Below are 288,358 nucleotides of genomic sequence, written 5' to 3' on the forward strand. Positions count from 1 at the left end.
CTTCTCAGCATTTGCATCAAGTGACTCTTTCCTAAATGATGCAAGAGACTGGGTTATGTCCTGGAGCTGGGAGTTAAAGTGAGCTCATCATTATCTCTGGTACACAGCTAGAAATATCTCATAGCCAGAATGAGTCTGTTTTCCTCTGCCTTTATTTTAAGAAGAAATAGTGTCCCTCATAAGGGTGCTTTTCAATTATGACTTCAAGATGTAACCACTGATGGTCTGGATCAGGTACAAATCCTTGCAACAATGATCTGGTAGACTGAGCAGTGTTTAGACAGAAGAGATAGTGAAATATCTGAGAATCTGACTCTCAAGATTAAAACAACTGCATGAGACCATATTTTTATTTATTTCACACTGTGAAAATATCCATTTGTGTACAGTTTTCATGCCATATTGTTCTCTGGTATAAGTTACTGCAGCTTCATTTTGGGCAAGTACTGATTTAATGATTTTTTTTTTTAACATGTATTTTGCCTATTTCAACCTACTTTCATTTCTCTGCTGGGAACTTTAGATCCTATCTGCATGCAGACCTCCACATTTTAAGTCAAGTGTCACTAAAGTCACAGATTCTTAGTAGTTTTGTGGAAAGCTAGACATGTTGACAAATTGTTCTTTTCCTGCTAATTACAGGAGAGGAAGGTAAATTCCACACCCTCCCTTTGGGGAGAGAGGAGTGCGATTTGGAGAAGGAGCACTTTGCCTGCGGTATCCCTCTATCATGTGTGCCAAACTGATAATGAAATTGCAGCTGAAAAAGACCTATCCCATGGTGTGTTGGGAAGTGCTGCTGGTGGACTCTGCAGTGCTCAAAACCGAACAGCAAGTGGGCCACCTGCATTGCTCTAATGGCCACTACCTCTGACTCAGCTGCCGATGTACCTGCAGGATGTAAAGCTAATCAACCAGCATTAGCAATTTAGCCAGGCCCTAATTTCCCTGCTTCCCGCGGGGATAAACTGTGAAACCGGGCTGCTGAGGCTGGAGGGACTTTGGCACATCTTTGCCATCTAGTTAGGGCTGGCTCTAGCCTTGAGAGAGGGGAAACAAACATCACAACAGCCATGACAAAACAGATCTTTTCTGGAAATGATGGCTAGGAAACAAATTGGTGATATTGTCTGCAGAGCCATGCAAACTTATTCTGATAAAATTTTTTGGTAAATTTGGGGTTTTTAATGTTAAGCTGCCCAGGCAGGTTTATGGACGTCCTTTGCAGGAGCCAGAATAAAACAGATTGCTCATTGCAGATTCTGAATTGTAGTTTCCTTGGATCCATTAGAGTTTGTTTTGTATTTCTTCTTATTTCATTTTTTTTATTTATAGTTATTTGTGCAATAACTATTGCACAAACAAGGCAGGAAACATCATTAATCTTATATCGAGGAAAATTTTGTAGATGAGATGCACTACTCTGTGTTGCACTTCAGTGAATATGATATTGGCCTGACTCTCAAAAGTGGGAAATTATAGTAAATAGCACAGAAACTTGTTTCAGGAGACTCCAACCCCTTATCTGCAAGTCTCTGACCTTAGACTGCAGCATTCAGCCGTAGGAACTTCTTTCTGTTTGGAGTTTTGGAGTTCTTATTTATTATGTTGTATAGTGGTATTATGCTGAACACTGCAAAACATGGCCTTAAGGCCATGTTTTCTTATTTTTCTGAAGAGTTTTGTTATCAAATCATTAACACATTTTTCCCTCAGCACATTTAAATGTGACTCTTTCTCTCTTTTTTAGAAATTTCATCTGTTTAAACATTTGTGCTGCAAAGCAGACTTCAGACTGGGAACCGACATCTCATGTTTGCACTGAAGTTTGTTTGACTGTTTTCCTCCTATAGTTATATCTTTGATTTGGAGATCTGTCTTCACCAATTTATATCTCTGATTTTCTGTGTTTTCTTCCTAACTAATTTTTTAATTCATATATTAAAAACTATTTTTTTCTTCCAAAGAGAAGTATAGGGAAAAGAAGCTTTTAAAAAATCCAAAACACAAAATAGAAAAGAAAAACACTAATTAAAACTCCCAAACACCGATAAAAACACTGGACTGAAACCCTATGCTTCTGTCTTCCAGAAGCTGTACCAGGAGCTACCTGTGAGTGTCCTTCTCATTAAGTCATACATTCAATCTCTCTCTTTCTCTCTCCTTAGCACCAAGTATCTTTTTCTAAAAGGGGATGGTGAGGAGCTCCCCACTCAGCATGGGCTGTGGTCACACATTCTAAGATGTGTGCAGTTGCTGTGGCCTGGGTTCCAGCAGAAATTAAGGATGTGCCAGAGCCTGGTGCTCCCATTATTTGCAGAGAATATTTGGAAAATATTCTTTAAAACCTCCTCGTCTCTGAAATTCGGCATTTCAGTTGCTTCATAGAACATGAAAAATACTCAGACAAGGTTGGATTGTCTGCTCACACAGCTGATTTTTGCAGTCTCTTACACTTCTGTTATTTCCTGAGGAGCAATCCTTGACAGCTGTGAGGAAGACAAGCCTGTGGAGCTGTGATTCCTACCCCTGCACCTCTCAGTGGCTTTGTGGGAGTGAGCATGTTGAAGTGTCCCTGTGTTCCTCCTCCCAGTGTGCTAGAGAGGCCTGGCAGACCAGTTACCCATCTGAAGCTTATGGTTTCCCATCCCATACTAGGGCAGAACAGAGATGCACAGTCTTCCTTTCATGGGGTTGGGTCTTGAAAGACTCAACCTATTGCTGAATTTTGTAATTATATAACCAGGTGCTTTTGCCTTCCCCAAGAGTGTGATACCAGTGGATGAACTCAACCACACCAACAGAGTTATTCTGAACTTAGAGAGGTGTGACAGAGTTAATAATGGATCAGTATTCCTGAGTCTCTGTGGGCAAATAAAGTAATACAGTTGCGTTGCTATTAATGATGGTCTGTCTAGGATGCCATTATTTGGTGTATTTAATGAATTTGGGAGATAAATTCCATTGAAAGAAATCTGTGTTGCAGAAATTGTGACCATCTAGGTCTACTGGCTCAAGAGACAGATGTTGTGAGTAACAGAATAATTATTTCTCATGGACAGATTGCTTGATACAAGTGCAGGCATTATGTTCTCTGAGTATTTTCCTGATGTAAAAGCCATCCTGTCTGTCTCCTACAACAGAGAAGTGATCCTGTAGTAAAAAATAAAGTAGCTCTTGGGTTCCTTAAACCTCACAGGACAAATTTCAGCCTAGCATGAACTTTTACTGCTGAGTTGTGGACCTCGGAACAGGGGCTGGTAATGGAAATAGCAATGGAGAATATTTTAGAGTTGTGAATGGTGATATAATGGATTCTCTGTGCCTTGAAATTTTGCACATGTGGTGTGTCTGAAAAAGCAGCATTGCCTTTTGCTGTTTAGAACAGCAGACTCCAACAGAAAGTGAATACACAACTCCAGAAAAATCATAAAGAACTATAGTTACGTTTGTCCTCTTTGGTGGGGAAATAATTTTGGTGCAAGAGTAACAGTGTTTCCAAATGTTTGTAGGGAATGGCTCATCCCTGAGCAACAAAGTTCTTGAACTGTGCACTCCATTCATAAAAGTTTTTGAACTTTTTAAGGACTAATACAGCAGCAAATATTGCTTTCAGTCCTTGTGATGCTTTCATCAGAGAAATCTGTAGGTGAATGATAGTCACCAGCAGAGTTTGTTCTGTGAAGAAAGAGAGGGACTTAAACTACAAGTTGATACTTTGATTTTTACATTTTGATGTATGAGGAAATGTATAAAAGTACTTTCAAAAAGACTGGTCCCTTTTAAGTCATGATTACTATGGTAATCCTCCTGTGGTGTGCCTCTTCAAATTTTAAATATAGAACTAACATGATTTTAGTATATTCAGTGCTTTATAGATTTCGTCAGGCTTGCTAAAGAGCTAGGTAAGAGCTCAGGTAAAACATCCCATTAAGTAGTGCAAAGCCCATGGATTCTATCCTACACAAGGCAACATTATGTCCCTGCCCAGACACCTTCTCCTCCTGCTTCCCCCACCACAACAGATCATTGCACTGCATTCAGTCATTTATTATTTTCTTTTCTAAACAGAAAGTAATCACAGCAAAAGATGCAGTGACTCATGTTCAGAAAGAGACAGTCCTCAAACAATCATAAATTACCTTTCTCATCCCAAAATATTGGGCAGCTGCTGAAGAGGACTCCAATCAGAACATGAAATCTTCTTAAAATATTCATTAAAAATATTATATCCAGAAAGGCTTGCCAGTCACTATGGCTGGGATATTTGTATTGTAACTTTCCCCTCCTTGTCATCCCTGTCATGGGATAATATTTTTAACTGGTTTAAGGGAGCAGTCCCTATGGAACTGATGCTATGGATAATTATTAGGAGAGCTTATCCAGTGTGAGTACTTCCTGTGTGACTGCTCTCCAGCATGGAAATTTGGAGGGCCTTCTACCTCTGTTGTGTGCTCTGTATCATCTGATTGATGTCCATGAAAGCAGATGGCACTCAGGACAGGTTAGAACTGTGCTCTCCAGTCATGGGGCTTGGGTGTTGACCATGGTTTCTTTATTGACCCAGCCAGGCCTCAAGGGGATATGAATATCCATTTGGGAAGATGTCCAGAACTCCTGAAAGCAGATCTGAGAAACATGGGTGAACAGGCTGCTTCTGTCCCACTGTGTTTGTGATGGAGCAGTATGAGCTGTATTTATTTTCTCTGTGATATCTTCTGGGATTTCACATACCCACATGTTTGTACTTTTAGTTGGCTGCTGGGGGTTATTCTGGTGAAATTCAGGAACTGGTTTCAGTGAAAATAATCTTTGATATCTTGCTCACTAATTTTGGTTGTGTTTTTTTTTTTTTTTGGTTGGTTGGTTGGTTGGTTGGTTGGTTGGTTGGTTGGTTGGTTGGTTGGTTGGTTTTTTGGGAGGTTCTGCTGGTTTTGTTTTTGTTATTGCTGCACATATTCATTAGTTTAACAACTTTTACAGATTCCTAAAGGGGAAGTAGCTGTAACAGTATAAAAAAGGGTTATTCCAGTATAAGTGATTCTTCTGTTTAGAAGAAAAGGAAACCAAGCATACTGTATGCATGGAGGTCCATGATTTCTTCCTGCAATCACATATCTCTTTTTAGGAATTTTTGAGTTTTGTCCCAAAGCAGAACTTGCAGGACGGACCTTAACATATTTTCAGAGTTCTATGGCAGAATGATTGCCATGAAGGAATCTAATTTTTTTTCAAAGGGCATACTATAAAAGATGCTTCTTTAGTCATATTCATCTTGAAGAGCAGGAATTTGTGTTTTCCTCTAGCAGTTCTCCCCAGTACTGATTCTCTATATCAGATTGGTTTCTTGGATAGCTTTGAAGAAGACAAGGGAATGAAAACATTAACTTTTGGATCTGTGTTTTTTTTGTCTCAGCTGTGTGTTATACCCTTGCATCCCAAAGGAGCTTCATAAGGAGAAGAGAGCTGATGCACCCTGTTTTTAGTTCATATTGAAATCTGAACAACTTGCTTGCATGGGTGTGAAATATTCTTTTGTGTTCTAGAAAATTTTGTAGAATATTAAAACTCAGGTACTTTCAGACTGTTAATCTTGGGTATCCAGATTTTACAGGTTTTCATTCCTAGCTGTAACTGCAAAAGGGCTTAGTTGCAGAGGTTAAAAAATAGCAAAAGTCTCATCTGATAAATGGGTGTAAGGACTGTAGAGTCAAAAATGCTCAGTCTGCCAGAGAGAAGACAAAACTTGTCAGACTGAGCATGGAAATGACAGATCTTCAGATAGCAGAGCTGGCATTTGCCTTTCTGACAAAAAAGAGACTCAATTGCAATAGTGGGGGGATTTTTACTGAATGTGGATATTTCAGAAGCAGGTAATATGTTCAAGGTTTTTTTTTTTGTTGTTGTGCCCATTTGGTACAAACAATCAAATTTGGCTCAAACAACCATTATTAAAGAACTTACTGCAGGACATATCAGTGAGGCTTATTGCTATAGGAAGTATGTAAAATCTCCTGTTCTCTTTTTGTGTTGGGGGAATACTCAGAGTATTCTGAGTGCACAAGTATGCACTCAGCCCATTGTGTACTGTGGGGAAGGGGGTTTTCAAGCTGTTTGTTTCTTCTTGCCAAGCAAAACATAGTTGATTTAAAACAAACAAAATAATTCCAAACAACAATAAAAACCATGCCAGCTTTGCTGCTAGGAATCCTCTAGTTCTTGCAGTATTTCTTGTGTTAGCCACCTATTGCCTGGTATACTAACTCTAATCTACCCATCTAAAGGTATATTCCTTTGTTCTTTCCACTCATTCTGAGAAAATACTTCATGAACTTCACTGGCTTGAGACAGGTATTTGATTGTCTCTAGGTAAAAGACTAAAATGCAATGCCAAGACTTTCTGAGATACCAGCAGTACTGCTGTTGCGCTGAGTGCTGCTGCTCTTTGTCACCATTCCCCAGAGTGGATTTTGAAAGTAAGTCATCTAGTCAGACACCTGCTCATCATTCAGACAAGCTGACCTCCTCTGTCATACCACCTGTTGTTAGAAATAAAGGTCACTTGAACACAAAGTTACATTCACTGTGTGTAAGCAGGAACGATGCCCTTGATTTAAGAGGAGGTGTGTGCAATGCAGCGCTGATAAGTGTGTCCCTGAGAGTCATCCAGCCTGAATTCAGAAGTCAAGTTCCTCCTACCAACAGAACAATGAATGATCATCTTCTCACTGCACTGAGCGGGAGACCTGCATAAGGAAATTGTTCTGGTTTTCAAAACTAGAGGTAGAACCAGTACCTGAAAATTTCAGGTCAAATGCATCTGTAATGAAAACACCAGGCAGTCTTCAGAGACACAGGAAGGCACTGAGGGTACATTTCAATAAGTCACACTTCAGTGTTGCTCGCCTGAGATCATTCAAGCTCCAGAAAAACTGAAATGAACAGATGCTGAGTCCTTGACTTGAATTAATTCTGCTCAGATGCATGTACTGTACTCTGCTTAAATAGGTGTCATTAAGCACCTTTCACAGCTTTTTAGCAGGTGTTAAGCACAAAAAATAGATCAGTTGAAAGAAAGGGAGAGATAAAGAGTAAATTTACCGTGGAGTGTTTAATATCTACCCAGTATTGTGTTGAAGCCCAAAATGGCTTCACTTCAGAGTGCTGCAGATGTCTGCAATGCTCCAGTGTGCTTCCAACTGCTCTCATTTGCAACCTTGCTTGTGTCAAAGATAAAAAGCTATATAAATGGTGTTGCTTTAGCTCCACTGGAGTTAACCACAAAATTTGCATGGACTTGAACAGAAACTAGACATAAACCTATGAGTTGTCTAAAACTGGAAAACAGAATGGGGTGCAAAACTGAATCCTAGAGCTGCAGGCTTTTTTTCCATTAAGATGGGGATTGGAAAGTACATTGGTAGCTCTAAATTGGTAAATCTTATTTTTTCTTTTCTAATCTGATTAGAAATATAAAATATTTAATTTGTTACTGATATTATTATCAAAAACTGAGAGCTATGCTATTGTTTTGTTCTTTTAAGTTCTTCTAAGCCTTCTGATGTTTACATTTTTGTAATGGAGTTTCTCACGCACTTTTATGTAAATAATGATTGGTTTTGCATTCTTTTCTGGAGGAAGAGAAAATTGATGGGCTGTTGGTTTGACCAGTGTCATTGGAGAGGTGGCAATTTCATCCTCCAATCCACTGTCACTTTTGAAAGTCTATAAATATTGGAGTTTGAAAATAAACTTCCCTTCTTTTTTACCCTAGACGTTCCAATGTTCATGTCGTTTTATTTCGTGTCCCATTGTGGCACTATGCCTCTGGAGTGGAGGAAATACATCTAGCCTCTAGGAGAAGATTAATAATAAACCTTACTTTACCATTCCTCCCTCAAACCTAAAGCAATTTTTCCATTGCAATGGACTGGTTTTCATTAAAGCAAATTCAGTCATAACCATAAGGCAGGTACACATAGGTCCGGATCTGACTTATTTTGCACAAAAAACCCCCCCACACCACACTCTCCCACCCTCTCCCCCCAAAAAAATAGAAAAGAGAAAACCTTGATTGAATGGTGTGATTTATAAGAAATGAAATTATGTGTGTTGTCAAAGAAGTTCCATTTGGTAGGCTATAGCACCAATCTATATAGCACTACAATACTTATTGAAAAAACATTACCTGAGATCTGGTTTTGCTGCCCTTTCAATTAATAACTTGTTGCCAACCAAAAGCACCATTTTTATCTGCATATTGACTTGACAGAATTCTTATGACTTTAAGATTTGGATTCAACATCTAGATCTGCAGACTACTAGTAATTCAGCAATTAGCTTTAAGCTATTGTTTAAATAATATTTAATGAAAATAGTGACAAATTTAACTAAGAGTCTCTTGAGAGATCTGACTCAGAGTCAATAAAAAAACGTTATTTCTGATGCCAAGAGCAGATGATTTTCTCTTGTGAGAGATTTGGGGTTTTTTTTCTGATTTATAAAAGTTAGTGTGAAAGCATCTCTTACAGATTGCACCTAGTTTCTGTTTTGTAGAGGCAGCTAAAAGTTTCTATTGCTTGTGATAACAAGCACTGAGTTTTATATTTCTGTAAACAAAAAAAACCCCAACCCCTCCTTATATAATGTTTGTTGCAAAATGGCAGTTATATAAGGTTTTTATAAATATAATCATGAATACTGCTGTGGGAAAATATTTTTGTTTTGTGACTAATTAAGTGACACCAATATGAATTCTGTCTCTGCTATAAATTCATTAATGAGGTTTTGCAAGCTATGGTGCATATTTGTGTTGTTAAAAAAAATAAAAGTGCCTGTATTGTTAGTTGCCTGTAAGTCAGTCTGATCAATGTGTGGCTGTGTTAGCTGGCATGTTTGTTCACATGAGAGCAAAGTGACTTTGTACAGACCGCATTTTATTTTTGAGCTACAGGGCAAGTCCATAAACTACCCAAGTCCTCAGTGGTGGTGATTTAATCTCAAGGTAGCAGTTTAAGCTGATAAGAAGTGATCATTTGTGAAGTCCTTTGTAATTTGTTTTAACTCTTTGCATGGATTATGTGCTTGCAGCCAGTTTATTTGTTGTAGGAAAGTTTTACTAGCAAGGGAGCTGTATTTCCTTGGTGTGAACTCATACTCTTGAGGAGTTGCATGTTTCCTGTGCTTCAAAATTACCTGTGCAAATAAAACAAACCAACAAACCCTCTAGGGTCCCATGGCTAAGGGCCAAGGATGGGAAAGGTCTTTTTCTTTCTATGGCACTAGCACAAGGGATAGTCTCTATGAAAGCTCTACAAGAAGGTGAACATTTTTTATGAAGGTTCAAGAAACTCCTTCTTCAATGTTTTTGTCAATTTCACTAAGATGTTCCTACCTGTAAGATTCTGAAGTATTTCAATCTGAAATTCACCCCTCTAGCAACATATCTTACTTTGGTCCTCTTGACTGTCAGTACAATCATTAACAATCAAATAATTTATGAAGATTTGTATTCAGTTCTGGTATCTTTTGTGAGGAAGCTTACAGGTTGGACATGTTTTGTTGGTGAGGTTGGTATTGTTTAGATTCAGGCTTTTTGTATTTAAGAAACTTCTGAAATTGGGAAACCTTGAAATTTAATTCTATGGACCCAAAATAGGATGCTGTATGACAGCTGCAATGGAAGTTCTCTTATTCCCTTACTTCATGAAAGGATGAAATTGTCAGAACTTTTAAAAACTTTTTAAAACATCTTGCCTCTGCAATAGTGGAAACTGAGAAAATTCAATTTGAAAAATGAAAATTCAGGAATATAATTTTCTGATAGCAGATTCCCATTACCTTTGTTCACATGTAATAAAGAAGCCTTAAATTGCCTATGAAGAAAAGGTGAAACTTTTTGTACTATCTCTAATGGAAAAAAAATATTTCATAATAGCATTCTTTTAAATGCATTAAGAAAATTGTATAGCTCCAGTTAACCTTATAGATATGTAATAGACATGATTTAGGGCATCTGATGAGGCTAAAGAGAAAAGGCCAAAAAAGAGGGTGCAGCCTGGATAAGTCAATAGACACTGTGTTGGGAAGGCTGTGAAAGGTCCTTGGCCATCTCTTCTCTCAGTGCCTGATGTCCATCTCTTTCAGGATTGCTGATCTAGCTCACCATGGGGGCAGCTGGCCAGCCTGGACCATGGAACTAGTCTAGGCTTTAAAATTATCCTTCTAACACTCCATTCTTTCTTTCTTGGCTTTTCTTTGGAGGACCATGAGGAGGAATGATGGACTGCTCAGGGTGGCACAACAAAGAGAATTGTAAAATGAAGCTCTCAGGTAACCTGGGTCTCTAATAGGAATACTCTGTCCTGCATCTTAATTTAAGTTGCTACCGAAATGTGGTTTCTTTCAACAGCACAAGTTATCTCAGTCTATAGCTAAACACAGTTCATATATCAGGTAAAGTCAAGGCTCTTACCTGTTTTGGGTTTTTTTTTTCCTTAACAGTCTTATAGTTGAAGTGAGAGTTCTCCATTTTATTAAATCTAGAAAAATGAAGGTGTTTACATAACTTTAATTTTTCCCATTCTGCACACTGAGAGAGGACCGAAAATAAACTGTATCCAGGCTTTTGTATATGTTACACCAAAGAAAAAAGTACTGCCAGTGCTGCAACTCTTTATCCACTAGCTGGCTGTGCCCACTCCCAAAGCAGCGACCTTGAGCTATGGATGCACTGAACACCTCGGGCTGTGCTGGTGCTGACTGTGTGAGCTGTGTCTCCGTGAACAAGAGGGCCCAGTGATTTGGTACTGAGGTAGATAAATGTCACTATTTCTCTATTTATCTGCTCTGTGATGCAGTCTCAGTCTGACAGCTGGAAGTAAGGGTGGTTTTCTAACTATTTTTAGGCTGTCCACCTAAAAGGACAGGCTGGGACCATGGGCTTTCCTGGGCTGCTCTCTCACCTTCAGGAGCATCTTTAGGAGCTGCCTTCCTCTTCCACAGGCCACGACTTCAGCTGATGGAAGCAACGGCCTCTTTCTGTCCAAATCCACTCCTTGTGGGATGAGGGGACATTGTAAACTTCCTAGTGAGGGCAATCCCCCTAATGTCCCGAGTGCAGACTTAAAATGAGGAAAAGAGCTTGGAGGCATTTTATTTAATTTGTAATAGCTGTGACAAACAAACTGCTTGAATTAACTGTTCTCTTGCCTCGGAAGTTTTACCTGTTTCATTTACCCAAGCAGTGAAACAGGAGAGTAAAAGTAACACCTCAGGCCTCTGCTAAGGTCATGTTATTGTGCCTCTGGACAGAATTGGTATTTCCCAAGGAGTTTCTGCCGACTTGATTTCAGCTCCCACAGAAGTTCAACAGAGGAAAATTCTCCATTTTTCCTTTCAATGCTTGAATGTGCCGCTGTGTTTAAAAGAAAAATAAATTACTGTATCATATACCTGTTACATGTGTTTCAGAAATTCGCTTCTCAGTTGCCGTTTTGACACAAAGTTGTAGTCACTTGAGAAATTAAAAGCGTCCTAGTGGACAAAAACTTAATTTGATAGTCCCAAATTTGCTAAGAGGAGAAAGGAAAGACGGGATATAATCTTGTAAAACACCAGGGAAGATCATCCTCCTTCTAATCAACACATTTTCCTGTAGCTGAGGATGAAGTGAAATTTTAACTTGGTAACGCACGCATAAATATCCAAGACATAAAGCAAATAATAAATCATCCCCTTCGTTGCAGGAAGATGATAACAGGCATTTCTTTTCCACAGCAGCATGCCCCAGCAGGATCAATTTTTTTGTAAAGTGTATGGATTGTTTCTTATGGTGTGAACTTTGTAAAAACAGGGGAAATGGCTTTATGTTACATCATATTGATGTTTTTGAAGCATCTCTCTCATCGGATGATTTGGAAGCATCTCTTTCGATGCTTCCTGCCTCCGAGACGAGCTGCTAGATTTATCTTTATTCTGTCGTAGATGTTCTGCGCTGCCTGTTGCGAGCAAGCTGTGTCCTGCGGACGGCGGAGAGCTCGGAGAGGCACCGTGCCCGGGGCGGGCTGGGGGCGCCGGAGCCTCCCATGGGACCGCGCTCCGGAGGCGAACAAAGGGGCCGCCAAACCCATCACCAACAGGTGCTGCGCAAGAAACAAACTTTTTCTGGGATACTACTCAAGAGTTGCCAAAGGGGAGCGATCCCTCGGCCGTTCCGGGGAAGAGGCAAACCCCAAAAAAACCCCAGGTCCGGAGAGGGTCGGAGAGGAGCCGGACAATGCGGCGGGCGTCCGCAAAACGTGGCGTGCTTCGGGCACGGCGGGGAGCGTGGCCGCGCACCCGCAGCTCCCCCGGCACCGCCCGGCCGGGCCGCCCCACCCCACCTGCGGCCGGGCCCTGCCCGCGACCCGCCCCGGGGCCGGTGCGCGGGGGGAGCGCCGGGGGCGCCCGTTTAACCCCTTCCCCGCCGGCGGCTCCGGAAGCGGCGGCGGCGGCCCCGTGGGGCGCTGTGTCCTGCGCCCGGGCGGGGAGGGGTGGCGGCGCGGGGTGGGGGCGAGCGCGGCGCGGGGGGGCGGCGGCGGGAGCCGCTCCCTCCTTGCCCAGCCCGGCCCGGCAGAGGCGGCAGGAGGAGGAGGAGGAGGAGGGCGGCGCAGAGCGCAGACATGGCGGCCAACATGTACCGAGTGGGAGGTATGTGGGGACGCGGCGGCGGCCGCCCGGAGCCCCCCGCGCACTGCCGGGTGGCCCCGCCGGGCCGCGGGCCGTGCGCGCCGCGCCGGGGCCAAGAGAGGCGCCCCGGCCCCTCGGGCTGGCGTCGTCCCGAGCGGGGCGGCCGGGCCCGGGCGGGCGGCGAGAGGAGGCAGCCGGTCCGGTAAAGGGTCGCCGGGCCCTCGGCGGGGCGGAGGACGCAGGTTCCTCCCCCGCCAGCCCCGTGCGCCGGGTGGGAGCCCGGCCCCCGCCGCCGAGGAGGAGAAGGGCAGCGCCGCCCTCCGCGGGGAAGGGGGGAGCGGCGCCGCCGGCTTCCAGCCCCCGCACCGCGCCGCACCGCGGGCCGGGCACGGCCGCCCTTTGCGCCTCGCCTCCTTCCCCGGAGAGCGGCGGAGGGGCCCCGCGGGGCGAGCGAGGGGCCGCCTGCCCGGCCGTGCGGCCCCGGGCCGAGCCGGCCCCGGCGCGGCCTGGCGGGCCCTGCCGGCGCGGTGCGGTGCGGGGCGGCGCGCACGGGCAGCCCGAGCCCACCCCGGGCAGCGCTTCCCTCCGTGCCGCTCCCCTGCCCCCCGCGCCCTCCCTCGCTCTCACGGCGGAGTTTCTCCGCGCCTTCCTCGGTCTGCCGGGGATAAATAATTAATCCCGCTGCGTAACCGGGGGATTTCTGTCAGCTTCCCTTGCTTGCCGCCGTGACCCCTGAGGAGCGCCCTGATACGTGACTGCTTGGCGAAGGGCGGGGGGGAGAGGGCATTTAGGCGGTGAAAAACGCGGCAAACATTTGTCTTCCCACCCCGAGCCCGTCGAAAATGACACGGATAACTTTGGCTCGCTCACGGAGGGAACGAACGTGGCAGTGTGCCCAGTGCTGTGGCTCAGGTGCACCGCTCAAGTTAGGTGTGCAGTACTGGGTGCTCAAAAATCGCTCCATCCTCCTGCTCTCTTAACAGCCAGAGCTGGGAGGGAGGATGTGTGGAAATGAGGGATGATAATAGTTTGAATCGCTTTCTGCTAATGTTTTGAGATATGCTGATAGAGCCACAAATCTTCCATCTGCATGTTCCCTCATTAGGGCATTTAGGTTGTAGTCCCATCAGCCTTTACTCATGAAAGTAATCCTTCTCTGAGCAGGTAGCGGGTAGGGTTTGCCTCTTAGGTCACCAATTCTCTTTTTTTTCGTTGTAATCTTAATGAGCAATCGTGAGCACTACCCAGAGATCATGTTCTTTCATTAGAACTCCCTGAAGTTCCTTTAAATTTTATTGTAGTGTCAAAGTATTGCAGAAGACTTTTATACATTGTTGTAGTTTCTCATCTGATTTTTAAAAATAAAGTTGGAAGGGTGCACGGTGCAGAAGTCCAACATCAAATTTAAAGTGTGGTTGACATTTGATGGGTACTTTTTCATTGGACAAAACCAAGTTTTCAGAAAACTATTGAAGGAAATGCTCTGTTTGTCAATTCTTTGTACGTTGCATGAGAGTAGCTTTCAGGATATGAGTAAATTTCCATTCACTGCATGAAAATATTTTTATATTAATGATGCTGAAAGAGACATTGTCCTCCAAGATCCCTGCTAATTTCATGACAATTCCTGCTTAATATTGTTTGCATCTTACTGGACAGAGATAACAACAAGAGCAAGTATCATAAAACGTCCATTACTCATGGGAACCTTGCTCATTGCCACAGCACCTGATAATAAATATGACGTGTCATCTCTTACAGAAATGTTAATCTCCATAATATAGAAACTCACTGAAGTGCTCAGGTCTTAAATCTTCCCTAATTGACTGTGAGAAGTTGCTCCTTCCCTGGCAAGATTTATGAAGTGTGTGGATTACTGGATTACAGTGTGAGCTTCAACACAAACCATTGAACTTTTTTCCAGCATGGTTGTTAAAGCAGGTGTAGTGCAGTTAAAACCAGAATTTAGGAACAAATTATATTAAATCTCAGTGTAGAAATACATCACAGTCCCAACGTTTGTGAAGAAATCTCAGCCCTCTGAAAACTTCTAGGTTTAGAAGAAAATGTTTGCACTAATAATGATAGGTCTTTACATAACTTTTGGTATTTCAGTGACTTTTCCTTTTTTCTTGCAGATTATGTTTATTTTGAAAATTCTTCCAGCAATCCATATCTCATTAGGAGAATTGAAGAACTTAACAAGGTACAAAGATTCTTTCTTAACCTTTGGCAACAGTCAGTGTGCTTGCTAAAACCTGAGAATTATTTCTATCTCTCAAGATTTTTACTGTAGTAGGGGTTTCTGGTGGTTACTGAAAACTTGCTATGTGATGTCCTCTAATTCTGGTATCCTCTTACCTAAGGAAACACCCAATTCCTGGTGAACAGGATTACTCTGAAGCAAAAATTTTCTAACAAATTCTTTGAATTCTTGGAGACATGAATGAATTGAATTCTCTGGCTGACGATGACACTGTGAATCCATCTGGAATGACAGCCATCATGTAATGTGTCTGCTTTTAGACAGACATCTGAAGAGCTGGAAGGTACCAGCGAGGCTTTGCAGTGATCAGATGCCAGAATATGTGACTTCTGTGGCTGTTTATTGCTCTGCCTACTGGCAGCTGTGCATGAAGAATGGGCTTTTGGATAAAGTACAGACTCTGTTCTCTGTCTTTATCCTGAGTGTATTTCTCTAAAAAATGAAGGCTCTATTGACTGTCATTCTGGGGAAGGCATGATGATTTTTCTTCACTCTGACCCTTCTAACAATAATGTGGAGTTTCTATGGCTTTTTATTTTTTTTTTTAATTTTTTTTTTTTTTTTTTACTTTTCCCTCAAGCAGTATTAAAACTTACTGATGCACTAGATCAAAAGTTAATTGTTAAAATGCCTATTATGATGTAAGTAATGATTAAGATATTTTTTCCCCAGTGGTTAGAAAGTAAATGAAAAAATTGATGACCTGCAAGTGGTTTTCTTCTTTTAATGAAACACAACACTATGCCATAGTGCCATCAACCGCATTAACTGTTGGTGCTGTCCAACACAACATCCACTGAACTTGTTCATGGCAAATAATTTTTGACTTTTATTGGAGAAGAAAATTTTTTATTCACAGTAATTGACATGATTCTAATCATGTATTGAATGTAATCTTTATTATCTTTAAACTGCACTGCTATAATTTAATCTTGCTTGTGCAGGGTAAAACAGAGTCATGTATTGATTTTTTTTTTTCTTAAAGAGAAGTTGGAGGTTGTAGTCCAGACATCTTGAGTGTAAATGGTTTGCTTTCATGTGTTAAAGGTACAGAGCAAATGTGGAGATAATATGTAAAGAAATGCTTTGATTATTGTTCTACCAGGGACAATATATTTTTTTTTGGAAGGAAACTTTATCAAAACATTCTACTTTTTAGTATTAAGTAAGTAACTCAAGGTAAAAAAGTACTTTTTATACTCCTTCAAGGAGGAGGATGCAGTTCTTCAAATATTAGTAAATCCTTTATAGAACATTATGGTCCTCATAATGAGTCATGGAAACAACACTGAGCTAAACAGATCTTTTATTTTAGGAGCAGTTGTTACTTTTTCAATAAATGTTATATTAAATGAGATTCTGAAAAAATTCTAGAGTACTTTGAAGTATACATTTCTATCTAAAGCTGGATTATAAAGAAATGTTCACAAGATTCTAACATTTCTGAAGGATTCTTATTTTGGCATGATGTCATTGCACCTCTGAACACCTGAACAAAATACAAATTCTGAGGACCCAGTAATTGTAGTTAATCCTCTTGTCTGGTCTGAAATTGATGCTGGCCTCTCTCAAGATTTTATTAATGGAGTAATTCTGTTGATTTCAGCTTGGCTGATCATGTGGGAACTACTGACATGAGGGAGGACTCCAAGCAGAGAGCATTTAATTTGTAATACTCAGCTGAGGAGGGATACATCCTGACTTGATTTTCTCTTTCTTTTGTAGACTGCCAATGGGAACGTGGAAGCCAAAGTGGTGTGTTTTTACAGGAGAAGAGATATTTCTAACAGCCTTATAATGCTTGCAGATAAACATGCTAGTAAGTAGATGGGGTGTAGGGCATTTATCCTTACTAACACAGCCTGCTCAATTTCTGCAGCTGCTTAAAATTGTGGGGGTTTTTTGGCATGTGAAATATATATTTATGTTAAGCATTTATTAATATCCAGCTTAGTATTGTCTGATACTCTCCTGCTCCTATTAGTTGCTTCAGGGAATTAAGTTAAGCTGTATCCATGTGATAGAGACTCTGCATCTGGAAAAAAAAAAATGTATCTTTTCATCTGGAAAACACAGCTGCATTTCTTTTTTTTTATGTCAAATGCAATTCTTGGTTGTAAGTCAATTTAAGCTTTAGAGCACTTGTGATTATTTATATGACTTCTGAGTTAGACATAAACATGTATTACTTAATGTAAAGAATGAAATGTATGTATCATTGGGGACTGAAAATCACTGGAGATTGTTAAAGAGCTGTTATGTGCATTTATGCTCAAGGTAGCTGTTAGTAAAAAAATAGGGGGATTTAGTTTTTTTTCTTTGCCTTTTTTTTTCAGAAAAACAACAAGTGGTAATAGGTGAAAAAAGCCCCATTTTTCAACATGAACGTAAACTTTTTTTGGTATCTGCCATTTGGTATACAAGTGAAATATCATAATGTTCCAAATTTTTTGATGAGAAATATAATTCTGAAGAGAAAAAATGCAATTCTGAAAATATAATTCAGAAGCTAAAAATCTGAGAGGAAGAGAGTAATTTGCAAAATACTCCAGTCATATTTGTAAATAACTGAAATGTGAAGTGTGTCAACATCCCATCAATTTCTTGCCATATGCTATTATATACCATTTTGATTGTGTATGATGCTTGGGTTTTCAAAATGAATCTGTGAATAAGATATGTAGGGGTTATAAATATCTAATTTATCAGGATGAATCTCTTGAAAAACATTAGATAATGCCAACTTGTTTGTGCAGATATATGATGGAGTTATTAGGTAATTTGTCCAACTCTGGTAATTTTGCTCATCCAGGTATGGTGAGTGAAGAGAAACAGCCAACCTTTGGCTTTTGTTTTACTCTTCTCTTGGTCTTAGAGAAGTGGGGGTGATTTGAGTACATAGTATGAAGTACTAGCTTGGTTTTTATAGGAAGACAATACATCTTGCTTATGTACTAAGAAAATGACAATACATCTTGCTTATGTACTAAGAAAATGATTTAATGTTTTGTTACATGGTTGGGTACACCTATAGTTATTTGTGACCTATTTATGATCATGATCATCAGCCCCCACAATCATTAGTCCTTTCAGTTCTTCCAGATGAAATGCATCGAAACATAGAACTTTAGGTGAGCTTCACTAAACTTTCTAGCACTTTTTTTTTGTTTTTCTTTTCTAGTGAATAGGGCAAGAAAGTAAGAAAATGATAACAACTTTACTGGAAATACTTTTTTAAATTTGATTTTTAAAACATGGAGCTTGTAAATTGTTTTTTAGTTGGCTTATTTTTTAGGAAAGGTTGTGTTAGTCCCGTGGGTATCATTCAGTCTGGGGAAGTGAGTAAGATTTTTCTAATTTCTTTCTGCGTTTTAGATTGCCATTTTGTCAGCACTTTGATAGAAGGGATTTGTTGATGGTCTGTTGCTTTTCTCCTGTAGTATACTAGGGGTTTGTTGGTGTCACTAGGAGTGCCATGGAGTCTTCCACATTTTTTTATCTATTGGGATTCTCTTGTGGCTTTGTAGTGAGGAAACAGAAATGTGATTTCCAGCTGGTTCAACAAACACCTTTAGAATGCCTCTCACAGGTTATGAGCCTTCTAACCCCGTGCTCTTATGAATGATATTTCTCTATGAACATTTTCTCTGGACACAATGTCTCTGTTCTGACCAATCTGTGGAATCTGTAGTGCCAAGTTCTCTTAGGAGATGTTTGTTGCAGTTACAGGGGACAGCACATAGTGAAGGATTGCTCGCTAGAGCTTCCTAGAGCTCATAGAGCAGACGCAGTTAAATGTCAATTCAATTTCAAGGCTTTCATTCTGGGATAACACAGTGTTCTGGTTAAAAATATGGTGTGTGCAAACAAAATATTTGTATATTTATGAATGGAATGTTTTGGAAATGTTTTCTATAGCTAAACATGTTGACACATCAACACATCTACCTGGTTTGGTATAAAATAAATGTTAAAAGATACAAGTTTCTTAAGGAATGGAAACTCCAGTTCAGCCACTGATTTCTCCTGTGTGCCTGTTTGGAGAAGTCTTTTAAGAATAAGATCTGCTTGGTCTTTTCCAATGATATTTTGTATTGCTACCATTTTTTTTCCTCTATGATTGAGAAAACTGGTCTGAGTTATGCATTTCTCAGGATTTTGGCAGTTGGTTGGGGGTTTTTTGACTGAGATGTCAATTTCTGAAGGTTACATTTTGAGATGTAGATATGGTCCCATTTACTAAAAGAAGAGCTTTGTAAGAAAATATTTTGGAACTTTAAAAAGAAAATTTCAGCGACTTGAAAAAGTTTCAGAATTATTCTAAGGAATGTTTGGGAAACATGAAATAAAGTTGATCTGTGCCTTTATCACTGGTAAGGAGTTGGTTTATTGTTTTCCTAGGGTGCCTTTTGTTGTTGCTGTTGTGTTTTTTTTGTTTGGGTTTTGTTTTTGTTTGTTTGTTTGGGTTTTTAAATTTGGTTGGGATTTTTTTGTTTGTTCTCTTTTAAGTTTTCTTCCAAAATGTTTCAAGGTATTGAAACAACTTGAGGGGGAGGAGGAAATAAAATTTTCCTTAGGCCATTCTAAAATACTCAGGTACAGAGTAGTTCTCTTGTTTTCAAAGAATGTCACTAATCTGTGAGGAAATTGTATTGCCTTCTTTCTTTCCCTGGTGTTTCAGGTGGAATTTAATTAAGGAAATTTTTATTTGTCTACCAGCATCATGTATGGCATCAGCTTAGGTCTGGGAATAGTTCTAGAAGCCGACTGTAGCCACTTAAATCCAGGGATTTGGAATGTTTTATGGGCACTTGAGGACTTGATGTTTTTTCACTGTTGATTTATGTTACTATAGAGTTTATGGTAAGATCAGCTTGTTATACAAACCAAAATATTGTCCAGGATCATCTTTTTGGTCCTGTGCAGCCTCCTGAGCTTAGTAAGAGAGTTCTTTTGGGGTGTGAGCACTCACCAGGTTGTTGTTGTTGGGGTGTTAACTCACTTAGGTTGTAGTCATCACCACAGGGTCACTGTGAGGGGGCTGTTCCTTTCTTGGTGTGAAAGAATTGGCCAGCAGCAGAGTAAGGCTTACTGTGAAGGGAAAAGAAGGGAGGGAGATGAGGAGAGGATGGCAGGCAGCACAAGAGACAGATATTGCAACAGATAGCGAGAGAGTAAGCGAGTGAGCTTGGAGAGGTGGGACAGAGACACTCAGCTCATTAAAATGGGTGAAGCAAGCATAAAGGGGTGGCATAGAGAAGTTTCCTAACTAAATGGTGTGATTGAGAAATGGCCAGCTGTAGCTGAATCTATAAAATCTAAATGATTGTTTATCTTCAGTAGAATTAAAGTAAGTATTTTAGGGCAAGGTTTTAATAGCTGTGGAGAGGAGACTGTGTCATATTTATGCCAGCGCTGGTTTTGGGTTACAGCAAAGGGCTCAAGTTCTTATTTCCTTCTTTTGCAATAGATTGCAAAGAATCATTGAATATCCTGTATCACAAGGGACACATGAAGATAATTGGGTCCAACACCTGGCCCTGCACAGGGACCATTCCAAGAACCATACCATGTTTGAGGTTTATTCACTACTACTTTCTTGAAGCTGAGTGGGGTGACTTGAGTGCATGATGCCATTTTTTGCAGTTCTTTGCACTTTAAATTCTTTATCTGATCATGTGTTATCATGTAATACTATGTCTGAAGTCATTCTCTTTTGCAACTCCTCAGCCAGCTTTTGCCTAGTCAACCATATGGTGAGGGTATAAAAAAAATTACTGTTGTTGTAGTCCTTCATCTTCTGACTTATTAAAGAAGGTTTGTTTCATTTAGGTGTGCTGAGATGCTGACTAAATGCCAAGAATATTTCTGGGCTGTGATAAAGCCCATGCAGAATGTATTTTTTCCTCATTAACAGAATTGATATTCTTTGTGAATGAGATAGGACTCAATTAAAAAAACCTCAGAGATATTTGTTTCATTGACTGAGATGAAAGGTAAAATGAAATTTTTCTAGACTACAGAAGCTGACAAAAAATCACATTCAATCTCAGTTGTTCTTTTAAGAGATCACTTACTGGCTTTACTTGTTGTGCATTTTTAGAACTTTTATTCTTTTGCTCTTGATCAGTCATGTTTCATGTCACATTGCTTTGTAAAATGGTGTTTCTGCTACAGAATTTTTGTATGTGATAGATATCTAGGAGGAGAAGAGTCCTGCTAGGCATTCCTGGTTAGACAATCATTAGGGTTGGGAAAGACCTTCAAGATCCAGTCTTTGACTGAACACTGCCATGCCCACTGAACTTTATCATCAGATGTTGGAGTCTGTACTCAGTTCTTACTTTTGTATGACTTTGATGTGTTGCAATCAGAAACAAATTCTCTCTGTACTTCAGTATTTTTGCCTGTAAAACAATGCTCCTATTAGAAGTTCTTATTAAAGTTGGTGAAAAATATTTAATATGCCAATATATTCTTATAGTTGTTGTTAAAAGATCTCAAAGTGCCTTACAAACACTTGTAGTTTATTTTCTATATAATATCAAGAATGTTCCAGCATCCCTGGAAATGGTTTGATCTTGCAGAGCAGTTTAGCTGCTGCTGTGTCTTCTTTCCTTCACTTAAGGGTGTGATTTGTATTGAGGGGAGGAACATTTTGCATATTGTCTATGTTAACTGCCACCATTCCAGGTGCATCTGAGAGAATGAAGCTGTTAATATTCCATCTGATTTTTGAGAAGCATTTTATTTCAGTAGAGCTGCAGGCTAGCAGGTATCATTGAAGATGTTAAGAAAATGAGCTTAACTTGAGCAGTAGTGTTTAGCAGATTACTCACTGACGTTCCCAAAGATACTCAAAACTGAAATGTGAATTGCTTTTCATGTGTCATCAGGTTTTTCAACATATGGTTGCTGTTGCATAGCAGTATTTTTAATACTCAACTCCAGGAAAAACACTAGAATTTTTCCTGCCCTCTACAACAATAAAAAAAAAAAAAATCAATTTAGAAAGTTGTATGAAAAAGTTATGGGTGTGGAGACCCTTGGAGATGAGGAAAGAGCTCCAGAGTAAAATGTCTAAAGCACCTTGTGTTTTTCAGTGTTCTGTTATCTCAGTCACATATTTGACTCAGTAGAATTCAAGACATGTATAAAATACTATAGCTGGACTATTTTTGTCCAATCAGACTATAACACAACCAGAAACTTGGTGGATTATTTTTTTTTCTTTGGTTCTGGTTCTTTTTCATCATAGTAGTTCTTGTACATCAAGCTAAACAGGTTCTCATAAAGGATACAGCATTTCTTTAACCACAATCCCTTTTCTGAAAAATCACTTTAAGATGACTTTTCCTGTTACCTAATTCAAGTCACATAATGTCTTAGCATAAAAAGTTTGTTTTGGCTGGAGATTTTATTTGAAATCCTAAATTGTCTTTTTTTTTGGTTTCACTGCATCCCTTGATACCTGTTGTCTTTGTAGCCTATGTTCAGTTAGAATCACCCTTGGTGGAATAAACCCAAGAGACAAATATTAATTCTTCTACTACATACAATCCATTTTCTCTGTCTTGATAATTTTAAATGTTGAAATAATTCATAGTTTCTAAAAAAAAAAAAAAGTTCCAAACAACAAAAATCAACTCCATGGTGAATACTTTTTTAGTCTTGCTTATGGTCATGTTGGTGAAAAACAAAACAAAACAAAACAATTCTTTAGAGCTTAAGAGCTCAGTTGATTTGTGTCTCTTACAGTAGTGTAACACTTCCATGGAATTTAGTGGCTTTTGGAAAGTTTTCTGTTAGGTTACAGTTGATTTTTTCAATTGCCCCTGGTGAGCAGACCTCTCTTGCTTGCTGTTAAGAAAAGAGATCTGTCGATATCACCCTGTGATGAGAGATCGCATTTTTCCAGTTGGATGGGAGTAAAAGGAGCTAAGGCCTGGAAAGACAGAGCTGGGAATGAGAGGTAGGAGAGGCTCTTGAATTGTGTATGAGGAGGAAGGCTTGGCTGTTAGATGTGCCTGAGGAGTGGGTGAGCAGACTCGTGTAACTGGTTCAGTGAGATACTGCCTTGTTAATCTCAAGGCTTCTGTAAATACAAACCAGTGTTTGTTTGTAGCTCAGTGTCCCTGGCTCTGTCATCTTTGTCCACATACACCCCCCCCCCCCCCCAAGAATTAGGAGAAAATTAGTTTTGATCTCACATAGTTGCCCTCTTCTCTTTGAGGACAAGACATTTTTCAGAAGTCCCTGTCTGTGAGCAGCTCATCAGAAGGCTCTTGGGTTGGTGAATGGAGACAAAGCCAAATATAGTAAGCCAGGAAATTTGGGTGTATAGGTTCCAAAGTTGCTTTTGTTGTCCTTTTACATGTTAATATCATTTACAGTCATCTGATAGAGACATGTAAATGAAGAAGGAGCAAATTCAGTTTTGTTGTGTTGCTTCTGGAAATCCTGAAGTCTGTGATGTGGGAGAGACACACCCTAGGATGATACAGATAACAAATTCTTTAATCAGTGGCAGAGTAGCTTTTATGCTAAGGCACTTACATGAGTCTATCTTTTTCACTGAAAATGAGCATGGGATTTTTTTGTGGGGAAGACATGATCTCTTTGATCTCCTGAGAGAGGGGAACATCAAGTTTTCCTTCATTTACCCAAGAGAATGCCATCAGTTGTAATTCATTTGAAAAGGTGGGGAGAAAATTCAGAACTTGCTGAAATACAGCAAGCCCTGTTGAAAAGTACTTCCTTGTCACCAAGGGAAAACTTGTCTCAAGGCTCCCAATTATTCTTTTCAAGGGTGCTTTGGGTAGTATCATAAATTATGTGTTTTCTTCATTTGATTTTTGTTCAAGAACTTGTGAATGTTTTCTCTTCTCAACAGGGAAAGCAATAAAGAAGCAGTAATGAGGAGTGTTTTGCTTCTGACAATATCTGAGTATTCTTTTTGTGACTGACATTTAGAATTAGTAGTTTTATTGTCTCATTAACAAGTTTACTGTCAGCCCCAAGTATCTTGTAGAGTTATTAACTTCTGTGTCTGTTCAGGCTCCTCCTTTGGTACAGAGTGGCTTGTTAGATTGTGAATGTTAATGATCTTCTCCTAATGCATGAATGGATTTACAACTAAGTTCATAATTTTAGGAGTTTCTAGCTCTTATGGAAAGCTTGCATAAACACATTTTTTTTCACCTGTGTATGTGTGATCTGCATTTGGCTCATGCATGGCTTCTTTGCATATAAAAAATTGTTTGCTCTGTGCAATTTGTATAACTACATCTGAATTTTTGCATGGACTGAATTTTTGCTGGCTAGCAACTGCTAGCTTCATCTTTAGACCTCCAAAGCATAAACTTATAATTTTGGGCAAGTGTGTGTAAGTTAATTTTCTTTCAAATTCAACAATCTTATTTTCTGAACACAGAATTTAAGAGGCTTGAATACATTGCTGCCAATTTCTCTGTAGAAACAAACTAAACCTAAAATCTGGATTAATTCTGTGAATTTGCTGTGAAGAGTGACAAACTGTAAAATATCAGTTCATGTTTATGCTTAGAACTGTTTATAAGATATATGAAGCTCAGTTTTTATTTTTATTACTTAAATACCAGAAGTATTTATTAAGTTTCCTTAGTAAAGAACTCAGTAGGGTACAAAAGGTGTCATTTTTTTTGAGCTCTACTCCCAAAATAAATTCTTCACATTTGAGTCTTTAGAAGGAGAGAGTATTCACAGAAAATTGCCAAAGCATTGTGCATTCCCCTGTTTCCCTGTGTTCCTTAGGATTCATTTCCTCATGGTCAAGTTTAAATACACATGCCATTGTTACTGTACTTGTTCAGGGTTTCTTTTGATTTGTGGAAAACATGTAACTGTTTTCTCTCAGTTTCCTGCCTCTTTCATGTTTCTTAATTGTGCATGCCAGTGATGCTGCACTGTTTTCTTGGTACCCTTAAAATACCTGTGGTATTTAAATTGATATTATTGATCATAACTTTTTGTCTCTTGAAGATAAGTAGATTTCCATAATCTCAAATGGTTCCACTTCTTTTTGTTTTCCCTTGGCTCCTAATTTTAGTGACTTTTCCCACTTCCCAGTGCACTCACACTGTACCAAAGCACCTGAGGCATAAATTTTGGACTACAAAAATATTGCTAGGTTATTTCTATCTGTAAAGCTCCAATAAGAGATGCATTTCACATCTTCAGAGAGTTCTCTGATAGTCTAATTGAATCAGCAGTTTATATAATTTATACATTTGAATGATGTAAACTCACTATTAATATAGAAAGACTTTCCCATCATGCAATGGCAATTACATGTGTGATGTGGGAATCGGGTCTGATGATTTAAAGGCTTACCAGCAGTAATTCTTGAATGTCTGTATTCTGCAGTGGAATGAAGTGTGCAATAGTTGCCCTTGGTAATACTCATGCATGCCTGTAACTGCACACATGCTGGTGGAGGTGGAGCTTTTCAGCTTGGGCAAGGCTCTGGGTGTGAGTGAGTGTAGTGCTTCCTACCCAAGCTGATTCATGCAGTGCTCTGTGTGTATATATATATGTGTATTTATGGTGTGAGGTATTATGGACTAGGTAGAAGTAGCAGATAAGATGAATGTATAAAGCAGCTGTGTGATTTGTCTGTAAACTCTCTTTCTGGTAAAGGAAGTCTGCACAAGTAACAGGACTCAAAGTCAGCAAATATGTTGAGTTTGTCATGCCCCAAACCATATGGAATGGGTGGCCAGAGTGGCTGTGCTGTTTCACAGTGCAGTTTGTCTGTTTGATCAATATTTTGGTTTTTACCTCAGCTACTGTTTGTAACCTTCTCTGATCAAGTGAAGATTTGTAGTGTGAATCTGCTTTGCTTCTGGTTTTGATATGCAAGAAATGATTCTGTGATCCTTGCAGAGAAATTGTTTTGTACTGATGTGGAATATGTCACTCCCATAAGCAAAAAAAGTTTGAGTGGTAAAAAGTGCAATGTTTTTTCAGTAAAAGCCTGTTCTACATTATCAAATTCCTAAAAGACTTCAGGAAGCTGGGTAGTTCATTTTGACTGTCACCTACTGCCTGAATCCAAAACCTGTTTGAGGGTTTATCACAGTGCCTAGAATGTCTCTGTGCAGGTTGCAGAGTTGCTGGGCTATGCATAGAGCACCATATATGCATATATCCAGGGGTTATGTGAGTGCATGTGCCTTTTTTTACTGGTACAACAGGTTAAACATCTATTCAAATCCAGCACAACTAAATTAGCTATCTTCCCTTTTTTGATATGCTGAATGATAGAATTAATTTTCAAATTGTTCTTGTTTTTGTGTAGGATTGTGACAGTGATAAGCAATGATGAAGGGAGTCATGTTTCAGTTTCCTGTATGAAAAGTGCAGCCTTGTTTTGGCTTAAACCAGAGTAGAAATAGTGTTGGCAGAGTTGGTGACCTGGTGATTAACTATGTTAATCTCTTAACATAGTTGATGGAAAAAAAGATGGGGAAAAAAATTATCCTTTAAGTCTTGCACAGACCATCAGAGTGAATGAACTCTTCTTCCTGCTTGGCTTGTCAGGTCTATAGACAGAAAAGCTTTCTTACCATGTTGGCATGGAGCAGGCATTCTCTTGGATAATATTCTCATTTCCTAATCCCACACCTAGAGCCTTAATGTATATTGACTGAGTTTATCCAAGAACAGGATATACAAATCCTTTTATTTTCTTTCTTTTTTTCCCCCCTTTTCTTTCTTTTTATTTTCTCCCTACTGCTTTTTTTCTTCCTGCAAAAAGTCCAACAAATTCAGCCCTTCTGTAAGGAGATGCTGTAGAAGATAAATAATTTGTGTTTTATAAGCAGAATCATATGCCATTCTGAGTAGGGGTAGGAGAGTTCTTGTACAATCTGTGCCTTTTCATCTCTGCCAACAAATTTTGAAAAGTTGTTTATCGGCTTTTGAGGATGTGAACTGAATATTAGAAAAGCAGTTTAGATCTCTGAAACTCTGTGGTTATTGTCACACAGTGCAAGAAAATGCCAGTGTAGATCTTAAACATGGACTTTGGGCTCTTACAGAAAACATAAGAGCACATTTTTTGTGTGCTTTGTTCTTCTCATGCTACATTTACTATTTTTTATATATTAGCATTACATTTTCTTAAGGAGAGACAACCATGCAGCTTGTTAACCAACTAGATCAAACAGACCTGTTGCCTATGCTAAAGGAAAGATTATCCTGTATAAACAAGATATGAGCAGGAGTTTCACATAAAAATGGTGAAAATCTTAGTGATGGGAAAAATTATTATTAGCAGCTGTCTCAGGAAAATGGAATATACAAATCTCCCTTTTCCTAAAATCAGGTGTAGTAGCTATTCATGCAGGTTACATGGCAGTGTTGCAGGTAGCCTCTGTATTTCTTGAGCCAGATGATGGATTTAAAAATTATTTCTTGGGTGCTGTCAGATTCACCATGTACCCTTTTGCTCCTGGTGGTCTGCCAGCCTGGATTTGAGGGTAGAACTAAAATTTCCTTTCATTCCCACACAGCTCTAAACATATGTACACTTTGGAAAAACCACTAATTGACTTCTGATTCAGCTGATGAGCTGGATGTAACCAGTAACTGGATGTTCATCATGTTGCAAATGCCAGTGTTCATGGCACAGTTTTGGCTCTGCTGCTTGCTGCTCCTAATGAGCTGCTCAAAGAAACACCAGCCAGGACTGTTGCTTCTCACATCCTGCAGCAGCTTGCTGTAGTTGATACAGATGTACACATGACCAAACACAACCTGAGCCCTCTAACAGGATATTTTTCTCCTTTGGGAGAATTTGCATTTGAATAGGTGAAACAGAAATCAGATAAAAGGGATCTCATGCTTCTGTAGGACCTTCTGTTCTGTAGTGTTGTTACAAACTAGCTTGCAGTGCTGAAAAATGGTTAAAGAACTATTGTGCTTGCTTTTGCATTTATTCATGTTATATTTAACTTATTAGGATCTATTTATTAATGTAGCACATCATGATTCATAGTACTGATGGGGGTAATCCTTCCTTGCTTTCCACCCACAAGCTCCTAGCTCTCAAAAATCTCCAGAACCAGTTATCAAATAACCTCCACCCATCCAGTTTGGGAAGGTGAACTTATCTGCTAATGAAAGGTCTGATGTTTTCCATAAAATATTTTCTCTACAGGCCTGTGATAAATGTGACATGGTTGTCCAATTGCTTATGACTGACTATTGTCCTGGAAATTGTTATTATCATAACATGCTACTTGGAAGTATCCAAAAACCCATTTTGCATTCTTTTGGAAAGAATTTTTATTATTGGACAGTAGGTGTGGCATATTAGTTCTTAATGGCTACACAGTAGTTATTTCTTTGTTTTGTGACTTTCTGCAGAAAAATAATGATGAGGTAGTGTGGGAAGATCACCTGGATAATTGTGTCAGAAAACTGGATAATCCCTTAGAGGCCACATGTATATCCATGCTATCCAGCAGGAATTAAAAGTAGACCTGTTCCCTGTAAACACAAGTGGTCCCTTCTTTTTTTCCTACCTGCAAAATTGCTCAGATTGATGCTTTAGATAGCAATATGCTATTTACATGACCTGTAATGCATACAAACTGTTCTTTGGATTTCTTACCCTATCTGAAAGGAACAGCAAATATCAAATTGATGTTAGACATTCTAAGTCATCTGAACATTGCAACAGACGTGCTATATGTAAAGCTAATTAATTCAGCTTTGGGAAGCGCTTCCTCACTCAAATTGAAAGTGTAACCATGCATAGTCTAGCTCACAAAATTGATTAAATGGCCTTACTACAGCTTTAGGGGATTAAATATCACAACTAAGTTAGTACAATGAAACGTGGCAAGAAGCCTCATGCAGATGAGCAAATTGGCCTACTGCTAACCTAAGAGAGCTCTTCATTCACAGTCTGAATAAAGCTGTTCAGATGGTTGGACTTACTGCTTTTCTTTTGTATGAAATTTGGCAGTAATTAGATTTACTCTCTCTCCCCCAAAATCTATATTTATAATTGTTACTGCTGTAGCATCTAACTACCAAATGTGCATTTGAAGTTTTTGCTACAACCATCTAAGCTTAAAGAGACTTATGCACAGCCACCTTTCCTTTGATGTGTGGTAAACTTGCTACTCTTCAGCATTCCCAGCTTTTTATTTGTAGGTTTGAAAATATGTTGTTGATACTTGCAGTGTGCATATTTTTTAGTCTGAGTGTTGAAGAAAAAGGTATACGGGAAAGGAAGAAGGTTTGCAAAGTTTTCTGAAAGTGAGACTTTCTTTGAACATAAAATTCTGATCTCACACTGATCTAATACAACTTTAAAAGTATTTTAACAATGAAATGGCTGTAACTCCACAAATTTCCACAAATATTGTTGGATTTGAATGCTTGCATAAGCTGGGTACAGCTAAGCTGAGATATGGTTTCAAGCAGTGAAGGTAGGAAGTTCATGCACTGTACCTTTGGGTACTCTGCTGTTTTCATCCAGCATTGGTCTGTGCCGCTGTTGAAAGGAGTCTTGTGCTTTCCCATTGTGCCTTCCCAGTCTCCTATTTCTGCTTTTTTCTCTTTCTCTTTTTCTTATTTTTTTTTCTTTGTAGCAGGCCAAGCAGTTGGAATTGACCTGGATTAAGGGACAATGAGGTGAATAAAAAACTGATTGCATGGTCTGAGTCAGAGGGTGGTGGTTAAGTGTCCACACTGTTTGTGGAGTCTCATGGGAATCTCCATGGGGACCTTCTTTAGCAGTGGCTGGAGCAGGCAATATGCTGCACTCTTATCATCATTGCAGGTGACACAAGCATGAAGGGGATGACTAGCTGATGGCTTGAGGGAAGGGCTGGTATGCAGGGATTCCTAGAAAGCAGGAGGAGTGCTTTGTCAAGAACATGAAGATGTTCAGTATGGACAAATGCATCTAGGAAGGAAGAGCTCCTGGCAGGAGCATAAGCTGAGAACAGGGGACCTTGGGGGAGCAGCTCTGCAGGAATGGCCCTGAGCTGCCTGTAGAAAACTCCCTGACTAGGAAGGGAGTTGGCCAAGAGCATCCTGGGCTGTATCACCAGGCACATAGCCAGTAGATCAAGGCAAGAGATTTTTCTCCCTGATTATTCAGCACCCACTGCATTACAATGAATTATATTTCATCCAGTTTTAGGTTCCTGATAAAAGGAAAGTTGCTGATAAATTGGAATGCATTCAGCAAAAACCATCATGATAGGCACTTGCCCTTCTAGGAGAGTCATCTGGAATAGCCCTTTCTCAATTTGGAGAAGAGGTGAACTCCCAGAGCCTGTGGGGGTTACAGACCAGGAGATGAAGTTGAACTCTCGGCAGGGACTGGATTGAAACAGGAGTGATCCAGATTAGTTAAATACATGTAGAAGCTTTTCTCCATTACTGGGGGATGGGGAGCTTATGTGGTCTTTTGTCTTCAGAGATTTTCAATTACTGAGTCCCAGGGACTGACCTCACAGCTGAGCCTATTTTGAAGTATAGTGTTTGCAAGGGACTTCCTGAGGCTTTTTCCAGCCTGAATTACTGTTTCCATGATTTTTGGTAGAATTTCCAGATTCCAAATCTAGCTGGAAAGAATGCTGTCAGCATTTTGGTGGCAATAGAGGGATAATTTCCTCCTTTCTTTTAATACTGAAGATTTACCTCTCCTCCCTGAAGATAGTCTTCAATGTTTAAACTAATCTCTTGCTCTCTTGCAGTACACAAGGAGAGCACATGGGGGATTATTTTGATTTAGTTAGGGGAGAGTAGTATGTCCAAGGAATTGACCTTGCTTTGCTAACTGATGGTTAACTATACAGTTGTTAGAGCTGTGTTTAAACCTTTAAATGTCTTTCAGGACTTTCAAAAAGTTATTTTAAAAGAAATCTTTATTAAATGGGAGTAATGTATTTCTGGAGACTTGCCCTCAGTTTATTTGCCTTTTAGTTGCAGAAACAAGCAATTCTTCCCCATAGCAAGCTTGACTCATCACATAACTATAAACAGAGATACTGTATACTAAGTTTAGGTGACATGGACAGTTTTCTCTTCTTCTCAGGCTCTCTAACACCACCATTTTGTAACAGCAAATCCCACAAATTAAATGGAAGGTGGAAAAAAGAGTGTGCATCATGTTTAAAAGTGGTGATGCATATGTAAAATGAGTGAGGGTTACAGTTTCTTACTGGTATCCATTCCTTAAGTGAGTCAGTTAAGTCTCATTTATATCACATGGGAAAGGGAAGGTTGCAGTGCTGTCCCCGAAAGTATCACCACCAGATCACTCTGATTTTCAGGATCACAGTTATTATTTGCCACTGATGATTAGAAAGGCCACATATAATAAATAGACCACAAGTTTTAAAAGCTCACTGGAGATGCCTGCTTTTGCTCACTAGGATTTTTCCTCTAAATAATGAAATATTTCTTGTAAGCCAGGAGAAGTGCCACAAAACAGCATTATCTTAAATTCTGCCCAAGGCCTAAAGGGAAGTGTGTAATTTTCAAACATAATTGTATGAAGTATTTGTCCTTGGAGTCATACCTAAGAGTTCAAAATTATATTTAGCTGAGCAATTTTAAATTGATTTTTATTTTGGTCTTGCTAATCAATGAACAATGAAGTCTGTGTATGTCATCACCATATTGCTGCATAAAAATATTTGCTCACTCTGAGCTATTGCTTTTCTTCCCTTCCTGAGTGCTGAAATGTGCTTAACTTGGTGCTACTTTATGATTTCATGTAGGTACCTTCTGTTTCACTCTTTTTGATAGAAATAATCTCTCCTTGGATAGAAAATGAAATTCACATGTGCTGTAAATCAAGTCAAAGATGTGAAGAGATCTCTAAATTTCTGCAAGGTTGTTTCCACTTTCCTTCCTAATACCCTTAATGGGTATTAAAGCTTGATAATTGCAAAAACCTGCTTCAAAAGCAGCTCTCTGGAGGTTTCTTCAGATGCAGAATTCTTTGTATTGCCATCAAGCAAACTTAGCTTCCTCCCTTCTTCATGCTATCCAGTTTCCTTTCCTGATACAGGTTTGTATAATTGCTGGGACAAATTATTGCTTGTTTTACTAAATCCTACTGTGAACATTGGTTTTATATTTTAATGCTGAAGCAGGAAATGGTAACGTTTTCCCGATGGTAAATTGTTTTGAGTGGATGGAACTGTTCTGTGTCTGGTCATGGTTTGTTCTACTTATTACCCAGCTTGTCAGATCATCCTGTGTAAAACATCTGGTTTATTTCTAAAATACTACAGAAAAATTTACGTTGTTTCATATTTAGGTTCAGAGTGTTTTAAGAGCTAGGTCTAAGTTTCAGCTTCAGGCTATTGGATCAACATTTTCATGGCTTATAGGAGATGAGGGAAATAAATTTGCTTAAAGGTAGTGGGTTTTCTTCTTAATTTTTTTAATTTAAATTCTTACTTGAGGAAGATATTGAGATGAGCATAGGTGTCTAAAGCCATTTTAAACTCTGGAATATCATCTCTGGCTTCCTGCAACTTTAAAATGGCCCATATTTTCCTGTGTTTTGTGTTTTATCTGCAGTCAAAGGTTTTTGATATGTTGACCAAACTAGTGTTTGGATGCCTAAATTACTTGGGAAAAAAGCCCCAAACCCAAGGTAACTGGAAGAAATATTAATGCTTGAACCTGACAATCAAAATGTAGTTTGTAATGGTCACAGTTGTAGAAATTAATTGCTGGAAACTTTGGTGTGGTATAATCCCAACTAGCAACAAAACACCACACAGCTCACTACCCCAGGTGGGATAAGAATTGGAATTAGCAAACAAACCAAAGCAAGGAATTAACTCACTGTTTCCCATGGGTAGGCAGGTGTTCATCCATCCCCAGGACAGCCAGGGTCTGTTACACACAACAGTGACTTGGGAAGGCAAAACATCATCACTCCAAATGTCCCCACTTCCCTTTTCTGTCCCCAGCTTTATATGCTGATCATGATGCCATGTGGTATCCCCTGGGTCAGCTGGGGTCAGCTGTCCTGGCTGTGTCCCCTCCCAGCTCCTTGTGCCTCCCCAGCCTCCTCGTTGATGGGGTGAGGAGCAGAAATGGCCTTGGCTCTGGGTAAGCTCTGCTCAACACTGACAGAAACATCCCTGTGTTATCAACACATCCCAAACACAGCCCTATACTAGCCACTGTGAGGAAAATGAGCCCTATCCCAGCCAAAACCAGCATGAACATAAACCTTTTAATATGAATTTCTGTTTTTTAATTAACTATATGCCTAATTAAAAAATGCTTCACCTTGGAATAGAGTTAAGATTTATTTACTGTCAGTGTTACAGATGTCTAAATAATTCTGAATTGAGTTATAATTTGACTTGAACCTGTACATATGCCTGGTGAGGCTGTGGGTTGTCAAGAGATGGGTAAAATTGTTGTTTTCATTCTTGTTTTCTTGCTCTCTTTCTCCCCAAAACATGCCAAAACAGGGAAGGGGATGGGGGTGTCTACAGCAAGATAGACTTAGGGTGGAATTGAGTTTGAAGAAGTTGATTATACCAGGGTATGTTGTTATATCACTTTTGTGAAAAGAACTATTAGAAGTGGAATGAACTACACACAGACATGATTAAAAAAAGTAGTAGTGTTGCATTTGGAGAGAACTGTGGTTGCTATGAGGATGCAGGCAGGCTTCAATTTGAAATAGTCTTTGTAGGTTGGTTGTAAAAATGGTTATTATTAGGAGAGCGGGTGAGGTCCTCTGTTGTAGGTAGTTAGATGAAATACTATCTCCTGCTGAGGTTCTGTTGTTGAGTTTCTGAGAAACATTTTGTAAACTACACTTGGTTTTGCAGATGATGGATAATTTACCAGGTAGAAAGTTGTCAAATTTTAAAGAAGTTTTTAAAGGGTCTGTATTTTTGCGTTCATTATTCAGAGGGACTTTTTGTCCTTTTTGGGAAGCTGGAGGAAGTCCAGATTCAAGCTCCACATGTCCCAAAAATCCACTAGAAGTTCAGTCCTCAAGATCCCAGGGTAGCTCTTTTGGAGAGCCTGCCATTGTGTGACATGTTAGCAAGCACTGGGAACGTTGCCCTTCAGTTCTATATGTGACTCTTTGTAGTGTCTGCTTTTATTTCTTCCTGTCTTGCTTAAAATAGAAACAACTTTAAATCTTATTTAAATATGCAAATTCACTGCATTTGTTGTCAGTATGGAAGAAGGTTAACATAGTGGAAGACATTAGACTTTTTCAGTTTTCTTAGACTGATTTTGCAGTCTTGGACTTCAATTATGTTTAGTAAATTTCAGTTCATAGAAAGTGTGCTTTTCTCCAGGACTTCTGTAAAAGTTTTAGTACTAGTAATATTGGCAAGAGAAAGTCAAACCCAAAACTGGTCAACAAGCAAGAGAAAAAAACAGAGGAAAGAAGATGAAAAAAGAATGAGTAATGTTGACAGGATTGTTCTTAAACTGTGTGAAAGACATCAATGCGTAGTGCAGAGGAGAGGAGCATGATTTTTTAAAGGGTTGAAGTAGAAGTGTATAATTCAAAATACTTAACATTCTGTCAAGTTACATAAACTGTAGTCCTGTTAAACTCATCTTTTCTTTGAAATACTAAAGGAGGTTGCTAAGGGGTGGGGGGGATGTCAAATGAAATGGCTGCAATGATGTTATGCAACACAGTTAATTTCGACCTACGCTCTGCTTCTCTGCAGAAGAAGTTGAAGAAGAGTCTGAAACTACAATTGAGGTTGATTTGACTGATAAACAGAAACATCAGTTGAAGCACAGAGAGCTTTTCCTTTCTCGCCAGTATGAGTCCCTACCAGCAACGCACATCAGGTAAGGAGTAGTAAATACAATTTCTCTGTGTGCTCTGCTGGGTGGATTGCCTGCCCATAGCCCGTCTGCTGGACTGCTACAGCCTTGCAGAAGGGTATCACTGATCTTAGATGAGTTGGGCCAGGTTATCCCATGAACTGCTTTGGAAGCACCTTTGTTTTTTCCTTCTGTTACTTGGTGTTTGAGCCTTAGAAGGGACAAGAGTCTCAGAGCTCTAGCTTGCCAGTTGATAGCATCAGTTGATAATTCAGTGGAAAGTCAGTCTGTTGCTGCTTTGGAAGGGCTAATTTTTTTTTTAGTTATTCTGCTGGCCAAAGGAAGCTTGACCATTTTGTCTGGCCTGGAGAACAACAGATGGGTTTGGAAAGGAGGCAGTGACTCATTGGTCAGATCTGCAGTTCAGGGCTGCGTGCACGTAAAATTAAAATTACCCCAACTTCACTAAATGTGAAGAAGTCATGACTGAGTTTGGCTAAATGTTGCAGAAGCATTTCAAGGATTGTTTTAAATTGCCTTTAATGCTAACATAGGAAGAGGCTTGCTAAAGCTCAAAGTGTTTGTCAACTTCTTTCTGTAAGTAACGTAGGTTCTCATGTCATCTTCTATTTAGCAGTCAGAAAAACTTTTTTTTGTGTTGGAATGAGGGGATGATGAATCTAGAAATGGAAAAGAAATAGCACAGTGTCGGGGGGAGTCTAATTTAGTGTGAAAAAAATGCATTCTTACATTGCATTCTTAAGGAGTTTTTATTTTCCTATTACATCTAGCTGCCCCAAGCTATTTCAGACCATAAGTCTAGAAGTTGCCAAAAAAAAAGGTACATATTATCCAACAGGAGAAGCACATTTTATGTGGATATTTATTTTCTCTCTTATTAACAAATCACAAAATCATGGAAACTATTCTGTGTTGGAATGGGCCCACAAGCATCACTGAGTCCAGCTCCTGGCCCTGCACAAGACACCCCAGGAGTCCCACCATGTGCCTGAGAGCATTGTCCAAACACTTCTAGAACCCTGTCAGGTTGGTGCTGTGAGCACTGCCCTGGGGAGCCTGCTGCAGTGCCCAGCCACCCTGTGGGTAAAAAGCCTTTTTCTAATATCCAACCCAAACCTCTCTTGACACAATTCAGGCCATTCCTTTGGGTCCTGTCACTGGGCACCACAGAGATGAGAGGTTGCTTATCTCTTTTGCTGACAACACAAAAACTGGAAGTTGGAAATTTTTGTATTAATTTCTTGTGCTTTATTCAGCTCCTTCTTTTGACTTTGAGAAAGTCATTTAACTGTCAATTTTCTGCTGCTCCAACTATAGCATGGAGATAATAATCCTGTGCAGTTTCTTTTACTTACTTTGACATTTAGATATTGAAATAAGGTATTCTCCTTGCCAAGGGAAGATTACATAGAAGAAGTATTGTAAATGTCTTCTCACCTCACAATTCAGGGAGCAAATACAATAGAGGTTCTCCAGTACATAGTTCACAAAGAAGGCAGAAAAACACGTGAATTCATAGTACATGCCACACAGCACAGCAGGCAAAAGCAGAGTGATGACTTGCATCTACTTTTCAGAACAGATGAATGTTGTAGGACTGTGCTGTCACGTGTTACTAAGACCTTTAGCAGACAAATTCTGGAACAAGTTTGATGTTTCAACATTTTGAAACTGCTTTTAAAAAGAAACAACAAGGCACATGTGCTGTAAGGTATTCCTGCTATTCTTTACTTAGATCTTTAACTTACTTGTGTTCACATTCTGTGGTTTTCCGTGGTTTTCTTAACTTTTAATAATTAGCTTGTCCTCTAAAGAGGATAGAAATATTGAGGAGGTGGCACTCCTCTAGCTTTCTTCCATGAGTACTCCAGAATACTCCAGGATGAAGATATCACAGCTTCTCTGGGTGTCTGTTTTGGTGTTTGATGTCTGTTACAGTGATTTTTTTTCCTTGTCATCTATTTGGGATTTTACTTATTGAAACTTTGTCCTATCACTGCTTCTCTGAAAGGAGCCTGGTGCCACCTTAGTTATTTTTTCATTAGCTAATTGAACAAAGCAGTTGAATTTCTCCTTTTAGTTGTCATACCTTAAGAGTGAACAAATCTAATTTAATATCAGCTGCAGATGTGTTGAAAATGTATTTTTTCCCAGGGTCAGCAACTGAGGGATACCCCCAGTAAGCAGCTGCCTGCTGGACTTTGTATCATTCACCACAGCCTTTCCAGTCTGGTGGTTTTTTCCAAGCTTGTCTCCTTGTCCAGTCCATACGTTTCCAATCTTCTTGAAGGACACTGGGACACTGCAGGCCTTGCTGAAGTCAGGTTCAGTGACATTCTCTGCTGTCACTTGTCTACCAAGTCAGTTGCCTCCATATAGGAAGCCAGGGGATATCTATGCAATCAAAGCCAGGGTAGCACCACGATGTTGGCCTTTGCTCTAAGCACTTAGAGTTTTAGCCCTTAGGAAAAACTGGATTTACAGGAGTAAATGGTACAATGGTATAGAGAGGAGATTGGATGTTGGAAATCAATTCTCACCAGAGTAATTACACAAAAACTCAACCCCTCTGGAAGGAAGAGGAGAAAGTTCAGGTTGATTTTAAGAGCATGGAGGAGATTTTTGACAGCTAAAGATCTTGACCTTTTCCCAACATCTTCAGCCAAGAAAATATCTGAGACTGACTGCATTTTTGTTGAAATTGAAGGTGTAAAAGAATTTTACCTAGAATGTTTTTATTTAGTTTTTACTTATAAGGTTTTACTGCTTTTGTTTTGTCTTTCTTCTTTTCTAAACTTTACCCTTTTAATGTTTTTCAAAGTGAATGGTAGAGGAAATTTACACCTCTTTCCCTCCAAAAAAACCCTATCACTAAGATTACTTTTGTTGTATTTCACAATTCCAAATACAGTGATGTCTCATTTATACACCTATTGCTGTTACTTCATAGTTGAACTCCAGAGTAACTACCTTGCAGTAATTTATTGGGTTAGATTTCTTTGATGGGCATGTCTAATTCTGGAGCTTTTTGATCTGCAGCTCTGGGTTTTGAATAATTCTGTTGTAACCTGTTTGCTTTGGTATTAGTGAAATACAGTTTCATTCTGATATTTTTATTTTGTTATGTATGCATTATTATGTAACTGTTTTGATATGTAATTTGTTTCTAGAAATGCTGGGATTTGTTTAGACTTCATCTTGTCTCCCCTTAAAATTAGATGTCACTCTGCCATTTCAGTAGCTTTATGGAGCAGCAAAAGTTTTGGCATAAAAAAAGCCTGGAGAGCCAGATTTAGAAAATAATTAGAAGTGGGTAGTGTAACAATTAAGTGTGGCAATGGTGCCTTGTGTACAGAGTTCTTGCAGTGGAATGTGTTTCAGAAGGTGGAATTACCTAGCTTGCTCTGGGGTCACGGTGTGTGGCACAGAACAAGCTCATGTGTCAGCCTGGGGTTCAAAGACAAGCCTTGTTACCTTCCTGCCTACTTGTCAAGTTACAAGTGAAATTGTTGCTCAGATGTGTGCAGTCAGTACCAGCCCTCCAGTGGATTATCTCCTTCCTTCCTTCCTAATCCCTGCACGATGCAGATGCAGTTTTGCCAGGCTCTGTAATCCCAGTGTCCTTGTCCTTGCCGGACTCCCTGTGCCACTCTCCTTCATTAATGTCACCCAGGGAGTGCCCCCAGGGTCGGTGCAGGTGGCTCCTGTGAGCAGTGCCATCCCAGAGAGGGGCTGAGCTGAGCCAGTGCTGGGTGCTTGGGCTCTCAGAGGTTTGAGCATTACCAAATACATCATTTAGGAAAGGTATGAAAAGTTACGGGGTGAAGAATGGTGAAAGGTGTCAGAAATTATCTGCCAGTGTTGCAAAATTCACCATAAAATTTAGCATGTGGTAAAAGTGGGTTCTTGTATAAAAATCTGCAAATGGTTATCTTGTTGGAGATGCATTGGGTTATGAGCTTTGAGCTTTAAAATTATTTTTCATTCTTAAGCACTGAAGTGTTAATACGTATTAAACAGTTTAGATTGTTGTAAAAGATGCTTTAGTATCTAAGTTCGTTTGTAATTGCTCTAAAGTTAAATATTTCTTATGAATTGTGTAGAAGAATTTATTTATATATCAAAGTTCATCTTACCATTTCAATATCTTGGCTTATTTCTTGTTTGCTTATTTGGTGTTCCTGACTTGAGGTTGGGAGGTTTTTATTGTAAGATGATGATGATGATTATATTTTAAGTGTTTGGAAAGTATACATAAGTCAGGCATTCTAAGATGTCATAATAAAAGCAGGTGTGAATCTTTTGGGCTGCTTTATACAGCAATAAAAACCTCTACCCCATTCAGGAAAAAAAACCCCAGAAATAATATTCTTTTTCTTGCATTTCAGTTTACATATGTAGGTTATCTGTACATTACATAGATGTTTGTCATAATGGGGTTTGTTCAAATAACTGCAGTAAATTTACACCCTAATGTTTAATGGGGAGTGTTTATTCAATGTGCAATTGCATAAACTAAGTGTTTTTTAGGTTTTTTAGAAGATTCTATTTGTTGCTTGGCATAAACAGCAAAGTCAAGTTTTCTGTACAGAAAAACTTTCTGAGCATTGATTCTGAAATATTCTTACATGTACCCTTTATTTTAAAAACTGACAAAACCACGAAAAGAGCCCTCAAAATTACCCTAAGATGGTCATGGCTTGGTACTACTTCTGTTCCAGCACAGAAAGGTCTTCATAAGCCTTTTAAAAATGGTGATTGCATAAGATAGTTTTATTAAAAGCTGATTAATAGGACTGGGGAGAACGTACCTGTGCATATGTGATGTTAAAGAGCATCCAAACAGTCAGATCATGAGAAGAGTTCTTCAATTTTTATTAAGCAATTTGTACTGTCTACATACTTTTAGATGTAAATGTACAAAAAAAGTGTACTTAAACTTCTAAAGTACCAGTCTGTAAGGATCTTGGTTTCCCTCTGATCATTAATGGAATTCAGAACACAGCGTTAATTTTTTTTTTCAGTTTGGTGTTTTGTAATTTTTATTTGTTTGTTTGGTGATGGTGTTTTTTTGGTGTTTTGGATGTTGTGTTTTTGGTTGTTAAATGGTACCCTTGCTCCTTGGATAGATTAAAGAAGCTTGGATTTGTACCACTTTGTAGACATAGAAGAAAAAGTAGCTTAAGAACATGCAGTTTATTAGAAGGTGTCATGCTTGCAAACTGTAACCTTAGATGTGTTAGAAATGACTCAGTTATTTGAAGTATCAATATTAGTGAGTCCTGATGAAATCATGAACAGCAAAAAAGAAAGTTGTGTGATAGAACTAAGGTGTAGAGAAAATTTTTTTTTCTGAATGTGGGATTCCTTAACTCAAAACACAACAAATGGTCTGAAGCTCAAGACAGATATGGCAGGTCATTTTATGGTGTTACTTCTTGAGACAGGGACCTTTATAATTTAGTGGTATTAATTCGGGATTTCTACTTCTGGAATTCCTGGCAAACTATAAGTTTCTGCAGACAGGGGGTGTGAGTATATATACAAACTCTAGCTACTTTTAAAAACCTTACTATGATCCTTATAAGCCTGATTATTTGCTGGCATAAATGGATAAGGAGTGAATTTGTTTTGCATAAGCATGTGCTTACTAATAATTTAGATTGTTAAGCAAGGTATTCTTCCCTTCTGGAATGAGTTTATTTGGAGCAAAAGGACTTTTGAAGCATGTCTGACTATTTTTTTCTTTTTTTCCTCTTCCAGTAATATTCAAATTATTCTTACCTGAATTAAAATGAAAATTCTGTTCAGGACACCATCCTGTTTTCATGTGTGGTCAATAGCCAGTACTAGTAACAGTGTAAGAAAAAGTGTATTTATCAGTGGAAAACTGTCACATAAATATCTGAACATCAGTACATATTTCTCTGTAGTTTTCTCTGTATAATTACAAAGTAGGAGCCTTCCTTAGGGTGCAGAACTTTTACTTTCTGTTGCTTGGAGTGGTGTGTGTTGCTTCTGAGCTGGGCAATTTGTAATAGATGTGATGATCTTAAAGGTGTTCTCCAACCTAAATGGTTTAATCAATGTATGGAAAATCATTCCTAACCAGCTTCCTGTGGTTTTGTTCAGTTCATGTGCATCACTGCTGCTGTGCTTAAAAGCAACAGTTCTTTTACTTTTTAGCATGAATTAATCCCTAGAGAAAAAATATCAATGACTCGAGTTTGCAACAATGCAGTTTCCAGTTTGCAGAAAGTGCATCTACAGTAATGCTTGTTTTGAGATATCAAAATATGTAGTTTTACTGTGGCCACATTGAGAAAATATTTAGCTTTTAATTACTTTTAAATCCATGTCAGTTGGGCACGATTGCTTCAGGAGACTGTCTGTAAATCTTACCAATTTGGAGTGCACAAAATTAGCACTCCAGCTCAAATTAAAAATTAAAACTCTGAAGTTTTTGACTAAAAGCCACATGCAGTATCAAAATCCTGGGCCATCCATCCATATGATCTATGCACGTGTTTAGATGCCAGGCATTTATGAGTTCATTTAGATATGCATAAATTATTTAGCTGTGCATTCTGCTTTTGATTTTATTTGATCAAGTGTGTGTTAATCAGATAATACCAAATTTATTGATTTATCTTTTGGCCACAGATACACAGTCCTGTATTCTTTAGAAGATTGGAATTACTTTGTCAGAGGCACAGATCCCAATAGTAGTCACCTATCAAATATTTTTTGGTTTTTGTTTGGGTTTTCCTCCTCATGTTTGAAATGACTGTAAATGGACAGAGACAGTCTGGAGCCAATTAATTAGAAATCAATACAATGCAGATTTTTTTGGTCAATTCTAGATATTGATTGAATATTTTGAAAGTCAGATTGTAGTTAGGGATCTATTACAGGTTTAAATCACAATGATGATTTTTTTTGTTTGTTTTTAGTGTCCTGCAATATCTTGCTCCCCAGTTGATCTCTTTGCAGTCTTGAGAACTTGAGATTTGCTATAAAGACATTGGTATGTGTCTGTCAGCACATTCTGTGCCCCTTAAATTGCACTTCAAAGTAAGATACACAAGTACTCTTAGTGCTGCCTGTGACTGGGGAATCAATTTCATATAATTAATAGAAGCTCGTTGGACCCCGCAGTTCCCACTCTGTGGTTTGGTGATCATCACTGCAGTGTAGGCTGCTTGTAAGGGATCAAGACTTGGCTCAAAGTGGGTGTTTGATTGGAAATCTTCAGAACACTTTCCTATTTAAGACAGTTCAGGGAAAAAAGTGTTGTTATTTCAGGTAGCTCTCTCCTCTTGAACTCAATATCTGTATCTTTTCCCCCTCTTTTCTCCCTTTATGCTGGATATGGGAAAGAGTACTCTGGCGTTCTAATCCTGCACCTGCTCCTTTCTATCCCTCTTCATTATGTACCTTCATTTGAGTTTAATCTCTGATTGCCATTGAAGTAAAAGCATATGTTAAATTCAAATCAGATGTTTCTCACCAGCATAATATTTCCTAATATTCTTTCCTGTTATTTTATTCTCAGACTGTCTAGCTAGTGACTCATGCTTCTGTGTTCCAAATGTCTACTGAGACACTAACATTTCTTGATGCAGATCATCAAGATACAATTGGTATATATCTGTACAAAATTATCCAACCTAATTCTGTTGTTTTCAGGAGGGCAATTGATAATTGTTATTTCTAAATCCCCGGGGCTGTGCCTGCACATGTGGTTTCCTTTCTTCAGCTTGTATCTGACTTAGCAATGCATATAAAATTTTATTGACTTGGTGGGAACCCAGAGCAATGAGTTCTGAGAGTTCTTGCACTGCCTCATTGTCACCCAGGCTACATCTACATTCCAACAGGAGATTTTGTTGGTGTGGTACTGAACCCATGAAGGTGCCTTTTCACATCTTATCATTCACACTAGTTAAAAGGCAGCAGGTATTTTGTTTCTTGTAATTTCTTTCTGTAAATTTTTTTTTTGCATACTTCCTCTTCCAAGAAATCTATATTTTAAAAAGTTAGCATCTTATGGGCTGTCTGACTCATCTGGTGAAAACATGAAGAAATAGCCTGCAAGAACAGCAGAACTGGAATTGTAGAGGCTTCCACTGGTAGATAAGTTAGGGCTGAAATGATGAGGCAGTTGCTGTTGATTTTGATTAATTTTGATAGTTTTAAAATATAAGTGTTTGCATCAGCTTTTTAAAATTTTCATAAAGATTTTAATCTATATTTTTGATTACTTTAAGAAAAAGCTCATTAAAGAACAATTCCCTAGACAGTGCAAACAAGAAGGCATTTCATTCTATCTTCTGGGCAATTTGGTATTTTGGTCTAGGTTGTTTAACCAGAATTTATTGAAACCTTTTGATAACATTGTCTGGTATAATAACCTTGGTACAACTTGTTTTCATGCTCCTTAAACTCTTGAGCTGGTTATCATCATCTTTTGCCTTCATTGTAGTAAGGGCAGTCTTGTCCTTTTCTCATCTAAATACTGATTGTTGTCACATTCTTGTCTGAAATAAGTTCCTACATGTTTTTCATTCCTCTATTGGGTTTCACTTATACATGACATGTTTTTATCTTTAGTTTTCAAGATCTCTTAGGTCTTACCTCAGCTTACTCTCTGAAATCTGCCCTTCAGGACTGGTGTGGTAACTGACATCTCACACAGGGTGTTGATTTTCATGAGCTCCATATTGACTTGTCCAAGACAGTCTGACTTTTGAGTGTCTCACAAAGCTGTCACTTATTTCTTAATATTTAATTCTCCTTTTCTTTGTTCTACAGTTATCAGCCTCCCACCCATCCCAGGAAAAATAGTTCCATAAAACAATTGTGGGGGGGAGGGGGAATAAATCCTTATGTTCCCTGCCATTAGACTTCTATCTACCATGATAACTGGTATTTCTTACCATTTCCTTATAGTTCTCATCATGTCTCTGTGTTGAGGTTTTGGCTGTAGATGGTTAGAGTTTTGGTTTTGGGACTGTATGGTCCTGGGTTTCTGTAGGGCTGTTGAAGAAATCCTTTCCTACAAAATCATTGAGGCACTTTGGAACTAAAATTTTGGGTTTTTTTTCTGGAGAGATGTGAGTCTTATTTCTGTATTGTAACAGAAGGGCTTCCCTGAGGTATGGAGGTAGGCTGTAGGTGTGGAAAAATAGCTTGTCAGGCATCCCTTAGCTGATGGGTGTAAATGATCAGAAATTGTCATGTCAACTCACTGGTGAAGTCACCTGGAACATACAAAAAAAAAAAAAAATTACAAGCAGACAAAAGCTTCTAACAAATGAGAGTGAAGGAAGGTGTAGCATGTGAAAAGAGCTTTCACATGATTAATGCTTTAAGGAAAAAAAGTTATGAGTTGTGGCTCTGATTACTAGTACAGGAGAAGAAATTGAATCCTAAGTGGTTTATATGATAGAAGCTGGCAATACCATGAGCAGATATTTATAGGTGGGTTTTATTGTCTCCTTTTACTGCAAGACCTCTAAATTACTTTTTGTTGCTGGCTGGTTTAATTATATAATAAGTTTTGTTGGCATTGTTGTCAGCTCAACGGAACAACTCTTTATTTGTGACCAGTTTAAATATGAAGTACATCTAAGAGCTGGAAGGATTCTGAAGGCACAACTTAATCTCATCAAAATCAAGTTTTAATGAAGACATAAAAGCTAACTTACTTTTTTGGTTCCTGTTATTTGTGCATTGCTGAGGTTGCTTAAACTTTCCCTCAACATTCCTCCAAGATAAATTTTGCCTAATTCTGTAGGAAGTAAATACCAATTTTCTGAATATTTTTAATTTAAGAAAAAGGTCAAAATCAGACATGTCATCTTAACATTGAGACCTTCTGTTGCTGTTAACCAATAATTCACCTCGATGATGCCAGTCAAGTCAAGAATGCTGCTTGTTGGAGGAATGCAGCTTAAATCAGAGAATCAGAGTTACATTAGAGGAGGAAGGTTTCATATGTGGGAAAAAAGTAGACAACTCTTTATTTATTTATTTATGTATTTTTTTTAAAACTGGGCAATTCTTTGTAATTTTTACCTAAGTTTAATGATGCATTTCAGGCAGGACATTGCAGCAGAACAATGAATGTGTGACATTGCATGCTACTAATCTAAATAATACTTAAAATGTAAAGACAGTAGGATTTCTGCAAGAAGAGAGTATAATTTTGTTTTGGTGTGTAACTGATTTTATAATCTGCTAAATTCAGCATAGACTCTCATTTGTTTTTGTAGGTAGCTAGCTCCCCCTTTCTTTTCTTTGTCTAGTTTGGAAGTGTCAGATTGTATGATGTTATATTTATTTTTTATCTGATATACCTCTATCTTTCACAATTATCTTAAATAATTTAGAAACATTATGGAATAAAGCTTCAGAATGCTGTAAGGAGTAAAATATTACTTTTAAATCCAGGGAAGCTATGGGTTCTCAGATACATCCCTTAAAAAACTAACTCCCAAGTTGTGTTGTAATGTGGAGTAACTTTTTCTCTAGGGTATTTGATTATTAGTATTGAAGAATGGGTTAAAAATGCAATGGTGGTTGGACAATATTAAGGGGCATATTATTGCAATTCAACATTCCCTTCAGTTCTTACCTTAGCATCCATGATTGAGGGGTGCTCATGCTGCAATGAGCTAGATGCTCAGTTCAGTCCAGCAGAGCTCTTGCAACTCTACAGAGAAGCTTTTCCTCTGATGGGAGAGGAGAGGAGGAATTATAAAAACAGTAGGCTTATGAATTTGGTGAAGATTCTAAATCACTTATGTTAAGTATTTCAGGTTTCTAGATTACAGAAATGGGTAACTGTAATATAGAGAATCAAGAGTAGAAAGACTTCTGTAATTTACCTGTTTTCAAACATGAGTTTTGTTGTTGTATTTTTATTTTAGTGTCTACTGTAGGTCTAGTGCTGTCTATGTGGAGACACAAGTCCATGCAAGAGGTCTTATATGCATACAAAATGTTACCTCTGTGTGACTCCAGCCATCAGATGGTTAAAGTATGAAGAAATCTAGCATCAAGTAGCAACTCACTCACTTAGAAGACATGCTGCAGGGACTAATCTTGTATCTCAATGAAATAAAATTAATTTTTTAGTGAATTGCCAATAAAAAATGAGGTTGGTCAGTAAAATACTTTTGCAATCACGATGACAGTGGAGCAGTGAATGCCTCTGTGGTAATTGAAGATAAATGAGGCCTGGGTGTAGTGGAGAGAGAGGGCACACTTGAGCTCTACTAAATAGAACCAGACTGGAAAGGTGAACTCCTGGTTAGCTTTTCACACTAAAAAAAAACCAATAAAATATTAAAATAAAGTTGGAAAACTGACTTCATACTACAACACAATTAATTTTTAGAAGTGAATGCTCTGGAATTATCAAGGCCAAAAGCTTAAAGAAAACCTTCAAAGCAGGACATGATGGGGTATCCAGAAGGTTTCCTACTTCTCTGCTGCAGGAGGATTTTCCTCAGCTGTTGTGTATTCTGGTCAGACTTTTCTTCCCCTTCTTCCCATTTTACTTGGCTGATGTGGTTCTCCTGCCAGGTATGACAATGAAGAAAAATTCAGGACAGTAATGTGTGACTTACCCCCCTTTCCCAGGATGTGCAGTGGCAATGAATAAGACATTAGCTGGGGATGTTCACTTAATGATCAGCCATTAGCAATTGGCTTCTAATGCCTCTGGTTGAGCTTAGAGTCAGAATAACTGGCAGAATAACTTTACAATACCCATTTTGGTGTTATCTTAAAATCAAGGAGGTCTCTGCAAACAAATACTCTTTCTCTATGTGTGTTCTGTCTGTTCCATGAGGGGAGATGGGAGATGGGCACATTTCCTGTAGCTGGGTGTATAAGGCCACAGGAACCTCCTGGCAAATACCAACTGAACTGAGTAAAACTTTAGTGCATGAAATACAAGGTGCTGTGTGTCAGGGGTAATAAATATACCTTCATATATATATACAAACATATATATATATATATAAAATGGTAGTTCAGTTGTAGATTATAATATAAAATGTGAGTTGCTAGCAAGGTGATTCAGCACACTTAATATTTTTCATCCACATCCATGGGTGCTTCTTTAAAATACCATTTGTTGAAAATAATTCTGCAGGTTACTTGCAGAGAAGTTGGAGAAAGAGAAATTTGAGGCAAGACAATGCTGGGGGAGATGGGATGAAAAGGGGAGGAAGGTGGTGGGGCCCAAGTCCCATTGCATTCACTACTTTGTTACAGTGGGCAGGTCTGTACCACTATTGGGCAACGAGAGTCTGCACAGAAGTGTGATCATCAGCATTTTAATGTGGGCATAGAAGAAAGTAATGGAATTCCATGATTCATTATTAAAAATGCTTCCATTCAAAAGAGAAAAGTGCTTTGTTTTACAGCCTTAAAAGGAAAGCCTTGTATTTCCAGTTTGGGTTATTTGTTTTCAAATTATACACTGAATTTACTGGAGATAAGTCACTTGGAGGTGATGTTGCTATAATCCAGGCCTTTTTGTTAATTGTGTGTTTATTTATTGTTTGCCATTGTACCTCTTCTCTTTTTTGCCTTTCCATTACTGAAATTATTTCCCAGTTTGATGGAATTCCAATGTATTTGAATGCTTGGATCAGTACTGCTCTTTTTTTTTTTGTTGCTTTTGTGTTAATTTTGGTATTATTAAAGTATGGCAATGTTCATTTTTATTTAATTTAATGTTTTTATACTTTTAGTGTGGAAATTTAAAGTATATCTAGATTGTTCTCTGGTAAGTAACTCTTTATTTGAAATCTGAACTTCTTACAGAGTAACTATTCTTTCTTGTGTTTGTGTAGGGGAAAATGCAGCGTTGCACTTCTGAATGAGACAGAATCTGTGCTGTCATACCTGGAGAAAGAGGTAATTGTGATTTCTCTTCAAGTAAATATTAGGATAACTTTATTTTTCTTTCTGTATTTTTACCAAATGGGCAAACAATACTTTGAAAATCATATATTGGATGATAGGTTAGAAAAATTATGTTGTTCACAACACTGATTTAAACAATATTATTGGATTAAAATTCAATTGACACACTTAAATTATAGGTTTGTTATGAATCTGTTTGTATTTAGAAAATAATTAATTTAAAGTAATTAATATGACATCTTACAGATGAGAATATAGAGATGTTTTCTTGTAGCAGATCCTGAAGGAGGAATTCACATGTTGCTTTATTTTCCTCCTTATTTTTCCCTTTTATTGTATGGAAAGTATCTCCTCATCTTCCTCTGGAAGTTACTTAGGATGCTTAGCTTTACCAGAAAAATTGAAAGATTGCCAAATACCTTTAAAATAAACATATTTTTCGTTTAATATAACATCAGGAAGGCAATGTTTTCTAACTGAAATTAGCATGTCTTTATTTTTAAATTTCTACACCAAACCACTGCTAACCAGTAAAAATATTTTTGAAAGCAGGACTTGGCCTTTACTTATGTGACTATACCACATTTGCCAGTGCTGTTTTAGTGCCTAAAGGATTTCCACAGACAGTGCTTTATTTTTTTTGAGTTTAATTTATGATGGAAAGATTAATTTATAATGGAAAGATTAATTTATAATGGTTGAGAAACTTATGAGTGCAAACTTGTTAAATTCAGTAAGCATTTAACATCAATTCTCTTCAAATCCATTGATTTATTTTTGTGTATGGATCTTTTCATTATTGCTCTGTTCTGAAGTCCTAACAATGAGAAGTCATAATTAGCCTTTTAAAAGCACTCATGAAACATCTGTATCATATAAAATCAAGATTTATGTAGCAAACCTGTGTTCTGTAAAGTATGCAAATTTCCAAATGGAAGGTGTTACAAATTTGCAAACCTAATTTTAAAAATTATTATGCTGTTGCAAATATGTCTCTTTTTTTTTTTTTTTTTAAGGATACTTTTTTTTATTCACTGGTGTATGATCCATCATTGAAAACACTTTTAGCAGACAAGGGAGAAATCAGAGTGGGGCCTAGATACCAAGCAGATGTGCCAGACATGCTTGTGGAAGGTAAATACTTGATCTCTGAGTAGTGAAAAAAATAAAAGTTCTCATATTGCATTATTGCTCATGCTGGCTTTCTGAACTTAGCTAATTCACAGAGGCAGACAAAGTAAGATGGTAGGTCTGAGGAAATCCATGAACACCAGTAGATCTTATGGAAAAAGAAAGGATACATGAGTAGCTGTTGAAAATATGTTCATTTCCAGTCTGTGCATAGGCATTTTATATTTGTTTATTTAATTATATGCTCTGCTTAGTTATTTAATATAGGCTGATTGAGAAAAGATGTTAAGGACCAACCCATTTGTAAAATATTGGTAGTAAAACAAGTGGAAAAGATATTTCTTCTTTCCCTTTTAAAACAAAAAATGCATAAAGAATTCAGGTCTTTGTGTCTTCTTATTTCAAAATATTGCCTTTTTTAAAGCATCTTGTCTATTTTGTAGCAGGGTTGAAACAACTCTTTCTAGCCTTAAGCTGGCATAGCTTAAAATCACTGCTGTTTTTTAAATGTTATTTTATTCATTTATAACCTAGCACAACTACCTATGCCTCTTTTGCTACATAAAACTATTTTTTTAAATAACATTTCATGTAAAATAATTATTTAATATTTGGATCATATTTAAGAAGCATGAGTAACTGTGTCTTGTCATGTTTACAACCGTATTTGCTAATTACATTTTAAAAAAAGAAAAATGTTTCTTTGGAAGTATCTAGATTTAGATACTGTTTTCAAGTCATGGTATTTATTCTTGAAAAAGAAAGGATTATGTGTGAACAGCATCACTTGCAGTAAGTCCGAGCAGTTTTGAATGCCCCAAATATGTTTATTTGTAACCTTAAATGTTGTATTTTCTATTCATCATGATCTACTTTTTTTTTTTTTTTTTCTGCTATACTTTTACTTGAACAAAACCCCCTATTATTTCTAATTTCCACAGACCTTATTTAATAAATGTATGGAACAAGAATAATTTGATTTATGGCAAGTGGCAGATTGTTTTACAATGAATGCTATTTAATAGATCACCTGCACTATTATTCTGACTTTTTGTTTAATAACCAGAAATAGAGTATAGGAAGTCACTTCAGGTTTGTTTATAAAATGTACAGACTTGTTTGAGAACAGGTTTATGAATAGATTATGATCCACTGCTATTCTTGCTGTAAAATGTACCTGCCATAGGGAAAAAAAAAATCCTGTAGATATTCATATGCTCAGGAGGAAGGCTTGCCAGAGGGCTCAGGTGAAAATGGCTGTCTCACTGTGTGTGAGGGGCAACTGGGAAGTTCTGATCTGATTCCCAAGTACTTGGTTGAGCTGTAGGGTTTTTAGGATAAGCTAAGGCTGTCTGCCAGGCTGGAAGTATTTTTCTACTGAATTCTTCTTACTTAAATTTCTAAAGACAGAGGTTAATTATGAAATAGTGAATATTAAATATAAAAGAAATTTTTTCCTGTTCAAGTTTTACTCATTTGATTTTTTTCCTAAAGTTAAAATCCATATTCATTTAAACTAAAGTTACCAAGTTCTTCTGGAGCTTAACATTTTGAGTGAAGTCCTTGGTTTAGTTGAAATGAGTAGATGATCTCTCTTGTACATCATGAAGATAGGATTTCACTGTGTGTTACTATCTTCTTTTCCTCACACCCCACTGACCCCCCAAAATGCAATAAATGGTGCAGTCTTGCTGCTTTCATAGCAAATGATAATCCATCAGGGTGGGAAGCACGAGGCTGCCCACAAACCAAGGATCTCTCGGTACGTGGAGCACTCCTCAGTTGGATTAACCTGCACCTATTTCAAGTGGCTGCTGGAAAAAAGAGCTCGGTTTTGGGAGGATAAAAATATCTAAATTATGGTAGTTTGACTGATTTTTTTCTAAATGTTTCCATAGCCCTCTGACCTCCAAGGAAAAACAAAAGATGATTCAGCTGTTGTTGTGTCTTTATGTAAGCTGACAGCCTGGAAGTTAATCCATTCACTGTCAAGGCTTTTCTTTCATAAAACAAATCTAAACAGTGTTTAAGATTAATAGATTAGTAAAGTTATATTTGGAAAGGATGGGATTCTGAAAAGATTTTTTGTCTTCATGTACATTTTTCAGCCTGTAATGTTAAAAGTGGCTAGTGATCTGGATCTCCAAATTTTTATGCTCTAATGGGTAACTCTTTAAAAGTGTAGAGCTGTCACCTGAAGTTAAAAGAGAGAATTTAGGCAACATCTTGTCAGTTCAGAAAAATCAGAGTTTATATAATCTAATAATAGTATTATTAGATGATATCAAATAAAAAGCATTCCTGAATTTGTTCACACATAAAACTTGTTTAGTAATCTAAAGAAATAATACATTTCTGAAGGTGGTTGGTAGGCATATTTTATATTTACAGAAAATCCCCCAAACAAACAAACAAAAATATAAACAAATCAAAGATTTGCACATACCATCAGTTGTTTTATTTTCAAAGTTACTGGCATATCAATCCAATCCAAATGACTAAAACCAGTTCAGATTAGCTTTCAGAAGGCCAGTCACAACATGAAATTGATTTGTTGTAAATACAGTGATGAATTCTAGCAGATTAAAAATTCAAATTGCTTGCACTTTCTCCATACTGTGATAACTTATACTATGGAGATTTTGTTTTGATTTTTTTTTTTTTTGTGCATATTGGACAACCATGTGTGATTTTTGAAGAATAGATTTTTTTCCTTGCATTGAAATTGCCATTTTTGCATCCTTGAGTAAAACATACTACAAACCCAGGTGATTAGGTCCAACTTTGGATAATGCAGCATACCTGCTTCTCCCTGCCCCACAGGTGTATTGGATAATTTTAGATTGCTCTTTAGTTTTTGAAACAAAAAGAGCATCTACTTACAAAAGACTAAAAGGTTTATTAAAATCAAGATGCTTGATAAAGTCTTCCAGATTCAACTGTCTGTTTTTCCACTTTAGGATATGTTGAATCATAAATCCTTTACACAATTGCAGTAAACAAATGTAAACAAAGTTTAAATTTGGTTGAAAATGCGTCAGCCTTGTAAATCCATTCCACTTTTGTTTGTAATGGTGTAGCTAAATCACTCAGATCACACATTTAGTGAAGACTGTAACTTTGGAGAAAGACCAGAGCAGATTTCTTTCCAGTCTCTTCCGACTTTTGTTGACACCATTCTTGGGAGTAAAACTTGGGAGTAAAAGTTGTCAGATTTGAATGATTTTATGGTTGTGTGAAGTCTTTCGTCCCCCCAGTGCCAAGTGTTACAGTCTGTCTATAGTTTGAAGATTTTTAGAGTCTTTTTAGTTGCTTTAAATATGCTGATAGAGAGGAGACTGTTCTGCAGCATTGACTGAAATTCTGGCTAGCAGGATACTGGAGAATCTCCTTGCTTTGTTTTAACAACACATTCTCCAGTGGCTTATTCCATGGATGTAGCAGCTTGTTTCCACATCTGTTCCCAGCACGGGGTAACATTCCTCTCCTCTGTGCAGAGCAAGAATAAAACGGTTTATCTCTGAGAATCAAACATGAATTTGGGCAAGGAGTGTCTTGTTTCCGTGGAGCAGCCCTACTTCTCGGTACAAGAGCAAGTGATGGCCAGAAGCTGCTGTGTGGTGCACTCACCTATAGTATTTGATCAACAATTTGTAAAATCTGTGACTAGTAACTTCAATAAACGAAGCTAAAAGCCCTAAAAAGGCAAGAACAAAACCCTATACAGTGTTGGTTTAGGCAAGTCATTATTTTTATTATTGTTACTTGCTTACAAGGCATACTTTTATAATTGTTCTGAATATGATCAAATTGTTGTCACCTTCAACTAGCAGATTTTATTTAGTCATGTTTTGTGTACTAGGAGATTGTACCCAGGTAAACTAGTTTAGATTCTTGGTAGACTTTTATATAACATTGATTCTTACTTGTCTCACAGCTTTAAAATCCAAATGTTTTTAAAATTTAAGTGTCTCATGCAGTGGAATAACTGATGCAGTGACAGGTTGTTTTACATGGTTGGCTAAAAAAGCACAGAATGAGAGAGAAAAAGTGCTAGCATGGCATTAGGGATATAGTTTATAAAGTAGGATAAAAGAATGGGAGAGATGGGAAATCTTTTTGGTCTGTAGGAGTTCTTCTAATGCATTGTTTTTCCTGACACGTGCCTGTGCTGCTCTTTCTGCCTCATGCATGCCATCATAGGCCTAACTGCAGCTGTCACACAGTTTAAATGCATTTGCACAAGATAAAATGCATGACAGCTTAGCTAAACAAACACAATTGAAGTCGTGTTGCAAATAAGGAAGCCAATTGTTTACAGTAACCTCGTTGGCCAAATCAGTAATTTCTTAAGTAATGCTTACTTTCATTCATTCATGGTGTTGTGAATCAAGTGGAAAGGCTGCAACCAAGTCAAAAAAAGGTCTTCTGTCTGTCAAATCTCTATTAAAACTTCCAAAGCAAAGGATATTTTCTAAACAACTCAAACAAAAAATTTCATCATGACTGCATTATAGGCATGATATGTAAGACTAGTGAAACTGTCTGCAGTAATTCTCTGGCAAAAAAAAATCCCAACCAAGCAATTGTATTTTTGAAAAAATTATTACAATTTGGCATAACAGTTTTCTATGTTTTTTTTAAAAAAGTAATTTATCAAAATAAGTTTTCTGATGTTGCATTTGATTTTGTATACCAGGATGTGGTAGAACAGTGTGGTGCTAGGCAATGTAAGATGTTTAAGTGTTGAAAGCAGGATTTTCAAAAAACCAGCCCAGCAGTGTGAGGAAGGACCATGCTGAATCAGACCATCAGCTGTTTATCCCTGCAGGAAATCTTCACTTGGGGTTTGCTAGTTTCCTTAAAAATTGTTTAAACCTATTGGAAATCCAGCAGACTGTCACCCTGAGCTTCCTCATGAACCTCTATGATCCTTTTTCAGTACTTCAGGATTTTTCTTTATGAAAAGCCTGTTGACCACTGTGTCTTGGTTGCAATTTTGATTAATTTGGCTAGCATGGCTGTGAGCCTTGACTGTGCTTAGTTGCCCACATTTTTTCTTTAGCTCACATTCCCTCCTTCACACCCTAGGTATAACACAGCTTGGTTTGAGCTCATGGATCTCGATTAGTAGATGTTGTATTCCTGAGATCCTGTGGAAATCTGGAGAGGATTGTTATCCAAACTCAAGTAGCTCATTAGTGTTTATAGTATAATTGATCTCTAACCTCACCTATAGATGCATCTTTTTAAGGTGCATCTTTTAGATCTCTCATTATGCATGTGAACCTCTCTACTTCTGTCCAGTCATCACAAATGCAGAAAATTAATTTGATTTCTCTTCCAACAATTAATTTGAATTTCTCTTATTTGCTTCCTTTTTAAATGGATGACATTGTCAATGTCTTGGACTCTTTATAGACCTTTTGACTCTATTGATGGTCTGAGAAGACTTTAATCATTTTAATGCCTTCTGAAATTTGGACAATATTGTAGCAAATAGGAGGATAAAAGAAAAGTGACAAGAAAAAAATTAGCCCCACATCTAGTAACGTGTCTCAATGACAAGGACAGTTTTTTCCCTCTGTGATGTGAGATGTCCCTAATTTTTTTTCTAGCTGAAGTGAAAATTACAGAGTATGAAAGTACCCTCTCTCATATCTTTCATAAGTGTAGGAAATTTATTTGGGACTGAAGGGGCTGAGAGGAGCAGCTCTGTGGGACAGCCCTGCCCTGCAGGGAGGGGATGTCAGCCAGCACTGGGGTCTCGTGTCCCCCTGGGCAGCATCCCCAGCCAGCCATGTGCACACTTATCTGAGTAGGAAAAGTGAATATTTTAAAAAGTTTTTTTTAATGATAGTGTGAGATTTAGTTAACTAAACAGATTATTTAACTATCTTTTTTTTTTTGTTTTGAGTTTGGTTATATTTTTTGTAATTGTTTTGTGTCGATCCACCACTAAATGTGAATTTTAATTTTTTAAATTTTGTTAAGGTTGGGATTAAATGTGTGAGATGGTATTTTTGTTTGGACTTAGATGTTTATTAGTTTTTATTTATATTATAGTCTTAAAAGTTATGAGTTCTGTACTATTCTATGAATAAATTCTAAAACGGAATTGTATTTCTCTTTTCATAATGTTTTTAAGGATAAATTGTTTAATTAAGAAGATATACTTAAATTATTTTTATTTTTAACTTAAAACTATTTGTGACTTGTAATGTGGATTTTTTTATTTAATTATACAATACTTTTTATTTAATTATACAATACTACTTAAACTCATGAAAAAGAAGGGGTGAAGAAGAAGGTAAAAAAGGATTAGCTTCTGCATTAAAACTTCAATCTTGTTTTATATATATTACTATATCTTAAATCTTTAAATGGAGCCCTGCCAGAGAGGGACATGGGATGAGGGATGCAGGAAGGGTTAGCTTGATGTGGGAAATGGGATTTCAGTGTCTGTGCAGAGGGAGGTGGCAGGAGCCAAGAGGCAGGGCATTGACAAGGATGATGTGGAATGATTCGATTTAAAGGTTTATCAGGAGAACTGGCTCTGCTAGTCCTGATTGAGTGCCCAGTGCCGGGCTGCCTGCGAGTTCCTGCTGTAATAGCCTGCAGGGGTGATCTTACACTCACATGCTAATAGTCCTGTTCCCAAGCCATGCTGCTTATCTCTTGCGTCTGGGTTTGAATGGAGACCTTAGGGAATTATTTATGGAGCGGGGATCCCACACAGCTGGGTTATCTCTGGCCATTTAAAACAATACAAAGAGTGTGGAGTGGGCAAAGGGGAGGAGTACCCCCTGCTGAGACACAGAGAAGAGGAATTAGACTCTCTGGAATGGAGGAAGAAGCTCCCTGTAGCAAAGATGTTCTGTTCAAAGCATTTTTTTTCTTCTAGTAAATAAAATTGCAAACTAAATGCTGGAATCCCTCTTGCACACCTGAAAATACCCAATGAGTGCCTGGAAATACTACTGGCTAATAGTACTTGTGCAGCTGATTTCATCTTTGAAGCCAAGGCATTTTAGAATTAATGCAGTTCAATTAATTGAGTGCTTAATAGGAAGAAGGGACAAATTTAAGCTGCAAATTTTGGATGATGTACAGAGAAACTTAAAAGTTTTTAAAATGCTTCTGTTTCAAAAAAGAATAAATTAATTCCTTTAAGGGTGGTTTCTAAAGTTTTCACTGTTTTTGTGCTTTTTACCAAATAAGAGTATGTTGTTTTTAATAGACCAGACATACCAAAGGGAAACTATTAAACTCAAAGCTCAAACCTTTCAATGTTTAGGAATATGGAAATCTCAGGATTTTCAGTTTAAGCATGATTACAAGTAAAGAGGCAGATGAGAAACTCATTTACAATCTGTTTGGATTTTTAATATAATGAAAGTTCAGGGTTGCTTAGATTTGGTGTATTGTGTTTTCCGGTTCTATAAATGCTCCCCATATAACTAAATTTTTTTTTCTTGTATTTAATTGATAAAAATATACCTTAGAATAGTGAAACTCAACTGTAATCTCGTGGGGAGGTGTTCTGTTACATCGTGGTACATGATTCTTCCATTTATTATCTGAACCACTGCTGAATTTAAAAGTCCCTCATACAGCCAGAGATCTGCAGCAGTCATTTGAATGGTGCATCTGATTCTCTTGTTAGTGTTGATGTAGTTGCAATGCTTTAATGTTGTTGTGAGAAGATAATAATCAATCCTTTTTTTAAAAAAAGTCAATATGAAATATTTTTAGAAAGTTCTTTATTCAAATATTTCAGTTAAAAATTGGACAGCCAGATACTCTGAGGGCAGACTGATGTGTGTTTGTGAGGAATATCTGACAGGATAAACAGATTTTGTGTCCTATTGAGTTCCAAAAAATTTGGTTTGTAATTTGTTCTAAGTGATCACTTTTTTGATAGTTGCTGGATATTAACTGGACACATTAATACAGTAAGTAGTTCTTCTAAAAATAAAATTCAGAAAATATTGCCTTTTTATTCCTGAGTTCAGTGTTTCACAAATATTATCTGTCTAACCTTTTGTATCTAACTGGCTTTAAAAAATCATGAGGCCTCATAATTTTGAGGCCATGTCAGTGTTCCCTTTGTGAGTGAAACAAAGTGTTGTTACAAGATTAAGGAAGTGGAATTAGAGTGAACCCAGCTGCTTAGGTGTGATCAAAGGAAGAGTTGCTTTTCTTGTGCATTCACAGAAGGTGACAACAGCAGCACCTTTAGGCTCTTCCATCAGTAGCATGTGAGGGAAAGGTTTTTGTGGAAGAAGCTGTCAACCATAAAGTTATTTTTGGGTGAGGTTGAGGAACTAGTGAGTCTACTGGCTTGCATACCTCCCTTGTTCAACATACAGCAAATTGGGAGTTCACAGTCAGTGTCTAAAACCAGGGTTCTTTTCAATTCAAGATAACTTTATGGGATCCACAGAGCAGAAAGCAAAGCTTGAAGTCTGGAATAAAAAAATACCTTTAGAGGCAAATACAAAAGGAGATGGTTATGCCTAACTCAGGTTTGCTTCTAGATGCCTAGGAACCTTGTAGAAATTGATTTCACCAAGTTCTGTGTGAAATGCATTGAATTTTTATATTTGACTGAAAATCTGGTAAATCAGCAGCAAAATAAATGATAATTTCAAAATATTGGTTAGAATCTTTGTTCAACTATAAGATGATGGCTTTCTATTTCAATGCATTTTCAGAAGGAATGCACAGAACAAAAGATAAAACAAGTAGATTTAGGAGTTTCTATTTGTGGAAGCTGCAGTAGAATACCAAACAGAACAGGTGTGATGGTGCTAACCCAGTAAGACTCACCTTTATTGTCAGAACAGGAAAAAAAAAAAGGTGCTGAGGCTTATTCATCTCAGCTGAAAATGGATATTTAAAATTGATCAGATATTTAGATGAGATGAATCTCAACAAACAATAAAATTCCTTGTTAAATATGCTCAAATATATTTTGTTCTCAAATGGGCTTTCTGTTGGTTGCACTTTTAACTTTGGGTTAACATGATTTTTTTTTCTATAGTACCTTCTAAAAGTAGGAGCTGTTTCTTGGGGGTTAGCCAATTTAAACGTGGTAGTCTCTTGTCAGATTTGAAGTTTTTTTTTTTTTAAGCTCATACAGTAAATTTTGCACAATTAACTGTCAAATGCTTGATTATCACAATCAGTAAAATACACTTTACAATGTTGTTCATGTCAAATTTTAATAGGATTATAATATCCTTTACATCACATTTGTCAATCTCACTTCTAAAGAGCTGAGTTATTGATTTTTGTGCTGTACAATTAAAAGCACGTTGATATAATTTTATCAGTTTTATTAGAAATTAAACAAAACACATGCAAACGACCTCTTGATTCCTGTTTTCAGGAAGGAATTTGCTTCAGCCTGATCATGCATTTGCAAGGAAAATCTGTAGTTTAGGGCTGCAGCCACATGTACTACAAAACCTCAGCTGGGTATTTAAAGCTTTGTATAAACCATAGTGTTTTATGAAGTGTTTTCAGTGATGTTATTTAAAAATACTTATTGCCTTCTGGTCCAATTTGTTGAGGTATTAAGTGCATGTATAATTTTGAACAAACAGATCAAATGTGCTGATGGAAATTTCTGAGCTTCAGTTCTCAGGTGATTCACAACTCCTATGTTAGCAGTCAAGGGTAAGATAGAAGAGTTGGAAATTGTGCTGTTTATCAATTAGATTTTACAGAAGCTGCTCAAAAGTTGAGATGAGTTCTGTGGGTTGTCCTGTTTGGGATAGTTGAAGTGGGTTTTTTCTGGTATTGTTTGGTTTCTTGTTCATTGATTGCTCTGAATTGTAAAAGCAGGTCTGCCTTTCTCAACTTTGATTTATGCCTGAGGTCAGCCGAGTTTTTGGTCTTTGTTAAAGAAGAGCCATGATGCTCTGCTGTCTTTAGCTCCTTGAGGAGGCTTAGGCTGCTGTTATTAGTGTTCTGTTTGTCATGAAGCTCCTCTTTCTCTACAGCTTGAAGGAAATGGTTAAAGTGGCCCTGTGGCTGCAGTGCAGTAGGAATGGTTGTGCTGCCTGTTGGTGTGGCAGGTTGGGCATGATTGCTGTCAGAAAGATTTTGGTGCTAATAATAGCTGTAGAGCCTTGGCTGTGATTGTTCAAATCCTAAATGAGTTCTGCCAGGTAGTCAGCCTTATGAAGGGTACAGTTATTTATTGTGGGCTGTGTATGTGCTTATTATCCCCATGGGCACTCCAATCACTTTTGAAGCAGCAACATCTTAGTGTTTAATTGACTTTGCTGGTATTTTCTACCCCAGTAACTTCACCTAAAAGGACTCACTGTAAGTTCAGATGTTTGTTTCTTTGCTGTTTTACTGCAAGTCTGATTTTTCTTCTAAGTTTATTCTGTAGAAGATGAAAAAACAAATAGCAGATGCAGATGAAATGTGGTTTTTTACATTTTAATAAGTCAAAATACATTTCATCCTAAACAAAAAGTTCTTGTCTAAATTGTTTGCTTATGTTTATTCTCACAAAATGTTTTTTTTCTCTCTTTAGAATGCTTAAGTAACAGGGAATTTGCGTATTTTTAATATTAGGGTTTCTTAAAAAAAAAGCACAACCCAAAACTGCAGGACTGATTTAGTTTTAATTTAGTCTGGGTTTTGGTATGGGTGTTTTTTGTTTGTTTTTGTTTGTTTTGTTTGGTGGGATTTTTTGTTGATTTGTTTTTTTTTTTTTATTTTGAGAATAAATGTCTGCATTATAGTATCCCTTTTTCAAAGGCAAGTATTTCAAATACTATTAATATTCATATGTAGTATTCTACTGTTCTTTTATTTACACTCAGAATCATTTTCACCATGCTTTCCTGAAAACTCTGTTGCCTCATCTGTTGTTATTTCAGGAATTTCAGCAAAGCTGAAAACTGTTCTCTAGGATTTTGAGAAAGAGGCAGCCTCATTTGTTCCTTCCTTCCAGCACTGGGCATTTCCATAAACCAGCCATCCTTGGTGCTGCATTATGTAGAAGTTGGTCACTAATGTGTGTTTGCAGCTCAGTTTATTCTGAGCTCAAGTGCAATTTTTTCTGTTAATTTCTAGGAATTTAGAACATGAGGAATTTTAGCTCTGAGCATTTTGTGAGTGCTTGTCTTTTGATCATCAGTGATTAAATTATAAGTACTGTAAGGCTGAACTCTGAGAAAGCTTTAAGGTCATAGGAGGCAGTTCTATTTCAAAAGGGATTTTTCAAGTGCAGAATGATGAAATGTTTTTATACATTCAAGCTCTAGAGGATAAGTGGTGGCTGGACTATGCATGTTTTATTGGCTTTAAAAATGCCCAGTAGCAGTTTAAATGCTTATAGACAAGTAACAGGCCTTTGTCACATGATATCCTTCATTTATAGTCTCTGTGCATAGCCTGCTTTTCATTTCTACTCCTTATACATGTCTTACATTCATAAATTTTTACCATGAGATTTGTGTAAACATAGGACTCCTTACCTGAATAATTGAAATCTGAATATACTTTTGTCAGGCAAGCTAAGGCAGAGGAGAGATTGGTTTGAAATTGAAAGGTAAACAAATAATTTTTCTTTTGCCTGCACTTATCATCTAAGCTTTCTCATGTTATTTTGATCAGAGAAGTTATTTGCACATAACTGCATTATATTTTTTGAAGAGTTAAGTGTAAATTCTTGAACTTCTGAATTTTTTCTATCTGTACTGGTCAGAATTTCTAATGATAAAAAAATTAAATAAAAATGAGTAATGAGAATTTTATGCAGGATGAATATGCTGACTCCTTTAGTGAGGAAATAATGTTACTTTTCATCCAAGGAGAAAGCTCAGGTTTTGCATTAGATAGACAGGCTTAATGTCTGGACCTTTGTTCATATAAAGTACAGGAAAATTCAATGTGATTCTATTTTTCTCCTCTGCAAGTTAGAGAAGATGTTTGCAGACTGTCTAAATAGCAGCATGAGAATGTGATTCATGAGCAGAAACGTCGTTTTCACTGATTTGTTGCCTATTTTTACAAGAATGGTACACAAACAGCACATGAAACTATATTCCAAAAACCATTTAGGATTGCCTGCAGGTAGTATACTCCCAAAGAGTTATGGCAACAACCTGCTAAATGCTTGATCTGCCAAATCCATATTTCAGAGAAAAAAATTTCGTTGTGTTGCATACTAAACTCATCTAGGGGAGGATAACAACCAACAAGCCCCTCTCTCTTCCTCATCCTTGCAATGTTAGCTCAGAGACATTCCTGTTCCACCAGCACAAAACTGAACCCCAGGGGTGAAGACACTGGGCTGACTTCTCATGCTTGTGCTGAGCGTTAAGAACACGAGCCTTTACAAAAGCATTCGTGTTTATCTGCTTAGCTGCCTGCTGAGTCTGAGGAACTGACACCCATCAAAACTGGCTGGTTTCAGGAGGGTGCATGAATAAATGAATTTGCTTACTAGGAGGAATTCTGTGGTTGAAACTCTTGGTCTGGTGTCCAATTCTGTCCATGGATAGATCTACTGCCTTACTGTGACCAAAACCCCACAGCTAGAGATTTCCTGTCCCATGGAATTAAGGATCCAGCAGCTGGCACCTCTGTTTTCCTGAAAGCTGGACTCATTTAGCACTCTGAGCACTGCAGGTGTTCAGTTTGCATGTTTGAATTGAACTCACAGCTGAATTACTTTTTCAGAAGGAGAATAAAAAGTTTTTTTGAAAAATAGTGCAAATCATGCAAAATTCAGAAATAAAACTTTATACATCAGAGGTGTCTTTAAAATTAGATACCTCATCAACTGTTTTTCATTAAAAATTAAATTTGTATTGTTTCATTGTCAACAATTTTTAAAATAAAACCTAACTTATAGATTCATATTTCAGTTTCTTAATTATATATCGTATTGCAGTATTGTTATGTTTAAATTCAAAGAATTTCACTCTAAGAAGCTGTTTGAAAGTTATTTTCTTTAATTGGATACCAGAAGAAGAGAGAATCATGCTGAATCTGATGTACTGGTTATCTTTGGGGTATTTATTTGCAAGGAGTAAAATCTAAAAGACTAGGTAGATCTTTAATTTCTTGTACCTCATTTTAAATACAATTGGTTTGCTTTTGTTTTGTAAATTTTTTCTTCCTTTTTTTTAGAGTGGCACATCATGCTTTCATTTGTGACTAACTGAAATACAAGACTTCTAAACTTTTTTTAAAAGAAAAATCCTACTTTTTACTAGAAGAAAAGTAAGATGATAAATAAGGAATTGAATGATTGATGAAGCGTAAACCAGATGTATTTCTGACCATCTACTAATGTGTTCCAATAAAATTAGTCATCAGGGTTAGACAGGCTGTAATAAAATGGTAAGCAGTGACTAGAATAAGTTGGATATACTGGTATGTTATATCAGTTATTAAAAAAATTGCCTTCTCAGTACTTCTGAGAAGCTGTAATTGATATGCTGCAGGTGGAAAGGGAGGGTGACACCTTTAAAACTGAACTTCTCAGATGCACTGGGAATGGTGAAAGTAAAACTCCCCCATTCCTTTGTGAGCTGGGTTTTGCCATATAACAAATTAATGCTATGACAACTTTATCATCAGTTCAGTTTGAATGTCTTATACTTTGGTGTCAAATTCAACAATGTGTAAGATAAATGTTGATCTGCCAACAGAGAAATTGCATCTGAAAGTGGTTTGCTAAGTTAAAAATCCTATGGGATGTGGTACAGGCATGATCAGCTAAGGACTGACAGCTCAAGTAAAACACAGAGGGTTGTTTATCTTATGTGATCCTCCTATACTAAAGCTTTCAGCACAGGCAAAGGAAGTCAACAAAATACTTATTCCTGAAATGAACTTTTTAAGGTTTTTACAGCACTGCTTGACTGCCTCCATGGTTTGGTCTGTTTAAGTTACTTTCCCTGTTTGAGTGATTATATCCTGTCATGTAGGTGGAAAATCAGGAATTACATGGCTGTTTAAAGTGCAGCTTGGCAGACTCCACCCATTTTCTGGAAACCTCTATCTACCATTGTTGCAGTGATATTTAATATTGCAATTATTATATGTGTTTAGATTATTTTGATATAGATATTCCGTTGCTTGTCTCCTATTTATGTCTACTGCCATTACAAAATGCTGCTTGGCAATATTTGAGATTCACCTTTATCAAGAGTTCCAACACTTTATAGTAGCAATTGTGTAATTTTCTCAAATTGAAGTATGATCTGTAGTATTGCAATTTTTTAATTCTTTTTGCAAACTTGATTCAAAATACTTGTTTTGTTTGAATACTGGTGCTATGTTTGTATGATGTTTTCTCTTTGTGAGAAATATAATCTACCAGAGTAATGTTTGATCCCCAGACTGTCCTGAAATGGTTAACTAACATTAAAGGTATTTAAAAACTAAATATTTAAACAGATTGAAATGAAGTGCTCAGAGAATATTTATAAAATGTAGAACATCACCCACAATGTATCTGTCACAGATGGAAGAAATGAATGTATTGACAGGTGTGCAATCGATAGAATAAGTTTATAGATCTAAAATCCTTTCCAAGATGCCAGAAATTAACAGTTTGTCTTCAGTATTGGATGTGAATTAGCTTGAACAGAAGCTGAAGTCCCATTAGACAGCCAATGCTTTATTGCCTGTGTATTGGAAGAAGGTAATTTACTGGGTTTTTCTGAGAATGTGACTGTGAAATTTGTTCCTGAAACATTAGCCAGACAGCATGGTACAGTTCTAACTTGTGTGTTTGGTAGGGATAAATATATACCACATGTTAATTTCTTTCCAGAATCAATGTGCTAGAAGTCATCATATATGATGGGATTTCAGAAGAGCCAGTGCTTGGTTTGCAGTCTGCTTCCAGTCTCTTAAGTGTACAGGTTATTTCATGTCTTGATGATCCTGTGCATGTTTAGACTGGCTGTTTTCATTAAGCCATAAGAAATAGCACAGACTGAAGTGATCTTCTGTGTGATCAGAGAGGGATCTACACAGCCTAGATTTTCAAAGGGAGTGGAATGGCTGGATCTGACCACAGGTTTTCATTCTTGCAGTAGGTTGTAAAAGTCACTGGCTACCAGCTAAACACAAGTGGTTTCACATGTTGGCTGAGGGAGGAACACTCCTATTCTAACACAGCAGGGAAAGACACTGATTCTGACTTGACTGATGTCATCTCTGGTGGCCACAAATGTGTTGGCTACGTCCCACAGGAAAATCTCCTCGTACTGGTAGCATAGGTGGTGCTTCCTCCATCAGCCTCTGAAATGTTTCTCATTTTACAGGAGGAGCTAGTGGTGTAGTAGGCAAGACAAGATCAAGTCTTTCTTGTGAATGTGAATCCTTGTACCAAATTCACACTTCACTGTTGTTCCATGCAGTACAAATCATATTCTTGTAACAATGTATATAGGGCAAAATGAGGTTTGGAAAGCATCCCCACTGTTTCAGCCATGTGCATGTACACAAATTGTTTTGTTCACATAAATGAAGTTGGGAGATGATGATACACTATATAGTAACTTCCTTGTTTTTAGCAGTACAGATAATGTATTGGCTGAAGAGGTTAAAAAATGCTTAAATACAGTAGACAGCATTTTTGCATAATGATTTATTTTTTCGGGGCAAAGAATACAAATTGGATTGAATTTAATTGCTTAAGTTGATTAAGTGTAAAATTAAATTTAGTATGGCTGAAGTGCAACAGTAACTTTGATATACTAGACGAGCAATTTAAAGAAGCCACTGGTTGGTTACTTAGGGTATGGTTTCAACTTTATAATAACATTTTATTAAGGTTCATTGGTATTTCACCTCCTAAGAATGTCTCCTTAAATTGAAATGCTGATGTTAAGGGAAGGTATTTATTTTGGTGATGCTGCATTATGGAATTTAACTGGATAACTGCTGATAATTGTTAATTGTATGTGTGTGTGTGTGTGTATGTTTAAAAATGTACAATGTCTCTTTTAAACATCGTGCAAGAACTACACAAAGGAAAAACATTGTGAATAATGAGTGTTTTGTCCCATCTACCTTTTGACAGGAGAATTAGATGACAGAGAACAGGCAAAGCTGGAAGTAAAAGTATGGGATCCAGATAGCCCCCTTACTGACCGTCAGATTGACCAGTTTTTAGTTGTAGCACGGTAAGATTAAAATCCTCTCGTAAAAAATCCTTTTCCTTTTTCTACTGACTATTCTTTCCCCTATATCGTGTTGCTCATCCTGTTTGCCATTTTGTGAGCCCTTCTCTTTCCCACAGTCAGCTAAAAGAGAAAATCAGACCATGAACCTTCATATATTTATTGAAGCTACCAGTACAGGACGCAGAAAAAGAAAGTGATTTTTGGAATAATGATACACTCCCTGTATTTCAGGTTATAGAAATTTGATACTTTAAATGTAGATATCTGTTTGCTTTCCCCTCAGAGTAAATTATTTCAGTGCTAATAATAATAATAATACAGTCTTGTGTTTTACAGTACTTGGAATTTCATAGTGTAAAACAGAGGTTAAGAGTAGAAATAAAGATAATGTTAACAAATTAAATGGGTGTAGAACTTGCCACTTATGCATGTAAGCTGAATATTTATTTTGGATGAATATTGAAATAAAGTTTTGAAGTCATGTATTTCATTAGCGAAAAAAATCAAGTCAGCTCAATTTTATAAATTAACATGATTATGCAGATTTATGAAGACAATATCAAAGTGCTTTGAATTAATAAATACCTTTGGAATTTATGTATCTACTTTAAAAAAAAAACTTGCTAAATTTGTAGGTTTCTTACTGAAGGACAATTTTACATTCATAGGATACAGCAGGTTTTGCCTTTCCTCTAATTCACAGTTACAAAGGTACTGTTCTAATGAGAACAGAGAACACAGTTCACATACAGATTTTATCCTGAAAAAAATCCATCTCCTCTCTTTTCTGTAATCTGCTTGCTGGGTGCAATCTCAAATCTTTTTAGGCAAATAATCTTTTACATGGGTTCTAGTTTTTGGGATTTTTTTCTCTCTCCCTTTTGAAAAAAAAATTCTGGAAAAAAAAAGAAAAAAAAAAGTTGCTCTATATTTTCTGCCTTATGTGTATAGTGATATGGGATGCTGATTTACTCATTTACAGTTCATGTGCTGATTCACTTGATTTTTTTCCTTACTCTTCCACTTGGAGTGTTGTATCCTTCCTATAAAGTAGTAAAATTTTTTTAACCTGCCTTTGTTGAATTTTCAAGTGAGACAGAGGGGTTTAGGTGTTAACAGGTGTTCAGAGAGTTACAGGGTCTGGTAGATGTTCCACAGAAACCAAGAATCTGAACTACTTTTTCACCAGCAATATAATACCTGGAGATGTATGGCCAGTTTATTATGGTGTGCCCTAAAGAAACATCTGGATGAAGACTGGGAATTTTGGAAGAGTGCATTCATTACTTTAAAACTCCTCTACTCGCTGTTTCTCAGCCACTCTGGGGAGCTGAAGTAGTATTCTGTGGAGCCAAAAATGTTCCCAGAGGAATGTAGCAGTAAGAAGCCTGCTGGGAAGTGACAGAGAATAGTTAAATACATAAAGAAGAATATCCTTCTCTCCTCCTGTTGTTTAAGACATCCTTTGCAATGCTGTGCCCTGACCAAGACTGCATTTTAAAGTCGATACATTTCTGTAAAGATGGTTTCTGTTATAGTGGATCATGGCTGATTAATTGTTGCTATCCAAGGTCTTGGGGTACATGGATATCACAAGAGCAGTACCTGGTCTGTAATCAGGTATTACTCAGGTGCAGCTTTGTGGGTGTTCTTGCACAGAACTCCATTCATCTTTAGAAGTTGCTTTTCAACTGACAGAAATGGTTTTCCAAGCTCCTGTATACTTGTATTCACAGGATGCTCTAAGTGGCTTCTGAGACAGATTTTTTATGAATTTCTGGAGAACCAGTTCTGTGATGATTTGGTGGCAGCTTTCAATTCAGGGTGTTGTGTGGTTACAGGATTTATACTGGGCCATTATGCAGGACCATTAAAAGCTGCTTGAGAGACAGTGGAGAGCTGGTATGATGTGGTGAACAGGGCTTACAGACACCTCTGCTAACTGCTAGCCTCAGCCTAACTGTGGTTCACTTGCATTGGCTGTGCCTGCTGGATTTCCAGTTGGAACAATCTTTCTCTGGTTATGTTTAGTTCTGCAAATTTGAAAATACAACAAGAATAATTTTTTCTTAGGTACCTTCCCAGGTGTAGTTTTTGTTAAGTATGTGAATGCTATTGTGCTTGACATTTTAGAAGCATTTTCAAGTGATCCTTTTTAGATGCTGATTCAAAGGAATTGAGTATTTCTTCTCATTTTTTCCCAAGTCTGATCTGGTTGAAAGAAGAGTTGCTTTTGTCCTTAATTGCTATAGCTTTTTCAATCTCACAGGCAGCTTTGTTGTTTTTTCAGAAAGTGTTTAAATATTGTTTTTATTTGTATTGCCCATTTACAAGTATATTTATATTTTACCTTGGACATGTAGCTTTCCCAGTCTTACAGGGTTTGTTTACTGCCTCAGGAATGAGAGGCCTTTTTCTCAAGGTTTATATGCCTGGTCAGTCTGGGCTTCTCACTAAGCTCTACTATTTAATATTTTCCTGGGTAGAAAGGAAGAATATGCCTATCCTGTGCAGAAATTAGAGGTAACAGTGCCCAAAAAATGGTGGAGATTTGGAAAAAAAGTGGAAGGATCCACAAACTTGGCCTCCCCAAGTAGTCTTTCCTGACACACAAATCTTGGAAATACCTTATTGCTGTTACTGAAACATAATTTAGGTAAAGACTCTTGCTTGAACTAGCAAAAGCATCTGTTAGGAGAAGCTTGAGGCCTCAGACTAATGTATTCTGGGTTTGAGTTGGCTTTTGGGTAATGTTTGTGCTGTGACAATGAAAAGTCCAACAGCATTTTCTACTGCATTCGAATGAGATACAGCTGCACCCACCAGTTTGCCTTCTGTGCTGTGCATTGGCCATGTGCTGTGTCTGCCAGCTTCAAAGGACAGGAGTTTGAGGAGCTGAAACAGCCATTTAGATCTGCTCACATTAGCAAATGGTTTAGTATAGCAAAAATGGGTGTGTAGAATTGAAACATTTGGTGCTGAGGGCCTAGTGTCCCCACTGCACATTTTGAGAAGATTTTTTTTAGTCATAACTCTAATCAAGTCCCGTGGACTAAATATCTGTGAGTGTGTGGAACTTCTAATAGGAACCCAGTTGGTATGCCATGAGATAAATTTTTGTTGTTGGTTAAAATGAAGTAGATAAAAACACTGGGTACAGTGTTCCTAATTTGAGCTCTGTTTCCTCCAGTCATCAGTCTCTTATGATTTCTGATATACAAGGAGTACTTCATTTCATTTCATTGCCAGATCTTCTGTTCTTTTTCTAATTCTGTCCCAAGCTGCACAGTATTAGGAAATAGGAGCATTCCTATTGTCTATGTAACATAATAGTCTTGTCTTTTTTTGGGTTTTCAGAGTAAAAAAAAAGTCCTTCCCAGTCTCAAATGCAATAGGAGGTGTGGGCTCTGGTCTGGACAGATGCTGAGAGCTGAAGAAATGACCCTTTTTTTTTTTTTTTTTCTTTTTTAAAATTGTCTTTCTGTCTGCTAATTTGGTCTACAATTCATTGCATGATACATTTTTGGTACATTCTGGTTCCATTTATATGCTTTATGATTCAGTGAAACCATTAAGAATGTTGTTCTTTTATTCTGCTTCATCTTCCTACATTACCAACACAGTCTTCTGGAAGGAATAAATTTCTAAATGAAGGCATTTAACAGACATTTGTGGTCCCAGCTTATTCCCAACTAAACCAGAGTTTTGAAATCTAATTAAAATAGCCTTGAAGCATTGCATCTCTACCTTAAAATTTTGTACTTTGATTTCTATGGCATTAAAATAGCATTACATACCTCTACCTGACATATTTCTCTTCATTTGAATGCCTGCTTATTTTTTGATGTAAACCACAGAAGAATGGAAAATTACTTGTTAGTCATGTTAAATTAGAGCGTGATCCTTCCTGTGTTGTTCCCACTTTTCCATTTGCTCTAGGACATTGATTATATTCATTTTCTGTTGGCCACTATGTTATAAGTGCTCATTTTATGTTGGTGTATTTGGAGATGCTCTATAATTGTTATAATAATTTATCTTACAGTGGGGAAGGGAACATAATGCAGCTTCAACTGGCAAGGTGTCTTTCATTACACAGAGGAAAATAATGCATTCATTAAGTGAGAACCATGAGTAAAAACATTTACAGGTGTGATCAAAAAGTAGTGCTCTGTTCTAGTGAAATAACTCGTTGTAGTCAGTGGCAGTAGGCCAGATTCCCAAAGCTCATAAATGAAAATAAATACATAAAAGATATTGGTTTTCAGTCTTGAGTGTTACAATGCTTCTGGTTTCTCTTGAGGTGCTGAGAAGTAAAAGGAATTGAAGTTCATTAAAGAGGTAATTAAATTTAATGGCAGAATTGCAACATAAAATTATGCAGCAAAAATGGTGAAAAATCTTGATGCCAGTGCTGTGCTCACAAAACTGGATGTTTGCTAGCAAGGTGAATTACAGCATCTAATGGTAGGCAGATGGCTTGGCAGTAAAAAGGAAAAATATGTTCACATCAAGTTTACCAGGCATATCAAAAATTCTGTGTTTCTGCCTGACTGTCATGCCTGGCTAGTATATCTTTATTCCTTTGTGTATTTTGTATTACTGCACTTCTTGACCCAAATTCACTTGAAAAAAACTAATTTAGACTTGGAGCTGAATTTATTTTTGTAGTTTTTTTTTTTTTTTTCATGACCTTTGATCTATTTCAGTATAAAGAATAAATTTCCATAGCAGACTTTTCCTAGACCTGCTTTTAGGGGGTTGTACATCTCCTCCTCTGTGACTGTGAAATTGCAGGATGGCATTGAGATGATGCCTTAAATAACATCCTGTGAATTAAACTACTTTTATCTATTGGATTCTGTTTCTGGTGAATAAGAAAGATTTCACATATGTTTCATTTCTATTCACATAGCAATGAAATGTAGGGTTGTACCATACATCTATATATCATGCCATGCTCACTCTAACTTTGAGAGTCTTTCAGCAAAAGCATAGTGGCAGGTGATTTTCATGTTTATCATGCCATCTCCTTTTGTGCTGTAAATACCTGAAGTGATTATAATGAAGCATAGCACTGTACAGGTAGTTGCTTAGAAATGCAAAGAAAACACCTTTTTTTTTAACAGCATCATTTTACTTTGAATATATTCTGCAGGTCAGACTTTGCAGAACTGAGTAGTAAAAATCTCATGTGTATTTTCAGTTTTCACTTACTGTTTTGTTGCTTGCATGTGTCGTCACTTAAAACGTTTTTTTTTCCTTCTATCCAATATTTTAAGTATCACAATATTCTCTTAAAGAGTACTCAGATATTAATTTGTTGGTTTTTACATTCAGGCCAGTCTAAGATGTTATTTTTAAGGACTGTTTCCAATTTAGTATGAAGAGGAACAGTGGAGTAAAGACAAGGAATACAAAAGATTTCCTTTCTCTATATGTAGAAAACCACCAAAGGTCACTTAATTGTTTTCCTCAACAATATTAGCTCAGAGGTGAGGCAAAGCTCTCACTCATGAGTTTGCAAGAATCTGTGGAGAATTGTGGATTTGCAGATTTGTGTATGCACAGATGGGGACAGTTTTGAAATAAACATCCTCAGATTGATAAGGATGTATGTCTCAGCTGGATTTTCAAGAATACAAGGTAGAAGGAAATTGAGAGTTACTTGCCTGCATCCAGAACTTTCTGGATCTGATTTGATGCTGGACTGCTGTTGCTATTGGAAGAAGCAGAGGTTTTTTTATCCTGGTGTAGAATTGCAGTGGTTCCAGATTTTCTTTGATAAATAATAGCCCTTTTCAGCACCAGTTACTGATGAGCCACCACATCTTTGGAAGCTTGTTAGGACAGTCTCTTATGTTTGCTGCCTCTTAATTTCTTTGACAACTACTATTTAATCTTACGCAAAAATTCGAGCAATTTCCATTAAAGCCTTAGACTTGAGCTATAAGTAATTTGGAGCAATGTATTTTCTGTGTTCAAAAGCTAATCTGAAAATTTGCCTATATGTAGGGCACAAAGGCATGGCAAATGCAGTGATCTCTCAAGTGTTTTGGACATAGACCTTGTTGAGTTTTGCTGAATTTGTGGATTTATTCCATAATCTCAGATCCTGGCACTAGACTATATCCATTTGTTTTGCTCGTATGGTTGTCATCTGCAATCTGTTATAAATCTTCTTGGTTCTGCTCTTTAAGATAATTAAGCCATGGAAAACCAAATTAAAGTAACACTGGATCATTTAAGGGTCTAACCCCTTAAGGCTCTTACAGCCGCTTGCTGATGCAGGCTGTGCAGAGAGTGATCTCCCTGCTGATAATCCCAACTGTTTGTCTTGTCTATCTCTCTGCCACCTGTGTAAATCACTGTCTGTGGGACTTTTGGCTTTAGTTTATTTTGGAAAATGTGGGCAGTGTTGGTTTCTGTTTGAAGTTCAAGTATTTTAATTACACATTGAATAATTCATAAGTAGCTTGCTGAGCACTGTTTTTGGGTTGTCAGTTTATTATTGTTATTATTGAATTAAATATAATTTCAGTTAACTATTTACAATTATTCTTTGAATTGTACAAGCTTAACAAGATATTAATATTGAAAGTTTGTTAAGAAAAGTGAGTGGTTAGGGTGTGACTATTTAGCTTGTGTTGGCTTAATACTGAGTTTTATTTTAGGAGGTGAAAACAATGCTGTGTCTTCTGGAAATGGCATTGTTTAGTTATTTATTTTGTTCCTTTTCTAAAACAATTGAATGGTAAAATTAGAAAAAAATCATGCAAGGAAAAGTGACAAATGTAGATGTTGGCCTTTGCATCAATGTATACCTCATATCTGTATTTTTAATTGAAAAACATAACAAATAAGGTATTTTAGTGATTTCTAAAATTAATATTGAATTTGGATGTGAATTGCATCACTAGATTATATAAAACACTGTATATCACTATTTAGTTTTGAACCTAGTTACTGTTTAACAGCCAATTGCTCTAGAATTTCTACACTTAGTTGGAAATTCACCATTTTTCACAAGTTTCTATGGAAAGGAGAACTAGAAGTTAGTTTGATTTCAGGAGAGCCACAGACATGCAAACACCTCACACCTCCAGACCCCCCAGTTTGTGTCCTGTGCCATCCCCACCCCCTGTCACTGTTGACACCCCAACTGGTGCACTTGCCTGCATTTTTTAATGTAGTATTTATTTGTTTTGTTCTTATTATTATCATATTTCTTCTGTCTGATGCTGTATTTATTATTTTATTTGTATTGTTTTCATGATTTTATTTTGTCTTTGCGTGTTTTATTTATTATTAATTTGTTTTGCACTCACGTACTCCAAAATCCCACACAGCACTCTTCTGACAGTTGCAATCCTCTATCAGTACAGCTCTGGAAGCAATGTCCATTGATGCACCAGTTCTTACCTCTCTATCACTTATTCAGAATTATTTTTATTATTAATAATAATATAATAAGTATATTTTTATTTATATTGTCTCTTAATTTTGACTTTACATTCTGAGCAACAAAATACTATTGGTCTCTGAAGTCAGCATCAAAAGTTTGATCTGCCAGAGAGTGACTGTGACAATGTTTTTTTGTAGTGTTCGTAGCATACTTGGACTTTATTTTAGAAATATGGTCAAAAGAAAATCATTTTAATTATGCAGAAGGAAGATAAGAAGGTAGCAGGAGAAGGAAAATGCAGTCATGCTAGATTCACTGGTTTGAGCTGTAGGGACAGAAGGATCACAGGAAAGACTGCTTAGCTACGGCTCTTATCAATGCCAACACGTTGAAAGGGGCTGACAGACTATTAGGAAATGTGTTCATAACAGAGCTTTATTCTTGGGAGTGATTTGTCTACAAATACTGTTTTATGTACTGCCAAACTTTGAGCGGGGGGGAAAAAAAAGAAAATAGAAAATGTGTGTGTGTGTTCTTGTCTCATATTTGCCATCCCCACAAAGAGGGAGCAAAGGTTGTGGAAAAACATTGGAATATCCCTTATTTATTCCACTGCCTTTAGAAAAGCAGTTAATATCAGGGTCTGAATCACTGCTGTTAAATTTTAACTTGTAAGACTGCAGCAGCAAGTACTGAAACATGAATTCAGTAATAAATTTTTTGAGATTCAAGATTAAATTGTGGTAGCATACTTTACTATCTGTTTCTCCATGATCATCTATAACTTCAGTGAGTTAAAGTCTTGGTGCACTTTGCTTTACTGTTGAATATCAGATTTATAGGATACAGCAAAGTATGTTTATTTGTCAGTGACATTCACCACTGGTATAATTCTGCACTTGTAAGTTGTGTGGGGTGTAATTGCTGAGTGAGGCTTGAGTCCCTATGCCAGAGGATTGCACTGTGTTACATCTGTAACTGGGTCTTTGCATTTGGAAGGGCTTATGACATAACTGCAATAAATGGGTTTTTTTCTGAATGCACCTCAAGAGTCATTATACAAATCCAGGTACTGGAGAAACATCTGATCTGTTTATTGATAATGTTTTGTGTCACTGCATCTTTGCTCATTTCCTGTATGATAGACTGGGCCCAGTCAAATTCTCTGTGCACTTTTTCCTTCACTGTGCATGATACATAGATGTACTTCCAGGAAATATTTACCACTCTCCAAGAAATTCAGTTTAGAACAGTCTAAATATAATAGATGCCATGTGCAATTCATCAACAAAAGTGGAAAAGAAAGTAAAGTTTTGGAAAAAATATTTCCATTTCAATAATGGAATGCTTTAATTAAGTAGATTGAGAGATCCATTTATTTCATTATTGCTTGAAGCCTGTGACACTACCAGGAATTTTGGGAGTGCCTTAGACAAAGCTAATATGCTTTTTTTGGCTCACTGCCATGAAAGGTAGAAGATGGGAGTAGAAGACATGTACCACTAAAGTGAAGAAAATGTTTTTAATTTCCTCACGGGGACATAGTGAACCCACTTTTTAATCTGAATTTTAATTTTTAATCACTATTATAGCATTGGAATTTTAGAAATAATAGTCCTGATTGTAAACCTCAAACTATGGAGAACCTTTGACTTCATAATTAATTGAAAATTCTATACATTAAGAGGTTGGTACATGAGAATTCTCTGTGTCTTTTGTTTCTGAGCTGCTGTTCTTATATGTATGTTGTTATTTTTGGGGGCAGAAGGTCAGAGTTTTTGCTGCAGTGTTTAGTGATTTGTCTTTATCAAGTTTTTCTTTGTTAGCAAAGATCTAAAAACTTAACAGTATGTGCCTTCCATGTGGAAAAGGACACTTTTATAGACATGGCACAGTCTGACAGTTGAGATGCCATCTTTCAGTGTATTCACTGTTGCTCCTGCTCCTCTGTTGCAGTGCGGTTGGCACGTTTGCTCGAGCCTTGGACTGCAGCAGTTCTGTCAGGCAACCCAGTTTACACATGAGTGCAGCTGCTGCTTCCCGAGACATCACTCTGGTAGGTGGCTTCTTAAACATCCTACAACTTGTATCTCCATGAATTCAACAGTTTCTGGTGCTCCAAAGTCCCCATTTTGTACCTGTTGTCTTTAGATACCTGCAAGCAAGATGTGTGTGTGTGTGTGTCTGTGTTAGAAAATCCTGTGTGTTTTCCTTAAGCTTCTCAGTGCTGCCCTTGTAATCACTCTGTGCAACACTTGGCATTATTAGCTGTGGATCACCCACAGCAGAATGGATAATACACATTGTATAGGGATTCATTTGGGGCAGTGTCATTTATGTGGTAATCAAGCTGACTGAAAATTGTGTGGATAATACTTTGTACTTAATGGATGTATATGTCATCATATTTTCTAAAGGATCAGCAATCTGACTTTGCAAGCATATTTTTTAAGAACATTTCAATTAGCATATTTCTGCTATGTTTCCTTAGTATGCCGTTCACTGTTAATGTAAGCACCTGCATCTTTTAGAGAAAGTGAAATATATATTCACAGAAAAATATATTCAAAAAAGATTGCAGGTTTGTTTCTGTATAATCGTACTAGCTGAGATGAGAAGGTGTGCTGCAGTAAATAAAGTATGTCAGGAGCACTATGTGAGACCAAAAATATTACTGTTTCAGTGAATCAAGTTTGACTTAGATTACCAAAAAAAATCAACTGTTGTTTTATTATTTTAGACTTTTTGTACCTAAACACCATCACATGGTTTAGGCTTAGGAAGACCTACTATTTACCAGATGCTAGAGTATTAGAATTAGAGGAATCTCAATAAAACTAACAGAATAGTTCAAAATAGCTAAAGCACTGCCTTATAAAGTGAATAGAGAGCCCCTAGAATTCAGTTGCACAAAATTTTGTGGGAATGGGCAGTCCCAGCAGGTTAAAAATGGTTAGAAAAATTATGTAGCCATATAGGCCATAAATTAGTACTGAGGAGAATAGGGAAAGGTGTAGCTCCTAAATGTCCTTGTTCTGAAGCTTTGTAGAAGCTGGTCAATGACATGGGAATTGACTAAAGGCTGTGATTAGACTTACCTGAATATTTTAGCTAATATTCCTTGGTGCTACTGTTAGAGATACAGTGCTTAGTTAAATGGGTGGTTGGTCTGATTCAGTGGGACAATTCTTATATTTCAGGTAAAATATCTTTTTTATTAAGATGAGAAAAATATATTTTTTTTAAAGTACACTTTTGGAGTGTACTTAAAAGCTATTGAACAGGAAACTGATTTAGTCTGGGCTATGGCAGCATCATGAAGGCAGGGGCAAAATGTAATGTTTTCAGTAATGCTCAAAATGAATTTTCTGTTTCACAGTTGCTAATATGACTTTTACCAGCACAATTCTGCTCACATTAAATACTTCATTTTGTTCATCAAAATAGTTCTTAACATTTTTCATTTTATTAATATTTTGTTGGATTAAGAATTTCTAATAAATTTTACATATTGCAAATCCCTTCTTTATTTGCATCCTGTATTCAGTATTTAATAGAGTGGATTTATCCTTATGGCAATTTCTCTTTTGAAAGTACAAGTTCAGTGCTGCTAATAAAGGGGTACTTTGTTTGAGTGCCATGTTAATGTTTCTCCATTGCAAATGATCCATTAAGTTCCATTACACTTAATGAAAGGCATATCTTATAATGAGGCATCAAAGGAGCCACCCTAGGCTTAATTATTGTGTCTGTCTCTTCTCATTTTCCTACCCCCTCAGCTTTTTAAAACCCTCCATTTTTAGCTTTTTAGCAACGTACTTCCTTCTAAATTAAGAAAAGACATATTTGTCATTATAATAGTTACTTTTTCAGACATTTCCATGTTAATTGGGAGCATATTTTCAGCATCAGTTAAAGTTAGTAGAGACATTTGCAAAACTTGTGATGTATCTCATTTATACTTTGCATACAGGTGCATAACAATAAGAAAATGATACCATCTATCTTGTTAGTGCAAGGCAGGTAACCCTTGCACCTGAGGTGATATTAATGGGATTTGTGCATGCCACACCTGTGGCTTTCCAGTATTCCTAATTAAGTTTTAATCCTATTTAGTTTTAATCAGAGATAACTGTAAACAGACAGATTAAAAAAACAAAAACAAAAAAAAACCCAAAAAAAACCAACAAAAAAGACCCAATAAAAACCAGAAACAGATGATGAATGTAGATAAATCCAGGGCTGATCTACACATTTCTTGCAGATGAATAACAACTGAGAGGCTTCTTTCAGGCTCCTTTATTTTGAAAACATAGGGAAGGTAATGAGACAAGATAGGAAACCCCCTGCTTTTAGAAAACCCTACAGAAGACGTGAAACAATGTGTGTTCACCTTCTTAGATGATAAGGTGTGAAGGTGCTTCTCTTACAGTGGTAAAGAATTGTGAGACAACCAACTAAAACTTGCATTTCTGGCCTTCTCAAAGGCAGTGTTTTATTTCATAATGAAAATTGATCTCTGAGAAGAGAAAGAGACTTGGAAGACCTTCTGTTTCAGATTCCTAAATACTTTATAGTGCATATACTCACCATGAAAGCCATTTAAAGCAAAGCAGGCTGATGGCATCACTTACTCCTTGTGCTGGGTTTGTTCAGAAGAGCTTAAGTGACCTTACTGTTGGGACCTAAATCTGATGTTGGATGTCTCTTCAAAATGAAAAGAATGAGCAGTCTTTTCCTTTGCATTTTGGATGGTGTCTTTTTAATGATTTTTATGAGATTTCCATATATGTGGCTCCTAAGGTAAACACACCTAAAGTATGATTGAATTGGAGAATCCACACTCAGTTTCCAGTTTGAGTGCTTTGTTGGAGGCAGCTCACTCTGGAGTGGCAGCTGCTTTGGGAGCTGTGTTTTGTGGCTGGTTGCAGGGTGCCTTCTCATGCCTTTTCTGAGCTTTTGGTGGAAAGTTTCTTCCTCTACCTGCTTATATTTGGACTTGAAGTTGCCTCTTAGCTGCATGGCTAACACTTTTCCTCTGATGTGCCTCTGTGTCTGTGCTGGACAGCATGCTCTGGGCAAGAGTTCTTTGGGAAGGGTGGCTCTTTCTCTGTCCTTCAGGCTCCTGTTTGGGAGAGGCAATGCCAGGTCTCCCAGCCTCCTGCTTCTTCAGGTAAAGCAGATACAAAGAAGATATTCCAGGACTTTTTCTCTCAGCCTCTACTAATGCCTTCAGGCTTCTCATGCTTTTGCTACCACAATTTGCATTGCAGTGTGGAAATTTGAGGCAGGTCAGGGTTGACAAACCTGTAGAAGGCAGAGTTGTTATCAAAAAACTTTTCGGTGGTCTTCTGTCACAGGACAGCTCAGCGAGGCACTTAAGCACAGAGTTCAGTATAAATCTTTTCTTAAGTCATAGCAAAAAAAAAACCATTCTGGAGTCAGGTGTTTATTAGAGATGAAAAATGAACATAAAGCAAGAGCAAGATTCCGATGTCATCACTTCTCTTGTCATTTTTATCAAAGTTGGGATCAGTGAATAGGTCTGGATTCAGCAGCTGCTTGGAAAACACCCTGTGTGTACTGCTGTTCTATGAAGGCTGCAATTTAAACAAAGATTTAAACCTCAGTAGCACATCTACTGTAAGAGTTCAATCTTTAGACCTGGTTTACTCATTGCCTGAATGGTAAGCAATAAATCAGTGATTTCAATGTGCATTCTCTAATATGAAGCTGATGGATTTTAGGCATTATTTGATTTTAACAATGGCTTTTCTCTAGGCTGGTGAATTTGACTGAACCATAAGTAAAATGATACATTGCAGAATAATAGTGACATTGCTTCCTGCAGACAAAACAGTTCCAGAATCTCGTGCTTGATAGCACTCAAAGACTTATAGTAAACATTGGAGAAAGACAATAGTCACTGATAGAAGATGGCAAAAAACAAGAAAAATCCATTATTTGCACAGGATTTGTTTGCAGAAGCTCAGCTGGAATTGCTGTACTGACACATAATGCAGGAGTGCTCCTTCCTTGCAAGGTTTTCTCATAGCTGGGTTTGTGGCCTTGTGAGAGTTTCATGCTACACATGGAGCTCAGCACTATGGTGAGACACATTGGGAGGGGTCTGATAGAGAGTCACAGACATTACCACACTTAAAGCTCTGATACCTCCTCCAGCACAGCCGCTTGGATTGTGCTGATGGGATCTTTTGGGGCCCTGAGTCAGAAATGCATCTTGTGTGCTGCTCCTTTTGCCGATGGAGAGATTTCTTTACTTTTTATATTCCCCATCATTGGTTAGCAATGGGGCATTCAGTGTTACCTACAGTGGGAAGATTGTTTTATAACAGAAAGGGAATCAACCAAAGAAATCTTATTTACCAGTCTGTGATAACAGTGTTTAGCAAGGGGCAAAAATCTTGCTGCTCTTTCAGTATGATGGTAATGAAAACAATAAATGTCTTCCTTCTCCAGCAACTGAGTATTGAGCTCATAGATGTCTGAGCAGCTGTTTAGTTATTATTTAGAGCTTCTGTTAATTGAAAATGGCCCCACAGTCAATACATGGCACTGTCTTTATTGGGTTTCTTGGAACCATTTTCTGCCAACAAGAGATTCTTTAGAAATGTTTCCTAGTAATTTTCAGGAGCTAATAAGCTAATGTCATTTTTGGTAAACATTTTATTAAGGTATTTCCTTTCCCAGATTGAGTAATAAACCATTTATTTTCCTCATAATCCACAGCAGAAAAAGACAATATGAAGATAGATTCTAAATTTAGCATTAATTGCATTAACAGCAAAAAACTGAGGCTCCTTGCTTGGTTTATAGAGAATAATATATTGAATTTGCATTAACTGAGATGGACTAGTGTCAATTTAAACATGTCTTTATTCTCTCCTTGTCCCTGCCAGTTTCATGCCATGGACACACTGCACAAACACAACTATGATCTGAGCAGTGCCATCGGTGTCCTGGTGCCCCTGGGGGGGCCTGTCTTGTGTAGAGATGAGATGGAGGAGTGGTCAGCATCAGAAGCTAGCTTATTTGAGGAGGCTTTGGAAAAGTATGGCAAGGACTTCAATGACATTCGACAAGACTTTGTAAGTATGAAAGCAGTGTCCTTTCCTGCAGCTGTGTTTTGCACTGGTTGAGCATAGCTGCTTTCTGTAGGTTGGGGAGGTTTAGCTGGGGGAGAAATCTGTGTAGCTGATACATGTGATTAACATATCTATACATTTTATCTGGCTGAAAGTCAATATGCTTTCTTGTTCAGTGCTGTTGTTTGGAAAGATGGTGACAGAAGACAATCTTTGTAGTGGTTGAATATCAGGTAGGAGGTCTCATGCTGAGACATTCCAATAAGGATTTTTACAAGGATCTTGCAAGCATCTGAAAAAGGTCCAGGAACTTTGTAGAGTGTTTCCACAATTTCCAGTGAAATTCATTAGCAGCTACATGGCTGACTCCCCTGGGTGTTTTTGGAAAGCTGGGGTTTCCTACTATGATTAGCAGAGAGAAATTTGTATTCAGATAGGTTTTAAAATGTACTACAGGGAGTTGTTTTGACATATTAGATGTTTTGGCAGTTCTGAAAAGTAAAAGGAATGTTTTCCAATATGTTCTAACTACAATCATTTTTGCACTGAAGTATCAGACTATAGGGCAGTAAACCTTTAATTTGCTAATTCTAATGCAGAGCAATGAAATTAAATGCATTCTAACACTGATTGCTAGAATTGCTAGCAATTTGCTGCAATTTTTTTCACATTTTATGGAGAGTGTTTTTCTTTCAAGGAAAAATATTTCCTCTGTTCTACCATGTTCAAGTTGGGCTTCATGAAAAAGTGAAGATTTGAACGAAAGGAATTCCATTATTTAAGACTGAAGTTGATTTTCACATTCATCTCATGCTGCATGACTCTGAGAACTCAGATTTTAAAATTTTCTTTGCAGAAGTTTATTAATAGTCTTGTGAGGGGGAAAAAAAAAGGTACAGTATGGTAAATGTAGAAGTCCTTACAAGACAGAAGTCCTTACAGGACAGTGGGAGGAGGCTTGGCAATGAGCTGTCTTTCCTTCATTTTCACCTTTTGAAATGGAACAGGTAATTGAATGAAGGTGGGAAGTGAAGGCTATTGTTTTTCTAAGGAACTGACATTTTAATAGGTGTGTTACATCTCTATGCTTAATTTTGAGATTCCTAAGGGAGAAAATGTTCGTTACATTGATGACATGAGGTTGAAGGTTGCATCATGGCTGAAACAGCTCTTTTAAGTTCAAGAAAATATTACTGAAAAACAATATTTATGAATATTTTAGAACAAAAATCTTAAAGTAAACTGCATTCCTTATTATTTCTTATACAGACAAATGGGTCTCATTTGTAAGTGTACAATAGTTCAGGAGCTATGTCTTCTAATTAATGGTTCCTAATATATAATATTTGGCTTTTGAAAATGCCTTAAGCATATAACATGCTTTATTGGCTGTTTACAAGTTGTGTCCTAACACAATTTGTGATCAAGCATGCAGAAGGCTTGTCTCTTGTATTTATATGGTATTTTTATTTTCTCTATAATTTCTGTGTTACCTACTACTGCATTGAGGTGGTGCAGTGTAGTAACGTGTTGCAAGAATTGCTTCTGCATTTGTAATATTCAAATGTTAGCTATTTGAATGACTTTACTAGGAGCTGTTTACAATGTTAAAATTTTGTCTTGGATACTCTGATAAAATTTTGTCCCAATACCAACCCTCTTTCACTAAATCTTCCTTCCTACAATGCAGCTATTTTGCCCTGGTCACCTCCCAAAGCAGGAGATGCACAGAGATCTGGTGATGGCATTGCACAGTCTACTGAGGGCACCTTAACCATGTGTCCGAGTGCAGCACAAATGGATGTGGGGCACTAATTAATTATAGCTTATTTTAGTTAGAACAGGGATATTATGTATTCTCAGTCACTTTTATTTTTTTAATCCTTGGAAAAATGTCATTTTAAAAACATCTTTAGAAGAACATCTACTTTATATCTCAATTTATATGGTACTAAGAACAGTGCACAGTCTTTATTTAATTCTATGTAATTTGAAATCTTTCAGTTATGTTAGCCATTGTGTAGTCTTGGGATTTCTTCATTTCTCTAGTGTAAAATTTATGTGTTCTCACTTCCTATGTAGCAATCTAAAAGTGCAGGGATTTGAAAACACACATTTGCTTTTTAAGTAATCATCGAAAATAGTCCTTGGAGATTTAGATCACGGATATGTGGAAAGTTTCTGCAAGGTGAGGTAGGTATAACTATGTAGCCTGTAAGCAGTGATTTTCCATAATAGCACTTTCATCTATTATCCTCCCTCTTTTCAGTGGCAAGCCATTGATAAGTTTACTTCTGATAAGTATCCAAGTACTCTCAGATGTGTTGTAAGAGCAATGGCAAAGAAGATAATGGGCTGATAGTGTGTGTGTGAACTTGTTTGGGTCTCCAGGTAGGATCTAATGATAAAATTAAATCTGCAGTGCCTGAGATTAAACTCCATCCTAAGCAGTCATTCAGTGGTGCCACAGGACAGGCAAGAAAGTCATGTTGCATGGCAGAAAGGGGCTGGTAGCAGTCTGCTGAAGCAGAAGGGTGATGCAGTACCTGCCTGAGTCACTACATCCCACAGGAGTTGCCTTTTCTGTGTCGGCCCAGATTTGCAAGGCACAGCTGCTGCAATTGCAGCCCTTGTATGACAGTTCTGTAAAGGGCAGATTCATTTACTTTTCCAGCAGTTACTGGGAACTGACACTGTTTGATGTTCAGTGTGCAGCTCAAGTATTAAGCTACAAACACTAAATGTTAGTAAGCAAGATTGTTATAAGTTAAATGGTGTAAAGGTCTTTATGGTTTTTTCATAGATAGGAGATGCTTAATTGTAATCAAGTTACAAATCTAGCTTTTGAATAATAATTTTCATCAACTCTTGACTCATTGACCCTTGTTGGAGAGGTTCTTCTATCTTTAAGACTCTGAATCCTAATCAAGCTAAACCTTATAAGCTAATTCAATTTACTTGATGTGCTTGAATTATTTCACATCCCAGAGCAGTAGAATGGAAAAATAATGGATATTCTGTGTTCTCCAAATGTAACTATTTTCCTAACAGTAAGACAAAGATGTTATACTTGTTAATCCTTAGTTTTTCATTATCAACAGTTTTCACAAATTTATAGCTATTACATCTCAGGTATGGCAGGAAAGGCCTTGGTAATCAAGAATAGGGACTGTTTATAGAAAGCAGGAGCAACTGCTTTCCAGCTTTAGAAAATTGTGAAAACATGCCTTAAAATTACCATGTTCATTTTAGAATGCTCTGTAGTCCTAATTTTTTCTTGCTGATCTGATTTGATTGGTCTATTTTTAGCCTGGAGAAACTAAAGAAACTTAAAACTCTCCTCTCTCTGTTTTTGTAGACCTGATAGCTTTTTCTAATTTTCTCCTTCAAAAGTGTTGTGCAGATGAGCATATTTACCTCTTTCAAGAATGGGATTTGGTAATGACAATATATTAATCTATGGTGTTCACAGCTTCACTGGTAGTTCACAGCATTAAGTGCATAGGTAAATAGAATACAGATTATCCATACTCAGTTTGCCAAACAGCTTTCCCAAGTTTTGAATCAAAGTAAAGAAGGATTACAGTTATTTGGTCCAAGCATGTTAATAACCTTCCCTTAATTGTAGATGCCTACTGAGTGAATGAACATAGTGGTGTCACAGCCAGAGTTAAAACAGATTAAAGTATTTTCTAGAGAAATGACAAACATTTGTAGCATGAACATGCTAATAAATATTCAGAAAGGAAAATAAATATGGGTATGCTAAAATGTACTAATTGTCAATGGCAGGTAGGTGAGGTGGCAGCATTTCACCTGGATGCCAGGGGGAATGTGGATGTGAAGGCTGAGAATCCTTTTATCTGTCACCTCACACCAAACACATCTTGTCACTGACCTTTTTGAGGGAAGATTTCTCTCAAGGCATAATTTACCTGAGAAAGCAAAAGGATTTTAGGAACCTGAATTGTGTTACTATTGAGGCATCAGCACAAGCATTTCATACACTGCTGCTTTTGGATCAAATGTAAATGTTCAGGGATTCACACACTGTGGAACACTTCTGACCCTGAACCTGAATCTAGCAGCTTGACAAACTAGTGAGCTCTTGCATGCAGGGAGAGGCAGTTTGAGAAGGTGTTCCTCTGGTGTTTTAGGAATTTAAATAAAGGCACAGGAAACTTTTTTTTGGCTTAAAACATGCAGAAAGCTGCCTAGTGGGGTCATTAAGGTTGGAAAGATCAGCTTCCACACCTCTGTTTTCTGGAATCTCCTAAACATCATCCTCGTTTCTAGAAAGCAGATAATATTTGCATTAATGCATGCCTCTAGAAAATACAACACAGAAATTAGTGACGTTTCCAAGTTGTGAAGAAAAATTGCATAAATTTTGGATGAGACATCCTAATTTAAATTATAGAAAGACCTTGTGGAGTTAAATAGATTATTTGGTAATAATTAAAAATGATTGCCTAATTTTTTCCCCTGCACTTAGGTTAATACATTTTTACTTTACTGATGAACGTGGGCACCCAAAATAATTGTCATTATCAAAGGTACCTTGTTTGTACAGAGATTTTTGTGAAATATTTATTGTCAGTATCACTCGTGTTGCTCAGGGTAACATTTGTCCCTCGCATCCTTTTGTTTCTTGATAATAGTTGAGAGCATGTGGGAGTTTATGCAAAACTAGTGGTAATGTATGAGCAGCTGAGTTGTTATGGGACATGAAAAATCTGAGCTATGTATGGTATCCTTTGTATTTTTTAAGAGTAAAATTATCATGAGATTCGAGCAAAGTCTTGTCAGGAAGATTTCTTTTAGTCCTAACGTTATTCTCCAATGGACACACAACACACTTTATAAAAGAGATTATTACCTTCTGTGTTTCCTGATGGAAATCTGCATTCTGTTTTGATCATTTTGTATAACTATGTGGCTTAAACAGAATAAATTACATTTAGATTTGGACGTGTGATACCATAATTCTGCAGACTTGTTAATGGTTGTGTATCATTAATTGCAATATGTGTTTTTTTGAATATGGATTCTAATGCAGTTATTTAACACATTCAGGTTTTAGTATTTGTCCCAACTATACTTGATTTTAACATGTGTTTAATAAGAAGTGGACTTTGCAATTTCTTGGAACCACTTTAACTTGTAACAAATGTTTTTCAGCTCCCTTGGAAGTCGCTGACTAGCATCATTGAGTATTACTACATGTGGAAAACCACTGACAGATACGTGCAGCAGGTAATTCAATGACTATTTCAGAATGAACCACTCTGAGACATTCTTTAAAAAAAGTGATCCTCTTAAACCATAAAAATCTGTTTGTGTTCTTGAAAAGATACATGATGGGAGGTCTAAGGTAATATTTTGGGGTATAGGGCAGTGCTGTTACAGGCTGCATTGTCACATCCTCTGGTGCCTGCTCTGCATCCCAGAGCTGTGAAGAGCTTTTTAACCTATTTGTATTCTATGCTGGTTTGAAGCAAAGGGATTCCTGGTTCCTCCTTCAGTAGGGGGTCAGATGGAAATGGGCTGCAGAGCAAATGCTTTAGACTGTGAAGCTCTGCCATGGGACTGGAGGAAGCACAAAAATACATTGTGTTACAGTGGCTGCTGGGGTTATGAACCCTTAATTGGTACTTCTGGACAAAGCATTACTTTGGCATTACCAGCATTTCAAAACTGAGACCATTCTGCTCACAGTGGGTTTGTTCATCCTTCTGATTGAATGGTCAACTGTTTGGGTTGCTCTGGAGCAAAAGCATGTTAAGATTATGTTGGGTACCCATACTGGGATATTTTTAGCAGGTTTAGGCAAAATGTCAGTGTTGATGTTTTTTATATACTGGACTCTTTATATATTTACTCCTTGGTTTAGACCATAAAATACTCTAAAAGGCTCCATTTTAATTGCTGATTTAATGTCTAAGCTAGTACCTCCTGTATTTGACACATAATTGATGGTGATGTTATGGACAGTGTCTTGAAAATAATTTTTATGCTGTAATAACAACAGCTGTACTATTAGATGGATCTTTGGACTTGTTTCAAGTTAAATGTGTCAGAGGGATGGTTACTTCAGGTTGCTCTGGTTTATTTGAAATTGTTTCTACATCAACTTGTTAGGGCATGGAAAGTAAGGGAAAGGTGTTTTACTGCAAGGTAGAGTCTTGCAGTATCACTAGGACATTTTAGTTCTGTGGATAATACAAATAGAATATAATATGTTCCCTATAAAGGCATGTTTTTCTAGGTTTGTCACCATTCCTTTCACTTTAAACCCCTTTTTTACTGTTGATTTTTATCCTAGAAAACAGATATTTGCTGTGCATCTTGTCAGCCCTTAATGGCTGGGCAACAGATTATCTTTAAGAATCAGATAAAAAAGTGGCTTTTTTTCTGAAATACTTGCTCTGGAGTAGTTGGTGAAAGACTAAGATTCCTCTTGTAGGTCTCTAGAGCTCTTTATGATTCTATTGCAACAATGACCAAGGTGTATGTGTTAGGATTGCATATCCTTTCACAGGATTAGGGTTTTTACAGGAAAATCACATAGGCTTTATCTGCAACTCTAATGCTCTGGAGAATGCCTGTGTTTTACTTGTAACTAAATAAACCTCCAACATCCTACTCAGACCATGGCAATACACTCAGGATGGAATTGTTTACATGACTCTTTCAGGGTCATGTATGTGATCATCAGTAATAAAACAGTGTAGGCCAAATGCTTAATTTTTATCCTGGTTAACATTTCTATAATCCTTCCTAAGAAGGGATCAGAACTTCATCATGCCCTTGTTTAGTTTTTTTTTTTTAATGGTAAAAATTGATGCAGTTCGGTCAAAACAATATCTGTTGGGTTTTTTTCCCAAAAAGAACAAGCAGTGATAATTAAATGTAGTTCAGGGAGAAAATGTATTCAGCAATAAAGTGGAAATTTCAGTCATTCTTCTCTAAATCTCATGCTTGAGGGGTAGGGGGACTTGTGGGAATGGGAAGATGAAAAAGGTCAGTGCACATACTTGAATCTTAAAATACAATCTCTGAGTTCTAGATTGGTGTGATTTAATATGAAAAGTTGTTTTTAATTATCTTTATTTCTTGGTGTGAATTGGATGTGTTGTATCAGGCATAAGAAAGGTTTCTGTATCATAATTTTTGCTAAATGTTACTCTTGCTAGGTTATAAATGTGGTGATTTAATGGCAGTGGAGGTACTGCTAACACCTTGCTCTGAGAACATCTTCCCTTCAAGTCAAAGTGAAGGGAAGATATGTTAAAGTTCTCTGGATTTGTCTAGCAAAACTAATTCAGCCTTGGGTAATCATTCCTGGTGACAGGGCACTTCTCATGACCACTGTGTAATATACAGTGTTTGAGGAAGGCCAGGTTTGATTGATTGATTCTACTGAATGAAAACTTATTTGTGGTGTTCTCCTTGAAAGTCTGATTCAATGGGAAAAGACTTTACTGAGACTTCATAAGAGGAAAAGATTGAACATATTAAATGGCAGCTAAATTGCTCTTCTGCAACAACATATTATATTTGCCTCTCATTTATTTATTTCCACTGTTGAAAACAGTACTGATTTAGGGAAGTGGTCAGTTCTTGGGATGTTTGTAAGTTGATATTTTTAACAAAAGTTCTTAAAACTCACAAACATTCATTTTCAATGCTAGCATTAGACCCCATGAAAAACTGGGTTAGTATAGTCTGACCTCTCCTGCAATGCAGTCTGTAAGACCTGTTTGAAATACTGTTTAAAATGTAAATTTTTTTTCCAGGTAAAGCATCAGTAATTTATTACATTGCTCCAGGGATTTTTTACAACCTGGTGCTTTGTTTCTTGTCTAAATATTTTCAGTTTCAGCCTCCAGCTTTTACCAGTTCAGTCTCTAAGATTTCAACAGACAGAGGTTTAATCTCAGAAACTGCAACTATTGGTAGTTTTCTTTCTGCATCCTTTCCTCTCTCTCAGTACTTACAAGTTGGTATGGCAATGAGAATTCCAGCTGTGACATGTTCTGTTGCTTTTAGAGACCAATGTTAGCCACAATTTTATTGTATAAAAATATAGCTTATACTGAAATGCCATTGCGTGATTTGTTTTTTTAGAAGGCAGTATATCATTCCCTTTAAATAAAGGAGGAAAGCAATTGTTAAATTGCATTCCTTACAACCTCCATGCCAGTACAAAAAGCATGCTAAAATTTAATCAATATCAATATAGTCACTTCTCACTGACACTGCCATCAGGCCTTAATACAGCTCCCTACACATCCCTTTACATTCTGACAGTGCTTCAGGGCTACTTTCATCCTTTTTTGCCCATTATTGTATTTTCTCTTTTGTTCATGGTGGGTGTGCAGTGAGATTTACTCATTTTTGTACAATGGACCAGTTTGTTAGGAAGCTCTGAGGAATGTGTGGTAATCCATTGCCTGGCAGTTTCACATGCTTCTGTCAGGCTGCAAACAAGTTCTATATTGTTGGATATAATAAGAAAAGGAATGAGAGATAGTTGTGGAAAACCTGTGTGCTGCTGTCTAGCAGAGGGAGTTCAGCATTGGGAGCTTCTCTGCTGGAGCTGTGAATTGTTCTCAGATTAAAAACTACTACTTTATGAGACTTGGAGCGTGGTGCTGCTGCTGTTCTTTCTCCTTGCTCTTGTAAAAACTGACCCAAGCAGGCAGAGCAGACCTGTTTGCATTTTTCTATGGGCCTGCTGAGGGTAGAGCAGCATTGGGAAAAATTGCAACTGTACCAGCAGTGTCAATGGGATTCACTTCTGTAACTCCAAACAACTGGGCATCTGTGAACAGCAAAAAGCTGTAAGGAAAAAAAAAAAAAACAAACCTGTTTTGGAGAGAAATGGAAAAGAGCTCTCATTGCTCAGGAATTAATTAATGGTGGCATGGAGTGATTAGAAGTCTATTTGTTACACATTACTCCTTAAAGATGCAATTTTATAAGTGAGAGTTTTATAAATGGACAGCACAGAGGCAACTTAATGAAATGGAGAAGAGCAGCAGTTTATACCAGGAGGTTTAGCCAGACTGCTGGGCCAGTAAAGCTGAATAACCCTGTAACTCACCTCATGGCTCAGGCAAGGGGCTCTCAGTGCACAGTCATCTCATGATAGTTCTCTCAAGGTGGGAAATGTTTTCCTGGATTATAAACCTTGCAAAAGTTGGATATCAAAAAATGGGAGTACAGCAGAAAGGAGAATTGGCTATTGCAGGTGAAATGAAGGACTGAATTTTAATCACCTGATAAAGACAGGTAGTACTGATTTATTATTTTTGGCTATAAATGTATCCCCTCCTTTTTTTATCCTCTGTAATGAAATTGACCATGATTCAAATCCTTTTCTCTCTTGCTTTTTCTTTTTTTCTCTCAAGTGAACAGAAGTAATGTCTTGAGTACAGAAAGTGCAGGGAAATAATACTTTTTCTTCTTCTTTTACATACAAATGTTTTGGAAAACCTGTGGACCCCTGAACTCTGTATTTCCTGTGCCACTGCTGAGAAAACTGTTGTCTTAGTTATTGTGTAATATATTGCAATTACTAAAACTTCTCAACATTGAAGAAATGCAAAATGGTTTGAGTTTGTTGCAAAGATGAAGAAAGTAATGATTTAGTAAATTCACAGACTCTCTTGACAGTAGTACAGCTGTGCTGTTACTGTGCTGTTCCTGAGCCACAGTGTTGATGGCATTTAATGCTAGTTAGTGTTTAGGTATTTCTGAGACTCAGTGGACCTTATTGTTCCTAGTACTGTGTTATAAAAGCTCAGCCTCAGTCTGGACAGAGCAGCCAAGAAGTTTTGTCACATGACTGATGAGGAGCACAATTTCATTCATTTAGCTTCTACTTATTTCTGCAATGAGGGGTAGCCACAGTGTCATACATGTTTATATAGATGTGATTTATGTAAGCTCTCATTGTCATATGTGAGGCCAGTGAGTTTTACTGGGAAGGATATTAGGATTTCAAACTAATACTAAAAATCAGGAGCTTGTTTTTCATGATTTTCATTGTGTAGATTTTTACCCTTGTTTTGAAAGCTCTTCTGAAATCACCAAATAGAAATAATTTAAAAGATGTATTGTGTGCAGTTTTATGAAATGTCATACCTTAATGTAATAAAATATTTTAATGTGTTAATTTTTCAACTAGAAACGTCTGAAAGCAGCTGAAGCAGAAAGTAAATTGAAACAAGTATACATCCCCACCTAGTGAGTATAACAACTAATTCATTTTTTAATAACAGACAGGTAAAATTGAAACAGTAACATGCAGCTACATGCATGGCATTTCCCTGGTCATCTCTCTAATGGTTACTTTCACAGGATTTGTTCTATGGAGAGCTATAATCCGAAAATGCCAGAAACTCTTGTTTTAAGTGAAACCTTCTTAATTTGCTGATCTTTGTTTTTGACCTGCAATATTTTGTCTGGAGTAAGAAGTTTTACAGAGGCTGATCAAGTGCTACCTGTGGTCTATTCACATGCCACAGAAGAGCCTATTCATTCAAAAAGCAGCTTTTCCAAACCAGTCTCTTCCAAATCCCTGTAGCACAACACTTCATATTTGTGTAAATGCAATATTTCAAAGTAGAAGCAGTTGTTGATGTAGTTGCATAAAATAAAATCAGATAATTTCCCATTACAGTTTTATCTGGCTGATAAAATCTGTTCTTCTTCTAGAGACAAGAGGTGTTCTGGTTCTAAATTAAAGGTAGCACACAGCCCCAGATCTTCTATCTTAGACCACGTGCTCTTAATGCAATCTTGTTTTCTTTTGAGGGGTCTTTGATCTGTATTTCTTTTACATTTAAACTGGATGCTATATCTGCCTCTGTTAACATGTGTTTTGTAGAAAAAAGATAAAATCCCTCCTACATATTCATAATTTCCTCAATATTATGACAAGAGAAAGGATTCCAAATCACTTTTTTCTAAGCTTTCTGTGGGTATATTCAGTTTACTTATATATGAACTTCCCATTGTTGTGAGTGTTTGTATAACAGAAGAATGCAATAACAAAGGAAGTACTTCACAACGATTTTTGATGGCTTGTATAAATTACATACAGTAGAGTTTCATTTCCATATTTCATACTGGCTTTTCTCTCTTAAACAGATGTAACAATGAAAGCAGCAGACTGTTAAATTTATTTTAATCTTATCTCAGAATAAATTTAGTGAGTTTTGAAGCTCCCATCTCTAATAAGTCACACTATTTAAAAAAAGCTAAAAACTCCTAGTATGAGTGTTCCCTAACCTTCTCATCTGAGTGGCTGCTTTAGAAAAGCCATAAGATGCTCAGTTCTTTACATTATGCTTTTTCAATTTAATTTCCTTGGTCCATGTGGACAATTATGGATTTTCAATAAGTTCACAGTAGGGACCAGCTGTATTGGATGATAAAATGTGTTTCAAAACGTGGGATTTTTGCATTTTTATCTTACTGCCTGTCTTTTGCCTCCATTTCAAGACGAAATCCCTAGTCAACAGTTGCATAGTAGGACTTCTCAAGGCTTTGGTATCTGTGGTGGTCATGGGATTGCTAAATGCTCTGCTTCAAGACTCATTTATTGCATTTGAAATCTGAGTAGAATTGATTCTCAGAGCTGAGTACCTTTTTAAACTTGATCATTAGGTATTTCCTGTAATTGCAAGGTTCTGTCCTTAATTCCAGAGAGTCCCTTTCAATTCATGGCATTTCTGAAAGGTAACTAAGCAACAGATCATAATGTGGAAGACTTAATTGTCTTTCAAGCTCTTCTCCTGTACCTTGAGCCCAGGATAAAGAATATGTGAAAATTGTAAAATTGTCTCTTGCTGATACAGTGATAAAGGAAAAGGCAGGAGACAGACTTATTGGCATTTGAAATAGAGACTTGATACAGAAAAGGTTTCTTCAATTGTCATTTTAACTTTAATACATTTTATGCTACCTAACATGACAAATAATTATCTTAGGAATCAATGTGTCCAGCCTTGCATTGTATTGAGGGTAATTAAGACTCACAAAGTTGAAACTCTGGAAATATGGTACCTACTCTAGTGAGGAGTTATATTAATGCTCTCTGAATTAATTGACCTGTAAAGTCCTACTTCACTGAAGTACTGGAAGTTGCAATCATTATGAGAATTATATAGTACAATAATATTAAAAAGCCAAACAGAAATATCAAAAAACCAGTTAGTTAGCTTCTCAGAGAGGAAGTAATTTAGAAGAGAACTGAGACAGAACAACCTGATATATGGGTGAGTTTTGCCATGGTTATAAGACATTTGTATTACTGTGTGTAGTTCTTTTTCAGACAGGAGGCTGTTTGACCCTTTCCTGGGATCAAAGACCTTGTAGCATTCCAGGCACTGTTGCTCCTCTTGTTATACTTCAGTCTAAGTCCATCCTCAACTTGTAAACCTTATCTCTTGACTAGAACCACCTTCTTAAATTCCATGCTGTGTCAGACCTTTGTTAATGCTTTGACCCCTGAGAGTTGGTCTTTTATGAGCTTTCCAAGTAGCTTAGACTGTGTGAGCACAGTAAAAGCTGCAAATTGGAGTGTCAAAGCAGCTCTTAACATAGCAAGTGTCTGACAATGCTGAAAATAATAGAGGAGTGCAAAAATTACTCTTGCTGTTTAGAGATTTTATAGATGTTTTCAGCACACATCAGAATTCCAGAATTAGATTATTTATCTTCATGTTAACTAACCAGTTAATAAAACCACCTTTTTTCTTTTTTTTTTTCAACTTCAAAAAAAATTATTTATAGCAATAAACCAAATCCCAATCAAATATCCAGCAACAATGGGAAACCTGCTGCAGTCAACGGAGCCGTGGGAGCTTCTTACCAGGCACAAGCCACAGTAATAGGTCGGGCTTGTGAAAGCTGCTACAGTAAGTAAATATATTTTTTAATGACTCAAGAGTTTGGGTGAATCTTAATGTGTGCTGTTAGAAAAAAAAGGTATGTACTTTTGTTAGGATGTGACAGAGGAGAATTTGCAATTACTCTTATGGCAGAAATATCATTAAAGTTAGAGCTGCCTTCATATATTAATTAAAGTATTCAAATTTCTTTATGATTTATTTTTAAACAATTCATAAAGCACAGAAAGTTTAAGTAGTATGATATGGTGGCATTGATCTATTCCTTTAACTTCACAAAGTTAAGTTCAAATTTATTTTTGGTTTTCTTTAACTGCAGGGTTTTAGAGGTTTGGTTTTTTTTTTTTTGCTTTGAATGGTTTTGGAGTATTTTTGGAGTGTTTTTCCCCCTCTGCTGTTGTTGGGGAACATGGAGAAGACTATTGTTTCTTTCTACTATTTTGTGTGTTTCTGATAATTTTTGTTGGACTTGTTGAAATAGCAGCCCTCAAGAGAGGTTATATGAGAGGAGATAGAAAATCCAGCTTAATTAGCCAGTCTTCCAGGATGAGATTAGAAATAGTGGGATTTTTAGTTTTTTTTTTTTTTTTTTTTTCTGGTAGTCCTCTGTGAGAAAATCTCAGCAATACCAAGTCCCTGGTTTGAAATTCATTTTAGAAACATTTCCCAAATTTCCATTTGGAGTTCACCTCTCTGTCGCTTTTGTAAAAAAATGAAGCAACAAACAATTTGAGTTCTTACTTTCAGTGTCAAATATATTAAATATTTATCCATGCAATGCTCTGCTATTGCCAAGTGTTATGGCTGTATATAGTCATCTATTACAGCCTTTGGATTGATTGTAGTGAATGTAGCATGCACCAGTTCACCTGTGCTGCTTTCTCCTCCTTAGCTCCGCAGTCTCACCAATGGTATTCTTGGGGCCCTCCCAATATGCAGTGTAGGTTGTGTGCATCTTGCTGGATTTATTGGAAGAAATATGGTGGCCTGAAAATGCCCACACAGACAGATGAAGATAAGCTGTCTTCCAGCCAACCTACAGAGGTAGGATTGTGTAGGCAAACTTTTCTAAAACAAAACGTGGTGCTTTCACAAGACTGCTGCCATTGGATTATTTAATGGAATGGTTTTTATGTATGTATTCAACTTTGCTATTGCAAAACTCAGTTTATTAATTCTTTTTCTGTGTTAAGTAGAACTGTACAATGCTCAGGCCTTGCCATATCTTTATTTGACTACTTCTTATATAAACAAGGATGTGCTTCCTGCATTTTTGGTGTACAAATGTCATTTTGGCTGTCAAATGGTGTGTTATCTCTGAAATGTTTAATCTGCTATACAATATCTCATTTAGGATGGCATTATACATCCGTTCTCAATAGAGTTGTCTGCTCTGTGGCTTCCTGCACAGGCCTGTTTTTTGTAAAGTGCTTAGACATGTTATTCATATATTCCTGTGAATATGTGAATAACATATGAATTCTGCATCAGATTAACAGCAAGAGTAGAAAGACTTTTCTTCTTTCACAGACACTACGTTCTTTTTTGCTTAAGCAAATTTTAGACCTTGTGATTTTGTCTCTTTGAATTCTGATGCTTCCTGATTAGATCTTAACATAGGTGGAAGAAAAAAAAAATCACAATTGTTGATGGTTTTTGAACACAGCATTAAAATAATGTTCTAACAGTGAAAACCTAATTATATCTTAATTAATTTAAGTCACATTTCTTCAATCCTTTTTCTCTTTCTCTAGAATAATTATAATGCTCTTACCAGCATTATCATTGTCATATTCTTGCTCTAGTAAAGACAAAAAAGAAAAAGCAAGTTTGGTAGTTTTTTTTTTTCCTGTGCTATCATCTGGTGACCTGTTCTTGGTGCACTCTATAGGTTTTAATGTCATAACTAAGTAGTCTCTCTTTTCCTGTGTGTGTCCTGAATCCCTTTCTGTGGGGATGTGAGGATGCTGTGACTCAGGTGTGTGTTACCTCTGTGTGTTCCGTCCCGCAGGAGCCGCACGTCCGAACCCACCTGTCGCGGCAGGCCACGCAGGGCACCCCGGTGCGCAACACGGGCAGTCCCAAGTCAGCGGTGAAAACGCGCCAGGCTTTCTTCCTGCACACCACCTGTTGGACAAAACTGGCCCGGCAGGTCTGCAAAAACACCCTCCGGCTGCGGCAGGCAGCGCGACGTCCCTTTGTCCCTATTAACTGTGCTGCCATTAAGGCAGAATGTAAGATGTTTTTTTAATTCTTAGTTCTGTGTGCTGTGCTTCCCACCCATTTTTGTCTTTTAATTTTATTTTCTTTTTCAATAAACATTTCTTGTCTATACGCTTTTGCTTTTCATTTTTTTTTTTTTTTTCATTTGTCCAGCATATACTGACGCATCGGTTGCCTTGAACAGATCTTAAACTGTGGGAACATTTCAAATGAATTAAAAAATTATTACCTCATTCACTTTTAAAAATGGACATTAACAAAAATGGGGGGCAGGAAGGGAAAATCAGTGCCACAACATACATTCTTCCTACTAGGCAGCCTGAAAGAAATATGCTTTTCTGTTGTTGTTTTTTAGTCCTTTGCTGAGCAGAACCTATAGATCTGTACATGTTGTACTTTTTTTCAATGGGATTGGTCAAAGGATCAGGAGCTGGGGTTTCATAATAATTTAAACTCGGTGTACAGTACAGTCCTTTACAGTCACTGTGACAATCAGATGGTGGTGATAGCCACGTTTATTCATCATGGTTGCATCATTTTGGTTTTTACTGTTCCAGTTTTAAATTTTAACTCTAAATAAAATTCTGCTTATGCTTGTTCTTTTTATAGCCAAAATATCAAGACCTGATGAATTTCTAATAGTATGACAAAAGGCTATTAGTTTTGTAGATAGCAACAGTAAGTCTCTTCACCTGCATATGTGTGTAAATTCTGCTGCAAAGTCACTGAATATTTCAACAGCTTTTGTATCTGCACTGGGCACATTGTTTTACTGCTCACACTGTCTGGCTGTGATTCCCAGTCTTCCATAGATGCAGTTCTTGGAGCAGATGCTTAGTATTCCAGGATGAGGCATGCTGGTTCATTGTACTGTCAATTGTATTAGAATTGAAGAGAACTTTTAAGATCATTAGATGTAGGGTTTATAAGCATGTTCATTAGATTAACACTGAATGTTTTCCCAGCATACTTATCTGGGATGCAGATGATGTCTGCACTGTTTATAAGAAATTTATTCCATGGAGGCTCCAAATCTGATTTTAAATAATTATTTTCCCTTTATGTACTTCAAGACCGGCTGTTATGCATATGTAAACTTTTCACCTACTTCTGCAGAACTCCAGAATTTGCTGAATATTTCTGTTCATTATCCTTGTCTAATTTTTTAGTTCTTTTGGCCATTTTCTTTCTTCTTTTAAATCTATGCAAGTCAGAAAAAACTTTCAGATTTCAGGAAACCATGTGTCAGCTGTGAGAATAAAATGAGTTGTTCTTCATGGAAGAAGTATGTCTAAAGATGGATTGAGATTATATTTTTAATCCTCAATCCAAAATAAAGGTTACTTTCTGAGAGAAAGGTATTCTAACTTTAAATTTATGTTTTTGCTGAATCATGGAGGAAAATTCAGAAGTTCACTTGAACCTCATATCTTTATATCCCTATCTGTGTTTTTTCTCACTCAGTGCAGTGAAAAATATTCAAAAGATGAAACTTTTGTTTAAGGAGAAGAAAAACAGAAGAAAAAATTCATCCAACTGTTGTTATACTAGAACATGTGTATAACCTTTAAAGAGAGGAGTGAAAAGTTGAGCTTTTCAGCAGGAAGTAGTCATTCTTGCTTCAACTGGCAGTGCTGGGAGTGTTTTTTCTTTGCTTTGAGTGAAAGAGTTCTACATCAGATTAACAGCAAGAGTAGAAAGACTTTTTTTTTTTTTCTTTCCCTGCAGTGTCTGTCTTTCATGATTCCTTTTGCTTAAGCAAATTTTGCACCTTGTGATTTTGTCTCTTTGAATTCTGTTGCTTCCTGATTAGACCTAACATAAGTTGAAGAAAAAAAAGTTACAATTGTTAATGGTTTTTGAATGCAGCATTAAAATAATGTTCTAAACAGTGGAAACTTAATTATACCTCAACTAATTTAAGTCACATTTCTTCTTATACACACACATATCCACAATCCATATTGTGTTTCTGGCAATCTCTTTCTGTGGAATCATTACAGTGCTCTTACCTGCATTGCCATTGTCATGTTCTTGCTCTAGGAAAGGCAAAAAAAGAAAGAAAAAAATGTTTTCCAATTTTTTGTCTGTACTATCATCTGGTGACCTGTAGATTTTAATATTATCACTAAATAGCCTCTCTTTTTCTGTGAATGTTCTGATTCCTTTTCTAAGGTTATCTTGATTTTTTTTTTGAATTTTGAAGTTTCAAACAAGATCCTTAATTAGCAGTAATGATTTCCTATGCTGAATCCACTGAGTAATTACAGTATTGAATGGATATCTGTGTTGGTGTTAGAAATATTACAGTCATGCTTAACTAATAACCTGGCCAGAGTACCAGGTCACCTGTGATGTGATATGGCATGAGATGGTTGCAATGCCCAAGAACTGATTTGGAATTTGTTTTCCATGTTGGTTTGCTGAAACTTAACTGTAATGGCTACTTAGATGCTTTGTCAGACTCACCTGACTCTGTGTGTGCCAAACCAGTTATTGAAAATGTAACTGCATTTCCCAACTATATTGCATTAGGCACCATAACAACACTCAGAAACCATAAAATCTGAAGACAGAGGATTGGTGGGGCACTAATCCCAGCTGCATACCAGGTTTTATGCCTGCTTAGTCTTGTGCAATTTGTTGAAGTGCCAGGTTGTAAATGAAGCTGATTCCCAGATCTGAGAAAGACTGTCTGAACAAGAGTGTCACAGCTCAGTCATAAAATAAATTGGTTTTTGCATTCCACCTGTGTACCTGAATGCATCTGCAGGTGGTTCTCGTGTCTTGGAGGAGGATGGAAGTTTCTGGGAATGATAACCTAAGGCCCAAGCATCTTTTAGCTGAAAACCAAGTTTTGACAGATTTTCTCTTCTTGAAATCTACCCACATCCTCTCCCTCAGCCCATTATATTCTCTGGCAGAAAACAAGGTCCTGTTCTGTGTTCTTTATTCCTTCAGATAGTGCAGAGAATTAGATTTTCCTCATTAATGAAGCCTGTAGCATGACCCCTGCTCAGATGCCAGCAGGAGGTAGTGGAGAGGATGCATTTACATCCCAGCTCAATCTCAGGATGGCCACCAGGAGGTTGAGAAGGCACAGCACCTCCTGCTAGGAGCACAGCCCATCATGGAAAGCTCAAACTTAGTTCTGTCTGAACTTAATAGACTCACTGTGGTTGGTGACAATAAACTTGTCTGATGGTTTTCCCAGGAATAATTAGAATTGGTGAACTGCTTTGGGAAGATGAAATTGTTGTGGTCTAAATCTCATGCACTACCTCCTTTTTAGTTTGAATATATTGCATGGTTTTTTTAAAGAAAGTTAAGGAAGACCATCCTGTCTGGGGAAGGTCTCTTAATTAGAGAGAGCAGCAAAGTGAGCATTCTTCTCAGCAGTCACTGACGAGGCTGGATCTGTTTGCAGCTACAGGCAGGTTGATAAATGCCTGGCAGGGAGCCATGTGTCTGCAAACATTATTGCTGCAGCACAGGGAGACTTTTTAGGTTTGTTTTTTTTCTTTTATTTCATTGCTTGGATGTAGCTTTATCACTATAACTATATGTATTAATTATAGTAATTTAGATCTGGATAACTACATGCTGTCTGTGTGGACATGATTGTCAAAATGTTTTCAGTGCATGGTAATATATTATCTGTATAATGTATGTATAGTTATCTGGAAATGAGTTTACTGATATGATGAAAATTTGTTATACATTTAAATCCTCAGATTTATTAACAAATATGGTACATAGTACTTGCTAGTGATCTAGTTTGGTGCAACAAAGACAAGTGAAAACACTAGAATATGCAAAATGTTACTGATTTTGTAAGCATAAAGTTTGTATTTTACTGACATAAAGCTACCCATTCATCTGAATTGAGTAACATTTATGGGTATTGGTTCACAAACTATGTTTGCATGCTTGATTTTGATAGCTATGGAGGAGCTTTTAGTTGTATCTAGGATGAAAATATTTTCTCTGTTGTTATCTTTGAATACAATTTTAATAGCTAGCAAAATAATTGACAGAGCATATTATTTTTTTTCCAAAGTTTGTAAGAATACAATTCAGGGAATACAGTACATTCATTAGATGATCTGCATTTTCACAGAAATATGATGGAATGTCAAAGAGAAATAACTTGCTAATAAGAGTCTCTCTAAGCTTAAGAGACCTACAAATCTAGTTTTTTTTAAAAAAGGAAATAATTAGAAAATACTTTCATATCTAGAAGCACAGCCTCATTTGTTATCATCTTCTTGGCATTACTGATTTCATTCAACACTGTAATGCCCATACCAGTCGTCATGCTTGGCAGCTTTAAAGCCTCATAAAAAATGTGTTCAACACTCGGGTTTGTAATGTTATTTCCTAGAATTTTTCTGGTTGTGCTGTATCCTCTGTAGGGTTATGGTGCCCCATATTATGTGCACTTCAAGATACAGATTTCCCATCATTTTAGAAAGTCATGTTTTTTATTTTCCTATCATCATGTTTTCTAACATTCTGATTTTGGTTTCTTTTTAGTATTGTCTAGATATTTTTAGAAAGCTGTTGATGCTGAGTGCATGAATACTCTTCTGCTTTGTGATGGTGTAGGAGCTATCATTATATCTATATATTTTGGTGATTTTACCCCTTCAGAATTCATTCACATGCACTGCTTGATGCTGCTCCTGTCTTTTGCTATCAGTTAGAGCTTTGATTATGCTTAGAAATTTCTTATCAGGAAATTTTTGCTCTCCACTCACCTCTTTTGCTGCCCTTTTATATGTTGAACTGCACAGGTGATTTGGGGATTACATAGACAATTAATTTTAATAAGGTTTTAATTCCTGAAAAAGCCTCTTTCACCCTCTAACAGCTGGCCACCAGAGGTCTTTGGTGACACAGTTTGGTAAAAGCTCTCTGAAGTGCCAAATTGGGTGCCAGATCAGCTGCATGCTGTCAGGTCATGGTCCCCTCAGAGGATCCTGGCAGGCTTATGAGACTGGCACTTACTGGTTTAGAGGACATGTAAGTAGGAAGGGACCCTGGAGGTCTCTAATCCCACCTCTTTGAGAAGGTTCACGTTTAGGCCAGATGAGCCTTTTGTATTTCCACGGATGGAGACTGCATGACTTCTCTGGGCACCTGCTCCAGGGTTTGATCAGCTTCAGAGGAAATCATCTTATCCTTGTATCCAACAAATCTCTTGTCTCCCAGCCTGGCTGCTCCAGACAGGAGCAGTGTGCTGTGCTCATCTGAGAAGGGTCTGGCTCAGCGTCTCCGTGCTGGGAGGCTGCAGGTGCCAGCAGCCAGGTGTCCCCTTGTCCTTCCCCTCTCCAGGCTGCCCAGAGCAGTTCCCCCAGGCCCTGGATGTGCTGCACTCAAACACCCAGTCCATCACTGGCCCTGCTCCTTGTGCCTGTATCTCTTCCCTGCTGGGGACCCCAGTGCTAGCCAGGGGTTCTGGCTGTGTTTGCTGTGCACTGAGAGGAGAGGTGACCTCCCTCCCCTGCCCTGCTGGCTGTGTGTGCTCATCAGTCCTGGTGCCATCGTCCTTCCTGCTGCAAGGACACGCTGTGACACCGGTCACGGGAACACGCTCAGCTGGCTTTCCTTCCAAGGTCTTTGTTGGCTCCCTGGAGGTTTCCAAATTTAACCATGTGCCTCTATATTAATAATGCAACCTTCTGCCACTCTGCAGACCTACTCACTGGAGAATGTTACTGGATTTGCCCTGGTTTGGTTCTCTTCAACCAAGAACATTAAAGCATTCATTAAACACTCAGCAGTTTGGGTGAATTCCACCTGGTCCTGGTAACTTGGTTCTACTGATTACCCAGTTTGTTTTGAAGTATTTCCTATGGATGCTTCAATGTGACACAGTTCTCATACTTTCCTTGTAAAAGTATTTTGGAAGTGAGCTTCTTTAAGTGCTTCTACCATGAGCAGTCATACAAGGAATGCATTTGGCTTTTCTGCTATGCCTTTATCTTTCTTGTGTATTTTCCTCACACCTTCATAATCTATTGCTACAGACACCAGCACACTTTCTGCTTTTGCTATGTTTGAAAAATATGCTAAAAATATCAGATTCCTTCTTGTTATAAATGTATTTTTTCTCATAGCTTCCAGTATTTCACTGGTCTTACTATGATTTTTATTGCTCATATAAAAGGCCATATTTGATTTTAGGACTTGCTTTAAATTTTGGGAGTTTTGGTAACTTCCTACCCAAATTTTATTCTCTGGTTTTACACTTGAGAATGATGCACAACCACAATACAACTTCTATGTTCATCTCTGTGTTCTGCATAAAGATCATAAACTTTATTATACTTTTTATGGGAGCACCTTATTGTGGATCAAAATTTGCTGCTGTTAAGCATACTTTACTGTTTCAATAGATAGGTATGCTTTGGAATACTCATCTTTGATGAACATGCTTTATCTCAAGCATGAAAATTGTGCTCTCCTTGCAGTATGTATTCCCAGTCAGCATATAAACACCACAACGTAATCCAATATCTTTTTTTACAGTGAAGACACATAGATGGAAAATTTTCTTGCTAATTACTTCTTAGGTGATGTTTTGCTGTTCTCAAAGTAGCTGTAAAATACTGTATAGCCTCTGCTTATTTTACAGAGGGAGTCAGTGGAGACACGTCATTCTGCTCCACCACTTAAACAATTTCAGGTGTTTTGCAATATTAAAAATATTCCAGGCATCAGGCCTTTGAGGTTTTTTCCTGAGCACAGTACATTTTGTGATTAAGAAAAAGTAACAAAGTACTTCATGTATCAGCGTTAGGGCTCTGGATCCTTTGAAACTCATTCCTATTTCCAGAATTTTAGGTAGGTTCCTTCATCTGTGAAAGTAAATTGTGCTTTGTCTGCTGCACTGAAAACATCTTGAATATCTGAAAGACTTATTCCAGTCATTGCTGTGCATTGACAATCTTCATGATTTTTGCACATGTCTAGATTAGAATTGATGAAGGCATTCTAAATTCTTTACATGGTGTTTTATCCTCTTCCTGTTACTGTTTACTCTGTCTCGTGCTGGAATGAAGCAAACAGGAAGAGTTTGGTGAAACACAGGGAGGAGTTGCAATTATAATCTATTTGTAATGTGTTCCTTTTGTAAAACTTGTAGGTAGGTATTTGTGGGAAGTTATTCCATTTGAGAGACCTGCTAATCTGAATAATCACTGTATGAATGCAATTTTGGCCAGACCAGAATATCTGTATTCTAGGGATCCTGGAAGCTCTCTATAGGGGTTTTTATGTTCTTTTGGAAGACAGGTAACCCAATCATTCTGAATACTTGAAAAGAAAAAAAAGAGGAGGTTTGTTTCCAGTCATCTAGAAATTCTTTGCTGAAACCTGGTGTCTTGTGAATTCTTGCCTTAAGTTGACTGACTTCATTGTCTAAGCATGAACCTCTTTATGTTAACACTTTGTGTTTGGGACATGTGGATGCAATCTCTGCTTGTGTATTCACAGTAGCAGCAGGAAATTTAGGGCAGGTGCTGCTCTGCTAGTTTTCATGTACTTGGCAGAAAGTTCCAATCTTTGAGACCTTTGAGCTCTGTAATACTTGGTTAAAACTGAGCATTTTGTTGAAAAGTTTACAATGAAGAGTTGTATGACAAAACACTGTAGTCTCAGTTTTAAATCCTTATTGCCTCATTTAGAGACAGAGAAGTGTGTAGAAAAGAAAAAAGAATTCAATGTAAATCATTTTTAATAGCTAAAACTGCATTTTTTTGTGTTCATATTTTCATCTGTGTTCCATTTGCCTGACTGACTATCTCCAGAAAGACTTTGTAAGCAAAAACTACAATCTAACTGGTGTTAAAACTTACATTAACTTAAAAAAAAATCATAAGATCACTTGCATGAAAGAGGACATGTCCTGCCTTTAAATATTCATGATTAGAAGTATTGATAATAAAATGGAGACTCTAAAAGGTGAGCTGAAAGAAAAAAAGAAATTTGTGTTAAAAATGCAAATCAGAGACTGGTTGGTATGTCCTAAATCTGTTTGTAATAATCAAATATTTAAACTGAGTTTTATTCTTTAAAATTCTCAGATGCAGATCGACATTGTGAACTTGCTGGGAATCCTCTGAAGATAAAAAGCACCAGGAAACCACTGTCATGTATCATTGGGTATTTAGGTGGGTATCTGCCTCCAGAGAATAACAAACCAAACAAACATTCAGTGTCTACTGAAGCTTCATAACCTGGGATGCACAGAAAGGGAGATTTATGCTTTTAGTAACAGGAAAAAATTCTGAAGTTAATAAATCAATAATAATGGTGGTCCACTATGAGTTGCAAAACTGCATGGTTGAACTTCCAGGACACAGGCAGAAATCCTCCTGATACTGGTTTAAAGGGTCAGAGTGAAACCTGATGTAATTTAGAATGTGAAAAATAGTCTGGCTCTCTAAATAAAAAGAAGAACTGCTCAAAGGGGAGATTCTCAGTATGCTCAGGGCTGCTCTACTGTGGCCTTTGTATCCATTTGGAATACTAATTTTTACTTAAGAGCAGGGGACCTCAGCCACACTAAGGCACATAGCTTGTAATTTGATGACCTAAGTCTAAAAGGGGCAATGAAATGTGTCCTGGGTTCACAACCAAGAGGACATGAAGTGAATAGGGAGAGGAAAAATTCTAGTAATAGTGATTCCTTGGAATGAGCCATCACTGACTGTTAAATATTTCCACAGTCATATAAAAATTGTGATAACGCAGAGGCTGTTAATCCTCAAATGAGGATAGAAATCAATCAGTTGATCAGAGATGCAGTGAGTAATTCTGCTGTGTATTACTCCTGTTCTAGTGAAGTGAACTGAGTGTAGAGCTTAGTCTAGATGTTTTGCTCATAATTTCAGCCACCAACAGGGTTTTTTTTTTGTACTAGATCAAGGTAAACAGAAACCCTCTTGTTTTACTGAAATAGAAATCAGCTATTAATGTAGTTACAACTGTTCTTCCAGGACATCAATTTTGTCAAAATAACTAACTTCAAGAATGTGGATAATGAGGAATTAATGCCATTGTCACTGAATTTTGATTCCTCCTGGCCTGGAGTTTAAGAAAAAAACCAGGGATGATTCCCTACAGACATCCCAGCTGTGTGTGTTACGTGTGTTGAGGGGACTACTTTGGTTGACTTGGTGGAGTTGTGGTTGTGAGGGGGGGAGCTGGACAGGAGATTGTTCATCCAGCTGACCTGTCTGTGCATCTAAAGAGGAAATGGTAACGTGGTGAAGCTTAGAAGACACCACATGTTTTTAGTGCCATCTTAAATAGCCTTTGAGGAGTTGTCTTGACCCCTCTGGGAGTCTAAGTCTGTAGGTTTAATATGAGTAAATGGATGAAGAGTGTCAGGCAGCATTTTGTGAATTGTGTGAAGGTCTAGTAAAAGATTAGCAGTGCTAAAATATGCTGGGTATCTGTAGAGTCTGCTTAGAATTTGACTGTATGGAAAGTAATGGTGTCTCATTACAGCTGAGGAAAATAATGTAAATTATGGGGCTATGAAGTTTACCCAGTGCAGTTGATTACATTCATCTGAATTAGCTTTATAGGGATGGCTAGAAAATGGCTTTTTGTTTGCCATATATCTTGGTGGATTTTTTTAGTTTAGTTTGTTTGTGATCTTTTTAGTTTATTTGGAATTTTTGCAGTTTCAGTAAATAAGTAAATCTTACATTATTGTTCTTATAAAAATTATCATATATTGTGTCATAACTTATATGGGAGGCACTAAGATTCATGCTATGCCATTCTCACAGAAATTTATTGGACTACAATTAACTATGTGTCAGGGCACTACTGTTTTCAACCTTTCTGGTAAGGCAGGGAGGATTTCAGTGCCCTGCACATCCTGGGTCATCACTTCCCTTTACCCTTGTTCTGCATCTTGGCAGCAGGTTCCACAGGTAAGGTAGGACAAGCATGAAAATTAGCCCTTGTCCTCTCAAAAGCTGGGGCCAATCCTCTCAATCTCATCAGTACCACTGTGCTTCCTAAAGCAAAGCTGCTATGGTGAGCCCCTGGCTAATTCCATGTCCTATATTACCTCTTAGTTATGAGGAAATCAGCTAGCTAGGATAACACTCTAGCTAGGACACATGTTGAGGAGATAAGGTGAGAGAAAGTGCAGCTACCTAAGCCCCTCTGGCATCCAGGATGTTTGTTGAGGTGATTTGGTAGAAGACTTCAGCTTCTCTTTGTTTACTTTGGGTTTTTTATTTTTTTACCCTACTGACATAGTGGAAAAGGGAGAAGTTTTTAATGCCATTATTGTTATTTACTTGCTTGAGGCTGAAATCTGGCCCTATAAAATAGGTTCCTAATATATTTTTGAAACTTTATCTCTTACTCCTATTTATTTTTATTTCAGAATGTGGCTGACTGGTTATTTGCCACTGGTCATGAGATAGTTTGAATGCCATAGTCAGTTCTCTGAGTTAGAACAAGGTGCAGCTGGTTAAAAGATTTTCAGTGAAGTGCTATGCAATAGAACAAGCAGAAGAGCAGCAGGAATTAAAAAATTTTGATTACTATTTTTCTATAATGTGATTGTATGAAGAGATAATAGACAGAACCCTTGAAATGCCTTGTTACTCTGCTTGGGTGTGATGAGGCAGCTGGTTGTAAAGTGCTGATCTAAAGCATGAAAATATTTGCAGCAAGTCTATATGTAGAGGAGGAGTGAAGTAAGGTGTAAAGGTCTGCACAGGAAGGACTCAGTCCATTGGGAAGTGGTCCTGGCTGTTTAACTGAGTTCCTTTCTAGAACTTAAAATGTAGAGCTTGGTCTTGCTACCTTCCTCATCTGCAGAAAGAGAAAAGACAGCCTTTGTGGCAAACTAATGGGGGATTAGTGACTTCTGAACTGAAGCTGAAGGAAGGAAATGCTTCCTTCCTCAACTGTTTGCTCACCCTGAAAACAAAAAATTGCCTCTCCTGTATGACAGGAGGTGGAGTTCTCATATGTTGATGCAACTGCTGGGATTATTTTGGTTGCTACTGGAGCTCTTTGGCAAATAAAATAAGATTTTAGTGTTCTTAGCCCTGGAAATCTACCATTTCCTTCAGAAAATTGGAAAAGATTGCTAAATGAACATTTTAGAATGCAAATTCCAGTTACCTTCAGCAAGCAGCTCAAGTGCATCTATTTCAGTTTGGAGTTTTGCCTTAGCAATCAGTGGTGTTCATAACATTAAGCACACCTCTGTTACCATTCTAGTAAAAAAGCAAAGTATGAGATGCTTGTTCCCCACAGCAAGAAAAATGGGACATGCCATGAAATCTTTTCTGTGTGAAAAGCAGATGAATTCTGCAGTGAATGGCTGTAAAAAGCTTTTCTCTAATTAAGTGGTGGGAAATTTGGTGCCATCAAATCTACAGCTCTGCCCTGAAGTGACTGGTTACCTGTGCCTTCCTTCTCTGCTGTTCTCTGTGGATTTCTCTGCCCTCCTCTCTCATACCTGGCCCTCTTGAGGCTTCTCATGGGAGTGTGTTCATGCTTGGAGAGTGTGATTGCAAGCCCCAACCAGAGCAGTGGTGAACAATGAAGCAAAGTCTTTTCCAGTGTGAAAATTGCTGGCTGTTGTCTCCCCCTGGCATGCTGGCACAGCCTGGCCAAGGCCATGAGACAGAGGGCTCCAGACAGGGCAGGAGAGCCCTGGGTATCAGACTTTGGGCATTCCTGAAGGAGGAAGAACATGCTATTGCAGTGGGCTCTGACTTTATGCAGTGGTTTCTCTTTCTCCTGAATGATAACCATGGATGGCAGAGGCTGGAGAGGCTCCTCCTTGGATACCTGGCCTCACTTGATTTCTTCCCAGCATCTTCCCAGCTTCTGTGCTCCATTTTATAAGCAGAAAAGCAGAAAGAAGCACTTTTCAGCAGGTGTAAACTTGGGCTGCAAGTGGGGAAGTATTCAGGTTTTGTGTTGTGATCTCACCTCCCTGGGCAGCTGACTCTGCTGATCTGACTCCCAGCCCCTCTGCCCTCACCTTCTCAGCCTCTTCTGCTGCCTGGGGTCATCCCAGGGCTGCTGGAATTGGGCAGCTGGTGCCTCACAACCTGCACAGTGCTGGCAGCTGGTGCCCTGCACTGGGTCAGAGGGACAGGACCTGCCCCTGGGCAGCTGACTTCCCACACAAGGCTGGAGGAGGGTGGTGGCATTTTGAACCCAAATATGTGATGGGAATTTGTTAATTGGTTCAGCAAATTCCTGGTGAGGGACCAGCAGACTCAGCAAAGGCTTCCTTTTGCCACTTTTATCTGGCAGAATACAGAAATTTCCATGCAGCTGTGTCAGCTCCTGGCAAACACAGCAGGTGCCACCCTGAAATGTGCTGGCCAGATGGGCTTTGCTGCCTCTTACCCTCTTCATTCCTTTTTCTCCAAAATAATCTTGCTCCATGAAATAGATATTCTGGGATGTTTGAAGCTCCCCAGTAAGGGGAAGTATGGAAGTGTTCCCACTGCAGTTTTGGGGTAGTTTAAGCTGCAGAGCCCTACAGTGTCTGGCCCCCTTACTCCTGTACCTTGTGACTTGTGTGTGGGAAGATCCCCTAAAGCCTGTTATTGTGACAGGAAATACTGAATAGCTTGAGGTGTTGAGGTAGTTTCACTACAGTAAAATGCTTTTATTTGCTTGCTGAAACCTGTGGGTGTGTAGCTTCAATTCAAATCTCAAAAGGGTATGAAAATATAAACACACCCATTTCAGACTGTTTTGTATTTATTAGCTCTTCAACCTCAAATCCTTACATATCTGCCACTGTGGAATTGAATTTGGGTAACCTAAAGGGAAATAGATTTTTCTTACTTGGAGGACCTGTGGGTAGGAGGACTTGTGTTGTTCAAAGTCTTGTAAACACACAAGTGCAGAAGGAACTTTGTTTTCACTGAAAATCAAAAGTAAATTTCATATGTGGAATAGATTGTTTTATTTATCTTAAAATCAAGTAGATTTCATGTCTCTCTCTCTCTTTTGTCTCAAACAGAGATACATCCTGCTGTGAAACCCAGTGTAATCAGGTCAACACCAAGCCTTCAAAGTCCAAGTGCAAAACGACTGCTTGCACCCTCCAACCACTCTTCATTAAGTATTTTGGGGAAAAGAAACTACAGCCATCATAATGGGCTTGATGGTATGTGAAGGAATATAAATGAAATATCCTTAAAATCTCTGAATTGAAAAACTTTCTGTGAACCTGAGGAAACATTAAATGAGAAGGTACAGACTTAGAAAAATGTAAGATATGGATGTCATGTTTATGGCATCCATGCAGTGAATAGTGGTGGCTATTCATTGGATAAAGATGTGTTAACACCATCTCTTACAAAAACTCCATTTACTCCATTTATTTTTCTTACTGATCTTGATTTACCAGAAAAGGATGAGAAAAGAATAAAGCAAATTTGGTGAAGGCAGAGGTGCAGCATGTTTTATTTTAGCTTTTTGCATTGCACCTTAGAAAGCCACTGGCCCTGCAGAGGAGGAAGCAGAAGGTGTGTCACAGAGGTGCAGGAGAGGCTTTTTCTGTACACTGTGCAGTGCCTGAGGGGACTTTTTAGGCCTGGTGTATCCAGCCACTTCATTACACCTCGGTGCAAACTAAGAGCATCAATGAAGATGTGTGAAAAAAAAAAACCAAAAACAAAAAAAGGATGGAAAATTTTGGGTAACACTAACTTTTCTCTAATAATCTTTAGTTTTCATCCTGAAAAGTGACTGTACATTATTGATGATTTTTTTTTATTCTATACCAAATAGAAAGATTTTTCAACTCTAACCACAAACAATTTTCCTTGCAGAATATGATGTTTACACTAAAAGAAAATGCATGCATGCATTCCTGATATCTCTTTGTGAGACATAACTTCTGTAAATCATTAGCTTGTTTGTTCTGCAATTGAATAAAGTTATTGAGGGTAGAAATCTGTCAGATGCTTTGCTCTCAAACAGACTGCTCAGGAGCTGATGTTCACAAAAGAGGTGACTGTCTGCTTTCATGCTTCACAGAGTAGGTGTAGGTAGAAAGGAGAGGAAATGCCTTTCAGCCAAGCTCATAGGAATAGTATTCCAAATAAAGGGAGGAAAACTTGATTCATTATCCATCATCTTCCCCATAATTGTGTTTTTCTGTCACTGCAAACACTACTTGTGAAAACACCTACTGTACATTGAATAAGACCTAGATAGGAATCATGACATCCTTTGACAAGAAGTGGTTACTAAGAATACACAGAAGAGAGGATTGCTTGCTCTTCTGCTCAGCATGCAGCTACTACACCACAGAAAAACAACTTTCATGGCAGCACAGGCTCTTTGGGGGACCAAGGTGCCACCCTGGGAGAAAATATTGCAGCTGGAAGAAAATATGCTATCTGCATTAGCAGGCAGAGCCATAAATGCTGACTTTCCAGTGCAGCCTTTGAAGGTGGAGTTCTGCATGGATGGTTTAGTAGTTGCTGCATGAGAATGTGAACAAAGGCCTCCCCCTCCACCAATGCTGCCCTTAGACTGGGCTCTCCATGAAGGTTCTGAGTGATGAATTAGTTTCCCTTGGATGTAAAGGTGATCATTGAATACTTTCAGCAGGAAAAGACCTCAAAGATGAAGTCCAACCCTCAACTCAACACTGCTAAGCCCTAAACCCAACATGCCCCAAGTGTTAAATCCCTCCAGGGATGGTGGTGACTGAACCACTTCCCTGGGCAGCCTGTTCCACTGCTTGACAATGCTTTCAGTGAAGTAGTTTTCCCCAATATCCAACTCAAACCTTCCCTGGCATCACTGGAAGCTGTTTCCTCTTGTCCTATCACTTCTCATCTCTGAGAAGACACTGACCCCCATCCTGCACATTTCTCCAGCAGAGAAGGCTGTGGCAGTAAGTTCAAGGTAATTATGATGATTAAACTCCTCCTTGTGTCTCTGTAAGGAGGCATGCTTGGAAATCTGTAAGAGTTTTCTTCTACTTAGTATAGATGTTCTCCTCAAAGTAAAGAGTGTGTAAAGCCAGTTACTAGCGACACCAGTTAGTGTGTATCAAACAGTCAGCTGTGTTAAAGCAATTTGCACAAAATAACATCTAATTTGAAAAAGTAGTATTGAGAACTGCAAGCCATTGCTTTAGGAGATATTTCTGCTTATCTATTCCCTGTGAAAAAAATGTACTGGGAAGCATATATCCTAAAAGAGTGAAATCTGTATGTTTTTAGTGCAAAAATTACTATCCTAGTACCAAAAATGGCTATTTTTGTTATTATTCATGCCACAGTCTTTGATAAAAATGTGGAGACGTATAAATAAAATGAAATGAAAAAATAACAAATCAGCACAGATTCAACAGCACAGATTCCATTTCTTCTGACCTAAAAGTGATTACTTTCTGTATTCACCATTTACCTCCTCCCCGGGCTATTGGTAAATATAAAATATATTTGTCTTTTTGCTTGTGTTTTATCCAGCTTCTCTTCAATACCAGATCAGCTTGAGAAGTGGTGCTTTCTGTCATTTCCCTGACCACAGTGTGCTATTTGTGCAGTGAAAGGTTTTGCCAGCCTCCAGAGTTTTTGTGTTACTATAAATACACTCAAAAGCTTTTTTGATTCCAAAATACTGTTGATTGCTGCAGGTTTGATTGTGTTGTATCAATTAACAGTATCCAGAAGGCCTGATATGGAGATGATGACAGATTCTGCCTTTCAGTGCATGCTTTGGTGAAATGAGCAAACAAAAAGGAGCATGGGGAATTTATATTAAATCTCATTTGCTGTTTTCATAATCTTAATGTTATTGACATGTAAATGTCTGCATTTTCAAGTTTACCTTTTTCCCAACAGTATTAGGTATTTGTTGTGAGAAAACCACATAAATATATTTACTTAAGATATACAGTATTTCACAGCATTCAAATAAATGTTTCTGGGTTGTGCAAATATATATTTAGATTGGCATAATTTAAGTCAATCTTACTGCCTAGATGAGTGCCTTATTTTGGCAGAATTACTTTTTAAGCAAATTAATAATTATTTGCTTTGAGTATAGCAGTACATTATGGAAATGGCACATTTTTATGCCTCTTTGGGGAAGATTATGAGAAACATAGTTAATATTTAGTTAAATGCTTTTAAGCATAATAAACAAGAATATGATTAGCATTTCTTATACAAGTCTTACATTGTCTTGAGTTCTGCTTTTAGCCAGTGCAGCACAACATTCCCTATCAGTTTTCCATGGGTGCAGCTCCGGAAAGGTTTTGGTGCAATTGATAAATGAGTTCCCTCATTTATCTTTTCTTAATGGGGATGTTGTGCCCTGATATCTTGTTATTGTCAGTCATGGACATGAGTGAAATACACAGTTTAAGCACTGTGTATTGTAGCTAGAGAGAGGATCTTGTAGGTTTTTGTGTCCCTTATTGGGTGGAAGAGTTTTGCTGGATGGTCTTAGAAAAGTGTTTTTCATTTTATTTTCAAACAACAGCAGATCTTGCATTCCATGAGAGGTAATAAAAAATGCCAGTGAACTGGCAAAGTACTGTTCTGGAAAACTCACAGTACTTTGAGAAGTTTTTGTGTAATATACAAGCTGGAGCTTTTAACTACTCTGAGATGCAGCATTTCAATTGCAGCTGAAATTAAAGTCAGCATAAGATATTTAAGTGGTTCTCTGCCATGAAGATAGCCTCTTTCAAGTGGGAAAATTCCATCTTCAGAAAATCACGACGTTGCAGGAGGTTACATGTATCCAATTTTGTTACTGCAGTTGATGATGGGAAGATTTAGGTGTGACTGTAAAGTGCTTTAGATATTTTGAATCTGATCTTTAAATTACAGTGTCTGAAATTATTCCAAGCAATTACTTTCTCCCACAAGCTGCTTAACTGTGAGCAACAGTGCATCCAAGTAGTCAAATTTTACGTCAGCCTATTGTTTTGGCAGGGTGAGTAATGATCATTTTGCTTATAGTATTTGGAAACATCAGGTAGAGGTATTTTACACAAGAATAATTTCTGTCATCTGGCATGCATTTCCTTCCCTTTCCTGCATGAGAACCAGAATATCCACAGGATGGCCAGGGCATGAGCATCATTAATGAGGTACAGAAATCTGTCTGTGCTTGTTGATACCATTTTCATATTGTGGGCAAAAATAAAAGAACCAGCTTTTCATAGCTGAAGAGCCTCAGATCAACAGCCCTGATCCTCCTCTCTTCCCTGCCATACCTTCGGTGCTGTATTTCAGTCTGAGATGTCCTGCTGCCTTCAAGAGGATGCTTTCTACAGTCACATTTCTGTTCTGGAATATACTGAGGTGTGCAGCAGGTACATGAGGTATCTAGGAATGAGGCAACAATTTTGGGGTCTGTTTTCCTAGGAACCCACACATCTCTGGCCTGGCAGGATGAGAAGGTGACATGAGAAATTGGCAAATGGAGAAAAACCTCAAAAAAATGTTCCTTCTCTCTGAGATACTGTTTTGGTCTATCCTTCTTTCTATGCTTATGACTGATACTATTGGCTATTCAGGAGGTGAGCAAGGTAGAAAGGCTTAGGTTTCACTCCTAGTTTTCCATGGGGAATTTATGACAAACAGATGGAAACATAAGCAGCCTGACAGACATACAGGGAGACTAAAAACTTTCCTGTCCCAATTTTTTTTGAAACAGAGAAAATAATAATAATATTATTATAATTAAGTTCATTATAATTAAGTTCACATAACATTATGTGAAAGTGCATTAAAGGAAAGGAGGTTTCACTCTAGGATGGAATTTTTCAGCAGTGAGTGAGTTGTTTGTTCTTAAAGGTATCTGATTGTTTTTATCACAATACTGTGTTTCAGTAGAGACAGAGATGTTCTGCTGTGGTGGCACAGGAGCAGCATGGATTGCACATCAAAAAACATCTGGTGCTCTGTTACTTTAAGAAAGAAACCCATAAATTTTTTCTTACACATTAATAAACTGTAAACCTACCAAAATTGTTATAAACCTCCTTTGACATTCTAGTGATTTCCAACTGAAAGAGTAGAAATGAGTTGTGGCAAACAAGCTGCCATGTGAAAATTTGCCATTTCTTCCATGCTAAAGCACAAGGTATGATTAATGCTGGGTTGTGTATACTCACTCTTCCCAGAAGTGAGAGACAAAAGCTATATATTGCTCCACAGTCAGTTTTCCCTCTGAAGTTTGCTTAGGACATGCGTGTTCTAGCTTTGGTCTTTGGTATAGCCAGAAAATGCTTAAAATATTCAGCTGCAGATTTCTCAGTCAAATGTGTGCACTGATATTGATGGAAATGTGAGCATGGAAAATAGATCTCTCAGGAAAAAAATGATGCTGTGTTGCTGTCATTTACTGAGGAAGGGAAAGGAATATGAAAAGGTGTTTATGGCTCTTAGTTACTTCCCAAAATATATTGCTTTTATGCTTATATCTTTATAGGAAATGCTTAAGAGCTTAGTCCTGCCTTTCTATACACAGTCATTAAAACCATCTCTGACCCTCAAGAGATTGACCTAAGAACCTTTTTACATTTAAATTTTCCAACTTGCACAAGAGTAGCCAATTTCTCTCTATTTTCACTGTGCAGTTGGAAGCAATAATTTTAAATATTTATTAGGAAACTAAAATGCTCTGAAGCTTACATTTCTGTGGTTAGTAAATTCTCTTGTTTTTGCAGAGGTACAAGTGATGATACTGAAGATGATGAACTACTGACAACTTCCAAAGCCCAAATAATGTGCCTGGAAGGTGACACACGCCTCAGTTACCCCAGGATGTTATTGCTGACATTGTCAGTCATTTGTAGATCTAAGCCTCTGCATCTTATGTTTGCAAATATCAAGTCAATTTTTCCCTATTTAAATTTCTATGCTATAAAACAGTGAATTGATGATTCCCCGCTTCCCTCTTTGGTGGTCATTTCTCCAAACCCAGTGATGCAAATGATATTGTGACTTAACATTTTGTCCAAAAAAATAGAAGAGAGATATCTTTTCTCCACAGAATTTCTTAAAATTGAGAAAATTATTACTGTCTCACAATGTACATTATCTCACATGTACATTGAATTTACATTACAGTTATCTTCCAAGTACTTGAGCTCCTCTGAGTACAAATAAAAGGACAGTCTTCCATTCTCTGATGACTGCTTAAACTGCAGGGTATTTTTCAGTGAGAAAAGGTAAGCCCTGTAATTTGCCCACAGGAGTGCTTGGGAGGAGCAAAAACATTTCTGCAAACCCAGCTTTCCTTGGATTTCCTCTGAGAAAGAACTGCTCCTAAGCACATTGTGTATTTTTTAAAATACAGACAGCCGTTACTTTTGTTATGCCAAAGTCAAAATACAATATCCATTCAACTGAAATGCTCAGGTTTACTGTGTCTTGAGAAATGTGAATTATTTCCCAGGGTGAAAGTGCATTAGAAATTGAATAAGGCACTATTATTGGTTCCTTTGGCATTTATTCCTTTCTTTCAAAAAATCTGTCTTGGGTTTTGTAAGGCTTCTTTGCCTACAATTGATTCACAAGAAAAGCAAAAATCCAGAGTCACATTCATGTTTTAAAGCCCTACTTTGAGTGAGCCATAGATCACTTTGCTTTTCTTGTGCCAAGGAAATGAATTCTTATGAGAAATTGGTGTGTTGCATCCCTGGAGTCACCAGTGCAGCACATGTTTCTGGTACCACTGGTGGCAGCAGGGATCAGAAGGAGCAAGGCATGTGGGATCCCAGGTGGAGGGAAGGGCACTACATGGTAAACTGCCCCATTTCTGCTGTTGAGTCAATGTTTCTTGTTTTAATATACAGGTATTTTGTATATACAGTATATACAAATATACGGTATTTTGGAGACATGAAACTGCAGTAACCTTGGCTCTCCTAACTGGCAGAATGAATCAGCTCTTCAAACAGGAAACAACACTGTAATTAAGTTAACATTTGAACCACAATGCAGATAGCCAGAGCTTAATTCCTACAATCACTACTTTCCCCTAGTATTATTTTAAAGAATTACAGCTGCAGAAAGAGAATCCTGTTTGTTTGATAACAGGATTACCAGCTTATTACCTCCTGAATTATGGGTTCTAAATTCAAGATCTGGAATTCATACTCAAAGTGCTTCTGTGTATGTTTTGTGGCTAGTAGGTTGATTATTTTTTGGAAGCTGTGATTGCAGAGCAATAATTCCTAACAATTTTACTACATAATGCAATAGGGAAGGCATCTTTACAAAGTGCTTAGGCAGTGGAACTGGAAAGATCCTGTGTCTGGTCTGTGATATTTGGTGTGGTTTTTTGTGGAGTTTTTTTGGTTGGTTTGTTGTGCTTTTTTTTCCTTTTTTTTTTTTTTTTTTTTTTTTTTTTTGTTTGGTTGTTTTTTTTTTTTTCCTTTTTATTTTTCCACCTTATATTCTCTCCAGTTTTTAAAATTTCTGTCTTGGGAGAATAACAGTCTTCCTCAAAAAATCATTCTTCCTATCAGCCATACATATGTATTTATATATTTTTATTAATGCTTTTGAATTACAAATGTCACTTGTTCAATTGCTACAAACTGGGAGGGAAAAAATCAGTTGTGTTTGGTTACTCAAAACATTCCTAACCCAAATGGAGGAGAAGTAATGAAGCAGTCTTGCTTTCTCAGTTTTTTTTCATAAAGTTGTCCTCCTGAGTGAAATTAACCTTTAAAGTCTTATGCTGAGATGTTGCTAGGATTGAACAGTTCTGATATTGCCAGTCTGCCTTGATTTTCCACCTGTTAAAATCACATTATCTTCAAGCATATTTATTCTGGAAGTTTTAGAAGCAGGACATGTTTCACCCAGTACTATTGTCAATGATCCTCTTACATAAAAAAGAGAAATATCAGGAAACTCTGTTTTCTATCAGCAGAAATAAAGAATACCACATATACAAATAACACATGAACAGCTGGAAAAGGGTTCTATATGTAATAAAAAATAGCATGTTGCTGGGAAATAATATGTAAACTTGAAATAATTCTGTAGCTGACACCATCCCTAAGCAGTGCACTGTTTCTGATTTAGCCTTAAAGGGTTTTACAGTGGGAAGTTTTATGGTGTCCTACTGCCTGGAAACTGGGAGAAACACTTGATAGATCAATATAGTTGGTGAAGCACATTCTAATGTGAGGAAATGTCTTCTACAGCTTACTCATTTCTGTTTGAGTTCAAATAAATATGTTGTAGAAAGTCACAGGGGCATCTTAGGCTGTTTCTGTTGGTGGTGCATCAATTTCTCCACAATAATAAACTTATGAACATCTTGGCAGCACTGAAGCTGCATTTGCTGAAACTCCCCCACATCACAGCACTACAAACCCTTGTTAGTGGTGATGATGTCTGGTCACTTCTGCTTCAAATGGAGCAATCCTCTTCCCTGGCACTCACTGGCCTTAAGGGGAGAACCAGTCTCCACCCTGGAGTTCCCTTCCTACTGCAGGGTGCAAAACCAGATCACTGTCTTGCACAAAATCCTTTGCTGCAAGAACTCACTCATAAACCAAGTGCTCACTGCTGCCAGTTTCACCAAAATTCAAGCCAGATTATATAAATTCTCTAAGGCATCGTGGAATCTGGCAGATAAAAATGAAAATCCTAAGTTCTGTTGTCTGTTCTGTTCAACACCAAGAATTTTGTGGTTTTTAAATAATATCTGATGCCCTGAAGCTGCAACTGGAGTTTGCATTGGTGTGCAGACCTTTTGTAAAGGTTTCTAATGCTGTGTGACTGCCTTTTTAAGCAAGGGCTTTCTTCCTTAGCTGCCTTAGTAAAATGTTTTCCACAAAACTGGCTGGTGTGTCCATGCATAAGTGTTTTTCAAAACCTGCCAAGTCAGGCTGTAATTATTTTCTGGCAGAAATTGGTGTCTGCTCAGTTCTAAAATCTGAATATTTGTATATCAAGTATATAAGACTTTAAATTTTGTAACAATGGTACCTTAATTAGTAGTTTTTGCTAATCCTAGAATCTTTTGACTATATTTACTTTTTAAACAGTTCTTTTCCTACTTTTGTATTTATGGATATACTCAGGTCTCTGGCAACTGAGATGATATTTCAGTATCTACAGCAAGAAAAATACATGCAAAAAAAAAGAGAATGATTCTGTTGCATGATATAACAGGGATATTTACAAATAGAACATCTTTTTTCACTCCTTGGCTGTGTTTTATTATTAGGTTATCAATATGGCAATATCCTGGAGTTAACAGCTGCTGGCACTGCATTAACAGTGTCTGTCAGGTTCTTTTCAGAAATGCACTCTTTAACAATTTCCAGGAAAATTCACTTGTTCCTCAGCTCATTTTAGGGAGATCTTCTCAGCTTCACAGACAACTAAGTGAGAGCATGTCTGTGTATTTTGGGACAATCATGGCTAAGCACAGTTTTTATAGATTTGGCACATAGAGCTATGCCAAAAGCACAGCACCTCTGAGTAAGAGGGAAGGTTTCAAGTATCTCTGTGTAAAAAATGTGGATTTTTGTTTGTGGGCTTTGATCATCTGTAATGTATCTCTTCTGTATTTCAAGAGAAGAGAAGCCCCATTCTTTGTGTTTAACTTTGTGGATGATTCTGCCAACATTGGGGATTCTTCAGGAAATATTGTGCTCTTGGAGATAAGGTGGTTGGGGTTTTTTTCTGGATATTTTTGTTTTTAAATGGAATTAATCTTTGTCTCAGTCATTTATTATTCCATTAATACAGTCTCTGTGTTTTCCCAGGAATATTCAGGTCCTGAAATGTTATTTTACTGGGATGTTAAAAAAAATGAATTAATAACAAAAATTACTTGAAGATAAAAATGTAACAGATTACAGAGTTATTCACTCTGCTGTGATCTTCTCTCACTCTATAAGGGTGCCAAATTTGTTCAAGTATCAGGAAGCAGTAGACTATCACAATATTTAGTTCTTATACTGCCAGTTTAAAAATTGCCTGGAGGACTGGTGACCTAAATATATATTTATATATGATAACTTTTGCATGAAAAAAGATGGCTGGTGGAGGAGCTCACAACTAAGATATTGCTGGCTTTACGTAAATATTCACATTACAGTACAGTCAATGTGACTTTAGTGATATAAATACTTCTCATTTAAAACTGATTAAGGATGAAGACTTGTACAAATGTAAATGTAAACTAGATACTGGAATTTCTGTTGAATGTTGGAGTTTAAAAATAGTTTGAGATGTTTAAAATGCCTTACCTTTTTTCTATCAGCAATTGAACTATACCTTCAGACTAAGGTGAATCTTAAAAATGAAAGGGAAATGCCACTTTAAGAGTGTAATTACTTTTTTTTTTAAGAGAGAGATATGCAGCTATTCTCATGTCTTTTTAATCTCTTTAAAACAATTTGTAACAATAATAAAATCCCTCAAGAATTCTTTGTGTAAGTGATACTAGTTGGAAACCCTGTAAGTTGCAATTTGGAGCCAAGACAAGAATTAAAAAAAAGTAATTATTTATCATTTGTCTTGCTTGCAGACAAATGATAAATAATTATCATTTGTCAATGACTGATTCAATTCATTCAGGCTTGTGTACATTTTATAAAAACATATAGTTTTGATAAATGCCCCTTCCTTAAGAACTCTCTGTAGCCAACAAGGTGTCCTATCCAAATTTTTGAGCAAGTCTATGAGACTGCTGGTAGTATAATCTTTCATCATATAGACCAGCAGTGAGTTTTCTTGCAGGTTTTTAAACTGTTTATGTTTTGTTACTGAAGTTGCACTGCTTTGTAAAAGAACAAGGTCTCTAACATGTGAACTGTACCATCTTGAAGCCAAAGAGAATGTGATTCTGGTTCTTGGGGAAAGTAAAAAACAAAAGTAATCTGAATTAAACAGCAAGGTGAAATCTAAGTTTAATTATTTGCCTAGTAGTGATTGCTCTGCAATTTATATAACTATAACCATGAGCTCAGTTGATTGACTCCTGATTTATCATATGGGAGAGAATAATTAACTTTTGTGCATGTTGCATTTCTCAAAAAACTTTGTCAGTTTCAAACTGAGCATCCACCTCAAAATTCTAAGAAAAAGGGTTGTCTGGTTTTACAAACCTTTTTTTTTGAAATGGGAATAGCAATGGAATTATGTTGATACTATCTGTATCTTTGTCTGCTGAGCTAACCATTCATGATGCCATATGTTGAAAGCAAAATGAAAAAACCCCTCACTTTTTCAAACCTGAATTATGAATTAATTCCATTTTTATATTTTCTTGCAGAAGAGGATAATTCAGCAAAGAGAACAAGTGCAGTTAACAGCACATGATAGAATGCCATATATATTCAAGACCAATGATGAGTCTCATGCTCATTTCATGAGAAATCTTTCCAGTCTCTGCATTTTTGATGTGTTCACTGTTGTAGCTGAGCAGTAGCATCTTAGCCTTCAGGGTGAGCATCAGAAGACAGGGCTTTTGTGGATAAAGAAAACATTCTAATGTGCTATGGTTCTTTTATTTTCCAGAATCATCCAGCCATACAACAAGAACAATCATGGTAAGTATAGAGGAGATTATAGGTATTAATCTGCCTATAACTATGATATTTTTCCTTTAAAACTATAGTAGTATACTAAGCCATTGGCTTTTTTTTTTTTTAATTCCAATATCATTGTAGACATAAAATGAGTCTCTCTTTATTTCATGTGAAATCTTGGGGAAAAATCATAGATTAAAGAGCTTAAGAAGTACCAGTGCAGTCAGTTTGAATAGCTGAAAATTTCAACTACAATTCTATGTTCTATGTTGAAGTAATTTTTCATTATGTCAAATTAATGTCAATAAAATTTCTTGCATTCTATCTATACCACATGGGGCAGAGCATATTTAAATTTCAGAACAATAGCTAAGTAATTTGATTGCATAACATTCCTCAGAGGCTGGTTTCTGACTTTACCTTGAGTTTGATAATTTGGGTTCCAGAAACAGGGAAATGTTTATGAGGATAGATACACCTTCAAAAATGAGATTGGAAAGGTTCATGGAAAAAAATGTCACGCACTTAGTGACTATCTTGCATTTTTATAGAGTGAGAAATGTTGATATCTTTCTTTTTCAAACTCATAATGAAGTTAGGTAAGGGCTGAACAACAATTCACATAGAGAAAACCTTACTCTGACAGAGAATGATTGATGCCTGTCCTGTGGGTGTTTGAGGAGAGGGCTTTGGGCTTTTGGAAAATACCAGTTTTTGAGGTGAGTGTTAAAATTTTAGCATAAGCCCCAGCAAATCATGACATGAGCTTGTTTATTTCCATTCCTACAGTTTTTAGGATGTCCCTTCCAGTTTATATCTTCTTTATGTATGGCACTTATGGGACAGGTAAATTCCCCCATGGATTTCTTCATTCCACAGGGGATAAAGGGTTAATAAATTCATTGACTTTATCATCAATGGCCATTAATAATCCAGTGCAAATGAATTATAACTAGGTAAGGACTACAGAGCACAACAGATTTCAAAATAGTAGAGATGTCTGGAAAAGTGATGTTTCTGTTTCCTACTGGATGTGATGTAATCTTTCTTGGTCATAAATTTGTTTTAAGTACACCCATTCCCAGAGAAGATGCTCCATTATTCAAGTGTATTCCTCTGTTATAAAATTTTGAAAGGGATTGAAAACTTTTCAATGTTTTTTCCATGCTGCATTGGTTTTGGAAAAAGAGCAGGGCAATTGTGTTGAAGCTGGTGAACCCTTCACCCTGCTTTACCTTTATTCTTTTTTTTGTCCTATTAACTGTACTCTGAAGATGCTCAGTCTCTCTTTTCCATTAATGTATCAGAACAGTTCTAAAAACTGAGCCAAAAGAGTGAGGGTTTTTCCTGTATATTTTTTTTTTCTCGCACCAAAATATGTCCCAACTTTTAATGAGAAAAGGAAAAGGCTTTAAAATAGCTTGAGTTCTTGAGGTTCTTGTATTTGAACCTCTCCAGACCACTCTGCTGACAGCTCAGATGGCTCAGACCTCAAGTGAATATTCTGCAGTCAGTGTGCAGTAATTGTTCATTGCACTTAAATAAAGGTAGAAATAAAAGTAAGTATTCTTCTTGGTGAGAAATTGCTACAGCAATGTCTGCTCTACTCTGCATCTAAAGCATAACTGAATGTGTAAAAGACAATTTCTGACTCCCCAGTGAGTAAGTAGAAACTGTCAGTGAAACCAGGAAATATGGTATTCCTTGCATTAGAAACAGTGTGAGATGATACATTTGATACAGATGTAGTAAAGCAATGCTGCTGAGAGCCAATGTAAAATGCTGCTGCAATAAATGCTTACTCTGAAATTAAGTCTCCTTTTTCTGACTGATTACAGTTATATTGTAACATAAAATGTTAAAGCAGGACCTGTAGTCACCAAAATGTGAGAGGTATCACAGCAAATTTGTATTACTGCCTTGGCTGCTTTGATGTAAAAGAACTTTTGTCTTACCGAGGGGAAGTTTTTGCACTTTAAAGTTGCATTTATAGGAGTTGAAATAATGTAAGGCATTAAGTCTGATCCTGTCTCTGAAAATTCAGATTTATGCTGAAGTCAAAGCCAGCAAGGTATAGAGTGTGCTCTGCTAAAAAAACAAAGTCTGGTTTTTCTGAGGACATTACAAGAATTTTTCTTCTGTATTTAAATGCAGTGATAGCTGCCATTTTTTGTTTCAGATTCTTGTTCATAAAAATAAAAACCCAGAAAATATTTGAAGCATCTGTGTGATGAGGGGAGAGGGAGAGCATGCTCTCTTTTAACGATGAAATAAATTTCCTTTTATTCTGTGCATAGTTGCCTAGCTTAATCTTTCATTACTAATTTACTGATTTCCATAAATAACTATTTACTTCAAAATTATACCTTCAAAGACATGATTGATTCAGAGCTTTTATAGTTTGTGTGTGCCATATATGACAAACAGGGACTATAAACATTGCAGTATTTTGGCCCAGAGGCTTTGGCAAGTCAGCTGTCATCTTTTAGGAGGGTTGTTTCTTTTGGGGTTTTTTGATGGGCCTGTTTCCCTTGCACAGAAAAGTGATTGCAGCATTGCATTTTCACACAAAACACAAAATTTTCAGCATTACAACTGTTGTAGGTGTTTGTAAAAGGTTTGGTGGCAAATCCAGAGGTTCCAAAGTTATACTTGTGTTGAGTACTTGGTTATTTTCTAGTATATGATCTGTTGTTTGAACATCTTTCATTTTTAATAGCCTTTGGGTTTCTAAATGAAATTCTATACCCAAAGTGGTTGTGTGCCTGCATACTATTATCAACATTTGCAACTTCATGCTGTGTAGAGATTTTGGGTATTAATTTTTGCATTCATCTCACATTTCTATGAATAAGTAAACCAGCCCCAAGCCTTGCTGCTTATTAAAGGTATAATGCTAATCCCTTTGGAAATAGGAATACTTCAGGTGTGGCAAAAGAGAATCAATACCAAAAAGACAATCAATAAAATGATTTAAACCTAAGGTAATTCTAAACTTGTTTAAATGATGTATTGTATAATTAGGTCAATGCAAAATATATGGAACCAATTAATATGGGTTATTGCCAGTCATCTGAGCATAGCTGATTTCTTCTAGTGATTTCTTTCTCCTTGTAGAGAGCTTCTTTTGCTCTGCTTGCTTTCAATTGATTTTTTGTTGTTGTTGTTTTTTTTTTAAAGATACAACAACAACAACAAAAAAAACCCTAAAAATGTTAATTTAAGGCAAAGGGAATGTTTTCCTTTTAGAAACAATGGGAGAAATATAAGATATCATAAATTGAAATCTGCTTAGGAGTTTATGGTAGTCTAGTTAAACATTCCTTCAGCCATAGTACAAATGTTCACTGTTAATTTTTACACTTTGAATTACTGTGAGTGTTATGTGTTTTATTTCAAAGCTGAATGTCCTTTCAGATCTGAGTGTCTTTTCAGAATTTTTAGTGGCTCTCAATGAATAAATGTTTGACCACTTATATAGCAGTGCAAATGGGCAAGTTATTGGCAGGATCCTTGGCTAGAATTTAGGATCTGGGTCCCATTTCTGAATTTGTAAGGATTCCTCTCTTGTCTTACCATCATGCATTTCAGTGTCTTTGTACTCCTCTGGGAGCCAGTGAGGACAGGATATGTACTCTTGATAATAAAAATGCTATATTAAATTGCCACTTTAATTTAAGGGTTTTTTTGGGTTGGTATCCAGACTTCATTGGACTCATAGCTGCCACTGAGCAGATGTCATGTGTGTAGTGCTCCTATGCAGTCATTTCCTGGATTTCCCTGCCACAGCAAAGCCTTATGGCAGGTGTACCTTGTTTTGAAAGACAGTTGTAACTCAGTGCTGCTGCTGCTCCCAGAAGATTTGACAGGGACAAAGGCATGCAGCTCTTTTGTGAAGGAATCAGCTGCATTCCTTGGAAGCTGGAGGTGTCTCAGTTGTCCACTGTGAAATGAGTGCAGATGGGAAATTCATGCCCCTGCCAGGTGAGTTTTGATGAGCAGCACTTGCAAGCAGCAGAGAAATGGATCAGCAAGGGGCAGGTGAAGCTGCACAACCACCAGTCTTTATGTAAAGTCCTCCTTGCTGAAGTCCTTGGAAGGATTGTCTTTGTTCACTCTGCAGCTTGGACACCACCTGTTTGACAGGTGAGACTCTTTCCAGAGACTGAAATATTTGTGTTCTTTAGGGATGTAAACTTGCCTGAATCTGAACTCCCTTTGTCTTGAGAGGTTTTTTTCTCCTGATGTCTTTTGAGCATGGAACAGTTTTGTCACAGGGGAACAAGAGATTTCAGTGAATGTGCTCAGACTGAGGTGAAGAACTAGGGAGAAAGGAGTCACTCATCACAGAGGAAGATTTGTCCCCAATGCCAACCCCTGATGCTCAGGTGCTGCTCTGATGTGGTCCTGGCATGCAGACCCTTAACACCAGTGGCTGTGTTGCAAACTCAGAGCACAGCTAATGATGTACAGACTCAAAATCAAAGCAGCAGCAGCTGATTGCACAAGGTGTTGTTCTGAGGAAATTACTGAAGCTTTTTGCAGGAAGAGTTTTAAATGAGAAGGACTTCTGTGGTAGCACAGGGAGTATTCTTGAGGCTTTCGTAGCCTTTCTGGCATAACTGTGTTCTAGGAGGGACAATTTGAGTTCATCATCATCATAAAAGAAAAGCATTTTACTTTGTATGAAAGTTCATTTTGCTCTTGGTGTTGATATTAGTGACAGTGGCATTGAATGCTCATTTTCATATGCATTGGTGAATATATTTTTTGAGAGGGACTAATGAGCTGATTTCCTGGTCAAGAGCTTCAATTGTTTTTATTAACATGAAATTAATGTGGTCCCTAGCACAGACTGGAGAACAATGGTCTTATTTTCTCTTGTCCTTCTGTGAAAGTAATTAATTTCTTCAAAAAGCTTGAAAGTGCTGGGGTAGAAGGGAAATAAAAGACAAAATTCTAACCAATTTGATGCAACAGAAATGAGATGATATTGTAAGCCTTGTGTGGTTTTCTATAATGTTATCTCTTGCCTGGAATGAGGGTTAGGGGCTAATAAAAGTAGAAAAAACCAGAAGTTCAGAATTAGTTGCAATATCTGGCTCTGCCAGGGGGAAAAGTGTCGGGAAAAGACAAGTACTTTTTCCATCAGGCTTTACTGTTTTTCAGAGTTTATGCCACAGGAAAGACACTTTTTGTACCTTGTACATTTTCTGAATGTTTTTTCCTGCACTTCTTACCTTGACTAAAGGAAACATTCCGTGGTGTATTAGAAAGGAACCCATTAAAGATCTGATCCATGAGATACCTTAAACCCATTATGGAGCAGGGAAGCACAACAAAAATATACCATTGGAGCCCTGGAATGTTCCTCTGTAGTGTGTGGCACAGGAAATTGCCAGATACAAATATTGAATGGGAAATCTGATGTGTGGCAATGTTTTCCATGCATCACTCCTTACTCTCTTTTTGAGAGTAAGGAGTCATGCATGGAAAACATTGCCACACCACCCTCTGTGTACAAGAAGAGATCAGTTAAAAACCTTGATGAATTTCTAATTTCATAGCACCTATGTACTTTATCCTGAATTTATTCTAAATAACAGCTGAATTACTTCTAGTAGTATGTCATTTGTCTTTTTCCCCACCAGAGCCAATATGAAAAAATATGTGAAAGCCAAACTGTAGTCTAGACACTGATTGAAAAAATGGAAAAAACTTAAGTAAATATTTTTAAAGGGCTACAAAGATAGATTAATGATCCTGTGTGCAACAATTAAATTCACCCTAAATCTTCTTTGTTTTTAAGACAAAGGAAAATAGTTTAGCTCCAAGAAAGATTTATATGTGACTCACTGAAATATGATGTCTTGTTTCTCCTCTTCTTGTTTGGTTTTGTTACATGAGATCTAAGGAATCACGGAGGAGATGGCTCAGTTACTCATAGCAGCATAATGGATAGATGGAAATTTTCTGGCCAATGCATAAAACTTGTCCTACTTGTTTATATTTTCTGGCTTTTGTGGTTTTATGCTGTGATTTAAGAGATCAGTTCTGTGCTCTGTTCTGCTGGTTTTGTGGGTGCTACCAGTCCCTCCTCACTCCTGATCCCCTAATTAGGGGGTATTCCCACGAATCTGCAGCACTGGGTACATATGGGGAATGTTACAAAAATGCTATCAGTAATGTGGAATTCTGGTGTTATTTCACCAAGAAAATAGTACTTCTTCTGAAGAAAACATGATGTTGAATCCATGTGAGATAAAGTAAACAAATTTTCATCTTTGTATGATGTCTTCTACCATAACTGGTTCTGTCCAATTGTTGTTAGTCCTGCTGCTAATCGATTACGTGGGAAACACGATTAAGATTTCCAAGATTAACATTTTTGTCATGGTGTATTCTTCCAAAACATTAGCTACAGATGATACAGAAAACATTTTCACTCTCTCCCCATGTGCAAGAAGGCAGCTTCTCTTGTTAGATCTGAGTCCTTGCTCTCATTGCACAATTACTCTGGGTAAAGGTTGAGTGGAAAATCAATGCATCATTTTCAGTTTGATGTTATTAGCTGTGAAATGAATGCAGATGTGTTGCAGGTAGCTCCAACTAGATAAAGACCAGTGAGGAAACCTAAGAACCATGGCATCAACGTGGTGATATAAACCTTTGTTTTCCTGCTTCCATCCAGGTTAACAGCAGGACCAAACCACTTATCTTATTCAGTGACTTCTATTTAAAAAGAAAGACAGGCAGAGTAAGGACTTGCAAAGTGAGAAGTATGCATTCTTTGAAATAAGTTTAATGCCATAGTTGGATGAAAAAATAGGTCTTGTGTCTAATTGCTTGGGATGTTATTTTTTTTGCTCAGAAAATGTTAATTCTCTCCTAAAATCAATGGGTTTCTATTTCTGAATTGCTTAGTTCATAGCATTGACTCATGCCTCAATATCTTTTTGTATAAAATGGCATTAGCAATAGTTAATTTAGTTTTTAAAGAGCTTTAAAACCTATGCATAAAACATGTCAATGGGCCCAGGCTGGTTGTTATCTTACCCCCAGGTACTGATTGAGGCTGATGAGCCAGCTTTTGAGATGTGTGTAGGCTGCCCTTTGCAGCAGAACTTGTTAATGGAATTATGCTCATTCTCAGACAAACACCTTTCCCTTTTATTATGATTTCAGCATGCTGCTCCCCACATCCACATGACTAATGGGAAGGCCTTGCAAGCCAGTGCAAGTGCCATTAAGGCAAGCACCATTCCAGTGATCAAGAGACAGAGGCAAAATTGGCTTGATGCTTCAGATGATGGTTTCTTTATAGCTACAGAAGAGACCAGGTAAGAAAAAATGAAATCTTAGCAGGGAATGAGGCCTCACTGCATACATGTTACTGATCCACTATTTCAATCACAGTGTTTGACATTGTTATCTGAGGTTGCATTACAGCAAAGAGCCATGCTTGGCACATGTCAAACTTTTCATTTTCTATCTGCTGATATTATCAGCATTTCATTAATAACATTTAGTGCTGCTTCTCTGTGGCAAAGATTAGAACTTTTAAATTTCACTTATTTCAGTTCATACACAAGTTTAGGGCCCCTCTGATCATCCAGAAAATATAAATGCAGTGTAGGTTATCCTCTGAAATTTTCAGAACTTGAAAAATAGCGTACAGCTGAGAAATATATAGCTGATAGCATCTTTTCCAGGCTAGAAGTTTATTTCCTTTAAAAGAAATTGAGATCATAATCTCCTTCAACCTTTCATTTACAGATTAATTGGTAAAATTTAATGAGGTTTTGCTTTCCCCAAAAGTGTTTGATATCATGGAGGAATCACTATTTTTCTGGAGGTTCCTCTATTCTGTTCTTGTCTTCCCCTGTCTGGCCCTTCCTTGATTTAATTCAGACTAAGACAAGAAGTTACAGTCTGTTTTTTTTTTTTTTTAAAAAAGGGCCTGTTTAAAAACCTTTAATATCTTGCTTAATTACAACAAGTTACATCAGACTGTCCCTCACTTCTGTGATTATTTCACAAGCCTAGAAAATCTGGTAGTTGAAGAAAAATGTAAATAATAAAAAGAGGGGAGAGAAAGAACATAGAGATAAGCACGGAAAACGTGCACATTTAATCCCATTAATGGCAGATTCAGCCAGGAAAGTTAACATACTAGCACATGATAATCTGGTGGTTATTTCAATATAATTCATTATGGAATTTCTTGGGTTTTTTAATGAGGAATGCAACAATTCAGAGAGAGTGATGAGGCTGATGAGCTCTTAGGCTTCTGATTCCAGCCCAGATTGATGGCATTTGGAGAGTTGTTTGATACAAAGACTTTAGTAATATCAGACTAATCCCTAGCAATTGGATCCTGAAAGTGAGACTGATTGACTTTGAAGTTTTAGAATTTTCAATTCAATTTTTTCCTAGTGTTATAGAGAAATGCCTGACAAAGGATGAGAAGTCTTACATGGGCAGTGATCTCTCCACTGATCTGGGAGGAAGCCCAGACAACTTACCTGGACTAGATGTTTAAATTGCAGGTGGTTGAAGTGTAGTGTGATGAGTCCTGGCTTTGCAAATCATTCCTCTGTGATAGCTCTGCTTGTTCTCATCCTAGGAAATCCCCCTCCCCACTCCCAGGGCTGCAGACCCCATACCCAGACCAGGCAGAAAGCAGAGCTCTTTCTGGCTCTGCAGGCAGGGTGGGGCACAAACAAGGGGCTCAGTGCTCAGGATTCTGCTCCTCTACTCCAAGTAATGAACAGTTTAAAGTGGCTGGAATGTGGAACAGAGGGAAGCTGGGCCTCACTGACATTCCTCAAACAAGGAGGTGCCTGAACCCGTGCTGTTGCATCACTCTAGCAGGTGCTGGAGCAGCACAGCAGGAAATGCTTTTTTCCCTTTCAAACTCTATTTCACATGAGATCTGTTCCTTGTCTTTCAAAGAGGTTTTCTATTTTTTCTTTTATTTTTTGGTACTTTTCTGTCCTCAGACCATCTCCATTGACCCCTTCCCTCACATGTGTCTCCTTTCTAATTTTTTCCTTTGTTTCCTTCCACCTTTACTCTGAGATTATTTAGAGCTGGGCTAGCTTGCTCTCCTCTGGGCTCTGCAAGTCTCCAGCCTGTAGAGCTCCAAGTGGAAAGCACTGCCTGGTTCTGCTGCTAGGAATGCCCTAATGTCCAAGAGAACAATTAAATGCTCTGTCCTTTGAGGGCAGCTGGAGACAGACAGCAGTCCCTGCCAGGCAGCCTGCCCTGGGATAGAGGATCACACAGCTCAGCACTGCCAGGACAGAGTTGAAAAGCCAAGTTGAATGCAATATAGCTGCAATGGGAAGAGGTGACTAGGGAGGAGATGTTTGAAAAAGCAGCACCCAATTTACCCAGTCCTGACACAGAATGAAAAAAAAACAAAACAAAAGAAGCAACAAATAAGAATGAGCTGCCAGGGAGCAGCCATTAGGTTCTGAATGTATTCTGAACACTCAGGTCAGAAATAATCATCCCATCTAAGGTCACAACTGGTCCTTTAGGGAACTTTTTTTGTACTTCATCAGAATCCAATCTGTTTTATCATGTGAATTTGTTCATTAAAAATACATATAAATACATGTATATGTATTCATACATATACATATGTATAAATACATATACATGTGAATTATAGCAAAAGGAAAAATATTTTTCAGTGTAATTGAAGCCTTCAAAAAAGGAAATATTTTTCAGTATTGTTTGGAACAGTCCACAAAAATTTTCATTTCTCTGTCCTAAAATATTTTTTTGTCTACTGAATTAATGCTTAAGATGGACATTTCTATAAAATATCAAGTAGGGAGTCTAGAGGGTAAATTTTTGCAGAAATTGAGCTTAAAAAGCCAATAATAGATTGTTGATATTTGTGGAAGGGGAAAAAAAGGCGTAATAATAGTGCTCCTAGACTAAAAGAAGAGGTGCCAGTCTATTTTATGTTAATCAAACCCAAGATGCACCTGAGAATTCTCAATTTTATTATTCATCAATAGATAAGGTAAATATCTATTGTTATCTATAAATGTTATTACTATAACATTATTACTTATAATATCTATATATATTAAATATATATTTAATATTTAATATAAATATAAATGATATTATTTATATCATATATTATTATATTTATATTATATATTATATATTATTTATAAATGAATATAAATATATTATTATTTATATATATATATTTTTAATTATATAAATATATATTATTTCTTTATATCTATAAATTTATTTATCTATTTAAAATATCTATCTATTTATTAAATATTTATCACTCCATTTTAGAAGAAAATTTAGTAATATTAATTTTTAATAATCACCATTTCCTCTCTGAATTTAAGCAGCAGTATTATTTCTGTAAAGTTAACTCTTCTGTATCTAATTGCTCACATATTTGAGATATTTGTAGCAATGCATGTGAAATATCAAGAGCAGTGAAAATAACTATGGGAATTATATATCATCTGAGCTTTCCATGGTAACTCTTGGAGTTACCCTAGAATTTTAGGGCAGTGCCCTTCTCTGTACACTCAGGCCACAGGTCAACAATGCCTGCAGGTATTCTTAAAAATTAGTGTGAACTTGTGTATCGTGGAAACACAAAAACTGGAGTTTACATCTGAAGTTGAACATATTTTGGGGTGCTAATCTGCCCCTCTGAGTAGAACAGGAGTGTATTTTATATCAGTTTTAATGCACATCCTCATACAATTCAGCTTTGTTTTTAAGCTGCAGCTATTTAAAAGCCATTTCCTCCCCTGTTGTTTATCAGTTTCTGCACATCTGGGGAAAAATGGCAGCAGAATTTGTGTTTCCCTCCTTCCCAGCCCGATTGCCTCTGCAGAGCTGGCTGCACACTAACACGGTGCTGAGCCCCAGTTCTTACAGCCCAGGGCCACTTTGGGGGACAGACAGAGTTTTTCCATCTGTCTGCACGTTAGAGCCTTGAAGGGATCACCCTCATGAGTTCTGTTATGTCTCTGTGTGGTTATCCTTCTGAATACTGTCAGTGTGCTCAGTGAAGTTTGCCAATGGATAGAGAGCTCCCCAGTTCTGCTATTTCATCTCTAGTGACAACCTGCACTCTTCATTCCAAACCCTCCCTGATGCCTCTGTGAGACCAGCTCCCATGGGATTTCCCTGCCCCTGATCAGGCACAGGCTTACAGCAGGGATTAATCTAGGCAGAAAGCCACATGGCAGTTTGAGAACACTTACCTTTTGACATTACATCGTAATTTTATTGACCTTCACTGAATTTAATATTTTTGTGTTTTTCTTTATTCGTATCCTTTTCAAATGAAAAAGAAATTCTCGTTCCCTACTGTAAAATAACTTGCTTAAGATTTTACTCTGAAGTACAAATCTGTTTACACAAATCATTGAAAAAAATCACTCTTTCAAGAGCCTCATGTTTGTCACTGCTCACCAGAAGAGTGTCTTACTTTTTTTTAATATCCTTAGATATTAGTATTCTCCTAGCACTATGTGCATGCTTGAGGATAAGCCAGAAGTCTCCTAATTATAAAGTATTTTATTCATTTCTTTGTACTAAATTGGCATTGCTATGAGGAAGTCTTTTGGGTGATGTGGATTCTACTGTAGGCCCAATAGAGGTCAACAGAGAAAATTACCATATGTGAGGAACTAAATTCTGTATACAGAATTGCTATTCTGGGAGTGAATAATTGAAAAAAAATTATCATCATGGTCTTCAGAGCCTTAGTAAAATGTAATGTATTGGCCTTATATATCTTGAGTTATATATGATATAAACATAACCTTTGAGTAAAATTAACAGTATTACTGTTGGACCATTCAGTGTCAAGGGGAATATATCTGTTGACAAAAACTTTTCTCACCAGTTCTAGGTATGCAGTGTGCCTCTATTTCCTATACCCATGCTCTGTCCCTAGCAGAGTGCATGTGCATGCCAATGATCACACTTGTGTAGGGACAGCCAAAACACTGGTTGGTAAATGAATTATTTTTTTTTTCAGCATTTGCATTATAAGAAATGTGTGGAAATGTTTGGCTGACTGCGCTATAGCAGCGGATTCTGTGTGCTTTCCCTTCATGGGCCAAAAAGCATATTTGCATATAGATCTGCAGTTGAATGACTCAATGCTTGTTTCCTTTCAGTGCTGAAGCAGTTAGAAACCTTCTCACGGTAAGTGCAACTCCATTGGGAATGAGTTAACTGCAACTGCTAAAATTAGAACATGATCTTTAGCTGTTACCAGCAGCCATGGCTTCCTTCTTTTGCTGATAAAATGATTTGAGAGGCATCCCTGTGGCAGCATTATATAGGCAATTTTCTTATCCCTCACTTCGTGTTCTGTCTCCAAAAGGCAAAATCTTCCCTTGATTTGTTGAGGTGCTATGTAAGGATATCACAACTGCTGTGATAATTACCTGGTACCACTCATTTTTATTTATGCATGTCTCATAGCACACACAAAAAAAGCTTAAAATCCAAAGTTGCATGTCGAGAAAGAAGAGAATGTGAGGCTGACAACCAGCTTCTGCAGAATGTTGAGTCTTGCTGTGCTGTCAGTGGTCTGCTTCTCATGCAGAAGTGGGGGAGAGCCACGCTGGTGCTGATCACCCTTCGTGCTCCTGCACGTGCTGCTGGCCCTCTCTGCAGTGCAGCTTTACCTGTGGAAAGCCCAACCTGTACCTGGAAACACAGACTGAAAACCTGCTGGAACCAGAGCCCGAGTTGTGGGTGACCTGCCCCTGCCCCTTCTCTCTCCCACATGTGTTTTAATCCAGGCTTAGGCAAGGTCATGCACAGTGCTTGAGTGGCAGCACGTTGCCAGGAGAAAAGGGAAAACTGGAGGAGTAAGGCTTTGGTGCCTGGGGTCTGATACACAGTGCAGAGCTGCAGGTCCACATCCCAGCCAGAGTCCCAGGGATAACTGTTCTGCTCCTTCTTCCTCTTCTCATGTACAATTCCTATCACTCAAATGTCCGTGGGTATGTTTACTCTTTCCTTTCCAGCGGGCCCCAGCTGTGCAAAAAAAATTGCACGCCAAAACAAACAAAAGGTATTTTTGGCCTTTGCTTTTTGTAAAGATGAGGCACTTTGATTTGATCCCTTTTTTGAACTACACCACACTTGGATCCTGGGCATAGTGCATTTTCATTTCTTACCTGCATGGCACCATGGCCTTTAGACCCCAGTCCTGTAACCAGCTGCAAGATGATGCCTGGCTGCACTCTTGGAGCATCAGCTGCAAGCCTGACAATGTGATGCACCAGCTCTCTAACAAAAAGCCAAATCAGCCTCTTAGGATGTAATTTTCCATCTCCTTTACTTCTGTTGTATTAGATAGTTGTCATGCATCTTGAAAAGCAGGGATTACAGAATATATCCCTTAGAATTCTGTTTAATCCCTGCTGATAGGATTGCAAATATCTTATTGATTGGCCACGTCTGAGTCCAGGTGAACTGACAGCTCTCTCCAGTCACTGTGACAATACTGTGTGTGAAGAATTCAGGGAAGAATTGTCCTTGCTACAGTTTAGGAGCCATCCTACTTGGTTAGCTTCCATTCAAAGCTGTTTTATGCTCATGAGAGAACATATTAGTTTCTGTAAGATGTTATTTTGATCTTATTTTGTGTGGTCTATTCATGAATGCTGTGCACTGTTCACATCTTATAAACCATGCTTTTCTGAGCCCCAGCTGAGGTACTGTGATATGGAATCACAAGCAGCAGTATAGAAACTGGATCATAATCTCTTACCATTCACTTCTTATTCAGCAGCTTTCACGGGTCTAAAGACATTTTTTTTCTTTCAGTGTTTACCTACATGATTTTTTCCTGTTGGACTCTTTATAGTACCTACTAAATCAAAGTAGCACTATTGTGATAATGCAAATGGTTTTTTTTAAAAGCAGGTTCATTCCATGGAACTAAAACAACTCATTTGAAGAATGTGAATATTTTTTAAACTTAGGGAAGCATGGCTATATATAAGGAAAACATGTTCACAAAAACCCCTCAGAGCTCAGTGTAAGTTGTGCCATCGGATAGAGCTGGGAGATTTGGAAAACACATGCTGTTATGGGATTTGTTTTGTCAGTCTTCAGGGCAAATGGAATACCATCCCATTCTGGTTTGGAGCTGTGGATTTATCTTCTCCCCATTGAAATGGAGTTTCAGTGGCACTGCAGTAAGCTGCTTGCCATGTCTGAAGCCACATGGCAGTGGAAGGATGTTGCAGTGTTGGGAGCACTTGCCTAGGACCTGGAAAACCATGATCCAGTTCCTTGCTTCCTCATAGACCTCCCATAAGATGTCAGTCAGGTCTTTTAAGTCTGTATCTCCAAGCATGTATATACCTAACTCAGACACAAAATTAAGAAGGTGCTTAAGTGCTTGCTTGAAGATTTGGAGGCAAAGAACAGGTAACACCTATTCTGAAGAATCAGATGAAGCCTTCTCATTCTTCCAGAGCACAGCTCCACACAGAGAAGGTCAGGAGCCTTAGAGGGGATCTTCTTTCAAAGAAAATTCTTTACCTTTATTGGTAATCAAGTCTCATGGAAATGCCACCCACAGGAATCCAGAAGCTGTTGACTGAAACTGGATGATTTGTTAGTTTCAGAGCTGTCTGCCCTGATTAGCAGGTGAAAATTAATTAGCACACAGCTTTGGTGATGACTGCAGGGAGGCTGAGGCTAGGAACAGATGGCTGTAAATGACCTAGTTACTGCTGCCTGAAAAGTCACACCTTTGGCTCTTGTGAAATGATCCTGCTCTGTTGTGAGCAGAAATTCAAATATGCTGCCTCTCCAGGGGAGCTTAGATACCAAAGTTTGCTTTGCTATTACATCTTAGGTCAGAGCTTGAATGTGGCTAATTCACATGGCTCAGCTAAAAAACAAAGGCACATTTATGAGGGTCATTCAGCCACTTGCAATCTTCTCCACTTCTACTGACAATTCATACAGTAGGTGCAGAAATAGCCACAAAATTTTATATTTGGGAAGGGAAATACAATTTCCAAAATGAGCCTTTTTGTAACATTTTGTTGTCTTGGGAAACTTGGGAGGGAAAGAAAACCTCAGCAATTTATATGAAATACAAGGATGATAAATGCATTAAGGATTGCCTTAAACATAGATGTGCTGGAGAAGCTCCTATATAAGAACTTGACTTTTCCAAAACCCTTGTCTTCTTTGCTGGACCTTGCAGACCCAATTCAGCAGAGCCCTTAAATCCATTCCTGAGCTCAGTCCATCAACTCGAGTACACCCAATACACCCTGCATGTCTGAGGTTAGGTTGGGATGCCATGCATCTTTAACCTGTTCTTTTAACCCCTTTTCTTATGGTTCTTGACAAATTTAGAGTTTCCTGCAGTATGGTTGGCAATTTTAAAAGGTTTTTTTTTTTTTTCAGAAGCTGTTTTTTGTGTTTGCACAGAGGATTTGATGTAGCTGAACCCAATCCTCTTTATTGAATGTTTTTACTGAAAGTCTCAGGGCTCAGCTTTTTGTTAGCTTGCTGCTTAGCTTTTTCCTAAATCCTCATACCCAGTGGGAATGTGTCATCTTGTAATATTTGGCTGCCTTCTATTGTGGGAGTTAAAACCAATTTGGTTTTGAACAAGAAGAAATTTTTCTATAAATAAGCATCTTTATGGGAAACCAATTTCTCTGGCAAAACTCTGGGAAACAATCAAAGCAAAATAAAAATGCAAACTTGTCACACCAACATACTTAATATGAAAGGAAAGATAGAGACAACATTAATTATACAATTGTTACCTATAGTGAGGCTAGAGTAACATCAGCTTTGGGCTGAAATTAGTCCACTCACACCATTCTTATGCATAAACCCTGTTAGTTTTTCACATTAGATCTTAGATATTGATGATTGTAATCCTCAAATACTGTTCAGTACCACTGTTAGATATATTTTTCACTTTTTATGGTTCCTCTGCTATGTGAGCACCATAGCAGCTGGACACAGAGTTTAGAATTATTTCATCTAAAGGCAGAGAAATACACAGCAATAATGTACACGTAGGCAGGGAAACTATGTAAATCCTGTGGTGAGCACATTGTTGCTAAAGTTAAATAGCAAAAAAGAATATAAAATTGTACTGTGGTGAATATGTTCAAAAATGTGATGTCAGTGATCCTCACTGTCTTAAAATTCACACAGAACTGCCCACTAAATTTAACTTCTAAGTTGTCCTTTATCAGAGTCTTCATTTCAAATTACAGATAGAGGATTTAATTCTGAATTAGTCCATATGTCATTGTACCTATTTAATCATTCATTCTCAATACTTTCCCTGACAATTTGGGTTTTTTTTAAACTCATGACCCTCTGGCATAAATGTAGGTAAGGCTGTGGAAAAACAAGTGTTAGTTGGTCTCTTTTTGTGAAAAAAGCTTGCATAAGTACCTACATAGGCATTTTAAATATAAAATACCATGGAGAACATATTGACTGTGACTGTGAAAGTCAATCAGAGAGATAACTAACAGCTCTTGTCAAACATCTAAGGAGATTTGACTGTCTGTTTTTGTAACTTGTGCTATGAGTAGAGGCTAAAATATTTACTTGATTAAAATACTATTCAAGCGTTTTTCTTGTGAAGAAAATACAGATCCAAACTTTAAAATTCCGAGGTTGCCTCTTGTTGTGAGATACCAGACAAGTAATTTAATTCAGCCTTTCTCTAGCCCCACCATTTTGTCTGTAAGCTTGAGTGTACACCTACTCTTTAGGATGCTGTGCAGTTTTTAATTAGCCAGTCCAAGAACTATGAGATACTGGTGTGAAAAGTGCTGGCCATAAATGTGGAGAGCAGGATGAGTGGCAGAAAATGAACTTGAATAGACCTTTGGTCACATAAATATTATTAAAAAATTTTAAAAATCTTCAACCTTTGACATGAAAACGACCCTAGAAATCAGCATCAAATCATTCTGTGGCAAAGCTTTCCTCTGTGGATGCCACACTACAGATTTCTAATCCATGTTCTGCACTGGAGCTTCTGTCTGTAGAGAAATGCTGATTATGCAAGAGGTTGATGGTGTGAAGCAATGCCCCAGGGGATGGGCTTGTGAGGGAACTTTGGCTCTCCAGCTGTTTCTGGTAAGACTGAATGATTTTTATTTTTCAGCCCTTGCTTAATAGCAAGTATCCAGGATGCCAAGAACCTCCTCCAAATATACCCTATTGGCACATATGTTATTCCATGAAAAGTGTATGCATGATTGATAAAATGGAAGCATACTGTCAATCTTTTTGAGCCTCAGGTAATGTTATAAGCTGTAATATTCTAAATCACAATTTTTCAGGCTAAAAACTTCATTATATAAACAAGGTAAGAAAAGACAGAAAAATACTAATGATATTGTAGAAGTATAGTATCTTTTTTTTTTTCCTATGAAAAATATAAAAGGGAGTTTTCTGTTATCTTGGACTTAAATAAGCATGTTTAGTTGACACAATATTTTTGAAAGTTTTCAATGCAGTATTTAACCTTGCTGGGGAAGTGACACTTAATTCTTGTAGCTCAAGGCCAGAAACAGAAGTTGTATGTTCTATACCTTTTTGTCATCTTAGAGTCTGGGATAATGCTGAAATTGTGAATTAATATGCAAAGTTTTTGGGGAGTAGTTGAAAACAACATTGTGTTCCACTGTTAGCCAGCTTGCTCTGATGCACCTTCTCTTTAGGTTCTTGCTTGTCTCAGGAAAAATTAAATGTTGCCAGATGAGTAAATTTTTCATCTCATAGCAGGTGATGTTTAATCAATATAAAGAACAGCTGCAGAATAAATAGATTGTTTTGAAAATTCCTCTTGGTAGAGTAGGAATTCTTCTTCACCCAGCTGATATAGTTAGGAAGAATAAAGGATTTGCCTTGAAATCTGCTGGTTGTGCCTGTGAGCTGTGGAAGGATTTCTGGCTCCCTGGATTCCCAGAATGCTGGTGTATTGACACATCTGCAGTGATCTTGTGTGTCCTTCCCAGGGAGGAGATGTTAACCCTTTATTGGATAAAGCAGACTTCCTGCCTTGCAGGCTCTGCAGGGTAAGGTAACTAAGGGAAGGCTAATGAATTTCAGATACAGTGCAGAGCAGCTGTCCTGTAGCTCAGGTTACAAGCCTGAGCCATTGTTTTGTTTGAAGGAGTATGAATAATTTACTTTTTTACCCATTCCATCAAGCTTCCTTTGCTAGGACTTAGTTTTATTCCACTCTACAAGGTTGGATAGTGGTAAAATGCCATGAATTCCAAGACAGGCTTTTCTCCCTTCCTTGAGGGAAGGACTGTTTAAGGAACTTGGCTCTGCCATCATCACTGCTGTGTGTGAGGCACTGTCCCTGCTGATCTCACAGAGCTCCACCCAAAACACAGGGCAAGTCCATGCTCACTCTGTGTGAATGTGGTGTCCATCATTCCTACCAACTGGATCACAGGGTTTTCTAGCTCTTTCTACCCCTGGTAGGGCCTCTGTGCTTCTGGCTTTTGTGAGAAGTCAGCCTTGCACCCAAACTGATGTGTCACCTTTGTTGCCTCAGCAGTAGGTGACCTTAGCCTCTTGGTGCTAAATACCAAGCTCACAGATGAACTGAGAGGACAATCCTCCTTAATTCCTTCTCTACTAAACCACTTTAGAATATCAAGGAAATATTTTCAGGGGAAATAAAAATGTGGAAAAATCTCTTGAGCTAGGTGATTATTCCAAAAGCCATGACAGTTGTTTGCAATTAAACTGTATAGAAATAATTTCCACAGTAGATATTTCAATAGTCGATTGACCTGTTCTAGGCATGCATCTCTTCTAGAAATGCACATAAAGAGATGTTTCTGCTCCAAGGTGATTTTGATTTAAATCAGCAGCAGGTAGAAAGAGACAGAGGTGGCTTGTGCCATACAGTAGGTCAGGCATGACACAGTCATAGAAGTCTGTGCTTTAAACCCTTGACCTGGGATTTTTCCTCCCAATAAAGAAAATGTTTTAACCCCATTATTAAGGGCCTTCTATATATACATGGTAGCTGTAAGCTGTTGCTTTGAAACACAAAACATCAGAGAAGCCCTCAAGGTGATGCAGTACTTGAAAAAATACATTATCTTAAGCTGCTTAGGAAGATCTGATGCTGTAATTAGTAAGTGATGTGTCTAAAAGTTATTGTTCATAGAGAATGGTCTTGCTCCATAAGAATTGATAAAATATTGGAAGATAAACACTAGCAAAAGAAAACATTTCCTTGCTAGGAGGAGAAAAATAAGATAAGCTCTTAAAACACTTAAATAATGTTGGCATGTCTACAGCAGCACCTCTTTAATCTCATAAAGGTTATATCACTCTATCTGCCATCTGTATGGGTTTTATAATGCAGCTTTGTGGCTCATGGCAACAGCCTTCCAATAGCCCCATGCTTATTAAAGTCTTCCATTATGTTTTTATAAATTAACATTTCCTAAGGCCCTTATTTTTAAAAGGTGCATCAGTGTCAACCCACTTCTGCCTTCCAAAACTATTTTTAACTAGTTTCTATCATGCTGAGGTTCAATTAAAATTTTAATGCAATATGGGAAAGCTTCATCCTGAAAGTGTTGAGGGGGAAAACAAAGTCTAAAGCAGCGAGCCAAAGAATGAAATAAAATACTTCTCATTTGCACACAGGTAGAAATGTAGGAAGTGCTGTGAGTCCTTCAGTCAGTAACATATCAGGTTTCTAAGGATCTGTGCCTACAGCTTCACCCCAGTTAAATTCTCTTTCAGCAAGTAGCACTGCACACATTTTGGCATTTCTCTATGTTTAAAACCTGTTGAAATGAATAAAAAGCCTACTAGCCTTCTAAGATAGTACCCCCTCCTGTAATTTAATTCACTGAATAGTTAAAATATACCTCTGGATAAAAGAAGCCCTCAGAGAAATAAATTATTATTTAATCTAATAACCACCAAGGAATTATGGTTATTCTTTTAAATAGTTGTTTTTTCTAAGGGGCCTTGAATTTGCACTTTCAAAATTAAAATTTACAATGTACAAAATTTATATTGCCCTGGAGCAGAAGTAACTTCACAAACATTTCTCTAGAATACATTTTTTTCTTATCTTTTAGTCTTGTTTTCTTTCTGAATGGCTCTGTGGTTAGACTGATTGCAAGTTTCACACATAATTTGTGCCAGAACACAAAATTCTGCCAGTGTTGCCAGTATTTATGCATCTAGTACATTTATGTTGCTGTTTACACTTGGAAAGTCATAGCAGAATACTCTACCCCAGAGGAGAGATTATCTGGGATTTCAACTATGATTGTGCAGGAAATCAGTTCTCTTGTGCCTCCTGCTGACCTGGGGGTGTTCCTTGTGCTACCAGCAATTGGATAACAACACATTTCCACAGCACCAGTTCTTACACATGAGGATGTTGCTCAAATGGCATCAGTCTAAGAAAGAATCAGGCAAAAATATCGAACTAATTTAGGGAGAGTGGGGAAAACACAACAGTGTCCTTGAGCTTCAGACTCTGTAGCCAGGTTTGTATTAGGTCATTAGTGTATTTTTAGGGGAAACAGAGCACCAAAAGCAATTCTGGACCTTGGTATTTAAGAAGAGTCATGGGCATCTCACAAGTGCATGTATGTTGAAGGCAATTCCTCTTCCTAGGAAAAGGTTTCTTTCAAAACAAGGTTTGTCATCTGCTGAAATATCAGCAGGCATTTGCATGCAATTAATTTCTTTCACTGTATAACATCTTGCATGACTTGTATTTATTTAATATTGCTTCTTAAGCCCTGTTGGTACAGTTGATAAGACCAAAGTCAGAGTACTCATCACAACTCTGAGTCCAGTGCAGAGGAGGCAACACGGATGCACAACAGTTTATATATAGCACAGTGACAGTCTATACCAACAAACTTAAAGCAGGCAATGCCTTCCAGTCCTACTAGGAAAGGCTTGAAAACACATTCTTGACTGATGCCAGTTGGAGGCCTCTCTTTATTCTTATCAAGTTTAAAAATTGATGCTGTTTTAGCGTGCGGCAGAACTAGAGAAGGGAACTTTGAGTCAGCTTTTGCAAATGTGAAATTTTGCTCCCAGTTATCCTATTCCTGAGAAATCTGGACAGAATAGATTATATAGGATTGTGCTTCACTTCAGCAGATGGTGAGTTACATGGAACACACTTGGATCCTGAGAAAGGCTTGGTTAATTATAATGAGTAGCCCAATTAAATTTAAGCATGGCATAAATGCCCTGTACAGCCTAACTATTATTTCTACCCATGAGCTGCCAGTCTGTGTATGAGACTTGAACAGAGTTTTCATCTAGACCTTTAGTAAGGACCTCTAGACCTTATTTACATTTCCACATTTCCCTGACTATGTACCAGGGGTCTTGTGTACCTTTATCTGCAGTTAATAATCAAAGTGTCATGCAGACATAAAAAATGTGTATTATTCCTACATTACACCAGTGCATCACATTTTACTTAAAAATGAGCACAGTGGGCTTTATATACTGATTCCCTATTAAATATTTATCTCATTCCCATACCTTTGGTCTCAAGAAGACTAGAAATTCAAAGCAAAGGCTTTAAAATACTTTTGAATTAGCATTTCAAGCCTGTAATGCCTTATGCTTCAAGAACTAGTACAAAAGTCAAAGAAAAAAACCCAGGGAAAATGGCAATTAATCTGTCCTAACAACTGCAAAGGATGTTACCAATGATACTGATATTAAAGCCATTTATTGCCATTGCCAGATAAAAGCTTTAAGTAATTAAAACATATGGCTGGTATTAACTGAAAGAGGGACAGGAAATTGAGCATTAAAATTGACTCTGCCCTTAGTTCAGTGTATCTTTGGGGGAGGGCAAAGTGCTATGAGTGAAAGGGTGACAACAATTTTATCTTTGAATATCCTGGTTTTTGTCTCCTATAATTTCAACCTGCATGTTTAAGTGCTAAAAAGACTCTGAAGAATTATGAAACCTGATGAATGTGTCTCAAAAAGCTAGATTGTATTTAGATGCTAAATTCTTCGGCGTAAAGATTCTACCTTCTATAAATTTTGCAGTAAAAAGAACAGTTTTGGCTTTTAGAGAAATGGTTGTTTAAATATAACATGTAATGGCAGTCAGTGGAAATTTCCATTCTTCCAGTTTTATTTCTGAAAGGCTTTCTGATCCCAGAAAACTAATTTCTGGAAGCATTTTCACAATCCTGTTTAAGCAGAAATGCTGGATTGCCTTTTAAGAGTGCCTAGCAGATTAGTTTTTCTGACAGACTATATAGAGCTAGTTTCTTTGATACTCAGTGAGGAGTTTACTCTGTTTGTGGCTTGCTTGATATAATAATGTGATGACCTTTTTCTTCTGCCTTTCTTTGTGTTGGTTTTGAACCAGTGTTTAATGGGAATAACTGTTTCTTTTACTTTACTGTCCATACAAAATAATGACAAATTGTAATCTCAAATCCTTTACTGTCTTTACATGTCGTGTCAGCTGCAAATTACTTTCATAAGCAGGACCCTCCAGGCAGTTTATAAAGTTGCCTTATAAAAAATTCAGAAGGGTAAACAATGATCTAGTATTATTTGAACCTTGGGTTTCTCAAATGATTAATGACCATATTCCTTCTGTAAATAAATACAAAATTTTGCAAACAAATACATCAGAAAGGATCCACTTCTGTAAGGTTTTGCAGAGATGGTCCCCCTTGGATTGGTGTGGCTAATAGCTATTGTCCATTCACATGAATTCATAAAGCCTGGCTATCTCATTATTTTAGATAGACACATTTCTGCCAGTCTGAGATGGCATTTCTATGGTTTTACCATTCTGGAAGGTATGCAATATATTTGCAATCAGTTTAATATCTTTTTTGGCCTTATTTAAGGTGACCATATAAAGTGAACACTCAAGCAATAAATTTTTTTTCTCAGTGGGATTGTGTGAAAAGCTGAAACCGAACTTTCTGGTGATTCCTTTTCTTCTGTTTTGCTTAATGCTGAATGGTGCTAAACCCTAATTTGGTATTCCAGGACATGAAGACATCCTTCTTTCAAAAGGGAGTACATTTCTGAACCTTTGAAATATATTAACCAAAACAGATGTATTTTTCAGGCTTCCTTTAACCTCTGATAGCAGAGTATATTCTTCTGCTTTTTGCATGTTTGTTTTTTTTTTTTTCCCTTATGTTCTCTCTGTGGCCCAGTTAACATGGAAGCTTACCTCCCTGGGGAGCACTCAACCTGTAACTAACCAGTAACAAACTAGTGTTTGAAATTTAATAAGCAAATTGCTATTTTAGAATTCAATAGAATTTATTTACAGCTGATCATGCATTTTCAATGTCATGTGCCACCATTTTTTAGTTTCAGAGGTAACAGCCCACTTAGATGAAAGGGAAAAACCACTCCTTGAGTTACCATCTCAGAACCTTGATGCAGGTAGGCACCTCATCACCCTGTAGTTTGTAGGTCACATTTTCAAGTCAAAAAGTCTGAATTAGAAAGCCTGGTCTCATTAAGTATTAGAGGCCCCCGTATGCTCATTTCCATAAGCTCAAAATCCCTAAAATTTGTGAAACTACCTGAATGAAGGCTGGGATTCTTGAGTAAATTCAGAAAATAGGTCATTTTCCAGCAGCATCTAATGTTCAGGTCTCTGCCAATTAAGATGGTGCTTGGCATACTCTGTGTGTACCTTTTCTGTATTTTCTGATACCATACCCTGGATACCCTCAGCATTGTGGTTATTGACTTATAATAGTAAAGAGACAGAGCAGTTGAAACATAGCAAGTATTTATGCTTCAAAATTAACTATCCTTGGATATTTAGGATTACAGTACCAACAACATGGCCACTTGGAGTTAATATGTTTCATTTATCAGCTGAAATTCAAAAATGAAAGTGAATTTACTGCACCTGAGTGGCCCTAGTAAAAATGCCCAGAGCTCTGGGTCATGTCTGCGGAAGTGGTACAGTGTAAATAACAACAATTGCTCCCACTTTTACAGAGGTAGCACGTTCATTGGGTGCTAACACAGTCCTTTTTCTGAGGTCCTTCATTCCAGTATTGATATCACACGTGAGGATTCACTGCCTGGGCATTCTGGCCCAAGATTTCATGTAATTAAATATTATTATTCAAGTATTATCTAACACCAATCCACTTTTTGATGAACCATTATCAGACAAGTCTGAATCATCAGTTGCTGGACAGGGCTGACTCTTGTTGGCTGCAAGTCTCTTTTCCATGAACTAGCCCTCCTGCTCTGGTAAGAGTATTTGTTATGTTTGTTATCAGCTCTTGTGCAGTCTTCTGTTAAAGACTGAGATTTATCTCTACTGTTGTCTCTCTCTTCCTTCCCTCCTTTCCTCCTTCCCTCCTTACAGAAAAATCCGTAAGAAGTTCACCAGGTCACAGCTGAAAAGAGCTTCCAGAACACCTTGTTCTCCGATCATTGCAAAGACAAAGTCTCTCATGAACAATAGGCAGGCCCGAACAGAGCCAGGACCCATCATACAATGAAGACATAACAGCATCAGCACCATAATAATGTCAAAGTCATGTTCAATTGTGAATGCAGACATAACAGGACTTCCCACATCTCTGAGACAGAACTGTTGTGTGGACATATTGTGGCCGGGTTCTGTGTTCTGGGCAGGATCCAACAGCAGCCCTTGTTCTCCCTCCTCTCTGCAAGGGCTACTCCTGGTTCACTGTGCAGGCCTGTCCCAATTCCCTCTGCTCCCAGACAACTCTGCTGGCTGGTCAGGGAGGGGCTGTTTGCACTGGTCCCACTGAATGGATGCAGAGCCCACCCATCACATTTGTCTATGCCTTCTTGTGGCTCAGCAAAAAATATGCAGCTTTCAAAACCATTGCAGTGTCTTTAAAATGGGATTTAGCCTTGAGGTGTTGCATTTTCAAACAGAACTGCAAACTTGGAGTGTTCATATTTTTCAGTATTGGCTTGAGTCACCTTGGGTTTGATTTTCTATACTGATGTCCACAAGGACAAGGTATTGTTCAGCAGTTCTGAAACTTAGACTGAATTAGGAAATTTCCATAATTAGTGTCCAATTCTGAAAATGTTTGCCATATTAGCTTTGTTTAAAATCCTGGAAAGTATTGTTTGTGACAGTAAATATCCAGCTGGACTAGGTGCATGTGTAGGAACTGGTCCCATTGTCTCTGTATTTGAAAGCATCTGCCTATTTCTTTGGGTATTTTTTGCATTTCTTGAAGCCTATTCTGAATAGTGAAAACCAGCAGAACACCATTCCCAGAAGACATGAAGAAACAGATTATTTCCTATTAGTAATGTCTCTCCACAAAATAATTTCTACATTTTTATATGTCTGGATAAAGACGTCTTGCAGAATGCTTTGAATTCATAAATGTAAGGCTACAGATGGATACTTACCATGGAGAGATGATGTGCCTTTTGAAACTTCTTGTAGGAAACTGTCAGTCTCCCTGAAGGTGGGAATGGCAACAGAGGCAGGTCTTTTATTTCTACTCAGGTACTTACAGGTGAACAATCTCTGCCCTACTTTGAAATCCAGAGAAATCCAGTGTGGAGCACTGCTGTGTGAACCTAGTTGGGATATATCAATCATCTGAGGCAAGTTGTCCTTCAATAGGTTTGGATTCCATGTGGTCAGACACTGAACCCATCATAGATGAGCTTCAAGACTTTTTTTTTCCCTCTCTGTTTACTAGATAGCTCCAACAGCATAGTACAGGTGTGAGGTTTTCATCCAGTTGTGGGCATGCACCCAGCTTTGTGGTTAGAAAGACAAGGATGTAAGTGACATCTCATACTTCTGGGTGATCCCCCCAAAATTATTTCCCCCCGATGAATTTTATTGTTTCAGTCTGAAAGAGCATGTGTGATCTCAGCCTAAAGCTAGCCATGCTCTCCATGTAGAATTTTGAGCTCCTAAGACAGTGACCCAGGTGCTTCCTCAAAGAAGAGAGCACTCTGACCTCTTGAAGGGACTTGCTGATGATTTTCCATGATGATGGAGCCAGGTCTTGTCCGCTGTTCTTCACCAGCAAGGATAGGGTGGATATGAAGGGAGGTTTATGACAAGGAGTCCTTGCTCCTAGAGCCCTGAACAGTTTAGTGAATGTCATTGATTCAGATTCAGTTGGAGAAGACCTGGGATTCATCTACCTACAGTACTTTCCAGTAGCCACTGAAATGTGTGGCTCTGGGAGCCTTCTAGGCACCGGATCTGCACTTTCCTCTAAACAGGAGGGCTTTTTATCAGATAGCTGAGTGGAGACAACCTACTCTTATTAGTCAGAATTGCCTTTATTAACTGCAACATATGGAAACACCTTCTGTATAATAGCTTCCTCACCCATTAGAATAAAGGGAACATGATTATTCAGCAATCTGTTTGACTGAAAGTATGAAAAACATGAACATAATGAGCTTTGTCTCCCTCAGACATCACTGAAATCACACACAGCAGACTCATTTTCAAAGTGTTGTTAGCTGTACGGTGGTAGATTTTTTTACCCTGCCTTATTAAGCTTGTACTCAAATGATTTCTTTAAGTCAGTGTGCTCCAGTGTCTAGACAGTATTTTGTAGAATCTCTGTGTGTTCCTGCTTTTGACAAAAGTATTAGTGTCTGTAATAGTCTGATGTGAAGTCATTTTTTCTTCTTTCCCTCTGAGGAGAGAGAGACTGGTAACACAGATCCCTGTCAGCAGCCAGCTGCCTGATACCATTATCTTTTGCATCAAAGAGCCAAGGTAAGGAAGAATCCTTTGCAGCTCCAAGCTGAGGTGCTTCCTCTGGATCCACTGGATATAATGTTCCACCTCTGCCCAGCAGAGCCATTCCCCAGGTTGCAACAGCCCAACCTTGGGGTGGGTAAGGCGTGGAGGAGACTGATATGTGGAACAACTTCTGCTCTGTCCTTCAACAGTTCTGCATGCAGCTGCAGGGAGACATCCTCCCTCCTACACTGCACACAGTGCACAGAGAAACTGCACACCAGGCATTGCACCTTAGTTTTTACCTGCTCTCTCTTCACCTTCATCTGTGCTTCAAGATGCTCTCCAGAGATGAATGCAGGATTTACCCCTGAATTTTGATTGAGAGTGTGGATGGAAGATGTGCTCAAGTTGTGTTCCTCCTGCTGGGTTTGGGCATAACAATTTAAATTTTTGTAGGAATTGTGAAACTCCTCGCCACAATATCATACAATTCCATGCTTTCTTTTGAGTTAAAATAGTTTTCACTGGCTGTGAGCAAAGATGACACATTCCTCTGTAAACTGAAGCAGTATATCCACAACAAATCAGAGCTCTGTACTTCTTTATCAATCTTCCCAAGTTACTTATTTTAAAACCAGCCAAGATATATCAGTCATCAACAATGACACTGAGTATAAACATGAACCTTGTAAGCAAGGACAAGAAGTTTGGTACTTGCCACGATGTGAGAGAATCAAGGCAGCAACAGCACTGCATTTACAACGTGATTTATTTTTCTGTCAGCTAAATAAGAAATCCTTCTGAAAATTTGCCTCTCCAGATATGGGGCTAAAAAACATGTAAAATGCACAACCTCTTTGTGTCCAGAGGCCTCATGCAGAAAGTAGGAGGATTGGTTTAATGTTTAAAATATCTATGTTGCCATTTTCAACTATATAGCTGCTCTGCTTTCTCGAAATATTGTGTATACTGTTTTCAGATTATTTTTAAAGGCCCCGACTTAGTGGTGGAGGTTTTGATTCTGTAGGATGGTAAAGAATGTTTTGAAGTACTTGAGATTGCCTGAAATGTGTTGTTCATATGAAAACATCTTTAAAACCAGTGTTTTGATTAAAGGCAAATATAGCCTTCGTTTCTGCAGTCCAAGCCTTGCAGCATATTATGAGAAACTGGGAATTGGAAGTGAAATGTAGAACAAACAAGGAGTAGAAATGGTGAAATGGAGCCTGCACTTACATAATGTGCACTTTTTTAGTAATCTAAAATAAGATTTATTTTTTTTAATAAATATAATTTCCACAGAGATACTTTCCTAATTATGAAGGCTTAAATAAGATGGAATGGCTGCACAGTAGTTTCTGATATAATCACAGTATAACACACCACAGCCTTTTGCAGAGAACAACTATAGTCCTTCAGAAATACTATATTACTGGACACAGTGTCTTTATATATATGTACTGCTATGGTAATGGAATTGTTAGAATCCCTTGGAAATTTCAGCAAAATAATATTCATTTTTCATTTTCTTTTGAAGCTTCTTTATATAAACCTGTGTCTTCATAAGCCAGAGGGGTTGTCAAAAGATCTGAGTTTATATAACTGCATAGTGGATTTTTTTGGAGTAAGTCAGGACTTTTTTATTCAAATGTTGCATGTTGAGGGAGGAAACCTAATTTTGGAATACATGGGTTTTGGATAAGAGTTTTGAGGTTGTACTGTATAGTGATCAACAAATTTGCAGAATATGCTCCTGTTGCTCATAAAGATTTAACAGTTGGTATTGAAATACTGTATTGATTAAATAAAAAAAAGTAAAAATTAAAGAGTTGTCTTTTAAAATTTCTGCTCTTTAGACTAAAAGTGAATGGAATGGTAAAACTGGGAAGCTCAGTGTTGGGTGTTTGAGAATGTGGAGCACCTTAGAATGCAACAGTGCTATTTGATTTGCATTAAAGTGTCTTTGTGTACAAACTCTGTGACTCTTGGCCCTTTTTGCAGGAAACTAAATTTCTACATTAGTAGGGTCATCCTGTTCTACAGTAGGCTATTGAATAGTCAAAAGACTGAAGATTGGTGAACTACATGAGAGTTTAAAAGACAAGTAGGTAACAAGGGGACAAGGAGAGAAAACTCAGAAGTTGGAGAACATGAGACATGAGATATTGGTCCTTACACTGGAACACCAGAAGGCTGCTTAGGATTGAGCTGAAACCTAGGCAAGAGCACTCATAGTCCACAAAAGCAATACTAGAAGCATTGCAATCTCCAGTGAACTGGCCCATCTAAACTTCTCAGGTTGGTATTAGTGTCAAAAAACTTTGTATCTTCATTTGGTAACACCTGGAACTGGTGGCTTCTATGTAAATATGGAACATAGTTTGAGTCCTCTTCTTTAATGACATCTAAGCTAATTTCTGCAAATTATTTGGATTTTTTTTTCCAGAGGAAAATCATATAAAGTTCTTCTGAACAGAAGTAAGGACTGCTGCTTTACAGGTTTGTTCAAGGCAGCTGTTTCCATCCCCTAATTCCCCTGTCTGTCCTGGGGATTGCAGGATACTTAGTCCACAGGCTAAATATTGTTTCAAATGTTTGTTTTAAAACGGATTATCTTTTCTTCCTTCCCTTCCCTCCACCTCCTCCCCCAAAGACACCTGTGTAGGTCCTAGTAGAAGAGCTCAAGTTCTTCTGAGGTGTTTGGATTTAATAGGCAAGATGAGTTGTATTTACTAGTTCTTCTGGGAGTGGAGCATTGGTATCACAGAGGGGATAATCTCTGGCTGAGGAACTGGGAATCTCTTCAAGCAGGCTCACAAGGAATCTCAGTAAAAAAGGAGGAGGTCCAAGGAACTCCTTGGATTGCTTTCACAGTATGGCTGTACAGCCTCTCCCATGTCAAACTGAAATAGGTACCTAGGGGATAGCTTTAGTCTCCCAGTTCTTTGGTTCACTGTGAAGGTATTGATCACACATACAAAGCCTCAGCAATGAAAGGACATAAAACGTTTTTTCTTTCCTTTTGCACTAGCAGTCAGAAAAAAAGAAAAAATACATCTTAAAAATCACCCCTCCAATAAAAACCAACCAAAAAAATGAAACCCAAAAAACCAACCAATAAATCCATGAGTTAAAATCCATAGAGATTTGGATTCAACTCTGCTGTCTACTTGAAAGCAGAAATTATTGGAGAAGACATTTTGTTAAGAGCTGAGTTTTGTTTTGGTCTGTGGTATATGCAGAACTTTCATAAACCACTGTAAATACAGAAAGCTTTTCTGTGAGGCTGGTCTGCCATGGTGACCCTTTTCCATTATTTCAGATGCATCATGGTTGCTTTACAAAACAGGTAAGTAATTCATGTATGAGTGCTACCAAAGCAGCATAAAAATCCTGCGTGAGCTTTAGAGCCCTGTTATATTACAGCCACTCGTTACTGCTGTGGCAAGACCAAAGGTTCTTCAAATATACATTTTTTTGTGTACACACTGAAGTGTGCTCCTTATATGCTAAGCAGAGGGATCTTTATGGAAATTAAAACTCATTATTACTCGTTTAAATGCTGATGAGACCTAGATGATATGCCAAAGAACTGTGTGTGGCCAATAATATTTAAGATACACACTCAAATCAAAGTCCACTTTGTATAGCTGGGATGCTCCTTAGGCATTAAAATTGGCACTGATGTTGGAAGAACATTTGTTTTCAAATGGCCTAATGGAGTTTTTTAAGGAAGAGAATCACCTTCAGGAAATAAATTTTGATCTGTACTGCTTTGGGTAAAAGGTTTAGAGCCAGACTTTGAAGCTGATTCTCTTCCTCACCAAGTTGTCAATTCAAGACTGCAGAATTTCCTCACCAAAACTAAGTCCCAGTGAGTCTGGAGGAACATTGCAACTCTCTAATTTATTTGTAGGGATTTTTTTTCCCCTGCTGGCTAGCTATATTATTACTTTGGAGTTTTTCTCCTCAGTAATCTGGATCAATACTTTTATTAGTGTGGAGGGGGCAGTTCATATCACCTTTGGGGTAAAAAAGAAAGGAGTTCTTTTCCTAGTATTTTTTGCTTAGGCACATAAAAATCCATTTTGTATAATAATAGCAAAAAAAAAAAAAATCACAGGCATTTGTGGGAAGCTAAGAAGTAAGTAAAGAGTATACAACATTAAACTAGGAGGATATAGCAGACTAGGACACTGAATGTGATTTTCTTTTGTTACATGGGTACAGCTGTTCATGACAGAAGGATCATCCCTTCAAGGTGTCCTTTCTGTTACTGTTCTGTTACTGACACTGCACTTGCTCTTCTTGTATTCATCAAAATCCTCCATTGTGCTGTCTGCTCTGCCCAGTCATCACTGGCAAAATGAACTCCAACTTTTCAATAAGATAAGTTACTGGGGCAGATGCAATGAAAATTTAAAGACTACAAAATTGATGAAGGGCTCTCTATTTGTTTATTTTCCTTCAGTCTTGATTTCCTTTGGAATTTTAATCTTTTTATCAGGCAGTGAATCTAAGAAAAGTTACACTGAATGCCTTTGATCCTTAGGATATGCATTTATTCTATAGTAAGACACTTATGTGGCACAGTCTGCTTGCAGGAGCCTGACTCAACAATCTCAGCTGTTGGATAATCCTGCCACGTTGTTTATTTTCCATATTAGTGACAGTAAGTCCAGTATTGATTGGCTTTTCCAAGCAGACCAGGCTCCATCCTGCCATTTCTACGTGCACAGTTCAGGCATGGTTAAGTATTTTCTTCTTTTTTCATGGTCTCTGCTTGCTTTCCTGTTTCTTGTACATGTTCAGAAGAAAGGAAAGCCTGATGATGCTCCCCTTCCCCCAGCTGTGTGGGTTTGGCTCAGTTGCTGCTGAGTGCCTGGGAGAAGAAAATGTTGGATCACTGCTGGTTGTCCCTTTGCACACAGACTATCCTGGGCACTACAGACCACTCTGATTCCTCTTCCTCTGGAGTTCTAAGTGTGGGGACAGCCTGGCAGGCTGGTGCTGCTGTCACACATAGGAGGAGAGTGCCTTACTCTGTGGCTAAAGAAAGCTCCATGGCACTGCTGCTCTTTGGAGTATAGCAAAGGGTTCAGAGTGGCTGAGCCCTCTGGAGATGCTCCCATTCCACTGCTGGAATGAGAGTGGAATGCACTGCCAGCCCTCTTATTTAATGGTATATTTGGATCCCAATGGTATATTTGGATCCACTCCCCTTCTAAGTTGCTTCATCAATGCTCAGCCACCCTAAGCCTGCCATATTATGTTTTCTTTGCTTTGTTGAATCCAAATCTCTATGGATTTTAACTCATGTTTCAGAATGATGTCAAGGAAGATTATAGTCAAGATGCTATAAACATCTAGAAATTTTTGCTCCCTCATCCCTTCATTTTTCAATTTAAGGCCATTTTTTTTCCATTATGGTTTCCTTTTCACCTTTCTTTCTGTTGGTCTTTCATTTACTGATAACCAAACCTTATTTTAAATTTCATAGTCTTCAAAATAAAATATTTATACCTATTGGGGTGAGTGCAGCAAACATCTGACATGGGTTTATAGCTCAATAACCTAGACAGTGTACTGGCCAAATCATCAGAACTCAAATCCAGATAAATATTTTAAACCTGCTGACTTTCTTGGCTATTTGGATCTAGTGGTTCTGTATTTTCCCCTTCCAAAAATGGGGGCTTGCTTTAGACTTGCAATCTCAAGAAGTCTGGCTTTTTTTTTTGGAGGAGTTCTGCTCTAGGGTTTGGCTCAACTGCACCTATTGCACATTGCTTGGCAGCCTGTAATTACACTGACTGCTTAAATGCTGAGTAGCTTTCTTCTGTTTACTGCTCATATGGATTAAATGTGCAAGATTTCAATAGAAGAATATAAATGAAGTGACTGCCTAGCTCTGGATTTTCTCCATCTTCCCTTGATGCACTAACGAGAATCAATTGCAGTTGCTTATTATTTTTAAATAGCAGTTAATTTGAGAAAATCTGATTCACTAGCTCTTTTCATTTTGCTGATTTGATTTCAGCCTTCTGCCCATCTGGGCCAACCTACGTCTACTGTTCAAAATCCAGTGCCTAAACTCACTGCTGCACATAACCAAAGGCAGACACTCAGCCTAACAACCCAGGAAAGCTCTGTCTGCAGCAGTGTTCTCCACCCCTCTGTCTTCTTATTACTAAAATCCTCAATGAGAGAAGAGGCTTTGCTTTGCAATTAATTCTCTGTTGTGCCTGAAAGAGAATCAGGGTGATCATAGAAATACAACTCCTCCTTATCCATTCAGCTCTCTGTGTGTTCTGGTGAGGTGGTAGTATCTCAGGGTTGCATAGTCACAGAAATGGTCTCCTGAGCAGATGAGTTTATTCTGCCTGGAGATGCTCTGGTGAAACCCCATGCTCACCATAGGAACTGTAGAATTAATCTCTGTGAAGTCATGTGGACTTCTAGAAATGGCTTTCTGCTGCATCTGTGCAAATCCCCTTGGCAGCAAGAAAGAATCCTGAAGAAGGATTGTAGGCTAAGCTGTAAGCTCTTTAGGTTAGGGCTAATATCCTCCTGTAATCATTAAAAAATGCTTTTTAGATTTATAGCCTCATGGCAATGTCTGGGGTGAAAAAGAAAGTCTATTCAGGAGCTGGTAGTGTATACAGGGTCTGTATTTAGACAGATGCAGCAGGGGATGTCACTGGTTTCTACAGAGGATGGGTGTTGTTATCTGATGTGAGGAAGAAAAAGATGCATTCTTTTTCTCTGAATAAAGGGCTGGGTGAGGGTTTCTAGTTCCTAATGGCCTCCCCACATTTTAATCCGTGGTGATTTCTGTTCACAATTTGTTAAATGCCTTTTGTTTCGTGGCAAAAAAGATGGGCTAATACACTGTAAATACAGGGTGGTTGTATGTGATGAAACATTGCTTTTTTCATTATATACACACAGGGAAGTTGAAATGTTATTTGTAGAGGATAAAGGTGAACTTTGCTCATGATTTTATGAACTTTATTGCACAGTGTTCTTTGTGCAAACAGCACTTGACACTCTCTTACCTTTTGTTATTTCCAGCAGATTGGAGTCATTTGTTTTTTAATGTTGATCTGTGTCAGAGCAGCAGGTGTTGGATAAAAGGAATCAAGATCACTTTTGTGTTTTGTGATCAAATATTTAGGGGGATTTGAAAAGTGCTGTAAAATTCAATTAGTTTTGCTTCCAATGTCCTTTTCTCCTAGACAACTGATTTGCAATTCTGGAATAATTTGTCATGATTTTTCCAAAAGTGGAGCTGGTGTTTGGTCTGAGCTAAGCCTTTTAGCCCAGCTGGTGTTGCTGGGCTTGGTGTTCACTTTGCAAACTGCCATGCAGGCTGAAGATGTCACCCTGAAACAGCTGCTTGCTACCAATTCACTGCTGAAAATTTCTGCCCTCTCTCAGCACAGAGAGTAGATGGACTGCTGTTTGCTTCAAAGTTAGATGGAAAATTTGGCTTAACTCTGTGGTTCTGAAATGAGAGAGCAAGGATTCAAGGAAATCCACTGCCAGTGAGAGAGGGGAGTAGGGAAAGCCTCTGATGGTCATGAAAGAAAAACAGCTTAGGTCAGAAGCATCTGCAGCTGCACAGCCAGATCTGCAAGTGGCAATCTGCCTGCAGCCCAAGTCAGCCTCTGGGTTTGCCCAAGGAATTATCAGCCCTGCAGAAATAAATTACATTCCATGAAAAGCTATTAAGGTATTGAAAAAGTAGAAAATATCTCCAATTAATCAATGCAATGTCATCAGCCAGATTCAAGCACCCGTGTATTTCTGATTAATTCATTGTCTGCATTGCTGTCAGTGTCTGCTCCTCACCAGTTTTATGTCCTGGCCTGTGTCTGTGACCACTTCTGTTCCATCACTGCCGGTTCAGGGAGGTCTGTCAGGACTGGACACCTATGGAATAGTGTCAGACTCTGAATTGCTGAGTCCTTTCTCTCTGCACTACTTGAAAAGAGCCTGATTTTCTCAAAACTCAGACTGTGGTTAGGATGAAGGTCAGTGACTTGGTACGCTTGGTATACTTGGTACAGTTTGCTTGAAATGTCAAGAAGCATGATAACTTTTCCACAAACTAATAGGTTAATCTAATATGATCACTGATAAAGAAATAATTCTGTTTTCAAATGTTTCCACAAAGTCAGTATTGTCATGAACACAGCTACTGAATTTCTGATGGCTGGTGAAATGCATTTCCATGGTGTTTGGAGCTGTGTACACATATTCAGGTAATTCATTCTGCTCTCACTAATGCAGGATGCTATAAATCACAGCAAAAGCTTCATAAATATGCAACTAAAAATCAGGAGTGATTGTGAACAGAGTCAGCAAAAAGACAGTTTTAGTAAAATGATCAGCAGTCAGGAAGAGGCTCAGGTGAGTAGTCAGTCCCTGATTTCTGGATATAAGTATGTTAATGTATTTTGCTAATCTCATGAAAAGTCTGTCGAAGTTGCCATGCATTTTTTAACTTGAGCACCATCTAGTGTGCATGATAAAAATAATTTAAAAAGTAAATTTAAGGCCAGATCATTGTGGCACTTAGGAGTGGAAGTGCTGGCATATTTTCAATGTCAAAAGGAAGAAAAGCACATCAGAGCTTACATCCTGCTAACTTTCAGTAAATCAAGCTTCAAGTGACATTCTTGGGAGCCCACTCTGCCTTTTAATTTGTGCTTCACTTAATCACTTGCTTGCACTTAAAATAAATGCAATAAATGAAACAAACAAAAATAAGTTTATTTATTGGCAAGCAGGTTAAAAATAAAAAACCTCAGAAAACAACTGTTTATTTCCTAAATACAAACATATATTTGTATAGTCATGCAAATATAAATGCTGAAAGCTAATACTGCCTGCTCCACCAACCCCCTGGCTTTCAGCTAAATAGTTCTTGGCAGATATTCTCTAGATCTATCAGGCATTGAATACAGTCAGAGATGAGTGTCTCCTGCATGCCTGGATCAGAGGGAGTGCATTTATGCCAAGTTCAGTGTGCTTCAGTTTTCCCTGCTAGCATTGCTTGGTGCAGCCTGTGCCCATGGTGTGTTTGGGGAGCAGCCCAGCTGTCGGTGCCATTGCCAAGGAGGTTCATTCTGCTCTTTGCAGTACACTTGGTTTGCACCCATGCTGGGAGGTCCCTCTGACAGCAGCTTCTGCTCTTGCTCTAACCACCTCACATTCCCCCATAGAACAAGATTAGGAGCTGCTGCTGGAGGAGCATTACTCATCCATCAGTCTTTACTCCATCACCAGCCACAGCTCTGCCCTTGCTACAGGAGGTCCTGTGGTAAGGCAAAGATCTCTGGCTCCCATGAGCTCTTCTGGCTTCTGAGTAGTTTTAAAATCAGAGGAGATCAAAACCTACTGTTAGGTTTTTCTTTAAAAAGCTTATGATTTGTGCATCAAGTGAGAGATTCTTTTGGAAAGTGGGAGGCAAAGGAAGGGGATGTTACCAAGATTTTTTAAAACATTCAGCTTGAGCATCTACTGATTTTTTTGCTGCCATTGTTTTGTGGGGAAAAAAAAAGGTTTCTTAGGCATACAAGCTAGTATTGTTTTAATCCCAGAAATGAAAGCCAAAGCTGGTAGAACTGTACCCAGAGAATTCTTGTTAAGACTAAGACAAGGGAAAAAACTCATTTGGGGCATTTCTCTTTCTCAGCTGAAACAAGTCTCTAGGGATTTAAATCCCTGGCCAGCTGTACTCTGGCAAATTTAGGAGCTCCTTGCTCCTATAACGTTTCTATGAGACCTGCTTCTAAATTGAAATAATTCAGATCAATAGCTTCAATTTTTAAAGCTTAATAGCTGTATCTGGATGAAGCTTTTGAACTTGACCTATCATTTACTGACTTGCTACCCAGACATATGGTCTCTAGTGCAGCACAGACTGCAAACTTTCACCAAAGCCACACATCAAATGAATTCTCAGAATAAACTGTTCACATAATAAGTGATAACAGCTGCATTGTGGAGAGTTACCTCACTGCACACTGGGGTTGAAACCTGCTCTCAACCTGTGTGTGAGAGAGTTGTGAGCCCTGCAATGTAGGGAACAATTACTAAACTCTGGTTTTAGGGGGATCTTCTGGTGGAATTACCTTCTCCACCCAGAACAATTTTTCTTTGAATTATGCTAAGACTGAAGTGTTGGGCAACCTCTTAAGGCAGAAGGAGTTTTCCCTTTCTAGATAATTGTTGCATTCCAAGAGCGAAATGCTAAATGGAAAATAAACTGAGCTAGGAAGAAAGGAGTGCCTCAGTGTATGATAAAAATTTTTTGAAGTTAGATCCCCTACTGCCATTAGTGTTTACTGTTTGGTAGTTTTATAAGATTTATTTCTGCTTGGATTGTAATCTCAATATTGTTGAATGATTCATAATAGACTAATTCAGTTTTTCTTTTGGAAAGGGAAATCTTGCCACAAACCAGATGTTGTGTCTGATCTGAATTTTTAAATTGATTACAAAAGCACACACAAATGTGTACTTTGTCAGGCTCTTAAAAAGGGACAGGAAATGCTTATTTTCCCTTGAGCGGAACTGTATTGAAGAGAGCAGCAGTAAATTGATTAATAAGGACTGTGAAATTATAAGGCTTCAACCTTCCTCTCCCCTCCTGCCCCCCAACAAATCAAAGGACTTGCAGTCTCCTCTATCACTAAGGCATGATTCCCATTCCAATCCTGTCAAAGTTCAGGTGGAGTCGTTGCTCTCTGGTGTGCAGCATGGAAAACACCACCAAGCTAAGAATGAAGCATGTGGTTCTAGCACTGCTGGAATTGGTTTGCTCACCTGAGCCACACAACACAGAGCATTTGGTGGTGTTGTCTCTTAGAAAGCTCTGCTACAGTGGTTCTCTGTTTCTTTGTGTAATTTCTGAAAAGTTTAGTTTAGGTGTTTCAATGATCCTTGCACAGGCAGCTGTCAAAGCTTTTAGCATGGAAAAGAGCTGCTTCCCATTAGTGCTTTACTGTCTCACAGAGGATTTGGCTTTATCATTTAAACATGGTTCAAGAGGCTTGCCATTCTGCCTTTTCATCAAAATTGTAATTTTGGATAGGTTTGTTCAATGGAGTATTTGCAAGCAGAGATGCCTATTCTATTTTTTTAAACAGCATGGTTTTAAAAGCACTTTGATTTGGCTTAAGTCCTTTCTTCTTCAACAGTAGTTTTGTACTACTTGAAGGCTGCTAAGTTTACTACAAACATGCTTTGAGCCCCATTCCCTCCAGGAGCTTCTTTAAAAAAAAATGGAATCAAGTGGGTGGGTGAAGCAGCTTGGGCAGTCACGTCACATGGGATGAGAGAGGGGCACCTGAGGAGCCAGCCTGAGCTGCAGTCTGAGGCCAGCTAGAGCTCCCACCACAGAGCTCACAGTCTGAAAGGGGCTGTGCTTTCCACAGTCTCAATGCTGAAGAATTCACTGTTCACATTTTAAGACATGAAAGAAGAGGAGAGCTGCTGGTCTGATGCCAGTGAAGTCTGAACACCAGCACGCCAAGTTCCTACCAGAACAACTGGAACAGCTTTGGAACATGATCCTGAGAGGTACAGCATAATTCTCTCAAAATGTAGCTGCTCTCCTGTCATTGCATTCTGGGGAAAAAGCAGCAACTGGTCCCATTCCCTGACCCAGTCTCCTGTCTGTGTTCTAGTGGAACACCACTTGTGAAGGCAATGAGTAGGCTGAGCTCAGTGAGTTCCCCTTTTACCAGACATTCATTATTTATTGACATCTCATGAAAGAACATCTAGTCTGACTGAACAAGTGGATTAGCTGCATTTTTGGGTGGTGTTTTATTTATTATTTTCTTTGCAAAGCCAGGGATCTCAAATCTTCAACTGTTTCTTTTTGTTCATAAGCAAATACTTTTTTGTCTGAGTCTGAAGGCCACACACCTCATGTTCCCATTTCCTCACCCTATAACTAACTCCTGTAAACAGGACAGCACAGGATATGGACAGTAAATTTTAAGTATTCCCAGGAATACAGCCAGTTTCAGGAGAATTGCTTGGTTTAACAGACAGGGTTTATAAAATTACTCTGAACAAGGAAATTAGGACCAAATGAGAAATAAACTAATATTTGGCTGTGGTTATGTTGAAGAGCATCCTTTATGGAAAATTTTAACTGCTATTTTTTTCCATAGAGATCTATTGTATATTCTGCTTTCAGGAGCAACTGGATTAGATTTTGTTAATCATATCCCTGTTTGGGTCTGGACATCATTGTGACCTATACATTTTTTAGTCTGTATCTATTATTCCTGTGGGTAATGATCTTACATATCAGTGAGATAACAGAAAATAGAAATAGACAGCCAAACATCTTTAAATATATGTATTGCTCATTTTTCTGTTTAGAGGCTTTGCCATCAGCTATTTTGTACCTCAGTGGAATTGTGCCTTATAGAAACTTTCCTGCCAGCAAGCTTATCAGGGCATTTCAGACTAGTGCAGCCTTATCTAGAGATTTTCAGTGCATGCTTTAAGATCTTTCTCCTTTATCAGACACAACTGTAGCCTGGGATGACCTAAGTAGTTTGTTTCAGAGAGCATATTTACTGTCTGAATACTTCTGCTGAACCACCACAATTTAAAACCCAGCATATGAAAGTAATCTGACTGTAGTGCCCATTCTCCTAAATATTTTGGACTAAAAGTGATGATTCAGTATCTGCTGCATCAACAGCTGAGTTGTTCCTGCAGCAGAAGCCACCGTGATGCAGTGACTGTTTTGCTTGAACTTTGCATTGCTTCAGTTGGCAGCAGGGGAACTAGAAATTGTCCTTATGCCAGGACACCTTTTCCTCATGTGATCTTTTTTTCTATTAATTCGATGGAAACCTTAAAATAGCGTGCCCCAGGCATTAAGGGTGGGTTCTGGTCTGGATGTGAAAAACAGGAGGGTTGCTGGAGATCATCACCTGACAGAGAAAGATATGCAAGAGCACTCCCACACAGTCACCTGCTTTGGTCTTTGGAGTTCAGAGGGTCATTTAATTCATGGATAAAAGTCTCCCCCAAACTCTCTCCAGCCTGCACAGCCCTTAACCCTTGATCAAGGCCAAACTCCCAGAGATTACAGTGGGAAGCAGGAACATGTGTTTCCTTGTATCCACTTGTCAATGACAAGTAGATGGAAAGGGCTCACCTGGTGTGGCTCTTGGGGATGGTGCTGTGCAGGGCCAGGAGCTGGATTTCACCATCTTGTGGAGCCCTTTCAACTCAATATATTCTCTGATTTTTTGACTGGCTCTGGGCTATTACCTGGGAATGGGGCTTCTCTAGAATCCACAGTAATGTATCCATACTCATGATATTCTACTAAGAATATGTCTCCTTGAAAGAATATATCTATAAACAAAAATTTTAAAAAAGAGGCAAGACTAAATGTTTCAGTAGATAATATCCTGGTCCAGTTTTAAACGATCCAAGCCTTAGGTCATTTGTCATGGACTAGGTACAATCAGTCTGGGTTTTGCTGCTTAAAACAACTCCTGTCTCTGCAGATTTGTCACTACTGAGCTCTGACTCAATTTTACACCATCAGATTTGTCTGTCATGTCAGATCCACAGCTGACTCTCAGTAGCTGTAAATAAATTCATCTTTTTTTTTATTTCAATGTTGTTTCCTATTCATCAGCTGATGGTCAGACCAAGGATTCAATAAAAGACTTTCCCATCTGGCTTGTGATAGGTATTCCTAGTTAATGATAGTGTTTTTTCTCCTGGGTTTAACTTTTGCTCTGGGTTTATTTACTGTATTAGAGCTGTATTTTGTTACACTCCTGTTCTAGCAAGTTACCTTGAAGTAGCTTATTGAATTAAAACAAAGTACATTTTTAAAGGATTAAAAAAAGAGGAAATGGAATCTCCATTATAAAATGTTCTGACTTCAGAATTATTACCTGTAAGTAGGTGACTCCTTTCTAGGTTTTGATTTTTCTAATTCATCATTTCCAGACCATAGCAGACATGAGGCTCTTTACCTTTGTGTCTTAGGTTTATATATATTTATTATATAATTAATTAAATTTAATGTTTAAATGGACATTTTTCAATGACATCTCAGTAGCAAAAAGGGTGAGTATGAAAAGTAGGACAATTATGCTCAAGACTGTGTGCTACATTTGTCACTGCCATTGAATTTGCTGCAAGTGATTTGGCTTGCTATTTTAAAATTAAATTTGGAGTTGATTTAATTTTTTTTAAATAATGCAGTAAAAGTCTGAGAAGAAAGAAACAAAGATGTTAATAGGCTATATACAACCCACATCAGAAAAAAAAAAATTATAAAACTCTTTCATTGTCAATACCTGAGGTAGTACAGAAACTGATTAATTAGCAGGCACTCTGGAAATCACCTTCAGCTAGAAACTATCCTTGTTTCAGGTCTGTAGGGACTGTGTAACTTCAATGGTTCAACACATGGTAATTGTAAAGCTGTCTGGCATCTCCTTCTCCACTTCCTTCACCTTGCAAGGGAAAATTGCAAGGAAAGGGTAGAGATTAGGCTGAGCTCTCCTAGAGGTATTCAGCCATTTTCCCTGTTATGTGCAACCAACCCCAATTCTTTCTTGGTTTCAGAGGACTTCTGAGTCACAAATATGAAAGAATCAGCTTCCAAAACCAAACCCAGTTACAGGGAGAAAGGAAAGGAAAATTGCAAAAATCTTGTTTAAAAATTAAAACTGAAAAATGTTTTTAATGTAATTTGCACCAAACTCTGAGATTCTGTTTAGATATTTTTATGGGACAATTTTTTTTTTTTCAGGAGATTACTAGCTTGATCTCAAGAAGTTCCTTGGAAACATACTTGTCACAATATGCAGAATCTCATAATCTCTGATTGCTATTTTGCCTCAAAACATAAAAGCAGACAAAAACTAATGAGAGAAAAATACCAAATTAAATAATTCCCTCAAATTTTCTGCATTTCTAAAGTTTTAATCTTATCTGGTCGTAAACTTAGTCTGTGAAAATGCTGCACATCTCAAAGTGGATGGAAGCACCTGATTTCATATGCTTAGATTCCTATGCTTAAATATCTAATATCCATCTTTAGATATAAAAGGAATACAATTAAGTTGGTTGATTAAGACTACAAGGTCCTTGAGGCAAAGTTTTTTTGCAAAAATTGCTTTTTAAAGCCTTCTTTAAAGACCCATGCTAGTATTAAATGCATATAACAACAATCCACACATTTTTTTGCAGACATTTTATTAAGTAACAATTATGTGAATAGGGTAACAAACTCTTTGTTTCCTCTAGTATTTGCTACAGTAAAATTGTTTAGCACTTTTAAGAAACAGTTTAAATCCCTGAAAACAAATATTCATTAATTACTTTGGAGGTAAAATATTTGAAGCCAGGCTGATAATGTTTATTATTGATGTAATTACCAATAAATGTTTCCAGGCAAGGAATGGCTTGTCCTAGCAAAGGGCTTGCTTGCACACCATGGCTTCTCTCCCACATGGTGCATTACTTTTTGTAAGCTTCTATATATGTCTCCTACCTTATTTCAAGTAAACAAAAATTATAGAGACACAGACTAGGAAAAATAAAACTTTTTTTTTTTAATATCCACTGCAGTTGCAAACAAAAATTTAAATCCCTGAGCAGGTCATTATATTTTTGTCTGAGGCACCTTTCAACCTGAATTATCCTGTGACATCTCTTTATTTTTAAATTACTCAAAGTCATATATATGTAAAAGTAGAATAAAGCTCCCTTCCACTCCAAGTTTACTTTCTTGTGAGATATAGTTACAGCTGCTTTATTGGTGAAATGCTGTTGATTTTCAGAAGTATTTGCTGCCCTGCCTCCTGGACGGAGCCTTGGGGCTTGAGAAACCTGGTCCAGTGAAAGGTGTCCTGCCCAGGGAAGGCAGGGCTGGAATAAGATGATCTTTAAGGACCTTTCCAACCCAAATCATTCAGTTTTTTTATATCTGCAGACGTTTATGCAAATCAATTCCTGTATCCTTTAATAATCAACCTTAGCCTCAGGTGTGCAATCTAAAGGTATTGATCATGGAAAAATTGAAAGCATCTGTTGCTGGAAGAAATGCAGGGTTTGGTAAGAGCTGGGTCTTGCTGAACTCTTCATGTGCTGAGGAGCTTGGGAGCACTCAGAGCTGATAACCTGGGTGCAGGCTGCCACATCCACTGGGATACCTTGGGAATGCCAGTTCACCAAAATGGAAAGGGAAGGCAGCAGGAAACCTGGATTCTCAGCACTCTGTCAGGCACTGGCTGCCAGCTGTGGGCAGCTGTGAGAGCAGGGAGCCCTGGGCAGCCCAGGGGAGCTGGGCTGGAGGAGCATGGCCCGGGTGGGTGGCTCAGGATGGCTGCTGTGGGTGCTGCAGCTGCTGGCTCCAGCCCTGCCCAGGGAGCAGCAGGGGAGCCAGCCCTGCAGCTGGTGGGGATGGCTCCCAATGTGCTGCAGCACACAGGATTTGCAGTGGGGTTTGCAGTACTCAGGGAGCCCTTCCTGGCCTCCTGCTTCCTAAAGCCTTTAGAAAGCTGCTGCACTTTCCATCACTGGAAGGGTTTTGTCCTGGCTGTTCCTGCCCAGGTAGCTCTCACAGACCCCGCGGGCTTCTAATGGAAGTGGGCAGCACTTTATGCCTGCCCTGGGTCCTGGCCCAAGACAAATCACCCTCCAAAGCCCATTACAGAGCAGTCAAGGAGAGGCTGTTGCTTCAGCAGAATGTTCTGTAATGCAGAGAATTTCATTCCTTTGTCTGGAATGGGAAAAGTGCCTTTCCAGGACATAATGCCAGGAGAGCTGGGCTCTGAACTGCATTAGGGACCCACCCTAAATAGCTGGCTGCTCTTTTGTGAAGAACTGCTAATCAAGCTCCTGTAATAAAAAAATTGTCAGAATGGGCGTACACTTCTGAAAAGCCCTCCAGGGTCAGTAAAAATCATTAATTCTTTTTCAAAAAGCATTCAGCTCTCTGAAACATGAGGAAATGTGTGAGGCTTATGCTCAAGCCTCTCCACTCTCTCATTTATCTCAAAAAGTTTGTTAATTTTTAATATAATCTCAGGACTATGGGAACCTGGGCATCAAAAATTCACTCACTGTAGTACTCAAGATATAAGAATTGACACTGAGCAGATATTTTCTTCTTGCATAGGAATGTCATCATTTTGAATCAGCTATGGACAATACAGTTAAGAGAAATGAGGTGAGGAAGTCACCTAAAAGAAGCAAGAAAAACTATTTTTTTCTAGTTACTTTTTCTCCCTACTCCTCTGCAAAATGCATTATTTATGGAGCACGTTGTTTTCTGTGGCTGACTTATGAAAAAGCTTTGAATCAATAATTTGGTAAACCCATTGTAAGGATAATTTTATAACTAGTAAGAACAATGTTGTTCAGAGACATTTCAAATGCAATGAACACTCAGAAGAAACAATAATAATTATGGCAGATGGCAAGCAGAGACATAACTTGCTTTGAATGCAAAACTGCAGTTCAGAGAGCTATTTTGTTTTTTTTTAACTCATAGGTTGTCTGCCAGAGGTTCTTACCAACCAGATGTATGCAGTTCATCCCAGAAAAATCAATGGCATTGCATGCAGAAGTGTGAGGCTAAAAGGTATTTCTCAAGAAGGTAACTTCCATTTAATAAAGTTCCCTGCTTTATCTTGGTTCTATACTGCAAAGGCTTCTCAGCAATATTTACCCTAAAGGTCACTCTTGGTGTCACTCACTGTGCCTGCACAGTGTCAGAGGAAGCTGTAGCCCAGCTCTTCTCTGCCACTGTGCTGCTGCCATGAAATCCAGCCTTGACAAGAGACATAGAATAGCTGAGGACCACAAAGGCAAAGTCAAATATCTAAATAATTTCCCTAACCAAGGTATCTATTTGTATTTACTTCCATTTGCTCCAAATAGTCTGAGTGTATGGGGTTTTTTTATAGTGAATATTGTTATTTTGTAGAAAAAATATTGGGTTTTGACAAAAAATGTTTTCACAAGTATCTCACTTGGGTTTGTTATTATCCTTCAAAAATAGAAATGGTTGAATAGGTCAGTATTTGAACTGATAATAAGACATTTAATTAAAAAGTTTTGCTACAGTGCATAATGAGAATCATGGCTGTCTTTTCTTAGATGATAAGTCTGAGATTTCAAGCTCCACTGAATTGCTCTTGATGTGTTCTGACCAGAGAATTCCATGACATACCTGACTTCTCCATGATACAAAGGATTGTATTGCAACAGTGACACAATGTGCAACCTAAAAGATAAATCTGTGAGGGAGATTAGTAATAAGAAATATTAGAAGGATACTTCCTCTTGGTCTCCTATTTGGCAATGATTCTGAAGTGAAATATTTTGTTCTGAAGTAATTTTTCACTCTTTAAAAATTTTTATATAGTTTGTCTGGCAAAAGCCCTTTCTTTTCTACCAGTTTCTTTAGTCAGATATTTAGCATTAATTACTAAAAATTAAGCTCTGTGACAGGTTCTATTATGAATGTCCATTACTGGTTTTTACTTGACAAATGAAGCTTTAAAAGTGCCTTACACTTGAAACAAAAAAAAAAAAAAAAAAAAAAACAAAAAAAAAAAAAAAATTGTATCTCCTTATGTATCTAAGCCATGAACCCAGAATTAATTTCTGTTCATTTTTGTTCATATTCTTATTAACAAAATGTCAAACATATGGATGTTTTAAAAAGGAAACAAAAAAGGGTGGTAAAACATTAAATCATATTTCTAATTAGAAGCTAATTGAATATCTTTGGTGATGTTAATGTTCTCACACTGTTGCATTGGCAACTCTTGGCAAATATTTATTTTTCTACTGTTAACTAGCCTATGGTCATTCCAGTTCCAAAGGACTGGAAATTGCATTTAATGCTGGTAAAGAGGATGTGACTCTGAATTGGAGTTGTGAACATGAACTTTAGCTTCAGAGGAGTATGCTGGACATTTTCCTTGGTCCTTTCTTCCATAGATGAAGGAAACCTAGTAAGGAGAGATGGAAAGGTGCTGTGGTTTAGCTCACCAGGCTGAATGTCCCATGGAAAATGCCTGGGGTTTCCTGAGTAAGGTGTGTGAATTAGATCCTGTGGAAGCTGCACAGCTGCAATAAGCATAAACAGGGAATGCTTAGTGAAATGATAGGGCAAATACTTAGCAGGGAATCTCTGGTCTGATTTATCCTAGAAGTAATTTTTTTTTCATATCTCAAAAAAGCAGCAAGTTAGTGGTTAATAAAGAATCTGCACATGGATCATCTGCATGAAGGGAAAATTGTGAAGTGCTTCAATCAATGTAACAGCTCACTGGTATTGATGAGGAGCACCAGCAGTCAGATGAAAGGCACTCTGTTGAAATCTTTAGGTACTGGTTTCTTATCCCAGCAGGATTTCCAGCTCTGACTTGATGGTCCCTTTAGGTCATGCTGCTTTTATCCTAGCTAGTCCTTGAGGAGAACAATTTTTTTTACTGTCTGGTACAGTTCATGAGAACTGTAGATAGTAACAAATGTGTGAGCTACCTGCTGTAAGTAGCTCATGTGGCTCATGCTCCCCTGTAAAGGAGATGTTACAATAGCACATGGAAGGAGAAAGCTGGAAATATGTACCAGTGGCAAAGAAAAAACTCCAAAACCTAAAGCTGAACAATAAGGGCCCTCTGTAGAATAGCAATACCATGATTTAGCAAAACACGGAACAGCCTCAATTTCCAGATTAAAGAAGAAAAGTTATTTGTTGGGTGTCAGGATGATGAATAGATTGTTTTTGCATTGCATCAGCACTGCTTTTCTTTTCAGTATGTTGCAGCATTGATTCAACATGTTACAGTTGCTGAATGCAACCCCATAGATAAGAAGGGTTGTTGGGCCAGTAGCAAGAACAGTAATTCATTATCAGTGACACTTTCAATTATTACAAGGAATAGGTGCCCTGAGAACATATTTTACAAAAGCTTGTTTCTACCCTGTACTTTGAAGAGATGTTGAAAACTCTCCTGATGACTGTTCCAGCTGTGGATTTGTCTGTCTTGGTACATGCAAATTGCCTCAGGCCTGTTCAGGGTTTCACTACTGAAAGAACATAAGCCTCAAAGTCAACAGCAAACAGCTTGTGTAGAAGAGAGATCATATCAGAGGATCATGGCAAAACAGTTTGGGAAGGACCTTATAAAATGGAAAGGACCTCTGGAGGACATCTGGTCAAATCCCCAGTCCAAGCAGGGACAAATTAGAAAACGTTCTTGGGACATTGTCTGGTGGGGTTCACACAGGAACTTGCTTTAGGAACAGGCAGATCATCTGCTTTTTGATTGTTTGCCCAGGCATTCTGAGTCTGGATGTTAAAAGGTGTATCTGGACAAGACAAATGGACTTGTGTCTGGAGCATGTTGCAGGAACATCTTTGTCCTGATTTTCTGGTTTGCTTCTATGAGCGATTCTGCCATGCAGAAGAGGGACTGTTAAAGGGAAGATCAAGAGGAAAAAGGGGCAAAGCTGGTTGTCACTGTGCCCTCACAACTGTGCTTGGTTTCACAGCTGGGCATAGTGAGTAATAGCTGACAGGAACAGGGTGTATTGAGCCTTGCTGGGAAGATGGACAGGGATATTGCTGGGTACTGACTGGCAGCCTGTGCCAAACAGTGGCTATGAAACCCTCAGGTGAGATCAAGGGAAGCATTGCTATGCAGACATCCACCACTGCATGAGGAGTGGATGAGAAGGAGGAGGACACAGTGAAACTGTTGGTCCTGAGCCACCAAACAGAGCCTGACCCCGGGTCTGCATGCAATGAGATGTTGAGCTGCCTCCAGGCAAGACTGAGCCAGCCTGCTTAGGTGGTAACTGGGGTGAGTCTTGGTTTGTGTGTGCATGAGTGAAGGGCTTTTCAGCCAAAGCTCATCCCTTGCTCTGTTCCCTCAATAAGCTGAGCTCAGCACTGTGGCATAGCCTGGTGTTCCCTTTCCTGCAACTCAAATACATCTGAATCTCAGGATGACAAGGAGCCCAGATGCTACTGGCTCACATATAGTCAGGCTCAGGAGCTGCAAAGTGCTGTTTGGCTCTAAATCTCTCATCTCAGATGCTGAGACTGTTTCTCCCTGGAGGTTTGCCTTTGCTGCAAACACTGGTCCCTCTTAACAGTTTAAAACACCTGAAATGTCAGAGGACTCATGTCATCAGTTTTGCTTTGGTTAACTTTATGCAGCTGTTAGCACAGGAAGGAACAGCAAATGAAAACAGTGCTCCATTCTCTCTGTTCAGTGTCTGGCTACAAAAAATACCAGGGGGAATTTCATATTACAGTGCTACTGCTTTATACAGAAAGGAAGGGGCTCATTCCACATAAAAGTGAAGAGCTTGAGGAACTCAGGTGTGGCTCTGTATAAGTGCAGGGAATGAAATTCACCATAAAACCCTAATGGGCTTTAATCATGATATTTAAAATGCTTCTCCCTTTAAAGCCTTGGGCCTGACTCTAATGTCAGGATACCAGCCTAACACAGATTTTATTCAGTTGAAAGAAGACCAGATTAGCCTTTTGTAGCAAAATGGCATAATCTTTCCTTCTGGAATTCTTAAATTAAAATTGAAGCTGTATGATAATTCTGCAATAAGGCTCTCTGATAACAATTACTGGTGATCTGCTGCCACTTTTTGAAGTATAACAAGGTACTAATTTTACAGCAGCCCCTTAAGGCAGAAATCCTTATTTAAAAAAGAAGAAAGAAATATAAAAGCAGAGCTAAATTATTTTTCCATGACTGTTTGAAGAAGAACAAATTGAAATTTGAAGCTCTTCTTACCATTCTCAGCCATTAAGTGCATTTATTTAGATCCAGAATAAGCAGGTGAAGTTAATTATTTTTCCCCTATTGCTGGTGGTTTTTGTGGCAGTACTTTCAGCTGTACAATTATTGCCTGCTCTATGACAGCTTGGAAATTTTAAATTACTCTTAACCTTGGCCAAATTCAGAACTGAAATAATTTGACATTGCTCCGTTGAATTTGCAATGTTGACTGTCACTAAAGCAAGAGATGACACATGATTTCTAATGTTTATGAAGGCAAGAATAGGAAAAATTTAGATGATGTGATCTTTAAATGAAGCATGTGAGAATTCTCATTTAATGACGGGTAAATACTGAGTTAATGCCAGGTTAATCAATGCTAATGGAACTGAAATGCTGCTCTAGGAAAATCCTGTGAAACCCGAGCTGGATCTGCTAGGGATAGCAACAAAAATGTACTCCCACATCTTTTCTGCATGATTCAAAGATGAAAACACACAATGTGATATATGCTTCCTTAGAGATCTAAAACTGGTCTTGCTGTTTAGCTGTTTTCTAGAGATTAGGTAATAATGGAAGCAATGGAATCAGGCCTGACTTCTCACAATCTGTTATTCAACAAGCAGTTTGTGCACTCTTCATTCTACACTGGATAGAAAGCGTGGCATATTTGGATTAAGAAGCTTGACTTTATTCTAGATTGTGATAATCAAGTTGTGGAAGCCTGAATTGTTTTTTATCTGGTTACCAAGGCAAAATAAGAAGGCAGTTTCTGATCTTAGTATTTGAGTGTCAGTCTGGAGTGATCCCTTGACTTCAAACCACTCCTCCTCTTTTTTCTGCCAGGGCTCATCTGTTCACATACGCTCTTGCTTTATCATTCTGTCTTCTGCTTCGTACCTCAGTGCCTCTTGTAATGCATGTTCTCTGCTTCAACCACCCTTTCATTTTGTTTGTCAAGCACAGAACCATAGAATGGTTTGGTTGGAAGGGATCTCAAAGACCATCCAGTTCCAACCCCCCTGCCATGGGCAGGGACACCTTCCACTAGACCAGGTTGTTTAAAGCCCTGCTCACCACTGCCTCTTTACTGAAAGTGTTTCTCAAAGCCTATTTATTATACCTTGGTTTTCATCTCATGCTTTGGTTTCCTAAGTGACATTCTGAATTAATTGATGATAATTGCAACACCTCTGTTGGCTTTCTGAGAGACAGATTTCATTTTCTGCACCTGGATTTGTCAAAGAAAGATTGAATAGTGTTTGGGACAGAGACAATTGGCTGGACTTCCTGTACTTACAGTGGTGCACTGGCCAGATTTTTATTTTTTTCTAGGGCTTCTCTCTTCTAGAAAGATTTTTCCACTCCTGTTAAATGAAACCTAACTCCTTCTGAGATTGGGACTTCAGAGGCAATGACATTTCCACTCCTGTTCACCCTGCCTACCATCAGCAATTTAGCTGAGGTCTCTGTGTCAGGAATTGAGTCATGCTGGATCTCCTCTGCAATCATTAGGTGGAGAGAAGTAGTCTAAGGAGACAGATCCACTTCTCCATGGTATGTACCACCCTCTGGATGTGCTGCTGGCTCTTTTTAGTGATCACAGTGTTGTTTATGCAGACTAGACTCCAGGTTTGGGCAACTCAGGTTTCATCTGAGACCTTAATGTTGCAGAAAATCAAAGAAAGCATTAGCTGAACACATCTCAAATTAAGTGGAGCTAATTCAACATTCTGACATCACTTGCCCAAAGTTTTATCTTCTGGGTGAGGACTATAAATGCTGAGCAAGGATTCCCTAATTCTCCTTTTTTTCTGAACAGCTGGGCCATGATGCCATATTGCACAGAAATGACACAGGTATGTATGATGCCATATTGTGCTCAAAACCCCAAAGCAAATTTAAATTTAGCAAATTAAAACTCAGGACTAATTTTTGCATCTGGGATGCAAGCACAATTCCGAAGTGATTCTACTGCCATAATATGAATACCTTGAGAGATTGCAGTCTTTCTACATTTCTTGCTGAACCCACATTTTCACCTTTACAGGGGGCTCTCCAAATAGGTGTAGCTTTCTTTTCTTTTTTTCTTTTTTTTTTTTGGTGTCCATTTAAAAGTAATACATAAATGTCCTTTAAAAGTAATGCATAATTTTCAGGCACATTATTTAGGTATGTAAAGGCAATTGAAGCAATGATGACAATACCAAGTTTTTGTCACGCTTCCCTCAGTGCCAATCAGAATGAAAAAAGAAGAGGAAAGAAGCAGGGAATGTGTGTAACAATGAAAAAAGAACAATGCCTATTAGCACTTTATATTTCTTTGGATTGTGTTCCTTTCAGCAAGAAGCTTCAGTCTGAAGGTGATGCAGAAAATACTGAAGAAAACACTTTAAAAGCAGAAAAGAACCCCAGAACAAAATTTTATGTCATATATCATCTTACATTGCCTAGGCATGTGATTTTGACAAGATTTATCATAATGAAAAGCTTTCATGGCAGTGACACAGAGGTTCAGAGTATTGATATTTCACTCAACTGCTGGTGCAGATGAACCACTATAAATAACCAATGCAATGTGATGACAGCAGGGAACATGAAACTCCCAGTTCTGTTCAGAGGCAATAGGGACAGATTAAAATTACAGAGAACTTCTTTGGGAATCCAAGGTTCTCTTTCCTGGTTGTGCTGCACATGAAACGACAGACTAATCATCAGTAAGAAATCAGCAGCAATTCTGCTGAAGAGCTGTATGGTGCTTGACCTCTAGCTGCTCCTATAAAAGCACAAGAGATTCACAAAGCAATCCCACTGCCAAGCACAAGGTCAAGAATTCCCAAAACTCCATAACCTCCACTTGTTTATCCAATTGTTGCTGCCATTCTGGAGATTTTCCTGGATTCATCATCATTGTCCTTGCTGTCCTTGCTACCAATCAATTGGTAAATTCAGCTGTTTTCTAGCCAAGAGTCTGTGAAGTGAGCTGTAGAGGAAGTGCAGTGCAGTCTCGAGATGTGATATGTTTATATGCAAATTATGAGTCACAGTGAGTATGACACACCTCTTCAAACTGCTAAGAGAAGTGACTAATGATTAATTAGTTCAATAAAGCATTGCCATGGAATGTGCAACCTGGCTGTGCTGTTCTTAGGTCTCCAACAAAACCACAGGTGCAATAAAACAAAAAATCTTGTTCTTTTTTTCATTCAGCCTCATCCGGTGAGAAATGGCCCAACATCAAGTGGTTCCCTTTATTTGAGGTGCTACCTCTGTAGCTCAGTGTTCGTAGCCAGCAAGTACAGGGTAGACTTTTGAGAGCCCAGGAGAGCCATTTGGCAAAGCATCCAGGCATTGCTTTGGAATACACCAAACCCCACAGGTTTCTGTTCAGTTCTTTCTACAAGTGGCACCCACAGCTGCATCAGAGGGGGGAACTCTGTAGCTAAGAAGCCAGGTAAGAGAGAAAGATTCCTTGCACTCCCTCAGCAGGTGTACCAGGCCATTCCCTGAGACAAAATGTTTAGTGTTGCAACATATTTTTAAATTTTTGCTGATTGAGCCTATTTTGTTTCCCCATGTACATATCTGCTTCCCTGGGAACCTTTCCAAACTGCTCACTTTATTGTTTGTTTCTCATGCTAGCAGACTCCTTTTGCATGGATATGTTCTTATCTCCAAATGGTTCAGTGTCACTGTGGACAGGGACATGAACTTAAGTTCCAGAGGGAGTCCAGCCATGTCTAGGAGCTGAAGCTATCTAGGAGAAATGAGTTCTACACCATGTCTGTCCCTTATAAAAGAATATGTTCTTGCATATTGATTTCAAGTATGTTGTCTCCTGGAATATCCCTTTTTTCTTCAGTTACAGACAAAATAAGAAAAATATTTTTCATTTTCAAAGTACTTATCACAGTATTTCTCCTAGTTTCACCTGTGATATGAAGAACTCTGTTTTTTATGATTATATATCACAGCTGTCGGAAAACCAGAAGAAATTCTTGAATAGAAACAGATGACTTGGAAACAGAAAAAAAAAATTTGACAAGTTGATTTTTGTCGTGTAATGCCAATTAAGACCTCTGTTTTGAAGAAGGGAGTAAGAAAATGATGATTTCACCTTTACAAAACTTTTCTGTGGTTCTCTAGGTTTGGAACCTCCAAACCTGTTAGCTTTGTAGTTTACCAGCTGTGAAAGGCAAGGGTCAGAGGTTCCTGGGCTTCTTCTCCATGGGGAGTACTCTGTGGTCTTTGTTGTGCTGTGTGTGCAGGGCCCATGCTGTGCCCTGAGGTTACTTGGAGCTCAGTGTTCCTGCATGGATTTAATTCTTGAGACATTTTTGAGATTCAGCAAAAGGAAATTGAATTAAGTTTGAGCTAGCAGCAGTGCATCTGACATAGCAGCAACAGAAGGATTAGACTGGATGGTTTCTTAGCATAATCCATGTCCAAAATATAGAGCAGCATTTGCCTTTCACAGCAAATTTCAGAACTGTTGCAGAAGTTGTTTGCTAATCATCCACCTTTGGATCATCCTGTAAAGGTTTATGAAGTTTAAGAAGATGGTTTCACCTGAACCACTTCTGACTTTGAACTGCTTTTGTCTCGTTGTATTTTAGGTACAGTAATAATTACCATAGCACTTTATAAATTCCATGCATGCAGGAAAGTTACAGCTTACATAAGATTTCTTAAACATGTAAAAAAACCAAACCTTTTCCAGTTTACTGACAGCTTTCTTTGGATAACATCTGGCTAGATTAAACACATTTACAATCCAGCTGAAATGTGTGATTGGCAAGCCTAGATCCTGGCTAGGATCTAGGATGCAACAGAAACTTCAGAATTGGGCTCAGCTGATATTTATATTTACTGCCCAACCATCTTGGGAGTAGATAGTCTTGGGAAAAGTTTAGACACAAAATTAAATCCTTAATGGTTTTGGTCAGTCATTGCAGAAGCATGCATAGGTGTGTTTATGGAATATTGAAATACATTTATGGGATGGCACTCAGAGTATTTAGTAGCATTGTTGCCCTAAGATATTCTTAATATTCTCTTCTCCCAATATTGCTGACTTAGAAGGAGTGGTGAAGAAATATATTACTCTGGAGTGTTGGGAAGAGCAAGTGTTAAGCCATGTAAAACCAGCTAATTTTGTAAAAGAGTGACCCTAATCAACACAGGAAGTTACAGAATGGCCCACGTGGCACCATCAATAAGATTAATTTTGTGCACATAAATCCCAGTGAAAGTTCTTGAATGTCAAATTCCTCTTAATTGAAATGTGTTTGGCTGGGAGAGAGAGATGGGGTGACACTGACACAAGTGGCTTCTCTTAAGGTTTATGTTTTAACACGTGTTGCATACTTGCAATGCATACAGGGATTAAATAGTAAAAATATAAATATCATAGAAAGCACATGATAATCCAGTGGGTTTGGGCTCTTTCTTAGACTTTCTTTTCTTCATCTCAGCATGTACCTGGATGTGGTGGAAGATACAGAGACAACCTTTCCTTTCCTACGCTGAGAACCCTCTGAAGCCAGAAGTGCCACTCTTGGTCTGCAGCAAGGTCCTAAGGGAGCTGTCCTGCCTTCCTGGGCTCTGGAAAGGCTGCCCCTGCCAGGCAGTATGAAATGCATCCTGATTTTCTCCAAAAGCTGCCTGCAGGATTGCCAGTCAAGGTACTGGGGAGACAGCTGTGTTGTCTCGTTCTCAGGGGTTCCAGGATGAGGGAAGAGACGAGAAAGTTGACTCCATGTATCAGAAGGCTTGATTTATTATTATATGATAGATAATATATTAAAACTATACTAAAAGAATAGAGGAAAGGATTTCACTACAAGGCTAAGCTAAGAATAGAAAAGGAATGAATAACAAAGTCTTGTCTCTGACCGAGACCGTCTGGGCAGGTGAACTGTGATTGGCCCTTAATTGGAAACAGCCTGATGAGGCCAATCACAGATTCCCCTGTTGCATTCCATAGCAGCAGATAAGAATTGTTTACAGTTTGTTCCTGAGGCCTCTCAGCTTCTCAGGAGGGGAGAAATCCTAAGGAAAGGATTTTTCATAAAACATGTCGGTGACACAGCTGCATGAGCCTGCTCGGCTGCTACATGAGAAAAATGAATTTAAGCTCCAATTTCATTCATGCGTTTATGAAAGATACTGAAACTAGCATTTTTTTGTTTGGTTTTGGTTTTTTGTTTTTGGGTTTTTTGGGGTTTTTTTGTGGGTTTTTTTTTTTTTTTTGGTTTGTTTGTTTGTTTGTTTTTTTTGTTTTTTATTTTTTTATTTTTTCTTAAAAGACCCTAATGATTTGGGGCAGAAGCCCTAGTGGGATGTAAAAATAATACTTCTGTCTTGCACTTTTATGGCATGGCTGATTTCTGATCATGTTTTCTATTGCATATTTTATTTGGGGCAGCATACAAATTGAGTAGTGCTGTTCCCAGTTGTGTGAGCTTTATGATTTGATACACACTTTCGATTACAATTTTTTTTTCCTTTGATCATGCCAGCATAAGCCCATGTGAACTTAACTCCAAACCACACTTGGGGCTGTGAACACAAAGAATATTATCCCTGTTTTAATTTTGCATTTTAATTAATTCCCTGCCTTGAATTATTTTGTTGAGTTGATGAATTGAAAAGATAAAGCTTTTTTTTAATAACTAGGCTTTGCAGCCAGCAGCTAATATTTATATTTTTGGAGGAAAAACCTAAGAAAAACCCCCCAACATGTTATGGATTGCTTGAAATGGTGACATATTTTTCTTTTGATCACCTTCTTGGACAACACAATATGGCAGATGTCTGATGTGTCTAGTTGGTTAGCTGGGTTTTGTCCTCCTGAATAAAGTTAGGTTAGGTCTCAAATAATTTGTTTGCATGTGTTTTGTGGAGATGGCATAGAGAAGCTGCTGTTTTCCTTGGAGCTTTAGACATTGGAGAGTTTTTCATCCTAAGTTCTTCAGCCTGTGACAAAGTTTCCTCTGTGACATTTATGCCTTCTCTGACATCCTGTTTCAGAGCCTTATTTGCAGGAGACCACAAAGGAAGAGCTTATTGCAGGAAGAACTTTCTCAGCTGACTCTCTCTAGAGAAGGAGAGACATTCAGAAATGGGAATGAATGTGGAGAGGCTTTGTTTGCCTCTCCTGCTTGGGAGCTGCCAGAAGAGGTGGGACCTTTGCTGCAGTTTGGGACATCTGCACCTGGTGCCAAACTGCACTGAGTGGTTGTGGCAGGGAGATACCATGAGGGCACAGGACACACAGCTGTGTCCAGCTGCATTTCTGCAGCAAATTGCCTCAGAGGGAGAGATGGTTTTTTGGCCACGTGTGTGATTTCAGACTGTCCATGGAGCCTGTGTGCTCCTAATGCAGGGACTGACCACCTGCTACACCCTCAGCCCCTCCTTCCCAAGCAGACTTTTGTTTTTATTAGGCTTTTGCTTGAGAAAGAAAACAGGATTATTGGACTGTGTATTGGCTGTACAGAACCATTTTTCAGTTTTTGTTCCATTATTACAACTGTTTACATTAATTGAAGTTTTAATAAAAGCCCAAGCAATTCACACAGCAGGTTCTCTCTGAGGCTAGGCACAGTCTGAGATCATCACAGCTTTCACAGGCAATGCTGCAGCTTTCTTATTTTTTCCCTGCTGCTCTGTTTTTGTTTCCTACAGGTGCTCAGAGAGAAATAATTGTGTGTTTTCTTTCTCATTTACCTTGTTGGTGAAGGGACTGTACCCCCTTCTGATCATTCCAGCACTTGTGTGGTCAGTCCCTCCTCAGACCATGGTGGTGAGAGTAGTATAATGTGCTTTTCTAACTGCTGGCTCACTGACTGCTTGCTGTAGTCTACTTTCTCTTTCCTGCTATTCATTCCACCCATAATTCCATTCATTTTTCCAGCTCCCCTTTATAAATTAGATGTTGACTGATGCAGACTTCTCAAACCCTTTTTTCTTCTGCCCTGTGAGACTTTGAGCACTATTCAGTGTAAAACATTTGACAGATGTTTTCTTTTTAAGTGCTCCTTTCTACCAGAGTGTCACACAACAGCCATTAGACAAAGTGTCATATTCCAGTTCCCTCCTTTTTGGGGCAGGGAGAAACAAAAGTGAGGCATGGGCAGGTATCTGGGATTCTCAGAATGCAGAATGGTCCCTAGGGCTCAAGACTTTTGCCAGGCCTTGGCCACAGGGGTTTGCATCCTATTGAGCCCTACATTTCTTTCTTTCTTTCTCTGCACAGAGGCTTCCTGAGGATCTCTGAAGGATCTGGGTCTGTGTGTGAGATTCCTGACCCTGTATATTGCAGGAAGCTGTAGGGTGTCCCTGAGTCTGCATTCCCATCCCTTACCAGGTGTCAGTCACTTATTAATTACCTCCACACCAGTCTCAGTGCCACCATTTCAGTGTCCTTAATTATTTATTTATGTATTTAGCTGGGCTACCTTGTCCCTGGGGATACCAGCAGGCTCAGAGGATGTGCTTCAGCACTGAAGCAGCCAAATGCTGGGAGATGGTAGGCAGGCACAGTCTTGTAACCATCCTGATACTGGCAGCATATGAAATAATACAGCTTCATGAAAATAATTAACCCCCTTTAATAGTACCTTCATACAGCAGTGAGACCTTAAGATGGCTTTCTCAAAGATGAGGGTGACTTTTAGGACCAAAATCTTCATTCATGTGCATTTACTTCCATTAATTTTTCTAAAAGAAAAAAAAGTGCAATGAGCACTAATGAGACTTCCTAAGTCCCATGTACCAAAGGTTTGGTCTGCACACAGTTTTTCCCCTGGCACAGAAGGCTTTCCTGAGTATGATCTTTAAACCTTCCCCTCCATCTCAGTTATTCCTGGTGAAATGTTATTTGAATGAAATTGCACTGGTATAATTCAATTTGCTTCTCATCTTGTAATTAGTCTACAATAGTGCTGTGATTGTATTAATACTCAGAGGTGTGAGTAAAGCAATTTTTCTATGCACAGGCAGGCTCTAAAATATATATTACCCCTAACATTTAATATCATTGAAGACCCTGCTGGTGCTTTGAGAATATTAAAGGAAGCTAGATTAATTATTTTGCCTTTAACACAGTCCCACTCTCTTTCCTTCTATGCCATGAAAAAGGGCAGCTGATGTTAATAAAATCCTTCTATCTCAGCTTTTAAATGACTTATTTTTTTTCTTTTTCACTTCAAGTCCTGAAAATGTGAAAAACTTTTAGGTCCTCTAAACCAAATTCCAGTTAATGCCACTCTAAAGGAGCTGAGCTTCATCAGTGTTATAAAATAAAAAAAATACTATTGTAGTGGTAAAAGTGAGTGAAATCATCTGAATTTTACAAATATACCCCAAACTCTCTATTTCCTGGTAAAAAAAATATTTTTTTTGATCATGTTTTTACTTAGTGGGTTGTATGCAGGCAGAAGGGCTCATGAGAAATGCATTTTCTGCACATCAAGGTTATGCCTGAATGATGAATTTTGCATTCAGGGACTATTTGAAAGCTGAGGTTATCTGAATTGGAACCTTGGAGTAATGCTTTGAGAGCAGCAGTTTTTTTTAATAGAACTGAGCATGGACTCAATTTATTCTTTTTTAAAGAATAATTGAGATTCCTTTTGAACAAGCTAATCTGCATTCCTATCTCTTCCCCCAGGATTTATGTCCCATGAAACTTTTGCTTAATAGATATCCAATATTGTCTTCACAGTGTAAGGTTTAGCGTGTTTGGATGCAATACTGGAGATTTGAATATTTGTATTATGTATAACCATCCTCGTGGCAAATCTCTGCAGAGTTTTGAAATAAAAGAAATACATTCAGATATACAAGAGAGTAAGCTAGTGGATAAGATAAGCGTGTGGTTTCATGCAGTTCTTTCAAATGTTTTTTAGGGTGATTTTTAATGATATGGGGGCTTTATTTCCTTTTCTTCTCATTTCTGATTGATACTGGTATGGTTTCAGCTGCTGCTTGAGGCAGCAAATAGATCTGTAGGTCTTTGCTCTCTGTAGGTCAAAGCTGCAGCTTTGCTTTCCATTTCTGTTGAATAAAACACTTTAAGAGGCCTGAGGTTCAGAGAAAGAGTGCACAGCTTCAGTGTAGGCTGGCTTTTGTTTGCTTGTTTGTTTGTTCTTTGTTAAATTGCTTCGTTTTCTTCTTTTTCAAACCCAGTTTTTGGTGGTGTGCCCAAGCTGCACCTCGTGAGCTGATCACTCACCCCTGCACCAGCTCCTCTCCCACACACCTTTGCACTCCAGCTCCTCTGTTGCTCCACCTGGCAGTGTTCCCTGCAATGAAAATGGATAGCTATCTAACACAGAGGAGAGGGGAATCTTGTATTTCAGTGAAGGATTATTGAATATATCGTGGTGTCACGAACTTCCCGTCTCCGATGCTGCATTTTTGGAGCATATGGGAAAAGCAGCATAGCAACATAGCTGCTACTCCTAATTATATAGTATAAATGTCAAGCTTGTTCAAAATTCAAGGATTACACAGTGCCAGAAGAAACTCTCTTCTGTAGACTGAAGCTTTCTGGCAAGAGGGTCTGAAGGAAGGAACACTCACTGTGATCTCATCAGCCTCTTTCTCAAACAGCAGGGAGATGGACAGAAAAAGGCATTTTTACAAGGGGCAAGATAATTTCTTGCTTTCAGGGCTGAAAAAAATTCCAAGATATGCAATACTTCAACCATATTAAAGTTTAGAAAAGTGAACAAATACTGATTGCATGTTTAAGCATTAAACATGTTATAAAGCACATTCAGATTCACAGATGGGTGTAGCCAGCTGACATTTTGGTTGCTGTAATGTAAAAAAAAGACATAAATTATTCTCTGAGCATTTAGCAAATAGTTCTAAATTACTGCTGGAAAGATTTAATACATATTATTCTTTTAATTTTACTATCATTCCTAAACAAACAATATACAATAGCTAAAAAGCTATCCAAGGATCTTATTAGACACAAACTAATTAAAAAGGAAACAGTCTCACCTCTATTGCACAGCAAGGAATTGAAAGTGATGTCTGTGCCAATTATTTGGTAAATGTTTGGCAAAGCTGATCACCTGCTAAGTGAGGTCTCAGAGACCTCTTCTCGCTTCTTGTAGAATAGGTAATGAATGAAAAGACAGGTAAGTGTTTGTGCTGATCCACACTGATTCTGAAGAGCTTCTAAGTTATTCATAACCAGCTTAGTAATTTCCAAAGTGACTGTTTTATAGTGACAAATCATATGGATGCACTAAGAAATCTGTTTTTTTCATCAAAATACTTCAGATCACATCATTATAAGATACTCTAAAAGATGTTCTCATGCAGTTGTATGTAAAAAAAATTACCTACAGAAACATTTTACAGAAAACCCTCCAGGATTTTAAGGGACTTAAATAATATTTTTCATTCTATATAATGGTTAAGGAAATTCCCACAGGACCTTTTAAATTTATTACCTAATATGGTTTGATTTAAAACCTGCAAAGCATATAAGTCAAATTTCTGAATTGGCCAAGTGGCAGAGAACACAGATATGATGTATGTAGAATTGGCAAAGGCTCATCTTGATGAAGAGTGTTGTAAATTACTTTTGATAAAAAAATCAGCAGAGGAAGTGAAAAATCATTACTAGCAGAACAAGAACAATGAAACATTAATGCTCTGTGTAAAGATTGATGGATAGTTGAGAAGTTGATTTGTTAAAGTCACTGGCACCACAGGGCATGAGTTTATTAAGACTATGAAAGAGGCAGAGTAAAAAAATGAGATCATACTTTAATTAACAGAAATGAAAAATAAACAGTGCAATACTTGTAGGGTTTTTAAATGAAATTTTAGTTTGAGAGTAACTGTGTGTGAAAAAATCCTAAGAATTTGACCACTTGAAAACCAGCCTTCCCACTCTGATTTGTCTGAGGAGCTGAAGACACTTAATAATGGGAGGATATTTATGATAATTTAAATGTATTTCTGCAGGGAGAGAGTTAATTTTGTTCACAGTGGCCAGTATGGAGCTGTGTTTTGGGATTGTGCCCAAGACAGTGTTGATAACACAAGGATGTTTCCAATACTCACAGAGCCAAGGCCTTTCTGCTCCTCATCCCATCAACAAGGATGTTGGGAGGGCACAAGGAGCTGGAAGGGGACACAGCTAGGACAGCTGATCCCAGCTGATCCAAGGGATATTCCATGAGACATCATGCTCAGCATGTAAAGCTGGGGCAAGAAGAAGGAAAGGGGGGTGTTCAGAGTGGTGGCATTTTGTCTTCTCAAGTAACCACTGTACAGATGGAGCCCTGCTTTCCTGGAGATGGCTGAACACCTGCCTGCCCAGGGGAAAGGGGTGAATTAATTCCTCATTTTCTTTGCTGGCACACCAGGCTTTTGCTTTACCTATTGAACTGTCTTTATCTCTTTCACGTTTTAAATTATTTTTATTGCAAGCTGTAATTTCCTCACCTTTCCAATTCTCTTCCCCATTCCACCAGGAGGAAGTGAGCAAGCAAGGGAGTGGTGCTTAATTGCTGACTGGTGTTAAACCATGACAACGAGGAAATGGGTAGAAATCAATGCATTTTCTTGCAACCATTTTTTTTTTCCCTATAAGATTTGTCATTTTCAGATTCTAATGTGCACAATATGTAGTACCTTACAGGGATAAATAAATTGTCAGCTCCAGAAGGAGGAGCTGTGACTTGTGCAAAGACAGAGAGGAAAATCAGGGCCCCAGATCTGGAGATTGTTGGTTGCTGTGGTCATGCCTTCACATCTATTTTTACACAGGTACCCTATAAAATGTGCTACCTCACTGAGGGTCCTGACCACCCCTTTGTTACACAAATTGGCAGTAACTCTGTCTGCTCAGGAAAGATGTAAAAGGCCCAACAATTCCAGTAAAAAAAAAAAATGGCTAAAAAGTTAGGGATCAGTTGACTGGACCTTCATGATCTCAGAAACAGCCATCTTATGTTTGACACTAATTGTATTTGACATCCAAGCTGAAAATTCAGAGTAGAAAGCCCAAGGATCTCAGAGGCATAAAATATCTTCTATTTTGAGAGATGAGTCACGCAGATAAGAAAGTGCAGAGATGCTGGAGACTACAAGTATTTCTGTGTACTGTTTCCACTGTTGATCTAGGATAGGAAACTTTCTTGATAAAAGTTCATGTGCAAAATTATACCCTTGGAAGCTGCCAAACTGACAGTCTTCATTCCACTGGCAGAGGTAACATGCATTTCTTATTCAATCTAGCCAATATGCCTATATTTAACTGTTCTAAAAGCACTGAAATACAGTGTAAAGAAGATATTTTATCCTCTTGCTCATTTATGGTTTACTGCAAGATCCTGAGCTTTTCTGGGAGCTGAAGAGAGTCTTTAACTCCCACTAATTTTGCTCAAAATTTGGTGTAAATAGTTCACAAGAATGCCTGCCATTCTGTGGAGACAAAATGACTCCTTTGTTTCTCCTCATATTTAATGAAATAGTTCAGGATTATAAAACAACTTGAGGTATCTATCAAACAGAGGTTTCCAGATATCTAATTGTTTAGTTAACTTCCCTCTCAGTAGGCTTATTTTGTGTTTGTGAGATTGGGTTTCATCAAGAAGTAAGGCTACATCTAAAAAAGAATTTCAGTGCCTGGTAGGGGAAAAAATAAATCCCTTAGCCTTGGAAACACATCATATTCAGAAGCCAGTTTCCTCTTTGGCCTAAGAAGGAGTAGAAATTCTCTCACTTTTCTAAGAATGACAAGACTGTCTCTGGCTGTCATATATGTGATAATTACGTTTGACTAATTCAGTTCATACTTCAATATAATTTACAGTTCTTATTATTTGGGGAGGTGGTGGGGGGGTGTATATGTTTATACTGAGGGGTGTGCATTATTGTAATTTTGTGTTCACAAAAACAAAATAAGCATTATTGTAATTAAAAGTCCTTATGTTCAGTATACAATCAGCTTGTACAGCTTGTGGATTACAGGCTTCTCTTTCTAAAAAGCTCAGTATTTAAAAAATGAAATGATAAATGACATTTATCATTTCATAATTTATCATTATGAAATGATAAATGTCTCTCATGTCTATCAGACAGTAAACCAAACAAAATGAGACTTGGGGGAGACAGATGACAGATACAGTGTTTTCCTAGAGAAGGAGTGCTCTTATCCACTCTAAATGGTAGAAATACAAGAAACGAATTTGTGGTGCTAACTTTCTGTAAATTAGCTTTCTCCATGTGCTGTAAATGAAACTTTGGTACAGTAAGGAAAACAACAACCAATGGGTATAAAGTTTTCAAACCCTTTAATCAGTAGGGAAAATGCAGAAAAAGTTAATCTGGGTCAGTGCAGTGCTCTGGTGTAGTAAAAAATGTTAATACACAACTCTTTTTATTTTTTTGCTTGTAACAGCAGTTGTAAGGCAGAGACAGCTGCATTGCAGTTGTAAACGTGATTATCTGAAGATCCAGGGCAGAGAAAGCTTGTAGGGAAGGTGTTTTTGGACCTCTCTTCTTGGGCTTGTTCATCAGATGGACAGGTAACAAAATGCTCAAGGGCCCAGGCTGTTTCAATTATACACTGGTATCTTACCAGAATAAATGAAATAATGTGAATTCCATATGGGATTAACAGTTTTTACTTCACAGGCTTGCTCACCAGATTTCCAGTTACAACACAATGAGAACTCATGGAACTTGATGATTCCTTGTTCTTCAGTTCCCACCATGCTTGGGCTCACAATTTTTACTGAGTATTTTACTTCCAATTTACAAAATCAGTCAACAGAAGAGTTTAAATGCTCTTCTGTTGGAAGAGCATTTAAAAGCTAAGTAAAACTGGTTTTCCTACTTGTAACATTTTTTTTCCTAAGAAATCCCACACCTTTAATGTTTTGCTCGTCCTTCACTGCTTATCACTTAGAATTATAGAATCAGTTGGGTTTGAAAAGATTGGGTCCAACAATTAACCCAACACTGCCAACTTCACCACTAAAGGATGTCTCTAAGTTCCACATCTCCCTAGCTTTTAAATACTCCCACAGATGCTGGCTCAACAACTTCCCTGGGCAGCCAGTTCTAGTGTTGTCAATCCTTTCAGAGAAGAAATTTCTCATAATATCCAACCTAAAGCTTCCTTGGCACACCTTAAGGTCATATCCCCATGTCCTATTGCTTGTTGTTTGTGCCTTTGTATCCCATTCATAGCAATCAGAGATCTGACTAAATTTTTATATCTCTTTTATTCAGGTAGGAGGGGTTGATAAGAAAGAGAAAGACTGTAGTACAACATCTGTTCTTTTAAGCAAATGGTGTTCCCTTGGTGTTACACACAGCTGCAAGTTTCTGCTTCCTTACAGGACTGCTGGATATCATTGCAAAAGGAGATGAGGAAGGGTCTATCTCTGCTGTCATTTAACACGGCTTCCTGACCTGGTTGCTGGTTCTCTGATTGTGCATGCATGTGGATATGTTAATTCACTCCCCAGCTCTCTTCTGGAGGGAACTAATTAGCTCCCTTGGGCTCTGTCTGCTTTTGTAATTCAGCACACAAGAGTGGAGCAGTCGTTCAAAACAGATGGCGCTGAGGATCCTCCTCTTTGTCATTTGTGTGATGTCAGTGTTGTGAAGGATGTCACAGGCTGCTGCCCTCCTGTGTCCAGCTAGCTGGGGTTTCCTCTGACAGGAAAGCTTGCCTCTGTGTTCTCTTGCACAGGGATCTGTTATGGTGGGCTCTGCTCTGATGTGCCATCAGGAGCAATGGGATGCCACCACGGCCCCCACTGGGGCTCCCAGCAGAATGGTTCTGGGTCCCAGGCTTACAGCATGGACACCAGGCAGGAGCTGGGCCTGGCACACCTGGGACTTTGTGTGCACCACTAATCCAAGAGAATGGGGACACAAGGAACTGAGAGAGGGACCCTGTCTGAAGACAGGAAATCACTACCTTGAATTGAGATTTTTCAAGACTATGCAGAATTTATCTGTATTGCCCTAATAAAATATATGCTCTCTTCCTATAAACTTCTCATTGAAAGGAAGAACATCTTTTATGGGATACTGTAAAACTCATGCATCATAAGCGAGTCTGAAGGTTGATTTAAAAAATCCTATTCTCAAGGTCAGTCCCTGGGTTTTTCTGATATCTCTCTGGTTTTGCAGCGAGTCTTTTGCAAGTTTGGCAGTCTTATCTGTGGAGTAATCTTATTTCCTCTCAGCTGGTTTTGCTCACTTAGGAGGGAACTCTTTACCCATTCAGGAAGGACAGTGTGTCTTTAAAGAGCAGTATAGGAAAGCCCCTGCAGCATGTTGTGTGGCAAGATAAAGATCTTTGGTAGTAGGTCTGGCTGAAGGAACAGCTTCTGTGTGCTTGGAATCCAGAACAGTAACTTCCACCCCCTACAAACATGCCCCCCAAACTGAGACAGTTTGCAGTCCATGATTCTGGGGGTGGAAGGAGTGTGGTGGTAAAAGTGTTAATATTCAAGATTGAGAAGGCTGGCTAAGAAGCAACTTTGACTTAAAAGACATTCATTTCAACTAAAAACTAAAAGTCTCTGATGGTTTGCAGCTCCTTGCTTCTGAGCTAAGCTCATACTGGATGTGCCACTCCTAGGGGCTCCATTAAGAGCCTTCTTTCCATATGCTCATGTTATTTACTGTTTGAGTCCTCAGAAACATGAGAGTTAGGAAATTAATTACAGGGATGGATACCTGGCTTTCCTAACCCTGAAGTATTTGCTTTTTCTCACCTCTTCTATTTTTTTTTAAAGAGTGTGTTCTTGCATGCCCCTCCCCACCCCCACCAGGTGACATTGTGATCTGAGAGTTCTTTAAACAACCTTAAAACAGCCATTTGTGGCCAACAGTACATGGGCTGGGTCTCTGCAAACACTTGGGAGAGAACTGGGGAGCAGAGAAATCTGCTGTCCCGGAGTTCGTCGTTAATCAAGCTTCTGTCAGACCTGCCCTAAATTGTACCTGCATATTCCACCTTTGGAGTCCCCAGATTGTCCAGGGGGAGTTAAATGTCACCTTCTGGGGCAGCAAAACTTGAGCTGATCAGAGGCAGTCAGCTTGAGCTGACACAGGGTCCGGGCCATAGACACATTCATGAAGCACATGCTGAGAAGTGCTGCAAACACACAGCTCTTTCAGGCAGAAGCATTTTCAGCAATGAAAATGGTCAGATACTCACAACCTTAATTTAATTTCTTTCCAGACATAAGCAGGAAGAAAAAGGCTGGAAGGCTCTCAGGGAAGGGACTTGTAGAGCAGATAGAGGTTCTTTCAGGACCATGCTATTTTTCGAGGAGACACTTGGATGCCACACAAGTCCAGCATACCTGCCATGCCCTGAACATTGGCAATAATGAATGTCTTGCTATGAAAGCTGAAGAAAGCAGTGTCAGGTAGGAGAATAGTGCAAAATGTGAGCTCATCTGTCTGTGTGATTAATGGAATGAGCCCCTTCCAGAGAATGAATGGAGGCAAGGAGCCATTTCCAGGGTTTGTGCTCAGTTTAGCATGGCACAAAAAGGCTAAGAATTCATGTAGCTGTTGATGTTCCCTGGGAAATGCCAACAGAATGTGCTGGGTGATTGAACAGGAGATCTGATCCCTGACCTTTTTCCATGAACTGAACTAAAAGGCAAAAGATCCACCAAGTCCAGCCACGTTAAAGCCTTTGAAGGGGAATGGGAGGGAAAAATATTAGCAGTAAACAATATGATAAAATTTTCTGTGGAAAGCATGAGTCTCTCATTTTTCAGTTAACCAATTTAATTTCAGAGAGTAAAATAAAATCATAATTTGCCTGGTAATCCATGAGGAGGCAGATGAGTAATTTTTGCAATTGGCCTATGGCTCAAATTATATTTACAAATTAATTGTACTCTGAAACCAGAAGACTCAGGCCCACCCAACCTGCCATGACTGTTCAATAATGGCTTACCCTAAAAACTACTCCCACTTACAAATACAGGAAAATACTCAATCATTTTAATATGATCTTTTTTTCAATTATACCTAGATACTTTCCTCAAAGACCTCAATGGGAATAAAGTACCTAGATTTTTCTGGCCTTTTCCAAAAATGGTTTTATTTTGTTAATTGTGATAGAGACCACCAGCAAGATGAAATCAGTGAGTTGTGTCCAGTGACAATATTGATAGACCTTGTATCTGAGGCTCTCTTTCATACTCTAGGGACAAAATACACCCCAGCACGCTCAAAGCTCAGTCACAAACTCTCTTGCTTTACCTTTCCTTGCTGAACACAAAACATGCTATCAAAACCAAAGTTCTCCAACAACCCAATCTGTGATCCTGAGTCACAGGTGAAATTCTGAATTTATTAGCATCTTTCTCTGGCGTGTGTTGTTGAACAACTATTTCTATGGCCTTAAGGAGATTCTTTAGTCTTCAACTATTTTAAGACAGTCTATCTTTTTTTTTAAATAAGATACATTTGGCTTCATTTTGGTATCATGTTGTCATCTGTCTCTGAAACAGAAGCCTGTACAGGAAATGTGTTCTCCATGGTGCTGTTAATTTGGGTACATGCTGAAGATGGTTTCCAGAATAGCACTGACACTCACCTGCTGGGATGGCACTGGGGCCTCCCACGCTGCTGTCTGGGGCTTGGAAACTTGCATCTCTCTTAAACATCTAGCTGCACTTTTCCAGTTCCTGAAGGAACATCTATTCATAGTTGTGGCAGCATGACATTCTCCCACATTTACCAGTAATAATTGCTCTCTTCAATGTTGTGCCTTTTGGCCCTGTAGGAACCAACAGCAAAGCCTCTTTTTATGTAGATGTAATTGTCTGCAGTGAATTATTTTGGTCCCTCTTTCTTCATCACTTTTACCTTTTTTAACTCCCTCCTTCACACGTTATTTTTGGTCTGTTCTTTTGTTTTCCTTCTGCCCAGCCTTGAATAACATGAACTGTTTCCACTGAAAATGTTTGTGTTCTCCTCTCACAATGAGTGACAAGGATGAAGACAGGACTGTTGGGGGCACTTCATGGTCTCCAGCAGCCCCCTGAAAGGCAACCCTTGCCTCCCAATGACCTCAGTGATCTTTCCTGCCTGAGACTGAAGAGTGTGTCTTGAAGAAGCAGGTCTGCCAAGGGAACACAGAGTTATTGTATTAATTGGGAAGAGGTAGGGTGTGGATGGCAGAAATGGGAGAGTTTTAACTAAATTTAGAGGCGTTCTCCATTTCTTTCCTCATTACAAATTTCTTATTTTCTTCCTTCCAGAGACTGCAGTGTTTTCCTGCCTGAAAACAAAAGCTAATTTGTGAAAGATGGGAGTAAAGTTGGCATGGAAAGCCTAACTCATTAATGGCAGAAACATTGCTTTAAGATCAGGACCACAGTGCTAGATATCTGTTGGTTCTCTGATAGTTCATCATGACAGTACAGGAAAATCTTGATCCAGCCTTGAAGCATGACTAGTCACTATTAAGCTGTCTTTTATCTCTGTGGTGAGAAAAATGTAGTTAATTTTCTTTTTGTTTTTGAAGGAGAAAGGGAAAAAATGTCCTTCTAGAAACCCTGCAGAAGGTGTATGTCATTTAAATGTGTTTTAAGCTTTGGTTTGAAAACTTCTGGAGCTCTACACAGTAATTACTTCCAATGAGGAAGTGCACACATTCTGCTACTCATGCTAATTACTGATAAGGAAAAGGCAGGAGGGCTCTATGATGAAATGTCTTTCTTTGACAGCCAATTCCTGCAAAGCTGGCAGCAGCTAGAAAGAGTGCCTTCTGTAATCATCCCTCCTCAGTGCAATTTTAAAGTTTCTTCTCTTCTTTCCATCAAAGAAGCCAAGCTCATGTCAAAATGGGGCTCAGATGCTTCGTGTGCTGAGCAGCAGGCAGTTCAGCAAGAGGCCACGCAGATGAGTGGGAAAAGGGAAAATTGCCTCATTTCTTCATCTTTGCTGCTCAGTGTGAGGGAATAAATTCTGCTATCAACGTGGGGAAAGGGAAGGAGCAACAGCTTAGCTAAATAATGGGTTTGAATCCCAGAACTCAGTTTGTCATCTTAATTCTGATAGTTAGGATTGCCAGCTTCTCTTCAGTCATGTAATACTTGGCAGCCAGGCAGGGAGGAAGGGAACAATAAATTCCAGCATATTTCCTGCTTCCTAGATGTCTCTAGCTTTTGTGATAACTCTGTAAATTTTGTAAATGGGATGGATTAAACTTTAGAGCAGATGAGTAAAATTGGAATTCAATTTTAATTTTTTCACAATAGAATTTTAAAATGAGTTTTGTCATTAGGATTTTTTGCCCCTGAAAGCAGCAATATTGTCTGTAAAGGGTCAAACTCAAATTTTTGCAGAAGGCAAGGGGTTCCATTTGAGATTTCAGCCATTGTATCATATTAGCCACATTTACAATATTTTGTTTTATACTGTTTTTATCACAGTATAAAACCAAATATTGTAAATGTGTCCTTTGTTTAGGAAATGTATTCTGATACAACTTCCTGCTATTGAAATTAGTTAAATTTCCCTAACTTTACCTGACATTACTTTAGATTTAATTTACAAAAAGCTGGGCCAAATGAGCTGAAATTAGACAATTTACATCTTGCTGTATGTTGAATTGACATGCCTAAAATATTTTAGAATCTAGGCACCCTTAATATTTGCAAAGCAGTGTACAAATGTGGAGAGTCCTGGGTAGATTTTACAAGGTTTTAGAATTCATTTAAAAAGAAGGCTAAATGTCCCTCTGGGAACAAAAGAGTAATTTATGTCCTCTTGAGCTGCAGTACCAGAAGTACAAAACATTTACAGGGACTTTATTAGAATTCAGCATTAACACTGATTGCGCTTTGGATACTTGGAGGTAATTTTACTTTATGATTCTTGATTTTTTCTTGGAAATGCTGGGTAGAAACAGCTCTTTTCTTGTCTGTTATGACTTCCTGGGTAACTGTATCAGGGAATGAGAAGGTCAGACCTTTCTAATTTGAAGTCTCATTTGAAGAATGACAGAAAGAATAAGCACCTGATACAGAGAGATTGATTTATTTATCACAAACTTTCAGATTTTGACAGTATTTAAGATCAACGTTCATGTTTAACATTTAGCCCATGTTAAATTAATTTTTTCTCCCAAAACTGACTGAAAAGTTTAGAAAATCTAAAACTGAAATTTTAAGTTTAAAAAAAAGAAGCCTGAGACCTAGTGGGGATCTTTGAGAGGTACTTTGCTTTATATGAAGACTCACAGATTTTGAACCAGAATCTCTTTCATCTTTGTGAAAAAAGTATTCAGATGTTGCATTTTAATATAAAAATCTGTACTGGCTGGGTGGTTGTTTGGCTGGGGTGAGGAGCTGGAATTGGGTATTTCCTCCCTCTCTCCTCAGATGTGGTACATACAGCTGGAAGTAAGTATTTACCTGCAGCCTTGTGAGTCTCTCATGGACTGAGAGGAATTCCTTCAGGATTTTGTGTGTGCATCTCTGTACAGTCTGTTCTTTCCTTTCTAACGTGCTGGGGTGTCACCGACATGTTTTATGAAAAATCCTTTCCTTAGGATTTTTCCCCTCCTGAGAAGCTGAGAGGCCTCAGGAACAAACTGTAAACAATTCTTATCTGCTGCTGTGGAATGCAACGGGGGAAATCTCTGATTGGCCTCATCAGGCTGTTTCCAATTAAGGGCCAATCACAATTCACCTGCCCACACTGTCTCGGTCAGAGACAAGACTTTGTTATTCATTCCTTTTCTATTCTTAGCTTAGCCTTGTAGTGAAATCCTTTCCTCTGTTCTTTTAGTATAGTTTTAATATATTATCTATCATAAAATAATAAATCAAGCCTTTTGATACATGGAGTCAACTTTCTCGTCTCTTCCCTCATCCTGGGACCCTTGTGGACAATACCACACTGGGGATCCATTTTCATCTTGTGATCTACAATAACCTCCAAGTGTCCTCCAGCAGAAGGTTTGCAGAGCAAGTTGTTGCCCATGTTTTTATGCAGTGGATTTGTTTGTGCCTAAGTGTGTTCCTTGTTGTCCAGTTGCCCCCACTGAATGTCACCCTAGTGTTTAGAGCTTTCTACAAACTAAGAAAGTATTGAACTATAAGCCTGACTTTCTAGGATACAGGATTTGGACCTGGTTTGGGAGTGTGTGTGTTTAGCTTTTCTTAAAGGAGGGAGGTGAGAGAAGTACTCTTGCCCTTGTCATTGTTGGGAAAAAATGAAATGTAGCCTGACTTCAGAGCAAGGCCTGAGAACTCAGGGTAACAAAATGAAACTAAGAAATGTTCATGAAATGCAAGATGGTGCTTGACCTGCTAATCTCTGAGTGTACAGGGAGTTAGAACACTGCAATGCACTGTGAAACCTAAACATATCATGCTAGGTTAGCAGGGCAAAGAAAGACCAGACCATGGAGAGCCATATAGGAAACAGATGATATGTATAGAATGACTAAAAGGAGGTAATGTGGTATTGATCTTTAAAAGCATTGTCCAACAAATCTAACTCACTCTCTGCTAAAGAAAAGGAATAAATATTAAGGAGAGTCAAAAGCTGGTGTATAATGGTAACAGACCAAGGAGCAATAAGCATCATGAGCTGATGATGGAGGAAAAATCATGTCAGATAAACTTGATTAATATTTTGCAGATTGAATTACAGATGGTTGCAGTGGAACAGATGTAATTTGTATGGCTGTCAGATCCTGCTCTTATTTTACAGATGAAAATTGTGACTGACTGTTGACATCCATCGAGGAGATTTCGCTGACTGAACTCAGAGAACAGGGAATAACACATCCCTCATGTTCCCTGAAGCAATATTTTCTTTGTAAATATGCATTCAAACACTGCTATGCATATTTGCACAGTGAGGTAAATTTATACACCACAGAAAGTGGATAAATGTATAGATCTGTGGTTCTGGGGAAAGTAAGAAATGAGGTGTGGATAATATTGCAAGCTTGTTTTGAATTGGAAACGAGATTGTTTAAGTGGGATGTTCCAAAAAGATGGTGTTTTCTGAGAGGGCACTGCACTTGAGAAGCTTGAACCACATGTTTTATGGTCTGAAATGTGGTGTGAGGAGAATGCCAGGAGGGGTGGAGAATGTAATCCATGGTGGGTAAAGCCAGAGGATTGCAAAGGCTGGAGGGAGACAAAACTTCATGCATCCTGCAAGAACTGGTCCTAAGGAATGATCTCCCCTCAAAATACTCCCTAACCCTAATTTTAAGTGCAATAGCTGGAACACCTCAGGACAGAGCTCTGGGATGAGACTGGAAACTGCTCTTATTGTCACTTCCAGCACTGCCTGTTCAGCAGCAGAGACACATCTGGAATCACAGAGTAATCCAAGACAATTTACTGAATGAACTTGTGCCATGCTCACAATACTGAAGTGTGAGTGGTTTCCTCTTTGCAGTGGGGGATTAAGACCTCCAAACAATGTCTGAACTGCTGATAAAGTGTGTGCTCAGATTATGAAGAATAATGTGCCAAGTAGTGACAGGACAGCGATATTGCAGAAACAGATCTGATTAAAGTAGAATTACAAAACCAAAATTGTTTTATCTAAAAGTGGTTTTTTTTAATGCTAAGAAAAACCAGTATTATTCTGAACTTGGTTTGGATAATGCTGGACTTCAATTGCAGATTTCAGTGGAATATGGGAGAGCCATCAGTTTATAAACACAGGCCTTGAAGTATCATTTCGTCTTGCTGAATTCCCATGTTGCTGCTGCCAGCCCTGGCAAAGGGTTCTCTCTACAAAGTGGAAACAGAAATCCTGATAAGCTTCAAAGTTCTGATGTCAGTACAAAGGGATAGAATAATTGGGATTTAATAGAGTCTACAGCACAGGGGTAGTTTTAAGTATACTCAGTGTGCAGTGTGACAAACATTGAGGAAAACGTAGATGGACAGGAAAGCACAGAGTTGTTGTCATATAGCTGGAAGGAGTTGCTTGATTGCTACATTACTGCTTGCCCTGAGAATATTGCTAATTTGATGTTTACACATCAAGAGGTAATATTTTGGTACGAATGCAATTAAGTGGCAGGACTCTTTTTCTTAGTCATCCCTGTTCTACTCTTGATGTCTTTTTCTCCATCAGGCACCTGAATTTTCCCATCATTGTGATTAGAAAAGCCAAGTTTTAACTCAATAACTCTTTAACTCACAGGACTATGCAGCCTTTGTTTCTCACTGCTGGATACTTAGGATAAGTACTGAGCATACAGACCTGCAGAAGTGCTGCTAGGAGGAGAAACAAACATATGCTCTGGGTGAAGGAAGTGGAAGGCTAATGAGGCTTTTGTCAGATGCCTTTCCCTGCTTTTTGTTCAGCTCCCTTTCTCTAGCTTGCTGTTTAGCCTACAAGCCTCAGGGAAACAGATAGTCACAATCCAAGTTTTTAGAGTGCCTTCCCGATCATGGGAGCCTTACATTACAGAGTATTTGCTTTACTGATGACTCAACTATAGTGGGATTTGCCTTGTGTGCAGCTTTTCCCTCCTGGTCTCCAGCACCAGCATAAGCCAAAGAAGAGAGAGGGTTAGATTTTACCCAGAGAACAGGGAATCCTAAAGAAAACTCCTCTGAGGATGCAGCAGTAGCACTGTCTATCCAAGCCACAAGGGACCCCGCTGTGTCCTATCCACGTGCCGTGTGGCAGCAGATGTAGTACAAAGCCCCACACAGAGCATTTTAAGGAACTCAGTATTTTCACCCCTGCTCAGGAAAGGCACTCATTGAACTCAGCTGGAACTAAGACAAGGAAAATGTGCCATTTTCCACTGCCCAGGTTGAGAGGCAGTGATGGATGAAGGGGACAGTGAGAATAAATATCCATTCCCCACTCAACTCTGGCAGTGGAGTTGTTTCCATGCCCAGTCCCGGCTTGCAGGACACTGGCTGATCAGTGGGTATAGGAATTTCTGCATTAATTCTGCTTTTGTTCTTCTCTAGCTCAGCTCATCCTTTTCTTCATCCTGTTGGGAGGGCATCCCAGCAAAGGTTTTGCTGCCTATTGCTGTAGACAATTAAAAACCAAGACAGTTTGGTTCAAGTCCCTTTAAATCTTGCCATCTGCCTTTCCCCCAAGAGATTAAGAGTTAAAGTATTTTTCAGGGCTAAAAATAGGCAGAGTAGAATTGTAAGGGGAGTTCATGTGGAGCCTGGCTCTAAGTGGCTTCTTCCAGCTGATGTAGCTGCTGAGAACCTGACTCACTGCTCTTCCTTGATACATCTCTCCACCACTATTATGTCCTTCATGAATGAGTCCTTAAATGTCCTTTAAAATGAACAATACAGTTTGGTCATTCTTTTGCCAGTCAGAAGATAAAAAGGTGAGATGCTGTATCTCAGGGAACATTTATTTCCAGGCATTTTTATTGTAAGAAACTGCCCCTGTGAGCATAGCTTCAAATAATATCCCTTATAGGAAAAAAAGGACATCTGTTCAGGCCTTGCACAAAGTGACAGTAATATCAACTTAATGGACAAAACTTCCAACAGGAGACTATTAAGCTTTCCTGATAAATTAATGTTATGCAGTTTTAATGGAGATCTGAAATAGATGAGAATTAAAGAGAATATAAAAACTAGGTGTTCTGTGGAGTTTTCCTTGATATAAAATCCTCTACTTCAGATGGTCGCATAAAGTGTAGTTTTCAAGCTGTCTTTAGTGCTTTATGTCAACTTCACTGTACTGAAGAAGGAGAGCTTTTAAATTATGGCCTTAAGTGATGAATAAAAGTATCTGCCATCATCTCTGTGAGATGTATACATTCAGCTGGATCAAGCAATCACCAGAAAGACCACAGCTGAGAAGACTTAGCTGGGACCAAGTGGTTTGAGGACTTGTTCCCTCTTAGCCCCATCCCATTATAAATTAACTTCGGATTGCATCTGTGCTTTCTGGTTGTGATCTCCAGTGGTTCTGCAGGTTGGGATTGGATGCAGATGCTTAATTCCTGTCCCTGATTTGTGCCAGGTAAAATCAAGACTGCAGCTGGAGGGCAGGGAAGCAGGAATACAGGCTGCTTCAGTTCCTTGCTAAAGGTAGGTGTTGCTTCACTTTGGAGCAATGCTTATTAATTTAGGTTCTCCTTTTTTATTTGCTATATTGCACCAAAGCTTCAATTTGTTGTTGTAGCTTTATTGTACTGGTGAGAACTTTTAAATCTCTTGGTGACTGTTGAGTGCTTGTAATCTCTTGGGAATTTCTTTGCAAATGAATCTCAATAGACTTGGAAAAGTTCTGCAAAATCTGGTTTTGCGTCTCTTTGGGGTGCCACTGTATAATCCCCATGAACACTTTTTTATGGACTACCTGATGTATTGTACATTATATAATTTAAGGAAGTAATTATTTCAGCTTTGTGTGCATATGCCAGTGCATTATTGTTTCTTGTAAAAACTTTGAGAGAAAACACAAGTATTTTCTTCAGGCTTGTTTTGGTTTGGTGCTTTTGTTTTTGGTTAATTTAGGAAAGCAGTTCTCACACAGGAAAAGAGAAGTTGCTTGGCCCTGAACAAAAGATCTCTGTTTAGGTTGGTCTATCTGCTATTATTACTGTAGCTAATCATGTCCCTGGGCTTTCAGCTTCAAAAATGAGCACTTACGTCTCTTTAAGTAGTTGCCATGGAAATCCTCACAGCATGAACCTCTTCAGTGAACACCTTATGGCAGATAAATTATGTCTTTTGTTTCCATAAACACATCAGAAACTGGAGTGAAAGGGGTTTGTGTGTCTTCAAAGCACAGGCACAAGGGCTGATACTTGTTTGTTCTAGCATATGTTTCCTAACCTCACTTCAGATCAGATAAATCAATGTAAGATTCTAATAGTGTTTTTCTGTTATTTGAGAAAGCAATACAGTGAATTGAAGAAATCTCTTTTCAGCTCCTAGTCCCGCAAAAGATTTTCAGATTATTTTTTTTTATTTTTAATACAAAGACTTCTGTATATAAGGACTTTAGGAATACAAATATAGGAGATATTCCTGGCAGTCAAATGCTTTCCTATTCTCTGCTGTAGAGTCTTCCTTAAGCAGGTGTCATCTTTGTGAAAATAGGGTGAAATAATAGAAAATATGAACCCATAACATTTGTGGTTTGTGTTTTTTGGCTTTTTGTTGATTAACAAGCTAATTTTCAGTTGAATTTCAAAATAATGGAATGAAAAGGAGGTCTGTTCACTGACTTTTTTTCTTTCTTTTTTGGTTGTTCTCATTGTTTTCCACTGCTGTCTTTTCCATGTATCTAGATGTTGAACATCAACATTGGAAAGCTGTTCCATTGTATTAGAACATGGCCAATAATTTCTGGGGTTTTAACACTTCTGTAAAGACTAACATGGCTGTAACAAGGATATTTAAACCCCCCAAAATTTTATTCTATTATCTCGAATAAGACACATGATTAGAGTGAAGTTATGACCTGCAGGTTAGCAGTGTCATATTGGAGTGTACTGTGTGTTCAGCAACCTTCATGTGCTGCTGCAGTCCCACCATTGTGTCACTCTTTAGCCAGAATTCCTGGGCACACAGAGCCAAAGTGTCCTCTGTTGCAGTGCTGTGAGATCTGGGCAATTCCATCAGCTACATATTTACCCAAGTACTGCTGGGAATAAAATTTGTCCCAGTATAGACATGTAAGGAAATTAATAAAATGGGTTCACTGTAAAATGTTAATATATAAAAATGGAAAATAACATTTTAATGACAAAATGCACAGGCTGTATAGTATCGTTAGTAACATGGGTTTTTAAAAAATGTTTTCTACTGTTCCTACTGCTTTTTTGCCTTGTTTTTAAGCAAGGTGAATATTAGTATCTTTCACAGAGAGTATTTTTATTAGTCCTGCAGGACGAGGAACTTGTAGGTAACTGTTCATGTGTTCAATACAAGCTGGATTTATCTCTGTGCAGTTTCCATCATTCTTGATGCCCTGGAAGCAGCATCTGTGACTAGTTTGGTGCCAGCTGCAGCAGAAGCCAGCCTCAAATATGGGTGGACATGGCACTCATGGTGGGTTAAAGCACACAGCTGAGCGAGAACTGAGAAGAAGTTGGCTTTGCCACAGAACAGCTCCCCCCATAGTAGATTAAAGAAGCACTTCATTCTCCTGAGCTTTCAGTCTGTCTCTCCATTCACTATGTTCCCTTTTGAAATTGAGTCTGTTTAGCTTCCCCTGCCAGACACTCTGGCACAGTTCCTCAGGCACTTAAATATCATTGCGGATTTGGGCTTCTGAGCCTACATCTTATTTCCCTCTGAGGGGGAGGAAGCTTTGCAAGTAGAGTTAATTTTGCTGTAGAGGAAATAAATGCCATGAACCCTTTCTATTAGATTAAAACTGATAATAAAGAGCAGCCTTTGTCCCTCCATGAAGAATGTCTGTGAGCTGCACAGCCCCACTGCCTGGGATGCTGTGAAAAGCCTGGGTTCTGTGGAGCATTTAGTGAGATTGGCTCCAAGTGAAGCCCAGGATAGCGCTTCCCTCTTGTCTGATCTGCTTTTTCTGTCCTCCAGCAGTATGTATGGAGTGGATCCAACCCACAGAGAGCACAGATGTAGCTGCTTCATAAAAGCTTCTGAAACATCCTGTGTCTGACATAAACAAAAATGACCTTTAGTACCACTCTCTCTGACTGCCAGTAATGGGCTAGTCGTGTTACAAACCTCCAAGCACACCAGCTATGCTTGGCACAAACTTCACCAGTATGGGCAAGATACAACTAATTAGGACATAAAAATACTCAGAATACAGATATATATATATATATATATATACATGTGAGTGTGTGTGTTTTTGTATAATGTGTGTGTATATGCAGTATGTAAATTATGCAGCTATGCAATGGCATTTAGGGCAATGCAACATTTGCATTATTGTAGTGTAGCTGCCTGATTCTGTTAAGACACTGGCATAAATCAGGGCAGATGTATCTATAATGGCAAAGATGGAAGTAGTGACAAATTGCTTTCAGTGAAGAACTGGGTGTAAATTGCCTCTTTTATATCCAAAAAGGGAAGAAATGGCTTTAGACAGCTGAGCATTGTCATCCATATTGGAAACAGAAGCCAGAGTTGGTTCATTTTCATTTTAAACTCAAATTCTGATGGCATATGGCAATCTCATTCCAGTGCTCAAATACATTTTTCTCTCTCAGTTTAAAAGTAAGCTAAACTAGTATGTTTTGGTAGAGAAACAATTAAACAAAGTCTCATCCTTTTTTTGAAGGATTTACTTGGTTTCATTCAGTATTTGCTATTTTCCTCTTGGAGAGAATAATGAGCCCTTGTCTGATGAGTGGATCTGCCCACTGAATGTTGATTTGCCACTCAATATTAAAGCGCACGAAGTCTGAATCATGTGGCTTGTTAGGCAGTAGTATCAGGAAACAATTAGGAACTGTTAACATTCTTCTGAGGTTGTCATAAATAAAGCTGATCTATTTGTGCTTCAACAATTTGGTGATTTTTTTCCCTAGGCAAAACGTGATGTGCACATTCTTTTTGCAATGTGTGCCAAGATGCTGTAGACAGCTCAGGTCACAAATGTGCTCAGGCAAATAACTGCTGCTGGAACAATGGCTTTGTAATGACATGTTCTTTCTGTCAGTATTTCTGTTTTATAGGTAATATCATCTGTAACTGCATTTGGGGAGTAGGAATTATCTTCTGGCTCACCAGCAACGCTGTGGTGCTTCCTGCATGGCTCAGTTGAGCTGTATCAAGTGGGGATGGAAATGAATCTAGCAGCAGACCCTGTGACCAAGGTGGTCCTGCAGGACAACCAAGATTTGGTTTGACTTCCTTGTCCAGTGCAGAGGTGGGAGCTGCTCCTGGGGCTTCTGCTGCTTGTGGTAATGTGCTTTTGGGTCAATGAGGTTGTAGGTCTCTAGCAGTGATTTGCTTGAAGAGGATGAGCTTTGCTTGGCTCTTGGAAAAAGAGCCCTGTCACTCCTCCGTGAAGGTGTCTTTTTGAGCATCCTGAGAGCAGAGTGTGTGTCAGAGTGACATAGAAATAACCCCCAGGAATTTCCCTGTGATTCCGCTGTGGATGGCTGCATTGTCAGTGCAGTTCTCTGCTCAGCCCAGCAGTTAATGTGGAGCCATTTGAAGGTGCCCAAGTTTCCTTTCTGCATGGAATCCAGATGCTGCCTGGGGGTCTCCTTGGAGAAAGAGACAGTAAACAAAAAGCTAGGTAAGGTGCGATGGCTCCATTTCCATTTCAAACCCCTGTGGTATTTGGGAATTGCATAGTGAAACTTTCATGTTCCAATTCTACAAACTGGCATGTGTTGAGTTGCTTTACACAATTGGATTGTCAAATTTATCTTCAAACTGTAAAGTGTATGGTTTGAATGTATGAGCAACTCATTGTCTAGGAAAGTGTGTCTGTGCTGACAGTTTGTAAAGTAGAACCTTTACAAACTCCATCATCTGTCTGCTTTGGTTTTGCATTCTAAGCACGCTAAGGTTTTTTTTCTTCAAGAGGAAAAACATTAAAACATGCTAAAATGATATTTTTTCTGTAGTTGTATAGCACTTCAGAAGTCCTATTTTTCTCTGATGTACTCAAGATGTACTCAAATTCCTCAATGAATCTTCAAAAGTGCTTATGCTTAGTTTACTTTGTCATTGTCATGATATCTTCCTCTGGAGCTTATGAGATTGTATAATGAAGTGTTTTTAGAACCCAAACAGTTTTGCTTCAATTTCAGTGTAATTTATCACCAAAACCAAGTACAGAATTTTTTATTTAGCTCTACAATGGCCATGTACATGTACCTATTTAACAACTCTAAAAGTACAAAGCAGTGTTCAAATCTTTGAGTATGTGGTTCTCCTGCAATTCCTACTGAATTACCAGGCCAAAGATCTTGGAGATATATTTAACCTAGAGGAAAAATTATTTAGAAATAATTGTTTTATCGTTTGCAGACCTCAAAAAGGGGAGATGATTTCCCTAATGAAATCACAATTCAAGGGCCTATTTTTGTATTCCAAACTGTCTAATTCTGTGTGTGTGTGTAAACATCACTCTGGATGTCAAGCTTCCATCAAAATTTCAGTGACGTTAAAAGGAAGAGTTTTTATTCACTTCCACAATTTTTGGACAATGACTGGAATATCATTGTCTGATCCAGCATAAGATCATTCTCTACCAGACAGCGCTAATAAGACCTGCAGATCAGGTACTTTGAGCTGAGGGGTGGATATTAAATCCTTCTCCATTATTACTTTAAAAATCAACCATTTTACTATGGGTCCAATCAGGTGTTATTCTGTATCCTTTGATACTGAAGAGTAGCTCTACAATACTTGTGTATTGAAAAAGAAACCAGGAGGTGATGACCTGTATGAGCCTGAAGTGTTCACTCAGGTGCATCTGGGTTATTAAATGAAAACAAACTAAATAAAAACACTCCAAAGCCTTGAAATGTCTCCAATATGAACAACAAGCTGGTTATGTAGGAACTTTTTAAATAGCTTAAGTAATTTTTTTTCCTTTACTTATATGCAGTGATGGTGGGAGGATTGCTTTCTCTACATCTGTTCTATTAGATGACTGGAGAGCTGAAATCAGTACAATTAATGTTTTTAACAACAGAATGAAAACATTTGTTATCTTCATGTAGTAAGATGAGATTTGATTTACAGGTGTAAGTAAATACTGTGAGGGTCTGAGGAAAAACTTTACTACAACACTCCTGATTTTACCAGTTTCCTGATCTACCTAGTCAGTTTATACCTCTGGTAAGGTTTGCTCCTTCAAATAAACAAGCAACATCTAAAAGTAGAGCAAGCACGGAGGAAGAAGCGTTCCTCTATTGACTTTTACAAGCTGTCAGTTTATGTATTGCAAGCTCAAATGTAGCTAGCATTGGATCATTATCTTGTCTTAACTCTTCTGTGGGTTTTTTTTTTGTTTTGTTTTTGTGTTTTTTAATTGGACAATCTTGTGCTCTTCTGTTGACCTTGGATATGTTCATTACATGATCTGTGTGGGTCATTCTTTTCTCTTGTAGTTCTCTCATAACCATAAACATACATGTTTTTCATGAACTTGCTTTTTGTAGGTTTGGGTTTTTTTCAAGATTATAGAAAGGACTGGTGAAGGCTGAAGCTTTATTTGCTGTAACAGGGTTATTTAATTTTTAAGTTACTTCAAGCAATACTATTTATTATGAAGGTAATCACAATCATTAATCATGTAACCTTGCTAATCAACTATTTTTAACTGTTGGAATATGAGACCATAGTTAGGAGGAATGCAGGGAGACATACCAATTTATTTCCATCATTCATATAAGTCAGCATAGCTCAAAATAAGAATGTAAGTACCCCATGAGGTCCAGCCTGCCTAGCCTAGGAGTAATAGGAAACATCAATTACTTCAAATATTTTGATCTATATTGATAATTTACATGGAAGACGGACTTTAAGTTCCTTGCTCAATATGAAGTACTATAATAATGCTTATATCACTCTTTATGTGATTTAAATGCTATAAATAGAAATCAAAACACATCTATAACTAAAACCAAGTGGTTTAGCTTTCTCTTTACAAAGTTTACCTATGATCTCCTTGGGATTAAACATTCTGAAGGCACTGAAAAAGCCCAGGGAAAGCCTTGCTGCTTTAACCAGCTGGCAGGATAAGGCTGTATCACTTTTTCCCTGAAGTGAAAGGGAAAACTCCTGCTGAGCTCTAGAATAGGTGAGATTCTGCCTTGGAATAACTGTGGATGCTTGTAGGTGGATTCCAACTTTGTGTGTAACTCTAAGTTTTCAAATCACCTCAAGCTTGTGATTCTGGACAATGCTGCATGTGTTTAAAAGCAATAATTTACCAAGAGTGGTGCAACTATAGCTTTGTATCTGTGTAGATTTTATTTCAATACTGCTTAGAATATTTATTTTTATAAAGGTTTTACTTTTGAGTCTTGCAGAAGCATGAAAAGATGTCAAAAAAGTCTTGCAGAAGCAGATGGTCTGTCTGTGCAATACTGTGCTAATAAGGTTAGCACAATCCTGTCAAAATGTACCAAGTTTGCTAAGTATCAGGTGTCCCAATATCTGATTCAGATAGAAAGTGAGCATCCAAATCAGGGTGCAGGTGTACCAGGTATAAAAAGAGCTGCAAAGACAGGCTGTCAACTGTATGTAAATAATAAGAAGTGTGTGGTGTCTAAGGCACATGAGGAGTGCCTGGGATGTTTATCCTGGAGAAAAGAGCAGGGAGACCTTATTGTGCTCCACCATTGCCTGAAAGGAGGTTCTGGTGAGGTGAGGGTGGGCCTCTTCTCCCAGGCAACCAGTATGAGAGGCAATGGCCTCAAGGTGCTCTAGGGGAGGATCAGGTTGGACATAAGGAAGAATTTCTCCACAGAAAGCCTTGTTCAGCATTGCAATGGAGTGTCGAGCAAGGTGGTGGAATCACCATCCCTAGGGCTGTTCAAGAAATGACTGGAAGTGGCACTTAGTGCCAGCTGACAAGCTGCTGTTCCATCAGAGGTTGGATCTGATGATCTTGGAGACCTTCTTGGACCTCAATGATTCTGTAGGACATGGTTTTCCAGGTGTGTTCATGGACAAGCATGAACAAGCACAATGCCAGGAACAGTGCATTAAGGTACTCTGCAAACAACATGCCTAACTAAGCCTTTGCCACTGACCTCAGCCTCAAATCTTTCTCTGAGGCAAGACTAGCACTGGAGTCTCCACCTTGATCCCAACATCTTTGGTGCTGTAGTATCTGCTCAGCTGACTGCACATACACAAAAAGAACAGCTAAGAGGGCTCCAGGAACCAGATTTGCATGTGGAAAACTTCCTTGTGGGCAGAGTAGCACGTGTGCATCTAAATACAAATGTACCATTGTTGGGGCAGTTTGGAACAGATATTTTATGGAGGAAGAGCAAAGCAGTTGAAAATTATTCACTGCCTGCCCAGGTTTTCAAATAGATCCTGCTTCTGGATCTATTTGAAAACCTGGGAAAAGGGAAGTTACAGGTTTCTGAATCACAGTGGTTAAGCACCTTGGAAGGAGTAAATGACAAGTATTCTCTGTGCTCCCATTTGTACTCTGGCCACAAATAACTATTAAATTGAAAGGGAAGGAAATTTGACACTGAAACAACAGAAATAATTCTCAAAAGAGAATATATCTAGAAAACAAAATTCTTTTATCTTGGTACTTGGTATTTCACTGTTTTCATAAATCCTCTCCTGCTGTTTTGATCCTGATTATTTTCCATACTTATGGGCCTTAACACTTCTTACCCAGTTCTTAGAAGACAGAAGCTCCTCAATAGAAATTACTTATTAAATCCTGGTTTCTGACTGTGGGCTGTGGCAAAACTGAGGATGATGAAGCTCTGGCTTAGCACTCCTGGTCTGGCACCTAGTATGTGACTTGGACAGAATTTAGGTCCTCAAGCACAAGTTGTTGTAAAAGGCATCACAAGTATGAGTGGATATCACGGGAGGTATCTAATCTGGAGATGCCTTAACTTTTATTCTGGACGTTCCATGGTTTTCAGTGTCTCTGGGTGGATGAAGAGCTGCTGGCTAATCTGGATGGTGTTTTACATGTTGCTGTGTTTTACTCACTTAGCATTCAGTGTGAAATATGGAAATATTTCTGTGATTACCCTGTCACTGCTGGACTAAAAATATAACACTTTGGTACCCTAGATCCCTCAATCATAGATGTTCACTCGAGTAGTCAATTCTGCAGACACATAAACACATCAGTACCAATGGTAATCAGAAAAAATGACACCTTTGTTCAAAGGGAATGATACAGCTCCTTTTTTTGTGTGACAGCTCACACTTATAACAGCCTTAAGGACTGGATTCCGTTTTTCAAATTAGGCCCCCTGTTATCAGGAGGATGAAGCAGAGTTTTGCTGTATGCTTTGCTAGAAAATCTGCTGATGTTAAATACAAATTAGAGATTAAAGCCAAGGCATCTGTGTCTTTCTCACGAGAAGAATGAACACTTCAATAAAACACATATGACATCTCAGTTTAATGAGCTTTGTAGGTGATAGATGAAACAAATATTTTTCTGAACTTAATTAGAATTTAAAAAAAAAATCAGGAATCAGTAATTTCTGCTTTCTCAAATATTTAATTGATAACACCTGCAGGTATCTAAGCAACCTGTTTTCTGATGACAATGTGAAGAACAATTAAATAAAACCAAAACCCAAACAACAACTTTTCTGCAGAGTTCTTGGAAGAAAAGCAGCAAAATATAATTTGACATTTATTATTTCTTCAAGAAACTTCATTGTTCAAAAAAAAGAAGCAGTTAATAGAAACTGATTATAAGAATTATTCTATTCTCTTATCCCCTAGCATACCTCTAAAGGTGAATTTGACTTGAGAATTCTGCTGCACAGGAGCACACCCATGACCCAGGTGCTCCTGTTTAGTCCCACTGCAGTGCTATGTTCAGAGTAGCATGTGCACAGCATCCAGCCTTTTACCTAAGGAGTGCAACATCTCCTTTTCTACATCTTGTGGCAGAGACTTGCATTTCAAGGGACTCTAGTTTAATCTAGATAGCATCATGTATTATTAGGTAAGTAATCCTGCTACCTGGATATTTTGTCATTTCCTTTTAGATGAAATCAAACAAAACACTAGATCTTAAAAAAAAATACTGATTATAAATTTTGCTAAAGCTTTAACTACTTGGGGAAAAAAGTTTTAATTGGGCACAGCACTTGACTCCACTTAATCATTGTGTTAGAGTATTGAAATTTCCAGGCATTCTGAGTAAAAGATAATTAAGATAGGTAGGTTACAACTTGGTTATCCTCAAAGCCAGCTGACCCAGGAGTTATTTATAAGGCTGCTTGCGTTTTGGATCCTGAGCGATGCAGAGAGCAACACAGTCTTCTGCTCTTTTCCAGCAGTACCTGGAAGAATTGAAAGAGAGATGGTGCCATGTGTACAGAGGGAAATCACACACATTTAAACCAATAAATGAAACATGGATGATATTGAAAAGGAGTGGGCACTTTCTCCATGAGCTTTAGCCATGCTCTAGCTCTTCCTTTCCATTCTGGAAGCTATTTTCCTTTATGGGTATCATAAGTGACAAGGTTATGAAACAGCTGTGTGCATCCTACTCCAGGAAGAGAGCTGTGCTCTTAGCCTGAACCCCAAATCTTCCTGCATTGATATTGATTAAGCCTGGTCTGATGCTTCTAGCATCTGTTGTGAGTGAGTGCCAGTGGGTAGTTTTGGGCAATAAATCTTTATCCATGGTCTTTCCATGTTGCATTTTCCTGGTGGTGCTTCTTTTATTTGTTTTTAATTTTCTTTTTTCCTTTTATTTATTCTTATTTCCTTTTATTTTCTCCAGCTTTTATCATAAGAGGTGAACTAGAATGAATGTCTGGCTTTTCCTCCTGATAACACTTTTGCCCTGAGAAATAACAGAGGCTATTGCAAATCCTGCATTCACAGATGCTGTGTTTCTGCACCAGTGATGCCCAACATGGTGTGCATTGAATGCACACAATTTATGTTGCTGGAAGCAGGGGGATCATGCTCTGAACCCCTGTCCATCTCTACTCACACAGACTGGGCACGGACAAGCAGGCTGTCACCAGCAGAGAGAGTCAGGGTTTTACCATCCATGGCAACAGTTGATGTGCCCTCCTGAAAGGAAAGAATGCTTTTAATTTTCCATGTCCTGTCCCCAGCAGAAAAAAAAAATGCTGCATGTACAGAAATCTTTCCTACTGAAAGAACACCGCAAACCTGTTCTGTTTCTGTCTAGCTAAATATTTAGTTGAACTTGTCTAACACTCTTTTCATCAATAAAAATATGTTTCATTGTTCAATGTTTACTATCACAAAGCAGCAACCCATTGCCTGATTCTTGGGGTACACTGCTACCAATCTAAGCTAGCAGCTGGTACAGCTCCAGAAATTCCAGAGAGAATCTTCTGGAGTAGTTTAAGCTCCTCTTCTACTTTTCTGATTCCTCATAGTTCTTTAAGTCTTGAGGAGCCAGTCACAGGTTAGCAGGGGGCTGACTGAAATTGCTGAGTTTCTCCATATTGGAATGCACTAGTTATTATCTTGTCAGGCAGGGGAGACAGGTTCTTGCCAGCCACAAGATCTTGATTCCATAGGCTCATGTAAGCTGCAGTGTAAACAAATGTCCTTCAAGATTATGACTTCTTTAATTAGTATTTGATAGTCCCTGTGAATTTCAACAGAAGAGGAAGTAATAGAAATATCTGCCTCCCAAGCTAGCCTGGCTTTTGTAAGTAAAAAATTAGCTTTTCTTTTTCTTTGGGTTGCAAGCTCATTCTAGAAGCAAGCTGAATGATGGACATCTGGATCACCTGCAATTCTGAGTCAATATAAACAAGTTTTCAGACTTTTTTATTAGCTTGTTCTTCTTGATTCCAGTTTGACTTCAGGATGAGGCCAAATGTTTCAAAGGAGATCTAAGAGCTGGTGTTGCTTTATTGCTTGATCTGATATATATAGAGGATATTGCCTAGGTAGTGTGCATTAAAATTCCCAACAAGGATGGATGCCAGTATCTCTGTCATCAACACACATGATGAGGAAAAAGAGGCTATTTTTATTGTGGCAGCACTTTACAGTTATTTTTCATTACAGTTTAAAGCTGAAAGGTGGTGCCTATTGGTGATCTTTTCTGTGAGAAGGAAGGGAATCATTCCAGTTTCTGTTGCTAGAAGGCTTTACTACTGTTCAGTCTGAACTTAAACATGAACTCATCAGTTAACAAGTGTGAATTGCCACATACCAGCTGCCATATCCAGATATCTGAATTCTTTTTACTTTTCTCAGTTATTCCTGGTCCATAAGCTATAGCCTAAAAAAAAAAAAAAAAAGTAATGGTTTCATCCAAATGACCAAAGTGTCCATATTCATATTCCAACAGCATTTAAAACATTCTATTTTTACAGGAGAATATTCATAGGAGATGACATTATTTTTACAGACATTAAAATTCACACTATGTTTGGTGTTCTCATATTGATTCCTACTGATAAAAAGGGAACTGGTCACACCTGCCACTCCTTATGCTCCTCTGCATCCTTGCTTATCTACTCCTCCTGCCTCCTCCCACTCTCAGTTTTGCATCTATATGCTTCCTGCTTCTGCTCCTGGAACAGGCACTTCCTCCTCATGAGCTCTGGGCCCTGTCAAGAGCCTGTTGAGGTAGAAAAGTTTCTTCCATTAACATTAAAAATGCTGCAGACAGGACTTCATCTTTCTCATTTTCTGCCCCCTCTGTGTTCTTCCTGACATTCCCACACTCTGTCACTTTGCTGTCAGCTGTATTGGGTTCTTTGGAGTGTGACTCCAAGTAATTCTGGGGAAGAATATGTTTTGTAAACATCACCCGTACAGCACGGATATCAAATGTTGACAGCTTCATTTACACCCAAACTAGACTGTGTTGGACTAAACTGTGAAGTGGAATGTTTTAGGGCAGCCCAGGCTCTCTGGTTGCTGTCCAGTTTACCTTGTTTCCATTTTATATAGATGGAGGTGGAGAAAAAAAGGCGTGTTTACACACCCAGATTAGACTTGGACCACGAGTGCTGCTCAAACACATAAAGAAGCTTGATTTGCATCACACTGGTCCTTCTGACTTGGGAAATATGGGGAGAGGGACTGGGGAATGAACGAGCTGTTTTAATCTCAAAGGAAATGAACAAAAACAAAGTTCAGGTTGATCCTGGACATGGAAGTAATGAAGAGAAAAAAGAAAGCTCCTGCCCTAAGCCAGTCAAATCAATGGATCACAGACAGGGGTGCAAACTTTGTCTGCTGACTGTGTATTGATCCCAAACCTGGATTCATTCATTCTGAACAACAGCACTAATAATCTGTACCTTTAAAAATATCTTTTTTTTAATAGAGAAATGATACCCCCTTACCTCTGTTTCAAAGTTATCTCCAAACATACTCAAGGATTTTTTCTGTTTTATTTCACCACGATGATCATTTAACCAGCTTGAGAAGGAAAATGGCTCCATAGCAGAAGTGGAATTCAGTGGGAAAGGTGTTTCTTTCAGGGGTTCATCTGAAAGCAAGACAGAGGGCTATCAGTGATAGCCCTTGCTTCCCTTGGTCTTTGCAAACATTTTAATTGAGGGATCAATTTACAGACACTATCTAGCCAAAAGTTTTAATAGTAAGCAGTCTTATGGTCATTATCAAGACTTTTTGAGATTGCCAGATGCACATGTTATTTGTGAGTCTTTATGGAATGACTTCAAAGATGTTGTCAGAACTGTGTATTCAAACAGTTTGCAGTACAGTACCCAGTTCTTCCTGGCATAGACCTCATTCTCTTTCAGACCACCTTTTGCACTGGTAAAATATGATGTGCCATCTCTGAGCCTTTGCTCATATCACATCCCTCTAAAAGAGGATTTGGGCCTATAGAATAAGTTTATTCTACATCTCTCACATAGTTAGTACTGGCTTTTATGTTTCTTCTCCCCTGTGTGTCCACTGTTTTTAAATACATTGGCCACAGTGAATCAAACAGATTAGTACAACCTAAAATTTAATACAATGTATTTTTTGTGGAGTTCTTGGAGCGTGTTGTGTCTTTGGTTTAGGTAGCTGGATTTAATTTCCAGTAATTCTCCTTCCTAAATAATTGGATTTAAAATAGCTGGAGGACTAATTGCAGTATAGCTGGCAAAATTGAAGCTTCATGTTGCTGGTATATGAAATGAGCTTTACTTATTCACCAGCTCACAGGGAAGTGCAGAGACAGAGCAATTGCCTTGGTGATTCTGTGTAGTTTGTTCTGAGATGCCAAGGGGGAACACCCATTGAGTAATTTCAAGCAGTAATGCCAACCAGATGCTGGAAAAACTCCCTGGATGGTTTGCTCTCAAATGTATTGTGGTAATAAACCTGCAGCCAAATCTCAGTCTTGGTGCTAGTAATAGAACAGCTCTTTATAGGTATTAGTTATTCATTCTGCAATGTTCTTTTGGTTCTGTTCTAATGCTGAATTTCACTGCTCTGCAGTGTTCTGAATGTACCATTCCTGTTTTTCATTAAAGACCATTTTGAACAGAGTCTTTGAACAGTATGTGGGAGGGTCAGTGTATGCAGGGGATGGCAGCATGCTGAAGATGCTGCTGCTGCTCGTGGGATCCCAGTAGGCACTGGGTACAACCATCTCCAGATAATCTGGGTGGGATCCTACTCCTTTTGTGGTAGAAACAAAATTTTGCTATTCAAATTTCTTCTCCATTATTTTGGGAGGTTCGACTTGCTAACCCACTCTGGTCCCTTAACCTTACCTATACTGTGATTTTGTGATACTAAAATAATTATATATTTAAAAATAATTTCTCTTGACAATGTCTCTTTCAGGAAATTCTGAAAGCAATCTGAAGAAATCTGTAGTAAAAGAAGACATTTTTTATTTGAAAACTTTCTTCTACAAATAGGTTTTTTTTAAAAAAAACCCTACTTTTACATTATTTAACTCAAATATTTAAAACAACTTTTACTGAAAAACAAACTTGTCCAGAGAAACTAAGAAGCACCAAAGGAAAAAATAAAGTTTTTACATTAGATTTATTTTTTCTGAATTTGTAAGCATTTTTTAACATGATCTATTCTTGAATGTTCTATATATTGTCTGATAACACTAAAATGCAGGGTAAAGGTATTTGGTGATTTAGTTTTGGTACTTCATTTTTCTCACTGTAATGTGACTGCTTGGGGTTTTTTTTTTCCTTAATTTTCACAGGTTCATCAAACATCCTTTGGAGGTAATTACACATACACACTTTGTCTTTAAATTATGGATATGTGCAAATGAGGCTGCAGTGGAAAATTGCATTTTTGACTAGGGACTGATGTAAAACAAAGCTCTAAAATGTTATGATATATGTTCACACACAGCAAAGGAGGAAAAGAAAAGAAAATTTATCAGAAATTTTATGAGAAGGTACTCGGTGCAACTAGTGCTCCAAAAGACATTAAAATATTTTGTTCTATTAATAGCTGAAGTGTTTACCAGTTGTTTTTGTTTTATTTTGTTTTGAGATTAAAATTTATTATTTGAATTCAGAAGAGTTCATTGTAGTTTTGGAATACCAGAAAGTTACCCATTGATAGAGCTTTCTACTAAAATGCATGTCCTGGTTGTGAGAGGTACATGGGGTTTTGGTGGTGGTTTTTTTGTTTTGCTTAAAAAAAAACCAAAAAGCATATGGAAGCTGGTAGCATAAGAGACAAATACTGAGATGCTGTAAGTATCCTGCTCAGCTTGGGGAATATTTCTTCTCCACAGTTTAAGAATTCCAGCATCTAGCTGACAAGTAAGTTCAGATTTTATATGCTGGAGAATGAATAGCAAAAAGCTGAGTCTCAAGGATGGGCATTATCGTGTTTTATGCAAGGAGAATTGTAAATATTCCCCATGAGTTGCAAAGAACTTGGGGTAAAAAAGAAAGCCAAAAGTATATATGTTTATATTTTGACCAAGGAGCAACACAAATCTAACAATAAGTCTAAGTTTGTAGTTTAACTTCTGTCTGTTATTCTCCAGAAACATAATTTTGCTATTTTCCTCTTTCTGCTGATCTCTGACTCCAGTAGCCCTGATCAGCTGGGACAACACAAGAGCACAGAGTGGCCTGTGCCTACTCAGGGTCAGTGTAAAGTGCAACACACCCTGCACTTACTGTGCTGCACTGTCCTTTCTTGCTTGTGATAAACAGCCACCATCTAACAGCTTATTTTGCTTTCAAGTGAAGGTGGGCTTTTCTTTATTTAGACCTTAAATTCCTTAGTTCAGAGCTGGTTTTTTGACACTTGTCTTATCACTAGGCCGTAGCCTGTGATGGGGTTTTGGCTTAATACTATCTTTGATGTTAATGGCACTTGCTCAGTGACAGCATAATTAGGCTCTTAGTGTGACCTGCTATGATGACTTGATTATCTGTTACTGCGGAACAAATGAGAGAGCTCTGTGGTGATGAGGTAGGTGACAGATGTGTGACATTATCAATACAGTGCTTGACTAAGTCCTTATTTAACCCTGATGCTGATCCCTTGCATGATGCCAAAAGCTGTAGGTGTCCTAATGCTTGTGAACTTGAGCTAACAAGCTACAATGAAGAGGATCCAACCTCTTGCAGTTCCACAAATATTAGAGTTGAAGCCTGGTGCTACTAAAGGAACTGAGTATTTCTAATCAGGCTAATGGCTTATATTTAGATATTGTTGCATATATTTCTGTTTAGCCTGTACATTTGCTCTCAACAGTATCTGAGGAAGTGCAAGCCTGTGTTTCTGGAGTTCTGTTCTAGCAATACTGTGAGACAAGGAGACAACATGTTTAATGATGGGAAAAGTAAAAATATGCCAGCAAAATGCAAGAAAATGGCACTTCTAAGCCAGGCAGTTAATAGTCTTGTGTAGATTTTTCCAAGTAATATAACACCATGTGAAACATCAAATCCAATATTTTCTTACATTTTCAGACATCCATTTAAAGGTTCAATACTAAAGTCCATTTCTGCAGATCATTACTATTAAAAATTTATATCACAGTTCTTTACAGGATTATAGCTTTTTTCAGATTTTAATTACAATGTGATGATATCATGTTGAGCTGAAAAAAATGTCATGTTTACAGAATGAGTTTGTAAATTTTTAAAAAAGGAAATTACAGGTTTAGAGGAACTTGACTTCAGTGAAACAATACTGAATTGTACTGAGACTGAGAATATAAAACTGGGCAAAGAAGGAGAGAACAGCTTGCTAGAAAAGAGCAAGTTGAATGTACAAGTAGCTACAGCCTCAACAGAGACTATCTAAAGAAGAATTTGGGCTTGCTGGGAGTACTGTGTTTCTGATGCAGTCAAGAGAGCAGGTAAAGAAGACTGACACTGACCTACCAATTGTATGTGGCTGATTTGCTTAACTCACATGTAACATGGAAGGCCACCCTTTCCTTCCCTGGTGATGCTCCTAAGCTGTTTTGTGAAGAAATCAAACTGTCTCATTCTCTTGAGCCCTACTGTCCCCAAGCTTTTCCCATAGCTCTTGTTTCCTCAAGATTTGTTTGAAGGAAAAGAGCAATAAAGCACTTGAACTATGTCAAAATAAGCTCAACAGATTTCATATTGGCTTGATGAAAAACTGTACCTTTCAGTGATGTGTCACCCTTCACTTGTAGACAGCATTCTAGATGGAACAAGGTTCAAATCTTTAAATCCCCATATATTCTTACTAATTATCCCACCACCCTGAGGTGCTGTGCTGCCTCAGTCTGTCCCTACATGCTGGGCCCCATCTCCATGCTAGGATGTGACACAGTCCATTACAAAGGGTGCTTCCCCCTATAGCAGCAGAAGACATCATTGAAAGTGGAGTGACTGAATCCTCTTTGTTTTTTCATCCTTTAACTGAGTGTAAAATGGTCCAGACTACTTGTAAATTATTTTAAAATTATGTATTAATTTATTTCTGCACACTTTCTAATCACCATTTCCAAATCTTCAATACTATATCATAATAAATAATTCCAGTGATAGAGTTTTGCAGCATTTCACATTTAATTGCCAATGCCAATAAAAATACATTCCCTAGGATGTGTTTTCCCATATGTGCCTACCTAATTTCTATGAAAAAGTCTGTTTAATTCTCCAAGTTAACAGAAATGTCAATGAGACTAGTATGATTTTCATACCTCTGCAAATAAAACCAGTGAAATGAGGGAAATAATTTCAGGCATCTTGGTTTTAGCCCAGTCCATATAAAAATCCAGAGTGAAAGCACTGAGAGTGACTGATTACTTTGAGGGTTATTGGTTCATTTCCCCGTTGTGGAATATAGATGCAGAAGCATTTAGTTGAAAATACAGCACTCACTTGGTGCAACCATACATTTCCCTGTGTAACTGTATTCTTTTTTTGTAGCATGTTCTGAGAATTGTCATGACTGCTAATTTATGACTTGTCCATGTAATTATTTCTAGGCAGATTTTTCTTTGTGTCATTAAATCTATGCTAGAAACTGAACAAGCTATTTTTTCCTAATTGAAACGAAGAAGTTTGAGAAAAGCTTTGAAAAATATTTTTGTAATATAGAAATATAGCTTTTTCAAAAGGAGATGTCATCAGCCAGAAGGAAAGGAATAAATTAAACAAACAAACAAACAAAAAATAAAGAGAGTCACTATTTAGGCCATAATTTTTTTAAAGGTTTTTCATGATCTAGCTAGGTTATTGTAATTAAGAATGACAAATTGTATTGAGAAATGCTGCCCACTTATCCAATCCTAACATAAAGAATCTTAATTCTGTTTCTGAATCTGCCTTTTATAACTCAGGGTGTTTCATTTATCCTCTTTGTATGTAACTTCAGTTTGCATAGAATGGGAATAGGATACTTAATTATAACAAGAGTTGAAACCTCACTCTCTTGGTGAGACAAGGATTTTTACAGCATGTGTGAGCTATTGCCACTAAAGAGCCTTAGAAACACTAGTGAAAATGTCAGACAAACTCCATTAGTGAGTTGTCTGCTTCAGATGTTGCTGTCTGGGGAGCATTTAAGAATGTAAGGAAGAAAGAAGCTACTTTATTAGAGAGGACATACCTGCTGTGAAACTGGTGAGTTTTATAGCTCTTAGATATTTCTTATTTGTTTCACAAAAGTCTGAACAGAAAGGAAAACAGCTCTAAAGGCATTTTTTCCTATTGCCCTGATAGGTTTATTGTGTACATTATCCACTGTAGGTATGTATAGACCAGTAGTGGCTTGGTTCACGTGGTGAAGCATTAGGAGAGCTCCCAGAGCCTGCAGTTTATGTTCTGCCCCTCTTATGAGGAGGCTCACTTGAGAATATTGTGGGAGAAGCAGAATTACTTCCTGAAGACTTCTTGGTTTTTTTTTTTTTTTTTTTTTTTTTTTTTTTTTTTTTTTTTTTTTTTTTTTGTGTTGTCTTTAGCAGCTCTGGGCTCTGAGAGCCTAAGGAACTTTTTGATTCCAGAGAATGTGCAGCCTGCTGTCCTGAGTCTTGGATGATAGTTTGGAACTAAAAAAACTCAGTAGTAAGTTTTCACATGGAACATGTTAGCAGCCCTGCTCCAGATGTTGTAATCCTACTTGATTTCTGCATTAAATATTGCTGACTTAAGTTGGTCTGTCTGAGTAGCTCAGACCTACATACCCTTTGCAGTTTAGGTACAGCTTCAGGAGAGACATGAACATGACTTGGAAGTTACTTAAAGGATTACATATGACAGGCTAAAGATGAATAGTGTGTTTATATGGTCATCTTTGCCAGAAGAGAGCAATGAGGATGATACAGAAAAGGAGAAGATTTATGTTGTTGATAAAAGTTACAGAGATGGTGTTGTGGGGAACTGCACCATTTTGATGGGTCTAGACAGTTTAAAATTATTTAGTCTCTGTATTGGTTAGTCCTTAATAGCATAGTCCTTAATATCTAAAGGCTCATATACTGTTTTTTTTAAATACAAGTACTTGGAGCAGAAAGAAGTACCATGTAATAAAAGAGGAGTGATCCATTTAGGTGTGTTGGAAGTCCTACAAGATGAGAGTAAAGAGAACCAAATAGTCAATTTTGTGAACAGATACATAGAAATAAATGTTATGTTCAAAATTAGCATTCTTATTTGGGAAAAAACCCAGAGAGATAGTATCTTTAGAATTATTTCAATGTACTTAAAACAGAAAGGCACAAATATTTATACAGTTATTTGAAGTTCAAAAGCATGGCTTTTGAACTTCAAAATAACTTCAGACAGAATTTCTTCCTGCATGTTTTTAGTTTTCTGAAGTAGCTTTAATTGAATTAACATTGCCCACTAGCCAGTTAACTGAAAAAAAGAAAAAAATAGAAGAATAAAGATCTGTTTGCTTTTATATATCAGTGAAACAAGACTGAGCAGCAAATATTGTCTATGGAGGTCCACTGGATTAGCTACAGAGGATGACCACACAGAAGCTGATTTTATAGTGCTGAGCTTACCCTTATAACTTCTTTGATTGCACTGCTGAGACCACAGAACATTTACAGAGCATGCCCTAGGCTCTATGGTAACCCCTGCTTCACTGACTGAAGAAAATACTTATTTTTTCATGCTCATTCAATGCTCATTCATGCTCATTTGCTTAGGTCTTGTTTTCTCTGAATCACAAACATAAAACTGCACTGTATTCTAACTGTACTAAGATTCTTAATCTAGACTGAAAAATCACCCTAGTTACACCAAAAATCCATGAAACTTTTTCTAGTGAAATCACTACAGGACTGGTTTTTACATTACATAGCTGAATGTTCACTTACAATAAAGCTTGTTTGGGAAATAAAATTTCAGTGATAATTAGAAGTAGAGTAGTTTGGATAAACAAATTCCTGACATTCTACCTATACCAATAATGTTCATGAGGTTCATTTCTAAACACACCTAACTGTAGAAACAAATTTTATTGCAGTTGTTTTCCCCATCAAATTACTCCACAAGGTAGTCTGGATTATTTCAGGCATGGCAGGTAAAGCTTTGGAGCTTCTGGTTACTGCTGCAAAGAATATTTAGCTATCACTCTTTATTAGAACTGAGATTTTCTGTCTGAACCATCTCTTGTCCTCTTGACTAGAAAAGTGGATGAAATTGTTACATTGGGATAATCTTGCTGTCAGGCTGATTCAACTGAAAGTAGAAAGGCTTGTTTTGATACCTATGATTCCTCATGTCAAAAAACATGACAAGTAACCCAAACCAGCCCATCTTGAGAGTTCCCTGTATAGCCTATATCCTAAAAATATTCACCCTTTTTGATAAAAAAAGGGGAGAGTATTCTCAGACTTTACATCTGCCCATGGAAACAAAAGAGCCTAGTAATAAAATACAAAACAGTTCCAGGGAGGATGCCTCAAGTAAGGATTGCATGCAATATATAGTTCTGATTTTATTTTTCCTGATGGCTTTTGAGCCCCTCTTCTTCTGTGTCTTCTTATACTCTGATTGCCCTGCTTTCAGAGGGACTTTCCCTGCTTTTGGCTAAACCAGAAACCATAAATAAATCACAAAAAGGTCTGGACTTAGGTTTGGTTTTTTTTCCCTTTGTTTTTTTAAGAGCTATTGGAGCTTGATTGATTCCATTTACAGCTTTCCTCTAAGAGTGAGCTGCAATCCAGGATTTCTTTGAGGATGTTTTTCCTCAATTTTTATTCCATTTCTCTCTAAGAAGGTGAGGAACTAGTTCAGGCTTATGTGGAGAAGAACCTGAGAGTGCTTCAGCTGGCACTTTTAAATTGAAGCAGTTCTGGATTTTCAGAAGAGAAACTGAAAAAAAAAAAGGCTGAAACTCCATCCTCTGCATAAGCCAGCTCAAAGGATGTTGAGATATGCATTGAGTGAAACATCATGGCAACTGGTGGTAGCTTGTTAGATGTTACAAATGTCATGCTGGTTGCTGAACTCTACTTCTTAAAAACAAAAAACACAAACAAACAAACAAAAAAAGAGCTGTTGAGGGAATAAATCCAAAGCTTTAATTTTATATCAGCTGGGTATGCCTTCAGAGCAAACACGGTACTAGCTTACTTCTATCTCAATCAAACTGCTTGGTTTTTGTCTTTTTTTAAACACTGTTAGTCTCACTGAGAGTTACAGGAGCTATCAACTAAAACTTTTATAAAAAACTAAAAATGTGGGGTGTTTTCCTCACTGAGATGTTGGGTTACTTATTGTCCACAAAACCTGAAAATTGGAAAAAGGGGGCTATTCACCAGGCTGAAAACCTGCCAGGTAAATTACAAGTAAAGAGCTTCTGTTACTAAATTTATTAACAGTTTCTCAGAATTACTTGTTTTAAAAAAAGTGTCAAAAAGATATATTGTAGCTTCTGATTGATTGTCAGGTTTGTTCTTTAGCCCTAATCTTCTGCAAAAATATTAAAAATATAAACCTTTCATGTTCTTTTGTTTCTGATATTATTAACTTGTTACTGACATATAAACTCTTAGCCTGGTGAGGGGTGCTTATTGCAAATTCCTGTATTGAACAAGGATACTATGCATAATATGGTATTTTTTTTATAACAGCAGCATCTAGAGGCTTCATCTGAAATTATATTTCCTCTGCTAAACACTGTATGAACACACAGTGAGGCAGTACCTGCTCTACCTAGCTCTCACACATCCCATGCAAAGAAAACCCCAAACTAACCAAACCACCAACACCCGAGCATTGGTGACATGCTCAGACTAAAACAGATTTGGAGAGTGCATAGAAATAAAAGTAAGGTCTTGGAGACAACCTCATTTTATTTAAAAGAAACATGGAGCCTTTCCCTGAGAATGATATTCTCCAGGCAGTCAAAGAACCAATGCCTAAAGCTGGTTCAGCAAAGTTTTCAGGCAGGGTTCCTGCCTGCTTTGCCACTTGCTGACTGCAAGGGCTTTAAGGTTGCTCTCCCATACAGAAGAATCTTCTCTTAACTTCATGCTGGCAACCATGTTTTAGTAAACTATTTTTAGTTACATTGATATTCAGGCAGAAAGCAGCTTAACCCAATTTTAGGATTTCAGTAAGTGCTTTGTTCTGTTGTTGATTGAGATGGCAGACATTGACTTTTTTTTTATGGTGACTATCAAGCTGAGAAATGGGATAGATGTGGATGTAATGTTTCACTGAAACTTTTTTCTCTCTTAGAGTAATTCATAACAATAATCTTAAAATGTTTAGGAATTGATGTGGAGATTAAGGACAGCTGGTTCCAGAAACCTTTTAGAGAGGGGAAACTAAAATTTCTCTTGTGACAAGAGCTATGGAATTCAAGTTTTGAGTGTGACTGGAAGATGACAGTCAAGTTGGCCATGAGATCAAGAGCAGCACAGCAGGGTGCAGTGCACCTGAGCCATACATACACTTCTTGGTTGGTGCAGGATGTCCCTCAGTTGCACAGATGAGACAGTAGAGAGATTTGAAAGAACAAACCTAGCTGAGCAGTGGGAATCACTGAGCTGCTCAGCATTTGGCTAACTGGTGTAGGAACTCTCCAGGAAGGAATCTCAGGCTCTCCTGGAGATTATACAGGCAGCTTTTGCTGTTCTTATGATGATTTTCCATGTGTCAGTTAAAAGCCTGGTAATATCTGACTCCTAAAGCTAAAACTTACAACTTTGCTTTCTAGAAGTCACTTTCTCTGTTCTATCTCTCTTTCCAACAGATTTAAGTGGAGTTACAACTGGAGTATATGTTCCAGTGTGGAATTTGTAATCATTATCTACAACAGAGACAAAATAAAAAATGTGGCAAGACAGCATGGCAATAAAATGTTAAACAGATCAGACCCTATGGGAACTGAAGTCATCTGGTTTTCTCTAGGTTTCCCAAGAATCAATCACAGCTGTAGGTAGAGTACAAATAGGTATAAAGTGTATAAATTCTACTTGCAAAAATCACTTTATGGGCTGTCAGAAGTGAAATTTTGTTAGTATAGGACTTGAAAGGCATGTAAGGATAGAGATACTAGCATTTTACATTAGTATAGTTACCTGATAGGTGGTTATGATGGCATCACATGACCAAGCAAGATGCTGTTGGTAATCATTTACATGGAATTTCCTTGTGGTCAGGGTAATGAAAGAAATTACTTCCCAAAAATAACTTTTATTTACACAACCAGAAAGAAAAATAGATGCTTATTTTATGTGGTGAGAATCATAGCTCTTGTATCACCAATTGTTCTGATTCTGAAATTAATTTGTTATTACCTGGGTTTGGTTTTCCAGTTTTATATTGCCTTGAATTGAAAAACCTGGAATAATGAACATTTAAACAGAAGTAAAAAAGTTATGTTCTGTTGGTTAACAAAGACTAGGCAGTAATACTGGCCAGTAAGTTTTGTGCTGATAATGGATATGCCAAATCCTCAGCTACTATCACATCTATGCAAGACTATATCTATTTTAGTGACAGAGGATTTGTCTGAAAGTCCTACAAGATTAATATCACTAAAAACTTCCTTTGTTCACCTTTAGTAACCATTTAACAAATTGATTAGTTAATGACATTCATATGTTTCTTAGAAAGTAGCTCTCTATCAAATTTGCCACAATCCTGATCATGCATAAATAATATCAATTACAATATTTAGATTAAAGTAAGAGTGAAAGAAGCCTTAAAGCATTTCAGTGATTCACCTTGATAACCTAGCATTAGTCAGTGTTAATTTTTCACTCAATTCTTTTTGCACTTAGAAGCAGTGTGCTACTAAGTTTACTAGTTCAAAAAAGTGTGCTCCAGATGGATGTGTGAAATACCTGACTTCTCTTTTTTTTTTTAAATCTGATTTGATGAATTTGGGGCCTACAAGACATGATTAAAAATTTATAGAGCAGTAATTAATTTTTAACAAGTCTATGTAAAATGCAGTATAAATAGCAAATTAGTGACATAAACCACAGACTGGCAAACATCTACAAAATAATTTTTTTGCAAATTTACAAAGGAAAAAGCTTACTCTTGAATTATTGGTATTAGTTGAGTGCCAAGATCTTCACAGTGAAACCATTTTTCAAAGAGGACATCAGTTGATTCTCCAACATAGTATCTGATAAAGTAAACACATTAGTCAGTCCTTTTATTAAATAACTGATCAGGCAGTTTCAGTGTTTTGAAGAAAATAGCTACTCAGTGTTGTGTAAGAGCAACTTATCGTCAAGCCTGGTGTGCTTCATACTGAGGAATGGTTATTTGGGAAAGCTTTCTGTTTCCCTGGTTAGGTGACTTGGGGGTGGGGTGCTCAAACTTCTGTTGAGTGCCTTGTAGTTCTGTTGATCAATCACAACTCACCAAATTCCTCCAGCAACCTTTTCTGATTTCATTCTGGAAGTGATTGCAGCCATAATCTCTTGGGACCAATAACTTTCACCTTGGATGTAGTTACTGCAAAAAAACCTGGACCCAAATACCACTTCCAGTAACTGCTTCCATGCAGCTATGACATAAATACCCATATTTGATAGTTTAATACCCATGATAAGAAAACAAGGGGGCTTATGGACTTGTTAGTGAAAAATAGATGGTTTCCAGCTACACAGATTTGGGAAGTGTTTGAGTCATCCTCTGAAGAGGAATTTAGTGCTTCACTTGCATTAATTTCTTGTCTTAATAAATAAATTAATTTTGGTGAGGTCAACAAGTCAAGGTTGCTGTATAGAATCAATCTATGGAATGGCAAATACAGAATTTACACTCAGACTTTTAAAAGACTGCAAAGGCTGGCAAGGAATGATGCTCCATTCCTGTCACTCATATTGTCAATATTTTCAAAAAGGTCCCGTGTGTCTTTTAGGTTGAAGTTATTGGAATGTGTGTCTGAAGAGGAAAACAAAACTTATGTAATTATCCTGTGCATATCTGTATGTTCATGTCTGTCTCATGTATCTATACAAATATTGTCCAGAAATTTTCTAAGAGCTCCCTGGCTCCTCATGTTTTGCAAAAAGAGGATACACTGAAGAGAATAACAGTATCTATACCTCCAATTTAGAAAAAAGCTGTGCTGCCAGCACAAAATCTGAACCCAGACAATGTACAGAGAAGGGAGATGCTAAATATATCTTGTTTGGTACAAATAAAGTATCTGACAATATGAATAACATCAACCTTATTTGGTTTTGTACTTATTTGCCTTGGAATTAAGATTAGCTAGATCATTTTTCTCATAGCACAAGACACGTAATCATTACTTAGGGCTGGAACACTGGGGCAGGCTACTTAGTCTTCACTTGTGCAGTAATCAGCATGCTGGGGGCTCTGATTTATGACTATGGTTTGTAGACATGATAAATAATGGAACAGTAACACAGGATTAGACTTTGAGTCAGCATACTTCAAAGTGCATTATGATTTCCTCTTGTGCAGTCTGCTGCAGGTGGCTGGCATTAAAAAAAGTAAGAAAACACTAGGGGTTCTGTTTGTAAATTCCCTTTTCTCCCAGGAGCACACAGAGGGAATGTAGGTTCAAAGGCATGACAAGATTGCTCACTTCCAAAACTTCAAGTGTCTTTATTCACCACATCAGTGTGAACACAAGGGCACTAAAAACCTCTGATTTATTTTCAGGCATCTGATTAGATACTCTGAATTGAGGATGTGTTAATTTCAACCTGCAAGCCATAAGGTAGCTTTTAGTTTAGCTTCTCCACATGAGAATGCCTATATTGGAATGCAAATCTTTAGATCAGCCTGGATCCCTACAAAGGCATTCAGCATTTCTCTTTCATACCATTCACAGACATCACATGGTAGGTTGTTTTACTTTAAGTAAAGTTTACTTTACTTTACAATTTAAGTTTTTTTAAAATATTTTGTTCTTTTTATTTTAATAAAAATCTTTTTAATCTAAATCACTGGTCATTTTTTTCTAGCTCAAAGTATCCTTTAAATCATGTAAGTCCAGACAATCTACAGGTCTGCAGTGAAAGGAAAAAAGAGACAAGTGCATAGGTAAACAGTACATGAAATGAACTGGACTTGGTTTTAGCTCAGAATTTAATCGTGGGTTTCTTCTCTTGAATGGTGCCTTTCTCAGTTTCTTTCCACAGCCTTTTTTCTTTGAATGAAAAAGTATATCTTTCTAGCTCTGCATATTTGCAATCTTCCTGCTGTGACACTACCCATGCAACGTTCAAAATTGTAGGTGGAAGAACAGGAACAGCACTGTTCAGATATCACTGCAGTTTTAAATTTGTATGGATATATGGACAGTTATAAATTCTGCTTGGTCTGTGGTCTCTGGTTAATACCAAGACAGCTTTTCTAGATTTTTCTAATGTTATACTGTTGTGACTTTCCCTCTTAGACTTGTGAATTCTGTATGGGCACAAGACAAAGCTTAGTCCTACTCCCTCTAGAACACAAAGCAAACCACTCACTAACAATAAAACCTAGGCAGAGCTGTGTTCAATGGAGAGGGACTAGTGGTGAAAAATTGACTTTTGTTTCTAGCTTCCCACACACTTGATAAGAAAGCTGTTCTTCATCTTTTTGCTTTCAGTGCTTACAAAGGAATTAATATTCTGCTTGCCAAAACTGATAAAAATCTTTTTTATTTGGATTGTTAGAGAAGTCTGAGATCTTTTTTAAAACTTAAGGCAATAGCAGTAGGTAGGACATAAGTAGATTGCTATAACCACAACATGTATTTCACAAATTTCAATATGGTAATTTGTTTAACTAAAGCAAATGCTAAATGAGATCTCTGTTTATGCATGTATAGATAGACAGATGTGTGGATAGAATTAGTACAAAATTGTCAGGATGAATCTGATAAATTATCAGGAAATTAAAACACAGCATTGTATTGAGATGAGAAATTAGTTATATTATGAATTCTAACAGATTAGTCAATAGTTTATACTTCACCTCAGCCCATCCATTTCTGTTTTTAATCTTTGCCTCTCGATCACAAGACCCACAGTGTTTTTATATCTCTGAGGAGAGTGAGGTATCCTGGCAGGTAGTAAGAACATCTGTTAAAAGAAATCAGAAAGCATCAGGAAGTTTTTGTTTTTTGCATTGTCCTTTTTCTGCCCCTCAACCTGCAAAGTCTTCTGCTCCTTTCCCTGCTTCTCCCCTTTTTGTTGATCCCATGTTGCTCCTTTGCAGCTGCACCCTGTGGTACCCACAGCCCTGCAAACGCTGTTTCTTGCTTTCTCTGTGAATGATGACACCGTGACTGCAATCAGCACTGCCTTGATGGCAGGCAAGTTCTCTCCTCCTGGTTTGATCATCATTGCTAGACACAATTGAAATGAAAATCTAATCAATTGCTCATCTGAAATTTTTACACTTACTGCAGTTTCTAAGTAATTGAAATGGAACTAAAAAAGCAGATTTTTTTGTCTGCTCAATAAAATGTCTAAACTAATCAGCCACATGTATCCTCCCAACACAGAGAGCACCTTTGCATGATGAGGAGTGCTACTCTCTCTGAAAATAAATATGAGAGGGCTATTTATGGGCTACCAAATATGAGGGGCTATTTAGTCATGCAAGTGACAAAGTGAATAGGCAACATGTGGTTAAGAGAAGTCTATTTCTGCAGCTTGAGAATAAACCCTTTCCTAGCAGCTAGCTGATAAGCCTGTATTCTTCAGCAGTACAGATGTTTTTGCTAAGGCTGGGCAGTCATTAGAGTTTCTCTGTCTACAAACCAGAGCTAATGAGGGTGCCTCAGCAGTGCTAGTGTCAGTCTTTCCACCAAGTACTGTGTGCTCCTTTTCATTAGCCCTTCTCTTACATGCTGAGATCTCAGCTGGGTGCGTTCCTGAAGTGTAATACCAGAACCTCCTAGTTGGAAAGAGAGGCTCTGTTTTGTCACTGAAAAAGTTGTAATGCTTTCAATGGCATGAAGCTATTGGGTTTAACATGCCTTCCATTTTAAAGGCTGCCTCCACTAGACCTAATAATCCTTTCCAAGACTTGAGTGCAGTCCAAGCTTGTGTCAATAACCATGAGTGGCAGTTGTAGTACATCTAAGTGGCAGTAACAGCCAGTGCCTATTCATGCTCTTGGTAAAAGCACTGCAATCAATGCTTTAGCAAGTGTACTGCTATAAGGAAAAATTGCATATGTATTATTTGTAAACTGCTCTTTTAAAGCTGCCCTACTGTGATGGTTGGAAAGGCGAGCTATGAGGACTACAGAAGGCTGAAAATGTATGAATCATTTCAATTCATTTCAATTCCTCAGTTTAGGCAGTTTGCTTAATGGTGTGTGTGGGTGGGTGGGCGGTGTGTACCTGGCAAGGTGTAAATAAAAGACTGATCCAACTGAATTCACATGGCAGATCCCATGCAATGCAGGGGAATAGGAACTTCACTCATTATGTTCTGTAACTATCTGAATAGATGCCCCAGATTTCAGAGGGATTTTTATCTGTTATTGAAGCAGTCAAATGTTGAACACAGTTTACTGTAATTTCCTATTATTTTCTATACAACATTCAAGCTTTTGTTTTGTTTTTTTTTTTTTTTTAATAAATCCTGATGCTGTCTCTTGCACAACAGGGATAAGCTGGTTTCTAAATAACACATAAAACATTCATTTAACATACTTATGTACAACTATAACAGAAAAACAATCCTGTTTTACCTCCCCTTCTCGGATGACAATGTCTTTGTGTTTCCCATTTTCAATTATCTTCAAACACATATCTCCTTGAATCTGGTAAAAAAGCTGAAGAAATAGGAATATAGCATTAAGGCAGCTACTCCAAAACATTCTGTACTTTATATTCTTTATACAAAGAATACATGTATAAATACATTCAATTTGCAGTTGCAAGTATTTGCAGATTTTTTCTAACAAAAAACAGCTTCTAAAATCTGTTGATTTTAAAAGAGTTAAAGAATACGTATTATTTCTATTATCTTCTAAGAATTAACAATCTATCCAAGAGGTCTGTAACTGCATATAGAGCTATCCTCCAGACCTGGTGCAATTCCACTGTCCTGGTTTTACCCTTGGAATTACTTTTTGGAGGGCTCAACATCAGGCATCCATTAATTACACTATATAGAAAGCTTAATCTCAGATGTAGTAGAGTTTTTAATCAATCAAATTATATGCCAGTTCTCCAAATAAACTCCAAATATGCACACACTGGGGGTTTTTTGTGTACTTTTTCAATTTTTTAATGGTGCTTTCTCATTTGGGAAGAATTGCCCATTTGGAAGCTTTTCTGCTTTACTTTTGTGGATACCTTCAAATCCAGCAACAGCTGCTGTTCTTTTCACTGTGTATATGTAAAAGGGTTACATTCTAAGTGTGTATAAGGACAGAACCACTGAACCCAAAATTCTGTCTTTGGTGGCCTTTCCATGGCTGTTTTCAGACCAAAACCAGCTCTACTTTTTGTGGAGGCTCTGAGGTGCTCAGGTCCTCATGTTTGATGACAGAACTGTTATCACCTGTAAGCAGATCTGTATCTTTGACCTGAAATAATGGGCACATTCCCTCTCTTTTTTTTATGTAGTGCAGAGCAATAGTATTTCCAGAAGTCACTTCTGCCATGCTTTTCACGTTCTCTTTACCACATCTAGAAACCAGAGTGTTAGTGCAGCTAAAGTAGTCTGAAACATGATTCAAAGTTAGAACTATAATTGAAAAAAATCCCTTATTTATAGGAAGTCACTACAATTTCATCAAAATGAAAAATAAATAGGGGAAAGAAGAAACCACTGAATCATGAAAACCCCCTAAACTGAACTCTTTTCAAAATTAGAAAAGCTTAATCAATTTTTCTAATCAGTATTATTTCTGAAAGAGTTTTGAAATATTAATACATGCCCCCTGGAATGGAAGAAACACCTCTGTGAACATGAGAATAAATATGCTGCCAAGGGAACAAAACAATAGGGAGAACTGAAGATACACTGGAAAAAAAGCTTATGCTGAGAGCTTTTACATGAGTGAAAAGTTCACCTCGTGCCAGGGACATCACTACAGATAAATTATAACTTGTCTAGAAGGCCACAGTGCCAGGCTACTGATCCTCACTATGTTCTTTTGCTCTGGCTAACTTTGGCATTTCTACTGGGGCAGTTATTACTGAACACATGCACAGGACATGCACATGAGGAATAGGACAACAGAGATAGAGATTATCCTGGTTCTGACATGAATAATGCAGCTGAGAAACCTTACTGGAAATGAAAAACTTGAGAGTGGATGTCAGCTATCTAGTTCAAAGATGAAGCATCACAGTCATAAGGAAAGATTATGAACAGTAAGTTATGAATTAAAAGAACTGTTTTGCACTGGGAGAGGAGGAATGACGTGGGCTGCACGTTGTCAATGAAAGTGTTTTTCTGACTGAATTTAAATAGTACCTTTCACTGAAAATTATGGTCTATTCTTCAATTTTTTTTCTTTTAAATTGCTTGAGTGCTTCAGTCATCCATAAATCATCTGATGTAACTGTGATTAAGACAAGTGGCAGAAATTAGTGAATATACTGCTTTGCTTATAATATAACCTGAACTTTTTATCAAGGAAACTGTCAGCTATTTAATATCTCAGTGAGTTACAGTCCATGCTCATTTCAGATGCCAGATTGGCAACACAGTACTGTCTTTTTCTTGGAAACTTCTTTTTTCTAAATACTGACTGACTTTCGCCTTTTGGGCAAATCTTATCTTTTCCTAAGTCTCTCTTGGAAAAAAAAAATCAAAAAGTTAGAAGATTCAGGTGTATATGTAAGCATATACATAAATATATACACCTAGTCTCTCATAGGATAGTAAGCCAATAGAGTTCCTACCACTTGAAAATATAAGTTTTCTCTGTTGTACTGTTCTTACTAGAATAATCTAGTATCTATTCTCCCCAGCAGTACTAAAAACTGAGGAAATGTGCAATATTTCTGCTCTACTATCATCTTATTAATGACAAGGCCTCTTGTTATGTGAAATGTATAAACTTCTTCTTGTAGAAAAGCCTGGATTTGTATATTGCTACTGCATAATGGCTCACAATTGGGCATGAATTTTGTCGCTCTCTGGGTGAAAAATGTGTCTCAAGGAAGAAACAAAGGTTGTTTACCATTCTTTTTATTCTTTGTTACTAAATGTTCTAATTTATTTATCATTGTATCTTCTTCCTTTCTTCTTCTTTTCCAGACTTCAGCATTTTGTTTAGTTTTCTGCTTACTATGTGGCATCTTCTCATTATGATCCCACTAAAAACACCTCCTTTATTAATTCTCATCTTACTCCCACAAGTTATGAAACAGCTAGGAGTGCTTTGCCCCAAGCATAACATTATTTCATAACATTACTCATTATGATCATTAAAACTGCAGATATACCTACGAAACTCCAATGAAAACACCTTAAGACTGAGAGGGTTTTTTAAAATTATTTAATTTCCCCTAAATTTTCTTTGCTGTAGGAGAAATACATCCTCCTTCCTTAGTCTGCTTCACCCTTTTTGATCATGCTTCAAACCTGATAGTATTATGCCTGCAGAGGAAGGTAGAGTGGCCAGTGCTGAATCACTCTCAAGTCTGTACAGGGATATTCCATTCAATTATGAATACTCATGGAATAAATTATGCTGGCATTTATGGAGGCAAGAAGAGGAGGTGCACAGAGTAGGAATTCACTGTTGCCATCAGTGGAAGCATTGCTGAAGCTGCTTGTCTTGACAGAAATTTCCGCAGGGTAGTGGAGCCAGTGGGTACCACCTTAAAAGAAGCACCAACATCCTCACTATATTAGTGTGGTGAGAATTGCTCCTTCATCATAGGTATGTGTATCCTAGCAGAGTAAGCAAAGAAGCATCTAGGAGTGGAAGAATACAGGATTTCTAATTGGTTTGTACTGACTAACTAAAAAAACCCACAAATGTATTTTATTTCATGTACAGCAGTGTATGTCATTTAATTTGTATACACCTTTGATATCAAACTCTGCCTAGACACAGGAACCCAGAGCTCCATGAGGGCTTTGATATCTGACAGCTTACTTACAGACCCCTAAAGAGATCTGTAATTAGCAGGATACTTTCAGTTCTGACTGCATCTAAAAATGGAGTTTGGGATTGCTCAGCCACTTCTGGGATTAGGCTCTGGCTTGGTATATCCTGGCTTGTATTGCTTGTCATATGGCTAAGCATTAGATTAATTTGCAGAGCAAATGAAATTCTGATGTGGGAGTAGAGCCTGGGTGCTCTCCAGACTTCAGTGGTGACTGATCTGAGTACAGAAAAATAATTTTCTCCCTTTCTCATCACAAGGGTTTTTCAGCCATCAGAAGTCTACAAGCCAAATAGATGAGGAAGGTATAGAAAACTACGTTGAAGGCTTTTGGCGTGGTTTGGTTTTTTATTTCCCTCTGCTCATTTACATGTAATCTGTGAGACCTGAATACCAGCCAAAACTCAAACCAACAATCTTATGTAGCAAAACTATTTCTGAAGACACAATCTCCTTCTGATGCAAAAAGATCATTGCTCTCATTACATTTTAATAGGAGCTTTGTTTCTTATTAAAATATTCCAAGAGTCTTTACCAGATAAATGTGGGGGTTTTCAAATGTAAAGAAGCAATAACGTCTCTTGCTTTGTTGTGATTCATGTTCTCAGATTTATTTGGGATATAAGCACCACAAAACAGCCCATGGGAATGCTCACTGAGCCCCACTTCCCCCTTCTTCTCAGACATCCGCTATCCTATAAAATGCAAAGGGCAAATTGATCTGATAGGGGAGAGTTTCTCAAAAGCATGCTGACTGGAGAGCAGCACACACTAGAAGGGGTCAGGCTGCATTTAGGCAGATAATCTGTCAGAAACCGGAGCCAAGTCTTTACTTGTGGTGTCTGTGGGAGAGGGAGAGAAAGAGAAATCAAAACTCAGGTCAAGGAAACTCAGATGAGATGTGGCAGATGTGACCTCAAATCTGTATTATGTTTCAAAGGACGAAGTTGTTATCTCAGTCACACCATGTGAATGTGCTGGAAGAAGCTGAAGAGATTCACCAAGATGATCAAAGGAGGGGGAACTCCTTCTCTGAGAGATCTCTTTAGGGCTGCAGTAGGAGAGCTTTGGTCTGTGGGGCTGCACCAATAATTAGGTGGCTCTATCCACAGGAAACAATCTAGATGCTCAGAGCAGAAACTTAGGGTAATTTGTGTAATACAGCACAGTGAGAAGTGGGACTTCTAAATCCAAGCGGGGTTTGTGCCAATGCAAATGTGTTGCAGGTGGTAGATGAAAAGCTGATTTGGATTTCTCTGCATGGAACTGCACTGTTTTACACAGACTCAACATCAAAATGTAAATTGTTAAGAAATCAAAGTCAGCAAAATCAAAGTCAGTTGAGATTCACTGTGTGTTAGTGGTGGACTGAGGTGGGTAAAGAGATTGCAGCCTAACTACTTTTGTAATCCTTGATTTAGCTGTTAGCATTTCTCACTATTTCCCAAAGCAGCGCACATAATGCAGTAAATTCTGAATTCTTGTACTAGAGCTGGGATTTGTTATGATCATGGGTTTTCTCTGTCATTAACTTTCTCCAAAATATATGGTCCCCTTGAGTTTTCACTTATTTCTTTGGAAGAAGGTTTGGGTTTTTTTCTACCCTCAGGCTTTACAAGTAAGTAAAAATGCAGTAAATACACCATGAGACCTGTAGGCTATGTTAACACTGAAGCTCTTCTTATCACAAATTCTATGGTACGAAAAATCCAAGACAAAGATATGTTGAGGACTCTTCCTTAGTACCTGCTACCCCATAGCTGTGAGGGTTTGAGCACAATAGGACATAGCCTCAAGCCGTGCCTGCCAGCGGAGGCTTGGGTTGGACGGCAGAAAGAATTTCTTCATGGCAAGGGTTGTCAGACATTGAAATGGCTGCCCAGGGAGGTGGTGGAGCCATCATTCCTGAAGGTGTTCAGAAACAACTGGACATGATACTCAGTGCCATGGTCTAGATGACAAGGTGGTTTCAGTCAAAGGTTGGACTCAATGAACTTGGCAGTGTTTTCCAACCATAGTGATTCTGTGATCGCGTCAGGGCTGGCACAGAAACTTTCAGCAGCCTCATCAAGTTGACTACACAAGAACTGTAGTCACTAGTCCATGGAACCCAAAACTCTCGACAAATGAGGCACATCAGAATAATGGTTCTTTTGAAACCCTCAGAAGTCATTATGTAGCACAAACACTTCCTGGAAAGTTCTGTCAGTATTAGATATATATAGGTCCATCCTCACAGCACTTTTTTGCCAGGTTCCAACAGAAGATGCATTTCCCAAAGCATTTCATTTTGAATGAGTCTGAGTTAGAGGCAGAGAATGTCTGAGTAGATGTTTGCTGACTACCTCTATTCTGATGGAGAAGGGAACAAAAGGGAACTTTAAAAATAAGAATGAATATGACTTCTTGGTAAATTCCAGCCGAAGACTGTGAATGGTTTAACTCTTAAAAGTTACAGCATCATATTTCTCTTTAAAAAACCCGTCCAATGTAACACAGTCTCAGGTATGAGACTCTTTGTGCAGAATGGTGGCAAAGAAGTAGTGCACAGAAGTTTAAGAAGGCAGTGAAGAGCTACAGAGAAAACTGGGAAGGAACAAAATATAAGAGTTATTTAGGAAATGCCTGCTTGTTGAGAGGAGGAAAGAAATTGTGCTAGAGTAGCTGTCATTTTAGCCTAAATGGGTTCAGGAGACAATTCTAAAAGGCTTTGAAGAGACTTCAAATCAAGTCTCTGGGTTTTTTTCCTCCTAATTAGCCAGTCAGACCTAATCTTCCCGACACACCTGCACATTAATGGCACCAGCAGAGAGCAGCTCAGGAGCAGGAGGATACTCCTCAGCCCTTATCTCTGCATGCCAACCCTTTGCTGCTGTGAACTGCAGGCTTTCAAGCACAAGTTCTGCCATAGGACACTCCATAAACTGTGTGATAGCAGGCACCAGATAGTGAGTGGACAGATATAAACAATCCTAAATTTAACTTTCTCTCCAAACCAACCCTTCTTTGCTCTGGGAATACTAACAGCAGAACAGCATCAGCTAAATTTGCCTGAAGGATTTGTGGGGTTTTCACATTCGTGATTTGGCCTGCTGACAGTATGTCTGTATAGTCTGCCTTTAAATTATCACCCAGAACTATAAATTACCCTTTTTTCTGACAAAATAATGAGCTGAACATGGCTTTGAATGGTTTTTGAAATCCCAAGTCTAATTTAGGAATATGCCCTTTTCCTAGGATACTCCCTACCTCACAATTCTTCTCTAATGAGAAACATGGTTCTAAGTTAGATCACAGGAAGGTGTAAATGTGTCTGATAAAAAGCTACGGTAAAATGCAATGAATAACTATAATGTACTTTTATAAAACTGAACAAAACTGGCCCATATGTTAAACTGGTACATAACTGATAATGCTTCTGATGTGTGTATTGCCAAGTTTCTGATGTTATAGGGTTGTTATGTTCCATTTTTGGTTTTTGAATAACTGTGGGAAGCTTACTATGTAAATGAGCATGTACTGATACATAAAAAACCTTGTTTCCACTTGAGTTAGCAACAACATCAATATACAACAGTAAATTAAAAATTATGCCTTTACAGATATGGCTAACTTTTTATATTGTTGAGAAGTCATAAATAGAGTTTTTAAAGGGTAGGCCAAGTTATTTATAAATACAGGAGCATCTTGCAACATGGAAAAAAAAAAAAGTTAAATCAGCCTAACTTTGATTTTAAGGAACCCCAAGCAGCTTGATGGCCTGGTCCCAGGTGCTGCCACAGCTCTCCCTGCACAGCCCATGAGAAGGGACACACAGTGCACTGTGTTGGTAATCTGGCATGTGATGGATGTCCCTGTGCCCACACCCACAGGTGGGCTGGGAGATGGTAGTGACAATCCAGCACAGGTGGGAGTCACCCAGGGATAACTCAGCATCTGCTCTTCCAAAGCTGTGTGTCTGTAAGGACTACACACTCCTGCACAGCACAGTTAGAACAGGAAATCAATAAAGGCCCTTGTGAAATGCTGGGGAGGGTTTGGGGAGAAATGATTCAATGATAAATAGATGAATTTTTCTTTCTCTTTGAAAGGATTTATAGAAACTTGACCCACTACTGCCTTTATGTAGATGCTTAGGCTTGACTTTCCAAATATACTTAAAATTAGGTTGCCAAATGTCATTGGAATGACATGAAGTTAAATTATCCTGATGGGAAGCAAGGAAAATTGTCTCTATCCTGATACCTTACTTCCAGGTCTCTAGTAACCACTTTCCCTTAGGATTCTTTCAGAGACAGTGGTGGAGAAGTCGCCAGACAGAGCAAGCAACTCCAAGAACAAGTCAGTAAACAAAGAAGGTGTAAATTGTTACAATTTTGTTAGGTTTCTACTCTTCCTCCATGCTGCATTTGGCTCAATGGCTACTCACAACTCAAAGTTGGAATGACTTTGAGAAAACAGTGGAATTGCTTTGAGCACAGGAGAATGATGTGAAAAATATTTAAAGACTCTGTTCTTTCCAAACTCAAATGAAAGCTGAAGAGCTGATGATTCTCACTAAGTCCACAAAAAAAGTAATTTCTAGTGAATTAAAATATTTTTTTATTTTTGAATACCAAAGATACTTTTGAAATACAAACCAATTTTCTGCAATAAAATATTGTTTTAAAAATAGCATTACCTGATATAAAATATTAGGATATAAAAATAAAATATCAGGATATAAAATATCATTATCAAATATCATTAAAGTTCTATTCCAAAATGTTGAAATGAGACATTTGGACATGTCAGAATACTTTTTTCTAATTTCCTGTTGCAAATTATAGATCTGATCTCACGTGCAAACAAAATGCACAGATAATGTATGGTTCTGGTGAATGATTCTGTTTAAGCCTATGAATATATCTGATAAATACAACAGCACTGAGCCTGGCATTGCTAATCTGTAGCCTCAAAAGTGGCTACATTTAATCATTATAGATAAATCAGAGTAATATAAACAATCTATAAGTTACCTCTTCTCCTTCTTCAATATGATAATCCTTCCTTTCATTTGGCCCTCCAACAAACATCACATTTAATTGATAGCGATGCCTAGAAGAGAAAGTAACATTTTAAAGCTACTTCAGTTCATGATGTTCTTTATTTCATTTATTATTTTTAATTCTTTTTAGGACAGTGAGCCAATGAAACAATGTTGAGTGGAAAGCAACAGCCAGTACAAGGACTCATAGACCTTGGACGCACCTCTCTGCTCTGGCACTGTCCTGTTGGGTGACCTGAGGCCAACTACCTCCCTCCTGGTGTTTCAATGCCTCCAGCTATGAAAAGGGGACAACAATAGCTGCTGGCTGTGAAAAGAGCTTTGAATTGAAAAGATAAAGAATGTTACCTAAGAGACAGGAACTAGAAAAGTGGCTTTTCAACCTGAGCTGATTATGTAAAGGTAAAACTCTTAAAAGTTAACAAAGGTAAAAATAATACTTTTGCCCCCCACATTGGTAGAATTACCAGTGATAACGATGGTAAGAATTGACAGCTATTTCTGTTCTGCTTATACTAGTTTTGCTAAGCTAGAATAACGTTACAATGCTTTCATTGCGGTTGTGGCTATTTCAGAAAAGGAGATTCCAGGCCATTTCTTAACTCTGCCCCTCTTAAGAGCCCCAGTGAGCGTTCCTCTCAGCTATCACAAGGAGTGGCTATCACCCCAATTACCTATCAGTCCACTCATACTAATATAAAGGAAAGGTAGCAGGTTTTCCTTTACTAAACAAACCCCTCAAAATCAGACCTGCTAGCTGTGAATCAAAATTTATTTGTCTGCTGTTTGACAAGTGAACTGAGGTGTATTAACTTCTGCTTTGCAATGAGGAGGTTCTGGGCAGTAACGTGGACCCAACAGGGCCATGATCCCCTGAAACACAGGGAACAACAACAGCCTGTCCCTGCCTCAGCACCTTGAAAGCCTGAATTGAGAGAGGCTGTTCTGAGTGGTGGCACATACATATTCAATCTGCTACCGCTATCACTTTTTCTGTGACGAGTATTTAAATGATAATGACCAACACGGCAGGGACTTGTAAAGCAGTTAACAAGTAACAGTGACAAATTAGTTGGTCAAATAAAACTAAAGAATTAGAATTGAAAGTTCTCTCCATAGGAAGCTGTATATTTTCCAGCACTGGGCTTCATATCTGTATCATAAAATAAGGAACTGAAATCCAAATTGTTTGTACCATGCAGATTTAATGTTCCTTTTCAACAGCCCACTGCAATGCTTCTGCAATAACAAACACTTCTACTAAAGAAGAGCAGGATGATCCAAACAGCAGCAATACAGATAATAATTAATGAAATAAATGAAAACTAACCCTGAAGAATAAAATAAGAGAAAGGCAGTCGGTGAGTATCTTATAGTCTGCTGTTAAGATAGGTTAGGTTTTTTTAATAAACATCCAGTTTTGTTATTAGTTCACTAAGTAAAAGTGAAAATACTGCTTTAAAACAATTACTGCTTGACTTCTTAATTTGGCAAATTGATGATTAATTATCCCATAGATTTTCCTGGGCTTTATGTAATACACAGGATATGGGTTAATCATTCAATCATTAACAAATGTATACTGACACCATCAAAAGATTCCAGCTATGAAATATGAGCAGGAATTCCAATAGGAAAGTCTGCCCACCTTGCTAAATAAAGTTTATCTGGCTAATATAGTTGCTTTAAATGTTATTATAATTAACAATTATTTATTGTTATGAAAAATAACAAAGAAAAGTTTCAGTTAAGACTGCTAAAATGCAGGTAGGAGTACTGTAAAGGTTTCAGGGATGTGAAAATTACTTGACTGTACTATTGTTAGAATGAGGACCTAATTAATGGAGTATTAAGTTTTCCATACTCTTACATTCCTCTTCTCATCCCCATAAAGAAAATGGTACCAGCAGGTAACCCTTTAAAAGCATGATAAGACTACAAAGAATCAGAGGGTCCATGAACATACTTAGTTGTCCTTTTGGTAAGCATCATAATCTGAACTCAGAAGAGCTTTAGAGGCACCTGTGAAAATCAGCTGTGTCAAGGGGTTTGATTTTGCACTAATTGCTCATTGTTGAGGTTAAAAAGCATTTAAACTTATAAGATAGTGTCATTAAAATACAATTTCAGAGCTGCAATTTTATTAGATGTATCATTTTCTTTACTTTGGTAAAACTCTGAATAGACAGTAATTCAGGATCTGAGGTTTCTTGTTGCAATCCCAAACAGCCATTTAAAAATTGTGATCCCCTCAATTGTATGGAACACAATGTCATAAAAGTCTGAAAGATACCAAAAGCTCTACTGATTTGCTGTGAGACCTAGTTTTAAATGCTAAGTCTCCCTTGAAACAAAATAAGTTACTTAAATTTTGAGGTGGTTGCCTTCCATGAGGCAGTAGGACAGCAAGAAGGCTGCCTTAATACATCTTACACAGCACATAAAGGATCAAGCCTTAGAAAAAATGTTGAAAATCTATTCATTGTTTCTTGAAAAATCACCTAAAACCTTTTGGAAAATCCTGAAAACATTTAGGTAGCACCAGATGCAGGTGGTGGTAGACTCAGAACCCATGCAGTAGATGGTTTTACCCTACTTCTACACAGACTAAAGCCATGTTGAAAAAATGGATTTTGTTTTAAACTATGCAATTTTTATCACAAAGAATGTTTCTTGTTTCACTGTAACTTCTTAAAATGTTTATGGGCAAAGGTCTACGACAGATGCCACATTCCAGATTTACTCAAGGTTTACAGAACTACTAGTAAGCAATACAGAACAGTGTATTAAACACAAAGAAGATTCATTGTGGTGATAAGGAAAGAACCACATGAATATTCCATACACATAAAATACTAAAATTTTCCCATTATCATTGGTAAGCTTCAGAAATTAATATGCTTCAAAAAATTCTTCCTAAAATCTATTTTGAAAATGAAAGAAATGGGAACACTTGTAGTGATTCAAGTTTCAGAATTTTTCAGTTCTACACACAGCTGTAGTTTCAACACAGACATGGCAGTAATGATGTACTCTTTACCTTTTCTTTGTCTTGTAACCATTGCTTTGAAAAGTAACCCTCGCCCCTGTGAATGGAAATTAATATTGCTGATACATTACTGCCCATTTAGCTTTTCATTAGAGATAGCACTTAAGGGAAGGGTGAGAGGCATATTTTTTTGATTTTTTTTTTTTTATGACTAAAATGGTAAAGAAAGTTTTTTAAATTAAAGTTATAGAAAGAAAATGCTTTTTCATTTTTTTATAAAACCTGGGTCTATGTCACTCCTTAGAGAGAATACTTTCTAATGAAAGCTTTCTGCATACAGAGTTTTAGACAAAATATTTTCTCCTCAGCTTCACTGACAAAGAAATCCTCGTTAATATTTTGAGACACATTGAATAATTTACATTGGAATTTGTTCACAAGCTTTGACACAGAGCATATGCATGGCATACATAAAACTACATAATGCCCACACTTTTTTCCCTTATACTGGCTGTCTCATTCAGAATACTGGAAATGGCTGTAAACCGCCCCTTCAGGCTCCCTACCCTCCTGCCTTGACAGATCTGGAAATGCCCTGGAAATCTGATCCTCTGCTACCACTGCTCTTCCTTTTATCTTGTTTTTCAGCTATATATCCTTCTGATTTTGATTGCTCCTGCAGCTTTGGCTCCTCTGCGATGTTGGAATGGTTTTCAGCAGCTTTAGCTACTTCAGGTAGTAATTTGGTTTTGGATGTGATGCCATGTCCTCCAGTTTCTAGGAGTTTGTTGTCACAGAGCCTGACACAAATTCTCTTAACTCAGTCTCCCTGCTTACAAGGGACTTTGAGTTGAGACAAGTATCTTTTATGCAAGTTGATCTTTGCAGATTCTGCTGAGTTATTGTAAATCAGATTTCACTCACTTTCTATTCTTTGGAACAGCACTCTGGCTGCAGCCTGAGAGGAATTATGGTTCCTTATTAATCTTTACCATGTATGCATTGTTGCAGCTTCCTCTTATAGCTAGGAATATTTCTATATATAATAATTTGGTAAAAAAAAAAAAATCTTCATTTACTTACATAAGCTTATTGCAAACAGGTGGCAAAAAGGCAGTCTTGTTTTCTTCTATCCATTTTCTTACATTCACAAGAAGCTCCATGGTCCACCACCTATGAAACTTGCCCGAGATATCAGAATTTGCAGAGTGCTTTTTCTGTGAGCAGACTGCCTGTGATTCCAACCCCAGTGCTCAGGGGATTGGCTGGAAAGAGAGGTGTCTTCAGGCTTCAGTGTCAAAAGGGACAGGTCCATCAGCCAAAGGTTACTTCATAGGAAGCACTAATATTCCAGCAGCTTGGCTAATAATTGACTAGTGTTTTTAAAATATATATTTTTACTGGAGACTGGGTTTTGTCTACAGGGAGTTTCTTAATTCTCTTTATTGCATCAACTGGAGTGTGAACGTTATCTCTACAAAAATGGTCTTATTACACAGTCAGAAAAAATGGGTGAGGCTGGGGCATTCACTCCTTTCAAGTCTAATATAGAAACCTCCCTTCCACATTCTAAGGCTAAATGTTTGTGGTATGTGTATTTGCTTGAAAATACTGGGATCTTCTTTTGCCAAGTAGCCAAAATACAGATGTCTCCTGCATTTGTAAGACCAAGAGTAGCTGTCCATAAATGCTCATCTTAATTGTGATCCGCTCTGCCAATGTTATAGCAGGGCTTGTGGAGAGCTGACCCTGATTCTGTGATGTCCTTTGGGAAAGTGCATCAAATTGTCAGACAAAAAAGAAACTGAGAAGAACCAGACTTTCCAGACCTTTATTAGTCTATATTCCCTCACAAGCTGCTGTTCAAGATGTACACAGTTGCTATAGAACTGCTTGCTCTGTTCCCTGCCACCCCCAATCTTTTTTAATAAATCAATCTATAAACAGACTCCAAACACATGAGATGAGTGGGTAAACAAAAAAATCCCAAGACATTACAATATCTTAGCACTTTGCTCTTGACGTATCTCAGTCTTCCACTTTTATCTACACTGTGCTTAGTGGATGTGTATGGGTATAAGGTGATAAAATGATCTGGTTAAAAGTGAGTGGTACATTCTCCATGGCTTGCACATATGAGCAGTGCAGCTACAGGCCCAAAAATTCAGCATGATGAGCAGTACAAAACTGGGAGTTCTTTAACTAGTACTGTTGTAATTTTCCACCAGAAGAAAGCAACGGACTGTGACTTTGAACTAATACTGTGCTTTTATCAATATTTGTAAGAGTGACTCTGTCTTACTTTTGTCTCTATCACTTCTTTGCAGTTTAGTTTAAGCTCATTATGTAATTTACGGAACAGGAAAAAATCCGTTCATTTTGAGATAAAAAGATCCCCATGTGGATTACAGTTCCACTGTATTGATACAGTCCCAATGGGACTAGCTGTAAATTCCTCTGAAATAAGCCCAAAGTAGTTATTGTTTCATTCCATTGCAAAACACCACCACTACATCACTTATGTAGCACATGAAGTTTCTAGCAATTTCTGGCTGCAGTGAGACACAGCCACACAGCAAACACATAAGGTCTGGTTTTGAACTTACAGACAGGTATATTTTGGTACTTTTTGCTCTGCAGGCTGCTGGCAGTTCAGTTCTTAGCTGTGAAGGAAAGAGAGCTTCTATTTAAAATGCACTTTCACTTAGGGGATTATGACCCAGATTGGCAGGACTGGAGAAGTGCAGACGCTAGGTAATTGTCACAGACATGTTTTATGAAAAACCTTTCCATAGGATTTTTTCCTCCTATGAGAAGGTGAGCGGCCTCAGGAACAAAATGTAAACAATGATTATCTGCTGCTGTGGAATGCACCAGGTGGATCTGTGATTGGTCTCATGTGGTTGTTTTTAAATAAGGGCCAATCACAGTCCAGCTGTCCAGACTGTCTCAATCAGAGACAAACCTTTGTTATTAATTCCTTTTCTACTAGCTTAGCCTTCTGATGAAACTCTCTCTTTTATTCTTTTAGCATAGTTTTAATATAACATATATCATAAAATAATAAATCAAGCCTTCTGAAACATGGAGTCAAGATTCTCGTCTCTTCCCTCATCCTGGGACCCCTGCAAACACCATCACAGGTAATGACCATGGTTTTGTAAAGCTCTGCCCCATCATTAGTAACTTGTATTGCAGAGCAGGACTCCATTTGTTGGGCATGAAAGCCAAGAGAATCTCCAGAGTCACAGCAGGGAAAAACACAGATCCTGAAACTGATTGAGCCAATCCTTGTTCATCACGGTATTAAAGTACCAGTTTTAACTGCAGGGCTCTTGTCCACAACCACTGCTCTAATCCCTAGTCTCCACTTTTTCCCACCAGGCAGAACGCAAGGTACTATTACCTGCAGAGAAAATTTTCTCAGTCGCAAGCTCATAAATCCATTTTGTGGCTGGTATGAGGTATGAAAACCTGACAGTTAAATCAACTCAAGGAGGAAACAAAGTTCACTTAAAAAATTCACCATTAATATAAGGCTGAGGCTATTATCACATGGTAGCATTTTCTGCAGCCTTCTGAAAATCAGTAGGTTTTGAAAAATGAAGTTAATTGCCACTTCATGGATATAATAGTGGGGCTAAGAAATGCAGATAACTGCATGGCATGAAAGGCTATAAAACTCTATTTCTGTGGAGGGTATTGGAGAGACAAAGGAAAGAACCAGTGTTGCAGTCTCTGTGACACCTAAGTAAATAAGTTAATCTCATACACCTCAGGAACTGACTGGGGCCTAGATTTTACTTGCTAGTCTGCTTCATGATGGCTTTTCACATCTGTCAAAGCCTCTTCCAGCACCTGGGGTTTCTGTTCTCCTTTCTGGTCCTGATCCTTCCTTTTATGCAAAGGTAAGGACTCGATGTGAACACTCTTGTTGCCAGAGGAGTGCAAGAGTACTGAAGCACAAAACTGCTACATGAAAATAATTCGTTTATTGCATTAAGGATACAGGAAAAAAAGGTTACTGGAAAAGTTGCATTTTGGACAACACTTACTCTCTTTTTCTACCTTCTTCAATCACCAAACCCATTAAAGACTTAAATTTACCAGCTTTTGTCCAGCAAGAAAGATATGTTAACAAAAAAATACAAGTTAAATATTGACAATGGGCTTTATAATTTTTAAAGTACATTCTCCATACTACCTTTTTTTACCCCCCACAGCAATCTTTGTGTGGTATAGACTATCTTGTTACCATAATGATGTTAAGAGTAATGGAGGCTGCTGCCATTTTCTGGTATGCCATAGGTATACCTAAATGATGAAAAATTTCTCTCTGCCAGTTCTCTCCTCCAAGCCAGACAACTTCATCAAGGATCATATACAGCATCTACATGCTGCTTCACCTGCCAATGGTGTATATCACAGAAATGTATTTTAGGTAATGCCAAAAGGAGAAATACTTTCTTGGCAAGTGAGAAGCACCTGCTCTCCATTCAAAAGGTGTTGGCTCATTGACCATGGCGATCATGGGGGAAGAGAGGTAGTGGAGTCACAATTGGGTTTAAGTATCTGCTGATGACGATTATGTTTACCATCCTTTTGCTGCATAATGTAGGACAGATCTGACTGATGAATAAATTCATGTTGGAGGTATCCTTTAACAGTGCAGACACAGTGTTAAACGAACACTTGTTTTGAGAGTGCCAGGCACCCTTCCTGTCACACACAGCGGCGATGCTTCAGCTATCAACATTTAGCTCCCTGCCAGTAACCAGTCACTTTTCGCTGTGGCCTGCTCCTGAGCATGACCGAGGGTGCCCGTGAGCGAGACGCTGAACTTCGCTGACCCAGCGGCCCAAGCCTTTACCGGAGGCCGTCAGGGGGTTCGATCCCGCACGACTCGGGGCCGGCTCCGTGCGTCTCGTCCCCAGAGAACGGAACTGAGCACTGCTCGGGCCCGCGGCTGTCGGAGGACGGTCACGCCGCGCCGCTGCCGCCCGTCACTGGCCACGGCCGCCCCGCCCCGCCCGGCGGCGGAGGGGGCCGGGCTCTGCCGGCACCGCCACGGCCGCCTGCTCGCCCGCCCGCGTGCAGGCCGGGACGGGAGGGCTTTGTCCGGGCCCCGCTGCCGCTCGCCACTCTCCCTTGCTCGCGGGCGCCGCCTTCCCCGAACGGTGCGGCGTCCACCAGCGCCGTCATGCCTTTCCCGCGCCGCTAACGGGGTAGTGCGGCCCGGGCAGGGTGCGGAGCGGCCTCGGGCCGCCGCTCGGCGCGGGGTGCAGATAGGAGTGTACGGCGTTTCTCCCGGTGGGGCTGGGCGAGCCCTTGATAAACCGTTCGGGACGAGTCGGTGTCAGGGCTCCAGTGGCGCAATCGGTTAGCGCGCGGTACTTATACAGCAGTACAAAGCCGAGCAATGCCGAGGTTGTGAGTTCGAGCCTCACCTGGAGCACGTAGCTTTTTTTGGGAGAGAAAACGGGCTTTTTTTGGGACTTGGCAGCGCTCCGGAAGGAGAGGGACAGAAGTGCGGGAAAAAATTATGCAGCGCTGGCGGCAGCGTGGGCCCGCTGGTGTGGGCACAGCGCGTCCCGGGAAGGGGCTCTGCGGAGTGCACCGGGAGCGCCGCTGCCTCAGTGCCACCTGTGTGCGTGTGCGTGTGTCTACAGGGACTGTCCCCGCTGAAGGGGACGGAATTCATGCCACCCTGTCCCTGCACAGAAACGTGGTCATCCTCAGAGCTGCTTGTTAGTGAGAAATTGCAGGAAACAAAGATTATTTTATACCGTGTTTTTTCATACGGATTGAAAGTAAATAAATGCTGGATCGGTGTATGCAGCTGCTGCAATGGTGATAACATATTTCTGTTTGGTGGGGACAGTGTTTGTAACTGCTCATTGCTTGGGTAGCGCTTAACAAATGCACACACTGTAGCAGGAAGGAAAGTATTTCAAATAATTTCTGATTTCACCACTCAAGGAAGGCAGCAGGGCCGTGGGAAAAGGGCAGCTCTGTAACGGAGATGGCTGCAGGACGCTTCCTGGATGGTTAGGCAGGATGCCTCCTGGAGGTTTATGCCCAGATCTTGTGAGCTCCCCTCTACATTAACATCTAGTCTGCTGCTTTCACAATGCAATTGATACCAAAACATTCAAAGAGGCCCTCGAGATCATGCAGCCAGAGATGTCTCTATTGCCCATATCGGCCCTTTATCTGTACTGCAGGCATTAACTCCTAGAAGTGCCACTTTAAGGCTCTTAATTATCCTTTCTGTCTTTTGTCCCCTCTGAATTTTGCATTAACTTCACAGCTTTCAATGTTGGAGTGGTAATCCCTGAAGCAGGTGCCATAGTGGTGGAAGGAAGTGTAAGTGAGCAAGAGACATGTGTAATGTATCAAAGGATGAATAAAATTAATCTTTTGCTTGCAGTGAGTTTCATGCTTTCTCCTTCATGCCAGGATATCTGTGTCTCGGTGCTGAGGTCTGCACAGAGGAGTATTTGGACAAGTATTGGGAATACTAAAAAATGAAAATGCTGGTTTTGTGTAACTGGGGAAAAAGAGCCCAAGCCACAAATCATTAGAAAGGGAGAGGGACTCCATTCCTTGGACAGAGACCTCTTAAGAAACCGAGTGGAGACAGCACTGCTTCCTTTCTCTCTTCCCTGATGGGTCTCCAGGAGCAGGCAGCAGCTCCTGCACCCTCCTGCCAAGGAGGAACTGCTAGTTTGACATTTGGGGTCTTGCTCTGGCCTGCTAGACGAGGGATTATACAATTTTTGTCACATTCAGGGTGCATGAAGCAGATAAAGTTCATTGCCTGCACAGCTGTTTTGTGACCTGCCTCCATGGTGGTGCCAGAGAGCAGCCAGGACATGCAGTGGGGCCATACGGTGCCCTGACCTTCTCCACAAGATCTCCTTCATTCCCGTAATTTTTTCCTCAGCTTTTATTGATTTTTGTCTTGATTCTGGAAAAAAAGTAAAAAGAAACAATGATTTCATCAAGCAACTCTTGAGTTTCTGCCCCTCTTCATGGGTAGACACCTGTGCCTGACGCCTGAAGGGCAGCATGCTCCAAGATAGGCACTTCACACTGAAAATCATGCTAAATCAGGAAAATATATATGGATTGACTGGAAATCCCAGGAAGATGAGAATGTTGTTTATCTGATGGCTGTTTATGACATAAAGTATTAACTGGCTGCTAAAGCACGAGGCCTTCCATGGAGGCCGGGCTGTGAGGTTGCTGGGCCCTGGTGCTGCTGGAAGGGTGCTGTGCTGGGGTGAGCTCAGTGATTCCACCTCAGTCCCTTCCCCAGGGGCTGCCATGGGAGCAGGTGGGCTGTGTGTCCCTGGGAGGGCATGACAGTCGGACCTGGGCAGGTTTTCTCCAGGGCTGTGAGGATCTTCTTGTTGTGTGATGCTGAGCTGGGCTCCAGCATGGCAGCTCTTGTGAGGTGAAATGAGGAGAGCCTAGGCCTGTTGCTTGCATTTGCAATTTTTTCCTCAAAATAAGGTCAGACAGGCTTACAAGAAGAAGGTAGCTTTTTATTATGCTAAGTTGGTTTTTTTAATAAGGTATTTTGGTCCTCATTTGTTGGGTAATGATCTAATGCTACTTGGCAGCAGCTTATGTATAAAAATGTGTATATAGTTACGTATATCAGTACATATGGGCATGAAGACACTTTCTCACCATTATGAGAGAGTTCCCAAAGTCTGTGTGTTAGCACTAGCTTATTTTCTAAATCTTAGGTGTAGCCACATGGTATATTTGAAAAACACCTGTGTGTGAGGGCTGCAAAGTGCCAGCTGCACTGTGATCTAGGGAGAGAAAATCCCGCCTCTTCCCCAAACAGTAACAGGGGCTCCCCTGTGCCTCATTTTCCTTTTGAAAGCCAGGTGCCAGTGCTTGGGCTCCTTTCTTGAGCCACTGTTCATCGCTGCCTTTGAGGTGGTAGCTAGGGGAGTCCTGCTCTCAGCCTTCTGTCACCTAGCAAGGGACTGTCATGGGCTTTGGATGCTCCTGGAAGTGCATTCAGGAAGAAAGACTTCCCTATGGTGAGTCTTCCATGGTGCCTGGCTTATCTAGAGGCCTGCCTTTTTTAGCCTCTGTTTCTCTTTTTAATTGCCTGTTGTGGATGTTGTGCCTGCAGGCCTGGATCACCCAGACTCCTCTGGAATTCTTCTGCAATCCTTTTTAAAAAGGTCCCTCTTCTTAAAGTTTGTCTTGCTCTTTGTATAATATTTAGTATGGACCATGAGTGCTCTACAGGCTTATTTATTCTGGCTGCTCTGAGTTCCCACTGACTGCTTATAGATATAGGAAAGTTTGATGTGTGCTGCTTTTTGATGGAATTTTCAAAGATGTATCTTTTGCCTGATCTTGGAGGATTAATAATGAGCAGGTTACGGAGCAGGGTTTGTGTTTATCCCTGTATGATCTCACTCTAACATGGAGCCTCACTGCAATGCCAGGTGTAGGATTAAGAAAGAAAGGCTTATGCAGGGTAGACCTTCCTGATGTTTATTTCTAAGAGTGGCAGCTCTTGTCTCTGGCATGTTAGTACAGTTGTGATTGTGAGGGTCTGAAGTGTTTGCTTAAGTTACTTTAAATATAAATGTCTGGAATTTTCCATAATATTGAGGTTTGCATATCCTGGATAATACCTATAAAAGCCTATAGGAAGGACTTGGCCTACTTAATTGTTATGAAATAAAAGTAATAAATACTTGGAGTCTTTGCAAATAATAAACAGCCAATGTCTGCTCTTTATAGCTTTTCCCAATAGATGGCACTGTGGTCCCACAGAGTGAAAAAGATGAACGCAAAACATTCCCAGGCGTCCTAAAAATAGAAACCACTTGCTGAATGCTCTCTTGTGCACTGTAGAGAACAATAGGCCAAAATTTCAAAGGTTGCTTAGAAAACCGAGTCCTCTGGAGGGATAGATGCATTTTGGTTTTGTTTTGGGTTCTACCACCACCTTTGTCCTTTGTATGTAACATCTTGAGGAGCTTTCTGAAATTAAAGTCTATTGATCTGTTGTGTTGGGAGTATCAGAGGTGAATGGTATCATGTTTTTTTTAAGTCTCTATGAATTCAGTCTTGTGTCAAAGTTCCAGTGTAGCAAGCCTGACTTAGATTCTCTTAAACATTTTTTTGTTGTGGAATAGCTGGTTTTAGAGGTTTTCACGCAGGGCCGCCTGAAGTCCAGGTGTCTGCTTCCCACTGTGGAGAGGAAGCATTGGGCTTGGGAGGAGATGAATGAAGTGTAGGTGCTTGCAAACTGTGTGGAAGAACTCTTAAACCAAATAGAAGTACTTTGTTTTTGTGGAGAAAAGATAAGGTAATGGTGGTGAGAAAAGGAAGGTAAAAATTCATGTGGAAGCCTCCTCGAGGAAGAGAAGGGCTGAGAGATGAGTGGGACAGTGGGGCTGATGGAGGCTGATAGAAGGTGGCGAGGTGGAAGAACTTGTAAGAGGAGTAGAAAAGCAAGCTCACAAAGAGAAGGGCTTTGTGCTTTGCTCTCTGGAACTGGTGAAGGGGATTCTACAAGGAGGGAACTAAAAGAGAAAGGTATGGGCACAAAGAAGGAGAAGATGGAGGAGTCAGATAGAAAAACATACATAAGGAAGTTCTTAAAAAGAATTTTTGAAAAAATCCTCCTGTCTGGCTATAGCTGCATGAGTGTGCTGCCTAGGGCAGTGGAAAACAAGTGAGTAAGTGTTAGCTAGTCAAGCCAAGCTAAGATGGAGCTGCTGTAGAAAGCAAATAGGCCTGTCCGTTTTGCTTGAGCAAACAGAGAGCTCAAGGGGCAGGTTTTTCTTCTCTGTGTGTTTTGAGTGGTTACTTTAGTGTGGCAATATAAGAGACCCCTTGGTCTCTCTAGGGTTTGAAGCTGGTGTTGGGAGGGTTAGAGAGCTCAGCTTTCTGGTTTGGAAAAGGAAGGAAATGGACAATCAGTCCTGGATTTCGTGCCCATTTAATTTTCTTGCTTGTGCTGAGTTTGCTGTGTTAGGCTCTGCTTTTAAGGTGGAAAAAGACTCTTGGTTTCTTCAAATAGTTTTGGTGCAGCCTAAATATTTGAAACCTTGGAGAAGTCTCAAAATACAGCAAAACAAACTAAACCAAAGCCAGAGGAAGAACAAGCTGGGGAAGTGGCTGAAATTGAAGGGGGTAGTCAGAGAGTCTGTAATTATGAATTTTGGGGAAGGGATGCTCCCTTGAAGTAGGCATTTGAGCATGTACAGACTGCTTTAGTTCAGAGATCTTCATACATGGGGTAGCAGATTTATGGCAGTATGAAGAAATACTTCTGGAAATTTAACTAGATATATAATAAAAATACATAGGAAGATTATGGAAGAAGATAAAGCAATAATTGTAAAACCCGTCTTTTGAAAATATGGTGGAAATTCTTAGGCGGCAATTGTGCTGGAAGTCATGTGGCTGCGTGTTGTAACTTAGATGGTTCACCAGTTTTGTGAAGAGAAGCTGTCAGTCAGTAAACACAGGCATTCAAAACCAGTTGCAAGGTCTCAGAGTCAGTTGACTTCACTGCTTGCATTTATTTTCCATTTATCCTACCCACTCAAATGGGGATGAGACTCAATTAGCTATACAATTAATTTTAGGCACCATTTATATGCTGTGTAAAGAAGGATATACATCTGTCTTTAAGGAAAGACACCTCACACTTGTGCTAGCACACTTAAAAGCCATTTCACATATAAAAGCTGTTAACAGTGCAAGTTTGTGTAGCTTTGTCAGTGAGCTGCCTCACTTTTTTTTTTTTTTTTAACATTGTTGTGTCACTTGGAAGTGAAAATATATCTGCCTCAGGGTTTAGGGCAATTTTAATTTTGTAGGAAAATGCTCAGGGCTTAGGGGAATTTTGTAGGAAAATTATGTTGGATTTGGGGGTGTCGGTTTTAAGTGCCTGGATCCAGATTTGGGAAGTTAATCTCTTTCATGCTCTGGGCCACTCTGCCCCATCTTCCTCCTCTCAGGAGGTTTTGATTCAACCTCAAAAAACAAAGCTAAAGAGTTGTCTTGAAGCTGGCACTGGTTTAGGGAAAGTGAGAACATCCCTTCAGATGCTTCCCTCCCCACCTGCATTTCCCCATACTCCCAACTCCTTCCTGAAGGGTTCAGCTCTTCTCCCACTTTGGTCAAGTGCTCTAAGGGGTTTCCACTGTGACAGGAGGTCTGCCCTGTTGCTTTGTCTCAACACAGCTGTGACTGTGCTCCTGTAAATCCCTGGTCACTGGCAGGAAGTGCTGTGCTTCCTGGGGTAGCTCAGGTGGCTCTGGGTGGTTGCAGCTTGAACCAGCTCAGTGCCCAAAGCCCTTTGTTGCCCTGACACCTCAGTAGTGCTTGTTCCTCCTTGAGACTTGCAGATAAGGTTGGTGGCCGTGTCCTGTTGAGATCTGTGCTGGTAAAAAATGTTTACTTCAGACCTGTTGAGATTTATAGAAGCTTGCATATGTCCCATGTGTATTTAATGCTCTAATAGTTTTGAAAGTTTGACTCCTAATATTGAACTGTTTGCAAGGCCTAAAGTAGCCTCCATATGTTTAAAATACTTCTGTCACACATAAATCTATCTGATTGTATCTGTCATTCTTACTAAGCTGTCCCACACTTTCAGTGAAACCAAACCAAAAAAATAGTGCTTTTTATTACTATAAAGGAAATGCTTGATTATGCTACTATTTGTCAGCTGCTATTTCTCAATTTCTTAACACATAGTACCTTTGAAAATCCTTTTTCTTTTTTTTTCCTGGAATTGGAGACTTCTGCTTCATTGTGTGTTCTAGGAGTGCTATTGTGTATCCTTGTGTTTGAGGGCAAATTTCTTGAATAAAAAATAGGGTAATTGTAGGTTCCTAATAACTGTAGCCCTTTGACAGAATTCTTGTAACACTTGGACTAATTCTTAAGCTGTTTAGGGATGCCTGCCTGATGTTGGTGTTTGCCTGATTCTGGGTGTTGTAAAACATATCTAGCTAACAGACCTCTTATTGCAGATGTCATGTATTTGAAGTTGCTCTTACAGGAATAATCTCTGTCATGTGACTACTTCCAAAAGTAGAAGCCAACCTGTCAATGAATCAAGACTGAAGTGACTGGTTTTTAAATGTAGTATTAATGTTTAGTATGAGTGGGTGCATATTCACTGAGTTCAGTGAATTTGCTTCATGTTCCATAAGAGGATAAAGTTTGGCCCAAAGTAATGGGAAGCTTATGTCTGGCTGCAAGGAAACCAGGAAATTTATGGGGCTTTAAAGTATGACCCACTGCAATATTCAGTATGTGTGATTTTTGGCATGATTCAGCAGTAAATACTAGTTGAAAACAGAAGCACAAATTATAGGGTAAATAATTCAGACCAAAAAGAGGCCTGCTTATGCATACATGGTAAAGGAAATGGAAATACAGCCGCAAAATACAATTGCTGGGAAGAACACCAGCAGTTTGGAACGGTCACTGTTGAAACTGTGGAAATGATCTTCCTGGATGGCACCTGAATTGAGAGGGGCATAATGATCTCCTTTGTATGCATTTGTGTACACTGCCCAGTAAATCGAGTGAGGCTGCTGCGTTTGGCAGTCCTCAGTTTTGGAGAGCACTTTCTGTTCCGTGGCTGCTGGGTGGGAGGATGTAATGGGCACAATGCGCCTTCGCTCCTTCATCTAATAAATGTCCGTGACTTGACTTTTAAGAGCTTTTTTCTGGCCTTTTTTTTCTTTTTTCTTTCTTTGTCATTGGTAGAGGCATCGTGCCTTGGAAGAAGAGAACTTTGTGTTAATTTGTTTTTCTGAGCTTTCCCGTTGCATTTCAGTTATTATTTAAATAGCTTTGGCTGCTGGTATAAAGCAGTGCTTGGTTCCTACTCTAAACTTAGAGAGCCACCCAAGCAAAATTCCTATGTGCTGTTTGATAACACTTTTACCTTCTGGTAAAAAAACCCCAAGAGTAGCCAAAGTGGTCTTAACAGATGTGTTTGGCTGGCACTGTGGCAGAGTGATTGGCTTCTATTTGTTCATTTGGAATGGGGAGGTCCCTGTCACAAGTGAGATGAAAAGGAAAGCAAATAGCAGAATGAACCATTAACACAGTAAATTCCTTGCTTGGACATCTTTTAATTGCTTTTAGAGCATATTGGCTTGGCTTGTTGTATACCAGGCTTTTCAGAACTGGGATGGGGTATTACTGGTGTGTGACCTGTAGAGACAGGAGCTAAAGAAAACAGCCAGCAGCACTCAGGAGATGGTGAGCTGTTGTTGCTTCAAGATCACTCCCTTATGTAGTGTTATAATTGGAAAACTACAATTCCTGGATGTCTCCAGTGAATGCTGGTTTTAAACACACATTTGACTGTATCTAACTTTTATGTGGAATATTTCTACTAATTAAGTTGTTTGTTCTCTCAGGAAGCTCATCCATGGCATAATGGGGTGAAAATTCCTGTAACTTACTCCATTAAATGACTGCTGGAGAATATCAGAAATTGGGGTTTAAGGGTCAGTTCAGAAAGTAACTTAGACCAGAAGTTTCCAATAGCAATTGTGGCTTGGATACAGTTGAAATAATAACACAGCTAAATTCAATTGTACTTGCATTGGCTAAGTAATAATCTCAGAGAAGATGTGAACAATAGGCATTGGAGACTAACAAGTCATATCCTGAAAGAAAATTATCACTGATACAGACCAAGTGGGGAAAAAACTGTTAGTGATTACTGACTATGAAAATGCTGGTCTTAGCTGTCTCACTCAATAAATAATCCTGCAGGGGTATTAGCAGCATTAGTAGTAGCAGTATTTGGCCATCTGGCTTGGCTTCTGTGGGAGGTTTAAAAAAATAAAATACCACTGTTAGTGGAATTGCATCCATTGAAATCATAGGAGGACTTGGCTCTGCCTTTTCACATTCTCACTCATTGTGTGCTGTTCATCCTGTGCTCGGATCTCATGTGATCATTTGGTTCTGCAGATATTTTCTTGATGTTCATGGACCACACCAATGGTCTCTGAAGTCCTAGCTGGTGGTCAGTTCAAGTTAACAGTCTGACTGTACTGGTGGTTTGTAGGAAACCTTGAAATGACTTCTGACCTGTAAACCTTTGTCCTGTAGTATTGGTCACTACAACTTCGAGCTTGTGTTGCCCTTTTTTCTGTGCACAAAAGAAAAAAATAAACTGCTGTTTCTGCCTCTTGTGTAATCAAATCTACTGACTTTACTATTCCTTGGCTTGGAATTGTAAACATGAGCATTGATGTGGCAAAAATTCTTCTTGCTCATTCTTTATTGAGTGGGTATTTATGAGCTACTCTGACTAAATGAGTCTTTGCCGTAGCTCAGTGTCCCTGTGACTGTTTCCCACGCGTGCTGTTTGTGTCTTGTTTTACTGATAAGCTCTTCTCATCTAGTGTCTGTGTTAAACAATGTAAGCTTTCACAAGTTATCAACTAAAGTGTAAAATGCCAGATTACTCCATGTCATCTTTTTTACTGACATTTTTTTCTTAAAATTTCACTTTCTTCATCTTATGAGAAAATGAAGATAAGGATGAATGTTTACATCTCTGAGCAAAGGCTGTTTTGCATCTTCTTAGTGCTACTGCTAGAACTAAAACCATCTTGAAGTATGTGGTTGAAAGTATTCCTCGGTGTGTTATTTGTACCATAATCAAACTGACAGACATCAGTAGAGCACTTAAAAGTTTATGCTTGGAATTAAGTCCAGTAAAATGCTTCTGGAATCTCCTGGTAACTTTCTTTTATCAATGTAAGTGATGCAGTATGAATCCGTTATAATTACTGTGGAGCTGCACCAAATTAGATGGTATGATCAAGGCTTGAATTTTTCCAGTGGATGTTTTGAAAAAATGGGAGATTGTAACAAAGAGGAAGGCTGTGTAGCATTCATCATTTGATGAGTTTGTTTGTCCCCCTGTACACAGCAGAGACCTGTTTCTTCTCTACAATATTCCCCATTAGATTGCTTACAGTCTGTTCAAAGTCATGATCAGCTACTATTGTCATTGAGTAGTCATATGTTATAATTCTTCTCTTGCTTCAGTGCGAGGCATGGGCAAATCAGGCTTGTACTGTTAAGCATCTGTATCTGGTAAAGCCACGGGTGACTGAACTCTGTGCAGTGGCTCACACACTTGATTTGTTTACACTGAGAGAAATTGAGCTCCATGTCCACTCAGCTAAGCAGTGTTATTTCAGATTTATACTGGTGAAACGGAAACAAAAAATATCTGGCACGCACTTAAAAGAGTTTATCCTGGTGCAACACTTTGTCTCATTTATCTGAGAAGTGCTAATCAAACAGCAGAGCACAGGGCATGAATGTCAAACTGCTTCATGGGTAGTGGTTGTGCATGACAGCCTGGGCCATGGGAGAGCTCTGTATGCCTACCTAAATTTATATTAACCATGGTTAATATAGGTCAGAATGAAAATGACATTGTGGTGCTTTCACACCAGTTCTTCTGAGTTTTTTTTTTTTTTTTTTCTCTTTAGTGACTTTTGCTATATGAAAAACTTTGGTGTGGCCCGAGCTCAAAAGTCTTGTCTCTTGGCAAATGAGATGAATTTGTGCAGTTTCAGCAAGGCTGTATCCATCACTTGGAGAGGACAAATTTTTTATTCTCTGAATAGATATGGAGAAATAAAAAGACAAGGAAAAAGTATGGACTTGGAGTTTCCTAAAAAGTCAGCCAACTTGGAGTCCTGAAACACCAGCCCAGTCTGCTGGAGGGAAGGGTGTCCAGCCTGATGTATAACTTTGCCTTCTGCATAGCCAGGGGAATCTGCAAGCTTGGATGTCCAGATTTGTTGGATGTCCAAATTGTTCCAGATTTGTCACTAGGCATGAAACATTACTTTGGGGGTCTGCTGTTGACAGAGGACCTTCTTCAAGGCTGTGGTGCAGCTCTGCTGTCAACAAATGGAAACTGCAATTATTACCAAGAGCTGGGTGGCCATCCCATTCGAGGGAAATACAGTGTACTTGAATACAGAAATACTTCAACTGGACTTGAATACATTTGACCTTCTATCTGTAGGCACAAATCCAAAAATATTGGTTACTCATCCTCAAATTTCTCGGATTAAACATGTCTGAGTAACTGCTCTGAGTGCTCAAAAGCCTGCAACTCAATTAGACAGGAAACTTCCAGCAGAGGGCAGCATTGCACTCTGTAACTTAATTTTTTTGTCAGTGGTTTTGCAACTCCTGACTCCTTGGGCTGGTTGGAGACTGCTGGCTAAGTGGCAATTCAAACCACTTCTAAAATGTTTTGAAATACAGGTCTTGGTAGATTATGATAATTGGGTATTGTTTCAGACTCGTGAGTTTCGTGTAGAAAATACTTCTGTGCTGCATAAGAAAATGTACTAAAAACAATGCAAGTACTCCTAAATCTTTTCTGTTAATTCTCTAAATAACTGGTTTGAGACAGAGGAAGGCTGTTTGATAAAAGTGTTCTTCGTTGTGAAAATACTAGCAAATCCCTTAAAGACGTGGAGAGTTCAAAGTAGAATCATGAGTGGAGAGCTTGTAAATGACTTCCTGCATACAGTCCTTAAAACTACATCACGCTCCCATTCTTTTTTAGAAAAAAAATGCTGACTTTCCTAATGCTTTTTGTACTATACTTTTAAACACCATGCAGCCTGATACCAGTGTCCATACCTAGGCAGACATACAAGTGGACATACCCTCGTTAGAAGTTATCAACTCTGTGTGCAATAGTTAATTTCTGTTTGTAAATACTAAGTTAATAATATTACTTTGTACACAAAGCACATGTTTGATTGGAGGTTCAGTCTGGTTGATTAGAGACATTCTTCCCACCTCTCCCACATTCACTGTTGATTCATCGGAGTTCCAGGGAGACTCTGGAGGAAATGAAAACTGTTCCTGCTATGAAAAAAAAGGGCTGTGTACAGAGGCCTCTTCAGAAAACACCCTTCTACTTCCAGATAGTTATCTCTCTGTGATGTACTACTCTATACATAATCCTAAAATGTGTAAGAGATTTTTTTTGTGTGTGTATTCTCTTAGGGAGAATATAATGCTATTCTTAGGTTTGGCACAAGATGCAATTTGACTTCTGCACTGCAACCAGTTAGTACTGGTATAAATGGCATCACACAAACACCAAGCTATAATAAATAGAAACTAGGTCAGCCATTTCAGCCCTTCAGAAAGTGATAAAAACCCATTCTTCCCTTGCCATCCAAACTTGCAGTTTGTTGAATGGAAATGAGTATATTGATATCAGTGAAGTTAGTGGTCTCTTTAGGAAGCTTTATGCACCTTCTTCAGAGTTTGGCTCCAGAGTAAATGAAGGAACCTTCAGACTTCCTCCTTTCTTTTCCCCCTATAGAACAAAATACTATAGGTAAGTCAAAGTTCACACTTATTCATTTGGGTTACACTCCAATACTGTTCTGCCTTTTGTCATACCGGTGAACTACAATGGGAATTTTGACTTAAGACGGTTTTTCTTTTTAGTCAAAGTAGAAATACTGCAGGTACCAGAGTAGTTTGCCAAGATGAATGGTTTCTGTGCTTTGATGCTCTCTGGATGTGACTAGCTTAGTATTCTGGAAGAAATTAAGTATATGCAAATTTCCCATTCATGGGAGAATTTCAGGAACATCAGCATCATGGGAACTGGTGTTTTGGAGTTAGAGGGGTCCTCATTCCAGTCAAATCTTCAGAAGATTTAGAGTCAGTCTAATGCACTCTTGCTTTCCCCCTCAAACAGCATGGAGGTGTCAGTGGACACAGCTTGTGTGTTGTGGCGTAGGAATGTGTGGCAGTGAACTCCTTCATCTAGCTGGATTCCCCTTGCAACTTGAGCAGAGTAATAAGACTTGGAACTAGTTTCCTGTCTTCATTATTGGTTAAACAGATTTTGCATTAGCCTGTTTAAAACAAAAAGCAAAACAAACAAACAAGTTAGTTAATATTGCAGAAGGAAGTCCTTTGAAAATATTAGTAAATGTAATATTTTATCTTTAAAGGCAGATTGAGAGACTGGGACTCGCTGACATCTGTGCATATACTGTGAAAGGATATCACTGGGTGTCTTTCATCTTGGTCACATTTTAAAGCTGTGGTGTGAAGATTTGGGATACTTTAAGTCATGCATTACTTTCTGATCCCTGCAGTTAAGGACGCAGGTTTGTTGTGTTCTCATGCAAGGGAGCAATGTGTTCTTCATAAAAAAGCAGCCAGGATGGTATCTCTGGTGTAGTAACATCCCCCTCCCCCAGAAGAGGGAGGAAAGAGAAGCTCTCCACAGCTCTTTCAAAGGTCTAAGCCAAATAAATGTCAGGAGAGTTTTTGGTCTTGGAATTAAATCAGACCATCCATCTTCCTTGTCTTTTTGGGTATTAAGTTTGTGAGATAAGTCACTCTTTCTAAGACAGCCTTCACGGGTCACTTCATCGTGTTGCATAATTTATTTTTTTTAATGAGACACAAGGCTTTTTAATAAAACCAAAAGGCAGCAAAAAACCAAACAAAATGGGGAACCCATCTAGCCACAGAAGTGAGGTCTCACTTTGACAGATTTGTTCTTCCAACTACGTGTACTGTCATCATTTTAGCAGTTCTGGGGAAGGCAGCTGCTTTGGGTGGCTTCTGCTCCTGCACTTGTATCTGTGAGAATGTGATGCTCTGGTCTTTCAGACCTTTTATATCAGGAAGAGTTGCAGCACAACTAGAGCAGCTTTAATGGTGCATCAATTTGGTGTCGCTTCAGTATCTCTGTAGAGCATAGCCTGAATTTAAGATAAAACTTTAAAGATAAAAATAGTCCTCTTCATTTGTGATATGTTCTTATCTCTGTTTTTTCAGCACTGAATGACATATTTTCATATTTTAAAGGAATACTGGATTTTCTGACTGTGGTCTTATAAACAGCTTAAATGATCTTTTTTATCTTTGAGATGGATAGAACGTGTGGATATATGGAAGTTAACACGGCTGATGTAGTAATCAGGGACTGCTCCAGGTGATTTAGAGGTTGCTTACCATACCATGGTGAAAGTTCTGGGTGTGTAATTGGATGTAGAATGCGAGTTCTGTGTGGAACACTCAGGATTCAGTGGTTATATACTGTTAGTATGTTAGGAAATGCCATCAGTTCCTCCCTTAATAATCCTCATGAATTAATTTGTGGTTTTGAGCTTTAATAGCAAATAAGCTTGCAGTTTTTTAGGTAAAGAATTTGATCTTTGTTTGCCAAATACTTTATTTCTTAGTCGATTATGTCATTCTTGTCTATGTTTCCTGAATACAAAGTAAACATTGCTCACTTACAGGTTCAAGAAAACAAAATAAAAGATGTTTTTTCATGTGCTACAGCTCTGTGACAGTTATTTGCATGTTGTGTACATTTTAGAAGCAACCTATTAAATAGCTATGTAAACCATTCAGATAGAATCCTTCAGGCTCTGCTTGCTTTTATAGTACAGCTAATTTAGGATTTTTTTTTAAGGATTAACATCTTTAAGAACGTGCTTTCTAAAGAATTGCTTTTGTTTACAAAGTGGGACAAAGTCGACTGGCAGACAGGCTTGCAAAGCATCTCAGTTCTTCTGTACTTTGGAACTTGCCTAAAGAAATGATTTCCTGACCTGTACAGCCAACATTTCTTCAAAATAAGACTTTTAAAGGCCTGCTAGGAAAACTCTCTTCAGTGTCTGGAAAAAGGAGAGAGCTTTATATCTGCTAAAACAGAGAACTGGACTGGTAACTGTAAATATGGTTAATATGTTGAAATTGGACAAATAGCTTCACAAAACTTCTACATGAGTTTTATCTTTCCAAAAGAAGTAAATTATGGCATTCTGGGATTTTTTTTTTTTCTGTTGTTGTGTATTTGGTTGCTGGTTTTGGCTGGGGTAGTGTTAATTTTCCTCTAGTGGCTAGTATAGGGCTATGCCATGTTTTGGAAAAAAATTGCCTATTTAATTAATTTAACAAATTAATTTTAAAAAAAGTTTTGGAAAAATGAAACAGGTTTTTGCAAAAAGTGTTTAATGCCATGAGAAGGAAATACAAGTTTTGTGGACAGAGGTTGTGCCTCACCAGTTGGGTTGGTAGAGCTGGTGAGAGCAGCCAGGCTTTGAGGTGCACAGCGCTGAGTTCCAGGTTGTGTTGCGGGAAGTGTTGGGCTGCTGAGTTAAAGTCATCTCTGTGAGAGGGGCTGTCTCCTGCCTCTGGAGCAGAAATTACCCTTGAGACACAGGGGTGCTGCTGAGGAGGGAGCTCTTCTGCTGTGGGAAGGTGTTCTGACACATGGAAAGGTGTGCAGCTTTTGTTTGTGGCCGGAGGGAAAGGCTGGAAAACTGGGGAGACACTGCTTCACCTTTTTGGAGTGGGTGGAGTAGTATCCAGTCCAGCTGAGACTTTCACTTTCCAGGATTGCTGCTTAGTGGAACAGCATGAAGTTGTGATGCAATATATTATATGAATCAGTGTTATTTATATATTAGAGAATGAAGAAATCTAAAGGTTTTTAAAAACATCTATCTTCTACTCAGGTTTGATGGAATCAAAGAAATTACTTATCCTGTTTTGTCAGCAGTAAGAAAACTGTAATAATCACTGATGGAAGGGTCTGGTTGGGACTCTGGCTCTGTGTACAGGAATGATTTCCTTTTCACTCTCAGTGAGAGATGATGGATAGGAGTGTTTAATTTTTCAAATAGAGCAAATGGAGAGGATCAACCTTCAAGTGTGAACTTTCAGCTAAAGCTGTAGGTCAAGCTTTTTTCTGTCGTCCTTCTTATCTGCAGACATTTTCTGTTTGTTGACTGTTCTACATCTCTGCTGTAACCTCCCACAAATATTTCACAGATTTAGCTTCTAGCATCCCTTCAAAATAAAGACATAATATTCTCTTCTTGCTCATAGGGAGAGGACAAAAAGCAAAGGGATCTTTGTTTCTTTGGAGTCAAGTATTTATTATATTAAACTCTTGGTAAGAACAGAGCAATAATAAAACACAGTATTTACTTTAATGATTTTTTTTTTCTTATTACAGTTCAAAAATCCTTCAGTTTTGTTATGCTGCAGCCTGCAATTGTATGTAAATGTTGCAGTGGGAATAAGAATAACAAAAGTAATACTTATTATTCTAGAAACATAGGTTTTAAAATTGTTCTTGGACAACTGCTTGCATCTTCTGGAAGATCCTGGTTACCAACAGGAAAGCATCCTTATGGCAAAGACTCAGCTTCTAAATGAGAAAATGGAGCACTCTGTTATCTCAGTTGTAGTAAGAAAGCAGGAATTGTGTATTTAAAGTGAATTGCTCTGGAATTTGTTTGGGCCTGTACTTTTCAGTGATGTTTTTAGACTGTTTGTTTTAAATTCTTAATCAAGTTCCATGTCTCATATCTAAATTCAGGCAATCTGAAACTCATTTCATTAGGACTCTGTAGATATGAGGCAATGCCTGTACTGTTATGCTTGCGGGATGTGGGAAATCAAAAGTTTGTTTTAACAGTGAAATTGTAAATTGGGATAGTGAATTTGTAATATTAGGTAATACTGTGTGGCTGATTTTTCTGTTTCTTCTTTCCCTCCATTCTGGAGTTGCATCAGAGTAAATAATTGGATGTGGAACCTTTTTATTACTGTTCTACTTTCAACCCTCATTACAAGTCAAACCTGTATTCCTTTTGCATTGAAATTTTAAGCCGTGGCCATCTGATTGAGAGGTGGGACCAATTTTACCCTTCCCTTCAACTGGAAACAACAAAACCCCTCCATAAACCTGAAGGAATGTTTTCCCTGAGAAACAAAGAGCATTATGCCACCCCCATGCCAGTCTTGGTATTTAACTCTAAATCAGAAAGGGACTGAGGAGAAGTGCTACTGTGGAAAGATATGCAGATCCGAAGACCCGACAAATCTTGTGGCTGCACACATCTACAGAGCCAAGGGTTTCTCAGAAATAAGAGGAGAGACTGTCTGCTGTTTATTAGACCTGGCAGATTCAGCTGACCTTCAGAGAAGCTGTGGATTTGTTCTGTTCTGCATTTCACTCCTCTCCCTGCAGTTAAAAATCAAAGTGGACATGATTGCTGTGTTATTCCTGCATTTGCCACAGGCCTCTGCTGCAGATAAGGGAACATATATGGGGCTTAGCCTACTTCTTCACTTTACCATATGGCTTCAGGAAGAAAATTAGATCTTTATATTTGACTGATATTATTGTTACTCTTTTCTTCCCTCACCAGAATTAAAGCCATGTCCCAAGATTTAGTCATTCTCTCAGCTGGTGTTTTTCCCTTCCTCTAGTAGAGAGAATAAACCAGCAGTGAGCCCTTCCTATATTAGCAACTGGATGTGTTAAACCACATGCTCTGCTACCTGGTGCATACTGCTCTTAAGCCGTGCACTTCTGTGTGCTTACTTTGGTTTTGGGTTTCGTTTTCTTCACAATCCAGTTCAGGTATACTGATACATAGTTTGAAAATTCAGAAAGATTCTCAAATTCTATCATACTGTTTAAATCTAGTCTAAATCAGTGGGAGTGCAATGTATATTTGAATCCATATAGATTTTTTTCTTTTATGTGTGCATGAGTCACCTTCGCAAATAGCGGAATCCAACTGAAAAGTGGAACCTGCCATTATGTGGGTTAATTATTCCCAGTAATCCATAATAAAGCTTTAGTAAATAGTTGCTCATCTGTTCTTTGGGCAGTGGTTTTAATTGCAAGACTTACTGCTCTGTAATATTTAGTTTTATGTTGTGATTTCATCAATCTTAAAAGCTCTTAAATAGCTCATAAATCATGGTTTGAGGTAATGATCCATCCAAAAGATTAGAAGAGAAATTCTCTGAGAACTGATAACCATTTATTTGACACTATCTTGTACACACTAGAAGATACTCTTTCAAAGGTCAGTTATCCCCTGGCAGAGGAGTTTGTAAGGTATTAAAATAGGCTAGCATAAGCCAGAGCTGGCAGTGATTTAGACTTGTGGTAGGTAATATTTATGAGAGTTCACAAATGTCTAAGCAACCCTGCCAATTTATTACTTATCCTTTCAGTCTTTACAAAATTAAAATTGTTTCTTCAATATGCTGGCATTTATGGTAAACACTGAAGTGTTCATTTCTGTTTATTTTTACAAAAAGCAATTTCTCTGGCTTCTACGAGAGAGTGATCAGGATGGGATTAGCATTTCTTTTCCGAATTGTTTTCTTTCCCCAGTCCTCCAGTTACAATTACAGGATGTCCTGGTTTTCATCTTCTGGTGTCCCCCCCCTTCCCCTTCCCTCATATGACTCCAAGCAAAACTTATTTTTGCACTTCTGTTTCATGGTAATACCAATGCTGTGCTGTCTTTCTGGCTAGTATCTTTTCAGTAATGAGCCTAGTGAGTCTATACTCAAATTCATGGAAAATTCTGCTGGAAAGCCTGAGAAAGGTCATGTTTCTGGTTTCTGCATCCATTGGAGGTATTCTGTAGAAGGCTCGGCAGAGCATCTAAGCAACTGCTTTACTGAGAAGAAATAAAGGCAGTAGGATGTTGGCCTTGCTAATAACAGTGTTCGCTTTATTTCCCTAAGCTATTAATTTGTATTTTATAAATGCTGCAATTTAATGGTTCTGTGTTGAAGGCCTAAGGGTTGGCAAGAACTTCCACATACTGGTTTTGTGCCTCAATCCCCAGTCTTCCTACAAAATTGGTTTCCTTGTATTTTCTGTTTCAACAGCAAAGTGTAGCACACTGATGCTGTGCTGGTGGGTCTGAATCCTGCCAGGCAGATCATCCCCTTGAGAGAGACCCAGCAGCAGGGCTGAATGTATCTGGTGACATTCTCAGCACCAGCTGGCTGCACATGCTGCTCCCTTGGGCTGTGCTCTCCCTTGGTGCCTGGGGCTGTGCCCAGTCAAAAGGCAGTGACACATGTGGGGTATGTCATATCCACACACGTGAGGTGCTTGCAAGCAAGGTGCCTCTCAAATACAAGAGCACTGAAATCTCAACATTTATAGAGGTTGGGGGTGTTCTGAGCAGTCAACAGTGTCTATATCTGAAATTCTTTATTACCAGTTGGAATCTCTGGCACTTCTGTACTAGCTGTCAATATCTGCCTGCTCTAATGTTCTGGTCATGCATAGGCAGATGGCTTGAGAAGGGAAACAAAAATGAAGAAAAAATGTGAGACCATTGTGCAGAGAGTGGTCTGATACTGTGTTTTGATACACTAAGGTAGTAACACCTCTGTATTTATTGAATACCAAAGTGTGTTTGTAGAAAAATAAAACATGTAATGATATGGGCAGGAAAGATCTTTCTGACTTGGAGTGTTTCTTGACATGCCAGCTGTGTGTTGGGTTCAGTTTCCAGTGCTGCTGTCCTGTATCTTTCTAGAGCTGGGGGGAAATGGAAGTGATGCTCCTTACAGACAACTTGCTTTAACCAAAGCAGAACAAGTTGGTTTAGATTTGAATTTTACTTACCTTCTTTCAGGGCATCATGTTTTTGTGGAAACATCCATGTTTGTGGAAAATTGGTGCTTTCTCTGGCAAAACCCCAATGACTGTAATGCAATTATCCAGGAGAAATTATGGACAATGCAGACTCTTTAACTCAGAGTTAATACTAATCTTGATGGGAAACAGAAGGACAGATAATAACCCCTTTCTTGGCCTGTAATATTATTTTTCTAATCCATTTCAACATAAAGAACTCTTCATTGGAGTGACCAGCTTTGCTATGAGTCCGAAAAATGTACAGTTTTATCTCTGTTTTACTTTAGAAAGTTTTACTGTTTTACTTTAGAAAGTGTTGAAACTAAAGCTTTGCATTAATTTATGTTACCAGCACCATGTTAGTTTCTTCTCTAATATTTTTCTATATTGGATGCAGACCATAAGAGGAAGCAAAGTAAGGAGGAAATATTTTAGTGATTTAGACACAAGATTTTTGCAAGGAAGAGACTGGCTTAAGGTAGCTGGGTGAAGAAAGAAAATGTGAAATCTTGTCAAAACTGAATGCTCAGATTAACTCCAGTGTCTGTTCTGATGAAACTGAAGGGAAATTAAATAATACAGGTATTTCTTCATGTCTTAGGCAAAGGGAGAAAAACAGAAAGTGTTATTGGATTCTTCATTTACAGTCAATGCAAATGTTTCCCTAAATTTATTTCTGTTATGCAGGAGAGTCATGAGTGGCACTTGAGCTGGATAGGAAACAGTTTTCCCACTTCATGAAATTTTGAATCCGTAAATATTTAAATATCTTTGTCTACCTCTCTTACTCCTAAGTCCTGGTTCACTTACTGATTTTATCACTTAAATTTCTAATCTTAAAAGTTGTGTAAATGAGGATTTATTTGAAGATTACAAATCAATTGCTGAAGGTTTTTTCCCCCAGTTTGAGAAGTGAAATTTTTCTCGTGCAAACTCTCTGGATGAAAACTCTTTTTGCCTGGTTTGTAATAAGTCAGCAGTTTGGAGAAATAGAGAAAGAACCTTGTATTCATCCTAAGCTATTAGATCTAATTTGGGTAGCAGAGAACAGTATTTAGCAGATCTATGAATTACAGGTTTCATTAGTTTCCTTTTTATTTTTTCTTCCTCCTTGGCTGTGAAGTTATAATGACAAACACTGTTATTTCCCTTCTCGGCATATGCCACATGCTGCTGGAAAATATGCAACAAAATGTAATGTTAACATTTTCCTGACACTTCTAAAATTAAACAAAACCTTCAGGGAAAGGAAGCTTCGTGTTAATTTATGTATTCCTCAGCTTTCAGGCTAGGGAATGAGGGTGTACACCATCCATAGCTACTTCTTCAGCCAAAGTTATGTCTTGTTTACAGGCACAAAGTCAAATCTGATGAGCAGGAGGCTTGAAGAGTGATTTTTAATATGTGGTGAACATGCATTTGTTTCCATGTATTGCTCGTCTTCTCCAGAATTCTTTGTTTTTACTATATTAAGCCTCTCAAAATAATGTTTTACACTGAAAAGTCTTTATGGTTTGACTAATCATAAACCCTTGGTTATCATGTTTCACTTGGAGAGATAATGCTGCTGTCTCTCTCCTTTGTACCAACTCCTACTCACATGCATTCATTTCCAATGAAATGTCATGTTTTAATGTGTCTTTTACATTAGCTGAGGACAGACCAGTGCATGACCAAGCATACAGAATGCTGTTAATGAATGTGATATGATTTCTTATGAAGAGTACTCTTTCTTGTGCTTCAAACTGATGTGGTGGAGGTCACAAGGTTTTCTGCAGAATTTGTTCTTCTGCCTAGAACAGAGCAGATGTGTTTTCTCCCTCCACCCCTCCAGTAGCATGTAGCAGCAAGAAACTGGGCTGTCTTAAGAGTGTATCCCCTGGAATAACAGGCCAGTCACCATGGAAGAGCACAGGAGCCTACAGGCTTTGAGCAGCCCAGTTTTCTGAAGTACATCCAGATTATACTTGTGTGAAATCTCCTGTTAGCCTAAATGTTCTGCATGAGGAAAAACTCCATGTTGCATACATTGAGGGCTTGGCACAAAATTCCTCTGTGGATGTAACCGTTATGTGCAGTAACAAGACATCTGCATTCCCATGCTCTGACTTCAATTCCCCTTTCCTATGATTCTTTTTTTTTTTTTTTTTTTTGTGGTAGTCTTTAAATATACACTGCATGATAGTAGGGTCTAAAACATATTTTTGTTCCTCCTGGCCAAACACATTTAGAAGTTTGTTCAAGTCTGCAGAGACAAACAAGGTGATTTGTGTCACAAGTACCATTCCTGTTTCCTCATCTTTTCATCCAGAATAAATTTGGTTTGGGTTTTATGTGTGTTTAGCTTACTCTCCTTTAGGCTTTGATTTCTTTGAAGATACAATCAGCAGGTTTTGGGTATGCTTTGTGTAGAAGTCATACCTTGTTGATTACACATTTAAATCTTCTGTGTTCACAGTGCATGAAGGGAAGGTTTTTGCTTGTGAGGTATGTAATCTAATGGTGTTTTTTGTGTTTTTACTTTTAATTTTTCAGTGAAGACTCACAAATGATTTAAGGAAGAAGCTAGAAAATAGTTAAGAATAATAAATTTCTCAGAGGAATCACAGAGCACCATGGTCATCAAACCAATTTTCAGGCAACTGTCTTTTTGTATAAGTAATAATGGGTGTTTCCTCTCTGGCATAGTTTTTTTGAAATTTAGGGAAGTATTCTCTCACTGGCATATGTGAATTTTTTTTATTAAATTTATGTTAATGTCAACAGATGTCATGTGGGGACCAGTAATTCCATGACACAGGTATGGAAGAATAGATCCTTACTTGGATGTTGGATTTTAGCAGTAGTCACTGCACACTGTGTCAGCTGGTTTCAGTGCCAGTGCTGCAGGTTTTCAGCCAAAGAGGTGGCTTTGAAGGTGATTTTCCTGAAGTTCAAAGCTCCCGAAATGCTAACAACTTTCCAAGCAAAATTCATTCCAATGTCAGCATTCCACTCGCTCTCCTGCATCATTTGCTACTTACCCAAATGAAAGAGGAAGAAGGGGTGGCATGGAGACAGCCACAGTCCCACAGGGTGCCAGTCCATGGCTTTCCCATACAGAGTTGGAATTTGTGCCTCTGTTCTGGCATGAAGGGATGTGACAGAAAACCTTGGGGAGATTTTTCCTGCTAGAACTGCAGCTTTATGGGCTGCCAGGGAAGTGAGCCTCTTGGGAATGGCTGCTGGCTCATGGAATGGCACAATGCTCCTGTGCCTTGTGAGTCAGGTGTTCCAGGCAGACATGGTGAATGTCTGCCTGGACTACTGAAATATGGCAGTGGTACATGACAGCCCAGATGCAGAGGCACCGCATTTGGGAAAGCTTGGGCTTATGATGGAACATATGTTTAATATATTTTGGCAATTACCTTACATGAATGCCCTGCTTTCAGCTGCTCCCTATCTCAGGAAGAGCAGCAGCATCTGTGAATTTGCTGTGTCCAGACCAGCAGTGCCAGTAAGGCTGTAAGAGCTCACCAAGTGCTGTCATTGAATAAAAACCCCAGAACTATATGTACTTAGGAGAAAGGACTTTTTGTTCTGTTTGTGAAAGCCAGGCCCCTCCTTCCTGTGCTGCGTTAATGGAAACCCTTGAAGACAAGAATTAGGACATGAATTCTAGAGAAGATCAGTGAGACAGTAGTCAATGACTAAACTAACATGTGCCTGAGGGCTGTAAGGGATAGCATGTGGAAAATCTGCCCATCAGCTTTGCAAGAGCAAGCATAATTAAAGGGAGAGCATTTGGTATGTTGCCCAAGCTTGACAGAAAATTTTGGGAAGAAGCTGCTAGTGAATAGGATGGATAGAGCAGTTGAGTCTATATGTAGTAATAATTTTTAACATATAATTCAGTAATTTACATGCATGGATTTTCAGTGTATTTAATTCAAGGGGGAAGACGAGGGCTAGTAGAACCAGATGAAGGGTAAGAGCTGTGAAACAGCTTCTGCAAAGCATGCAAATAGTTTAAAAAATATAAGAGCAATCATGATGAAGCATCTTCAGAATGCAGCCCATGTGTTTTAAAGTCCTGGCACAAATAAAAGATTCATACCTGTAAATCAGCATAAATTCTGCTTTTAAAATGTTTTACATGCATGTCTGCTGCTCCAATTTTTAACTTCTGTGTGAAATTAATTTGTTTTTAATGCTATGTCAGGGGATAGCCTGCTATACCAGTCTTCTATCATCTGGATAGATGATAGAAGACTGGGTCTTCTATCCAGATGCAACAAATACTTTGGAGATCTTGATAAAATGAACCTTCCAAGTTACTCATATATTGTAATACTCATTTGTGTCTACAAATGAAAACTGAGTTTGGATTTTGCAAGATTTGCTGCAGGCTTGCTTGTTGGCACTCAATTGGTCCATTAATGTAAATGTTTGCTGCAGTATTTTCAGTGTAGGAGCACAGTTGCGCAAATTATTGACAGACTCTGTGTCAATTGAAGGCAATGTGAGTATAAAAGCCAGCAGTTTTACTGGTCTTGCTCACAAGACCTCGTGTCACCTGGAGTGGGGTTTCATCAAGCTTCTACTAATGTAACAATGTGGAATAAGATCAGAGACATGCTCAAAATCATTATTTTCACTCAAAAAGATATTTTCCACAGGCTTGATCATACTTGCATGCAAAGTAATGATGAGGTTTCTGTTTTGTGTATGTGAACAATTCTGGGATTGCAGGAACTGCTTTGAGTTTTAAAATCAGTTACAATTTAAATTAAATATATACCAGCAAGAGAAAAATGACCTCTTGTTGATATAATTTTACTAACTTCATATCAACCTCTTTAAGTTCAGCTATTCCCGATGAAGTAATTAGAATTTTCTTGGATACATTTTTTTTGTTTCATTTAAACCTATTAATAAGTCCCATTGCTTGCTCTACCTGCTGAAAACAAAACACAGTTCAAACTGTAAGGCACACAATGATCATCTAAAAATTTCTTTAATGAGTTCAATCCAACTGTGCTTTTCAGTCTCATTTTTTGCTAGTGTGCATGTTGAGACTAGGACTTGAACAAAAAGTCATTCTGCAAGAGGAGACTTTCAGTGAAACTAAGTGATTGCTGAAAGCAGTGTTGTATTTAAAGAATGTTGGTGAGAGAAATACTGAAGAAATGTTCTGCTACTGGGAGACAAAAACTTGGTTTGATAAAGAAATCCTAGATGCATTCTTCAGCAGTTTCAACTGGGAAGTAGCACAAACTACAAATCTGACAAGTTAGGAAACTTGAAGGTGTCCAGTGTTATAAAATAGCTTCCCACCCTTCTTTTTCCAATTCTAGGTTGTTTTCAATTCTGTAGAAAGAAATGTTCAAATTAGAACAGAAGGAATATTCTTATGTCTTATGAGGAACAGCTGAAGGAGCTGGATTTGTTTAATCTAGAGAAGAGTAGGCTCAAGGGTGACTTCATCTCCCTACCTGAAAGGAGGCTGTAGTGAGGTGGGGGCCCATCTCTTCTGCCATGCCTGAAGTGAGGAAAAAAAGACATGGCCTTAAGCTGAGATAGAAGATTCAGATTAGATATAAAAAACATTTAAATTTCACTGTTAGGATGGTCAAGCATTGGAATAGGTTGCCCAGGGAGGTGGTGGAGTCACCACTCCTTGAGTGTTCAAGAGGCATCTGGATTTGGGTGATGTGGTTTGGTGGTTACTGTGGTATTGACAGATGGGCAGCTGGACTGGATCATCTTGTAGGTAGGTCTCTTCCAACCATGATGATTCTATGAGTTTTTAGATCTTTATGCAGAACTGGAATGGACATTTCTTTCTCAGCTTGTTTGACCTTCTGGGAAGTTTTTGAAGAATAGTTTTGGGGCAATTATAAAATAACACTCTTTAAATGCAAGATAGAATTATTTTGTTTCTGTTTTCTGTATGGTTAAGTGGGCATTAATTAGGTTTTTGATATGAACAGCACCTGGATTGTATTGGGCATGCCCTTAAAAATAAGCAAGAGAAAAACCTGTATTTACTTGAGGACTTTGTGTTCATAGGGGCATATTTGCCACACCTGCATTTTTTCCTAGAGAGTTAACCAAGTACACAAATGGTCAACACTGGTGCTTAGGGGGGACTGCAACATTATCTGCATCTTTCACTTAAGAGTGAAAAGATGTGGATTTGAAGTGTGTAGACATACCATGATTACAAGTAGGCTTAAGACTGAATTTAGTGGAAGATATACAAATACATAAATGTATGTTAGATTTACTTTTTTATGTAAAAAGAAAAAGAAATTTAACTTACTGCTGTGTATTTAAACTAAGGTTTGATAGGATTTGTAAAGGTACTTAACACTTGAAAATCAGGAGCCTTTATATTTAGGGTCCTTAAACTTGTTTTATAAGCATCTTAGAATGAAGTTGTTAATTCCTTTAGTTAATCTTCAATAGCATGAAATCTTTTAATGCCTGAAGCCATCCATTACGATGCTGGAAGAAAAATGGAAAGAAGTCGTTTGTGAAATGTCTGACAAATCACTGCATTTTGAAGTGATGGAGAAGAATAAATTCCAGAGTTTGAGTTCTGTGTTGTGTGTGATCTAAATCCCTGGGTATGGTTAGAATGTGAACAAACCTAGCTTTATACCTCTTCTACTGGAAGTATTTACAAAAAACACATTCTTATGCTATAAATTCATGACAGTTTAAAAACAAGCCTACTTATCATAGCAGTCTGAGTCATGTTGTACTTGCAGATTATTTGGGTTACACTGAGAACTTTTTGAAAGGAAAAAAAATTTAAAAATCCACCACCTTCTTCATCAGACTTCAACTCCTTTGCGATGCTCTCCTTGTGCACCAGGAACTGTTAGAAACCTTCCACTGATTGCAGGTCAGTATATCAAAGTTTTACTTTTTTGGTAATAAATTACTTGCAGCTTGTCTTGTATCAGTTCTTTGAGAGCAGAACTACTTTAAGAGTTCCTTTAATAGTTGTGTTTCAGTTTTGATTTTGTGGTCCTAATATCACAAAGCTTCAGATCTAGACATAAGAAAAATGAAAATGGAAACAGATCCCTCTACCTTTATACCTCTGCTGTTAGAAATGTTTGAGATAACCCCCCCTGCCTTTTTTCTTTTTTCCCCCCTGCCCTTGGCTATTATGAGTCATGGTGGTTATTCCTCACCCTAATTCTTGTAACAAGGGAGATATAGTACAGAAGTGATATAGTAAAGTAGGGAATTGATGCAAGTTTCTTTCTTGGAAAAAGAAAAAAACAGTTTGGAGTATTCTTGCTAATTCATTGTGTAGCAACTGGTAAACAGTGATGAGATCTCTCTGCTTCCCTCTCTATCCTGATGAATGTGCTTTGCAGAGTTCTTTGTGTGCATCTAACTCCATTTCCAGGCCCATCTAATGGTTCCTTTCCAACATGGAAGCAGAACATCCAAAGCTTTCGGTTTTGTTTCTTAAGGGGTGTCCCAATATATAGCATCCAGCCTACAGCATTGGTAGAAACACTTGGGGAAGGAGCACTGGTCATGCGCTGCCCTGTTCAGCAGGGAGTTCCTTTGCTGGACAGACCCTGTGAGCTGTCAAGTGCACCACACATGCCCCAAAGGCTCAGTTTGCAAAGTGACATCTGCCTGGCCAGAAGGATTTTATGGTGTGTGGCTCCCTGGCTGGCACCATGTTTGGGACCTCTGTCTGGTCGGGTGTTTTATTGGGAGGAAAGCCCTTTGGCTCTCTCCTTCTCTTTCACTATGGCCCTGAATCAGTTAATTTTCCACTGAGGGAAAACAAACTAAACAACTGAGATAAGAAAAAATTCCAGGGAGTACCCTCCAGCAGATACCACATACCCTCCTCTTCCTTCTAATCTGCAAAATATGCAGAACCATTTCTGGCTTTCTCCCACTGGCCAATGATTTGTTCTTGCCTGATTTAAAGTTCTTGTTAGGAAATCAGACTCCGTCAAGAATTTCCTGAAATTTGTTGGAAAGAGCAGAGTGGCTCTGGCTGTCATTTCTTACAGTGACAAAGGAGGAATCAAAAGTTGTGCTTGGAATCTGAAGAGTAACGAGATTATACAGGAGGAGGGTGGCTCTCAGTTTTACAGCCTGGAAAAGCTCAATACTGTATGCTAATTATGTAAAAGTGTTACTATTCCATAGCATTCTTGGAATAAAACATTCCCATCAATTGTACAGGCGTTAATAGGTCTTGCCTGTGTGTAGAAGTTGAGTGTTTTACAGTTGGAGAATAAATGTCCTGGTTTGGAAATGCAGTAATCAGCAGAGATCTGACTCAGTGGTAAGAAAGGTATCTCATGACAAAACTTTTATAATAGATGAGAGAATTAAATGATTGCTGGGAAACTCCCCAGCGAAAATTGTGCAAAACAGGAACAAAAAGCCTATTGGTGCAATGAAATCTGTGTTCCAAACACAGCTGAAACTAATTAAATAAAAAATTATCTAGGCAAGATTGATCAAGTTGGTCTGGAAAAGCTGTTACCTGTTTTTATGCAGGCTGTGATTCCCTAGAAGATTAAAACAGCAATAAGTTTGGGGATGATAGATGAATTTTGGTTTCATTTTCTGGAAAAAAAAGTGAAGAATAACATTTTTGTTAAGATTTGGAAACTACTAGTTCTGTGGTCAATTTAGTTACCTACACTGGAATATAAAGAGATATAATGGAACATATATAAGCCTTTGAAATATGTTTTTAAAATTCTATATTTATAAAAGAACAACCTTGTTTGATAACATTCCAAACATAACTTGTAAGTAGTATAGTACTAAAATGAGAAAGTATAGTAGAACATTTTTTTTTTTTACTTTCATCTTTCTAAATACATCAAGAATAACTTGACTTCTAGAGAAATTTTCCAGATCATGAGCTTCCCTAATTTTTATCACATGTGATTGCCAAGAAAAGTTTGGAAGGGGGAACCCTTATTCTGCTATGAGCAGCATGGAGATTTCCTTAGCATAAGCATGTTTGTGTTCAAAAACACAATTGTTTCGGACCAAGTCGTGTGGATATGTCCACTTGCTGTGGAACATCTTGATTCAGAATTCTTGAGTGGGATAAAATAAAGGGGGTCTATTACTGAGTATGACATGACCACACTAATTTCTTAAGTTTTTTCTGATCTGTGGCTTATTTGGGAGCTATCATCATTTTGAGTAACTGGAGGAAAGGAGAGGTCTGTTCAGCCGGTTGAAAATGCTAATTTATCACCAAGTTTCCCCAATCCTCTGACACTTGAAGAATGAACACCCATAATGGTCTGTGCTTTTCTGGCAGGGGTTAAGGACACTGCAGATACTTCATTGTTCTTCATCTACTGAGAAGATAGAGCAGATCAACCCCCTAGTCATCTGTGCTAGTCTTGTAATAAGCATTTTAAAGAACTGAAACAGCTGAAAAGAAATTAACATTGTCTTCTAAATATATTTCTGTATCTATCTTTTTGTGTCTTTGTTTCTTGTACAGGAGAAAGGGTAGGAACAGAGCTTGGATTGCAGGGTGTTTCAAGCATGTACAGAATAGATATTTAGATTAGAAAACAGAAGATCTTTTTTGTCTGCATAGATTGTGCATACAGGGGTCCAGATCAAACCATGGGATCCAAAAAAGTGAAACCCTGCATTTTATCCTATAAGTGTTCACCTATGCAAGTTACTGATTTGACGTGACAATCTGAGAAGGCTCCTTAAACTGTCAAAGGAGCCACATGACTTGGGCAGCTTTTTCTTTGCTATCAGATATCAGTCTTCCTGCAGCAGCTCTGTGGTTTTTTTACAGTCTATAGTTTCAATTATTTTTTTTTAACACTTTCCTCCTATTGCCCTTGCAATGTCCTTTTCTGAACTTTCTGTCTTGGGAATAGACCATTATTAATTCTTCCCATTTCTAATTGACCACTCAGCTCTTCAGCACCTGCACTTCCCAGAAAATCCACCTAGGACACTGAGGAAATGGTACTGCTGCTCATTGGTGTGTGCCATGAGATGTTGGAGCTGCTCTGGGTGGGGAAGCGTAGGAGCAGAATCAGGAGGCTGCCAACCCCATTGGTCCCCTGGGAAGTGAGAAGGGCAGCAGTTGTCTGTCCAAGATGATGAACTGTATCTCCTTGAAGGCCCAGTATCTGGGGATTACTCAGAATCTTGTGCCCTCACTGTGAAGGAACAGCCACACTTAAGGCACTGTAGCATGTAAAAGTTTGGAGAAGAATCCAGGCTCAGCTCTGTTCCAGGATTCCTGTCCCTACAAACAGATCCTCAGAAGGCCACAGTGGTACTCAAGGATACCTCCTGCACTCAGAAAAAGTGAAGTAGTGAGCTAAGCATGTGATGGATACTCCTCCCTTTGTGTTTTCCTTTTGCATGGCTGGTAACTGAGCTCAGCATCAAAGTGAGATTGAGTGTGGTGTCACTGCTTGATGTGGTGACACAAGATGGTGTCACTCCTGAGTGAACAGGAGCAGAAATATGGTTTGCTTCCATATGGGAAAGCACTAATATGCTGCTGGGTTTTTCTGCACATGACAGCTGCCAAGATAGCATCTCGGCAAAACAGGCAGCAAAGGATCTTTGGATAGCTTTCCTTCAGACAGCTTCAAACTGCAAATGTAGTCAGGACATTAGGCACAAGGAATCAAAATAAACCAAAGCAGAAATCCAAGAGAGTACAGTACAATAGAGCCTGCAAAACCAGGTGCTCCAAGCTGCTGATCTGCTGCAGGGTAGTACTGGACCAAGAGACTGTTTTTCCCAGAAATGAATATGCTGAATTTGTGTTTAGGCTGTGTATGAGGGTTTCTCTGTCACTTGAGCTTTCTCATTGACTTCAACAGATTTTTTTGGCAAGTAAAGCCATGTTTTGTTTTTTTTTTCAGAATAACAATCTGTCAGTCTGATTTTTGATTAATTTAATAATCAATGACAAAACAGATACAGGAACCTGAAGGAAGGGCCTAAACTGTAAGTGATGGGTTAGGATTTTTATCTTTACCTGACATTCCAACAAACTGCTTATATTAGGAATGATTTTACATGGAGGGACGACTGGGCTCCTAAGGGCCTAGCCAAGACTGTACTTCTGCAGACTACCTTGTGATGGGTAGGTAGCTCATAACACTTCAAGGTGTGATGGCTAGCTAGTAGAAAATCAGGTAAATATCTGAAAAGATCCTTCAGCCAGAACAACAGATAACATGAAAGTTACCAAATGGTTGCATGTAAGTGCCTGCTCTTGTAACAAAAGAATTATTTAGCAGCAGCTTCTGGTTTCTGTAAATTCCAAAATTTGCAGAGCTGGATCTTTAGGGCTGAATCTCCCTGTGGTTTGTTTTCCTTTGCGTGTGTGAGAGATAAAGTTTCATTATTAATTTTCCTTAAGTGTTTATCCAGTATTGTAACTTGTTGAAGTATTTTAGGGAATCTTGTAAACTGATGGTTTATTTCATTGATTAAGTACGAGCTGTGTGTAGGAAAGACTTTGTCATGACAATTGAAACTATACACATAATTGCATAGTTTCCACTCTATAAAAAGCAATCTGCAAAGCTGGAAGATATCATTAGACTTGTGTTTATAACACAGGATGGCCTCATTTCACCAGATTTTCTTGCAAATTAGTTCCCAGATGTCAGATAGATTGTCTGGTTGCCAGCTATTGCATAAACTCCTGAAGTGTGAGATATGACTTACTGCTCTTGCACTGACCTCAACTGTCAACAGGAAAATAAACGATCATAAAATAGTTCGGATGAAGCAAGACTCAGAAAAGCAAACTTAATATCTAATTTTATGTGGCCTGATTGCTCAACTATCACAATTGTACCCGAAATACAAAATTTTGACATTTTTAAACTATATTAGCCAGAAAGCCTTATATTCTTGGATTACCAGAAAACAAAAAACCTTTTTACTGCTTGGCAGCTGTATTTAAATTTCCAGCTTTTTGTCTTCTAGCAGCATTTCTGTGTACTGCAGAACTGAAAACCAATATTTTTAAAGTTGGCCTTGGGTGGAGAACTGGTTCCTAAGCCCATTTCCCAGCTTGTTGCTGTTGAAGAATCTGATTTTAGAAAGACAGTTTGTGCCTTGTCTGCTTTCCTACAAGGTGTAACAGGGTACAAGCTATCTCAATGTCACAAGTAACACCACTGCCCTGTACTGTACAGTGTGTCGAAGCATGAGTCTCCAGAAATGACCTCCTGGAAAAGTCAGCTCCTCATTACTGGACTTGCTTGAGGCCTTGGCTGGATTCAGGAGCATCAAACTGCTTTTTGTGTTACTAGTTTTCTGTTGGCCCCAGAAAATGGGTTGTTGAAGTGTAGACCCTGTCACATAGTTCCCAGATAGCCCAGAAATCTGTTGGACCAAACTGTATCTGAGAAAGGCCTTCACACCCTTAGGAAGCAAGGAACTGGTATATCCAATATTGAGAGAGGTCAGCTGTGCTGTAGCAGCTGAAATATATTTTTAATTAATGTGTCAAAATCTCCTGACATCATTTGTTTCATCCTATTTTCCCCTATGTGATGACCCACCCTTAAGGGGAAGGATGCACCCAAGATTTGTTAATGCTTGTGGTTCACAGGAGTGACAAAAGTCAGAAGGTCTTCAAACAGTCAGAAAGCTACATTAGCAAATTACACACTTAGGATAGAAATTGGTATATTAGTCCCCAATGTACTATATGAGCACACAGTAGTGGTTTTTGGATAAAGGTGTAGGGTGACAGGGGAGAGAGAAACTGGGGGGAGAGAGGAGAAAAGACAGAAAAAGAGATCAGCAGTCCTGGTTCCAGGGTAAATCCAGGTCATGGGATGTCTGTCCTGGTTTCAGTGCCAATTCAGCTGATAACTGTTGTGTCAGTGTCAATCCAGCTGTGGCAAAATCCTTTTTCCCACTCAGAATATCTGGGTTCTGTCTCTGGGCCTCTACACCCTATGCATTTTATAATCTAAAGCTTGGCATATTGAGGACTGTGAAGAGGGCCGTGGTCTTGCACGAAGACACATTTTAACTTTTCTGGTGACTTTGACTCATGTAGGAGAGGCACTGTTTTTTCCATTGATTCCCAGTCCTGCAGAATTTGCCAGGGTTGCTGTTGTAACCATAGAACTCAAACACCACTATCTAGTTCCTAGGACAGCTGGATCATCTTTATAAATAAGATTTTATTTATCTTCTATTTAAGAGTGTTTGGAAAATCTGTTCTTGTCTTTGCAAGCTCTCTGCCCAAGCTGAACTTCAAACTTTCTATGTGAAATTCTTTTACTATCTCATGTTTCTGGAAACATAAATGCATTCTATAATGAACTCACAGGTAGTATCCTTTAAGCTTGCTGTGTAATAACTCCCTTGCTTATTCCATGTGTTTGTAAATCTGATGGCTGTTCATAGCTGGAACTGTCCTACAGTTTGACACCTGTAATCCTTATAGGTTTCTATAGCTGTCCATGCACTTATGGATGAAGTTATGGCTGTTTATTCAGCTGTTCAGATAAGCAGAATGTTTAGAAAGACATAAAAAAAGCCCCAAACCGTTCTGCACTGACTTGAAAACTCAGTCAGATGGACTTGGGCTTGTGCCCTTGGCTTTGACTTTGCAGATATAAGGCTCATTCTCCTAAAGAAGAGTGCCCTGCTGTGTTACGTTGCAAAAATGTAAGGAAGTCATCTGTAGCTTGCTGCAGTATTGCCTTATTCCACATTTGCAGACTAAAATGATTAATTTTGGGCAGATGGCAGACAGTTGATGATAAATCATGCAGTGTTGTCAACTCACCAGTCATTGAATCTCAGCTCTTAAAAGTGGCACTGGGTTAATGATCTAATTGTGGATAGGGAAAATTGCATTCACAAAGTAGATTTTCACTGAAGTTTCTAAAATGACTTCACTGTACACTTTCTTGGGCTATTGTTATTCCTCCATTTAACTTAATTTGTTTTCGCTGTGCAGACTCATTAATTAGATGGCTTCATAATCAAATTGCAAGGTTGGCCATAATTATGCAGTCAAAAGTGGCTAATGGATCAATTCAACTGTAAATTCTAGCTGAAGGACCTGGGAGAGGGTAATTCTGGAGGGTTTTTAAAAAGAAAATTAGCTTAAATTGATTTTTTTTCAGTTCAGAACTAAAAAGATAAGTTCTAATCAGAACTTACATCATTGTGTTAGATTTTAAAAACCCTGTTAGTACAGTTTTAGTGTTAAAACAGTGATTCAATTTTAACAAAAATATTCTATATCTCAGTGCACCCAGTCTTAGTGTCTTTTTAACCCAGGTTCACAAATAGATCTCTAAACATCAGTTTGCACTGAAATTTGTGCAGTTTATGACCTGGTATCTGTTTGTGTTATTCAGACTCAGCTGGTTTGGGCAAATGAGTGGATGTTCTTAGTTTGTTTTCAGAGAACCTGGTAACATACCTACTTGAAATGCTTGCATTTTGCAACAATGTTGTAATGGCTTTCTTGCAAATTGTTGGAGAAAATGCCAGTTGTGTAGGTTTCCTCTACACAGTTGTTGAAGAATAATGGTTTTTTCCCAGGGGAATAACTTTGGTATATTTCTTTAGAAAAATGAGTAGTTTAAATGAAGTCACAATTATTTTGTTTCCACTTAATTTACTAGGCTGGTATTAAAAAAACCACAGTTAAACTTTCGATGTGGCATGTTCTAGTTCATGAAATACCTTATTTTTATATGTATGTATTCATGTATAAACACCTTTGAAAATTTTGGAAATATCTGCTCCAAGCCTTGTTAAAATAAAAAACTTCTCTTTAACATTAAAAGGAATACTTTCACAGAAATGTTGGGAAGAGTTTTTGTCCTCACAGAAGGCAGTCACTTTCATAAACTGTAAGAGAGGCAACCTGCAAAGTTAAACTTCACTTTCCAATAGCTACAACTAAGCTAGGGGATTTCCTTCAATTTAGAGGATTTGTAGGGTTTTCCTTCTGCCCTTTGAATTATTTTCATGTCTGGAACATCTGAGATTGCTCTTTTGCAAAACCTTATTCTCACTGGTTTTTAACTACGACTGAAGTATTTTCCTAAGCATTGAGGTGTTTTGTGCATGCAGAGACATTTTGACAGGGTAGGGAACTGATGAGAGATGGTCAAGATGGAGTTTCCACTATGTGCATTTGAATTCCAAAGCAGGCCCAGAGCTGGCCTCTTTCCTTTCTGTCTTTGCTAATAAAACAGGCCCGAAAAAGGGGAGACTTGTGTTGCTTTTTGTTACCACTACTCTCCTCCTCCGCTTCCTCCTCAAGAGCAACCATTTGAAGTGTGCTGATGCTCTTTGATCACTCTGCTTTTACTCTCCCTGGTCCAGGAGCAGTGGAAAATGTTTGCTGCCATCTCTGGAGCAGAACTTTGGCAGCTGCCTGATAAACTCGTTGGTTTGCAGTGGAATGAGATTAATAGCAACAAAGGCAGCAGATCTTGAAGAATCTGAGATACTTTGTGGGGTTAGAGTAAAGGAAAAGTTATTTTAAGCAAGAAAATAGTCTTAATATTTCTATGGCAATACCTATGTGGCTGAACTTGGCTTTGTCCTAAATCAGAAGTTCCTAGGACTAGATTTTTGGGAAAGATTAGGTGATCCAGCTGGCTTAAAGAGCAGAGAGACTACAGAATGCTGATTCTGCCATTGTTTTCTGCAGGAAGATTTCATGAAACTGATAAAAAGTTTTAATGAATCTTCCTAATTTCACATCTCCTATAAGCAGTTTGTGTGGCTATTGTAAAAAAGCACTTGAGTAATAGAAAAAGTGCAATATTTTATCTCACAGTGGTGACAGAATCTGTCAAAACTGTTTAGAGGATGCTTGCCCAAACAGGTTTGTACTCTGGTGGCCAGATGCTTAACTGAGAAGATTTAAGCATTTTTTGAAAATTGTTGTAAAGTGAAACTAAAGGAAAACTGTTACAGTAATCTCTAAGCACTTTCCAATGCATTGGAGATTCCAATATAAGAGAAACAGATTCTAGTATTGGATATCCCAGCACAGAAAGATAGACTGGAAAGTATTGTGAGGAACTATAAGTGCACAGTGACTCTGTCTGCAGTTTAATGATTGTGTGATTTGATGCAGAAAAGCTTCTCATGTCTAAGTTTATGCCAAAAGTCACAGGTTTCAAGTTCCATTTTTTTAAAAATCTCTATCTATGTGCTCCTTAAACAATATCGAAGACACTAAGCTTATTTACAAAAGATTGTAAGTCTGTAGGAGTTTGGTGTCTGTTGTGCTCTTGAATTCTCTGTATAGTACAGTATTCTAACAGAATCTATGGGCTTTGCTGGCCCTTTGTGCAAATAATTTAATACCATATTTACATTTAATCAATTTCTTCAGCTTTAATATAAAGCAATCCTAATAAAGAGCTCTGTTCTTAAGATGTTGAACATCTTGGAAGTGTTGAATATTTTCACAAAAAGTTCTTGTTTTCACAAAAAGATATGACTGGGGTCATTCTTCTGAGATTTTTTTTTTCCCCTTTTTAGTTGTGGTCTAAGTCTTCACCTAAAAAATGTGATTGTGGAGGTGTGCCTTTCTTAAACCCTTTCAATATGGTGGGCAAACAAGAAGACAAAGAGTACTGCCAAGTGAATCAGGCACTTAGACTCAGACTAATAGTTAACCCTTGAGGGTATATATTTGGATAGTTGTATGTTCATACTGTCCATAGGCTTCTGTGTGAATACTCCACAGGAGTGTTGGATAGAAGTAAAATTGCATCTTAGGGATTCCTGGTTTTTCACCAAGATTAAAAATGCAACCTGCTGTTGGGAGGCCAGATGTGATGTTTGAAGGCTTTTGAACATGGTGGTGCATATGCCATGGTACCTCTGTTGGGGAAGAGCTGCACAATGTCCATTGCCAACACCCATGCAAGGCACATTTCATTCTTTGAGCCCCTGGGTTAACTACAAGGCTTTGTGACTTGCTTATCCTGGGAGTCAGAAGGATCTAGAATTCTTCTTTTGGGATTTTCCTAAACTCCTGGGGGGATGTGCAGAAAGAAGGAGTGCTACAAGAGGGAAAAAAGGCCAATATTTTAACTGTATACCATTACCTTATCCTATACAGAACTAAGGAATTTCTAGCTAAAATTTCTAGCAAATTTTTTTGCTGTCAGAATTTGCCTTTAGCATAAAGGGCTGAAATTTCAATTAGAGAACTCAGTGTTGCTAAACAGTTTTGCAGAAAACAGCCTCCAAATCCATATTGTTTATGTTAGCTCCTATAATCCATGTCTGATTGACTTCCAGGTGCCCACACTAGATAAGTACTCAGTGCCATGAACACTGGGTTAGTTGACTGTTGGCTGGATGAATCAAATTGATTGTGACTTCTCAGAAAGGGCTGGTTGAAGAAATTATCCTTCTTCCCTACTTTTTTGTTTAATAGTACATTGCTGTTAAAATCACCATTATTACACAGAAAAGAGCTATGTGGTACAAATCTCAAACTGGTCAAGCTACACTAAGGTCATATCTTAAAAACTTTAGCCATGCCACTTGTTAATGTAATTGTTGTCTTCAACTAAATTTGCTTCAGCAGTACCTTCACCAGATATAGTAGAACTACAGTGTAAGTTACTTTCATCCTTTATTAAATATTTTTGAGGGGTTCTTCTGTTTAGATGTGTCTCTATCCAGTATTTTATTCAGCTTTTGTAAAGCCTGTCTGGGAGATTTTACTCATATTTCAAAAGCTTTAGTTTGTATTTAAAAATAAAAAGACCAAGAAATATATGAAACACCAATCCATTTAAGTTACACTTGATGACTCCACAAAGGCTGTAGTTATTTGCAAAACAAACAGACCATTTCATTTTGTTATTGTAATTGTTTTGCATTGTAATTTTGCTGTATGTAATTGGAACAAGAAAAGAAAAATAACCTTTTTATTTCAATAATAAATGTGTTCAAAAGGTAACAGATGTAAATATCTTTGAAATCAGCATTCTGCAGCTGGCTTATTCCCCTCACGACTGAACCTCTGGATAATGCTAGCACTGACTTTACATTAATTGTATATCTTGATTTTTATCAATGTGATGAAAAGTGACAGTTGTTTCTTTAATAGAAACTTAGTGATTGTTGTATTCTGCTCTAAATATTACCTAATTTTGGCTGATTGTGCCTGCCATGATTGAAACTGGTGTAAAAGACTCAAATAATGGAGGAAGCTCGCTGTGGCTGCATTTAGGGGAAGAGAATGTTCTTTCTAAGGGTTAAGTTTAGATGGAGCAGTGTTAGTTAAATGCTATCTTAAGTGTCCTCACTGCTTACTTTTATAGCATATTTTACAGTTGTTTAATTTTATATTTGCACTGCACTATTGTTTCGTTTTGAAAATACAGCCATCTCTCTCTACAAATATTTGCTTAGTGGGTCACAGGAGTTGCTTCTGCAAGGTCAAGAGAGCTTCTCTCTGAGCAATGCCCTTTTCTGTACTTTTGGCTCTTCAGCCTCTTGCTGGATAGCATTGATTTGGCTGCTTGTTTACCTGGGAGCTGGAGGAGCCTAAGGCAAGAAGATGTACTTAAACTTTTTAGCTCTGTGAATAGCAGGCTAGGCATAAAAAATGTACTTCAAATGATGAGTTAAGGCTGTATGTTCATCTGGGACAGAGATTTATATATTTTTTTTTATAGGCAGACTCAGAGAATGAGACTGTGGTACTATGATTTGTAAAGAGTAACTTATTTCTCATAGATTGGCTGCATGAAAGGGAATGTAGCTAATTATACACAGTGTAACTTCTTCACATCTGATATATTAAAATAGGGCCCTCAGATGCTTACTGCAAAATGCTGGGAATGTGGACTGCTACAGCCAGTAGCTGCTCAGAGGCATTTCAGACCATGCTAGAGTTGCTCATATCTTCAACTAATATTCTCTTAGAAAATTTCTATGATAGTAGTATTAACCCACATAGCACAGTATGCTTTATAACACACTTAATTGAGAACAGCAGTGAGGTGTCATATGTCCAGTCATAAGTGTGGTGTAAATGCAGTGAGTATAAAATTGCCTCCTAACTACAGAGCTAAGAGCACAATAGAAACCTTCCAGGATAAATATAATTCCTCTCACATTGATTTACTATTTACAAGATGCTTGTGGTACAATTTGAGAAGAGAAAAATGCATAGTTCAGTTAGAAAAACGATTGTAAGTTTTCCTCCTCAGGCTGAGCATTCCATGCATTTCTTTAGTTCACCTTCCTCCAAGTTTTGATTTAGCAATGGTGTTTCTTACTGAAAAAACCTCTTGTGCTTTCTGCATTCTAACTTTTCTTATTTCCTATTGCACTTATTGTCCCCTTCATTTCCTTCCCACAGCTTCCAGGATCATTTATTTGAAAAAACCCCTGTATTATATTCTTACCAAGCTCTTGGTACCCTCTTTCAGCATCTTAAGTATTTCATGGGTACATGAAGACAGGAGTTCAAATTCCAGATGCCTCCTAATTTTAAACCTCTTGACCTGAGTATCTTGCTTTGATCCTAAAAAATATCTGAGGGGGGCGAAGTTTTTTTACTTACTGAAGTACCTGTTGGGAGGAATGAAATAACTGAAGCTTCTTTTCACCTCCTTTTTGCCTCTTGTATGGGAGTGGACACATGGTTACACAACATGCACCTACATCAGCTCTGATGCTTGATGCTTCTGCACTGGGAGACTGGATTGGCAGTTGTCATGGAATGGGAGACACATCAAAGAAGGTAAAAGGTTCTGATAGTCTTTATGTCTGAGTGTCCAAATAAGACTAACCATTGGTGTAACCTGCATGGAATGTCCATGCTTAAGCCTTTAGAAATGGTTCAAAGTTGTGTGATGCAGACACTAGCTTTGACAGTATGTGACCTCACAAAGTTCGAGTACTGAACAGCTTCTTTCCAGTTTAGAGCAAGAGCCTGACACTTTTGGGTCAGAACTCCCCATCCCTGACAAACAAAAAACTGGATGGTTTCAGCTGGGTAGGCTTTCTCCAATTTTGTCTAGGTTGGCCATTTCTGGATCTGCTGTTATCATCACTGTCTACTCTGCCTCTAGTACAGTCACATTGTCTGTCAAGCCTCAGCAGCAGAATTGCATCACTGTCCTCTCTGGTTGTGAAAGATCAGATCTGGAAATCAGCAGAGTTGTGTCTGTATGCCCAGTGAAAGAAAACCAGGTGCTATTAAAGAGCTGGTGATCTTCTAAATGTGCAAAAGTTTTACTGAATGACTCAGTCTCAAATCTCCTCATTATGTTTCCTGCAAGAAAAGCTAAGTTACATTTTTGAAACATTTGCCACTGCCTTCTCTTACTCAGATTCAGCTATGCTAATTGTAACATAACCCAATAATCTGCCCTCTTCAAGCAACTGAAGGCACTGGGGCACAGCTGACTTTGCTGTTAAGAAGAGAGAGGCATTTTACTCATAATATCATCTCTCATATAACAGTTTGGAATGGCAGACTGAGTTGCAAGTCATTTGCATGCATATGTGGGGCCTTGAAATGATCATCACTTCCAGATGGAGCCAGCACTGCTGTCTCTCATTGTCCTTTTCCCCAACTTGGTTTTGTTAAACAATAAAAACGTGGGGTGCTTCAAATAGTGTCAATATCCAGTGTCTTGAGCTTTTTCAGTAAAGAAAATTTTACCTATTGCATATCTTCATATTTTTTTCAATTTTACCTATTTTCATATTAATTTGCCTATTGCATATTTTCATTCATATCAAAATTGGAGCCCTGTTGTTTTATCCCTGGTGGAGTCTACTTACAGACACCTGAGTTGATTTGGACTGCACCCACCCATGGCAGTGGAAGAGTTGCCTGCTGGATAACTTCCCTGAATATTGTCCCACATTGCTCCTGACTCCTTTAGCCCAGTCCTACAGGTTTCACATGAATACTTTTGTTCTTGCTTCTCAATAACCTTGTTGGCATTTTGATACATTGATCACCTGGCTGAACGTGAGTCAGTGTGTGCCCAGGTGGCCAAGAAGGCTGATGGCATCCTGGCTTGTACCAGGAATAGTGTGACCAGCAGGACCAGGGAAGAAGTCATTCTTCTCTGTTCTCAGCACTGCTGAGGCTGAATGCTGTGTCCATTTCTGTGCCTCTCCCCTCAGGAAAGATGTTGAGATTCTGGAGCACATCCAGAGAAGGGCAAACAAGTCTCAAGTGAGTATCTCTGGGTTTGCTTATGATAAAAGTGTTCCTTTTTATTGAGGAGCAGACTAAAAAGAATGGAAACGCTGTGTTTGGCTGTAGCCTGCTGTGGTATGTTGTCTCCTAATATGATTGCATAGTTTTGAGGTGGAAAGTGGTGTTTGACACTTGGGGTTCCACTTCTGCATTAAGAGGAGCTGAGCTAATAAATAGGCCTGTTCATAATTTTGGTAAGACAGTTTAGTAAGGGTGTCATATCATCTTTGGCCCGACAAGCTTAGCAAAACCTGGTATATTTAAGAAACCTTAAGCTTTTCAGAAATTTAAAAGTTACTCTTCTGGGGACCAAAGGAATTTGATATTTCCTTTAGATAAGCAGTAAAACTAAAAAAGTGGTTCAGTGTTATGCTTTGAAATTCATCTCTGAAATAATTAATGATAATGTAAAAATTCATTTCCCACAACTGAGCATGACTAAGGATGTTATGTCTGGGATAGGTGGTTTTCTTTGTTGTTTGAGGAGTTCTTCCCACAATGTGATGATTTGTTATCCCTTCAGCTGTCCTGACACAGCTGTTGTGTGCTATAGATTGCATCAGCAAAGCCTTTTATTTTCAAGTGGTTGTAAACAACTCTGGAAGATAGAAGGAATGAAATCTCAGTTATCTCCATGCCTTCTGGAGGTTTTGATAACTGAATGCCAGCAGTGAGGTGGGAGATGCTCCTGCAGCTGTTTAACTTCTGTGTCAAAGCACACTTCCTCTGTGAGCAGCAATGACTGAGGATGTCCAGGAGTTTCCTTGTTGCTTCTTTTTAGATGCCAGAAGGATTTCCAAATACTTGCAAATTTTTAATGCAACTCTGTGTGTATTTTAGGTCATAAACTGGATAATCAGCCTGTAAGCACTGTCCAATTATGTAAATCCCTTTTGTTTAGATGATGAGATTGTGCTCTAATGCATATTAGAAAGTTTTCTGCTCTACTGGCTCATGTAAACACTAAACATTTAGTTTGATATCAGGATCAATTCTGCCTGCAGCACCTGGCTCATTTTGAGACTGTAAAATGCTCTAACACATTCTCCTGTAAGGGGAGAGGCTTAGTGTTAAATTATTTCCTCTTTTCTAATTCTGCAAAATGTTTTACTTGAAATTACTAAAAGTTTGTTTACAAGTTGTTTTTTGGTTTGTGGTGTGTTTTGGTTTTTTTTTTCCCCTGTTTTTCTTTTTTTTTTTTTTAAACCTTAAGCTAATGACATGACTGTAGCGATGGTAATGTTCTACTAATATTTAATTCATTGAGTTTTTAAAGTCTTTTCAAGTCTGTTAGTATTTATATTAAACTTCTGCCAATTCTTTCCGTGTCTTTACTTCCTACTAAGTGCTTGAAGTGGTGAACTTTAACCAAGATACCTAACAGACCTGCCAAGACAAACTATGAACTATTATGTTTTCTATAGCTCATCTGGAACCCCTCAGTTTAGCACACTGGGTTGTGCTGTATGTGCAACATTTTCATTTTATAGATACTATGAAAACAAAAAAAGAGAATCTTTCCATTGAGGAGATGCAAGCCAACCAAGCTTGGTTGATTGGTTGGTTCCAAAGCACTGGTGGTGCTTTGGAAGCTGCTGTGGTTTCAGGGCAGCTCTTGCATTGTTGCACCCTCTTTTGGTTCCCAGTTCATTGCTGGAGGTTCTGCCAGGTTTTTGTTTCTGCTCCTCCCCTGCTGTACTGCTCCCTTGCTGAGAAACAACCTCAAATATAAAAATTAAGCAGGAATTGCAAATACATGCTGTGGGTTTAAAGTCATCTCATGTGGCAGAACTCCTCTGCAACTTTGTCCTTTTGAAGCCTGGCTACTTAAATTTTGTTTGATGTGAAACTGTCTTTTAAAATAGCATTTTAATATTTACATTTCTGTTTGAAGGCTTCTTAGGAGCTTTAAGCTGATATCCTGCTGTAAGGCAATAACATTTCTGATTTTTAAAGCCAATTCAAGTATTTCATAATGTATCTCAGATAGATTGAAGCCTCTGTTAATCCTAAGTAATTATTGCAACACTTTGCCCAATTAGCTTCCAACTCTCAGGTCAACAGAATAATAACATAAAAAGATGAACCTGTTTCTCTTCCAACACCCCTTTTAAGTGGAAGAATAAATTAGACTAAATAGATGCCATGGCTTTTATTTGGTTAAGAGGAGATTTATGACCTAATATTTTGTCAAATCAGAACTTCATGTGCACCTGTTTTAAAAGAACACAGAGGTTTATTGGTAGTTTTCTGCAACAACTTTTCCTTTCAGTAAATGATTACATTAAAGCAAAGAAAGCCAGAAAGTATAAGCCAAACAGAAGGGTATTGAAATGGAAAACAGACAGCTTCCTTCTCTTCTGTATTGAGATGTTTTTTTAAATTAAGATTAAGTTTGTTCTGATTTGTTTTGGTGCAGAATTCCAATGTATACTTAGTTTAGGAATTAACGTATATTTCCAAGAGTCATCATGTTGCTATTATAAGGAAACTGCCCAAAGCCTGATTTGGTGTTATCATGGAAGGTGCTTTAAAATGTGTTTTGCACAACAAAACTACAAAAAAAAAAAAAAAAAAAAAAAAAAAAACCAACAACCCAACAAAGCAAAACAAACAACAACAAAAAAAAAAAAACAAAAAAACCTCCAAAAAGCCAAACCAAAACAAACCCTAAAAAATTACCCCAAAACCTTCTCAACAACTGCCCTTTATAAGCAGAATGGGAAAAGGCCTAACCTTAATGATCTTTGAAGGTTTAAGAGAAATCTTTTAGGTTGTATTCACAGACCTTTTTATTTGGTGGTTTGATATATTTAAATACCAGCTTTACACATTTTAAAATTAGGAAAAGCATCTGGTTCAGTATTTTAAGTTGATTCAGCCTGGCCACACCTTTGTTTGGTCAGGTGCTGGTACACTAATTAAATTAAAGCCTCTGTTAATCTTGCCAGCCCTGTCTGACATGGTACAAGAAGCCTTCACATTGTCTCTGGTAATCTAAAGGACTAGAACTATGTATTTTAAAAGCTGTTACCAAATACAGTGCTTTGTAGTTTATTGTAATGAGATTCTGGTGCTTCCCTATAAAATCTCCTCTTTGCAAATTGCCTTTTTTTTTTTTTTTTTTTTTTGGCTAGTCAGTGCCAGGTGCAGTAACAGTAAATATTTTCTGAGTGTAGTTAACCAAAAGGCCTCTATGTCTATTTCAGTGCTGGTAAATCCAGTTCTTCGTTCATTTCCAGAAGTATTTATAGTGTCACAAGACACTGCTTACTTATTTTCCCTGCCATAGAAAACCCCACGTGGAGAACAAGAATAGTTTTATACTACATTTAGAGAAGAATTTCCTGCTTTAATGGTTGCCCAGGATAAGCTAGCTAGCTGGTAATACATTAACAAATACTGCTAATTCTACTGTAGGACTTCTTAAAAGTGAATTCATCTAATCCTGATTAGATCTATCCAGAAAACTGGAAGCACAAACAGACTCTTTGGTTATTTATTGTTTTCCCTCCCCTAACTACAGGTAGCTCTTCTAGTAACCAGCTCAGTATTTTTCACTTGTGAGATAATTAGGGGGTTTGCTGCATGATGTGTCTGCTGCTGTGTTAATTCTTTCTTGCCTTAATGAAAAGAACTCAAAGTTTGTGTTATGAAGGAAAAACAGTGTCCTAAGTATGCAATTGAGAGTTCACGTGCAAGTGACAGGAAGGTTGGGCCAAATGTCTTCTGCATTCTCAGATTTCTGTGCTGCCTGCAGATGTAAATTTAAACAATCAATATGATGGATGCACTTTTAATTAAAAACTTTTTCCTTTGACTTTTTTAGTGTAGGCACGTCCTTCCCGGATTGTTGGCTTAGCTCATAGTATAAATACTGTACTATAGAAATAGTGTTTTAGTTTTTGCATATTTTTGCAATTACTTCATCTGAGAGGCAGCATGCTTTCTTTTCTTGAAAGGGTGTGATTTACAAAATATGCTCAGTACCTGCAAGCTGAATTCCTGACAGCACAGATACTTCTGCCTTCAGTCTGTCCTCCTCCAGATGATTTGCTTCAGCCCCTGCCACTCTCAGTTCAGCTATTTCTGTGTCTGTGCCATCAAACTTGTTTGGGTTAAAAAGAAAGCAAAAGCAATGAAGCAGCAGGGCTGGGTCTTCCTGTGTTGGCTCTGATGCCAGTTCAAACATTTTGGGAGCTGAGGATGTCGGACAACAGACCTCCAGGAGCCTCTCTTTCTGAGTGCTGCTGGAGTGGGATTCCTTGAGCAGTGGTAATTAATGGGCTGTTGGGAATGGGTCAGCTCTCACATTTTGAAGTGTGGAGCCACAAAAGTGAAAGCAGAGGACACGTGTGCTTGCTCATAAGAAACCAAAACCCCTTCTGGTGGTTAAAGCAGAATAGTTTACCTTATGCTTCAGTTCCTCCTTTTCTCTGCTTAGAGAACATTTCATCTTACTTTACTGAAACTACTAATTGTGGGATTTTCCTACTGCAATGGAGGGAATCAACCTTTTCTAGGGGAGTACATGACTAGGACAATTACTGAGGAGATTATCCTAATGAAGGTAAACTGGCCAAGGAAACTGCATTTGGCTATCCGAAGTGCAAACGCAGAAGAGGAAGAAATAAACAATGCATTAAAGTGCTTCATCTCATGCCTCATTGATGTTTCTCATTGAAAAACCTTGCTTCATTGTGCACTTTTTGTACTTATTAGAGAACCAAGCAAGCCTTTCTTCCCCTTGATCATGCCCATAGCATTTGCAAGTTAACACTTGTATTGTAGTCCCAGGCAGTTTGGTTAGTGTACAAGCTGTGATCGTGCCTCACATGAGATCCTGCCTGTGTCAAAAACCAAACCAGAGCCCTGTTGGGAAGGGAAGCTCCCACCAAGCTGCAACTTGTATGACTGCCACAATCACCTGGCGTTGGATGAGACAGCCTGCCAGAGCCTGGGAGTAGCACGTTGCAAGGGTTGACTTTGTTGAAACAACACCAGGTTGCTAAGGAGAGGGTAATTAAACCAGTCTATTAATCTTGAAGTGCCTACAGCTAGATCTGTTCAAAGGCAGTATCCTTTTGAAGTTGGTACTTCAAACTGCATTGCAAAGGTGGCCAATTGGAAGTCCCACGTGACCTAAGCTGCTCCTACCCCTTGTCTTGGGGCTGTTATTTTGCACAAAAGTTGTTTGTCTCGGTGTCTAGGGTAAATGTGAAGAGTCATCCTGAAAACAAGGCAAGTGATGGTAGAAAGATAGCAGCAACAGTGCTGTGCTAAACTTCAAACTCTGTGATTCAGAATATATGGGAAAAAGAAGTTTGAATTTCAATGAATGGAAAGCAAGAGCAAAAACAACATCCCAACATTTTCTTTTCTTTTTTTTTTTTATGATGGATGCTCTGCATCCTGGTTCTAGTGTCTGTATTCCTTAGGTCTTAGTAGTAGCCACCACCCAGCAGCACAAGTTTAGTCTGACTGGGCTGAAGTGTGTAAATAATTCTCATTGCATTTTTATTAGTTATGGGAAGAAAAATAATATCTAATATCACTAACTTTTTGACATCAATGAGCTTCAGTCTCTCTGCTCATTACTGCACTGAGTTCATGTGAACATGGTGTTACTGGGATGTCTTTTATTGGAATACCTTTTCCTGGAATCCCTACAGTCTATCTTTTTTGTTAAACATGAATTTCCTTTTCTTTCTTCCTTCATATAACTTGTGGCAGGGAAGCACCCTTGTGGTGCTGTTAGTCTGGGTTTAAGGAGCTGTTTACCAACACGCTGTGATGATTGCTTAAGTCTGTCTGTGTGATAAAATAATATCAGCCAGAAGAACTGATTTCATTAGCCTAGGGGCTAGCTGGATAGTAGATCAGTGACTGCAAGACTGATCACAATCTAACAAAGCTGGCTGTGGGATTGTTTGATAATAGAGAAAGTTGTGTTTAAAAACAAATAAATAAATCCCTGGAAGCCACATATAAAGAGAATCTCTGGAGAAAACTAGGTATAGTAGAGAGGTTTTTTGTGCTGTATGTTATGTTTTTTTGCTCTTTTATCAATTTAATATGCCTGATCTGGAAAATGATCTACTAAGGAAAGTAAAGCAAAAAAAAAAATGTGCGGACTAGGTTAAAAAATTCCATTTATTGAAACTACTCACACCCAAAGCTCCTTTTAGTGACTATGTCTCTGGAAAGGTAAACTTCAGGCCTATTGGTCAAGGGATTATGGGAAGTCTTCAGATAATTGTGAAGCCTAAATCAGAAGCAGTGGCTTTGTCCCATTTAATATAAGTAATAAAAAACCTTTCTCTTCTCTCTCCTCCATTTGCAGAAGCCTAAGAGCATAGGGCCATGGACTGGGAACAGAGCACAGAGGTCTAGCAGCCTTCAGGAGGTATTTGTCTGATGAGGGAGTAGTTTAGTTAAGTAAAGCAAATTCTTTGTAGTTTGAGACCTAAATCAATAAATTATCGGCAGGTTATCAATTTATGTCATGTGAAATTTGATTTTTTTTTCCAAGATGAGGAAATGTACAGGGTAATTTTATCAGCACCTGTCTATTGAAAACCTTTAACTATGAATAAATAATGGCCTTCCACTAGAATTTCAAGCCCATATCCAACAGTTTAAAAAAATAACATTTGTGTCAACTCAGTCAATTACCTTAAAGAAATAATGAGGGGGTAAATTATATAAAGTTGATGGCATTTACCCTTCAAAGATCATATTCAAAGCAGCAGATTATATTTTCTAAAATATTTGTGTGTGTGTTTTGGGTTTTTTTTTTTTTTGGTCTGCCATAGTTTAGGAATGGTACTGCCCATTTTAGTGCTCCCACTGAGTTTCTCCAAACTATGTGCAACTCTCTGGTTTCCCTCCTCTCCTTCTCCCTGTAATGGATGGAGATGAGAGCTGGAGGCACAGAAGGTAAAGATCATGGGCTGAAATAAGAACAATTTACTAGAAACAGCAATGAGGAAAGAAAAACATAGTAACAGCAACAATAGGGATGACAGTGGGTACAAGAAACAATTGGCACATGAATTCTCACTGCTGACAATACCTGACCCCTTATTCCACCACACTCTGATCCAGAAGGGACCCTTTCCCCATCCATGGGAAATGCTGTGAGGTGAGATACAGTCCTAGCCATGCCCCCTCCTGACTACTACAAAAATTTACCCTGTCCTGGCTGGAGATGGGAGTAGCCTTATTCAAACTTATCTCTGTCTTACAACTGCCCTATGATACAGACACTAATTCCAAGCAGAGTGCAGCTAATTACTTACTGTTCCTTCTGAATACCCTATAGGCCTTATATATATATTTAGGTATATGACTCACAGTTATGAGACAAATGTCTGCAGGCCCTTAATCATTTTCAGATAAACACAAAGGAAGAAAGGACGTTTCTGCAAAAATATAAGTTGTAGCTTACAATTGTCTGTAGTAATAAATAGGGTACTGAAGCAAGCAGGAATTGAGAATTGCAGATAGTTCCATGGAGGGCACAATATTGGCCTTTTTCTGTCTAATTGCTAGCTATAACTGTCTCCACTAATTTTTAGCTCTGCCTTACTTTAGTGAGTGGATCTACTGAATATAGAACAAACACACTCTTGTGTATTAAAATACAATAAATCAGCAATTGTGTATGATAATTTTTTCTTGTTTTCAATCTCACCTTCTGGCAAAGTAATGAGAGTCTTAAGCTTCTCATTAAGCAGGATGCTGAGGTAAATTCTTTCCTCCGTCCCTATGTATCAACATTTGTTCTTATTTATCACGTTAGTACTCTATGAAGATTTTTTACAACAGAAAACATTCAATTTCTGATGAAATGTATGCATGAGAGTAGTGGAACAACCAAACAATTGTCCATTTAGCAATGGAAACAAAGCCCCAGAATAAATGCAGATCTAAAATTCGGACCTTTTCTTGATTTATGCTCAAAATCAGACATTCAAAC

General features: G+C 38.3%; 2 protein-coding genes and 1 non-coding gene across 5 annotated transcripts; 2 read left to right on the top strand and 1 right to left on the bottom strand.

Moving 5' to 3' along the window:
• The first annotated feature begins 12,564 nt into the window (after positions 1–12,564).
• MTA3 (metastasis associated 1 family member 3) lies at positions 12,565–146,086 on the top strand. Of its 3 annotated transcripts, none has more exons than XM_030235477.2 (20): positions 12,565–12,690; positions 14,808–14,875; positions 16,661–16,754; positions 34,681–34,807; positions 47,677–47,740; positions 48,766–48,883; positions 64,956–65,058; positions 74,420–74,519; positions 79,384–79,572; positions 84,751–84,825; positions 89,765–89,823; positions 92,377–92,501; positions 93,385–93,536; positions 94,504–94,726; positions 102,806–102,892; positions 107,752–107,898; positions 119,267–119,298; positions 126,463–126,617; positions 131,469–131,496; positions 146,024–146,086. In XM_030235477.2, exons 1-20 carry the CDS (start codon positions 12,663–12,665, stop codon positions 146,069–146,071), a joined length of 2,022 nt encoding a protein of 673 aa, XP_030091337.1. In that variant the 5' UTR covers positions 12,565–12,662; the 3' UTR covers positions 146,072–146,086. The 3 variants fall into 3 exon arrangements, with proteins under 3 accessions (XP_030091337.1, XP_030091338.1, XP_030091335.2); XM_030235478.2 differs by lacking the exon at positions 146,024–146,086 and adding an exon at positions 143,723–143,749; XM_030235475.2 differs by lacking the exons at positions 131,469–131,496; positions 146,024–146,086 and adding an exon at positions 143,723–143,873.
• Positions 146,087–202,968: 56,882 nt separating this feature from the next.
• On the bottom strand, positions 202,969–235,897 carry HAAO (3-hydroxyanthranilate 3,4-dioxygenase). Its single transcript, XM_009091129.4, has 10 exons — positions 235,661–235,897; positions 231,560–231,638; positions 223,157–223,240; positions 221,426–221,532; positions 218,517–218,606; positions 217,768–217,811; positions 206,909–207,054; positions 205,765–205,833; positions 204,556–204,638; positions 202,969–203,890 (listed from the first exon to the last, which is right to left on the bottom strand). Exons 1-10 carry the CDS (start codon positions 235,738–235,740, stop codon positions 203,812–203,814), a joined length of 861 nt encoding a protein of 286 aa, XP_009089377.2. The 5' UTR covers positions 235,741–235,897; the 3' UTR covers positions 202,969–203,811.
• Positions 235,898–239,938: 4,041 nt separating this feature from the next.
• Positions 239,939–240,032, top strand: TRNAI-UAU (transfer RNA isoleucine (anticodon UAU)). The gene is made up of 2 exons: positions 239,939–239,976; positions 239,997–240,032. It is a non-coding gene; the product is annotated as a tRNA-Ile (tRNA).
• Positions 240,033–288,358: the final 48,326 nt, after the last annotated feature.

This window comes from Serinus canaria, chromosome 3 (genome assembly GCF_022539315.1).
Source record: "Serinus canaria isolate serCan28SL12 chromosome 3, serCan2020, whole genome shotgun sequence".
In the NCBI taxonomy this organism is placed as follows: domain Eukaryota; kingdom Metazoa; phylum Chordata; class Aves; order Passeriformes; family Fringillidae; genus Serinus; species Serinus canaria.

Excerpts from the sequence above, each read along its gene's own strand:
- HAAO (XM_009091129.4), bottom strand. The coding sequence starts at position 235,740 with ATGGAGCTTCTTGTGAATGTAAGAAAATGGATAGAAGAAAACAAGACT. Across the intron at positions 223,241-231,559 it reads ATATTGAAGAAGGAGAAGAG|CTTTTTTACCAGATTCAAGG; the intron begins GTAACTTATAGA and ends CTATTTCTTCAG. Across the intron at positions 204,639-205,764 it reads ATATCTGGATATGGCAGCTG|GAGGGCACATCAACTGTTGC; the intron begins GTATGTGGCAAT and ends CTTTCCTTTCAG.
- MTA3 (XM_030235475.2), top strand. The coding sequence starts at position 12,663 with ATGGCGGCCAACATGTACCGAGTGGGAG. Across the intron at positions 16,755-34,680 it reads GCTTGCAGATAAACATGCTA|AAGAAGTTGAAGAAGAGTCT; the intron begins GTAAGTAGATGG and ends GCTTCTCTGCAG. Across the intron at positions 65,059-74,419 it reads CAGTTTTTAGTTGTAGCACG|TGCGGTTGGCACGTTTGCTC; the intron begins GTAAGATTAAAA and ends CCTCTGTTGCAG.